General features: G+C 41.5%; 1 protein-coding gene and 1 non-coding gene across 3 annotated transcripts; both read left to right on the top strand.

Moving 5' to 3' along the window:
• The first annotated feature begins 20297 nt into the window (after positions 1-20297).
• Positions 20298-141753, top strand: IGSF11 (immunoglobulin superfamily member 11). Of its 2 annotated transcripts, none has more exons than XM_070403562.1 (7): positions 20298-20512; positions 125139-125302; positions 126741-126948; positions 129618-129773; positions 137868-137990; positions 138857-138923; positions 140743-141753. In XM_070403562.1, exons 1-7 carry the CDS (start codon positions 20461-20463, stop codon positions 141182-141184), a joined length of 1212 nt encoding a protein of 403 aa, XP_070259663.1. In that variant the 5' UTR covers positions 20298-20460; the 3' UTR covers positions 141185-141753. The 2 variants fall into 2 exon arrangements, with proteins under 2 accessions (XP_070259663.1, XP_070259662.1); XM_070403561.1 differs by having other exon boundaries at positions 20299-20512; positions 138773-138923.
• On the top strand, positions 108647-108753 carry LOC139004490 (U6 spliceosomal RNA). Its single transcript, XR_011470372.1, has one exon. It is a non-coding gene; the product is annotated as a U6 spliceosomal RNA (small nuclear RNA).
• Positions 141754-243793: the final 102040 nt, after the last annotated feature.

Here is a 243793-nt window from a genome sequence, read left to right as displayed (position 1 = left end):
AAGGCCAGTTTTCTCAGGGGCAACATTCACGCTAACAAATGTCACATTTCCCAGTCTTCCTTATAGATAGAAGTGGACAAGAGATATAATTTGGGACAATGTTGTACAAATGGAAGTTTAAGGTTAAACTTTCCTGGGATACTTCTTAAAAGTGAGTGATCCATGGCTGGGGTGCCTTTTCTGCTCTGTGGACTTGCCCCTTTTTCCTGCATGAAGCATGAACAGTATAATAGATGGGGGGTCCCTTTATCTTGCATATGTGAGGGAAAGCCCTGAACATCACAGCACCTCAACTCAAACCTCGATCTTGTCATAGTTTCTTTGATGAGTTCAGTGTTGCTTGAGATCGGCTGCTTATCAGAACACCGGAGGATATTATAAAAACGAAGCGCTGGGACTTACACTAAGAGGTAGCATATAGTAGTAGATAGTAGGTAATTCCTGCTACAAAACCCAGACAACTTTCAAATATAGTATTTCTAAAGGTATGAGAGAGCTGCGAAAGCAAGTTTACGTTACTAGTAACATTCCAGAGAGAGAAGCACTCCCGGGTAGGTGGATGAACACGAGCCACTTCTCTCCCTGGGGTCACTTGGCAGTTCTGGGCATGGGCTGGGGTCTGACGTGGCCGCTGCGGAAGGACTCTGCTGGAGAAATAGAAATGTATAACGTTCCTTGTGGTCCTGCGGGGCTGGAGGGATGAAAGGAAACTTTCCTGTCTGGTTTTCCCCACAGGACTTTAGGCAGGCTTGGTGCAGCGCAGGTGGCTAGGGAGCCAAGCTGAAGGCTTCTGAAAGGCGAAGTGAAATCCTCCGCAGCTGCATGATAAGAAACAAAGACCCGCCCTGACCGGTTTGGCTCAGTGGATAGAGCGTCGGCCTGCGGACTCAAGGGTCCCAGGTTCGATTCCCGTCAAGGGCATGTACCTTGGTTGCGGGCACATCCCCAGTGGGGGGTGTGCAGGAGGCGGCTGATTGATGTTTCTCTCTCATCAGTGTTTCTAACTTTCTATCCCTTTCCCTTCCTCTCTGTAAAAAAATCAATAAAATATATTTAAAAAAAAGAAAAAGAAAAAAGAAACAAAGACCCGCCAGGAAGGGGACGTGCCTCCGACACACAGCTGCTCTCCCCTTCAAGACATTTGCTGAAGTTCATTTATTTTTTATTTTTTTCCAAAAAAATATTTATTTTATTTTTTTTCAATCTTTAATTTCTTTATTGATTTAAGATATTACATATGTGACCTCATCCCCCCATAACCCCCCCCCCCCCCCCCCCCCCCCCCCCCCCACCCCCCCCCCCCCCCCCCCCCCCCCCCCCCCCCCCACTCAGGCTCTCATCCCCCTGTTGTCTGTGTCCATGGGTCGGGCCCATATGCATGCATGCAAGTCCTTTGGTTGATCTCCCCCCGCCCCCCTACCCCCACCCTCCCCTACCTTCCCTCTGAGGTTTGACAGTCTGATCGCTGCTTCTCTGTCTCTGGATCTGTCCCTGTTCATCAGTCTATGTTGTTCACTATATTCCACAAATGAGTGAGATCATGAGGTATTTATCTTCCTCTGACTGGCTTATTTCACTTAGCATAATGCTCTCCAGGTCCATCCATGCTGAACTTTAGAATGTAAGAGTAGGAGATGGAAGAACTGGGCTGAGAACGTTGGAAGAGTAGAGCTGGATTTCTCCACAGTTCCTCAAAGCTAGAGGTAGAAACTCACCTGGTTGTCAATAACAGTTCAAGAGAGCCTGAGGGAAAGAGGTGAACCCGAGGTAGACTCGAGTCTTCTCAACACTGACACTCAGCGCAACCCAGTTAGTGCTTAATTATTTTGAGGTTATCAGCCTCCCATACTATAGGCTAGTAGAGGACAAGAAAATCTCTCTCCAATGAAAGATAACATTATTTGGAGATTATGTATTTTTTTAAAAATAAAGAGTTTGGCATAATAAAAATCTATTAGACATACAATGAGGCAAGATAAATAGAACCTATAACTAAGGGAGAGAGAATATAATTGAGAAGGGCTACAGTTGCTCCAGATACTTAAGTCTGTAGACAAAGAATTTAAAATAACTGTGATTAATATGTATAAGAAAAATAAAGAAAAATGACCAAATAGATGAAATGATGGAAAAATCTCACCAGAGAATTGGAATCGATAAAAAAGTGAAATGGACAATGACAGCTATAAAAAAACAATACTTGAAATTAAGAACTCAATAGATGGATTCTATGAGGTTGGACACAGCTCGACACAGACTTAGTAAACTGGAAGACAATTCCGGAGAAAATGATAGAAAGAACAAAAAACAGAGTATAATAAATGTGTACAGTAATCCACCTTTCTGAAAAAAGAAAGCCTTGATTTGTAGGTGATATACTAGTAGCCGATTGCCAGGGTGTAAATACTGCCACCATGGCTGATTTCAAGCTACCAATGATTTAATAGTCATATCACAAAATACTTGAATATTTAACAATTGACTCTGGCAAGTTGATGCAAGCTGTCTCCAGCACACCCTTCATGGGAATCATATTCAGAAGGTCTAAAATATGTCAATTAGAGAAAAGAGAAGAGAATAAAAGCAAGATTTGATGAGGTTATAGGTGAGAATATTCCAAACTTTAAAAATAAATCAAGCCATGATATAAAGAATTTAGCCAACTACAAGTATGCTAAATATGAATAATTCTACATCTAGGCACACCATTGTAATACTGATGCCAACCAAGGTGTAATGGGTTGGATGGTGATACCCAAATGATATGTCCATGTCCAAATCCCCAGAACCTGTGAATGTTACCTTGTTTGGAAAAAGGGTGTTTACAGATCTAATTAAATCAGGATTTTGAAGTGAGGAGATCATCCTATATTATTTAATCTAGGAATTTAACTGATATCCTATTCTTGTTCCATCACTGTAAAAAAAAAAAAAAAAAAAGAGAGAGAGAGAGAAATACAAATTACCTGCATCAGTTATGAAAAAGGTGACATTACTATGAATTTTACAGACATCAAAAATACACTATTATGTATTGGCAAACTTAGAATAAAATGTTATTTTCTTAATTTGATAAATATATCTATTTAAAAAACCTATAGGAGGCATCACATTAAATGATAAATATTCCAAACATTCCCTCTGATATTTGGTATGAGGCATGGAGACCTGCTACTGTCACTTCCATTCAACATTTCCAGGGGCCTAAGGAAGTGCAATAAGGCAAGGAAAAGAAGTAAATAAAGATTGAAAAGGAAGAAAATAAACTTAGTTTTAGATGGCATGATTGTGTATGTAGACCATTAGAAAGAATCTACAAACTCTTCAATCAATAAGTAAATTTAGTACAATTCTTGGAAACAATTTATATGTACAAGAGTTAAGTGTTTTTTTTCTGTATGCCAGCAAAAACAAAATAAAAAAATGAAATTTGAAAAATGATACCTTCTACAATAGTATCAAAGATTTAAATTTATCTAATTTTAGGAATAAATTTAACTAGGGATAAATTTAATAAAAAATGGACAAAAGCTGCTAAATATTATTGTAAGAAATAAAAAAACTTTAAATACATTGCTTGATATGTCTTGTTATTGGATTGAAAGACCTAATATTATAAAGATACTAGAGGCCCGGTGCATGAAATTTGTGCACGGGGGAGTGGGGGTCCCCTCAGCCCAGCCTGCACCCTCTCACAATTCGGGACCCCTCGGACATCCCTTTCGCAATCAGGGAACACTGGCTCCTAACCACTTGCCTGCCTGCCTGATTGCCTCTAACCACTTGCCTGCCTGCCTCATCGCCCCTAACCCCTCTGCCTGCCTGCCTCATCGCCCCTACCCACTCTGCCTGCCTGCCTGATCACTCCTAACTGTGCCTCAGCCCCTGCTACTGCAGCTTCATCTGGAAGGATGTCCGGAATGATGTCCGGAAGGTTGTTCAGTTGTCTGGTTTAATTAGCATATTATGCTTTTATTATTATAGATCATTTTTCCTAAATTAATCTATGGTTTCAGCACAATCCTAATAAAATTCCCAGGAGATTTTATTGTGAAAATCAAGGTGCTGATTGTAAAATTCACATGAAAATGCAAAGGACTATGAGTAGCCAAGGCAATCTTAAGAAGGAGAACAAAGCTGAAGGATTTACACTACCAGGTATCAAGACGATCACATACCTACAGTAATTAAGACATTGCGGTATTGGAGTTAGGGTAGAAAAATTGATCAGTGAGCACAGAGTAGAAGAATGAACCCCCCTGCATACACAAATTACAAACAAAAGCTACATACATTGCAGTTCTGTAAGGAGAGGGCTGGCCTTTTCAATAATGGGGCTGGGTTAACTGGCTGACTCTACCTCACACCATACACAAAAATAAAATATACATGATTTCAGATATAAATGTGATAGATAAAACAATAACAGTTTTAGAGAAAATGTAGGAGGACATCTTTCTGACCTTGCTGTAGACCTTTATCTGTGGCTGTGTTATTTCAACTTTAGGAACCCTAAATTTACACTAGTTACTTTTTTTTTTTCATCTCAGAGTGCCTCCCTCTCTCAATCAAGAACATAATAACTCCAACCTCCTTTCTTCCCCATCTTTATGGAGTGTGGGAAACTCTGGGAGACTATCTCTGGCCTGCCCATCAAGACTATTCCCCGGCCGGTCTCGTCCTCCCATTCTCTAAATTGTAGCAATGCCTTCTTGAACTGCTATGTACTGCAAGGAAAATGAGAACACTCAGATTTGACAATAACAACAAAAGTAGGTAAAACTTTTCTCTCTCATAAAGCCTGGCTACAAGAAAGTAGCCTCTAGAAGCAAGCATCATTCTTGAAGCAGAAGAGTGACTTTTTTCCTTAGGTACCCATTCTCTCATTATCTGTGCTCAACAAAACTCGTGGCTTGATCTAAAAGGAAGGAACACATCAGAAAAACATGATTTACGAAGGGGAATTAAAAATGCATAATTTTATTTGTTTCAAAATATCTCCATCACACATTCTGTTGCCTGTGCCAGAATTTATTACTTCCTCATTGCCTAGTCAACCTTCAGTCCTTGCAGATGAATCATTTCTTCAGGGAACTCTTCCTAGGTCTTGTTATTTATGTTAAATTCCATTACAGGCCTGCTTAGCAACCAACCTCACTCCTTCATACCACTGTCACATTTGTTTTGAAGGATTATGTGATAAATTTTCTATGTATGAGGTTAATAAAATGACTGGATTAACAAAGTGGCTAATTGCCCAGTTTAATAAGAGCAGAGAACTTTTGATTTTTGTTACTTAATGTATCACTAGTGCCTTGGGCAAAACATGGGATATGGTATACTCTCAACAAATACTGTAACCCTGTTATAATATACCCCATCATTAATGAGAAGTAACATATAATGAATTTGGCAATTAATTTCTGTCCTATGTGCAGCCATTTTTGATATGGGAAGGTGGAGGATAAAGTACATACTTTCTAAGGGAGGGTCTGGTGGGATGAGTGAGGTTAGGAGGTTAAATGGCAGTCAGTTCTATCTTAGGAAGCAGAGGGCGTGTGCCTGTATATTATGACCAAGTATTTTTGCAGTAAACTGATGAAACACATACCAACTCACTGTTCTGGAATCACTGATGCCGCCCTAAACTATCAATAGAAGGACCCACAACCATTCCCATCAATAGCTAAGCTTTAGTTTGGAGTGCCACCAGGTGGCGCTAAATCACAGCTGGGGCAGGAATAGATGTGGATCCAGCAACAGAACCTCTGGAATTACCGTACAATTAGTCACTTTGTTAACCCAATCATTTTATTAACCTCACGAGAGGCCCAGTGTGTGAATTTATGCATGGGTGGGGTCCCTCTGGGTAGCCTGCAGGGATCAGGCTGAAACCTGAAGTTCAATGGCACCTGCAGCTCCTACCTGCTGCTCCTGCTCATCCTGGCCCCACTGCGTCTACCGCAGGCTTGCGCCCATCAGTCCAGATCAGAGAGGCTCGCACCTCTGCCGCAGTGCTCTCCAGCCATGAGCCCTGAGTCTGGCGCCCTCCCAAGGGGAGTGGCCTGTGGGATCGGGCCAAAACCAGCTCTCTGACATCCCTCGAGGGGTCCCAAATTGCAAGAGGGCTCAGGCCAGGTCGAGGGACCCGACCAGTGCACGTTTGGGGCCAGGGAGGGACCGTAGGAGGGCTCCAGGGCGTGTCCAGCCCGTCTTGCTCAGTCCTGATCGGCGGACCCCAGCAGCAAGCTAACCTACCGGTCAGAGCGTCTGCCCTCTGGTGGTCAGTGCACGTCATAGTGAGTGGTTGGGTGGCCTTAGCAAATCATCAGCATATTACGCTTTGATTGGCTGAACAGTTGACCGGTCACTGGACGACTGGACACTTAGCATATTAGGCTTTTATTATATAGAACTAGAGGCACGATGCATGAAAATTTGTGCAAGAAATTCCTTCCCCTGGCTGCCGGCACTGGCTTCCCTCTGGCACCGGGGACCCGGGCTTGCTTCCCTTGGGCCGCCCGCCAGCACCCAGGTCCCGGGCTGGCTTCCCTCTGGCCACAGCTTCGTCAGGAAGGATGTCTGGAATGACGGTCGGTCTAATTAGCATATTACCCTTTTATTATATAGGACTAGAGGCCCGGTGCACAAAAATTTGTGCACTCGGGAGGGTGGGGAGGGGGGTTCCTCAGCCCGGCCTGTGCCCTCTCGCAGTCTGGGACCCCTCGGGAGATAACGACCTGCTGGCTTAGGCCTGCTCCCGGGTGGCAGAGGGCAGGCCCAATCCCTAGGTGCAGCCCCTGGTCAGGCTCAGAGCAGGGCTGATTGGGGAGTTGGGGCGCCGCCCCCTGTCATGCACAGAGCTGGGCGGATTGGGAGGTTGCGATGCCACCCTCAGTCACGCTCAGGGTAGGGCCGATTGGGGGGTTGGGGCACTGCCCCCTGTCACACTCAAGGCAGGGTCGATGGGGAGGTTGCGGTGCCACCCCCTGTCATGCACAGAGCAGGGCCAATCAGGGGGTTGGGCACTGCCCCATGTCATGCACAGAGCAGGGCCCATCAGGGGGTTGGGGAGCTCCCCCCTGTCATGCACAGAGCAGGGCCCATCAGGGGGTTGGGGAGCTCCCCCCTGTCACTCACAGAGTAGGGCCCATCAGGGGGTTGAGGAGCTCCCCCCTGTCACTCACAGAGTAGGGCCGATAGGGGAGTTAGGGCACCGCCCCCCTGTCACACACACAGCAGGGCAGATCAGGGGGTTGGGGCGCTGCCCTCTATCACCCACACAGCAGGGCTGATCAGGGGGTTGGGGCGCCGCCACTGTCACACTCAGGGCAAGGCCAATGGGGAGGTTATGGCTCTACCCCATCACACACAGAGCAGGGCCCGTCAGGGGTGGGGGTTGGGGTGCTGCCCTCTATCACCCACAGAGCTGCCCTCTATCACCCTATCAGGGGGTTGGGGCGCCGCCACTGTCACACTCAGGGCAGGGCCGATGGGGAGGTTATGGCTCTACTCTGTCACACACAGAGCAGGGCCTGTGGAGGGGTGGGGGAGGGGTTGGGGCACCACACCCTGTCACACACAGAGCCACAGGGCGATCAGGGGGTTTGGGCACTGCCCCCTGTCACGCTGATCCGGTGCCAGGAGGCCTCGCTGCTCCGCTGATCCCGGTGCTGGGAGGCATATTACCCTTTTACTATATAGGATAGAGGCCTGGGGGCAGGCTGGTTTTCCCTGAAGGGTGTCCTGGATCAGGGTGGGGGTCCCCACTGTGGTGCCTGGCCAGCCTGGATGAGGGGATGATGGCTGTTTGAAGCTGGTCACACACCCTTCAGGGTGGGGATCCCCACTGGGGTGCCTGGCCAGTCTGGGTGAGGGACTGAGGGCTGCCTTAAGGCTGGCGATTGACTGAAGCTCCCAACCGCTCCTTTTTTTCTTTTTTTTTTTTTTTTTAATTCTGGGCCAGCTTTAGCTCTGGCTCTAGCTCTGAGGCTTCCGCTGCTGGTTTGTTTGCGTTCTATAAACGAAACAATGTATAACTCCAGCTCTGAGATCCCTGCGGTTTTGTTTAGCTTCTGTATTTGTTACAAAGTTTCAAACTGCCAGTTCAGAGGCCAGCAGCGCAGGCAGGGAACGTTGGAGTCCTCCTTCACGGAAGTAAGCAAGCCTCCTGTTCGCTTCCAGCTGCCTGGCTGCCGGCCGCCATCTTGCCTGACAATTAATTTGCATATACTCACTGATTAGCCAATGAAAAGGGTAGCGGTCGTACGCTAATTACCATGTTTCTCTTTTATTAGTGTAGATGATAATGCAATAATACATTTTAAATAATCTAATTGTCTAGTTGCCACAACACAGCATAGTGTTTGTTGAATTGATGAACGACAGCTTGAGACCTATGAATGAACACTTAGTAATGGTGGAAAGACAGGGCAGGGTTGGTTATGAGGCAAAGGTATTTTATTAAAGCAATAATGCTTTGAAGTCTCTCACTTCAAAGATCTACACAGTGGTCTTCTCAGTTTATTCTGTGGAGTTACCTTGGTTCTGAGCATTAAATGCATTCAAATATTTCCTTATGGCTACAAAATGCAATGCAATAAAAAGGTTTTTTGTGAATATCAAGTCCACAAAATAGATATTTTATCCCCATGATGGCAGGATTTCAAATAAAATCAACAATAAAACCAATAATCTATAAGTAATAAGTTAGTAATAATTTGATAATGGTAACAACAGCAGGTAATATTACTTGCCAGACATTATAATGGGCATTTTCACATATTTTACCTTATTGAATTCTTATAATAACCTATAAGGTAAGAATTATATTATCTACACTAATGAGAAAAATGGTAATTGGCGTACGACCGCTGCCCTTCCGATTGGCTAATCAGCATATCCTTATGCAAATTAACTGTCAGCCAAGATGGCGGCCGGCAGCCAGGCAGCTGGAAGCGAACATGAGGCTTGCTTGCTCCAGTGATGGCAGACTCCAACGTTCCCCGCCTGACTTGGCGGACTCTGAGCTGGCAGTTTGAAACATTCTAACAAATATAGCCGGCTGGGATCTCAGAGCTGAAGTTATACATTGTTTCGATTATAGAACGGCAAACAAACCAGCAGCGGAAGCCTCAGAGCTAGAGCCAGAGCTAAAGCTGGCCCAGAAGAAAAAAAAAAAAAGAAAAAAAGGAGCGGTTGGGGGCTTCAGTCAAAACCCCTAGCCTGAAAGCAGTCCTCAGCCCCTCACCTAGACTGGCCAGGCACCCCAGTGGGGACCCCCACCCTGAAGGGTGTGTGACCAGCTGCAAACAGCCATCAGCCCCTCATCCAGGCTGGCCAGGCACCCCAGTGGGGACCCCCACCCTGATCCAGGACACCCTTCAGGGCAAACCAGCTGGCCCCCAGGCCTCTATCCTATATAGTAAAAGGGTAATATGCCTCCCAGCACCAGGATCAGCGGAGCCACGAGGCCTCCTGGCACCGGATCAGCATGACAGGGGGCAGCGCCCAAACCCCCTGATCTCCCTGCAGCTCTGTGTGTGACAGGGTGTGGCGTCCCAACCCCCTGATCGGCCCTGCTCTGTGTGTGACAGGGGGTGGTGCCCCAACCCCCCCCCCCCCACGGGCCCTGCTCTGTGTGTGACGGGGTAGAGCCATAACCTCCCCATCGGCCCTGCCCTGAGTGTGACAGTGGTGGCACCCCAACCCCCTGATTGGCCCTTCTCTGTGGGTGACAGGGGGCGGTGCCCTAACTCCCCTATTGGCCCTACTCGCCCTACTCTGTGCGTGACAGGGGGGAGCTCCCCAACCCCCTGATGGGCCCTGCTCTGTGCATGAGAGGGGGAGCTCCCCAACCCCCTGATGGGCCCTGCTCTGTGCGTGATAGGGGGGGGGCAGTGCCCCAACCCCCTGATTGGCCCTGCTCTGTGAGTGACAGGGGGCAGCGCCCCAACCCCGATTGGCCCTGCTCTGTGCATCACAGGGGGTGGCGCCGCAACCTCCCCATTGAACCTGCCTTGAGTGTGACAGGGGGCGGTGCCCCAACCCCCCAATCAGCCCTACCCTGAGCGTGACTGAGGGTGGCATCGCAACCTCCCAATCCGCCCTGCTCTGTGCATGACAGGGGGCGGCGCCCCAACTCCCCAATCAGCCCTGCTCTGAGCCTGACCAGGGGCTGCACCTAGGGATTGGGCTTGCCCTCTGCCACTCAGGAGCAGGCCTAAGCCAGCAGGTCGTTATCTCCCGAGGGGTCCCAGACTGCGAGAGGGCACAGGCCGGGCTGAGGGACCCCCTCTTCCCCCCCCCAGTGCACAAATTTTTGTGCACCGGGCCTCTAGTATTTTTATAAAGGTGATAGTTCAGGCATAGAGAGGTTAAGTGACTTTGCAAAGGTTATAAAAATATAGCAGAGTTGAAATTGAGCAAACCTTTTATTATTTAAAATTTCAAATGCAAAAGCTCTATTTTGAATATGCCTTATTGGATTCTATTTATCTAGAAAGATACATTAGAGAGACCTGCCAATATCTCTAGGACAAGAAGAATAGTTTTGATGTTATAACTTGTAAAGAGTTGGCTATTAAAAAAAGCTATAGTAGAATCTTAGTAGGAACCATATTCACAGATACATAGAATCTTTTTAATTTTAATTAAAAATTTTATTTTTGGTGATTTCTTTTTTTAAAAATTCTTTATTGTTTAAAGTATTACATATAGTATTACATATGTCTACTTTTCCCCCCATTGACCTCTCCTCGGTCACCCCCACCTTCACCCCGGCACATACCCTCACCCCCCTAGTGTCTGTGTCCATTGGTTAGGCTTATATGCATGCATACAAGTCCTTTAGTTGATCTCTAACCACCCCCTCTCCCCTCCCCGCCTTCCCCTGCCTTCCCTCTGAAGTTTGATGGTCTGTTCGATGCTTCTCTGTCTCTGGATCTATTTTTGTTCATCAGTTTATGTTCACTATATTCCACAAATGAGTGAGATCATGTGATATTTATCTTTCTCGGATTGTCTTATTTTGCTTAACATAATGCTCTCCAGCTCCATCCATGCTCTTGTGAATGGTAAGAGTTCTTTCTTTTTCACAGCAGCATAGTATTGCATTGTGTAGATGTGCCACGGTTTTTTAATCCACTCATCTGCTGATGGACACTTAGGCTGTTTCCAAATCTCAACTATTGTAAATTGTGCTGCTATGAACATAGGGGTGCATATGTCCTTTCTGATTGGTGTTTCTGTTTTCTTGGAATATATTCCTAGAAGTGGTATTACTGGGTCAAATGGGAGTTCCATTTTTAATTTTTTGAGGAAACTCTATACTGTTCTCCATAGTGGCTGCACCAGTCTGCATTCCCACCAGCAATGCACAAGGATTCCTTTTTCTCCACATCCTTGCCAGCATTTTTTGTTGATTTGTTGATGATGGCCATTCTGACAGGTGTGAGATGGTATCTCTTGTCATTTTGATTTGCATCTCTCGGATGATTAGTGACTTTGAGTATGTTTTCATATGTCTTTTGGCCTTCTGTATGTCCACTTTTGAAAAGGGTCTATTTAAGTCCTTTGCTCATTTTTTGATTGGATTGTTTATCTTCCTTTTGTTAAGATGTATGAGTTCCCTATAAATTTTGGAGATTAAACCCTTATCGGATTTAACATTGGCACATATGTTCTCCCATGCAGTGGCTTTCTTGTTGTTTTGTTGATGGTTTCTTTTTCTGTGCAGAAGCTTTTTATTTTGATGTAGTTCCATTTGTTTATTTTCTCTTTAGTTTCCATTGCTCTAGGAGCTGTATTGGTAAAGATATTGCTGCGACGTATGTCTGATATTTTGCTGCCTATGGATTCTTCTAAGATTTTTATGGTTCCCCAAATTACATTTAAGTCCTTTATCCATTTTGAGTTTATTTTTGTGTATGGTGTAAGTTGGTGGTCTAGTTTCATTTTTTTTTTGCAACTATCTGTCCAATTTTCACAACACCATATATTGAAGAGACTGTCTTGAATCCATTGTATGCTCTGGCCTCCTTTGTCAAATATTAATTGAGCATGTTGGCTTGGGTCAATATCTGGATTCTCTGTTCTGTTCCATTGGTCTATAAGATTCATAGAATCTTAAGGGAAGGTCTCTTACCCTGGGTTCCCCTAAAAGTTTGTCCTGAGCCAAAGGCTTATGTAGAGTTAGTTTATTTATGAAGTAATTTCAGGGAGCAGGGTTAATTGATGGGAGAGTGAAAAATGGAGGGAGGAAAAGCCAATCAAGGATGTATTTTTTGTTGGATGCTGTCTGTTGGTTACTGTTTTTTTTGTTTTGTTTTTTAAAGATTTTTTAAATTGATTTTGAGAGCGGAAGTGAGAGGGAGAGAGTGAAACATCAATCTGCTACCTCCTGCACGCTCCCCTGCCAGGGATTGAGCCCACAACCTGGACAGGGAATCCAGTGGGCAACCTTTTGGTACATGGGTTGATGCACAACCAACCGAGCCACACCAGCCAGAGCTGTTGGTTACTGTTGATCATGGCATGACCTTCTGAGGAGCTTGATGAACTAAGAGCTGCCCACTTGGAGAGTGCATGGGAGTAGGATTACCTATTGGCTCCTGTCCCACACTAGTCAAGAGTGGCCCCATACGTACTGATATTCCGGTGCTTCCAGGTTGGGCATGGCAGTGCCATCAGATCTCTGCTGGTGTCCCAGGCAGCAGAAAAAGAGAAGCTCCTGAGCAGAGAGAGGTACTTGGTATAGGCCACAGTGTAATAAGCTACTGTCAGGTCATACCTGTGAGAAGCTAAGCTTGCAGCCAAAGCTGGGATAAGAGGTAGGGCTGAGAAGATTTGAAATACTGCACAAGAAGTTCTAATGCTGTGGTACTCTTCCTTTAGAAATATATGGTATTAATTTATGAATTTTGGCAATAATAAGAATTAGATATATATGGATTTTTCTAAAATGATGTTAAAGCTGTGAAACAGTTTATTGGAATTAAAACATCTTTGGGCCAACTAATTATTTCTCATTGTGTTACCATAGAAACAAAGGATGGCTCACTGTTTTTGAATTCCAAATTTTATGGGTCATTACTGATTTTATTATTAATAGCACATAAAATCCAGGTATTATTTAGTTTTTCAACCTCACTAAATATAAAATTTTAGATTAATTTTAAGGGAGGGGATGGTATTCATTTAATTGTGTAAGTATTGTTTAAGGAAGAATATTTACTAACAAATTCAGAAGATAGGCTAAAATCTGAAAAAATCATTATTTAGTATTTAAAAGTAGCAGAAGTTTTACCAGGTCCAAACTTTTGATCAGGTTGCTAATTCAAATAGAGGTATCAGTGTAGAGTGGAAAGAATACTGGCCTCAGAGTCAGCAAAGTTGGGTTTTACTACTTACAGGCTTATTGACCAAGTAGTTTAAAGTTTCTCTGAATCTCAAATTTCTTCATTGGAAAAATGGGATAAAACTATCCATCTTACAGTGTTGTTTTGAGGATTTAAATGAGAATATGCATGTTAAAGCACATAGCATGGTTCCTGGCACATACTAGGTACAATGAGCAGAGACAGTGAGGGGAAAATAGAAGAAGCCATTAGAGAGATAATGGAGGACTACATCAAGTTGGGCCTTGTGGTAAGTAGAAGAATACTCCCCGAGCCCCAAAAGAGGCCAACTTCCTAATCCTTAGAACATGTAACTATGTTACCTTACATGGCAAAGTGGAATTAAGGTTGCAGACAGAATTAAGGTCACCTTCAACTGACCTGGAGATGAGATTATCCTGGATGAGCCAAGTGGGCCCACTGTAATCACAAGGATTTTTAATGTGGAAGAAGAGGCAGGGGAGAGGGTCAGAGAGATGGCAGTGTGAGAAGGACTTGGCTCAATGTTGATGGCTTTGAAGATGAAGGGAAGGTGGCCATGAACCAGGGAAAGTAGGTGGACTCTAGGAGCTGGAGAGGTAAGGAAAAGGACTCTCCATAAAGGAACCATCTTGAGTTCAGCCCAATGAGACCCATTTTGGATTTCTAACCTCAGAATCATCCTATATAATAAAAGAGAAACATGCAAATTAACCATCCCTCTGCTACACCCACAAGCCACGCCCACCAGCCAATCAGGAGTGAGTATGCAAATTAACCCAACTAAGATGGCAGCGGCCAGGGAGATGGAGCGAGCAGGAGGCTTGGGTTGCCCCAGGCGATGGAGGAAGCCAAGCTTCCCACCTGTCCTGGCTGGCCCTGGGCTCCGCTCAAGACTACAAAGTTTCAATTATAGAAGATAAATAAATCCCAGAAAAAAGAAAAAAAGGAGAGGCTGAGAGCTTGGGTCGCTGGGGGGCGTGGCCAGCCCCAAAACGGCCATCAGCCCCTCATCCAGGCTGGCCAGGCACCCCAGCAGGACTCCCCCACCCTAAAGGGGCTATGGGCAGTCTGAAAATGGCCCTCAGCCCCTCACCCAGGCTGGCCACATCCCCATGGGGTGAGGGTCCCCGCTGGGGGACTTGGCCAGCTTGCCAACAGCCATCAGCCCCTCACCCAGGCTGACCAGGCACCCCAGCGGGCCCCCCACCCTGATCCAGGACACCCTTCAGGGCAAACCAGCTGGCCCTCACCCGTGCACTGGGCCTCTATCCTATATAATAAAAGGGTAATATGCAAATTGACCCTAACAGCAGAACGACCGGGATTGACTGGTCATTATGACACACACTGACCACCAGGGGGCAGACGCTCAATGCAGGAGCTGCCCCCTGGTGGTCAGTGTGCTCCCACAGCCAACCTCCTGCTGTTGGCTAACCTCCCGCAGTCCCTCCCCCCGACTGGCCAGCCCTGACCAGCCCCGATCGCCAGCCAGGCCAAGGACCCCATCCGTGCACGAATCCGTGCACTGGGCCTCTAGTCCTATATAATAAAAGGCTAATATGCACATTGACCAAATGGCAGAATGACCGGTTGCTATGATGCGCACTGACCACCAGGGGGCAAACACTCAATGCAGGAGCTGCCCCTTGGTGGTCAGTGCATTTCCAGGGGGAGCGCCACTCAGCCAGAAGCTGGGCTCAAGGCTAGTGAGTGCAGCAGTGGTGGCGGGAGCCTCTCCCTCCTCCACGGCAGTACTAAGGACACCCCCCAGGGCTCCTGGACTGTGAGAGGGCAAAGGCTGGGCTGAGGGACACCCCCAACCCCGAGTGCACAAATTTTGTGCACTGGGCCTCTAGTAAGATAATAAATTGTGTTGTTTTATGCTACTAAGTTTGTAGTAATTTGTTACTGCAGCAATAGAAATTGACACAAGCCCTGTAGTTTATAGTAAGGACTTTTACTGAGTGAGCCAGGAAGCCACTGGGAAGATTTGGTTAGAGGAGTGATTTGATCATCTTGACTTAATAGGATCACTCTGGGTGCTGAAGGATTCCTTTCTTCATCTAGATTTTGGCTTGACTTTTCCATATTTGTTGAGAGGTCATCAACTTAAGATTTCTAAGAATATGATTTTACATTTTTTGTAAGTCAAGGTCTCTTGTGGGAAACTGATATAGGGTTAAGCCTCAGACTGACCTGTTGGCAAAGTCACAAACAAGTCCCAGCTTAGAGGGCACAGTCCTCTTAACATAATTAGGCTTGACCTTATAACACTCCCTAGATCTTATCTGGGAAGCTAATGGGCTGAGGGAAGTGCAGGAAGTGTAACTATGGTCAAAACAAGTGAAACTCACAAGAACTGTGTAACTATGGTGACCACTGCCCTGTTTACCTCTGACTATAAAAGGTTGGTACGGCCTGAGCACCGGTGGAAGTCCTTCCTCCTGAGTTGGACTTGCCCACCTGGCCCCCAATATTTCCAAATTATCTCGTGTCTTTTCTCTTTCATTTGTGTGTGGCTCCTCTTCCAGGCCCTGAACCCTGAACCACGCGGGACGTGGAGGGAAACATTTACCAACAGTCTCTAATCTGTTTTGTTGCCAAAAAAATGAGAGTCTGACCTGCACTTCAAATTAAACTTCTATGAAAAACTCATCAGAATTTGAAAATACTGAGTGCCCCAATAAATAAAACAAATGAGAGTTTCAAACAGATTAGCTTAGGTTAGAGAATACTGGTAAAGAGACTGAAGATTTTTAGAAATTTATCATCCTTACAAGAAAGAATACAAAACATTTTCAGTGTTCATAAAATGTTTCCTATGTTATTGTGTTTTCAAGTCTTAGAAAACACACTGGGGCCCTGGCCAGATAGCCCAGTTGGTTAGAGCATCATTTCTATACACCAAGATTGTGGGTTCGATCCCCCATCAGGGCATATACAAGAATCAACCAAAGAATGCATAGACAGTGGACCAACAAATCAATGTTCCTTCTCTTCCTCTCTCTCTCCCCCCTTTTCTCTCTGAGTATCAATAAACAAAAAATTAAAAAAAAAAGAAACCCCACAGTGGTGCCATTTAAAATTTGCCATTTGAATGATTTTAATAGCACTTTGTTACAATGAACTCTGCTCAGAGAGTAACTTTGCCTGGAAAGAAATGTGTTCATAATGAAAAGATTTAAAGGAAAAACATAAACTTTCCCCAAAATGAATGTAGATGTTGTGAAACTTTGCTTCAGTAATATTCACAATGGTGATAGGGACCCAGCTTGGAGATGTTATTTACCTTTGTGTAAATCCTATCCAGCAAGAGTTACCAGAGCAGTGAGCAGAAACAGATATGAGACTAAGTGGTCAATATGTCTAAGTTGTAAATTGATTCCACAATGTGAGAAGTATGTTTTAAAATATTAAATGGTTTATTTGTCTTAATACACAATAAACACTTATTAGCTTGTTAATTACTCTAGCAATTCCACTATTATCTTCTCCACATATTATTATTTCAGAGCCTTTACTGGCTCTTCACAAAGTGCAACGGAGAAAAATTCTTCTCATATTGTACTTCTTACAGGAACAAGCTCTGCTCTAGACTATACATGGTTCTAAGCAACCGGATTAAAATAGTTATAGAATGAGTTCTGGTTCAAACAAGGATCAGAAAGGTATTTTCTAACTTTAAGGAAAAGGTTCTTGTAAAACATTCCATAGACAAATGTCCTCAAAAACTTAAATGCAATACACCTTTAATGATATACATTATGGAGATGGGTAGATGGCATTCATCATTTAAGATAGCTAATTAACAATATCCTAAAGGAAATATATTTAACTTTAGAAAGTCTAATAATTTCCTCCTTCATTTTTTCTTAATTATTTTTCTCTTAACTGAATAATGAAATTAATTTTTCATTTTTGAATGCAGAGTAACTGGTTGTGGAAAGAGATGATCTGGCATTTTGATGAGTGGAGGAGGGACGCTGGTCTAGGATTACAACTTGAATTTGGATAATTCACATTTAGATATCTAGAAGTTGACTATATTCTCATGGCATCAATGTTTTTGAGCCAAAATTATTATACTACAGCAGAGTCTTTTGCCCCAGGGTCCCCTGTCCTAGTCATTCCCCTCTCCATTCCTTCCATAGTTAAATAGACCAAACTATAGCTCTCCTAGAGGGGTGTGTGTGTGTGTGTGTGTGTGTGTGTGTGTGTGTATGTGTGTGTCTTTAAGACATTTATATACATTTATATAAATTTCTTTAGATGTTGGTCTGTAAAAAGATAATAGAGGTGATGTGGTAGAAAAAAACTAGGGCAAATGTGAGAAGACCTTGTTTCCAGTTCTGCCCATTGGTATTTGCAATCCTGGAGGTATCTCTTGACCTTTTTGAGACTCAATATCTTACTATGTGAAGCGGGTGGGAGCGACAATACCTGTTTTACCTACCTTCTGGGGTTGCTATGAAGATCAAATCAGATAATATAAGTGAAAGTACTCTGAAATTTATAAAGTATTAAACAAACGGAAGATGTTGTCTGTTGCTTTAGCACTTAGAATACTTCAGAGAGTAAACGAAATCCTACTGTGGTCATAAGGCAGATTAGGATAAAGTAATTTATAAAAGTCATCATTACTAATAAAATATTTAATCAAAATGTATGCCAGCGGTACTATCTCTGTGAATTAAAAAGCACATTTTTTTTTTTTGGGCTTTGCTTCCTGTGAGGGTGCCTTTGGAAACCTCTTTGTACAGCACTTGGAGTTTCCAGTCCCCCGATCTGCTTCTTTCAAGTCCACCCTGGACCATCTGCCTCCTGCTTCTGGGCAGCCAGATTGCCTCCTGAAATCTGATCGGCCCCATTCCTTCAGAAGCCACACTTCTTTTTCTATTAAAAGGGCTGTTCCAACGAACGGTGAGCACTCTGTCATTTTAATAACTCCCCAGCTCCTGTCGGGCCAGGCAGAAGTTCACTGTGGTGACGAAGAGGCACGCGAGCTCTTTCTCTGCTGATTCATGACAGTGCAGACACGGCCCATGTACAATGAAAAGTTATTTAAGGGCAAGAATTGTATATATTACCTTTTGTGTCTAACCTTCCACCACTGCCTTACGTCGTGTAGAGACTTAGTAGACATATTTGCTGAACGGACATGCTAAGAAGTATATCAGCTATTTAGCTTTATCAAGGTTTTTCAGCTTGGATTATTAGGTTATTAATTTAATTATATAATAAATATTTAAATCCGGGATGTAGTGAAGCTAAGTCCTGCTCTAGGTAGCACCTGCCAACTGACTAACTTCCTTGGTTTTCTCTTTATATCGCTTATTCTTATGCTCCCTTTGTGACTGGGTTAGAATGCAGAAATTGGCTTCGACAGAGGGAAAAAAACACACACATCTAGTCCTTGCCCTGGAGTTTAAATGAATGAGAATAAGCCCCGGGATAAAATCAAAATTGAAATTTTAACCTTCTGTTATTAATATAAAAGCCTCCATACGGTTACATCATTCTTTTCTTGCCACTAGACATCTGGTAAGAGATTCTAGCAAATTGGAAGTAGAGAGTCAAGTGGAGGCACCTCTAATTCTTAATCAAACTATACCTTTTCAGGGTATTCTTATTAAAGGCGACTGGCATTTCTGAATGTGTTCCCTTGAAAAAAACAACATGAAATTATAACAGCACTGTTATTTTCATTTCTACACGTATCTTCTAATCTTTGTCCAAATGTATAGATGTTTTACATATTTGCCTTTCTCCTGTGGGTGCTATATTCAGTCCTGAGTTGCCCTGGGAGGATTGTATATGCTAGATGGGGGCTCAGAATTTCTGAATGGATCCCTGAAGCCTAATTTATACCACTGCAGAAATTGACCAGAATGGTCTGACATTCTCTGGGCAGGTATGCCCTCAAATTTAGAAGGCTAGGGGTAGGGGCTGAAGCAGAAAGTGACTGGGGGGCTATAAGATATTGACCAGTGAACTCAATGGAAAAGGAATGAAGATTAGGTTTTATAAAGGAAGATGTAGGTAGGTATTCAAGTAACATTATTTCAGATGCTAGTAAGGTTTCTATTCCCACCCAACAAAAGTAAATGAGAAACAAAAATGAAAACCTAACCAAAGTAACAACCGCCCTAATAAAATCCCCTCCTCACTAGTTAACAAACACTTGAAGTTAGTTTGAGAGAGCTATAACACAAATGAAAATTGTATATATTAGAAGTTGACATAAATTTCACTAAAGGGTCAAGAGAAGATGGTAATCACTTAGATAGAATCAGGAGTGCGGATCATGGTATGGCCCCTACACTCTTTTCAAAAAAGAAATGGTGCCCAGGAAACTAACAACAAAAAGCTATAAAATAGAAAACACCTCATCGATACTTAATTTTGCCGATCAGGTTCTTTCAGATTCTTTAGGTTACAGAAGAGAGGGCTGGGAGAAAGTAAGCTGGCCAAATAGAAATCTTAGACCTGCAGCAGGAAGAATCCCTCCTAGAACGCTCTGGAGAGGAGGGCTGACACCACCTGTCTGGCTAGCGGTTCCGAGTCCCCGGCGCTCGCGGAGGGTGCGGGGGCGTGGGCCGCACCGCGCACAGGTGGCGGCCGCACCAGCTGCGCCGCGCTCGCTCCGCGGGTGGGCCGCCAGGCGTCGCGCTGGAGCCGCGGTTGCCCGGGAGACCGACAGGGGCCAGTGGGCGGCGCGGAGCCTAGCGGAGCCCGGCTGCTGCGGGAGTAGCTGGGCGAGAGTTGGGGGGAGTGGCTCCCCGGGCGGCGCGGGGGGCCGGCGGGTCCTGGGGCAGCGCGAGGTGGCCGTGGCGCTGCGGGGCGAGGCCGGCGAGCGCGGGACGCCCCTGGTTGCCGCTCAGCCTCCGCGGAGCGGGGCGGCGCGGGAGCTGCACTCGCCTCGTCTGCGAGCCCGACGGTCTCCGCCCCGCGGGGCGGTTTGCGACCCGGCGGCGAGTCGGGGCGGACCCGACTTCCCGGGAGCGCCGAGAGCCCGGCACGCGCCTCCGCGGCCGCGAAGAAGAGCCGAGCGGGCGGCGGGCGCGCTCCCGGCGGCCCCGGCATGACTTCTCGGGGCTCCCCGCTGGCGCCGTTGCTGCTCCTCTCTCTGCAAGGTGAGTAGCAGAGCCCTCCCGGCCAGCGGGGCCAAGCTGGGCCGGCGGTCCCTACAGAAGCCGCGTGGGGACCGCCTGTGCCAGGTCGTGGGAGGCAACTTTCTCGGCCCTCCACGGCCGTTCTGTTGGCCGAGGCTCACGCGCCCACCCGCCGCTGCCGCCCCGCCGCCCGCGCCGGGTCCCCGCCTCCCGCACAGCCCGGTTCTCTGATCAGAGGTGGCTACACCTGCTACTCGGTTACCGCGATCCCGGACCAGACTCTGACCCCGCTTTTTTAGATAATGAACTCCCACACTTACTGGTTCCAGTGGCAAAAACAGCAGTGTTTTAGAATCAGTTTCCGTTACCAGGCGGCTCCAGGAAAACGGGAGATGCCTTTGAAATAATTTAGAAAACTTTAAATCATACCTTTACCATAATCTTTAACGAGCATATATATAGGTGTCACTGAAATTGTGATCTTTATTTTTAAAAATGACTATACAGTGTGCTGCACTATACTTGAAAACAATTTATTTTTTATATTCTAGCATCTTCCCCAATGGATTTAAATTGACTTGCAAAAATACCTAGAATATAACAATAATAGCACAAAGGGAATAAACGTGTCTTCAGTTTTCTCGTAAGCGGTTTCTAAAAACCTAAATTGAATTTTACACTCTCCATTTACTCTTCCTTAGTTTTATTTTTATGCATAGCCCAATATTTAAACAATGATTCTCATCTTATATGGTGCCCTTTCTTTTGTGAGTGCACTGTCCTGTGGAATCACATTTTCTGTTCCATTTAATTAATTGTTGAGATTTACCGAGATTTATCTGAAGGGTTTTGTTTTAAAAGCAGGTTCAATGATTGATGAAAGATTGTGGTTAACCCTGGTCCCTCCCACTCCCTGGAGATTTCAGTATGTTTTCCGAAGTTTTAAGGTCTTATTTGAACTGATAATGTACCCATAGATCTTGAAGTAACATAATATTTACTAGCTGACTTAACTTGTACATACTCATTTGGAAGGGGAGAGATGAATACAAAACTTTGTATACCTTTCCCATAGAAGCCAGTGAAGGAAATAGTTACAGATAACTTTCATGGAGTTTGATAGGTATACTTTTAGTGATGATGTGTAGATAATAATTAAATGACATCAGTATGTGCTTACAAATAAATTTTGTCTGAGAGCCAACATTTTTCTCTGTCTTCAAGTGTGAAATAAGATTAAGTAAATAGTCTTAAATATTACTATAAGAACAGCTGAAATTTTTGGTAAAAAATCTGTTAACCTTTGTATATTACAGTAAATGCCACTCTTTTTTTTTGTAAATAGCACTTGTATAGAGTTTGTTTTTGAATTCTTAGGCAGTACTTTTAAAGAACTGATATAATTCTCAGAATCAGGCTTACAAGGTCATCTGTGTTGTTTCTTTTCCTTCAGCAGAACTATTCCTAAGCCACCCTAGAATGTTTTTAAAGGCTTGCAAGGACATTTTAGCCTTCATGATAATCTATTCTGTAAAGGCACTTTCACCCTCAAAAATGAAAACGTGTGTTCATGTGTCCAACAAATTGTTACTGAGCTACCCTGGTGGGGAGGGATGGTGGTGGAAGACAAAGATGCACAAGAATTTGTCCTTAAGGAGCTTACAGTTTTACAACAGGCTGTAAGCACGCACCGTTGATTTATGATACAAGGGATAGAAGTGTATGATGAGTGCCATTTTTAATGGTGATATCAGGGAAGACTTCATGGAAAAGTTGACTTTTGATCTGGACTTGGATCAAATGAATAGGATTTGAACTGACTGACTTGGCTGTGGTTGGGCTTTCCTAGCCAAGGGAACAACCCGGATGAAGGATATGAAATGGAAAATGCAGGGGCATATTCTGGAAGGGACAAGCCCTTCTAGCTGCTGGAACAGGAGGTTGTGCAAAGGAGAAAGGGCTAAAGAGGTAGAAAAAGGAGAGTAGAGAGCCTTGAATGCTGAGTTGGGGATTTAGTCAGCAGGCAGCTCAAAGGCCACTGATACTCAGTTTCCTTAAGATGGGGGAGGGGAAGAGGGTGAACAGCTTTTGAGTGCTAGCATAACAGTCTCCAGGAGAATACCATGTCCTGACTGCATTAAATTATTGAACCAGTCAATGGCAAAGTTGGTTTCAATGAAATAGAGTCCATCCCTAAGACTTCCAGTATGGAATGAGGGGGCAGAGTGTATATCTGAACAAAGTTACTTCCATTATGAAGAAGGAAAAGGGAAATAGATGCTAGATAGATATTCATTGTAGCAGTGACCACTACAATGGCACAATGCACCAAAGATAGAAATAGAATGTAGCTTAAATTTATGAAAGAAAATGGATGTCAGGATATTCCTGTTTAAATATCTGTGGAGTAACTTCCAAGGGAATTTGAATTGAAAAGTTGACTACTGTTATATAGTTTTTCCAGTGGGTTAGATATATCTAAAATGTTTCTTGTACTACTGGTGATTCCTTGAAATAGTGGATAACGTTTCAGAGTATGAGAAAAAGCATAAAATAAAGACCATATAAAATGAAATAAAAATGAATTGTGAGCCTAATTATTAGCATTATGAAAAATTTATTGTAAACTTCAATTTCTTAGCTCTAATCTTAGTTACGTAACTGTTTTGGAACCATTCACTTTTTAGTAAAAAAAAATCTGTAGTCTGACCGACATGAAAGGCGACACCCACTGGATGGAAATTTTCGATAAATTAAGCTTAATACACTATATATTCAACATGAACTATTTAGGAAACAATTTAAATATTAAATCACCAAGCGCTTCAAAATGTTATGCTTAGTACTGTTGTCAGACCCAAGGCAATGATGCCATGGGTAAGACCCCCCCCCCCCCCCCCCCCCCAGTAACAAACAGTATGTGGCACATTTTCAAATGTGTTTTCACACTTCGGTAGTGAACAGTCTCATTTGACTCTTCATATGTAAGCCATGTGATTTAGTGCCAAATAAGGTGACTTGCTGGTACATAAGATCCTTGAGTCACACTGAGTTATACAGAACAAGGGGCTGGAAGTCCCAGCTGAGTTGGGAGAACGTTGTGAAAACTGTGGTGTTCCCACTTAAATTCTGATCTATGACTAGTTTATTCAGAATAGGGATTGTGTACCTATTTGTATCTACACAAGTGATACCAATTAATTTCTATATGTCAGGCCGATTGAGGTAAGATTGCCGGATTTCTGGTAGTCCAGTCCCCTCCTTGGTTTGATGAGGACTACTTGGCACTCACACAGCTCACATTCATTTTGAGGGCAGCTCCCAGACCATCTGGAGGTCCTCAAACTTTTAAAACAGGGGGCCAGTTCACTGTCTCTCAGACATTCCACACATGCGCACTGCGGGCCCGGGACGAGTCGGCTGCTAAGCAGGACAGGCAGCGGCAGCAAAAACACCCGGCGGGCCCGATAAATGTTTTCGGCGGGCCGCATGTGCCCCGCGGGCTGTAGTTTGAGGACCCCTGAATTCTGGAGGCTCTGAAATCCTCCCTTGATCATACTCCGAGAGTAACTGGTTTCAGAGAGGTTGTCAGTTCTTGGGTGGTGTTCAATAGGGCATCTGATTTGAGCTGAATTTGGTCTTAAAAGTGGAAAGTTAATTAGTTTACTTGTGCGTTAATCGGATCTTACTAAACAGTGGAAGGATTTTTTCCTTTCTGTTCAAGTTTGAGCAATTGATTCCCTCTGTACCTGGTTTTCTACCACCTAAGAAAGAGACTATATAGAAGTAGTTTGCATTTTGTAATGGTTTTAAAATTGTAGAAATGCGAACTCAGTCAAAGAGAGAAAAATCTATTTCCTAATTTCACAAATGATAGACTCAGCCATTGATCTGATAGCTGTTCATCTTTCCCATTATCAGACACTACACAATACACGCTATATGGTGTGGCTCTGCCTCACTCATGTATAGTTGGAAAATCACATTTTAATAAATATCACTAAAATTTTTGTTTATAGAATAGGATTAACAATACAGATTTGCCAATGTGAACAAAACGTCTATTCAATAGAAAATCCTTGGAGGAAACCTACTTCTTTGTTCCTCTTCATTTAGCATTTTGATCTTGAGAGAAGTAACAAAGTGACAGGGTTAGATGTACACTTTTATTTAGAAAAGCATGTGGGTAAAGAATGTGAGATGCCAGAAGCACTGAGTTCAGGAAATTCTTGTACCCGTAGAGTTCTTTGGAAGAATCTTCAGAAAATTTGGTGAATGTCAGTGGCTATGAGTGGAAGCGGGTCAGGATTTAGGGTTGGGATATCAGTGGTTGGCAAACTGCGGCTCACGAGCCACGTGTGGCTCTTTGGCCCCTTGAGTGTGGCTCTTCCACAAAATACCGACTTCTGTGCATGGGCCACGAAGTTTCAATCGCTCTGTATGTGTGCGCCCGCACGTGGTATTTTGTGGAAGAGCCACACTCAAGGGGCCAAAGAGCCACATGTGGCTCACGAGCCGCAGTTTGCCCACCACTGGGATAGATGGTTAAAGTATAATAGCTTTGGATATTCAATGGTATTTTTTGACCAAGGGTCACAATTATGTAATAAAACAGTGTGGCACTGTGAACGTAACTCTAATATCATGAGGCCGCTTCTAGGCCAGTCTTAAAAGACTCCTTAATTCAACATTTTTAAAAATTGAAAAGAAATTTAAATTTTTATTGAAGCCCGTTGAAGATCACACCAGTGGAAATGTTAATAATGCCCTAATTTATCCACCTTTGCCCAGAGTCTCCCTGTTCACAGCAGTTGCTTATGTAAAATCACTTTTCTCTCACTCCTGTATTCTCAGTAACGATGATTCTTTTCTGTCCTCGTTCCTTCTCATCCTCTCCATTTTGGAGGATGTTATCTCCTTCTGCTAATAGCATCAGGTTCTTTTAAGGTAAATAAGTCTAGCCATCCCTGTTTTTTCCCCCCAATGATTTAACTCTTTCTATTTGGAGGACTGATATATAAAAGCACAAAAAACCCAGAGCCAGGCAGGCAGACCCAGAAATCACCGTAGAAGGTGGGCATTGGTGGAGCTATGTGAGAATGTAGACATAGTTCTATGTTAATATTTTATTCTTGTTCAATGAAGATAACTTTATGATGGATACAATTCTGTGTGTGTGTGTGTGTGTGTGTGTGTGTGTGTGTGTTTTCCCTAAAGGACACTACTATGCTTGGCACATAGTATGTGCTTAGTAGATATTGTGGATAAATAAGTGTGTTTACTGATATAAGTGATAATCCAGTGTGCTTGGAGTACCTAAAAAGAATTTTTTTCTCTCTTAAGGAAAACGAGACCTGTGTTAAAATTTTCTTTAGGGATTTGGTGTTACTGTGTCAGCTTCAACTTCTTTAAACTTTAGAATATATTTTATAGAACAGATAATAGAGATATATTTTAAAATTCTATAACTTTGGAAGTTTATTTAAAAATACAATACAGATCTTTCAAAATCGAGTCTTAGCTTATATTTAATTATAAATTTTGAAGTTGTCCATTTTTGAAATATTTTTTTCCTAAGGAATTCCCAAAGGTTTTGCTCCATTTATTAGTTTTTTAAGTCAAATATATTGGGGTGATATTGGCTAATACGATTATATAGGTTTCAAATGTACAATTCTGTAAGATAGCATCTGCATATTGTATTGCTGGTGTTCACCACCCAAAGTCAGGTCTCCTTCCATCACCATTCACCCCCTTATAACATTTTGCTTCATTTAATAAAGAATGATCTTGGACTTTTGGGAATTCACGTAGAACCTTCAAGTTTCCCATTTCCATGTATTCTTAGTTCTGAGGGCCTGTATGTTAGAACTAATAGCCCAAGCACAGATATAAATAAAATAACACCTCATATTGTCTAAGCTCAGCTTCCCCCTCCCCACACCATGTGTACAAAGTACTGGAGATCCTTTTTAGAAATAAGAGCATTAACTAAGTCAACTCCATGTAGGGGCATTATAACCTATTCCCAGCAGAGATTGCCAGTTGTCCTCCCCTCCTATTCCCTTCCCTTTTCCTGAAGTCTGCATCTTTCTAACCATAGTTTCTTCCAGCTATGATTCATTTCCTTATTGACCATTCTCTCATTCTGCAGTGATGTTTATCTCTCTCAAAATGTCAGAGGTTTTCAGCTAATCATAGCCAAGTTGTCTACCATGTCCTCAAGATGCCTTAAGTAACATCAAACATCGATCATAGTACTTAGTCTTTGTTTCTTTGGACCAGATCCATCACTACCAGTTTTACAACTTCTAGCAGCCCCCATGGGTCAAGATCACTTGGTAGAACACAAAATAGTGGCAAAAGAGAGGTTTGAGTGTAGTAAACATCACGTGTTGCAGAATGTATTTAAATCGGGCTAACATTCTAGGCTTTTATTGGTTAAGAAAGCTTGTAGTACAGTTCACATATGCATATTGCCCATGTGTAAATACAAATTGCTGTACTGGCACTTGTTGGCCAAGACTTAAAACAGTAGGCAGAGCACATGAAAATGTGTTAACAGTATACTGCAAAGACTCTTCAACTTTTGACCTCAAAGGCTAATGGGGCCTTAGAGATTGTTGAGGATGATAAAAAGCTTTTGTTTGTGTGGATTAGGTCTACAATATTTACCATATTAAAAATTAAAAGTGAGAAAGATTTAAATATTAATTAAAAAACAATAACAAACCCATTATATATTGACATAAATAATGTGTTTTCTGTGTCACAAGTATGATCTTTTTTCCTAAAACCAAAAAATATTAGCGAGAAGAATGATACTGTTTTACATTTTTGGAAATCTCTTTACTGTCTGGCTCATTAGAAGAGAGCTGGATTCCCCTATCTGCTTCTACATTCAGTTTACTATGATGTGTTGTCTTGGTTTGGTTGAAATATATAAAGACTACATGGCTTCACAAAAATATGTAGTTAGAAAAATAAGGAGTATTTTGATAGCATTAACAAGTAATTTTCAATATTCTTTGATATTTCACCCAAACTCAGTAAGTAGTAGTTTACTAAAGACTAGTGGCCCGGTGCATGAATTTGTGCACATTGAAAGGAAATTAATTAGAAGGAATATTTTAATATCACTATTCGCCTTTTCTCTATAATAGAAGTGTCAGCCAAATTCACGATCCACAATGACAGATGGGAACACATGCAAGCGATTGGCGCCAGTGAGAGCTTTTTATGTATTGCACATGCGTGAGTCAACTTAGCCTTTTATAGATATAAACTTGCTTACTTAGACCTGCTTTCTGATTTAGCTAAACTTTTTCCAGCCCAGTGAAGCACCCCAACTTCTCTTTCAGGTAATTGTCAATAACACAGCAGTAAATATCAACACGAAGCAGATTATTATTGTAGATCATGCAGGAAGAACGAAGGGTAAAATATTTAACTGCAGCAGTGTTTGACTATTTTCTGTGCAGTGAGAAAAACTGGTCATTTTCAAGGTCCACTATTTCTTACTTTTTTTCAGTCGGGTCAAGTTTCTAAGCTTTCTAAATCTCCATTTTCTGGCTAATGAAAAGAAAATAGGATTCTACCGAGTCTCCTATCTACCTACTCCAGGACTTCTGTGAGGATCAAATGAGATGAGGCACTGGAAAACGCTTCACAGACATTTGGTTACACTGTAAAATGTTTCCACCTGACTGTAAAGCAAGTCAGGTTCCTGGGCTAAAGAAACTGCAAGGAGGCTAGTCGCTAGGGAGAGGAAGCCAGGTGTTGCTATTTGACGTCCATTACTTGGATGGTCGGACACTTAGCATATGAGCCTTTTATATATATAGATTGGTTGCAGTGTGGAATCAGAAACCATATCAGTAAACATTTCTTACTTTGTTATATTAAAACCCATTGGTTCACCTTGAACTTTGAATGGATATTTTATTCATGCATGATTTTTTTTTGGTAACATTATGCATTGATAATTTGGAAAGTATTGGTTCTTTGATATAGATGTTAAATTAAATAATAAAAATACCACATTTGTTAATATCACCATTGGTCTTATCAGGACAGTCTTTAAGTTTTGGGAAACTTTTTAACTCACAGTGGCAGATACAGGTTTTCCAAAATTTTAATATTTCCTTCAGTTGGCACCAAACATCTATCAGTTATTTCCCTTGAGGTAATACTCCTATTTTCGATTTTGAGAAAATGTCTGCCAAATACCTAAGTCTGCATAACCATAGTCTGAGTTGTTCTTCAAGTAAAAATGCTGATACATGAAAAAAAGCAAGAAATTCACTCAACTTTGAGCTCCTGCAGTTGCAGCAGGGTTTGCCTTGGGACAAGCACTGCCTTGGTATGCAGTACAAATGATTCATGTTTCATAGTCCCCATTGTGCCACACAGAATAATATAAAAGGTCAAGATTTAATAAAGTCACTGTTATTGCTTCATCAAAGACCCTCTTTAGTGAGACTGGAATTTCTTTTTAGTTGTGAGTGCCTGACAGGGAGGACTACAGTGACTTGGAGTGCAGTTGTGCCAGGGCCTTGACTTGTGTGAAGGTGCCAGCAGTTGCTCTCACCACTGCTTCTGCACCATCAGGGCAGATGTCAACACCGGCAAAAAGGCAAATAGCACTTTACCATTATTTAAAAAAATAGCTTTTTCTTCATGGATTTTTTTGAAAGGGTCTTGGAGACTGTCCATGGACTATACTACTTGAACTCTGGTGTGCTGTTATGGAATGTTAGATTTTTTAAAAAATTGCACCAAAGATAAATAGCCACAGAATCATTCCATGCTATGTGGGATGGCATTAATTGGAGTATGCATATTTTATTTTAAAATACTTAATATGCTCATTTAAAAATTTTTAATTTTGTATTATAAGTTTTTAAATTACAAAAGTAACATATCCTAGGCATAAAAATTGAAACAGTGCAGCCCTGGCTGGGTGGCTCAGTTGATTGGAGCATTGTCCCATACACCGAAAGGTTGGGGGTCCCATCCCTGGTTGGGGTGTGTACGAGAGGCAACTGATTGATATTTCTCTCTCATTGATGTTTCTCTCTCTCTCTCTCTCTCTCTCTCTCTCTCTCTCTCCCTCTCCTTCTCTCTCCCCGCTCACCCACTCTCCCTCTTTCCCTCCCTCTCTCTCTCCCTCTTTCCCTCCCTCTCTCTCTAAAATCAATAAACATATCCTTGGGTGAGGATTATAAAAACAAAAAATCAAAAGAAACCCAATGCAGAAATGTTTAAGAAATGACTCATATCTCACCTGCACCTGTTGAATTCACTGGTTTTGCTGTGCACTGTTCCAGACCTGTTTCTAATTACAAAGACTGCATGTACTTTTATTTTTTAAAAAGTAATGCCTTGACTATTGTTCTACAACTTATTTTTAAAACATAATTTAATATGGGCATTTTTGCCACATCTGTTACATGGATCTACCTCATTCTTTTTAATGACCTAAGTTCAGTGTTTTCCAGAAAGTCTATACCATAACTTATTTAGCTGTTTCCCCTTTGTTGAACATTTATGTTGTTTCTTATTTTTTTTGACATAAGAGATGTTATAGTGAACATCTTTGTATGCATAACCTATAAATCTGTGTAGATATTTTTGCAGTCTGTCTTGGCCAAAATGGAGTTATTGGATGTACCTATGTAGCATTTTGCAGGGGACAAATAGCATTGTGTGAAGGCTTTGCATAGTCAGACATACTGGGTTTGAATTCCTGGATTGTCATTTTTTGTGCTCTAACTTTGGGAATGTTTAATGTCCTGAGCTTGAGTTTGATTATCCTGTAGAGTGGAGCTGGCCCCCTCAGTGCATTAAGTACGAAGCTAAAGGAAAAGACACATCTTTAAAGTACCTAGCATAGTGGCATCCAGAAAAGGCTTGGTTAGTGGCAGTTATCATTTCAGGGATTAATTAGCCCCGACCAGAGTGAGGAGGTACCAGTGGAGGTGCGACCTGGGAGACAATCGTACAGTTTCTCCAGGTCTGCTTTCATTTGCAAAATGAGGAGGTTCGATTCGGTAATCTGTAATCTCGTGGCTCTTTGAGTTGGCTTCCAAGTATTGAGAATAATGTCAATAAAATAAGCCAGAGATAATATATGGCTGGTTTTAACATAGTCTTAAAACTTTTCCTAAAGTAGTTACTTGACTTTCCCTCTGCCTCTCCCTCCAACAATATGGTGATGTCATTTCTATGAATTTAAATCATCTTTATCTGTTGTAGAAATATAAAAAGTGGTTTCAAATATAAAGAATATTATTTTTCAATTTGATTTATTTTTTTATTTAAAAATGATTTTTGTTCATGTTAGCTCAAGCTATGTACATACCTCATTATTCTCTTATATCCTTTATATAAAAGATACCTCATATGTGTCAGTAAATGGTGAATTGTAAGCAGGCTATAAATATGACAAAATATGCATTATATATACTTTTTATCATAATTACTGTATTCTGGTCTTTTAACTTGATTTCTCTACTTTTCTATCATAATGAATTTTCTTTGTATAAGTCACACTTAGGTGCCTAAATTTTATCTATACTGGGTTATATGATGAATATAGATGTTTTTAGTATTTCTGGTATGGACTAAAAGCGAAAAGATGTGAGCTTTTACAAAACAATCTTGCCAGGGAAGTAGTATACTTAAACTGAAAGCTTTAGAGGGGTGTGGTTAGGGCACATCTCAAATCTGACTCTAGATTGTATGCCACAGTGTTTCCCAGCTGTTCTTTTTGCATTTTCATTAAAGAAATCTTTTTTTATAGAAAGCCAGGTGGTCTCCAAAATGGGCAGTTGTTCACATTAGCAGAACTCTCAAAATAATCCCGAGATTCATAAATTCACTGCCTATTGTGTTATGGCAATTATAGTTTGTTTTCAGATCATTAAATTTTTCCTGAAACTACACCATACTAGTAGAAAGATTATTGAGTTTTGTACTCCAAAATAGTTATAGAAACTTAAACATGGTTTGTTTTCATGAAAATATTTTCTGAAATAGTGACTTTAGTTCTTCCTAATACGTAATTTCAGTGTCCGTAGAGCAAGACATGTTTAAGTCGCCCTTTGGTCAATCTTTCCAGTTTCTGTCCTAACATTTGCGCTTCTTTGGACAAATATAGTGTTCTTCCCTCCTCCCTCCCTGGTTGCTTTGAATTCAGGGGTTTGGGTTGTCTTTCTAATTTTAATATGAAAGTGTAATGTTGTGAGCCATGGAGAGCTGGCCCAGTAAGGTCTCTTAGAGCCCTTTAATTCCATAATGTCCTTGAGCTGATGAAGCCGCTCAGTAAATCCCTTCACAATTTCCACAACCAAGCCATCTGCCTGTATTAAAATAAATCAGATCTGCTTACTCCTTCCGTGTCTAGAAAATATTCTATAAAATAATGATGATGGAGACCGTGACACAAAAATAATTTGCAGTCTTGAGCACTTCCTCTTGAATTCTCAGCTCAGATTCTCTGGACCAGTGAAAGTTGGCATTCCAGCATTCTCTCTGACTTGACTATAAGGGTGGTGAAACCCCTTCCCTTTTTTTATTGTATTTATCCCATGTGTGTGGCAAGTGAACTAACTCAGCTTTCCCACATTTACATTTAACTTCACAAAACCTTTACTTGTCATTCTACTTAATAGATACTAGCTGATTAGGTAAGCACACACGCATTTATCTAATTTTAAACATGGCAGTTTGCATATAGGATATGTCTATATGCTGAACGTCTCAGACAGACTGCTTTTGCGTCTGGCACAGGCTTCTGGCACCGTCACACTTTGAGACTGTGTAGTTTGTGGCAGCATCACATGTACCGTGCATGGTCCCGTGGCCTGTTCTTAGGCAAAAATAGTTTTTTGTTTTTTTTTTTACATCTGAAAACCATGGAATCCTTAAGGTATTTCTTCTTAGTGTTCTTAACTCCTTATTACCCTTCCTTCTAGTATCACCTTATTAATGTATATGCTTATTGTTTTAACTTTATACTATTCCAACAGTTTTCTAGCTGCTCTTTACTTCACCTTTCTTCTCTTTGACTCGTCTTTTGCTCTCTACCAGGTTCCTTTTCTGACAAACACTGCTTTCATTACAGTATTCTCTTCCTTCAACAACAACGACCACAGCAAACTCCAAAAATCTTCAAGGATAAATTCCAGTGTCCTCCATGGCTATCTACTCTTCCCTGTCCAACTCATCATGTTTCTACCACCCTCTGTTAACACTCTGGGGCTAGCTACCTCTTCAGCATGTTGCTCACATCCCCCATCCCCTCTGGTCTGTAATATCTCACCTCCTCCTCTTGATATCTATACTACTCACTCATCCAGGCCAACTCAAGCCTGTTTCCTTTGAGACCGACTGCCTTAGTTTCTGGCCTGACTTCTCAGTGAGAGGTCTTTTTCTCTTAGTTTCCTAAGCAGTGAATTTGTGTGCTTCCATGATGGCATCTCCAAAAGCTGTGCCTTGTTCTCTTACACTTTTTTGGCAGGTGCTTAATTTATTGAGTGAATGGATGCATTTTAGGTCTTTGCTTTTCAGCAGCCCCTTTATCTTATGTTAGGTAATAGATGATCCACTTCTTTTATTTTACAGGCAAAACATTGAAATTCTATACATGCAGTTGAGATACACATGTGAAGTGGAAAGTTTCATTAAAGCACAGACATTTCTCATTCACAAAAAAATGATAAAATAGGTTCTTTTATGCTGTGGATTGAATTTGCATTTTATTTGTGCTCATTTTGAACAGGTCAATACAATTTCTTAGCCTCTTCCTTTGTGTAAATGAAATTTACATGATCTTCCCACTATCTTTTAACCTATTCCCATTGCCTTTCTCTATACTTTGTTCATTCCACTGAAGAGCATTTTTCTTTTTTAAAAAAATATGTTTTTATTGATTTCAGACAGAGGAAGATAGGGGGAGAAAGAGATAGAAACATCAACAATGAGAGAGAATCATTGATTAGCTGCCTCCTACACGCCCCCTACTGGGGATCGAGCCTGTAACTCAGGCATGTACCCTGACTGGGAATCAAACTGTTACCTCTTGGATCATGGGTCAACTGGCTCAACCACTGAGACACACCAGCCAGGCGTCAATATTTCTTTAATTATGATGTATTTGAAAGCCACTGTATTTATTTGAAAAGACAGTAGTGACAGGGATTAACTGTTTAAAAGTGTGAGATATACAAACAATATAGAAGTATTAACTACTATTTAATGAATGATCATAAGTGAATATACTTGTGTAACCATCATCCACACCAAAGACAGAGCATTGCCAACCCCCAGGCTCCCCAGCGACCCTCTTGATCACTCTACCACCCCTTGCCCTGCAAAGTTAACCATTATTTGACTTCTGACACCTGAGGTTAGCTGGCCTATTTTGAAGTTTATACAAATAGAATCATGCTTATTCATTATGCATTCTTTTGAGTCTGGCTTTTAAAGTTCAACATTGTGTATGCAGTTTATCCATGTTACCTGTAGCTGTCATTTCTTCACCTTCATTACATGCTGTTACTTCATTGCATGAATACATTGTGATAGCGATTTATCCATTCTACTACTGATAGGCATTTGGGTTGTTTCCATTTCTGGCCTATAACGAGTAATACTGCTGTGCACATTCTTACTCGTGTTTTCATGCATATCGAACTGCATTCTGTTAGGAATATACCTAAGAAACGAATTGCATATATTCAGCTTTAGTAGGTTCTGCCATTTTTCCAAAGTGGTGTGCTGATCTTTAGGTCTGACAGCTGTATATGAGAGTCTGTTTCCTCTACATTCTTGTGAATAGCAGGCAGGTATTGTCCATTTATTTTGCTTTAGCCATTCTGATGAGTGAATGATGGTATCTCATTGGGTGCGCATGTTTATAGCTGTTTTGCACTTCCCTGATTAATAATGAGGTTGCACACCCTTTTCCCTTATTACCAGCCATTTAGGTATCCTCTTTTGTAAAGTATCTGTTCAAGCCTTTTGCCAGTCTTTTTAGAAATAGCTTTATTGAGATATAATAACTTATTTAAAGTGTACAATTTAATGGTTTTTGGTATATTGCATTATTAGTTTTTAAGAACTATGGTAAAATATAACAAAATTAGCCATTTTGACTATTTTACATGTACAGTTTAGTGACATTAGCATATTCATTCACAGTGTTGTGCAATCATCAGTACTGTCTATTTCCAAAACTTTTTCATCACCCCAAACAAAAACTCCATGAATGTTAAGCAATAACTCCCCATTTTCCTCTCCCCCAGACCCTGGTAACACCTAATTTATTTTTATCTCTATGAATTTGGTTATTCTAGGTACCTCATATAGGTGGACTTATACAATATATGTCCTTTTGTGATTGGGTTATATCACTTAGTATAATGTTTTCAAGGTTCATTTATGGTATAACATGTTTCAGAACCTCATTCTTTTTGTTTGACAGAATAATTCACTGTATCCTTACACTGTTTTACTTATCCATTATCTATTGAGGAACCCTTAGGTTTTGCCAGTTTTTAAGATTGGAGAGTCTGTGTCTTTCCCCCTCCTCTGATTTGTAAAGTTATAGAATGTTTTAAAATTATGACTGTTAAGAACACTGGCACTTTATTAGTTATAAGTGTTGCAAAATCTTCTTTTACTAGTACTCTGTGTTGTGGCTTTGCACTCTTATTTTTTTGTGTTTAAAAGAACAGTTCTTAATTCAGTACTAACAATTTTTCCTTTCTGACTAGCACTGTTTGCATAATGGCTGAGAATTCTCTGCCTACCCCAGAGTCATGAGATATTCCGTTGTCTTCTACTCTTTAACTTTGATATTTTGAGCGATAGTCCACCTGGAACTGATTTTTTCTGTGTGTGTGTGTGTGTGTGTGTGTGTGTGTGTGTGTGTGATGACAGTTGGGAGTTGAGGACTAAAATGTACATTTTGAGATGGTTTACTTATTTATGTTTATGTCTAGTCTTTTTGGTTAGATAAGTCCTTTGAGGTGGTTTTACACTTCATTTTACCTCCAGGGTCTAGGATAGTGCCTTGTACATAGTAGGTGTTTAAGAAATGCATACAATCAATGGTTAGGCCATAAAGACTCATTTCCTAAAACACACGTAAGGACTGAAACAGAACATTATGAATTTTGACTTTAAATCGTTTTTATTTCCACTTTACAGCCTTATTTTATTTTCTCCTTTTTTAAGGGGGGGCATGTTATCTCCCTCTTCTCTATTGCCACTGCCATCTCTATCATCATCATCATCATCATCTCCTTTTCCTTCATTAATATCATCTTTATCATCTGGAACTGAGGTTAAGTTCTAAATCTTGTGATCTTAATTTTACCATTATATAATAATTTCCTTTAAAAATAGTAATTTGCATTTTATATTTTTTGAGTACTGTGCATCATAATACCTCCACCTTACATTTGTTTTGTACAATGAATTTTTTTGAAGATGGCAAGTTTTTAAAATTTATTTTGTTGATTTATTTTTATCGAGGTATACTTGACAGGCAGCATTATATTATTTAAGGAGTACAACTATATTTGTATATATTGAAAAATGATAAGCACAGTAGGTCTAATTAACATCCATCACCATTACATAGTTATAATTTTTTATGACAAGAACTTTTAAGATTTATTCTCTTAGCAACTGTCAAATATGCAGTACAGTATTATTAACTATAGTCACCATGTTTTACATTATATCACCTGACTTGTTTATTTTATAACTGGAAGTTTGTACCTTTTCAAAATTCCCTTCCCCCATTTTGCCTACCTCCACCCCCTGCCTCTGGCAACCTCCAATCTGTTCTCTGTATCTATGAGCCTGTTTTTTTTTTGTTTTTTGTTTTGTTTTGTTTTGTGTGTGTCTGTTTGTTTTCTAGATTCTACATATAAGTGAGATCATATGGTATTTGTATTTCTGTCTGACTTATTTCATTTGGCATAATGCCCTCAAGGTCCATCCAAGTTGTCTCAGATAGCAAGATTTCATTCATTTTTATGGCTCAATAATTCTGTATAATAAAGAGGTAATATGCAAATTGACCATCACACCTTTGCACAAAGATGGCCGCCCCCATGTGGTCACAAGATGGTTGTCAGGGGAGGGCAGTTAGGGACGACTGGGCCAGCAGAGGAGGACAGTTAGGGGTGACTGGGCTGGCAGTGGAGGGCAGTTAGGGGCAACCAGACCAGCAGGGGAGGGCAGTTGGGGGGACCAGGCCTGCAGTGGAGGACAGTTGGGAGTGACCAGGCTGGCAGGGGAACAGTTAGGCATCGATCGGACTGGCAGGGGAGCAGTTAGGGGGTGATCAGGTAGGCAGGTAGAAGCGGTTAGGGGTAATTAGGCAGGCAGACAGGCAGGCAAGCAGTTGGGAGCCAGCAGTCCTGGATTGTGAGAGGGATGTCCGGCTGCCAGTTTAGGTTTGATACCACAGGCAGTTGGACATCCCCCAAGGGGTCCCAGATTGGAGAGGGTGCAGGCTGGGTTGAGGGAAAACCCCTCCCCCCCAGTGCATGAATTTCATGCATCGGGCCTCTAGTATTTTATATATTTTTTGTATATTATGTATACATTTTCTTAATCCATTCATCCATTGATGGACACAGGTTGTTTTCATATCTTTTATTTTTTAATATATTTTATTGATTTTTTACAGAGAGGAAGGGAGAGGGGTAGAGAATTAGAAACATTGATGAGAGAGAAACATCCATTAATCAGCTGCCTCCTGTACACCCCCTACTGGGGATGTTCCCGCAACCAAGGTACATGCCCTTGACCAGAATCAAACCTGGGACCCTTCAGTCTGCAGGCTGATGCTCTGTCCACCGAGCCAAACCGGTTAGAGCGGTTTTCATATCTTGAGTATTGTAAATAATGCTTCAGCAAACATGGGGGTGCAGATATCTTTTCCAGTTAATGTTTATTTTCATTTCCTTTGCATAAATATCTAGAAGTGGAATTGCTGGATCATATGGTAGTTCTATTTTTAATTTTTTTGAGTAATCTCCATGTTGTTTTCCATAGTTGCTGCACCAATTTACATTCACACCAGTAGCGTACAAGGGTTTCCTCTTCTCGACATCCCCGACAACACTTTTTATCTCGTCTTTTTTTAATAGCCATTTTAAAGGTATGAGGTTATTATCTTATTATGTTTTTAATTTGCTTTTCCCTGATGATTAGTGAGGTTGAGCACCTTTTCATGTACCCGTTGGCCATCTGTATGTCTTCTTTGGAAAAATGTTGATTCAGATTCTCTGCCTATATTTTTGTCAGATTGGTTGTTTTTGCTATTGAGTTATACGAGCTCTTACATATTTTGGATATTAACACCTATCAGAATATGATTTGAAAATATTTTCTCCCATTCAGTAGTTTGCCTTTCCAATTTGTTGATTGTTTCCTTTGCTGTGCAGAAACTTTTTAGTTTGATATAATCCCACTTGTTTGTTTTTGCTTTTGTTGCCTATGCTTTTGGTGCCAAATCAAAAAAATCCTCACCAAGACCAATGTTACCAATGTAGTTATAAATATATTTTACAATTATAACCATGTTTTCTTTTAGTTTTGTGGTTTCAGGTATTACATTTAATTTAAGCCTTTAATCCATTTTGAGTTAATTTTTGTGTATGGTGTATGATAGTCCAATTTCATTCTTTTGCATATGGCTGTGCAGTTTTCCCAGTCCCATTTATTGAAGAGACTGTCCTTTTTCTGTTGTATAATCTTGACTCCTTTGTTGTAAATTAACCATGTAGCGGTTGATTTCTGGGCTCTCTATTCTGTTCCATTGATTTATGTGTCTGTACAAGGAATTGTAACCTGTTGTCTGAAAACAGTTTTTAGATGAGTCACAGAAATTTTATGCAAAATATAGTGTTATGTGCACTTGCTATTTTTCTTTCCCTAGGGAGACTATCTCAACATTTTGAAATGTCTTCTTTCATTTTCCAATAAACTGTTGAGAAACCGACTCTATGTACACCACTGTACTAGGTATTGTGGGTTATACAGAGTATTTAATATGGTACCTTGTCGTAAGGAACTTAATACATGTGTAATATAGTTACACTTTATAGTTATAAAGATATTTTACAATTACAGTTACTATTTGGACATTTGTATAAATTAGAAGATTATAATCATGTGAGGAGTAATTGTGGAAAAGTTGTCGTCAGAATCATGAGAGGAAATAGAAATGCAGCTAAAAAAGTGTTATGTGGAAGAAGATATAGCCAGGTAGTGGCTTTGTTCACTGTCTATCTGGTCTCTATCCCACCCGACGAGGGAAAACACCTGTGTTTCTTCTGTATTAAGCAGTTTTTCAGGAAAAAAAATAGATGATTTTTTATATTCCAGGCATTTGGGGATAGAATGATGAAAAAAGTGTAGGGTCCATTCTTCCAGACTTCATGCTTTAGTTTAAAAGACAAATGCAATTCAGCTCATTATGGTATATAATGTGTTACATTAATGGCATGAATGAAGTGTGGTCTCCTGCTCAGTTTTCATTGTTGTTTTGACCAAAGCATGCCCTTTCCCTAGGTGGTATGGTTGTTGGGGTCTGCAGGCTCTTAAAAGCTTGTCACTTTTAACATGTGCTAGAGTGATGGTGTGGAGGCAGTTGCAGAAAGCAGGTGCGGTCTGAGGCGGTGCTCCTGGTTCCTCAGGGCCTACGTTCAGTGTGTAAGGACCTAGTAGTGCTTGTGTTTCCTAGTGAGAGAGATTGATAGAGGTCTGAGGTTAGAACGGAGTCCACATGTGCAGGAATTTTGAGATCAGAGACAAATGATCAGGACCACTGTTCAAGGATAGGAACTGGCACATACCCACCACTATTTCCTATTCAACACCGCCACCACCACCACTGGAAAGAACATCCCCACAGACAACCAGTTGTACCCTACTACTTACCAGTCTGGGCATAGCCAGTAAAGGTACGTTTAGCAGAGGCAATGTAGACCCCAAAAACTTTGTTTGGATATGAGATCCACCTGTCTTCTCCTCTGCCTTGGGGTAGTTTGAGGACTCTCCCCTTCATGTAGTCAGATGCCCTTTTGAATAAAAGCAGGACAAGGGGGAGGGAGTGAAAGACTGATCATTTATCTGAATCATCCAAAAGAGACATCTATACGGTTCCTTCAAGAGGCTGTTCAATTATTGGATCAGCCTTAGATGACTAGATAGGACTGAATTCAGTTACCCTCTTCCCCCTGCCAGCCCTGGGTTTTGGGGTGGAGTGATGGGAGGAGAGAACTAGTAAGAAGATCATGTCAGCTTGAGAGAAAATAGACTCTGCTTCTTTGAATATGCTTATTTATTAAGAAAGGAATGTAAATTTACTTATTGTTTTCCTTTTGAAAACATTCTGTTGAGATGCATGGCCAGTCCCACAGAATCTAGAGTCCTCATCGGGCCAGATCCACCAGTCTTAAGCTCTGTCCTGGTTTTTAACTTAAGCCGCCGTACCTACATGGCAGCTAGTGTGTAAGCAATTGCAAGAACTGTACTCCAGTGCATTGTTGAATCGCAGTAAATGATCTTTTCTTTCAAGAAAAGCCTCTTTATTCATTTGATCACTTGGAGTGTTTTTAAAAAATACATGGATTTGGCAGGCTTTTTTGACAGAGGTGCCCACAGTGAACTGAATGTGGTTAAACAGCTTGGAACACTGGAGTTGAATAGGCTCTGGGCACATGTGCCAAAGGGTGGCAAGCCAAGTTCCCCTGCCTCCACTGCCAGCTCTGACAAGCTTCAGTTCTGCTGGTGCCACCACTCAGGATGTCTTTCAAAGTCACACATTCTTCTGCTTTTGGTGTCACAAGTTTCTAGTCTGGATGTCAAATTTCTGTTAAGATCAGAGCTTTCATTATTGGCCACCCACCACGTGTCATGCATTGCCTAGGCATTTTATGTGTGTTTAACTCATTAATCCTTAAGACAAGCCTGTGAGATAGATGAATATTAGCCCTATTTCCAAGTGAGGGAATTGATTGTGCTTGTGGAGTTCAATGAATTTCAGTACCTTGAGTTAAGTGCTGGAAGATTAAGAAAGATAATATATAGAGTGCCTAATATTGTGTCGGGCTCACACAATCAGTAAGTGGATTGCTTTTTCTCTTTGAAGCTTTATTTAGCTCTGTGGTGGTTTTGTCTCCATTCTAGGGCCTAACTAGAAAAGATTTTTGGGAAGCTTTGTATGAGCTGTGAGCTGGGCTTTAAAGACCTTTAGAATCCTAAGCATAAAAAGATTAGGGTGCCCCCTCCTGTGGAACTCAAAATGAGACAAACTATAAAGGGTAAGCAAGTACAACACAGTTGTGCTTTTTCTTCAAGAAGACTACTTTAATCTTTTGTTCTGATATATCAGATATCACTCTTAAAAATGTTTCTCTCTCAGCGCTCCTGCTGAGTGCCTTAAGTATTTGGTGTGCGTGTTGGTGAGCACCAGCCATAAAAGAGTTTAACATTTTATTTATTTTTAATATACATGTTCTTGTTGATTTCAGAGAGGAAGGGAGAGGGAGAGAGAGATAGAAATATCAATGATGAGAATCATTGATCGGCTACCTCCCGCACGCCCCCTACTGGGCATCCAGCCTGCAACCCGGGCATGTGCCCTTGACTGGAATCGAACCTGGGACCCCTTAGTCTGCAAGTCAGTGCTCTATCCACTGAGCCAAACCGGCTAGGGCTAAATTTTTATTTTTTATAGAATACGTAGGAGTGTTAGAGTATTTATATGTTATTAAATTCAAAAGGCAATGATTAAAAATTAATATATTTCTCAAAAATTGTGCCTGGCATTTGTGTTCCACACTGTTGGTGATGGAAAGGAGAACAAAACTCCCTTCCTGCCTTAGTTGAGTTTAAGTTTTCGAGGGAGGAAACATTATTTGAATGCTTACTAGGTACCAGTTCTTCAATATACATTGTATAATTGATCTTTACCACACCCTTGCATTATTTCCATTTTATAAACAAGGAGATTGATGTTCACAAAGGTAAAATAAGGTCATAGCTCAGATCCCGAGGTTTCTAAATCTACCTCCTTCCTGCTTCAGGAAAAAGAGAAAAGAAAATACTATTGTTTCAACTTGAAATCCTCCTTCCTCCTTTTTTTCCCCCTGGGCCTAGGAAAGAATGCTTATGTGTCCAAGGTTGGATGTCACCTTCCAGGTGGTCTCCCTGGCTTGGCTTTTTTCCTTCCCTGACTCCACTGAATGTTGTTCAGACATTAGCCCATCTCTGTTTACTGTAACCTACAGACTCACCTCTTTAACGTTCATCTCCCTTCCTTGCCCTTTGCATTGGTACATGGCCAATGCTTACTAGATACTTGTTTCATAAATAATAAGTGATAATTATATATAGCTCAGGCTACAAGTGCAGCTGGGGCTCAGAGACTTTATGGAGCAGGTGGGGACTAAGGGTCTTGCAGCAGCTGAGTAGGTTTTAGTCTAGTGCAGAGGAGGCGCCGGGTACACTAAATTGGGGACCGTGGGGGTGGGGATGCCATCAGAAGCTGTCACATGGAAAGGAACATCCGCTAGTTCCTGTTAGGAAGTTAAATTTGGACATCATGGCTATTATTTCAGCTCTTTGAAAACTGCCCCTAACGACATCTCTTCTGTAGTTTCCTCAAAATTATCTTTTAGTAGCTATGGTAACTCATTTGAAACTCTTATTATGCTTCTAATCTGTACACATTGAACTATTGGCTTCAGCATTCTAAACATTTTCCTGCATAGTCAATAAAAATTCTGTATTTACAGTGTTCTCTTCCTTCTGGTGAAAATCAGCTTTTCCTTTTAGATTTCTAAAGGTGATTTTTAAAAAATTGGGAATGGCAGTTTTTGATAAATTACTCTTAGTGGCCATCATCTTTGTCACAAATGTTCATGCCATTATTTGCTTGTACTGACATATTTCTAGGCAGTTTTTACTTGGAGAAATTTTAAACACATGACACACACCATCCTGGTTCCCCCAGTTTCCCTGGCTCTGAGGAGCCCTGCACCCTCACTCCTGAGAGCTCCCATACCTTCCGCCCTCCCTCCTGGACTCCTGCAGCCCAGTGGGACACCCTCAGTGACCCTCAGTGGGTCAGCCAGGTACACTTTTATGTTTGTGCCTGTTCTCTGCATGGGCTGTTGTTTACCTGTCGTTAACCTTCCTCACTCAGACTTTCTGGCTAGTCTCAGACTGTTTGCCCTTTATGTCCTCTCTCTCTGTCTGTTTTTCTCTGTCTCTCTGTCTTGGAGGAGGAGTTTTGCACCTGCAACCCAGATCACCTAGGTATACTAGATAGTCACATGTTTTCTTCTCTTTGGCCAGAGTATTGTTTAACCTTTGAATTTTTTTTCCATCTGGAAAGTGAGGCAGGCAGGCAACACCTGACTGAGTGGCTGGTTTATGAAGAGATGGCCTTAATAAACCTGCTGTGTAGTAAGAGACTTAACTCGTTCTTTCCCTCAGCCCTTGTCATTATAAAACTAATTTTTTAAATAATTGTTCATTTATTCACTAAATATTGATTGAGTTATTACTTTGTGATGGGCACTGGGATATAGCAGAGGCAAAAACAGTCTAAATACAGGCTAACAACATCTAAGGCAGTAACAAATAAGATCACACTAACATTTCTTTTTTGCAATTCCTGGTTCTTCTTAAAGTGTTTGTTCACCTATAAAACAGTGGTAGGCTAAGAATAATATAATTGATTTAGAAAGAAATTGTGTTAACAACTTAAGTCTCCTTTTTAAAGCTTGACAACCCTTTGGTTTTTGTTTGTGTTCTCGGGTACATAGTGGAAGTCACAGGGCCAGGTGGTTGCAACCTGCGTCACAGTCTGTGCTGGGTCTCTGTCTCTGAGACACTCGAGGTTGGGGTTCAGCAAGCTGGTTCTTACATAGAAATGGGAGCTGACTCTGGTTAGTAGTATCGTTTTATTTCTAACTGAGTGACTCCCTACTCCGAAGAGAAGTAATAACTTTAACAATTTTGTCTGAGACAGTCATTGCTCAGTATTGCTTATATCAGTCACAGCACCTAACACGAGAAAAGTACTCAGGAAAGGTTTATGGGCCCAGAAACAGTTTATTTCTCTGGATGAGCTTTTGTACTTCTCTTTTTGGGACTTTATCAACAATTACATTGGATGTTTGTGTGTGTGTGTGTGTGTGTGTGTGTGTTTTTAAATTTCTTTATTGATTAAGGTATTACATAGGTGTCCTTACCCTCCCACCATAACCGCCCCCCCAACCTCCCCAACTCATGCCCTCACCCCCCTGTTGTCTGTGTCCTACATTGGATGTTTATCACCAGTAATAAACATCATCCTAGAGAATGTTTGTTTCCTTTTTCATTTAACTTAGATTTGTACTTTAGAAATGTAAAATTATTCTGTTTGAATTGTGTTTATTTAAAAAGGAGTTCTATATTGTTTTAGTGTCTACTAAATATTTATTTAACTTTCAATATATATAACAGATACACTTTAGAGGTACATTGAAAGGTTTACAAATAATTATTTATGGATTTGCTTCTGAGTGTAGTGTTGACCATTTCAAACCAAAGGGGAAAACTCACATTTACAGTGGCTTTTTTTGTGAAAATGTCCACAGCTGCCATGCAGTCGAAGACTGAGACCCAGAAAACACCTTCAGTCTTCCTTCCCATCCTGCCTCTATTATTTATGTTATATAATAGGAAACCCAGGGAGGTAAAACAATCTTTTCAAAACTACATAGCATATAAGTGGCAAAGTCTGGACCAGAATCCAGGTTAATGCTCTTTCTAATAAGATAAGGGAAATAAATAGCTAAGGAGTATTTAAGTTACCTTTTCTGTCTTTTTCAAGCTTAATTTTAACCTCGATAGAATCAAAAGTCATCTCTTTCTAGGGTCTCTTTGTGTCCATCCCCATATCGCCCCAACAAAATATTACACAAGACCAATGTGCATGTACTGTGAGTGCACACAGTTGTGTGTAGGTCATGCATGTGCTTGTGTAGTTGTGGAAGGGTTGGTTAAGCACAATGGAGGTGTTGGGTGTGCCAGAAAAAATACACATCGGATACACTGCCCGTAGTCACTTTCATGAAGGCTTCTGTCATGTCCTTGTATTCCAGACTGGGTTAAGTGAAACAGACAAGAAAATACTCAGATTTCATTTCCGAATCTGTAGCAGCTGGAGTGAGCATCAAGCAGATGGGCTTTTCCACCCTGATTATCCTGACTCCCTAAATTTAGAAATACATGCTTTAAAAAAATGTAAATTACCCGAGGGGGTGGTGTAGCACATGCCAGGCAGCGCTAACGAGTGCAAATAGATGTCATCTGCTGACTTAGATGAAATCTCAGCTCCCACTTCTGGGCCTCTGTTATTTCATTCCCTTTACATTTGTTTTATGTCACTGTTTTCCTTTCTGAAAATGCAGTGTCAAGCCTCTTTTTACATGTAGATGAACATGACTTTGAAATGTTGAGATTTATATGGTATTGTAAACCAAAATAATGTTTACTCTGTGTCTTCATCCAAAATTCCTCCAAACTGAGGGAAAGGGATAGGAAAGAGACATTAGATGAGAAATCTCTTGTATCTTACCTCTGCAGTTAACTAGCTGGGTGAATTTGGGCAAGAAACGTCCTCTGCCATAAAACGGGTGGTCTGGACTTGGTCTCCGATGTGCCTTTCAGTTATAAAGTTTTTTTTGTTTCTATAAATTGCCTGTATCTATAAAATTGTTTTGTACTGTGTTGTGTCTCTAGAATCAAGCACAGTGTCTGGCACATAGTAGGTATTTAATAAACGTTGCCAAAATAACCAATAGAGTCTTTTATATTCAGTTCACAAAATTCACTGGACAGATTATTTAGGGTCACCCTGTCCCTGTTAGAAAATGCTGTCTCTCTGTTGTATCTTAAAGTTAAGTTGAGGAGATCAGCGGAGATCAAAGGGCATAAAAAAGCAATATCCAAATGAGTGAGGAGGTTTGAATGTACGCATCAGCTCCCATTGGAGTGTAATTTGTGTGGGGGATCACATTTTATGTACATGAATATGTTGCTAGAACCACCTTTATTCCAAAGTTCCAGGAGGGAAAGCAGAAAATGATCTGTAAGTCCATCACTAAAGGAAGAGGAATGATCAAGTTTGCAAGGTGAGGTCTGGATGCTTCATCTTAGGGAAGGGTGGGAGTTCAGGAAGCAAGGCGATAATGGGGAAGGGAGAGGAAGTGAGAGAGCTAGCTAGCATTTGTGGACAAAGAGAGTAGGCAAGCTGAGTTATAGAGGCATAACACAGTCTGGGAGCTGCAAGTAGTTCTGCATGACTGGAGGGTAGGGCTCAAAAGGACCAGAGGCTGGAGATGGGGCCAGAAGGCAGGCAAACACCAGGGATCTGGACTTTAAATGGTGAGCGGTGTGTGGGAAGCTTTCCAAAGGTGTTAAAGAGGAATAACTTGCTCAACTTTGCTCTTTTAGCAATCTGACTTTGCAGCACTGAGGAGGAAGTGAACCAAGAGGGAGACAAGGAGATCAGTTAAGCTGCTTTTGTGCTAAAGATCATGTGAGGTTCCTCATAAATGTTGAATGAAGTGTAAGTCTAAGAGGAGAGACACATTATCAATAGTTTTTTAAAAACTAGGCATAATTACTGCTTCAGCCCCTCCCTAACATCCCCCCCAAACCCCCTGCTCCAAAAGGAGTGAAGAAGACTTGTAAAGAGAATATCCTCTTCTCAGGATAGGGGGGATGTAAGAAGGAAATGTTAAACTTGTGGGAGTTTCATTAATATATGGATATCTATAATAATAAAAGGATAATATGCTAATTAGACCGGATGCCCTTCTGAACATCATTCCGGAGGCAGCCGGGGCTGGAGGGAAGCCCGGGTCCCTGGTGCTGAGGGAAGACAATGCTGGCAGCTGGGGGAAGGAAGGCCTACTCTTGCACGAATCTCGTGCATCGGGCCTCTAGTATATGAATAATCAAAAGGTTATTAGTGTTGTATTGAGATTGAAATCTAGCCATTTGTATCTGTTTTCTAGGTCTAGTGTTGGTGACCAGGTCAGACCTTTGAAATCTAGATGGTGTGGTAATAGAAGAAATTCAATTTTAGTTAAACAGTACCCATCTGAGCACAAACTAAACCAAACAACCTTTACTGGGGGGAGGGGGAGGGGATACATAATTCTGAATATGTTAAATAAAGCATGTAAAATCATAGTGTAGCACTCATTTGGGAATTTCATGAGAGGTTTGGGAAATGTCATTCATCATGAATACTCAGAGAATGGCAGACCTTTTCAGCTTCTTTCTTGAATTTGTCCTGAGACACTGACCAGTGATAGTTTGACAGTTTCTCCATATTTCTCAGAGGCCCCCAAGAATCTGCCGATCTTTTGGCCTCAAGACTCTTCAGAAATTCTGATTAAGTTGTATCTTGTACTCCCTGGAAGCATCCTCTCCCACCATCCTGGAGAGGGGGCAGCACATTACTCCCCTCTTCTCTCTTACCCTAGACTCCCAGTAGCAGTACGTTAAACTAAGTTAGCAGCCCCTTTCAACTAGAACTTCCCTCTCACCCTCCACAGGAAATTGTTTTTCAAAATTAATGTTCCATTTATTTAGGGTAATTTTGGTATGGAAATAAGACAGGATTTATTTTTTAGTTTAGCTGATATAATTATAGCTTTTTCTGACACCATGGTTTTTGTGGAAGGTGGTAAGATGGTGCATTGCCTATGACTAGTCTATCAGTTATAACCTCAGAAAAAGGGGCCTTTTGGTAGGTACTGATGATTTAAAAAAATCCACTTTGATTAGGTTCAGTTGAAGTATAAAAATCTGCATCCATTTAAAGTATACAATTAGATGATAGTGTATATATCCATGAACCCACCATGACAATCAAGATATGAAGCATTTCTTCGCCACCTAAAGATTACATGTCTCATTTTGCATCTGTCCCTTCGGGTGCCAATCTCTTCCTGAGAGGTGAGCAGCCAAGCTTGAGGCCTGGCCTGCAGGCTGATGGGAACAGGCCTCTGCACTATCAGGACCCATAATGGAAGGCTTGGGAGATCACGCCCGGAAGCTGCCACAGAGAACTGCCCCCTGCATCCTTACACGGGCTCCCGTTCCCTGATCTACCTGCTGTTCCTGTGTTAGTTCGCATTTTACACGATTTTTGTAAACGGAATCATACAAACATGTACTCTTTTCGCCTAGCTTCTTTCACTCAATGTAATGATTATGAAATTCATTCATGTTGCATTTATCAGTAGTCTGTGGCTTTTTCTTGTGGCGTGGAACCCCTTTGTATGGATATACTAGTACTTCAACTTGTTTTTTCACTCCCCTATTGAAAACTTGAGTTGTTTCCAGCTTTGGGACTACTATTTTCCTCAATAGGACTAGTGATGTTTAGCATCTCTACATGTGCTTGGCGGCTATTCATATAATTTCTTTAGTAAAGTTTTTGATCACAATATTGCTAATTTAAAAAAAACTTAGTTGTTTGTCATATAATTGAGTTATAAGAGTTATTTCTATACTAGGAGCCCAGTTCACAATTCGAAATCGTGTGGCACCGCCCACCCTTGAGTCACCGGTCTGGCCCTGCCTCCCTCTCCGGCCCTTGAAGCAGCCACGGCTGCTGCTGATCAGGCCCCCCCCCCCCCCCCCCCCCAGCGCAGGCACCCGAGGCCCCTGCCGCCCCACCCCCGTTGCTGCATGCGCAGCTTCCTCCTGTCCGGTCAACCCATTACGGAGTACCAGTTAATTAGCATATTTCTCTATTACTTATATATATATATATATATATATATATATATATATAGAGAGAGAGAGAGAGAGAGAGAGAGAGAGAGAGAGAGATTATATATAGAGAGATTATGGATATTTTTTTCATCAGATATCTGTATTGTGAATATTTTCTGCCATTCTGTGGGTTGCCTTTACACTTTATTAATGGTGTCTTTTTAAGAGCAAATATTTGATGTTTTCTTGGAAAATCCACTATATTTTTTTCTTTTCCTTTATGGTTTGTGCTTTTTTCTAAGACACTGTGTCTATCAAAAAGTTGCAGATATTATTTTCTGTGTTTTCATCTAGGAGATTTATAGGTTTAGCCTTTACTTTTACAGTCTGTGAAAAATTAATTTTGAATTAATTTTTTATATGTTTGAGGAAAGGATAAATGTTTATTTAAAAAATGCAAATATTCAGAGTGTTTTTTTTTTTTAAAGATGCTATTTTCCCCATTGAATTACTTCTTATCTTTATTATTTTCCCCTCTATGTAATTTGTTTTTGCTCTTCTATTTCTCGATTGTTTCAGTGGAAATGTAAGTCACTGATTTTAGACCTTTGTTAAAAAATGTTTTATTGATTTTAGAGAGAGATAGAGAGAGAGAGAGTGGGAAAGAGGAACATTAGTGAGAAACATCAGCATTGATTGGCTGCCTCCTGCACACCCCCTACTGGGGATTGAGCCTGCAACCTGGGCATGTGCCCTGACCTGGAATGGAACTAGCGACCTCTTGGTGCATGGGTCGATGCTCAATCACTGACCCAAACTGGCTGGGCTAGACCTTTTTTATTACAACACTAGAGGCCCGATGCATGAAGATTCGTGCAAGAATGGGCCTTCCTTCCCCTGGCTGCCAGTACCGCCTTGACACCAGCCGGAGCCGCCTTTCTGCCTTCCCACACTGCCCAGAGGCCTGGAGCGGCTGGGGTGGTGACGACGCGAGCATCCCGTCTCGCCTGCTTGGTGCCTGCACATGCAAATTAACCCATCATCTTTGTTGGGTTAATTTGCATACTCACTCTGATTGGCTGGTGGGTGTCGTGACGATACCATCAATTTGCATCTTTCTTGTTTATTAGTGTAGATAAGCATGTACAGTTATAAGTTTCCAGGTAAACACTGTTTTTCTTTCATCCCATGCATTTTGATATGTTGTATTTTTTAATTTGAATTCAGTTCAGAATGTTTTCTTTGTTTGCTTATTTATTGAATTGAGAGAGAGTGAAACATCGATTTGTTGTTCCACTTATTTAGGTCTTTATTGGTTGATTCATGTATGTGCTCTGACCAGGAATCAAACCCACAACCTTGGTGTATCGGGATGACATTAAAACCAACTGAACTACCTGGCCAGGGCTAAAATGTTTTCTAACTTCCATTGTGATTTTCTTCTTTGATTCACAGCTTCCTTAAAAGTGTCATATTTAATTTTTAATCACTTGGGAGTTTCCCTAAATTTATTATTGTTATTGATTTCCAACTTAATTCCTTTTTAGTCAGAGGGCATACCCTGTATGATGTCATTCCTTTTAAGTTGATTGGAACTTGTTTTACTGGAAAATACAAGCTCTCTATTGGTGAATGCATGACATGCACTTGAAAATAATTCATATTCTGTGGTTATTGGAGGTCAAGGTAATAATGTTGTTCTGATCCTCTTTTTTCATTATTATTTGTTGTCCAGTGTCTATCAATTGCTGAGAGAGGGATGTTAAAATCTTCTAGAATTGTTTTGTCTCCTTTTTGTTTGTCAATTTTTGATTCATGTGCTTTGAAGGGTCTGTTATTAGGATAATATATGTTTATGATTGAGTTAACTTTTTTATCATTATGAATTGTTCCTCTTTATGTTTGATTTTACTCTTGTCTTTACTTTCATTCATATGATTTTATTATAATTCTTTCAGACTTTGTATAGTTACCATTTTAATCATTTTATCTCTTCCCATCCATTTCTTTTCAATTTATCTGTGTCTTTATATTTAACACACATCTCTTGTAGATAGCATGTATATGGGTATAGGTTTCTAATATATTCTGTTAATTATTCGTGGACTTGTAAGCTATTATTCCTCCTTACATCATCATCATCATCATTATCATTATTATTATTGGTGATTGCTCTAGAGATAATAATATGCACCCTTAACTTCTCATGGTATAATTAGGTAACCATTTCACACAAAATATAGATATCTTGCAAACATGGGAGTTCATTTACCATAAGTCATACTTTCCTTTATATGATTGCTGTCATATGTCTTATACCTACATATATTATAAGTGCAAAAGACAATTTATGTGTCAAATGGTTATATTTATTTTAAAGAAGTTAAGAAATAGATATTTTGCATTTACCTAGATAATAACTATTTCTGATGCTTTTCATTCATTCATGAAAATTCATATTTTTCTCTGGGATTATTACCCTTCAGCCTGAAGGACTCCCTTTAGTAAATCATATTGTGCAGGTCTTCTCATATCAAATTTTCTTTTGTTTCTTTATCTGAACATGTCTTTGTTTCTCTTTTATTGTTCAAGGATATTTTTGATGAATATAGTACTTCTAGGTTGACAGTTTTTTTCTTTTATTAATATGAAGATATTGTTCAACTGTCCTCTGGCTTCTGTGGCTTTGGACAGGAAGTCTGCAGTCATTGGAATTATTTATCCTGTGTATGTAATGCTTCATTTTATCTGACTGCTTTTAAGATTTTCTCTTAGTTAAAAAAAAACACATTTTGCCCTAACCGGTTTGGCTCAGTGGATAGAGCATCAGGGTCCCAGGTTCGATTCCGGTCAAGGGCATGTACCTTGGTTGCGGGCACATCCCCACTAGGGGATGCGCAAGAGGCAGCTGATCAATGTTTCTCTCTCATCGATGTTTCTAACTCGCTATCCTTCTCCCTTCCTCTCTGTAAAAAATCAATAAAATATATATAAAAAAAACATTTTGATTATGACATTCCTAGGTGTAGTGTCCTCCGAATTTTTCCTGTTTGCGTTTGGCTGAACTTTTAAAATCTGTACATTTATGCCATTCACCAGATTTTGGGAGTTTGTGGTCATCTATCTTCAACTATTTTTCATCAGCCCTATTTATTCTCCTCTTTCTTGGAGTATAATTACTATATGCTAACATTTTGAAATTGGCACATATACCCCTTATATATTATTTATGTTTTTAAAATATTTTCCTTCTCTCTTCTTCAGTTTGGATGATTTCTGTTACTCTGGCCTCAAGTTCATGAATTTACCCTCCTTCCCCCATTCTGCCTTTAAGCTTAACCAGTGACTTTTTAAATTTCAGATTTTTCCAGTTCTAAAATTTTATTTTATGCTCTTTTTTTAAAACCGAGATTGCATATATTTTCATTCATTACAAGTGTACTTAAATATCTTTAAATTTACTTATTCATTTTAGAAAGAGAGAGAGGGAGGGAGGAAGAGAGAGCATCAACTTGTTCCACATATTTGTGCATTCATTGGTTCACTCCTGTATGTGCCCTAAGGATTGAACCCACAACCTTGGCGTATTGGGATGACGCTCCAACCAACTGAGCTACCCGGCCAGGGCCTCACAAGTGTATTTTTTTTCCTTTGTTGAACATAGTTGTTATAAGCAATTTAAAATCCTTGTCCGATAATATCAGTATTTGCCTTATATTGAAGTTAGCATCTGTCAATTGCCTTTTTCTTTGGGAATGGATCAGATTTTCTTAGCCTTTTTTTTTTTTTTTAATGTGGGGTAATTTTAGATTATATTCTTGACATTGTGAATGTTATGTTGTGGAGGGACTGTTTCTGTTATCTTGCTCTGAAGTATGTTGATATTTTTGTTCTTTCAAGCAGCCATTTTAATTGTCATGCCTGTGGTAGAAGTAGCTCTGATCTCATTTCAGGCTGTCTTGGGTCTGTCCTGTACATTTGTGGTTCAGGAGTCATCCAGACACTTGTTCATTATTTATATAAAATTTTGGTTTCTCTGCCTTTCTTTTTTACAGGGTTTCTTCCTCACTCTCTGGTGGCCTTTGTTTCTTTGGATCATGATTTTTTTTTCCTGCCATAAAGACAAGGAATTATTTTATTGGAGATTTAGTCTTCACATGCTGTGGCCATGGTGGGTGATGGCTCATGCCACAGTTTAGACTAATTTTGGTCTGTCCCATGCATACATGCCTTGAGAGTCTGCCAGAGACTTGGACGGAGTTTTTATACAGAATTTCATGTTCTTCTCATGCTGTCTCCTTTGCAGGGTTTTATCGTGCTGTCTGGTGGGCCTGGTATCCCTTAACTCCTTTCCCTGGTTCTTCTGGTCATTACGAAGACGGTGTTTTGTTTTGTTTTAAATGGGAGTTTAGCTGTCCAGCACCATGACTGTGGCTGCTCTCAATGAAAAGCTGCAAACTTGAAACTCACCCACCCTCGTCAATTCCTCCAAGTTTAGATTTTCCTTCCAAAGGTATAAACTTTGGTTCACTTGCCAGATCACCAGGTGATTGTTTTTATATGTTGTCCAGAGTTTATAATTCTTATATTGGGGAGGATTATTATGTTAGAAGCTTAATCTTTCATGCTAGACGTAGACCTTGCAATGATTTCTTTTCCCAAGTACCTACTTAACCTCTAAGTAGGGAGGCTGGATTAAATGACCTTTTAGTTCATTTTTAACTAGTATGATTCCTTGAGTTTAAAATTATGTTTAAGGTAACCAGTTGGTCTTTTGTTTGGCTACCAGGCTTTAGTGTTGAGGTATTAAGAGAAGCATCGTACTGTTTGCTAACACAGGAATGGTTCCCAACTTTCTTGCCTTTCCCTTTCCTGTGTTTATCTTCTTTGCTAGAGGCCTGGTGCATGACATTTGTGCACTAAGCGGGATGTGGGGGAGGGTCCCTCAGCCTGGCCTGCACCCTATAGCAGTCTGGGAGCCCTCAGGGGATGTCCCGTGGGGAGCAGGCCTAAGCTGCAGTCGGACATCCTTAGCGCTGCCGTGGAGGTGGGAGAGGCTTCCACCACTGTCGCTGTGCTTGCCAGCCATCAGCCCGGCCTGTGGCTGAGCGTCGCTCCCCCTGTGGGAGTGCACTGACCACCAGAGGGCAGCTCCTGCATTGAGCTTTGCCCCCTGGTGGTCAGTGCGCATCATAGAGATGGGTCATTCTGCTGTTCAGTCGATTTGCATATTAGCCTTTTATTATATAGGATTTATTTTAAACAAGGCTGCTGAGGAATCCCTGTTGAATCTCGAACCTCATGCTCACCACTATGCCAGCAGAAGCTCTGTTCTTGGGTATCCTTTATGCTCCATGCAGGGATGTCCCCTGCTTTGAAATAGGCGTGTGGAGGAAAGGAAGCCATGCTGACAGAGCACAGGGCCCCAGAGGGCAGCCTATAGGATGACTCTTCTCGTTTTAATTGCCTCTCCTTTCCCTTTTTGTGCCATTCCTCCATCTTTTCTTTCCCCTCGTTTGCGCATTACTTTTCCTCCTCCTCTCCTCGTTCTGCTTATTGATTTTACTAAATTAATACTCAAAATTATATCAAAATCGTATCTTATGTTTTATAACTAGTAAAATACTATTTTACTTTTTAAGTTGTCTCTGAACTTTGAAATCTAGGTATTACATACTTCAAGATAGATGTTAGGTCTCTTGTAGTCCCTTGTTTTCTTCAGTTTGTGGGGGTAGCTGAAAAATGGTGTGACTAAACAGTAAAAAATGATGCAAAGAAGTCTATGAAATCTAATTATTTGGGATGGAAAATTCTTGGAGAGGCTAAGATAAACTAATTTTTTTTATCTGTTTATTCCTATTGGTCCTATATTTAAAGTCCTCACATACTGTTGTATTAATTTTTACTAGTTATGTGGGTGTTTGAAAGGGAATGTGGAAGATGATGTTGGATGGGGAGAAGCTTCAGTAGAATTTTAAGTATTTTTCTTTGTGCCTGTTGGTTGGCTTGCAGAATTGATAGTTTAAGAGACAGAACCCAGTGGATTATAAGTAGATTAAGGAATGTACGCTCTTCATGCTCAGATGAGCATGTCTATTTGTAAAGGAGGTTAAGCCCTAATTTAGGAAAACTTCAGAGACTTATTTAGAATGACCAAAAGTGTATGAAAAGAGGTCTATAGGGGAATGTAGGCGCATAGTCAGCATTCAGCACTGTTGACTGATGCCTCCTCTAAGAAACTCCTTGCTTCTTATTTCCCTGTTCCTCTTTTTCCTCTGACTACCCCTTCAGTTTCTGTGCAGGGTCTTTCAGCACTCAGATTTAGGCTGTGCCCTGCAGACACGTGCGTGTCCAAGGGAGGAATAGAAAAAAGGAAGAGGAAAACTGTCCTGAAAAGATTTCACAGTGGAACTTTACTATTGGGTTTAGATGTTCAGGAATTCATAAAGTACAAGGCCATATTCCAAAGCAGGCTGAAATGTGCTTTGGATTATGTGTTGCTATATCCCCATTGGCCTTCGGTTCCAATTATTAATGTCTTTGATTTTATTTTATGGATACCTGAAATAATCTTGAGTAGGGTTCATCTTGCTTGCTTTAGTTTTTTTTAACCAATAAATTTGTATTCTTCTGGATGGAAGGTTATCACGATTCCAGGCCACGCTGATTCACTGTATAATGTTGTCAAATTAATATCTGACAGGTGTTAGCTTCTTTATATAATAAGCTAGATGGAGTCTATAAGCTTGGAAGGTCCCTTTCACTTTGAATCAGTGCCTAGGGGAACATTAAGGAACTTTGATAAGTAGGGAATATGAACCTGAAGCATACATTTCCTGAGGGATGAAGGAGGAGGTAATGGATGTGGGTTATATATTTGGGCAGCTTGACTAGACAAATGCCGAGGTCCAGCCCCAGCAGTCCAGGAGTTCCCAAAGGTGTGGACGGAGTCAGCAAAGAATGTTTTACACGGAGACAGTGTCCAGAACTCTCTAGCTCTCTTTAGTTTAGTCTCGGTGGATCTTCCTGTGCCTGGCTGAGGCCACGAGAAATATCCCGAGGCAAAGTGAGCCTTTATTTTTATAGTCAGAGGTAAATAAGGTAGTGGTTACCAAAGTTACACTGTTCTTGTGAGTTTCACTTGTTTTTGTTCTTGTTGCACTTCCCTCAGCCCATTAGCTTCCCAGGTAAGATCTAGGGAGTGTCATAAGGTCAAGCCTAATTATGCTAAGAGGACTTGTGCCCTCTAAGCTGGGACTTGTTTGTGACTTTGCCAACAGGTCAGTCGGAGGATTAACCCTATATCGGCTCCCCGCAGCCAAAGGAGAGAAATATGATAATAGTTAGAGGAGAACATTTTCCAAAATAACAAAAGATGTTTGCTTCTTTGAAGCCACAAAGGTAGGGTTGAAGAAAAAGAAGCTCTTGAAATGTGAATTGGTTGCACGATGGTGCAAACAAGATATTGGGGAAAGGTTGAGAAGAGATTTAAGACTTCCTGTAGGATGGGGGAGAGAGGTGAAAGGACGGGCTCAATGATTGACACTTTGGTGAGGTAGGGATAGAATCCCTTCAGGTTTTTCTAGTCAAGATGAGAAATGAGTCACAAGAGTAGGGTGGGAGAAGGAGTTTAAGAAGGATGAATCATTGGAAAACTGTTAGACTGCTAGGAACTAAGTGAGAAATGAGCAATGGGAGTACCCATTTGAGGTTGGATGGTGAATCAAAAAGCTAACTCCTTTTGTTCATTTTGTTTTATATTTTTAGATTTCTGATTTTTGTTCCTCAACAACTTTGGGTGTCAGCTGGTCACTGGGTACAGTTGGTCACTTGCTTTGTGCCTTTTTGTGACCCAAGACCCTATTTCTCTAGAACTTCCTTATGAATTTTTAGAAAGTATTCTTTCACTTTGGGGCTATAAAAGAAAATGTGATTCAAATAAAATTGATCTTCAGTGGATAGTCTCATTAAGTAATGATTTATATTTTGTATTTAATGTATGATTTAATGTAGCATTAGACACACAAACATTTTTGCTCAGTCACTTCTAATTGGAGTTTGTCAAGAAGCTCATGTTTGTACCGCTTTTCCTTGTAGCCCTGAGGACATTGTAGCTGATATTTCAACCACTGATGGAACATAGTTTGAGATGAAATTAACTCTAAGGTTGCTATGCTCCATGTGATTCAAGGGGGCATATGCAGAGCAGCTTTAAGATAACAGACATAATTGCGGTAGTTCCTTTACAGAATGGTTTTATCTATATAATTAGAAATAACCTGGTTATTTAGTACTACACTTTTGAAAGTATTCACTCTTTTAAAAATCTTATACATGGTTTTCTTTTAAAAAATGTAATTTATTGTAACCAGTTCTTTCTTGGAATAGGCGATACTTATACATAGTTCAAATTTCAAAAAATGTAATATTTACTGACAAGTTTTTTTGGCCCCATTCTCCTAATTTGTCTCGTTTGCAGGCAACCAGTGTGGTTAGTTTTTAAAATTGTCATTTTAGAGTTATTTTAAGCATCTACCATCAAATAAATACATTTATAACCCATCCCCATTGGCTATATAAGTAGTAGCGCACTGTACCTGTATGTCCCTTCATTCTTTTTTTATGTCTGCATACCATTTCTGTTGTACTGTTGTATCATAATTTGTCCCCTATTGGTGGATATTCAGATGATATACAATTTTTTACTATTATTAACTGCTAAAATGAATAACTTTATCCATACATTATTTTACATATGTAACAAGGTTGTTTAATTTACTATAAGCTAATCATGTAAAATAAAACACATTTTAAAATCACATGTTTTTGGTAATGAATATAAAGTGCAGATTGAAATTAAGGTTGTGGTCCAGGCATCAAAAAGAAATAAAACTTTTCTTTGTCATCCAATGATTGAAAGTCTAGGATCTTATCTTATTAAAAGAAATGATTTTGGGTTTTCTTTTTACACACAATAATAGATAAAATACCTCAAAGTGCTTTTTATAAATACTTTTCTGGCAAATAGCACATTGTGGGGGTACCCTTAATCCCCTGTAAATGAAAATCCAGTTTTTATGTCATATTTTTCCTCCCCCTCCCCATTGGATTTTGAAGTATTGGAGACATTTTGTTGTAAATGTAAGAAGTCTGATCAGATTTCTGTAATATGGAGCTGGTAAAATCATTTTGAGTTGAAGTTGCAGGATTTAATGTTTTTATTTTTTATTGACTCATATTTCAATAATTCTTAAGTTTCCTGTGTTTAACCAGTGGTCCTTTATAGATAAAAAAATGAATGATATACAACCAAATATAAGTCAGTTTAAAACCTTCAGACTGTCAAAGTCACCAGACCATTGTCTGTGATCACCTGAGTAAGAAACCAACTGACCAGGTCATAAGCCAGCTGTGCTCCCTGGATGAGTATACAGAGGTTCTCAAAATGTCCTTTTTTAAAGGTTAAAATATTTAAATTATTATTTTATATATCATTTAAAAAATTAAAATATAGCTAGATGCCATCACCATCTTACTGAACCTGAAGGGTTTGTGTCCAATAATTAAGAAATACTGATGGTGGAGAAAGTTATGGAGGAAAAAGGATATTGGAGATTATTATCAGTGTCTCCTACATCTGCATTTGGAAAAGTAACTGTTACTTATTAGAAACTCTCTGACAGCTCTTAGTGTTTGTCGCAAAAAGTACTTCATATTGAATAAAGTACCATAGGGAGCCATAGTAAATTATAACTTAATTATTAGTGTCTAAAGACCCTGATAGAAGCTACAGCCTAAGGCAGCTCTCTGGGGGCAGTAGGAGAGAGGAAGGAAGGTAACTTTTGCATCTGGTCCCTAAACTGTTAACTCAGTGGCATCCCCAGACTGAGAAATTGCCTGGTGTAGTTGTCAGAACACAGACTTCCAGGCCACAGCCCAGATGAACTGTCAGAGAATCAGGAACGATTTATGATTAACTAGTGGAGAAGTCATTTGGAAATTGGCGAGGACATCAGAGAGCAGAGGTATTGCAAAAATAGTTTGAAGAATTGGCCAAATCATAGGCTTTGCTACCAAATTGCTCCTTGGAAAGATCCTACCACAGACCCAGTGCTGGAGCAGTGGTTTTTGTTGTCCTTGAAATGCTAACCTAGACCTGACCCAGAGCCTCAAAATTTCAGATTAGAGAGACACTTTAATCTTTTCTAAGAAGCTGAGCTTGCTTCAAGCTTTATTAACTTGGTTCATGATTATCTAAAATAGTTGTAGTCCCGTTTACCGTAGATGACTCTACTTCTGTTAGTCCTGAAATAGTGAAGCCAAATGTCAGTTAGGATCCAGGCCCATATTGCCAGTTGCCAGTAGGGTAACTCTACTTGGATGTCCCATAGACTCCTCACACCCAGCAGGCCTGTAGCTGAACTCATCATCTTGCCCCAGACCTGATCCTTTCTCTTTTCTTCTTTCAGTGTATTAGACATTAGGCACTGAGTGTCCTGAGGTAAATAATACAGGATGTGTCCCCTGTCTTTAGACTTTAAGTGCAATGAGAATCTATTTGAAGAGTTTTATACTTTAAAACAGGGCTGGGGAATGTCTGGTTCTTGGTCTGGTCCTGCCAAGGCACTAGGGGTGAGTTAATTAAATGTTTGTCTAAATATAGCAGGCTAATTTTTAAGTTGATAATTTTATATGGCCCGTGAATGATCTTACAAATATCCAAGTGGTTTTTGGCAGAAAAAAGGTTCCCCACCCCTGCTTCAAAAAGATCATCTTTGGGTAGAGAATGGATTGGAGTGAGTCAAGAGCAGTGGCAAAGGGACTGATGAAGAGGCTGTTGGAGAAATCAAAGAGTGAGATACTAGTGGCATAAACTAGGGTAGTGGCAGTGGCGATAGAGAGGAGTGGTGGATAGGTGAAAGGAATTTTGGAGTTAGAATCAGTGGCACTCGGTAATGGACTGATGTGGAGGGCGGAGAGAGAGGTGATAGGTGATTCCAGGTTTCTGGCTCAAGCACCAGCCTCATTCTGGTGCCATATACCAGGTTTGGGAGGGAGGGGCAACAGTTCCTTTGGGGAATTATTAGGCTGAAATATCTTTAGGAAAGTCATCAGTTGATAGACAGTTGAGTTCCACATTTTGGCTATCATGAATACCTCTATGAATATATACACTGAGTGGCCAGATTATTATGACCGGCCAGATTATTATGACCACCCCATCAGTACTTCATTGGGCCACCTTTTGCCTTCAATACTGCGGCAATTCTTCTTGGCATTGACTCCACGAGATGTTGAAAGGTGATGCGAGGAATCTGACACCATGCCTGATGAATAGCACTGTCCAGTTCTGTGAGATTTGATGGTTGTGGAACCAGCTGCCTGATGGCTCTTTTAACTTCATCCCACAAATGCCCAGTTGGATTGAGATCTGGTGATTGTGGGGGCCACCTAAGCAAGGTAAAGTCTCCCTCATGTTCTTGAAAGCACTCCTGCACAATACAAGCACCGTGGTATGGCGCATTGTCTTGTTGGAAGAAGCCATCTCCGTTGGGATACGCCATCAACATGATAGGATGAACTTGATCAGCAATGATACTTAGGTATGTTGTGCTCTTCAGACATTTGTAATGATTTGGCCCTCTAGCAACTTCAGCGCGAAATTATAGCTAATTGGCCTACAAATATCAGGTGGTCATAATAATCTGGACACACAGTGTGGGCCTAAGTTTTAGTTTTCCTTGGATCCCAGGAGTGAACTTGCTGGGTCTTGTGGTGATTTTCTGTTTAACTGCAAACTATTTTCGAAAATGGTTGCACCATTTTACATTTTCCCCAGCAGTGTGTGAGGGTTCTGATTTCGACACTTATTGTCATTTTTTTATTGTAGCCATTCTAGTGGGTTTGAAATGGTATCTCATTATGCTTTTGCATTTTTCTAATAACTCATAGTGCTAAACATCTTTTCACATGCTTATTGACCATCTGTATGTTTTCTTTGGAGAAATGTCTTATTCACCGCCCCCCCCCTTTTTTTTAAATTTGGTTGTCTTCTTGTTATTAAATTTAATGATTTTCTTGTAGATGTTGGATACAAATCCCTTATTAGACATATGATTTACAAATATTTTCTCTCATTCTTTTGATTATTTTTTCCACTTTCTTGATGGTGTCATTTAAAGCCCAAACATTTTAATTTTGATCAAACTTAATTTGTCAATTTTTTTTCTTTCATCACTTTTGCTTTTGGTATAATATCTAAGAAATCATTGCTTAACTCTGGCCCAGTTTATTGAATCTCTTTTTCCCTTGAATATTTTTCTTCAATTGCAAGGTGGCCATGGAATCTTTGTAACTTATTGGAGAGCAGACTTGTTGTAGCCCAGGATCAGACTCAGAAATCCAGATCTGTAGGTCAGGTAGGTCAAGATTGTGTGTGTGCATTTGGAGATGGGGGTGAGGATGGTGACTATTTGTCCTGTGAATGTTGGAGAGGTATTTGCAAAACTCTGTTAATCTGGTTAAAACAGGCTTAACACTAGATTCAAATGATATAAAAATAGGCTTTGTACTTTTAAAGTAAATGTTCAAGAAACACCATCTAAACCATGTGCTGGAATCCTAGACTATAGTTTACATTTGCATTTAATAAGAGATTTACTACAGGGGGGATTTCTGGGTGAAGTCTACCAGTGTGGGTTGATAAGTGGGAGACCCACAGCATCTAGGTTTATATCTGCTATGTGACTTTTTCCAAATGCTAATAGTAGTCTTCATTATTTATTTCACATTTTGGAATATAGGTTGTTTGTGATCATTTCTGGTACATTTCCCTGCTCTTCCTCTTCGTGCCAGTTTAAGGAATTGCTAATTGTCCATTCTTGCTGGAAAGTACTGATTTCCATTTGAATATAACAGTCTTTCTGCTAAAACTTTCCTATGGTTGATTCGAGCAAATACAAGAAGCCTTCTGTCTGTGGACTGAATGTTCAGCCAGCCGTGACGTAGTAGCCATTATCAATGAAGCTTATTCATCACTTTCCATGAGAGTGCATTGTGCGGGGCTTGCAGAGGGTCTTGGGGACTTTGAATGGAGAGCTTCTCCTCTCTCGCCTCCATACACTGTTGGTATTAGCGATTCTGTTCTCTGTCTTTTCCAGACCTTGTGGATCTTTTTGATTTCCATTGTTTCCCAGTAGTGTCTTACAGACGGATAGGCACTGATTGAGACTTTGTTCATTTTCTAATAAAATTAGCAGTTAATGCTGTTAGGAGACAGTTTTATATTCTCTTCCCTTTTATGTGAATATTTATCTTATATCCAATGTTATTTTACAAAGACATAGGCCATATTATCCTATATAATAAAAGGCTAATATGCAAATCAACCGAACGGCTGAATGACCGGTCGCTATGACATGCACTGACCACCAGGGGGTAGACGCTCAATGCAGGAGCTGCCCCCTGGTGGTCAGTGCACTCCTGCAGAGGGAGCGCCGCTCAGCCAGAAGCCCGGCTTACAGCTGGTGAGCGCAGGGGTGGTGGTGGGAGCCTCTCCTGCCTCCACAGCAGCGCTAAGAATGTCCAACTGACGGCTTAGGTCTAAGCCATCAGTTGGACATCCGCCGAGGGCTCCTGGACTGCAAGAAGGTACAGGCTGGGCTGAGGGACACCCCCCCCCCCCCCAGTGCACGAATTTCATGCACCAGGCCTCTAGTGTTTTTATAAAGGAAAATCAAGTGGCAGTTGATGATCTTAGATTAAATGCTTATGCTTTAGGTAAATTGAACTTTTTAATATTTAACATAGTATACTTGTGAAATAATTAGATTGAATTAACAGGCTAAATGCTGAATTTCACTTGTGTAGATACTGCTGTAGAGATACAAAAGACATTATTTGTCCCTGCTCATGACTAGAATGAAGTAGAGTTGCTATAAAACTAAGCCTATTGTAGATTTTGGTAAAATCATATGCCTTGAAATGTACTAGCAGTTGGCACTTACAGTGAGCACCTAGTAAAACACAATCAGATCACCATAGCAGAGATATTGGGCCTGTCCCACAATAGTATTAAACTAAGTGGAGTTCGCTGTATGTGTTAGTTGTGGGTTCGAATACCCAAGATGGAGCTATATTTGAATTGTTTCTGACTATATCTAACGATAGGCTTTTAATTCAAAATAATTCATGAAAAATGGTATACACTTTGTCCTACATTCCCCATCCTTATTGCTTTCTCTTAAGAATCACTGAGTTTCAGGGATTCATGAAGCTTGTGATCTCTACTCTAAGGAGGAGAGTAGCTCTCTGGATCACTATGGAGTGTGCCTTGGGTTTGGGAGGGCTACCCTTTCTGTGGAGACTGGGTGATTCCAGAGGAGCTGGTTGACTCAGTAGTTTAACTCTGGTGCAATTTCTTAAGCTTCTTTTTCCCTTGAACATTTTTCTTTAATCTCAAGGTGGCCATGGAACCACTGTAATTTATTTGAGAGCCTGTGGACTGGCTATAGCTCCAGGATCAGACCCAGAAAGCCAGATCCATGGGTCAGATAGGCCAAAAATGCGTGTGTCCTTAGAGATGTGGGTTTGAGAGGGCTTAAAATTTTTCCTGTGGACATTTTAGAGAATATTCATTTCTTTTAGCTAAGAAGCTTTCTTTCCCTGTCCACCAACTCCACACATGCATGCATGCATGTGCGTGCATACAAACACACACACACACACACACGCACATGCACGCACACACCTGCTCTTTAGCGATTCCCTGAACCCATAGAATTCTCTCAATTGAAAATTAGTCTTGGTTTGATATTTGTTGAAGTAAGTACCTCAGGCCTCCTGTGGTACTGAATCAACTACTAGAGGGTCTCAAGAGACCCCTGAGTTGCCTGGGCTAGTAGTTAAAGGACTATTCTTATTCCCCTTTGTGTCTCCCATAGTGTTTAAATTACTGCTGTGTACAATAGAACGTGCAAAGGAAATGTGCTGGTTACAACTCTTTGTTCATCACACACACATGAATCTGCTTAGATTATTAAAGCCCATTTTAGAATTTCACATTTCACACCAGATATCTCTCCCATCTCTCAGCAGCACACTTACCGCACTTACATTTACTGGACTTTTACATTTTCATTCTAGAATTTCCCATTTTATTCTGATATGTCTTCTGTTTCGTAGTAACCCACTTATCATTCTTATACTTACTAATCTCCTACTTGTATAATCAGGCCACTTATTGAATTAAGTGAACAGCTATCTAATTAGATTATGATTCATATTGATAAGTAAGGAATATTATACATTCCTGCTTTTAAAACATTTTTCTCAGCCATTCACTTTTGCCATAGATTCAATTTCCCATAGATTATTCCATTGTGTTCATAAGTGGACTGTTTTTTCCTGCTGGTCTCTCCCCCTTCAATCTACCTACCACACTGCTGCTGAATAACTTTAATGAAAATAGAAACACATCCTTCTAATTATGAAGCTATCCAGTGGTTCCCTCTTATGTTTTGGGTAAAGCCAAAAGCCAAAATTGTAGTCATACAAGTCTCTGAATCTCTTTGTAGCTTAACTTTCTGCCCTTTTCCTATTTATTACTGTGCCTCAAATTTATGCTGTAAACATACCATCTTCTTTTATGATCCAGGCTCTTGCAGATGCTCGTCTTCTGCCTGGGGTACCTTTTGCTTCTCACTATCTCTGACTAATCCTTTGCAGCTCAAAGGTTATCTCATCTCTGGAGCCCCTCTTAGATCTCACAAGCCATTTCTTATCTGCACTAGCATAGTATAGTATAGAATACTTCTGTTATAGCACTTTATTGCATTGCTTCTCAAACTCTTTGTGGATTGATAATTTTGTAAAATGTGGTAGAAATGAAATACTGGAAAAATGAAGTATAATAGATACATGCAAAATATAATATAGAATCCTCAAATTGTTAGATTCAACAGACCTAAGATTACTACTAAATTACTCTAAAGGTTCCTAAATGTTTACTCTCAATTTCGGAACATAGTTGTCTTCTTATGGACTAATAGTGAGCAATTGGCAGGGTGGCATTGGTCCGTTGGTCCATGGGCCACATTTGGAGTGGCACTGCTTTATAACATGGATCAGCTTTACAGTTATTTGAATCAACTTGCCCCAGGGCAACCCCAACCTAGGGTGTGCATGAGTACAGTGCGAAGGCAGCTGGTCCTCACCCATTTCCTGGAGGAGGGAAATACTTGCTTTCCTCACTGGATAGGGGCTGTATATTATATATCTTATTCATCTTATGTTTTTCTTTGTCTAGCTTCTCAACTTTCGTCCCATCTTCTCCCAAAAAATCAGATCTTAAAATAGTGCATGATCCAGAAATGGTCAGCAAATGTTTTTTGAGTGAATTAAGTGTAGCATTGGTCTCATTACCTTATAATTGCAACTGGCTTGTGTTTCAGTTTATAAAGTAACTTGGGTAGAACTTTCTATTAGTTTATGTGTTTATTATTTGAACTTCATGAGACCATAGTGAAGTTCTGCTAGAGAAAGAGCTTGCAGACTCATTCAGAAGTAGACTTAATTAATTATGTGGTAATATGCCTTAATTTCAGTGGTCTCTAAGAAATCATCATGCAAGACATCTCCCCATTCTTAGCATAAGTGATGAAATAGTTCTCTGCTAGGGGAGGAGTATAGAACTAGTAACACCACTGAAGCAACCTTTTAGCAAACCGTTGCTTTGGGAATGTTTGCTGCCAATTGCAGAAGAAATACATTTAATTTTTCTGGCTACTGACATACACATGCAAATGCCATTCTGTCCTCCAGCTCTCCCACCCCGGAGGACATCCAGACCTCAACCTCTCTCTGTCCCCAGGCACAGTCATTAGTCAGTTTGTCTTCAGAGTCTGCATGTTTGAAAGTGTGTCCACTCACTCAGCTTCAGAAGCCGGAAACTTGCCCAGTCTTCTGCATTCTGGAACATTGTGCTGCGATGGTAGAAAGCTCTGGAAACCTGAGTACCAGCCCTGGCCTTGCTGCTGATGGAAAATCTGCATGAATCTGGGCAAGTCACACCCCATTTATGTCTCCATTAGAAAATCTAGACGTGGTGATCTCTAGGTGGTTTCCTAACTCTTCCCTTTGGTCCTCATGGGGGTCGATGCTTACCTGTTTGGTTTCGGTCTTTTAACTCTGGCAGGTGATATTCATATACTAAGATATACATACTGTTCCAGCAATTGCCATATTATGTTGACATTCCCTTTGCTTTTTTCCCTCCCCAGTATATTGAATCTCCCCCAAAGACATTTTATTTATCTTTGTATTAGCTGCTCGTGGCCCAGTGTCTCAGTTTATATACTTTTAGTGTCAGTTGACTTGTTAAGCTAAACTCTGTCCTTTGTTTTTGCTTCAGAGTTTTGTCTAGCAATCTGCCGACCAGGTGAGAAACCTTGCATTGGCTGCATATTTGATACCCCATTAATATATTACTGCTCCAGGTTGTAGAAGTCATAAAGCCCAGTTAGAGTCATGCTGATGGGTCATAAGCCTGTGTAAAACAGATGCGCATTGTGGTTATTCATTCATTGTTCTCCTATGAAGATCTCATTGATTATTAGCTTGATGAAGGATCTGACTTGGTATTCCTCTGTCTGGGTCTTCTTGGCCTTTGGCAGCAGAGAGAAAGATGTGAATTCTCTGCCCACAGGCCGTCCAGCCCCACAGGCAGCCTGCCAAGAGGCTCAAGTCACATGCCCAGTGAGTTGCTGCTACAGTTTTTTCTTCCTTGTCTTTTTCAAGGCTGCTGCTGTTGGGCTCTCTGCCTGCTGTTCCTGAATTGTAACTCTTTTAGTTCTCTGGGTGATGAACTCCAAACATTGTTTAGCAGCCGATGCAATCTTTATTGGGACTGGACTACCTCCGCTGAGTGCGCCAAGCATGTTTTATGACACCACGCTACCAGGCAGGACTTGCAGAAGAGGGCATTAGGACTTGTTCTAGTCCTGGCTCCTGAGCTTGCAGTCATAGGCTGAGCCCACAGTCCTCAGTACCGACAACTTGCCCCAGGGCAACCCCAACCTAGGGTGTGCATGAGTACAGTGTGAAGGCAGCTGGTCCTCGCCCATTTCCTGGAGGAGGGAAATCCTCATCCTCTGGGATGAGCACATGAAATATCCTCACATTTCACTTTTCTAGTTGGGTGTTTCATCGTTGTATTGTTTGCAGAGCTGTGCCCTGAGCCTGACTGTAACGGCTCTCATACACCAGGATGTACAGGCCCCATTAGGAAGGTTAGTGCTTTGAGTATTTGTCACGGTGGTGATGGGTTAAAACTGAGCCTCTGTCCACAGTGTCCTGGTCCACGTGTTTGTGAGATGGTTCACTAGGGTTAGGAGTTTAGTAGATGGATGTCTAGTGGAATGAAACTAATTAATGTTTGTTTATTGAACCTTTAGCCTTAACCTTTCTTAACACCATGTTCTAGACAACAACTGTGGTCTTAGAATGACGCCAGTACTTAGAACCACCTATTCTGATGAGAAATGTGGAAAACACTCTGAGACTGGAGAACTTAGGACATTTTCTTTTTAAAATTCTTTGCGTTGCCTTTTCTTGCCATTTAATTTCTGTGTTCTCTCTCTCTTATGAGAGGACTATTGAGTTCATATAAAACCTGTATTACAATTTGACTGATCCACTTTCCAGCCATGTAACATTGGGAGAATTTATTACCCTCTCTGAGCTGTGGTTTCCTTGGAAAACCAACAAGCAATGCAACATATGGGTCTAGGGCTTAAGTGGAAGGTCAGAGCTAGAAATAACAGCTTTTTACCTTAATGTTGATTGGAGTAATAACATAGGAAGCAAGTAAAATGGTCCTTTGTTCTTGCATTGCGACAGGGACAGAAATTAATAATATACCACAAATGAAGCTGTCATTAAAAACATTCAAAAGATTCCTCCCCTCCATCTCCCTCTCCTTTTACCTTAGTTCTTTCCTTGATAGAGATAGAATATTGTTATCTCCCCCTTTTCTCTCAATTCCCATCGTGCCTTTTGGTTTGAAATACTGCTTTGAAATTAAATAATATTGAATTTTGAAGGGTCTTGAATTTTAATATGATACTGTATATAACTATGCTGCATATTAATGTGGCTCAGCATATCTTACGAAGCCTCTGGGAGTTCTTCAAAGAAATTTATTATTATTATTTATTATTATTATTTTATTATTAGCTCTCTAACAGAAGTTTAGACAATATTATTAGAAAAATCAGGATGCATTCCCTAGGCTCTAAGAGGGATACACGCTGTTTTTTTGTCTTCTCACTTGGCACACCCTGCCTTCTCCCTCCTGGAGACTCTGAGGATTTAGATCACAATCAAGGTGTCCCTGAGTGGCAGCGTTCAGCAGCAGAGTTCTTGCAATTCAGAATTTGTTGGATATGCTTCCACACATTCACCTTTTTCCATTACCATTCCCTTCCCCTTTCTCAGCAAGGAGGACAGACTTTTATCTTATTTCAGAGGACCTTAGGAAATCATATTCTTGGGTGTTATTTTATTCCTTTGTGGTTTATAATGTTTTTCTTAATTATCCTGTCAGTATTGAGGTTTGTGGTAACCTGTCCCTTCCCTACCCTCTTCCATCTGCCCTGGCCTCCTTGAAATTATGGGGTTGTCTGGCTTTAACTTCTCTACCTTTCTCTCTCTCTCTCTCTCTCCCGTTTTTATATAGGTAAAAATATTCTAGGTCCAGCCAATCCCCTCATTCCCCATATACCTGTTAAATCTCTCCATTGCTCAAGCTACATGACCAACCATCCTTTCCTCCAATACTTCCTGTGCTGGGAAGTTCACTGTGTCATACAGCTCATTTCATTTTTAGCGGCTTTAACTGTCAAAAGGCCGTCTTTATAACAGGTGATACTGTGATAAATGAACCAATGTGCTTTCCGTTCCTGGTATTTCCTGTTGCCCTCTGATAGTTTTACTTCATCTGGAAATCAGGGGAGGAAAGTGACACCTCAGCAGAATGCAGAGAAGAGGCAAGTGTCTAGTTTTTGAATTCTGGAAATTACAAAGGCTGGGCTGGACTATAAAGCTAAATTTGAAAAGGTCACGAAAAAGTATTTTATGGACTAGTTGAGGACGGAGAGTCAGCCACGGAGCTGAGAGAGCCTATTGGCACTGCTAGGATGATTTGATGAATTCTAGAGGAGGGCAAAAATGCAAAGATTACATTTCTGTCTCTCAGCTAAATAGGGGCTTAGAACCAAAATTAAGTTTAGTTACAGAAAGAAATTTACAAAATGGAGTTAAATGTATCTGCTATCTCTATATTGAATAGCAGGGAAATACAGTGGAAAATTGCATAGGCTTGGATTCCAGATTGATTTGGGTTTAAGCCCTGGTTCTGCATGATATCTTGGTCAAGTTACTAAATCTCTCTGAGTCTGTTTTCTCACGTGTGTAACTGGAATAACAATACCCACTTGTGGGAGTGTTTTGATGCTTAGATGAGGTATATGTGCAGCAGCTAGAACAGGGGTGGGCAAACTTTTTGACTCGAGGGCCACAATGGGTTTTTAAACTGGACCGGAGGGCCGGAACAAAAGCATGGATGGAGTGTTTGTGTGAACTAATATAAATTCAAAGTAAACATTATTACATAAAAGGGTACGGTCTTTTTTTTTTTTTTAGTTTTATTCATTTAAAACGGGCCGGATCCAGCCCACGGGCCGTAGTTTGCCCACGGCTGAGCTAGAATGATGCCTGGCTTATAGTAGCCACTCAAATATACTCTCATTCACTTAAATTTTCCGTCGGTGCTACATCTTATTTGTCCTTTCAAGCCTCATAGAGTCTTTGTAAATCCTTCTTTCATGTGATAGCCTGACAAATGCTTGAAGACCAGTATTCTTACCAGTTCCTCACACTGTGTCTTGCATATTTGAGGATCATGATGACATAGTATATTTTGGAGCCTATTGCTTGGATTTGACTCCCAGTTAGGATACTTCTTAGCATAGGTAAGTTGCTTAACTTCTTTGGATCTCAATTTCCTTGTTTGTAAAATGAGGTGATAATAACAACAATATCTATCTCATGGAGTGGTCATGGGTACTAAAGCTTTTAACACATATAAACATTTCCAGGTGCCTGCTAGTTAATTAGGCTAGTTAAGTAGTCACCTCATTGCAACAAAGACAGTGCTGCTACCTGTTCACCTAGGCCTGTTTCATGTTCCTCTTTAGAGCCCGACCAAGGCTGCATTTTCCTGCCTTTCCTGTAGTTAGTTGGGACTATGTACTTATTCTAACTGGTGGGGCTGATAGATGTCACCTATGAGCCAAAGCCCTTTTCAATGAAGATACTACGAAGGAGAGAGAAAGGGATTTTATTCAGGAAACAGAAACTGGGTTTAGACTGGGACATAAATTTTTCTTTTTGGAAAGGGTTTCATGTAAATTCATGTCTGGGTGATAAAATTATTTGCTGTTCCTTTTCTTGCCCTATAACCTATAATAGAAATTATTTGTTCTTCTAGCTCATTAAATGTCAAACAGTTGTGTTCTGGAATAGTAACTGATAATTTTCTTAATGAATGAGTTTATCAGATCCTGAACTGGGGGGTAGGTTTTATCAAAGGGAGTGGGAGAGAGAACATAAGAGCTCCACTTAGGTTTTTGAGGAAGGCAGGGGACATTTCATGGAGGGCAAGGAGGAAGCATGGGCCATCCCTGTATACAGGGTCAAGTGACAAAATGCTGCCAACCATTGTCCTGACAGTTTCTGTGCTTCCCCTGCAATACCACACAAAATGGAAAATGGATTTGACTCTTGGAAAACAATTTTTCAAATATCTTTATACAATTGACACAAGAAAATAAGACTTCTCAAAATATTTTCTGTATTATTTTTCTGTTCAATATTTAAATATTCACGTGTTTCTTAGATTAAGTCATTATGAGGATGGGCAAAGAAGTGCTAGAATAAAGTATACGAAAAATACAAATCAAGTATTAAGGTAACTTAGAGGTCAAAGGAAATTAATGTCAATTATTTATCTATAGCCTCACCTAAGGATATGTTTATTGATTTAGAGAGAGAGGAAAGAAGGGGGGAGAGAGAGAGAGAGAGAGAGAGAGAGAGAGAGAGAGAGAGAAAGAGAAAGGAGGAAAGATCATCATGAGAGAGAAATATGGATCTATTGCATATGTGCCCTGACCAGGGATTGAACCCACAACCTTTGGGTATATGGGACGATGCTCCAACCAACTGAGTCACTGGTGCAGAGCCCATCTTCATTTATTAATGGAAGTTGATGTGTGAGAAAATAGTTGGCCCCTAGCATTACTGGATCAGTGGTGACACATCCCATATGTTCACGTCATGTTACCCGGATGCCTGCCTTTGAGAAAATATGAGCATGAAAACAAATGTGCCCTAAATTTTCTTTTTAACAGGTAGGGGCTATGTAGTGCTGCATCAGAGCAGGTGATAAAATTCAGTCACTTTTTTTTTTTCCTGCAGAGAATAGAAATTGCTGGTACTGACACTGGAGTGTTACGTTGTGGGGGGAGCGTGGGGAGTATGGAATCTTCTGTGATTGTTGTGTCTCTCCTGGTCCATTGCAGAGTACCATAGCACTGTGTCTTTCATTCGCACGAATAATCTAGATAGAACTGATTTTAGAAATGAAGAGAACAACACCACTTTGGGAAAGAGGTGTTGCCTAGATCCAGTTTTCAGAATGTCCTCCATCTTCAGACTGGGATAAAAAAGTTTGATTCTGTCTCTGGTTTCACTAGTAGAGGAGCTTTGTTCTTTCTTGCACTCTGTCCCTGTAGTGGCATAGGGGCATTCTTTGAGCCCCCGGTCATGGCAGTGGTGTTCAGTACCTCCTTTGACATATTGGGAAGTAGGTGAGGAGAGTCCCAGCATTTGGGTGATGATGGGGATTTGCGGGGGAGTTATGACTTAGGGACTTCCTGGATACAAACTACCGTTTGATAGTACAGACAACAGCATGAGGGCAGTTAGGGTTTGAGCCTGTTCTTATCATTAGCCGTCCAAAAGAAGTTGGGAAAGCAAACCTATTTTTTAAGGGGAAGATATTGACTTCACTTTTGGACATTGAATTTGAAGTGACATGTGGTGACATGGTGGTTGGAAGTTTGACACTCCATCTCTTGTGTAAAGCCGGGGCTGACAATGGTTGAGATAGAGACTTTTGTTGTTAGGCCCTAATTAAAGACCCCCTCCCAATTCTGTATTTGAGAGAGCATATCTTTGAGATTTTAGGTGAGGTTTGTGAAATTATAGGACTATATAGACTTCTGACAAGCAACTGAGCACATCTTTTGTTCAGCAGAGGTACAGATTTATCTCTGTTATATATAGTCACAGAAACCTACATGAAGTGAGTACATTTTTTTTTTTTAAAAGGAAAGGTACTATTAAAGAAAAAAGAAAAGTGGGATAGTCTTATTTAAAACATACACTTGACTTTGTGAACAAAACAACTTACCTTTTTTTCAAGGCAACGTTTCTTTAGTAAGAGGAGAGAGAGGCGAGTTCTTGTCTGTCAAATGTAATCTGTAGCCATCTGCTGCTGTATCTCCTTATGTTCTTCATGTAATTAGAGCAATTAGGATGAGGTTTGCACCATGTATTGGTCTTGGAAGGAGGGTTGAGCTATTTGCAGGCTTATTTCGAGATAGTGGAGATGAATGGCCTAATCTTTTAGGGAAACCGATGGAAACTCAGAAATGTTTTAGCCAGTCAGAGGAGAAGGGCAGTTTTTTTTTTCTCTTCTCTGTAATATTGTCTTTTTATCACCATGGTAACTAGGTATCTTGACAGATATTTTTTAATGATAGTAACTCACATGGTGATAGAGAAGAGAGGTTGAAGGAGAGAGGACACAGGTTCTGTGGTGCTGTGATTGTGGGAGGAACCTCTCTCCGGGTTTTTGACTCTGAGCTGGTTGGAGGCAATGGCAAAAGGAGAACTTAAGGCAGACAGCATTAATCAGTTGTGCCAAACTCTTTGGGAAGCCAGTCACATGAATGTGGTTTGTGTTCCGAAGAAGGGGATTGGGTGCTGTAACCACAACCTGCGGAACCTTTGTTGGGTCCCTTGGCCAGGATGGCAGTGCCACTCCACACACCCACCGAGGGTCAGTGTGCCTCCCACATCCTGGAAGGGGCTTGTCGTAAGAGCAGACACTTCTTCCTTCCTCCTCTCTGTCCCCTCTTAGCCCTCCTGTCTTCACTGTGATTACCCATACACTAGTGATTCTCATTACTGATAACTCAACCACTGCATTATTTTTCCAGCTGATCTTTTTTTGTACTTAGTAAGTGTATGATGCATATAAAAATAGAATATTGTATGGACTTTAAGTTCCAGATTAAGCTGTGGGAACACAGAGGAACTGATTTAACTGGGAAAGTAAAATTTAAACTCATTTAACTTAAACATGATTTTTAGCTGAATACTTCAAGTTTTGTAATTCTGAATTTTGCTTTTTCATGACAAGAAGCTATCATAGATCTCTCCACATTATTTTCCTTGTGCTTAGCTACAGTATCAAGTCTAGGATCCTTAGCATGGTCCTTAAAGACCTTCATTTTCTGGCTCAAGCTTCATTTTTTTCACCCTCTTCTCAAGGGACAGCCATAGCCCAGCAACTCCTTATTTCTAGAACTATCATTCGCTTTTACAGTTTTTTCCTTTGATTAATGACTTTGACTTTCTTTTTATCCATCAAGGATCAGCTCAAATATGACATCTATAATCTCAGATAAAGGCAGTCACTGCCTCATTTGTACTCCTTAATGTATGGTGCAACTTCATAACTTTTTATCACCTTTTACCATAAAGAATTGTGTACATCTCTTTTCTTGCTGAACTATAAATTCCTTGAGCATAAATCCTTTTATTATTTTTGTATCCATACCAACTGATCTTTCTTAAGTCATTAACTACTCCAGTTCAACCTACCTGTGGCCAACAAATACATTTAATGAAATATCAGTTCATATTTGTCTTTTTTGTTTGTTTGTTTGTTTAAATGCTTTTAGTAAACACTCTGCATTGCTCACAATGCCAGTCAAGGTCCTCTGAAGGAAGACCAATCCACATTATTACCCATAGCTCCTGTGAGTGACCCCTGCTCCCAGATAGTCCAATGTCTTCCCTGTCTTAACAAGGTGTCATGTTCATCTCTGTCTTCGCTTCTCCGCACGAGCCATCGCTCTGTCTGAAAACTTCCTTGTTTCTGTATCTGTGTCCTAAATCCTTCAAGAGCCAACTCAGTACTTCACTGTTTTCTACCACAATTGTCTTATATATTTTTTCTAACTTTATTTTTTAAGTGTATATTTTTATTTAGTTGTCCTTACAGTGTCAGAATAGTTTGTAATACAGTGGGTGGTGAAAAGTTGGTGTTGATTGAGCTATAGGCTCTTAGAAGTGGAAGACATGTCAGAGACCAAGACGGTCCATCTTGGTTTGCATCTCAGGTGGTTATGACCCCAGGTCTTTGGAACTCAGACAGCAAGTGAGCTTAAAGAAATGAGTTGGGTCTTTATTTAATTCTGTTATTTAACCTCCTGTTAGAGCCATGGTATTACTGAATTTCATCAGGCTCAGGCAGTCGACAGAGAAAACTGTTTTTTTCCACTTTTGAAGGGATTTATCCAGGATGCGTTGAAAGCATTTAGCCTCTGGGTGTGTGCCCAGTGCTGTGTGCAGGGAACAATTAATTCTAGGGGCTGTCCATGCACCACTCTGTTCACATCAGGGCTCATTTATGTGTGCCAGGCCACTGCTGAGCTTGGCACATGCTGGTGGGCAGGAGAGGGCAGCTTGTTTTTCTGCATATGACAAGTTCTGGTCCTGCCGGGTGGAGCATATGCCTGGGTGAGAGATCCTGTGTGCAAGACCAGCAGGGAGAACAAAACACTGGGCCTGAGAGACTGAGAGTGAGCGGTAAAAGCAGAAAGAAAGGGAGATATTAAAAATAGAAGGAATTGGTGTCTACATTCCTAGTGGAAACAGCGAGGGGGAGCAGAGTTGTGATGCCTTTCTCAGTGTCATGCATCTTCACCTAGGTCCTAGCACCACCTGAAGGCCACTGACTCCAACTCTTATTCACTTATGGCATGGTACATACCTTCTCCAACTCTGCTTTAAGAAGGTGTTCATTCTTTATGAAAGATGCCCATATTTTAGTTCTCCAAGGGCGACTGAACTCTTTAATTTGCTTTTAGTTTATGCCAGTGAGACCCGAATCGACATATCTGCCACTGTTCCATTTATCCTAGAATTATTCCTCCCAAACATTAAGCTGCAGCTTTTACAAATTCAGTGATGGTATCTACCCAAAGTGACCAGGCTACAGCTGTCCAGCCCTGTGCCCATACTTGATGTTGCAGCCACGTGTTTTTTGTTGATTCAGGATGGCAGATTTATAGTGTGTCAGGATTTGCACAGGTTATACAGATCCATTTATTCAACAATTATTTATTAGAGCAGTGTTCTTTGATATAAAAAATGAAGATCCTTGCCTTCATGGAGCCTCCATTTTAGCATGGAGAGATAGACAGTATTATTATTGAGCATAATAAGTATAATGTGTGGTATGTTACAAGGTAATAAGTACTTTGGGAAATAAACAAAGTAGAGACCCATAAGGGGGTGACTTGAAAATACATGAATGAGACTGTAGGTTAATATTTTCGATGTGAACACATTTAACCCTTATATTTTAACAAATATATAATTTGAAGAGCTTGTGCCTTTTCCTGGGTTTTTAGATTACAGGATCACAAGGAGCCAGGCATTCAGACCCTTGTTTCTAGACCCTACAGGAATAATTGGCCATTTAGTCCTGTCCATCTGGGACTGGAAAGAAGGACAGGAATAAAGCCAAACATCTTGAGTCTAGATGACAGTTTAGCGAGAAGAAGCTCCAAAGCCAAAAAGACATGGAATTTACCATTTCTGTTCTCATGGACTTGGGAGTTTCTCCTTAAAGATAGAAATGCATCTTGTTGTAATATTTGTCTTCAATGCACACCAATAATTATTTGAGTTTTAGGTAGTTTTGATAAATATCTTCTCATTGAATAGATTTAAATATGATTTTGGGTATATGTTATCTCAAATATACTATTCTTCCTTCATTTATGCACTAAAGTGTTCAGGTGTGAGGGAAGGCTTAAAAAGGTGGTGAGCAGGGGAAGGGTTAACATTTCTTTATCCATCTACTATGTTTTCATATCTTTAATTTTCCCTTTTTCTCCCAGTCATTTCTTTTTAGGATAATCACTCTCACTGGAAATGAGGAAATACATCTCTGAATTAAGATCAAACCACATGGCCTGAGTTTTTAAGGTTCTGTTGTTTTTTTTAAAATATATTTTATTGAATTTTTACAGAGAGGAAGGGATAGGGACAGAGAGTTAGAAACATCGATGAGAGAGAAACATCGATCAGCTGCCTCCTGCACATCTCCTACTGGGGATGTGCCCGCAACCCAGGTACATGCCCTTGACCGGAATCGAACCTGGGACCTTTCAGTCCGCAGGCCGACGCTCTATCCACTGAGCCAAACCGGTTTCGGCTGAGGTTCTGTTTTTTATGTGCACATATAAACCTAAAACTTTTTCCTTTAGGAATTTATTTTCTGTTACTGCATTCTCACTCCAGGAAGTTTGCTAATCTGAATGAAGCTGACCTAGTTAATTTATGATGTGGGAATCTCCCTGCTCCCATCCCCTCTCTCTATAGCATGCCATAGTGCCCATTGTATGTGACAGTCATTCCAGAGCTTTTTGCTCTCTCATACTCTAATTGACTCATTTCTTCAGGTTGTCATCCAGGGGGAGAGTTAGTGAGGTGGCAGTAGGTACTGCTGTAGGTTCCAAGGCCAGGATCCACTTCTAGGCTTTGGTGGGCTGTGAACCTGGGACAATACTCATTTTTCTGTCAGCCTTATTGTTGTCCATCCTGCTTCAGTTGCCTAGATACTGCTGAGACACCACTGTGTTCATCTTGGTCTTTTTTTTTGTAGAAAAATAGTTTTCTTCAAAGAATAAATAATCCATGTAACTGTTCCTACAGAAGAGACCATTTAATAGAGAAGTGTGAATGGGAAGACAGATTTTAGTGTTTGAAGATATAATTTTTTTAAAAAAAAGTTCAGTTGTGCTTTCTTTCATAAAACTACAGCTATTTGAAATCTGATAGCATTTGAAAGCCATCGTAGTGAATCTATTACTGAGAAACAGCTCATCGTACTGACTCCTAGCATAAGACTAGAACCCATTTTGCAGGTTTGTAAATCATCGCCTTGAACTAGGAAAGTCTATGTGCACATAATTCAGAACCAAGTTCAGAACCTTTTCCACTCTAAACTGGCTGTCTTGATAATGCCATGAGTCTCAAAAGCTGGAAATCCTGGGTTGATTACATTTCATTTCTTATTCAGTATTCTCTATTTCGGTCAGTTTTTCCTTTCAACATCTGCAGACGTTACCTACTTACTTCCCATTCCCAAACATCCTTTGTTAAGTGCCTCTTTACCTCCTGCTTAGTTTGATGTAATGTTTGGGACAATAACCAGTGCCCCTTCCTGTTGTATACTATTATACTTACTCTGCTTTTCATTTGGCCATCTTTTTTTTTCCTGGTTGAATATTTGTGAGTGTGTGTGTGTGTGTGTGTGAGAGAGAGAGAGAGAGAGAGAGAGAGAGAGAGAGAGAGAGAGAGAGAAAGGGAGAGAGAGAGAGAGAGAGAAAGGGAGAGAGAGAGAGAGAGAGAGAGAGAGAGAGAGAAAGAAGAAGGAGGAGGAGGAGGAGGAGGAGGAGGAGGAGGAGGAGGAGAAGGAGAAGAGAGGAAGTAAACTATAATTGAAAGTCAACTATAATTTTTTCAATTACAGTTTACTTTCAATGTTTTTTTGTGTGACTTATTTGTTTAAGGAAAAGATAAACACAGCATATCCCATACCACAAAAGTATCAAGTTATTGACTGTTGAGTTTTAGAAGTGATGTTTCAGACATAAAGGGAATTGATCTAGAAGATTACAAATCAGTTCTTCCTTTCCTCCAAAAAGTAGAGCTTGGAGAAGTGCATAGAGGTCCTCTGAGCCCAGCATGGTTGGAGATGGCTGTGAGGACTGTCTAGTTAGATGGAACTGCAATAGTTTATCAGTTTTCCATGGCAGCTAGGAGACACCTGTGTGCCACAAAGGGCATGGGCATAGGCAAGAGAGAGGCAGACTTGCAGAAGGCTTGTGGAAGGGAGGCGATAAAGGAAGGACCTAGGTAGACCACTAGTGGGAGAATGTCAGATGTTTGTAGAGATAAAGGCGGACAATGACCTCTGCTCATCCTCTCCCTGCACCTCCCAAATATACCATTTTGTAATCCTCTGGAATTTAGATTCATCCCTGAGAAAGAGGAAAACAGAAATAGGCTGATAGAACCCTGAATTGACCGAAATTTAGTTTTTACTATCCAGTGGAATGGGGGCCCTAAAATAAATTGAGTTCAGTTATACAGACATAAACTCCAATCTCTTCCACCTCTGAGTTTGTGCTTTGCAGTAGCACCTGTTGCACTGGTTCCTTTCAGTGCTACCTCTCTCATCTTGCTGCTTTTCATGGGGAAGTGTGGGGGGACTGTTTGCAGTACCCGTTGTGGTTTTCCAGGTTCTTCACAGTCCGAGTCTACTCCACTGTTTCCCACTGAACCTCATTTAGACAGGCCAGTCCCCTCCTTAGCCTCATGTCTGCCAAGCGACCTCTCCACTTCCCACCCAACACTTTCTTTGTCCTAAAAATGTATACACACATGTTGAATATTATAAAGGCAGTGTTTATTAAAATGCACTTAATTTTCAAAGTAAGCTATCAGCAGTATACATTTTTTGGGACACCCTGTATTTCTCCTCCTTACATTCTGACATGGACTGCCCTCTTTCTTATTTATTTATTTTATTATATACTACAGGCTCGGTGCATGAAATTCTGAAATTGTGCACGTGGGGTGGGGTGTCCCTCAACCCGGCCTGCACCCTCTCCAATCTGGGACCCCTTAGGGGATGTCCGACTGCCAGTGGGATTGGGCCTAAACCGGCAGTCTGACATCCCTCTCACAATCCAGGACTACTGGTTCCTAACCACTCGCCTGCCTGCCTGATTGCCCCTAACCGCTTCTGCCTGCCAGGATGATTGCCCCCTGAACGCTCCCCTGCTAGCCTGATTGACACCTAACTGCTCCCCTGCCAGCCCGATTGCCTCCAACTGCCCTCCCCTGCCAGCCTGATCACCCCCAACTGCCCTCCCCTGCAGGCCTGGTGCCCCCCAACTGCCCTTCTCTGCAGGCCTGGTCACCCCCAACTGCCCTTTCCTGCTGGCCTGGTCATACCCAACTGCCCTCTACTGCTGATCTGATTGCTCCCAACTGCCCTCCCCTGCTGGCCTGCTTGCCCCCAATTGCCCCCCCCCCCCCCGCCAGCCTGATCACCCTCAACTGCCCTCCCCTGCCAGCCATCTTGTGGTGACCATCTTGTGATGATGTGAGGGTGGCCATCTTGTGACGATGTCGCACGATGCCACCTAGGCTTTTATTATATAGAATTTTTCCAGTCTAAATCCTATTTATTTTCAAGGTTCAGCCCAGATTATGCTGCCTTTTAAAAATCTTTATTTTCAGTGGTCTTGGATTTTAAAAAAATTACAATACCACGTAGCACCTAGAGAATGCTATTTTTTTCCTTGACTTTTGCCCTGTGGCCATTAATTGTTTGTTTGTTTTTTTCTCCAACTAGATGCAAAGCTTCCTAATTAGGAATATGGGCCATGCACCCCATATTTGTCCTGCATTCCCTTCAATGCTAGCACATGGTAGGCACAGATTAGATAATGAAAAATTACTCATTCATTAGTAGGGTAGAAGCCATTGCTGTTTACACTGCTTATGAGATGGATTTTATCTTTATCTGTGTGTTCTTTGTGCGTTTCGGTTTCTCCACCACTCCAGCAGTTAAATCAGAAAAGCAAGCAGTGGGTGGATGCGCTGTGCATGTCTCTGACAAGTAAAACAAAGCTGATTTGCTCTATTTTTAGAAAGCTTGATGGTGTTCATTTTTCAAGTGTCACTTATAAATGGGTAGCTAAATGAGTGCTCTGAGTGTTTCTAATGCAATGCTATACTCTGGTAAAGAGGCCTTGGGATACAGGCATCACAGTTTTAACATCTTTAGTTGTTACTTGCTCACCGTTGTTGAAGGACAAAGAGAGCTATTTCTCTTTCTCGTTTAATATTTTAAAAATCATTAAAAATTTTCAACATTAGAGTTCCTTTTCGACACAACCTGTAGAATGATTCTGTCACAGAATTTAGTTCTGTGTGCCACTTGTCTGCTTGGAAGAAGCCCAGCTGGTTTCCTGCCCTGTCCTGTACTTTATTTTTCATTCAGTGCCAGGGGCCTCAGCATGGAAGGGTCTCCTTCGTTAGGTTTTGGAGAGCCTGGATCTTTCTTATGCCACATGACTTCTCTGGCTGTAGTAATTCCCCAGAGGCCCAAAGCAGGCAGGAGACCCGGGGGAGGAAGGAGCAGAAACCTGAGAAGCTTCAGGCACGCGGGCATGTTATCCTGTTCCCTTCCCCACCCTCCCCAACAATGCATCTGTTTTCTCCAGTCCCAGAGAAGACACAAAAATCTATTTTGCAGAAATAGTCCATATGTCCCTGTTTAGGGATGTCATATGAAGCATGTATCTTTCTTCAAATGTAAAAATACATAGTGTACCTAATATTTTTTGAATCCTCAAATGACCCCTTATAAATAAGTTGAGGTTTTGTTAAAAAGCTCTCAAAAATTTTATATATATATATATATATATATATATATATATATACACACACACTTTCATACTGGTAATGACCCTAACACTGGCGTGTACCACACTACGGTTATTGGAGAGTGTGTCTTTATTGTGAGAATTAGGAAGACTATGCATTAACTTTGGGAAGATTCCTTGCCATATTCTGTGGCATTGCTTGCCAGCGCATAATAAAAAATAAAATAAATAGAAATGCTGCTACAAAGAGAAAGTAGTAAACCTATGTTTATTCACTTTCTTGTTCATTCACTTATTTAACACATTTCAATAGATGCTGAGAAGAAAAAATAAAGCACAGGGTACTATAGAAAGAATGCAGAAGAGAGGTCGTGTCTGAGAAGGGGTCTTTCGGGAAGTGATGTCTGAGCTGACCCCTGAAAGTACATAGGGATTAGAGGGTGAGAGATTAGGGGAGAAGCTACTGCCCTGAAGTGGGAAGTGGCTGAGGTGGTTGGAGGACTTGAAGGCTGAAGGCTGGACCTGTGGCACAGCCACTCAGGAGGAGAGTGGCAGGAGGTAGAGGCAGCTCATTTAGAAATGCTCATGTTTAATAATTAAAAGATGAGTCTTGGTTCATGGTTGGCAAATAGCTGTGGAAAGGGAAGTTGTTTTGGAGGATCTCCTAACATAGCAAATTCTTACAAAGTTGTATGTAACTCAATAGAGAATATGAAGAAAGACTAGAGGAGCGATTCAATACAGGTCAATCATACTATGATCACTGGCTTTTATAAACGTTATTTTCAAATAATGAGTGGGGTATCTGAACATTTACTTGACAAATTGCGTATCTCTATCTATCTATCTATCTATCTATCTATCTATCTATCTATCTATACATACTTTTATTTTAATATTTGGCATTAATTCTTGAAACTCTGTTTACCAGCATCCCCATATGCTTATTAGCCTTTAACTGAGACTATAACAGGATTGCTGGGTTAGAGCCCTCCTTCAAAATCCCATTGTAACTTTGGAAAGTGTGTCTGTCTTTTTCCCTTCCCTTCCCTTCCTCAGCTTATCTGTTAGATAGAATTACAGAGGCGGTGAGAGCAGTTGTCTCTTCCAGGGGTGGTGCTGTGTTACCCTCCTGTGCAGGCAGAGCCCTGGGCGGTCCAGAGAAGGCTTGGGCATGGAAACCAGGGAGAGGAGTATGGGCTGGCTTGGTGACGCTGCAGGATGTTCGCCTTAGAAAGAATAAACGGGATATAAAGAACAGGAAGTGGCAAATAGTTTTTCACTTGACTCTTAAAATTAAATCTGAATCTGGCCTTTATTCATGTAATCTGGCTGCTTTTTATTTGGGTAAATATATTTAATCTTCAATATACTTAAGGCTGCTTCTACCTGAGCCTGGAAATTCCTACGTGCGCCTTTGGAGAGATGCGCTACGAAGGTGAAGGGTTTCTTTTTAATTCTGCTCCCTGGTAAGACATTGTCGATTTGATAAAGAAATGAAAAATAAATCAGAAAGGTTAGGTGTCCTTTGGTAGACTTTCCACGCCATTTCTGATTTTTAACCTGAGTAGAATATAATTAAGATAAAACGACCCATTCAAGCTTGTAAAAGCTGTGGGGTAGAGGAAAGCCATGTGAAGTCAGGGGCCCATGAGCACGTCTGCTCTGCTACAGATTAGCTATGTGTCTTTGGACAGAACACTAGCCTTTCTCAACTGTTTCCTCATCAGTTATTGTGAGAACTGAGTCTCTTCCAGTTGCTGCTTTTGTTGTTTGAAAAGCATTAGCAGTGCTGTTTCTGCATCTGCTTTGATTAAATGGCCAGACCCTGTCGCTCACAGGGTCCTGAGGCACACAGTGGGCTGCGAGGTGGAAACTCACTGTGTCGCCGTCCTGTGGGACTGCACCTGATCAAGGGGCGGAAGAGTCATCCTAGTTTGGCTGCTGCCCAGGTTGTTGACATGCGGGCGAGTCCACCAGAATCAGGATGTGGAAGGGAGCCTGCCGTCCCTGGAATGATGCTGGGAACCCAGCCATCAGGGGCAGCATGAAGGCATTGTTTGATGGACACCGTGATGAGTTCTGAACATGAGGGCTGGTGAGCATGTGGCAAGGTAAAACTTAACTTGTTACTGGTTTTGTGTTACTCATTATGTGTTTTGTATAAAAAAGACACTATTTTTGTGCACCAAAATGGGTTGTGATTATATTTTTATCATACTACTTTGATCTGCTACTACTGCAGTTCTGTCCCTGTAATTCTTCTTACTTTTTAAATTTTATTCTCCTTTCTGTGGCCACCTCTTTCTTATCCTTTCTTAATCTTTTCTGAACACTATGAGTGTTCCACCCCCAGAACTCATCCACTCAGATGCTGAGTATAAAACAAGGCGGCCTTTCCTTATGTTTCTTCCATCTCTCGAAAGCAGTGGTTCCCAACGTGGGGCACATGCCCCACAGGGGGGCAATTTGAGAATGAGTTATTAACAGTGAAGTTTTTGCATTTCTTATGGTTCCAGGGGCCTCATGTACAGTATATAAATATAAATTGTGATTTATTACGCATTTCAATTCTCTGTTAAATGTTTTGAAACTTTATTTGCTATTTTTTCATATCACTTCATATTATTATTTTTTTAACAATGTCTTACTGATTTCTTCCTCAGTACTTCAACTGTCCTTTAGTTCTTTTATTTTTCTCTTTCATGGATGCCATGTTCTTTGGAAGGTTGTTTAGACCAAGTTAATGGCCTTTTAGGCTTCCTCCACATGAATAGGAGTCCACTTTTTGAATAATAAGAATTATATGTCACAAGAGGGGCATCAGGATTGTAGAGATGCTTAGGTGGGGGATGGCCAAAAAATGGTTGGGAACCACTGCTCTAAAGCGACACACACTGCTGTGCAGTGACAATGTAGACTTGTATTTAATAGGTGCTTCTCTAATTCTAGGCATATTACACATTTTTTACAAGAATTTTCGTAGATATGGGAAAGTATGAAGAAGGAAATTAAAACTACTTCTGATGCTTTAGCATCTGAGGTAATATCTCCTAAATGTTTGGTATATTCTTTCTCTCTCTTAAAAATTATTTAGTACGAAAGCCTGGGGGAGGGGACGGGAATGGGGAGGATGGTGTGTGTGTGTGCGTGTGTGTGTGCGTGTGTGTGTGTGTGTGTGTGTGTGTGTGTGTGAGGGAACCATGCCAAAGTTGCCGGATAGCCAAGGCTAATTAGAGTGTGGAGGCCTTGTTGATAGTACGCCAGACAGCCAAGGCCACTCTGAGCATGGGAATCTTAACAAGGTGTCCAAGGACTATGCAGGTGCAAGGACACAAATGTACACTATGTCCTTCTATTACCTAAAGGATTGACGTCACTGTTGGCAACTGGCCTCTTTTGTCTAAGTGGTATAATACATGTTGTTAACCGGCCCGTATACTGGAGACAGGAGAGGCAGGCTCAGAGGTAGTCACTATGTGAGGCTGCAGAAGAGGAGAGGCTAGAGAGGCTAGAGAAGCTGCTAAGGCAGAGAGCTCAGGTGCCGCTCCTATGTGAGGCTGTGAGTACTGAGGCAGTGTGCAGCTGCTCAGATAATAGCTGTGGGTATAGAGACTACTACTGCTCTATGGGAAAGATGTATTGGTTTATCAGCCAGTGTTGCAGCTACCTGTATGGGATTTTGCTATGAAGGACTGTTTTGTCTGATGGCTATATGGCCACTGGCTTCTACAATAAAGGCTTTCTTATATACACCCACATGTTCTCATGGCTTCTCCGTCTACCACCCACGTTCAAGAAGGTCCAGCCCCTGGCAGAGGGGCTTGGCCCCGACAATTAGTGCAATGGGCAGGGTTTGAGAAGGAACCTGCCCTGACAGTTGGCTTAGTCCAGCAGAATTCAGAAGACTGTATGGATTCAGAGCACCAGTGCTCTGACAGGGGGGTCAATGGGGAAAAGGGGGGACATCTGTAATACTTTAAACAACAAAGATAAATTTAAAAAAATATTTAGTAAATGTTTGGATTTTCAGTGCAACCCACATAGACTTGTTGCATTTATAAAACAACATCACATTATGATCTCTGATAATTTAGAACGATTTTTCCTCAAGAAGTGTAATCACTTCTACAGGAAAGTACTTTTCTTTCCTTTTAGCTATATCTGATACAATGAGACTCTGATTAGTAACCTCAATTCATTTTTGAGCCAACCAAGAAGCAATGAAGTGGAAATTAGGAGAGATAAGAGCTCTTCTATTTAGTAACTTATGACACAGATGCTCAACAGTTGTTAATTTTCTTTTTTCTTTTACCTTTTCCTCTTTTTACTTTCTTATACTCGTTTTCAACTCACACGTGTAGCTGAGGAGCGGAGCCCCACTGGATCTCTTTGGGGTTCTTTTGTGACGCCTTGAACATGGCCCCTTGGCAGTTACACTGATTCTTCTAAGTTGAAGGCTCCGGATCCGGGAGTATTCATATTCTCTTAAATTGTATGTCAAAATATATTTATATTTTCGGGGAAGATGATTGGCCCACGAGTTTCATTAGATTTTCAAATGATTTTCAAATGATTCAGTGACCTGAAAAAGAAAAAAAGAGACAGGACCTGATTCCAAGATCTGGTTGTGGCCTAGACCTTGAATTGTCAATCTGGACAAGTCACATGACCTCTCTGAAAAGAGGGGAAGTTAGTTGTGTATAGTGTACATGGACATTTGTAAAAAATTAATAAAAAATTTATGGCAAATTGGGTTTATGGGTCAAGGGACAGTTTACTGTCAATCTGAACCATATAAATTATTCTGTAGCTAGCTATGAGCTGTGAGCTTGGGAGGACAAAATAGGCTTCAGCTGTAGTATGATAGATTTGGGTAAACTGTAAGGAGATGTTTCCTATGAGAATTGCAAACACAAGAATGAATTTGCGTAATCTTTTCTACAAGCCCTCATAAATTAGGTAACATTTTTATTTGTTTGAGATGGTTTAGAAGCGATCTTATTTGGAGTTAAAATAGGTTGTATTACCTATGAAAGAGCCATATACTGAGTCTTAAAAAACAACAACCAAATACTAGTTAAAAGTTTAAAATGTTTCCTCTTCTTTCCATTGTATTTCCTCCGGTTGTCCTGCTTTTCTTCATGCAAGTAACTTGTGTGTTTGCTGTAATGTGTGTACTTACCTAAGAAGAGGGTGTTTTCAAACCCTCTTCTCATTCTGTAATGTACTGGTGGGAAATTTTCTACCCTGACCCCATTCCTTCCCTCTTTAGTTCTGCCCATCCTCTGATATACACTCATTATCTGCGGGTATGTTAACTGTGAAATACTGTTGTTAATACACAATCTTAGATATAACCCATCTGACTTTTGGACTTCTTTTCCACTTACTTGTTATTTTATTTAAGATTCTGCAAAGCAAATACATCATGTAATGATGCCCTAAGACTATCTTTCCCAAGGTAATTTAATGCAAAGAATGCTACAGATGCGTCTAGAGGAAATAACTGGAGGAACTCGAGAAATGAGAAAATATTTTAATTAGACTCCATGTGGGGGATGGGAGGTGTTGGAATGATTTTTAGAAACCAGTGTGTGGAGGGCTGAATTAGATGGCCTCTCAAGGATCGTCCTGGCTCCAGTATTCTGAGACCTAAAAAGTGTTGCTCAGTCGAAGACCACTGCAAACAAAAGGCTTCTGTGCATAATGAGCTCACTGTGCTGCTGACCCAGGAGGCTTGGCAGAAAGGCCCATCATACGACTGCCATTAGTCAATTAAGGTCAATGCCAATTAGGGAATATTAATTAAAACTGTAGGCTCCCTAAGCAAAAATCAGCATTGATTCTCTGTGTATATAGATAAAAACATCGACTTAATTTCTATGTATAAACAAGTAGAAACAGTTGTTTTTCCCAAACCAAAAGAAAGAGAATAACACTGAATATCTTTTGAATGTATCTAATAATAGTAACCTGGTGCTTTTAGGTTGCATGACTTCTTTTTAGCACCTCATTACCACCATGCAGAACTTTTTCATTCTTATTTTGCATAGTTCACCTAGCCCACAACCCCATCTCCACGGGTGGGGTGGGTCTCCTAGCTACCCAGGAACTTGATTCTCTCCCACAGCTATGGCCTTTCCACAACCCGCATTAGAATAATGGTACCACATAATAGAAATGGATTGATGTAACTGAAAAACCAGTCTTACTTCTGCCCTGAGTATTTCTGAGTATTGTATGTTTATCTGGTAATTTCTGACTTCTGAGTGCATTTTTTTGGTAACCATTGCTTTAATATCCTATTTTCAGACAGAAACAAACTCTTGAACTATAGAATGTTAGAGGTAGACTGGACCATGGAGAGCATGTCCTCATATTTTAGCATGCATAAGAATTACCTGGGGAGCTTATTAAAGATGCCTAGTCTTGAGTTTTTACCTCCTGAGATTGTGATTCAAATGTCTGAGGTTGAGTCCTTGAATTAGCAATTTTAAACAGGTGTCTCATAATCCTGATGCATGTGGCCCAGGGAGTTCATTCTATAGGTCGCCGAAGCCCAGCAAGTCCCACTCTGGCTCATCTGGGGCTGGGAATGTGGGCTTCTAATTCTGCAGTCCTGTGTCTCAGCAAAGTGGCCTGGCCTGCCTCCCTTTGGGAATTGCTTTTGTGAAGACCACCAAAGACCTGGTTGCCAATCTAGTGTAGTTGGCTTGCAGGTTTTATAATAAATTGACTTAAACCTACAGATTGATTTTATAGCTTTTTATGTCTGTAACTAGATGCCCGGCACATGAAATTTGTGTGCAGATATGGTCCCTAGGCCTGACCAGCCGGCCCCGCCCCTCCCCACCGCCACCCATCCCCGGTTCCCCATTTGCCATCCGGTGATCGGAGCCTGCTGGTGGGGGGGAGGAACAGAGAGGTAGGCCAGTCCACCCGTTCACCGGCCCCACCCCCCCCACCACCCACCCTGGCTCCCCACTCGCCATCGGGAGATCAGAGCGTAATGGCCGGGGAAAGGGACTGAGAGGTTGGCCGTTCCTGCCTGCTCGCCAGCCCCACCCTGCCGCGGGTTGCACTCTGTGTGTGGGGCGACTGGTGGGGCAGGGAACTTGGCCTGGCACCACCCATGTCCCCTGCCACCAACCCCCAGTTTGCCATTCACCATTGGGTGATCAGAGCCTGCCGGCCAGGGAAAGAGACCGAGAGGTGGTCAGTGCTCCTCATAGTGACTGGTCAAGTGGGCATTCTGGTCGTTCCACTGTTAGGGTCAATTTGCATATTACCCTTTTATTATATAGGATAGAGGCCTGGTGTATGGGTGAGGGCTGGCCGGCCTGCTCTGATGGGGGTCCCAGATTGGGGTGGGAGTCCCCGTTAGGGGGCGGGGATCGCCAGGGTGAGGGGCCATGGGCAGTTTACAGGCTGGCCATGCCACCAATCAGGGTGGGGGTCCCCACTGGGGGTTGGGGCCAGCCAGGGCAAGGGGTGGGGCATGGTCATTCTGGTCATTCCGCCATTTTGGTCACTGGGCTTTTATTATATAGGATTACTCTTTTTTCCTTCCTTATGCTACCCTCTCTAGGTACTTGTCTGACCCTTCTAGTCATTTGTTCTTGTTCTCTTTTTCAAGTTCCTCATATTTCCAGCTACCTACTGGGTATTTACATCTGCTTGTTCCCCAGAACTTGTCAAACTGAGTGTCTAAAGTTGAACCCCAAATCTTTTTCTCCAAAATGTTTCCTCTACCTACATTTCCTTATGGTATACGTTTTACAGGCACATATTTGACATAATACTTTTTATAGAATTTTATATCCTGTTTTTTATCACCTAATGTTATAGCATGATCATTTTCCATTTTCCCTAAATTTTTTTCAAAAGCATTTAAAAGAATAGTTGTGTAATAGTTTGTTATTGAACTATTTATTGCTGGACATCCAGGTTGTTTTAAAATTTTTACTATTTTAAGTAACCCGGTAATACTTTATAAATCTTTGCATCTTTGGTTGTTTCCTTGGGACAGATTCCTTGAAATGGTATTACTAGGCCAGAAATTAGGAATGTTTTCAAAGTACTGGGTATTAGACAGTTTTAATTTCAGTGATCCTTTTTGAGCCTTGACTAAGGACTTAGCTACATTACCTAGATACAAGCTTTTCATCCCACACATTCATTATTTCTTAAAGAACAACAACACAGCAACACCACCACACACACACACACACACACACACACACTCACACACTCACACACACACACTCACACCTGTCCTGTCTGTCTAATCAAGACTTCCTCAGGACATACTCTCCTAAGAATTTAGGGCACCTATTGTCTTTTGGTCATCTTTGAGGTGAATCCTCACACTATACAGAGTAATTGTTCTCCTATAAATTCAACAAGGACAACCAGCTAAGAATGGCTTTGATAGTCACTTTTTTCACGTGGTCACATTATCCTGGGATGTTATTCCTCACCTATTGTACGATGAAGAGTAACTCTTGACATGTGTCTTTAAGGGATTCATTGCTGTTTTCTCTGTCTGGAGTGTGGTGCTACCTTTTTTACTGTTTAAATCTTCTTGTCCCTGTCTTTCCAGGTCTCACTCAAGACTCAGACTATCCACAATCTTTCCTTTTTGAGTCTAGCTGTGTCAGTTGCTTCCTTTTCTGACATCTAGTAGCACCTTAATCTGAACCAGGAATCTTACATAGGGGCTTGGATCTTCTCTAAGAAGAGCCTTGTAGCCTACAGTTCATGCCAGGGATCATAAAAATTGGCTCCCCCTTTAAAGAAAAATCTTCCATACATATTGGAGGGCAGGTAGTTTATTTGTACTTCATGCCTAATCTAGACAGAACCTCCAAAATCTAGACTTTAACATCCAGGGAATCTGGTGCATGCAACTTTATTTATTGGTAGAACAGCCTGCTCTTCCTCACACATATTTTTTTCAGGTGCCTTTGCAGTGCACAACATTCAGCAGATATAAATTATTGCTGGGAGGAAAGGGGGGAGTTAGTGCTTGGAACCTATGAAACAGGATGATGACTTATATTAATGTAGAGAATCCCAAAATGCTTAACTCAATGCTAAGGACAAAACGAGCCCTTACTAAATATCTGTTCTCTGTTCACCTACATGTCAGTTTCATTTTATTTTTATAATAATGCCTCTTGTGATAACTAGGTAGGATTGAAGAACTTATATTATAAAATGTACTTGTTAATCCTTCCAGTCACTGGCTGACCTTGGCTTGAAATCAGATTTTACTCACTGCAATTAAATTTAGCATTCTTCATTTTTTTATTCACTCCAGTGGCAGAAGCAATCCTAACTATCCAATGTTTACATTTATTGATGTTACTATAGTGAAAATGCATGTATCCCTTTGTAATATTTTCTTTATCTTGGTCCTCATAACATCATCCTTGTTTTTTTCCACTAAGTAGGGAAAGTTGGAGACTAATAAAATGCATGACCACAAGATTCCTGGCTGTAGTCCTCATGTAAGTCATCTCTGAGTACATTGTAATAAAGTAAGGAAAGGGAAGGATTAAACTACCAAATTTAGTCACAGAATATGCCTGCATTCCCCCTTGCTTTTCCCTCAAGCATGCATGGTGGTCACAGTGATGGTAATTAAGGTGCTTTCTGGATTCTGGTTTACTCCACATTTGTTACTCTGGTTTATTTCTCTTCTCCCTTCAGAAAAGAACAACAGTGTGTTCACTATTGGCTGGCAAGGTTAATTGTTCAACTTTGACCTTTTTAAAGTCCAATTTCCTGTGAAATAGTATAGAGAACTTCGTGGCAATATTCACGATTCTGAGAAATACAAGAAAAGAGGTGATTTGCAAGTGATTGGAGAATAAGCAGTATTCAGTTTGAGTTCCTTTTTCTTTAGATTTTAGGAGGGCTTGTGCAGGTGCTGTGTACCTAGCTCATTTTGCTAATGTCTTCCTAATCAAATGGGCAATATGTAACAGGCCCATTAGCCCAGGGGAAGTAGGAAAGATAAGGAGCTTTAGAGGGTGATGACCTTTCTGGCAGGTAAAGAAAGGAGTCCTGGTCACTTGACCCCTGCTCAGGTTGGTAACCACACCACCTGTGCCTTTCCTTTAGCCTATAGATGAGGCACCTTCTACTAAAGCCTCTTAACAGTTGGCTGCTGTTTTAAAGTAGAAATTACTTTCACTCCTCAAAACAAGGGTGAAGTGGGACCTAGTAATTACATTGACAAAATTGTGTTTGAAATATTTTGCTTGTGAAATAAGTGATTACAAGAAGTAGGGAGCCTGCAAGAAGTGGAGAGCATGGTGGTTAAGAGCATACAAGGACTCTGGACTCTTTTGCAATCAAACTTTGGCTCTGTCATTTACTAGCAACAAATTGGTGAAATACTTAATCCCTCTAGCTCACTTTTCTTATTTTTAATGTAGAGATAATAGCATATAATGACAGTATCTATGTTATATAAAGGTTTTAAAGATTGAGCTAATTAATACATGTGAAGAACTTAGAATCAAGAATTGTTAGCTATGGGGCCAACCAGGGAGTGCCCTGTGTAAAAGTATTTGATTCGCATTAAAAGACAAAGCTGCACTGATCACTTATCTGTCAGCCAAAACTGTCCATAGATTACCAGTATGCAATCCCTGGTATGAGAGATACATGAATGATAAATAGTTTAGCCCTATAAAAATACTAAGAGTCTAAAGCTGCGCTAACCATCATGTTAGCCATTAGCTACTTGTAGATAATTACATTTCAGTGAATTAAAATTCAGTTTCTCACTCACACTGGCTCCATTCAGGTCTCAGTAGCCACGTGTGGCTGCCAGCATACACAGTGGTGTGGAGTTGGGAGGCATTGTTTTCTGCCTGGTCTTACACTGCAGCTTTTCATCCACTCTCTAGCAGCAGTTTTTACATTTGTTTTTGAAGTATATTTTAAAAGCTCTTTGTTTGGTGACCCTAGGCCCCTGGTGCTAAGAGAAAATTTCATAGGGGAATGGGAAGGGTGGTTTTCCTCAGTGAACTTCAAAGGATACATTTTATTGCCTTCCCAGGCATGAAAGGAAAATTGAGTTGGGTTATATATGTATTTGCATGTGTATATTCCCGCACGTCCCTCCCCCACCCCATCCCCACACCACTAAGAAAAGCGTATCAGTGAGAAACTTAAACCTTTAGATATTTTAATAAAATATATAAAATTCATATTACCCTAGGGTTTTTTTTTCTGTGTCATAATAATGCTGTATCTCATTGTGGCAATCAGTATCTGCTATTGCTAGAATAATGCTTTATCATGTGTAATGGGAAATAACACACTTAATCATTTAGTGGTGGTTTGAAGAATTTTTACTAAGTTAAAACCCAACTGGAGGAAGATTGAGCTGGTGGTGGGCTATGACAGATAAAGCCCTTAGGCTTATTTACGTTGTTGGATGGGAATAGCAATAGTATCTCTGTTGCTATTCATGATGGAGCCTGTGTTACTCCTTAATCAGAAAGGATAGAGTACAGAGGGAGCCTGTGTGTGCATATGATTTCTTTAGGAAGAGCTGGTAGCATCAAGCATTACAATAGTCCCCCTTTATCTGTGGTTTTACTTCTGCAGTTTTAGTTAACCATGGTCAACCATGGCCCAAAAAGATTAAATGGAAAATTCCAGAAATAAACAGCTTATAAGTTTTAAATTGTGCACTGTTCTGAGTAGCATGATGAAATATTGTATCTTCTTGCTCCATCCCATTCACAATGTGAATCATTCCTTTGTCCAGCATATCCCACTGTATTTGCTCCCTACTTGTTAGCCACTCAGTAGCCTCCCCTTAGTTATTATTAGATCGACTGTCATGATATTGCACTGCTTGTGTTCAAGTAACCAATTATTTCACTTAATAATAGCCCCAAAGTGCAAGAGTAGTGATGCTGGCAATGTGAATATACTGAAGAGAAGCCATAAAGTGCTTCCATTAAGTGAAAAGGCATGTCTGTATAGGAAAAACCAGTATAGATAGGGTTTGCTACTATCTGTGGTTTCAGGCATCCACTGGGGGTCTTGGAATGCATCCCCCTTGGATAAGGGGGACCTACTGTTTATGTGTCGTGGGGAATTACCTGTTTTCCCTAAACAAGTCTATACTTTCATTTCTGACTCAATAAATATGGAGTTAATTATTTGTATTTTCTCTTTACTAAGTTTTGCATTGGTAACTGTCCACATACCTCCCCAACATAATCTGTAATTTTTCCCAAGTCTTGAGTTTGAGGACTACAACCAGTTGTCAGTGGTGAATAATTTCAGGTGCTCATATTAAAATGAATGCATTCCTTCCCCCAGAATGATGTAGGCAGAGGCATATACTTGATTGAGATGTGTGCATTTTTCTTTATGCCTGCTGTACTTCAAAAATTTTGCAGAAGATTTAAAGTTATAGCTGATTTTATCTTATTTATAAGTATTGGATTTATTTACTTTTGGTAAATAGTCTTTCGTGCTAGTCTTATTGATAATAGTCTTATCAATCAATTTAAATGTTTATTGTTCTTTAATTTTATGCCTGATTATAACAATAACAACGGTTATAAATTTCATTTGGTTTATTATGTAATTTTCTAAAATAAGCATTTAGAGCTATAAGTTTTCCTTTACACACTAGTATAACTGCATCACAGATATTTCAGGGTTATAGAGAAAAAGGCCCATAGCACTAAGTAGCAAAAGTGTTAACGCAAAGCTGACCCAGTAAAGCCATCATTGCCATGGGGAAGGGCCCTAACTCTATTGATACTTATTTGAGGCCCTCTGGAGGAAGAAACTTACATAAATATGAGCAGGGTAGATAAAATCTTTCTGAAGTAAATCTAGCAACCACACACATACACAAAAAGCCAACAAGCACACAAGTACTTGGATACTCAGGGAGGTAACAAAATATTGGATCAGAGGTCCACAGTTTGGCCCAATTGGAAATCCAAAGTTTAGTAAAAGAATTTATACAACAAAAAGATTAAAGGGAACTGTTTGACTTTTGCACTTCTACAACATAGGTTCTGAATTAAGTTTAACATTTGTTGAAATGCTCCTTCATGGTTTTAATTGATCTGGGACTCAAATTATAGTTAGACCTCAGTATCCCAATATATGTAAACAAGGTAATCCTATACACAGGAATTATACTAAATTTGAATAAGGTACCTTCTATACTTAGAGGGAAGTTACCAAATATAAAATAGAGAACAAATAGCATGCCTTAACTTAACCACTTGAATTATTACCTTACCTAAATTCCCCATAGTCATAGAATTTATAGCCCTGAAATAGCTCATAATCAGCATGGGTGTTCTGACTCAGTGAGTATTAAATTAAATTAAATTACATCTTTGGCACTTACAATTGGCTTGGGAAAATGGGACAACCTTGACCTCCTCTCCAGTCCATGATTAAAGTAGTTAATATTTCCCAATTCAAATTAAAATAGAACCTTCAAGAACTGAAACCCATATATAAGACCTTTTTAAAGAAAGGGTCATCATTCCTACTATTTCTTCATTTAACAGCACAATTTGACCTGTTGTTAAACTTGGAAAGAATAAATGGTGCCTCAGAGTGGATTACCATAACCTTCATGCCATAATCCTACCCATTAATTCCAGTGTTGCTGAAATTTCTGACTTCATCTAATCACCAACAGGTAACACTTTGCTGTCATGGATTTGGCTTATGTTTTGTTCAGAGCCTATTTCAACAGCCTCTTAGTTGCAATTTGCCTTCATCTTTGAAGGGATACAATACACCTTTACTCAGCTGTCCATGAAGTACAACTTAATATAGTCTTTGCAAGCAATGTCTTAGCCACAAGTATGACATCACATTCATGACATTTTCCTTCAGGGAGGGAGATTGATTTGATGTACTCATTCAGGACATACTAATACAAGGAACATGAGCCACTGCTCCACATAGTGCAGGGCCCTGCTTACCTTTGTTAAATACCTGAAAATTGATAAGTTGAGAGCCATTTCATTCCCTGACACTGTCAAGGAAGAGCTATGAATGGCCCTTTCAATATCCACAAATGTTAAAACAGGCTCAACATTTTTCAGGACATTTTGGGTGTGCCGTGCCAGCACAGCCAAGGGTGAACCTGAGGAGGGGCTGTGAAGGATTAAAGAAGACAGACAGGAGAATACAGCTGGGGTTCGGTAGATCTCCCGTGCCTGGATGAGGACACAAAAAGACCCAGCCCACACGCTGAAGCTTTATTTTATAGTCAGATCACTCAAAGCAAAGCAAGGGTAGTGGTCAACATGTTTACAATGTTCTTGTGAGTTTCATCTTGTTTTGGCAGCACTTACTGCACCTCCCACAGCCCATTAGCTACCCAGGAAGGAGCAAGGGAGGACTATAAGGTCAAGCTTAATTATGCTAAGAGGGCTCTGCCCTCCAAGCTGGGACTTGTTTGTGGCCCTGCCACAGGTCAGTCCAGGGCTTAACCCTATAGCCACTCCCTACATCTGGGTTTTGGAGACAACATATTTTTCATTAACAAACTTTAAGCCAATTTGTACTGTTACATGAAAACCAGCCTACAATGGAAGGCTCTAGAACAGGGGTCCTCAAACTACGGCCCGCGGGCCACATGCAAATACAAATATTGTATTTGTTCCCGTTTTGTTTTTTTTACTTCAAAATAAGGTATGTGCAGTGTGCATAGGAATTTGTTCATAGTTGTTTTTTTAAACTATAGTCCGGCCCTCCAACGGTCTGAGGGACAGTGAACTGGCCCCCTGTTTAAAAAGTTTGAGGACCCCTGCTCTAGAATCTGTGCAAATTGCAATAGAGGGCTCTCCCATTAGTGCCCCTCTTCCCATGTCAACACAGTTTTACTAAAGGCTTTAGCAACCTACTCTCATGCCTCCTAGAATCTCTGGACCACCCATGATGGCCACAAGTTGTCTGTAGACTTTTTTTATTCCCCTCACCTCTTCCACCCCCAGTGTCTTGTGTCCATTGGTTATGCTTATATGTATGCACACAAGTCCTTTCGTTGACCTCTTACTTCCTCCCCATCCCTCCCCAGCCTTCCTGCTGTAGTTTGACAGTCTGTTCAATGCTTCTTTGCCTCTGTATCTATTTTTGTTCATCAGTTTATAGTGTTCTTTATATTCCACAAGTGAGTGAGATCACGTGGTATTTTTCTCTCACTGACTGGCTTGTTTCACTTAGCATAATGCTCTCCAGTTCCATCCATGCTGTTGCAAATGGTAAGAATTCCTTCTTTTTTACAGCACCGTAGTATTCCATTGTGTAGATTTTTGATGCAATCAACTGCCCTCCTGTGCTTTATACAATTTGCTATTAGATACTGAGATCTGGAAATGGAGGCTCTCATAGGCTCTGAGCCCATCAACCTCTGCAGTATCTCTGTTTAGCTACTCAATAACTCTTCTCTATTGAGCTGTGTGGAATCATGTCCTTCATATGTGCAATTAAGTCTTCAGCCAAAGACAAGGAAATTCTCTATAGATATCTGGAGCTCTTTGTTTCTACAGTTCCTACTCTCTGGTAACCTACTCCACAAATTCACCCATATCAGTAGCCCAAACTTGAATTTCTCCTTCTTAGTTTAATGAGTATTCTATGCTCTGCTTTGATACTACCACTCTACACTAAGTCAGGAATGGGCCCTCAGGCAGCTCACCTATTTTCCAACTCCTGAAAACAATTGCTTCATGTATTTTGCTCAGTTTTATAGTAATTTATGCACAATGGGAGGGATAGTAGTAGAAGTTATAATACACTGGTACTGGAAGTTATAATACACATTTTACTAATACTCACTGGAAACTTTCTTATTCTCACCATTTCAGTAATAATATCTGTCTTGCTGAATGGTATGCTTTGCCTTCATAGTACATTATATTTAGCTCCACTTATATAATCTAGACCAGATATTATTTTTACCACAATAATACTTTTATTCCTAATTCTTAAGTAGCTTTTATTTGTAGATTTTTCCACAGAACCATGTAATGTTGCCAGCTTCAGTTGCCTATAGCTGTGGTACATATTTGTATATTTTATGCTTTACCACTTTTTATCTAATTCAACTCTCTCAATATTTCACTAACGTTTAAAAACTGTATTTGAATGTTTCACAATGCAGTCAGATTATCATAACTAGGATATCTTGGCAATAATTGTAGCCTAATATTTTTTAGGTATTTTCCCTCGGACAGAGTAAGTTTTCAAAGCTCTTGTATTTTGTTTGAGCTCATGCAGAAACATTAGCACCAATGTTTGACTTTCTAATTTAGAGGTTATTTGTTGAGTTTTCATGGGGATTGTGACGTATATTAGAAGTTTAGGGCACATGAAACATAGATCATTTAAATTATTTAAATAAATTGCAGGTTCTTCTCTATAATTTTAACCTCTCTTCATCTAAAAACTTTAAAATAAGAAATCTTCTCAAAATTATTAGAATGGATTGATTTCAGAATCATTTTCTCTCCATTATTCACCAGTTGGTAAATGTCCAAATGAGAAATGGGATAAATAACAGTGGAAAGACAAAGAAGTAGAAATTTTAGGCTTCTTATTCATAAATACTCGAGATTTATTCCTGGGTATTTGAGTTTCTGTCTTTTATGCAACAAATCTGATACAGTGGAAATAAAGCTTATCTGGGAATTGAGGATTGACACTAACCGTAATTTTAAACCAATGACTTCCCTGCTGTGGGGGTAAGGTTTTTTAAATTTATGAAATAAAAGATATTGAATCAGATGGTATTTAAGGTCACTTTCCATTCTTTTAACATTCTGAAAGGATCCAAATAAAAAAACAAACATTAAAATGGCATCTAATGTTTGGGACTTACCTTAAACCTTTATTTTTGAAAAGTGAAAGAATCTGTAAGCTCTACAGGAAATATTCAGGGTGGCACCTAGAAACCATCCAAAGTAAATACTTTCAAAGAGACTTTTAATGAAAGTAGAGCAAGAGGGCAACATTGGCCAATGCCATCTGGTCGCTGACTTGATTTCTGAACACAGTTTGGGTAACTGATACTCCCTTAGGAATAGAAAACTCACTGAAGGTAGAGATAGGGATCACAAGGTACAGAAGCTAAAAACAACTTGGAAATGAAAACTAGTGAATTTGAAACAATATATACAGTTAAATATTTTTTCTTTAAGCTTTAGTTTATAACATTTAGAAACTCTTTGTTGACTACTCTTTTATTTAAAAGCTAGCTCACTGAATGTGCCACCTGGCCACTGGATTGGCTGGAAGGTGTCACTTTTTTGTCAAAAACTCATTGCCTGAGTTGATTGGTTGTATTTTTTCTGACCATACTCCCATGTCAGTTACAGAGCCAGCACCGATACACTTCTGTCTAGCAGGGTTTGCCACTAACCACTGGTGGGCAAGCACCTAGAAAATGCTGTTTTTATTGACTCCTAATTTAAAAATAGGAAATGATTGTTTTAAGTAGAACAACTACTAAACTATAAATTGAGCTGCTTATCTGATCCAACTCTCAGTCTTCAAGCATTTCTGTTATTTGTGTTTTACACACACACACATGTACACACATATCTTGAGATGTAGTGATAGAGTGCTCCTAAGTCAGTGGTTCTCAACCTTGGCTGCACATTAGAATCACCTGGGAATCTTTTTTAAATGCTGATTTCTGGGCTTCATCCTCCGGAAATTCTGTTTCTTTGTTATGGGGTGGGGCCACAACATTAGTAACAAAGAAACAGAATTTCCTAGGTGATTCTAATGTTCAGCCAAGGTTGAGAACCACTGTCCTAAGTACTATAGCGGAATCCTTGTAATTGAGGAATTACAAGGTTACTGCATTTGTGGATTGTTTGACGTCTGGCCTCAGCGTTGTTTTCCTCTTTATTGATCATTTAGAAGATAAGGTGGTGGTTCCCACTGGAGTCTGGCTTGAAGGGAAGATGTGGGGGTGAAGGAAGCAGATTGTTGCTTTGAGGATATCTTCATTAGGAAACTGGCTTGAGATGGACAGATCTGTGACCCCTCATTTATCCTTTTTTTGTGCCATGAAAAACAAAGTTTAATCCTTGAACATTGTAGATAATGTGGCAGTCTTACTGTTCTCACAATCTTCAGCTCAATGGCTACTTTCTTCATGAAACTTTATTAATACTGTGTTTTGTTGTTGTTGTTGAAATCTGACATGAGTGATTTTGTCTCCATATTCTCAGATTGTACATGCGCTCATTTGTTGGATGCTTCTGTGGTTAATTGGTTGCAAGCCGTTTTGCACTTAGTAGCCTCTTTTCATCTGGCTGAACCTGAAAACCACCGACAGCTTTGAAGAGCCACGGAATTGTCTGGAAGGAATAAATTGGAGTGTTCTGAGACTCGTTAGTTCATAGGGTGCTGGAGAGGCGTTGCCTTCTTGGGTTCAGGACATACTAGTAAGATGGTGTGCACTGTACAAAGAAAAATAGTCACAGTCTAGACGTGCTGCTGCTTCTAGTCTCCAACTACAAGGTGGCGTTTTGCACGGGAGAAAAGGAGAGAACAACTTTTAAAATCGATTATTAATATTGTGTAAGTAGTTGTAATATCTTAGATCAGATAGGGTTTTGCAATTTTCAAAGCCCTTTCACTCACAAGTTGGTGGAAGCACATATTTTATTGCACATAACTTTTTTGCAGAGTGGAGCTGGACACTCTTAAACCATCAGCCTGGCTCTCACAGGGAGCAGCTACATGTTTGCAGAAGTGGCCGCCATGCAGAAAGTTCTGCCTGTCCTTTGATATCTCCAGTTCGCTATCATTTTTTCTCAGGCAAAGAAAACATCTCTCCACCAGCCTGTCTGGGCTCCCTCTGAAGATCAGTTTGATCAAAATTCAACAAAAGTCCCCTCTGAACCTGAGAAGCTCTGGAAGGGCTGGAGCGGAAGCCCGCCAACCCTCTGCACCTCAGAGCACAGCCGCAGGGCTCCAGAGAAGCGTTGCCTCTCGTCACCCGCTGGGCCGTGGGTGTCAGTCACAGCCTTGGCCTTGGATGCAGGTTGTTTTTCCTGAGACTTGAGGACTCAGCCTTTTGTTTACAGGCGTGTGGTTCCAGAAGTAGCCGTACTTATTAGAGAAAAGCCTCTGAAATTATAAGCAACTCTCTCAATCCAGAGGTGCCTCATCCTGAGAAATAAAAGTACATATCTTCTGCAAAACATTCATCACCATTGTGTTTAATTAACAGCTCTATTTCCACGAGATTGTGGGTTCCATAAGGATAGAATCTGTGTTTCTTGTGTTTGCCCCTCTTTTTTTTTGTTTTAAAATGAGATTTTACTTTTCACATAAACTGGGGTCCAGAGTTGGGCTGTTCCTGGGTTGGTCATTAAATACTCAGGGGCTTTACCACTTTCTATTCCACTATGTCCAGGTACCAACAAGGTGCGTGTGATTTGGTTGGTTGCCTGAATATTAAGTGTAAAATTTAAAACTGACCTGGGTCGTTATGGCCTGTGGGCTGAGGCAGAAGCATAACAAGGTGATGTCCCCAGGGCTCCCCAGCCCCCAGCCATCGCCTCCTCCTTCTCTCTCCCCCACCTCCCTGCCATGCCCACCAGACACCCACCAGTGTTCTGGCCTCGGTTTCCTTCCCATTCTTCCTATTAGGCTATTAATCATACTGTTGTCAAAATGCCTTTTTTTCATTTCTCTTCCACTTTACCTGTTGTGTCCATGTCCTTTATTGCCTGTCCTTGCCCTATATTTTAGTAAAGGGAGCCATAACATCTGTCTTCCCATGGCATTCAAATAGCCAGATATACATTTATGAGCCAGGCCAGTAACAAGGCTTCACCATTTAGTGAGAGAACAAAGTGAACATCTCAGAGTCCCCAGTGGGCAGGCCTTCTGGATTCTAGTGTAGACTTCTCACCGGTGTTTAGCACCTTCTGAGATGGTGTTCAGGCACCCAGAAGCTAGGAATGGAAGCAATGAGACGATGTGTAACAGTCTGTCTCTCACAAGAGCAGGTCTTACAGGGGAACATGCATTCATCTCATGTTGTCATTACCTTCTCAGCCCTAAGAGGTTTTTATCCTTCCTGTAAATGGGGCTGTTGCGGGGCAGGGGGCAGCGCCTTTTCCGGTGAAATCATGCTTCCCCATACTGGCCTGGTTGTAGGCTCTCTTCACACTGAAACCTTAGGTTTTGCATAAACTTGTTAATCCTGAAGTTAACAATCAAAGTTAAGCCCAAATAGAGGAACTCGGACTGCAAACTAGGACAAGTAGTTCCCAAAGGGTGACCATAGTCCTTTCCTGCTTTTACCTGGCATAAAAGTCCTTGTCAGTGGAACTGACCTTTTTAGTTTTTCTGCTTCTAAACTTCTCACCAGCAGTATAATGTGCAATGGACACTAAGTCACAATCTTATGACGTTACTGCTATACCAGTCTTAGTTACTTAGGAACGGTAGGGGAGGCAACAGCCTATTCTTCTGTACCAAACATTGGGAAACCTGGTAGGCCTCAAAAGATTTCTTTTTAGAGATTGAATCTGTCACACAGTGCTATACTGTAAATATGTTACAAATATAGGCATTGTAGAAAAAGCACAATTGTGCTATGCTTGCTTCATTCTGGTTTTTAGTGGTTAGTCTTCCACAGCAATGTGAGATTTCAGGGAAATGTGTGATTTTTTTCCTTTTAAAACCATTACTAAATTCAGAAGTTTTGCAGTTGTGTGTGTATATATCATGTGTATATATATTTTATCTCCCCATCTCTTTCTTGCCACTGCAGTTCTGTGGTTGCTATGGAGAAGGTTTCGATAAGGAATCATATCAGAAGATTAAAAGTTCTTCCTGCATCAGGGACAGAAATAACGATCCCCCTCATCTCTGCGTCCTGCCTTCCTGCGTCGCACTGCCTGCTGCCCAGGCGAGGGTGGCTCGATGCTCTATTTTAAAAATTACACAGAGAAGCCAATTCTTCTTTTTTACTTTTCAGCTTTACCATTTTACTGTAGGCACAGAATGGAAGGAAAGAAGAGGCACACTAGATTGAATCGTCAACTCAGGATGTTTCTGTTTTGTATGAGTGATTTCCCCCCCTATTTTATTTGTGTGTTTAATTTTTAGTCTTTATTTGCTGATATGAGGGAGGAAGAGCTTAGGGAAAGGACCTGATGTAGAACAGTTGGGATTTGGTTAATCTGCTTAGAAATAACATTAATCGGTGTGTCAGATGCTGTCAACAATACAGGGCCTTCTAGCCCATTACCTTCCCTAGTTTTTTCTTGCTTATTCTTCCTGTACTGTCTTCGTTTCATTGAGATTTATGTTTTTGTGTCCTGCCAGTTATTTGTTTTCTAACGTTTCCTTTATGTTTTTACTTTACATTAAATGAATTTCACTCCTGCGTTGTCATGGGAAAGTACCCAGTCTTTTGGCTTTTTACTCAGGGAGTGGAGGATAGAGATATGTAATATCACATATACCAAAGGAGGTTTTCTCTTAAGCATAGCTTATATGAGACTGGGTGAATCCATATCTATGACTTTCTTTTATCTATTTCTCTTTTTTTAAAAAAAAATATGATTATTGATTTCAAAGAGAGGAAGGGAGAAGGAGAAAGAGAGAGAGAAACATCAATGAGAGAGAATCATCAATGCACTGCCTCCTGCACACCTCCTTCTGGGGATCAAGCCCGTAACCCAGGCATTGGACCTGACCTGGAATTGGACCTTGACCTCCTATTCATGGGTCTATGCTCAACCACTGAGCCACACTGGTTGGGCCTTTATCTGTTTCTTACTGCTTATTACTACGTTGTGTTGTTTTTTTTCTTGGCATGAGATTCAATTACTATTTATTAAGAGCTTCCTTATGCCAGGTACTTTAACGTTTGCTTCTTCAAAGTGATCTCATGAGATGTAGATATTTTTATCCCTTTTCTAAAAATGCACCCTCCTTCCCACAGTGCTCAAAGAGTTTAAGGTACATGCCCAAGGTTACATGGCTGTTCTCACATTCTAAGTCCTGCACTCTTTTCACTGTTGCCAGGAGGCTGGGTGGAATAGACATAGGAAGGCCCTGCAGGCAGACTAGACATAGGTTTGAATCCCAGTTCTATCTGCGAACATTATTCACCATCTCTGGGCTTGGTTGTCCTCGTGTGTAAAATGTGATTAATAACCATATCCCCTCCCAGTCTTGTTTGTTACTAAATTTATATAAAGTGCTTAGAACAGTATTTCACCCTTAAGTTCTTGATGAATATTATTAAATACATATTGGATATTTACTGTATTATGGTTATTGGACATTTACTGTACTGGGATCTGGGCACAGAGTTTCTACCTAGAATCTGGTGAGAAAGACGTGCACGAAGAGAATCTAAAGTGTTACGACAGTTTCAAGGCAGTATGAGGTGCAATGGAAGCATTTAAAGGGGGAAAGAAATGTAACCTGTTCTGGGGGTCAGGGGAATTTTGAGATATGGAGAGGTAGGAATTAGAAGGATCATTTGTGTGTTGGGGGGAAGGCAGGGGCAGGGGAGGCTATTTCAAGCTAGGAAATGAGGCCATACGAATCCAGGAGAGCCCGGTGTACTCCTGGGCCTGGAACACCCACCGTGGACAAAGTTCTGTAAAACTGGCCGGAAAGACTGGTGAACTCCAGATTACACTGGGCGTGGAGGGCCCTGGAAAGTCCTCAGACACCTTCTGTCAGCACATAATCACGATGCCACATAACTTCTCCCATCATTCTTAGATTTCTAAGAGCTTCTAACAGGATAGATAAACGCCCTATTTCCACATTTCGGATCTCTTATTTTGTTCATGTTGCATACTATGAAGAATGCTTTAAACAAGCTAAATGTTAAACTAGTACTGCAACAAACATATCCAAAAGATCAAGAAATATTTAAGAATAATGTTGTTGGTGAACAAGAATAAAATATTTCAGTTGAGCCATTGTTTAGAATTTAATTGATTTCGGAATATTACATCCTTCCTGATGGTTTCAGATGGCTTTATTTGTTCATAAATAACCCTGCTTGTTGATTTAGCCACTGTTATCATATGAATGCTTCATTAGACAAATGGAGCTTGCTCATTACCGCCAAGTGGGGCTGTATTCCAGAACGCGGCGAAGCTGGGAGCACATGGCTGTATTTAACAGTAAAGGCCATTTATCTGGCCTTCTGCCATCTGGAGACTCGAGTTAGTCTTTCCTAATATGTCTTCAATCTGCTAACCAGACTGATACTGGCATTGAGCTACAGTGTGGCAATGTCAGAAAGGACTACCAACATTTAAAGTCCTCTGTGGTTCCTCTAGAAAACAAAGCAAAACTGAGCCAGGAAAGAAAAATACATTCCTCCCACCTTAGTCATTGTCCAGATTAAAAACCTAGATTTTTTCACAAGTTCTTTAGAAAGCTAAACAGTAAAGAATTTTGATTTTTTTCCCCCCTGAAAAGGGCCAGTCAAAAGTTTGGATTTGGCTAGAGGGTTACTCTTAGAACAAGAGGCTGTGCTTAGACTGAAAAACTAGCCCATGGATGGTCAGTTTTCTCTCCCCAGGCCCAGCCCTGTCTCTAAACTGATACCTGAAATGTGGAAGCACAGACATAGTGAAAAGAGTACTTCTTGGGACAGAGCCATTAAGATTTATTTTAAAATTACACCTACCTTTCTAGGACCCACAAAGGTTTGCAAGAAATGTCTATTCATCTATTATCTTTAAATCACGTGAAATACAAATCTGAGATTCTCTTCTTACCAGTGTGGCAGGAAATGTAATACCAACTATTATTCAGGCCTCTTCCTGTACCCTGAAAGATCTCTTACAGAGCCAAAATACTGGGGGACTCCTTGGATCACTAACATTCCTTACGTTTACTGCAGGGTCCTTTGGAGTCTTGCTCTGCAGTTTCTGTGCCTCCTGGAGCCCCAGGAACCTTGCCCCCACAGAGCCCCGTGTCCAAGGGCAGCCATCCTCTGAGTAGCTGTTGTTAACCTTGGCCTCTAAGGAAAGTAGAGCATGGGTCCCCTCTTCTCCAGGAACTTGGCCAACATCCATGCTCTTCCCAGTAGCCTTTTTCTTCTTTCTCATGTTCAAAGGCAGCCCCTCCCACCTCCTCTTCCTCAGTACAGTCTCCTCAGTGAGCACTGGCTTTCACAGGGACAGGAAGCCTGTTCGTCTTCAGCAGTTTCAGCTTTCAGAGTCTTGCGAAGGCCTATGAGGTAAGGAAATACAGAGAGGGCTTCACAAAGACAGGCTTAAACGAGGTGGAGGAGAGGAAAGAGAAAGAGAAACAACTCTTACTGTTTCCCTGCTTGCTGTTGTCACCATGTGTCCTATACATGTCTGGCCATCATATATTGAATACTATTTTTACATTTGGAGAAATTTCCACATTATGAGTCCACCTCCCCAGTGTCAGAAGTGAGAACACAAATTTCCAGCCTCTTCTGCAACTTGGATTTTGGCTCTCCAGTCAGGAGCACGCAGGTCAGACCATGATGTGGATGAGAACAGTGGGAGACATGGGCTCTGTGCTGAGCTTGAGAGAGACCTGGCATCATTAGTAGTTTCAGTAAGGCTTTGGCATATGAGCTTTGGTGACAGGGACTAATTTTCCCATCAATCCACTTCTATAGCCTTTTTAAAAAACAACAACCCAGTGGTGGTTCCACTTCTAGGAATATGTCCTAAGAAACCCGAAACACCAATCAGAAGACTATATGCACCCCTATGTTCATAGCAGCACAATTTGCAATAGCTAAGATCTGGAAACAGGCCAAGTGCCCATCAGTAGATGAGTGAATAAAAAAGCTATGCTATGCTATATTTACACCATGGAGTATTATGCAGCTGTAAAAAAGAAGGATCTCTTACTCTTTGAGGCAGCATGGAGGAACTTGGAGAGTATTATGCTAAGTAAAATAAGCCAGTCAGAAAAAGACAAGTATTACATGATCTCACTCAAATGTGGAATCTAATGAACAAAATAAACTGATAAACAAAATAAATCCAGAGAAATATTGACACTGGGACCTTTGACTCATGCTTACTTAGGTTGTTGATTATAAAGCTTTCTTCTTTTTTACTACTGAAGAAGTGAGTGGCTGCCACCAGGCTGGTGGGCCGCTGGGATGGGTTGGTCAGCTGAGTGGTGCTCCCGCTCTGGGAGTGCACTGACCATCAGGGGGCAGCTCCTGCATTGAGCATCTGCCCCCTGGTGGTCCTTGCGCATCATAGTGACTCGTCGACCTGGTCGTTCCAGTTATTCAGTCGTAATGGTCAATTAGGCTTTTATATATATAGGTTGTTTTTGTGTGTTTTCTTTTACCATTAAATGTGTCAGAGTTCACCAAAAAGCTATTGGGACCTGGCATTATCTTGGTGGGAGAATTTTGAAATGCAAATTATATTCAGTTCTTTAATGGACATAGGGCTATTCAGGTTATCTATATGTTTTAGAGGAAGCTTTGGTACTTTGTCTTTCAGGGGATTTGTCCATATATCTGTTACCAAATATATTAGCATAAAGCTACTTATAATATCCATTTATTATTCTTTCAGTAGCTTTAGAATCTGTAGTTATGTCCTCTTTTTCATACTCGTGTCTTCTCTTATATATTATCCATTAGTTTGGTTAGACATTTATCAATTTTATTAATGTTTTCATAGAAGCAGCTTTTGATTTCATTGGTCTACTCTATAATTTTTATGTCTTCATTTTCATTAAATTCTACTCATTTTTTTGACTTGCTTTTGATTTAATTTGCTTTTCTTTTTCTAGTTTCTTAAGGTGGATACTTATTTAGGTTGTTGATTATAAAGCTTTCTTCTTTTTATAATGTGAGTGTTTAGATGTCAATTTTTCCCTAAGTAGTGCTTGGTTGCTATCCATAAATTTTGGTACATTGTGTTTTCATTTTCATGCAATTCAACAATTTTTCTGATTTTTCCTTGTAATTTCACCTTTGACTCATGAATTATTTTTTTCAATTCCAGTATCATTTATTTTCTCCTAGTATCTGGATACAATTAAAGGTAGCAAACAGTGCTCAATACTATTTAAGCTTCATTTTAGGTTTTTTAAACTAAGTATTTGTAAGTATGAGAATTCATATTCGAATACAGTGGGGCCTTGACTTAAAAGTTTAATTCGTTCTGAGACCGAGCTCGTTAAGGAGCTCGTTAACTCAAATTACTCTATCAACTCAATGCAAAAAATCGGCGGAGAGACAGCCGGTATCTCAAAAAACTCATTAGTTGGGACACTCGTAAGTCAAGGCCCCACTGTAACTGGGCAACAACCCATGATTTATTTATAAGTGGATTTTTATAAATATTTGATTATTTCCTAGATTTCTTTTTGTTATTTGGCTCTAATTTAATTCACATTCTTTGTATGATTTTAATTCTTTTTAATTTGTTAACGTTTATTTTGTATCTCAGAATATGGTCTATTTTGGTGAATATTCCATGTACACTAGAAAATAATGTGTATTTCATGATGCTGGGTGGGTAGAGTGTTCTAAAAATCTGAGTTATGTTAAGTTCACTGGTTAGTTCATAAGTCATTATTTAGGTTTTCTATATTTTTACTGATTTTTAAAAACTGATTTTTATCTGTTTGTTTTATGGATTTGTTTTATGTCATTGTTAATGACAAAAGAGTGTTCCACTCTCTAATTATGAAACTGTTATTATAAACTGCAACTTTTTTTCCCCTTTTTCTTATTTCAGTTTATCAGTTTTTGCTTCATCTACTCTGAAGCTTGGTTGTTAGGTGCACACACAGGACTATTATGCTCTTGATGAATTGACCCCTTTATCATTATTTAATGCCCCTCATTGTTCCTATTTTAGTGACCTAGCTCTTCTTTCTTCACGTGTTGCTGCTTTTTCAAATGACCACAAGAGGGAAGGTCTTACTGTATTTGCTGGGCATCATGGTATTTGGTGTGTCTTTTGACAAGGATCTTAAGATGGTCATCTCATAAGCAACTGTCCAGATTATAGGTGACTGTTTTGGTCCAGTTGTGATTCCTGGTACAATCACTTGTAGCCAGTGATTCTGTGTCACAAACCATGGTGACCCATGTTTAGGGAACTGCTTTATTCTGCTTTCCCTGCAGGGAGTTGTGGCTGTGGTGGTGATCATAAGGTCATGTCCATCATAACATTGCAAAACCCCATTCTGCTTTTGTGGCTTGCTTCTTTAAACAGCTAATTAAAATCCCATTACTCACTGAGTTTTTCAAAAGGATTTGCAAACACAAATGCCCACAGGAGTCAGGCAGGTGTAAATTGGGCTGTATTGTAGAGTAATAAGAAATGGTGGGGATTATGGGGAGGTGGAGAGCTCATGCTTTGTCTATGGGGCAGCACGAATAATTTGCCATATGAAATGCCGGCCCAATGATACCAACTCTAAAGATAAGCTGGCCATCTAGAGTTTTATGTTGTTTAATTATAAGCAATTCAAACTATTAAAAACTCTGAGAGGGTCATATAATACAGGCCAAGCAAAATATAGCCTTGCCAGACTATGGTCACCCCTGTAGGGGACTTTCACATTGGACTGGAACACCTATTCTTGAACCCAGAAATGAACTCAGGAGAGAGCGATAATAATAGGAGACTTGCTGAAGAGGATTCTAATCACATTCACTTAAAATGTTAGGAGCTATTGCTGAGCCAGTATCACCCACATACTAGGGATGAAGGGGCCCAGAAGGCAGATGTATATGCTTTTTGACCATTTGCAAAGTGACAAAGGGAAGTGTTAATGTAGAATATGTACATTGGTTCAGGATAAGGCTTCATGCTTTCCTCTGTACCTTATCGCATCTCTGGACCTGCTCTTTGGAACTACACCTGTACTCTATACTCTAGTATCCTGGCATGCTGTTTGCCCTTGCTATGCTTCCTGAGGAATGTTTAGGTTGAAGAGGAAAAGTCAGTGAGAAGGAAGTAATAGCATCTAAAGGGGGACTGTAATACCATGGAAATATAATATTCTAATAACATGGGACATGTATGAGTGTCCATTGCTTCAGCCAGAAGATAAGGATATATAATTTTATGGTAGCCTATTTTTGTATACCAACAATAAAGTCCATTGTTTAATATGGCATTAAATGAAGTTGAGACGAGATGTAGCCATGATCCTGTACATTGATTAATGTAGTTGACCAGTGCATAATAAAGCCATCTACATTGATCAAATTAACCAGATATTTACTCTTCACTTAGTTTAGTACTGTGTTGAATGACCAAAGCATACTTTAATGTCCTTTAACATAAACATTATTTTTAATTAAGATGGCAGTGTTTTTTAAATCTCCTTTTAGCACTTTGTGTATTTTATTTTAAATTCTTTATTGTTTAAAGTATTACATATAGTGCTCACTTCGGCAGCACATATACTAAAATTGGAACGATACAGAGAAGATTAGCATGGCCCCTGCGCAAGGATGACACACAAATTCGTGAAGCGTTCCATATTTAAAAAATAATAATAAAGTATTACATATAGTATTATATGTCTCCCCCCCCAGCACATGCCCTCAGCCCCCTAGTGTCTGTGTCCATTGGTTATGCTTACATACATGCATACAAGTCCTTTGATTGATCTCTTACCCCCCACTCCCTCCCCTGCTTTGCCTTTGAAGTTTGACAGTCTGTTTGATGCTTCTCTGTCTCTGGATCTATTTTTTTTCATCAGTTTATGTTGTTTATTATATTCCACAAATGAGTGAGATCATGTGATATTTATCTTTCTCTGACTGGCTTATTTGGCTTAGCATAATGCTCTCCAGGTCCATCCATGCTGTTGCTAATAGTAAGAGTTCTTTCTTTTTTACAGCAGCGTAGTATTCCATTATGTAGATGTACCACACAATTGCAGTTTTTAAAATACAATGATATAATACAAATTATAAAGATAGATTATTTTACCTAATTAAAATTTGGTTGAAGTATGAAGATAAAGTGATCTGTTTTAAAAATCACTGCCGTATTAGAGACTTGTGATAAATTCTACAGTTTCCTTAAGAAAACAGAGAGTAGAGCATAGAATTTTTATAATTTAAAATATATTTCAGTCTGATGGGACCACAAAACTGAATTTGAATAGGTTAAATGAATTTTAACATATTTTTTATATGCAAGGAACAGTACTAACGAAGTCATAGGGGAATCATAAAAGCCAATAAACATTTTGTGGCTGCTGAAGTTAACATTTTGGGTGAAAAGACAACATAGATCTTCCCAAATGCCATCAGATCCTTTTGATGCTTTGCTGAATACATTCCCAGAGGGACATGTTCTGTCAGTTGTGCTGATCCTGAAACATGAGCACACACGTTCCACAGACATCAGCAAACACTCTACTTTGAAATCTCAGTTGGATTGCTTGGGCCAGTTCTCATTCTGAACTTTCGGTGTTCTGGCTCTGATCCGGAGGGGAAGTTTCTGTCCTTCTAGCATTATCACTGTAAAATATCCTTTGTTCTCTTGGCTATGTATGTGGTGTGTGGATGGTCCCTCTTAAGATTTTTAAGGATTCTTTGCTGCCAGCTTATTTTCCTCTAACATTTATCTCTTGGTCTGAGATATTGTGAATTTCTTTCTGCTTTAAATCTTGGGAAATAAGGCCCTAAAAAAAGAGTACAGACAATTGCTATATATGATTTCAACTCCTCAGAGGACACAAGGCTATGTGCTTATGTCTTTCATATTTAATTGCTAAGAATCATTCAGAATTCACGAGTTGACTTAATTTTCCTGGGTGAAGTTACTAAGAAAAACATTGCCAATTCAGCTCTTAAATTATGCATTTTACATGTAAATATTGCAAATTGCAAGGTTTTTTCAATGACTCTAATCCGATTTTTAGTATTAAAGTTTAAATTCTTGCATAGAATTTCAAACATGAAATACACTCTAAAAAGAAATAGGGCTTTTGGTGTTTTGTGTTTTATTTTTTTTTTGTAAGCTAGAAAAAAAAACCACTATTCATTTAAAATGTGAAAAACACCCATGTAATTCCTGCTTAGTCTTTCTAAGAAAGTTTTAATTATACTCAATTGAATCAATATGTTAAATAGGGATGCTGAGACTCAATCACAAAGCAACTTCACTTTGTCTTCCATATCCCTTTAAATTTATTCAAGAACCAATTATTTCTGTAGATATTAATTTAAGCAGGTTACACAACTTTTTCTGATCACTCTGGGTTTTGAAATCAGGCAAAATAAGAAAATATCAATTTATAAACAGAAATATATGTGTATTTCTCAGAATGACAGTGATCCACTCTCTAGGAATCCAGAGGTCTACTTCCAGCTTCCTTTTATGGGAAGGCTCATTAGACAGCCATTTGGACAGAATTTAAGATGACCCTGCACTGGCTCTTTATTCAGGGAATGTAGGCCCTTTAGGTGGGAATGGTATGGGATTTACAGCACACCATAGGCACACCAGAATTCTAATAAAAAAATGCTCTCCATAAAGTCTCTTACAGATGTTTATTCCTGACCCTTGTATTCTCTGTGTAGTCCTAAAGTTTTATAGCCATCAAAATTGTTTCATAGAGATTTCAGAAAGCTAAAGAGCAGAACAGCATTTTTTAAAAAGTTAACTATTTCTATCTATATGAGACTGAGAAGAGCAGATACATCTACATAATAAAAGAGAAACATGGTAATTAGCATACGACCGATACCCTTCCCATTGGCTAATCAGCATATCCTTATGCAAATTAACTGTCAGCCAAGATGGCGGCCAGCAGCCATGTACTGAAGCGAACAGGGAGGCTTGCTTGCTCCAGTGATGGCGAACTCAACGTTCCCCGCCTGACTTGCCGGCCTCTCAGCTGCAACTCTAAGCAACTATGTTGCAAATATAGAAGCTAAACAAAACCCCAGAAACCGGCTTTCAGTCAGCCAGGCTTCAGCCAGCCGGACTGCAACATTGTATCAAATACAGAAGGTAAAGGCCAGAAACCTGCTTTCAGCAGCAAGGCCTCAGAGCTAAAGCTGGCCCAGAATAGAAAAAAAGAAAAGAAAAAAAGGAGCAGTTGGGAGCTTCAGTCACCCGCCAGCCTGAAAACAGCCCTCAGCCCCTTAGCCAGACTGGCCAGGCACCTCAGTGGGGACCCCCACCCTGATCCAGGACACCCTTCAGGGAAAACCAGCCGGCCCCCACCCATGCACCAGGCCTCTGTTCTGTATAGTAAAAGGGTAATATGCCTCCCGGCACCGGGATCAGCGTGACAGGGGACGGTACCCCATCCCCCAATTGGCCCTTCCCTGAGCGTGACTGAGGGTGGCATTGCAACCCCCCGATCCGCCCTGCTCTGTGCATGACAGGGGGCAGTGCCCCAACTCCCCAATCGGCCCTGCTCTGAGCCCGACCAGGGGCTGCACCTAGGGATTGGGCCTGCCCTCTGCCACCTGGGAGCAGGCCTAAGCCAGCAGGTCGTTATTTCCCGAGGGGAGGGGTCCCAGACTGCGAGAGGGCACAGGCCAGGCTGGGGGACCCCCCTCCCCCCCCCCGAGTGCACAAATTTTTGTGCACTAGGCCTCTAGTCTTACCTAATAATAGACAAACATGTAAATTGACCATCCCTCCGCTACACTCACCAACCAATCAGGAGAGTATGCAAATTAACCCAACAAAGATGGCGGTTAATTTACATACGTAGGCCCAAAGCGGTGGAGCGAAGACTGAAGGCTCCAGCCGGAGTGAAGGCCTGGGTCCCGGGTGCCGGAGGAAAATTGGTGCTGGCAGCTAGGGGAAGGGAAGGCCTATTGCACAAATCTCTTCGTACAACGGGCCTCTAGTTCACAAATAAATTGAGTTTTTATTGCTCAGTGCCAGTTCTGTTGGTACAGAAATATAACTTCACCCAAATCATAATATCTATATACTAGAGGCCTGGTGCATGAAATTCATGCACTTGGCGGGGGGGGGGGTCCCTCAGCCTGGCCTGTGCCCTCTCACAGTCCAGGAGCCCTCAGGGTCTGTCTGACTGACGGCTTAGGCTCCCGCCACCTCCGCTGTGCTCGCCAGCTATGAGCCTGGCTTCTGGCTGAGTGGCGCTCCCCCTGTGGGAGTGCACTGACCACCAGGGGGCAGCTCCTGCATTGAGCGTCTGCCCCCTGGTGGTCAGTGTGCATCATAGCGACCAGTCATTCCACTGTTTGGTCTATTAGAATATTAGCCTTTTATTGTATAGGATATAAAAGCCTAAGTGACCGCTATGACATGCAGTGACCACCAGGGGGCAGATGTTCAATGCAGGAGCAATGGTCAGAGCGCTCCCACAGTGGGACTGCCACTCATAGCTGACCGACCTATCCTGGCGACCCAGCAGCAGCCACTCACTTCCTCAGTAGTCCTGCAGGTCCAATCTCTGGAAAACGGACCAGGTACCCATGGACCAGTGCTGCCCACATGATCCTGGCAGTGCAGTCAGCCTCTTGGAAGCCAAGGCTGCTTCCCCTTCCTAGATGCTGTGCAAGGAAGAAACAATATAAAAGCAGCCATCAGGTGGCTTCCGACAACCAGCACGAATGTCAGCGGGATGGATCCAGTTCCCGGATCTGCAAGGGTGTCCCACCACCCACCTGGAAGGCTGATAGTGTCCTGATCCCCCCTCCCCCCCCTCCCCAGGGACCCCACCCATGCATGAATTCATGCACTGGGCCTCTAGTAGGTAATAATATTATTAGTTTTCTGAGATATGGTTTATGGAAGACATTGGTGTGGTAGAAAACCTATTTTATTGGAAATCAGAAAATGCAGGTCCCAATCTCTTTGGACCCTAGTATTTTCATGTGGAAATTGAATTAGATCAATTCAGCAATGTGTATTTATTAAGTTTTTATTGAGTATTTATGGAAATGGAGCTCTTAATGCACTTTACACTAGGTGAAGATCTTAAATAATCACACTAATAAAAGTATGATTACGAGTTTGGATAGTGTTCAGAACGAAAGGAACAGTGCTTTATGAGACCCAGCCTAGGCTGAGACTCTTCTGTGAGAAGGAAATGCTTGAGCTAATATGAAGGACAAGTAGGAGGTCACTAAGTAAAGGGATTGGGGTGAGGAACAGAGCAAATCAGACAAAAGGAAACAGCGGATAGAGCAGAGGCTCTGATCGAAGAAGTCAAGAGAAATTTAGTCTGTAAAATGGATCAGATTTGATCAAGGATTGGGTTTGGGAGGTGATGAGAGAGTGAAGGAATCAAGAAAGATTTCTGAATAGAAATTGAGAACATGATGATTGGTCCATTAATGTAGGGAACACTCGAAAGGAGCCAGATATATAGTGGGGGCAGGCACAGAGGGGAAGATCAAGTTTCATCTTGAACAAGTTGACTTGAGGTGCCTTTGAGGTAGCTACATAGAGATGTCTAAAAGGCAGTTTAATATAAGAAGAGAGGTTTGTGGTTAGAGAAGTTTGGAAGCCATTGTCCTGTATATAAGAATTGGAGCCATGATAATAGATGAGTCTGTAGAGAGAGTTCAGAATTAGAAGGCAGCCATTTAATAGCCATGCAGAGAAGGGTGAAACAGCAAAAGAGACAGAAGTTTTCTGTGATCTAGAAAGAAAGCCAGAGTAAATGGTGCCATTGAAGCTAAGGGAAACATGTGTTTCAAGAAGGAGGGGGCACAGTCATTACTGTTCGATGCTCCTGAGAATCCAAGAATGATCACAAGAGTCGTGAAGGCATCGGGAGGTCTCTGGGAAACCTAGGGAGAACTCTATTTAAGAAGAGGTAGTGGCAGGGGTGCATTAGAGACGGAGTAGAGGAGTCTCTATGGAGAGAGTGAGTATGGACAACTCTTATGAAAAGATTAATGATGATATACCAGAGAGAGGGCAGTCGCTGGAGAGGACTGTGGAGTGGAGGGAGGGAGAGATTTTTTTAAAAAAAAAGTGGAAATACTTGAGGGTGTTCAAATGCTACCAGGAAGTCTCCAGTGCAGTGGGAGAGATTAAAGCTGCACGAGAGGGAGCAGTCTCTGATAAGGTTGCTAAGGAGGCCTAGAGTATGGATTATAACATGTATGCTCAGATGAGAGGTTGGTCTTAGATGAGCTCCTTTAATCTAACAGGATAGAGGAAGAAGAGGATGAGGCAGATCAAAGCTGATTTGTAGTTTGGAAGCAAGAAGCTGAGAGGGGGTTTCCATCTGATGGCTTTACATAAAAGTCCATACTAGTTTTACATTTTGTGATTGCTTGATATAGTATTGATATTAATAACATGTATGGACTGATTTTTGTGTGCTGATTATGTGTGGTATAATATATGATCTGTATAGATACATTCCTAGGATTTGAATCCAGGACTTACCATTTCCTATGTGTCCTTGAGCTGGTTTTGATTCTCTCTGGCTCTCAGTTTCTTCTGTAAAATGGGGATAAGATACATTATAGGATTAAATGTAGAAATGTATGTATATGTTTATGTATAGTGCTTAAAGTGGACTTGATATTTGGCCAGTGTGTCCTAAATGTTAGCTAGCAATAGCCCAGCGGTAGTATTCATCATCAGGCATCAGCATCTGGTACTGCCCTTATCATTTCCTTTGGATGATGTGCTGGTGGTATTTAGTCCTGTTGAACAGATGAAGCAACAATCAGAGATTAAGTGATTTATTTGGAGCCACACAGCTAAATAGATGAAAGAGCCAGATTTCAAACTAGATCTGTCCAGCTACAGACTACACTTTTACAAGTTCTGAAAGCAGCTTATCTAGAATATTTCTTCTGTAGTTCTCTTGATACTTGTAAGTTCAGGGTTAACCTTACATAAAGATGTGAAGTTGATGCAGCTGAAGTCAGTCTTTCATAGCTTCTCCCTGCCATTCCCCCACCCCAGAGGCTTGCTCTCTACCAGCAGACCTGCTCTGCTTTCCCCAGCTCCCACCCCTGTCCTACAAAGCTACTCTTCCTTTTCTGAAATCCTTCCATATTATGGTAGTTTTCTTCCCCATCTACATCTTTCTCATTTATTATTAGTTTATGAGAGGCCCAGTGCACGAAATTCGTGCACAGGGGGGTGTTGTCCCTCACCCCAGCCTGCACCCTCTCGCAATCTGGAATCCCTCTCACAATCCGGGACCACTGGCTCCTGACTGCTCACCTGCCTGCTTGCCTGACCGCCCCTAACCACTCTGCCTGCCTGCCTGATCACCCCTAACCACTCTGCCTGCCTTCCTGATTGCCCCTAACCTCTCTGCCTGCCTGCCTGATCACCTCTAACCACTCTCCTGCCTGCCTGATGGCCCCTAACCATTCACCTGCCTGCCTGATCGCCCCTAACCGCTCACCTGCCTGCCTGATCGCCCGTAACCACCTCTGCCTCAGCCCCCACTGCTATGGTTTCGTCCAGAATGATGTCCGGAAGGTTGCTTGGCTGTCCAGTCTAATTAGCATGTTACACTTTTATTATTATAGATATTGGCCATTTTTTACTTTTAAAATTTGTATCAAAGATTGTATGAGTTCAGTTGGAAATGAGTGACTTGAGGGTGGAGGGTATATATTCTCCTGGGGAGGTTAAGTGGGGAACATTCCCTTCCTTGGAGTATGATCAGAAGCATGAAATGATGGAGGTTTTGTCACCAGTTTGGCTTTTACACTTATTCTTAAAAACATCTCCATGACATCCTATATAATAAAAGGGTAATATGCAAATAGACCGAATGCAGAGAAACCGAACAACCAATCAAAGTGTAATATGCTAATGATATGCTAAGGCTGCCCAACCAGTCTCTATGATGTGCACTGACCACCAGGGGGCAGATGCTCCGACTAGTAGGTTAGCTTGCTGCTGGGGTCCGGCCGACTGGGATGGAGCGAGATGGGTTGGACATGCCCTGGAGCCCTCCCGTGGTCCCTCCCCAGCTGGCCAACCTCCCACATCTCTCCCTGGTCCTGATTGTGCACTGGTGGATCCCTTGGCCTGGTTTGCACTCTCTCAAAATCCGGGACCCCTTGGGTGATGTTGGAGAGCTGGTTTCAGCCAGATCCCGCAGGCCAGGCATGCACCGGGCCTCTAGTCTACACTTATAAAAGACAAACATGCAGATTGTCCGTACCTTCGCTATGCCTTAAGCCACGCCCACCAGCCAATCAGAGCGACTATATGCAAATTGACAGTACAATCGCTATGCCTTGAGCCACGCCCACCAGCCAATCAGAGCGACTATATGCAAATTAACCCAACCAAGATGGTGGCTGGCAGCCACGGAGCTGGAGCAAGCAGGAGGCTTGGTTGCCCCAATGATGGAGGAAGCCAAGCCTCCCGCCTGCCGCGGCTGGCTCTGAGCTCCACTCAAAGCAACAAAGTTTCAATTATAGAAGATAAATAAACCCCAGATACCTGCTTTCAGCAGGCCATGGCCATGGAGCTGGAGCGAGCAGGAGGCTTGGATTGCCCCTGGCGATGGAGGAAGCCAAGCTTCCTTCCCACCCGCCCTGGCTGGCTCTGAGCTCCTCTCAAGGCTACAAAGTTTCAATTATAGAAGGTAAGTAAATCCCAGAAAAAAAAAAAGGGGGAGGTTGGGAGCTTCCGTCACCAGGGGGGCTTGGCCAGCCTGAAAACAGCCCTCAGCCCCTCACCCAGACTGGCCAGGCACCCCAGTGGGGACCCCCCCACCCTAAAGGGGGTGTGGCCAGCCTGAAAACAGACATTAGCCCCTCACCCAGGCTGACCAGGCACCCCAGCGGGACCCCCACCCTGAATGGGGTGTGACCAGCCTGCAAACACCCATCAGCCCCTCACCCAGGCTGACCAGGCACCTCAGGGGGACCCCCCACCCTGATCCGGGACACCCTTCAGGGCAAACAAGCCGGCCCCCACCCATGCACCAGGCCTCTTTCCTATATAATAAAAGGGTAATATGCAAATTGACCCTAACAGCAGAACCACTGGGAATGACTGGTCACTATGACACACACTGACCACCAGGGGGCAGATGCTCAATGAGGAGCTGTCCCCTGGTGGTCACTGCGCTCCCACATGGGGAGCTCTGCTCAGCCACAAGCCAGGCTGATGGCTGCCGGCACAGCGGTGGTGGTGGGAGCCTCTCCCGCCTCCTCAGCAGCACTAAGGATGTCCGACTACAGCTTAGGTCTGCTCCCTGCTGGTAAGTGGACATCCCCTGAGGGCTGCCAGGCTGCCAGAGGGATGTCTGACTGCCAGCTTGGGCCCGATCCCCCAGGAAGCAGGCCTAAGCCAGCAGGTGGACATCCTCCGAGGGGTCCCAGACTGCAAGAGGGCATAGGCTGGGCTGAGGGACCCCTCTGAGTGCAAAAATTTTTGTGCACCGGGCCTCTAGTTTATAATAATCATTCTAACACATACTCCCTTAACCCACTTCTCCCTGATGATGCACTTGTTCCTCTGGTCAGCTGGTTCTATGATCCCAGTTCTGCCTCTTAACACCCAAGGTTCTTCCAACTTCCCTTTTTAAAACTTAGAGACTTTCCCTAGTGTTATTTAACCTAGAGACTTTCCCTAATGTTATAAAGTGCTTTGTATTCCACCTCAGATGGGGCTTGTTTTATGAAACATTTTATCCTGCAAATTTATCTCCTGAGAACACCATCAGACTGTATGTGAAGAACATGAAGTTCTATAGAAGGAAGGTGTTATGTACATTTATTTTTGTAAACTCAATGTCATCATAACAGTATTCTACTGTTAATTCTTTTTGGGAGAATTGAGATTATACCACTTCAAAATAAAACAGTTTGAGATACTGCCATGGACCCAATGTATTTTTCGTGATTAGAATAGCTTCTTTGTTGGCTCTCCCTGATGGATTTTAATCTCCTGTTAGTCCCATATTGTTCTGTAGTCCCAGGGCGCAGGCATTCTTTTCAGAAGAGATAACAGTTGATTTTGGCTTCCCAGGAGTTGGCTCTGGTAAACCACTGCTTGCTTTCTTTGAAATGTTAATAGAAATATTGAAGTATAATTTATATTTCACAAAATTTACCCATTTAAAGTATAAAATTCAGCAGTCCAGTTTTAAAAGTTTTCCATAACCCTAAAAAGTCCTTGAACCTATTTGCATCAGTCCCTCCTCCCTCCTCTCCAACCAATGTAACCACTGATTTGCTTGCTGTCTATAGATTTGTGTTTGCTGGGCATTTCATATAAATGGAATAATAAAGGATACTGCTGTCTTTTGCAACTGATTTCTTTCATTCAGCAAAATGCTTTTGAAAGACTCATCATCCATGCTGTAACATGTATCAGTAGCTTGTTGCTTTTTATTTCTTGTGGTTAATTGTATGGATATTCCACATTTTATTTATCCATTCACCAGTTGGTGAATGTTTTTTCATTTGGGGGTATGATATGAATAATGCTTTTATGAACATTCACAGACAAGTCTTTGTGTACACATATATTTTCGATTTATTTAGGTAGATTCTTAGGGATGGAATTGCCATGTTATATAGTAAGTTTATGTTAAACTACTTAAGAAACTGAAACTATTTTACATTCCCAGCAGCAGTGAGAGAAGCTTTCAGTTTCTCTACGTCCTTGTCAATACTTGGTTTTGTCTTGGTTATAGCCACTACAGTGGGTGTGTAATGGTATCTTATTGTGGTTTTAATATGCAGTGTCCTATTGAGTGAAGGTTGAGCATATTTTATCCATTTTAATAGGTTGTTAGTCTTTTCATTATGGAGTTGTAATAGTTCTTTATATATTCTTTAAACAAGTCCTTTATTAGATACTAGAGGCCCGGTGCACAAAAATTTGTGCACTGGGGGGGGGGGGGAAGGGGGGTCCCCCAGCCCGGCCTGTGCCCTCTTGCAGTCTGGGACCCCTCGGGAGATAACGACCTGCTGGCTTAGGCCTGCTCCCAGGTGGCAGAGGGCAGGCCCAATCCCTAGGTGCAGCCCCTGGTCAGGCTCAGAGCAGGGCTGATTGGGGAGTTGGGGCGCCGCCCCCTGTCATGCACAGAGCAGGGCGGATCAGGAGGTTGCGATGCCACCCTCAGTCACACTCAGGGTACAGCCGATTGGGGGGTTGGGGCACCGCCCCCTGTCACACTCAAGGCAGGGTCGATGGGGATGTTGTGGCGCCACCCCCTGTCACGCACAGAGCAGGGCCGATCAGGGGGTTGGGGCGCTGCCCCCTGTCACTCACAGAGCAGGGCCGATCAGGGGGTTGGGGCGCTGCCCCCTGTCACTCACAGAGCAGGGTCGATCAGGGGGTTGGGGAGCTCCCCCCTGTCACGCACAGAGCAGGGCCCATCAGGGGTTTGAGGAGCTCCCCGCTTTCACTCACAGAGTAGGACCGATAGGGGAGTTGGAGCACCACCCCCTGTCACACACACAGCAGGGCGGATCAGGGGGTTGCTGCTCCCTGTCACACTCAGGGCAGGGCCAATGGGGAGGTTATGGCTCTACCCTGTCACACACAGAGCAAGGCCCGTGGAGGGGTGTTGGGGTGCCACCCTCTATCACCCAAAGAGCAGGGCGGATCAGGGGGTTGGGGCGCCGCCACTGTCACACTCAGGGCAGGGCCGATGGAGAGGTTATGGCTCTACCCTGTCACACACAGAGCAGGGCCCGTGGGGGGAGCGGGTTGGGGCTCCGCACCCTGTCACACACAGAGCAGGGCTGATCAGGGTGTTGGTGCGCTGCACCCTGTCAAACACAGAGCTACAGGGCGATCAGGGGGTTGGGGCGCCTTTCCCTGTCACAAATAGAGCAGGGCAGATAGGGAGGTTGTGGCCCTGCCCCCATCACACACAGAGCCGCAGGGCGATCAGGGGGTTTGGGCGCTGCCCCCTGTCACGCTGATCCCGGTGCCGGGAGGCCTCGCTGCTCCGCTGATCCCGGTGCTGGGAGGCATATTACCCTTTTACTATATAGAATAGAGGCCTGGTGCACGGGTGGGGGCCGGCTGGTTTGCCCTGAAGGGTATCTTGGATCAGGGTGGGGGTCCCCACTGGGGTGCCTGGCCAGTCTGGCTGAGGGGCTGAGGGCCGTTTTCTGACTGCTGGTGACTGAGTCTCCCAACCGCTCCTTTTTTTCGTTTTTTTTTTTTTTATTCTGGGCCAGCTTTAGCTCTGAGGCCTCACTGCTGAAAACATTGATACAATGTTGCGGTCAGGCTGGCTGAAGCCCGGCTAACTGAAAGCCGCTTTCTATGGTGTTTTTTAGCTTCTATATTTGATACATAGTTGCTTAGAGTTGCAGCTGAGAGGCTGGCAAGTGCGGGGAACGTTGGAGTCCGCAGTCACTGGAGCAAGCAAGCCTCCCTGTTCGCTTCAGTGCATGGCTGCTGGCCACCATCTTGGCTGACAGTTAATTTGCATAAGGATATGCTGATTAGCCAATGGGAAGGGTAGCAGTCGTATGCTAATTACCATGTTTCTCTTTTATTAGTGTAGACTAGTGGCCCGGTGCACGAAATTCGTGCACAGGGGAGGGTGTGTTCCTCAGACTGGCTTGCACCCTCTCCAATTTGGGACCCCTCAAAAAATGTCCTGCCAGTTTACAGGGATCGGGCCTAAATCAGCAGTCGGACATCCCTCTCGTAATCCAGGACTGTTGGCTCCTAACCGCTCACCTGCCTGCCTGCCTGCCTGCATGATTGCCTCTAACCACTCTGCCTGCCAGCCTGCTCGCCCCCAACTGCCCCCCCGCTGCCAGCCTGCTTGCCCCCAACTGCCCCCCGCCCCCCGCTGGCCTGCTCACCCCTACTTTCCTTCCCCACTGGCCTGCTCATCCCCAACCGTCACCCTGCTGGCCTACTCACTCCAAACTGCCCCCCTGCTATCCTGATCACCTCCAACTGACCCCCACTAATGGCCTGCTTGCCCCCAACTGCCACCCCTGCTGGTCTGCTTACCCCCAATGGCCCCACCCTCCACCAGCCTGATCACCCACAACAGCCCTCCCCTCTTGACCTCTATCCGCCTCTACCTCGGCCCTGCCACCATGGCTTTGTCCAGAAGAACATCTGGAAGGTCTCCCAGTCTAATTAGCACATTACTCTTTTATTAGTATAGATACATTTGTCTGTAAATATGATTATGATTGCAGGTATGAGTAGGACCAGCTAAAATTTTATAGAATGGGCCTTTTATTACAGATGGTTTGCCATGTATGCATTTTTTCTAAAGAAGTAAAAATTACTTAAAAACTGTTTCAGGAAGATTTTGAGAAATTTACAGTATCTACTTTTCTTCCAAGAAATTTGTTACTTTTATGCCAGAGTGAGAATTATTTGTATTCTTTGTATGTCAGCATTGGGCCTCTGTGACTGTGGGGCACTTAGCTTGACTTGAGAGTAATTATCTTGCTCACTGGCTGGGAGGGAGGGTGTGTGGCAGAGGAGATAAATACTCGGTTCTGGATTATTCATAGATTGCTGACTTTCTGGATTGCTTGTGCAAGTCCCTCCTTTTATTGATGTCCACCTTTTGTTGGCGGACATCTACCACGGGAGAGAAATGAGATGAAACTCTCTCTTTCTTGTCATTGTAAAAAGCATTTGAATTTCTAAGGTGTGATAAGGCCACCCAGCCATCCACAGTCAAGGTACACATTTTCATGGAAGATGTTCCCACTCTTGAATAAATTAAAACAATTTTTTTCTTTTAATTTAAACTTTCTTCTATAACTGTTTTCTTGTTACTTAAAAGATAGTTTTTTTTGAAACTGCTTCCAAACCTTTTCAAGCTATATATGTCCTTGGAATGAATTTATAAATAAGAATTAAGCCCAGCGGGTGTGACTCAGTGTTTTAGCATTGACCTATGAACCTGAAGTCACAGTTTGATTCCAGGTCAGGCCACATGCCCAGGTTGTGGGCTTGATCCCCAGTACAGGGGCGTGTAGGAGGCAGCCAATCAATGATTCTCTCTCAGCATTGATGTTTCTATCTCTCTCCCTCTCCCTTCTTCTCTGAATCAGTAAGAATATATTTTAAAGAGAGAGAGAGAAGAGTATATATGTTTGTAAATAAGAAAACATGTATTTGATGCTCTTAGAAAGTCTTATTTTCTCTCATTAAAACTTGTGCAGTATAGGGAACTCCATAGGTTCTCTTAATTTGAAGAAAGTTAGAGGGAAAGGTACTAATTCAGAGTTCCTTGGGAAAATGTGCCACTTACATATTTTTATGTTTATTTTTTTTAAATCAAAAACTGAAATATTTTCTATTCAGAAAATATATTTGGATCTAAATATCTTCTATAATTTTAACCGTAAAATATCAATTTAAATATTTTAAAAATGGTTTGGATGTTTGCTTTTTAAATAAGTTAGGTTACTGGAGTTCTACATGTTACTGGATCACCTGGGGTAATTTTCTGATTGGAAAATTAAGAATTATAGTCAGAGGGGAGGACATGAGAATTTTTAAAGAACATATTCAATTTACTTTAGAAGCTGAACCTCTCTTATCATGTGACTTGTTTTGTATGTTTGTTAAACTATATTATCACATAAGCATTGCTGCTATTAGCACAAACAGTGACAATTGATTCGGGTCATCTGAATGTCCACTGTCTGTTTTAATTTGTATGTTCGTTTTGACTCTGTCATATGCTCAATCTTCAGTGGAAGTCATGAGAACATATTATTTTTGCCTGCTCCCTACTTTACGTTGGAAATACTCTTTTTTACCCAGACAGACCTTAAGTTTGATGTAAGGGATTGTTTCCGTTGCCAACTTTTTTCTTCCTTGCCAAGTAAGAGAGTTGTGAACTCTTCAGTGATGCCTTCCCCAGGATATTTGCAGATGTGGTTGGGAAAAGTCATTTCAGCCCCGACCTTTGCATGTCAGGTGCTGGGGTGCCTGGGCTCCCGCTCGCCCTGATTGCCGGGGCTCCTGCTGCTGCGGGGATCATGCAGCCGGCCTGCACTCAGGGTCCCGCTCGCCCTGATTGCTGCGGGGATCACGCGGTCTGCACCCAGGCTCCTGCTCACTGCGGGGATCACTCAGCCTGCGACCGGGCTCCCGCTCGCCCCGATTGCCAGGGCTCCTGCTTGCTATGGGGATCACGCAGCTGGCCTGCACCCAGGGTCCCGATCACCCGATTGCCTCAGGGATCACACAGCCAGCCTGCGCCTGGGCTTCCGCTGGCCCAATTGCCGTGGGGATCACAGGGCCTGTGCCCGCTCACCCCAGTCGCTGCGGGAATCATGAGGCCACAGGCCAGCCCGGCTTTCTGATGGCTGCCTTTGCCCGCCCCCATCTCTTGCCTGCTGCCTGGGTTTCTGATCACCATTTTTCCATTCTTCCCCTTGCGCCTCCCATTATTGCAGGATATGCAAATTAGCCGCCATCTTTGTTGGCGGTTAACCGCCATCTTGGCTGGCAGTTAATTTGCATATCGCCCTGATTAGCCAATGGGAAGGGTAGCGGTGGTGCTAATTACCATGTTTCTCTTTTATTAGATAGGATATGATTTACAAATATTTTTTTCTAAGTCTGTATCTTGGTGTTTTATTTTTGAAAATTAAATATTTTGAATTACACAAGCTTTACAAATTTTAATGAATTCCAGTTATTAATTGTTTTCTTTTATGATTTATGGTTTTTGTGCTATGTTAAGACCTCTTTGACTAATCCAAGGTCACAAAGTTTATTTCTAGAAGGTTTATAGTATTAGCTTACATTTAGGTTTGGGGCACATTTTTTATTTTTAATACTGACCTGAAGATATGTTTATTGATTTTAGAGAGGAAAGAAGGGAAGGAGGGAGGGAGAAAGGGAGGAGGGAGAGGAAAGAGGGAGGGAGGGAGGGAGGGAGGGATAGAGAGAGAGAAGACAAAAACATCCATTGGTTGCCTCTGGCATGTGCCCTGACCTAGTTATATGCCCTGACTGGGGATCAGACCTGTAATCTTTTGGCATATGGTATGATACTCCAACCAATTGAGCCACCTGGCTAGGCCTAGGTCTGTGGTAAATTTTGAGTTGACTTTTGTGTGTGCTATGAGACAAGGTTCTGAGTTACTATTTTTTTTCATATTAATATTCAATTGTTCCAACACCATTTATTGAAAAAACCGATTCTTTCCCCCATTTAATTGTCTTGTACCGTTGTTGAAAAGCATTTGATCATAAATATACGAACTTATTTAAAGTATAAAATTCAATTATTAGTGGTCTGTCCTTGTGCTAGTAGCACAGTCTTGATCATTATAGCGCTATAGCAAACTTTGTATGCACATAGTATGAATTCTCCAAATTATTTTTCAATATTCTTTTAGACTATTCTAGCACTTTCCATTTTCTTGTGTTTTAGTTTGTCAATATCAACAAAAAGCCTGCTGGGATATTGACTGGGATTGCTCTGAATCTATAGATCATTTTGGGGAAAATTGGCACTTTAACAATATTGAATCATCCAGTCCTCATGACCATTCCATAGCTGAACATTTACTTAGTCTTATTTGATTTATTTTATCAGCATTTTAGAGTTTTCAGGCTATAGTTCCTGCAAATATTTTTTTTAGATTTATGTATAAGAGTTTAATATTGCAGTTGTGGCAATATGATGCTTTTTTAAAAATCAGCCTTATTTTTCATCCCCATCACTGTGTCAAGTTTTGCTCAAACCCTGTCAGTTGAATTCTCCTATGTTATATTCGGCTAAATACCAAATAATGTCTTACAAAATGGAATATGTAGCCTCTACTATTTTTCATTTGTAGTGACTAAGAGGTAAAGAAAGGGATGAACAGTTTCTATTACTTTTTCTCAGTGACTGGTCAGTAGTTGTTTAGTAAGACTGTCATAGTCTGTATACACTATTAATCACGTGAAACCACAGCTTTTTCTGTCCAGAAAGGATGGGCACATAACCTCCTGTCGGTTCTTCCGTAGGTGTCACGGTTTCCCTGGAGGTCTCAGAGAGCCCTGGGAGTGTCCAGGTGGCCCGGGGTCAGACAGCAGTCCTGCCCTGTACTTTCACTACCAGTGCCGCCCTCATCAACCTCAATGTCATTTGGATGGTCATTCCTCTCGCCAATGCCAACCAACCTGAGCAGGTACTTCTGTTCCATCTTGTGCTGCCTCTAGGATATTAATCTTTCCCGAGGAGGCGGGTAGGAAGGCATCCTGAGTACATGTTTGATTTCTAGAGAAAGGTGGCACGCTCAGTGTACGCCGCCTGTGCTGCTTTAAGTCCTACTCCTGCATTAAGTCAACTATCAGAAGAGACTTTTTAGAAAAATTAACAGATGTCAAGGAGATCTTTCTGAGAATTTTAGGTAGGAACCTGGAATTTCATTTAAAAAAAAACACTGACAGGGAATGCCAAGGCTGATTATATACCAAAGCAAAATACATTTTGAAAGGTAAGGACTGAAACTAGGTGGATGAGAAAGTACTTTGTAAAGATTGTGATAATATTAAAGTAGTACTTGAATTATTTGGCTAATTTTACAAGTATTTTAAACAAAGCCAGCTGGCATACTGGAGTCTCAAACAAATTAGGGTACATGAAAATAGAAGTTATTTCTAATAAGGTGTATCTATTATAGGCAAAAGACCCATAATATGTGATAGCCACTGCAGAAAAGAATGCTCAGAAGATTAATGCATTGTGATTATGACTATACCTTCATTCCCAGAGTTAATTATTTCTGTTATGAAGCTTTTCTGCTTCAATAAACTTATCACCACCTAAAAATATTTGATAAGCTGAATTTTCTGAAGGGATTTGGGCTGGCAGGAAAGGGTGAGGACATAACCTCCTATTCATTCCTCTGTAGGGGAACAAATAGATTTAATTGGAACTTCTTGAATTTCTTTAAACTATGGAACTTGTGTAATTGGACTGAGCCTTTGAGATCATTTTGTTCAACTTCATCATTTTAGGAGTCAATGATTAAGTCAAACAGGCAAAGAAAGACTTGGCCACGGTTATGCAAACATTTACTGGTAGAGTTGAACAGAACCAAGTCCCCCACTCTCAGACCTAAGGGCTTTTTGCAGTACTACTCAGATTCCCCTCCCATGAATAGTTAACTTTGATAATAGAAATTGATATAAGAACAGCAATCGTGGGCTTATAACTCTCCTTCCCTTTTATGACATTCATGTATATTCAGTCATTATTCGTGATCTATTTTGTGACCTAGTAAGCATGAGAATAGCAGTGCTCATTAAAAAAATTTTTTTAATTTGGATTTAATTTTTTGAACTAGTAAAAATATTTATGGGCTGATAATAGCATAGCATAAAGATGTTTTCTTCATTCTGATGAGTTAGGTAAGGAGATAACGTTACTCTAATTTGGTATGTAAGAATTTAGAATCCCTACATACTTACAGACAGGTGTTATCGTCAGAACTTGGTGGCAACTCTAAGTTAGAAAGAAAGTTTTCTAATGTTTGGTGCCGTCTACTGTTTACTAGGTAGTTATCGTTACGTGTCCGGAAGGAGATGCAGTGGCCAGTTCATTGACGTTGCTTTCTTTTGCAGGTCATTCTGTATCAGGGTGGACAGATGTTTGATGGTGCCCCTCAGTTCCATGGCAGGGTAGGATTTGCAGGCACCATGCCAGCCACCAATGTCTCTATCTTCATTAACAACACTCAGCTATCAGACACTGGCACCTACCAGTGTTTGGTTAACAACCTTCCGGATAGAGGGGGCAGAAACATTGGGGTCACCGGTCTCACAGTCTTAGGTGAGTGATAGCAAATGTCCCAAGCACTTGGACTTTACTTACGAATCTCCTCTCAAGCACGTTTACTTTGGCCTGTCCTACACGCACAGTCTGCTTGTGTCCTTCTCATGTCAGCTCTCCGCCAGCCCACGTACACTCTGCTTCTCCGTGCTTCTTAGTCTCCCCGCCCCCCCGCCACACTCCATTTTAGTAGCTCTCTAAAGTTCACTTCCTAGATACAGATGATATACAATACCATCACAAGTGGCTTCTCACTTTCCTTAGGATTCTGCAGGATAGGATGTATCGTTGAGAGCAAGTTAAATCAAGAATTATTTATGAGTATGAAGCGGAAGTTTCAGCCCATGTAAAAATAGTTAACTACTTCATCATGTCTGTGTAACTCTGAGCAGGCTCACCAATTGTTGGTTTACACTTCTTATCCTGGCATGATTTTAATAATAACTCCTCTTACTCTCAAAAGTATCTTTATTTAAATGGTACGTTATATGATCAATTTGGTCTTAATACCAAGACCAAATAGATTAGGGCCTTTTCCAAGGTTATATAGACAAGAAGCACAATAAAGTTTAGATTAAAATATAGGTCTCTTGACTCAGATCATTATTATTTCCATTATACTGGCAAGTTAGACTATCTAATACTTAATTATATCCACTCTCAACCATGTTATATTTCTCAGTTCCACTGCCTCTGAAGTAAAACACTGCCTCTGAAATGGATGCTTATGGCAGAAGTGGCTAAGTGCAGTTCATGTGGGGAGACCAAGGAAGTACTTAGAAAAGGCTGATGCTTTTGATGGTCCTTCATCCTACTGGAGTCTCAGAACTTACTCCCATGCTCCTTGGCAAGCTCTCTCCCCATCCCTTCCATTATTGAATCACCAGTGTCTGGGGTTCTTGACATTTTTCTTCCTTGGGTGAGGATATGCTATAGCCTTGGTGCCTTGTCCTACCAGTTTTCAAACAGATTAAGAAAACTAAGAGCCAGGTTGGAGAATTCTATCCTAGAATTATCATTCATTCTAATATTTTAAAATTGGAGGCTTTTAGATACTCTTGAGTACTGAATACTATTGGAATTTAATATTATTTTGATGCTTATGCCTGTAAGTTAGATAACTAGCTTCCCACATTCTCCAAGTTTATTTTTTTCATTTTTTTAAAGGAAGGAACAAAGCCTTTAATTTATTTTATAGTTAATGCTGCCTTCAAAGAATTATGTTGGTTTCCCCTCATAGCGTCACAGTGGCAATGTTGAAGGCACTAAACTGAGGCATTTGGTTTATCCTATCATAGCAGGTAGAGTACCCTGATATTTTTTTACTCTTCTTACCTATAGGTTACTCTCATTGTTCTCTTTTCCTCCACCCACCTTCTTTCCTGGTTCTTCTGTGTACTGCATTTATTTTTCATTCATTCATTCATTCATTTTTGCAAGATGGAACACATTTACTGAAAAGCATTACAAGTACATCATTACTTGGACTTAATCTCTATTGCCTATATTTCCTAATAAGGGACTCCAAGCCATGGGCTTACTTTCTTTATATTTTTTTGCTTGCTTGTTTTTTGTGTGTGTGTTTGTTTTTTGTTGTTTTTTTTTTTCCTATGAATCACCACCTTCTTCCTTTAGTGTTTTTTCCCCCTAGTAATTTTTTATTTCATGATCTTTGTGTCCTCATCCGCCTTAATGATTAGGAAATGTGCACTGTATTACTGTCAAGTAGCAGGTAGACTTGAACCTTACCATAACTTCCCCTACCACAAAGCAGCTTAGGTGTAAAGAAGGGCTGCCTGGTTTTTGTTTGTAAAGTGATAAAAGGACCTTGTTGAGGTGATCTTAGCCAGAGTGGAGCTGGCAGCGTAAGTGGTCGCTCTCCCTTGAGATATCTTCTCTACAAGTGGCCTCTTCCAGTAATGAAAAAAAATTAACTGTGGTAAAATACATGTAACATAACATTTACAGTGCAGTTCAGTCTCCATAACTACTTTCACTTTGCAAAACTAAAACTCTGTACCCATTAAACAACATGCCACTCTACCCCCAGCTGATGGAGACCACTGTTCTACTTTCTGTTTCTATGAATTTGATTACTCTAGATTTCTCATATAAGTGGAATCATAATTTGTCTTTGTATGACTAGCTTATTTCACTCAGCATAATGTCTTCAAGGTTCATCAATGTTGTAACGTGTCAGAATTTTCTTATTTTTCAGGTCTAAATGATATTTCATTGTATGTATAACTACATTTCACTTACCCACTCATCTATCTATAGACACTTGGGTTGTTTCCACCTTTTAGTATTGTAAATAATGCTGCTGTGAACGTATGTATTCAGCAGTGTTTTTAAAGGCAATATGTTGAACAAGGATCTCAAGAATTCTTTTTAGGAAGCAGGGTGAAAGCAAGTCCATAAGATACCTTGAAAATGTGGCCAGAGAGTGTAGCCCCTTTCACAGACTTGTTCCCTGCTAACTGAAGTTGTAGGCACCTATGCCCAAGCCCTGTGACTAGTACATGACTGTCACAGGCTTCACTCAGCTAGTCTCCTGGTATGTGTCCCAAAAGCAGTGAGGTTCTAGTGTACTGAATGTTGGATTTCACCTCTGTCATCTTTTGGCTTGTAGTGATTGCATATTTTGTTGCTTATTCTTCCTATTATAGTTCCCCCTTCTGCCCCTCACTGCCAAATCCAAGGATCCCAGGATGTGGGCAGCGATGTCATCCTGCTCTGCAGCTCTGAGGAAGGCATTCCTCGACCAACTTACCTTTGGGAGAAGTTAGACAATACCTTCAAACTACCTCCAACAGCCACTCAGGGTATGTAGAGCGTTGCTTTACTCATTTAATTAGTTATTGTGGAAAATTTCAGTTCTAAGACTCAAGAAGTAATAGCTTTCATAGATTTTTAAAAAAACACACACAGTATTTGTAACTGCCAAAAAAGCTATCTGGATCATTTTGTGTTTTCAACTATAAAGAGAACAAAACATTTTATTGTATCTTCTCATTGCTGGTTTTATGGAATGTAGATTATTCAGTGGTAACTATATATGGAAATTCTGTTCCATCATAGTGAAGATTTTAAAATAGCTCAATGGTAGCTTCCTTGTATTGTTAACTGTAAGATAATCCTTGAAGTTCATTGCTAAGAATCCACTTCCTACTTGAGACGCAACTGCCTACTTTAGTATGAGGAACACCTGCATGGTCATGGAAGGGCTAATCATCCTGTTTGCAGCCTCATGTCTAATTAGAGGAGGAATATGGGAAAGAGAACAGGAAAAGGCCCCGGTGATCTTCCAGGAGTTGATCACACCAGACAGGTAAACATAGGGAAGGCATGAACATCACTGATGGTTTTCTACATGTCAATCCAGCTATTTATATTTGATATTAAAAGAAACACCCCTGAAAAATTGAGGAAAATGTATGGAATAAAATGAGGAAAATTATAGAATTATACATAAAATCTATTTAAAAAATTAGGAATTAGCAATCTGGAGTGTTGCATCATCTATATTACAGAACATGTTTCCTGCAGCATTTTCAGGGCAGATGTAAAAATCTTAAAGAGTTGGCAGTTAATGGAGAGATCTAAAACAACCTTAGTTATGCCTGAGTAGTATGAACCATGGAAAAGGAAAGTCCTAAGTTGTATGTGAAGTTAGACGTATTAAAGAACCAGGACCACCAACTTCTTAAAGAGCTTGTAAGTTTTCTTTGAGAATCACAACAGAAATATCATGGGCCTCCCATCACCTTTAAGTTAACTTAGTCCAAATTTCATTATTTTAAAACATTTCTTTAACATAATATTTTTGTTACTCTAATAATGATTACTGCAATATTGTTGTTCTCTACTGATTTTTTTATTGGTTAAATTTTTAGCCACACTGTGGGTTAAATAGCTTTATTTCTGTACTAACTTGTTGATCTCACCATTGTAAGTGGTATGTTTGAAATAGAACTTGTCTTCAAATCCTGAAATCATATTTAAATTGTAGGTTTTTTCAGTGACAGTTTACCTCTTTTGGCCTGTGTTGCCTTTTGTAAAATAAGGGGGTTAAACAGTATCTTGAAGATGATCTTGTTCATCTTAAGATTTTATGATTTATTTTATAACATTTCTTTGAAATACTGGGTTGAGTTTGAAATTACAAATGAACATGTAAAAGTGGTTGTATATAAGTTGTGAAATATCTGTAGAAAGAACTTTCCATACCTTTGTATCAGTCAAATTTTTTTAAAAATTGATTTCAGAGAGGAAGGGACAGGGAGAGAAAGATAGAAACATCAATGATGAGACAGAATCATTGATAGGCTGCCTCCTGCACACCCCCTACTGGAGATTGAGCCTGAAATCCAGGCATGTTCCCTTGACTGGAATCGAACCTGGGACCTTTTGGTCTGCAGGCTGATGCTCTGTCCACTGAGCCAGACCAGCTACGGCACATTTTTTTTTGATATTTTCTTTGCAATTTGAATATTCTTTGATTCTTTGGGTATAAAAGAGAATTGAGATGCAAAGATGAAAATGTTTGTCTTTTTTAAAAAAAATATATTTTATTGATTTTTTACAGAGAGGAAGGGAGAGGAATAGAGAGTTAGAAACATCGATGAGAGAGAAACATCGATCAGCTGCCTCCTGCACACCCCCCACTGGGGATCTGCCTGCAACCAAGGTACATGCCCTTGACCGGAATCGAACCTGGGACCCTTCAGTCCGCAGTCCGGCGCTCTATCCACTGAGCCAAACTGGTTTGGGCGAAAATGTTTGTCTTTTATAATTCAAACTCTGGGTCAGTTATCAGAATTACTTTAGATAATTTCATGTTTCATAATCACATTACATGAGTCTGAGTTTTATTGTAAGTCTACCTCTTTATAGCTACATAAAGTAGATCTCAAAATAACATTTAATCTCAACATCAGTTTTTTCAGATTTACTTTACTAATGTGTTTGCAGTTGCTTTATATAAACTCAGGATGCATCTCTGAGAAAAGAATGTTTGACATCAGAGAGAGCACCCCAGATGTCTGACTAGTGACAGGCGCATGATATGTGGGGATTAGCATTGACCTTGTGTATAGGGGCCAGCTTGAAGGCATTTCTTCCAGCCAAATCTGAGCAATTTGAACATTAAAATAAATACATAATCCATTGAATAAAATGAGATATACCTGGATCTCTGCTGATATACATAAATAAATGGGGGAGAAGGGAAAGCATTTTCTAATAGTAGAATACCTAATAATGTATATAGAAGGAATGGTGGGGTTAGGAAAACCATCACTGATATCAAAATAGTGTACAAAAGTTTGATAAGGAGCAGGATATTTACATAGTTCCAAAATATGTCTCCACAAATTACTTATTAGTTGCACAGAAAAAAAATAATACAGTTGACCCTTGTACAACAAGGGTTTGAATTACAGGGATCCACTTACATGCAGGTTATTTTCAACAAATACAGTAAATGTATTTTCTCTTCCTTATGATTTTCTTAATAGCATTTTCTTTTCTCTAGCTTTCTTTATTGTAACAATACCATGCATAATACATATAACATACAAAATATGTGTTGACTGTTTAGGTTATCCATAAGGCTTCTGGTCAACAGTAGGCTATTGGTAGTAAAGTCTTTGGGGAGTCAAAAATTATATGCACATTTTCTATTGCTTGGGCGGGGAGGGGGCGGGGGGCAGTGTCAGTTCCCCGAAGCCCTGTGTTGTTCAAGGGTCAACGGTAACTTTATAGTAGAGAGACCTGGTGGATACCACTTTAACCAGGTGATCAAAGTGAACATTATTAATATTGTTAGAAGCTCTTATCCTGTGCCTCCTACTATATACACTGAGAAGGACATAACATCCTTGCTGTGGTATTCCTGTCAAAAACACAACTTGAACCCAATCAGGAGGAAACATCAAGCAAACCAAAGGGAAGACAAACTGTTGCAGGCAGGAAGAGACTAAGGAGATAAAACAATTAAATGCAGTGCGGAATTCTGAATTAGAATCTGGACAGAGGAAGAAATAGCCAAAAAGGACATTATTGGGACAATTGATGAAATCTGAGTATAAACTGTGGGTTAGATAATACTGTTGTACCAATGTTAAATTTCTTGACTTGGATGCTTGTCCTGTGATTGTGTGAAGAATGTTCTTAGGAAATACTAAGTACTTAGTTGTAAAAAGGCCCAATGTCTTCAACTCACTCTTTAAACACACACACACACACACACACACACACACACAATATTTTTATTGATTTCAGAGAGGAAGGGATAGGGAGAGAGAGAGAGAGATGAGGAAGGAGAGTCATGGATCAGCTGCCTTCTGTACTCCCCCCACTGGGGACGGACCTAGCCTGCAGCCTAACTCGGCATGCGCCTTGACTAGAAATTGAACCTTGACCTCCTGATTCATAGGTCAGTGCTTAACCACTGAGCCACCATGGCCGGGCTTCAACTCACTGTTAAATGGCTCATAAAAATATTTATATGCTTAGTGAGAAAATTATAAACCTAATAGGGCAAAATATGAACAGTTGTTGAATCTGAGTAGATGATATACAACATACGGAGTTCCTTGTGACAGTCTTGCAACTTTCTGTAAGTTTAAAATTATGTCAAAATAACAGTTACCCAAAAGTTGTCCTCATATAGTTCATATGTGGATAATCAAGAGATGAGTAGATTTAGAACCAGTATCCTAGGAGGTACACTTCATTTTCATATGGAAAAATAATTGTGGATTCAGTGTTATCCTTTTGGTATATACTTTCGAATTCTAAGGTAAGTGAAAACTGTATTTAAGGTTGATATTATTTCAAGCAAAATGTAGCCCTTTGGTCTGTGCTTCTAAGGCTTGTACAACTGGCCCAGGTTCCACTAAGTGGGTAGAGGTCGGGACTGCTGCTAATAAGCATCCTATGATGCATGGGACAGCATCCACAATGAGGAATTATCCAGACCAAAATGTCAGTAAGTGAATTACATGAATAGATTTTCAAACATTGCACCATCCTTACATTTCTGAAATAAAGTCTGTTTGTGATTATTTTTAAACAAACTACTCCATTCAGAATCCTAATATTTTAATGGAATTTTTGCATCTGTGATCATAAGTGAGAAGAATGGCCTATGAGTTTTCTGCCTTCTATTGTCCTTGGTTCAATTTTAGTATCACATTATACAGTGGCCTCAAAATGAGTTGGGCGGCTTTTCTTCATTTTCTATTTTTTGCAACAGTATGAATAAGATAGAGATTATCTGATTATTTTATAGAATTTGCCTAAGCTTTGCCTTGCTGTTATGTTTTGTTGGTGGATTTTTGACTATTGATTCAGTTTCTCTAATGGTATAAATTTATTTTTATTTTTCTGTACCTGTTTTTCTAGTCAATTTTTTTTGTCAAGTTTATATACATATCAGCATCAAATTGTTTTTGTATACAAAGCAGAAGAATGTATCTTAGAGGGTAGGTTCTGGAGTTAGAGGATGTGGTTGGAATCTTGACTTCAAAAACTACTGGCTATGTTTTCCCCGTTGTGGATTTCTTTGGTTAATTCTTGCTGGCATGTTTCAGGTGTCCTTGCTTTATGTTTCAGGTGTATCTCCTGTATCTCCTGTATATAGCATGTGTCTAGATTTAGTTTGGTTTTCAGTTTGCAATCTGAGAGCCTTTGTCCATTGTTTGATTACATCCATTTATATTAATTGTGATTATGGATAAATTTAGATAGGTTGCTAATATTTTGTTTTATATTTTATCCTCCCCTATACCTTCTACTGATTATTTCAGTGGTTTTTTTTAATAAATTATGCCTTTTTCCTTCATGGCTCCTAGGGAATCCTGTGTTGTCCTCATCCTTTTACGTATAATTGAATAGCACAGTGGAGAGAGATGATGAGCTCTCCTTTTTGCTGAGAACTCTGCAGAACTTTGTGTGGAGATCACAGATGGAGCACGAGGGTATCTTAAGCATCACCATAGTCCAGCACTCGCATGTTACAGGGAGAAGCCTGAGGTCTGGGGAGGACACTGGGCTTGCCTAGGGTCTGTGGATAGAAAGAACTACTGTTCCTCTTCCGTGTTAGGGAGCCTCAGGAGTCTTGATTCTCCTTCCTGAACTTCCCTTGTTGACCCCTTCCCCAGTGAGAGTGTTTCCATAATTCTCCTAGGAGAGTAACAAAGTCTTCACCCACTGAAGTTGCTGAATGAACAGGCACTTACTTTTCTCTTTATCGTTCTGACTGAAGACAAGAGCAAGTCCCATAGGATGTACTCCCTGTTCTTAAAAAATTAAGGTTATCACAACTGTATTTGTTTTTCTGTACATTCTTCCATTCTTTAAAGATGTGTGTGTATGTACACAAATAGATACAACCGTTATTCTGTACAACTACTTAAGGATAGCGTATTATGGAAGGTAGAGAGACATAAATGCAATTAGACATATTATCGCCTGGCTGGTGTGGCTCAGTGGTTGAATGTTGACCTATGAACCAGAAGGTCATGGTTTGATTCCCCATCAGGGCGCATGCCCAGGTTTCAGGCTCGATCCCCAGTAGGGGGGTGTACAGGAGGCAGCAGATCGATGATTCTCATGATTGATGTTTCTGTCTCTCTCTCCCCCCTTCCTCTCTGAAATCAATAAAATATATTTAAAAAATTAAAGAGACATATTGTCTAATGGAGGAGACACATATAAAGATACTAGAGGCCTGGTGCATGAGTTTGTGCATGGGTGGGGTCCCTTGGCATGGCCTGCAGGGATTGGGCCGAAACTGGCAATCCAACGCTGCTTGCGGCTCCTGCCTGCCGCTCCTTCTCATCCCTGCCCCCTGCCCCCTGTACCTGCCACGGGCTTGTGCCCAGTCAGTCCTCATTGGGAGAGGCTCATGTGATTCTATGTAATCCATAATAATCTATAATAATAAAAGGGTAATATGCTAATTGGACCGGATGTCATTCCGGATGTCCTTCCTGACAAAGCCAGGGCCGGAGGGAAGCCAGCCTGGGTCCCAGGTGCCTGTGGGTGGCCCGAGCGAAGCCAGCCCAGGTCCTGGGTGTCTGCCGGTGGCTGGAGGAGGGAAGCCAGTGCCGGCAGCCAGGGGAAGGAAGGCCTACTCTTGTATGAATTTTCGTGCATCAGGCCTCTAGTGTTAAGAAAGGGGATCCAAATATCACATTATTCAGATATCTCCCACTAATGTTGATTGCTATTTTCCAGTGTTTGAATATTTGCTGTAGACTTCAGTTCTGTGTAAATGCTTCAAAAGCAGAATTGCAAAGAGAAAGAGATGGGAATGTTGCTGTAGAATACACTGTCATGAAAACAGAAATGGATTTAAAATCTGAATTGGCAAAAGCATTAACTACTTCAATGGCAAAACCAGGCCAAAGAGAAAACATTTTCAATGTTAAATAAAAGAAATGAGCCAGTACAAAGCGGATGTACCCTAACATCTGCCTTGAAGGTGCTTGGGACCTTCTCTTAATGGGCATAGGTTCTCTTCCTGTCCATTCTCCATTTATATCTTAATTCAGCATTATCACAAAAATTAAATAAAATTTCCTACCTCTGGAAAATTTGGCATGAAACAAAGATCGAGTCTATTGAATAGTGCACTTAATGCTGTATTGTTTTAAAATTTTATTTTAGAATGACAGAGTTTAAATATTAAGTATTTGTGATATTACCTTTGAGTATTTAAATAGACTTTAATTTGGCATTTAGTTTTACTGTTTTTTTATTATCAAATGTTTATATCAGTTTGAGATCATGTTTTACATATTATTGAAAAGTATTATTTTGCCATAGTATATTCATAAGCCATCCATTTATTATTGTTTTGTACAGAATACCTCTGAACTTTTATGGAATAAATGACTTTATTATGATTATTAATTATTTAAGAATACATAAGTCATATAAAAATACAGAGTGATTTATGATTTGTGAATGCCTATCTCTCAACCTCAAATCCTGAGCTATTAGTCTGTATTGAAAATTTGGAGACAGTCAACATTTTCCTTATGATTTTTTTTTTTATGATTCAGAAAAATTTAAACTTCTCAAGCAATGCCGGGAAGGATTTTTTTTTGGCAAGCATGATCAGGCACCATACTAAGCTTGTTCCATCCATTATCTCCTTTAGTCCTCATAGAGACATGATGAGGAGGCACGTTTGTAGCTCCATGTCACACATGAGGAAGCAAAGACATAGATGAAGATGAGGTAACACATTCGGGACCACATGTGACAGGGCAGATAGCAGCCCAGGCGCTCTGAGTGCAGAACACATGCAGACGTGGTCTGGAACTGAGCAGAGAGGATGGAAGTGGAAATGTACACCTTTACTTCTGTCTACCTCTGAAGGGCACTTTAGTCCGGCTGCATAGCTTACATGGGATACAGTGTTGCCGCCAGCTAAAACCGAGTGGGGTGCAATGTCATGTGTGCTTTCAAATTATGGTTCCACGCTGTTGAACTTTCCCTATTCTTTAAAAGAAAGCAGACAAAAAGAACATTTATTTTCTAACTCCATTTCAACAAATTGCTTCCATGCCAGAGCAGGCCAAGTAAAGTGAAGGACTGAGGAACCAGCCCACCCCCTTTCTGATAGGCCATGTGCTTGTCCCTGAATCAGTCTGGTGCTTGCTAATGAGCTGCTCCCGGCTCCGCTCTGCGTTGCCTGCACAGACAGCCCTGTGCATCTATAGATCTTTAACGCGATGTCCTGATGTGGGTTTTTAAAACTCACGAAAAAAAAAATCTCTGCCAAAAAAGAAAGCTATTGATACTTCTTCCGTGTTTATTTTTATAGTCTTATCTTCTGCTGATTTCTTTGGTTTTCTTATTTTTGTCCTCTAAATCCTACTTGATTGCTATTTTTCTGGCAGACCAGGTCCAAGGAACAGTCACCATCCGGAACATCAGCGCGCTGTCTTCAGGTTTGTACCAGTGCGTGGCTTCTAATGCCATAGGAACCAGCACCTGTCTTTTGGATCTCCAGGTTATCTCCCGTAAGTATGTAACATTCCGATGTCCACTTTGGGTCTGAGACTGGGAATGAAGAGTGATGCTGAATTGTTTTTAAGATTGTTTAAAGATTAAATAGAAATTCATTTGTTTTAATCATTATTGAAAATATTTTATAAGTGTATTAGTATACTTTTCAGCTTCAGCAATATGACATCTTCTGTATGACAAAATGTCTTTCTCCCCAGAATCAGTAGAATCAAATCAGTTCTGATGGTATAATGCTATAGACATTATACAGTTTGTGATGATCTATGGCCATGGTCAAGACAAGACGACCTTGTATTTTCTCCAAATTCCTTATAGCAGCTTAATTGTTGAATGCCCTGATCATAAATAAGGAGTATAGAATTTTTCTCTTCATTTGAGAATTCTGCGTTACTAGAATTCTAGTTGCAAAAGGGAGTGATCTGCTTGGGATGAGCTGATAAGTTAGCGGACTGATTGCTAGGTTCCTGTGGGGCAGATCGGGCAGGTAAGACAGGCACCGTCTTTTTCCTGCTCTGCTGTAGGTGTGGCTCTCCTGAAGCTGAGCCAGGTAACTGTTCATTCCCAAAATAACTGCGAGCCTGCTGTGCCTCAGTCCTAGGCACTGGGATACAGAAAGTTAAGGGAGATTTAACTTTATATGGAGGCAGTACTTTAGGCAGTTTTGTACATTTTAAGAAGAGTCTCTAGTAAACTTAGTTTATAAAGTTGCATGGGTACATACTATTTCTCTCGCTTTTATTTTGTTGTTTAAATACACCTTACATATATTTTGCAGCGCAGCCCAGGAGCGTTGGACTAATAGCTGGAGCCGTTGGCACTGGTGCAGTTATTGTCATTTTTTGCATTGCACTAATTTTAGGGGCATTCTTTTACTGGAGACGCAAAAATAAAGAGGAGGAGGAAGAAGACATTCCTAATGAAATAAGGTTTGTGTGTCAGATCATTTGTCCCGCTTGGCCAATGTCTATATTTCCATTCATTTGGGAAACTAAGATTTCTTTGCTTATCTTATGACTGTGATGGCCAACATAGTTAAAATGGCTAAAGGATATTTTCTTGTAGGTGCTATCACTTTTCCTCATGGTACTAGTCAGCTTTATTTGCTGGATCATGAAAGGGGAGGACTAGGAGGACACAAGAGAAGACTGTCCCCTTTCCCTCCCAGATCTCCAGGGTTACTGGGGTTAGGTGGCTGCCACAGTAGAAAAGTTAGATTAGAACATGTGTTTAACATTGACACATACTATAGATGAGAACATAAAGCATGAAGGAATATGGTCAGAGCATACCTATACCCAGATAGGCCATAGCAGTATGGCTTGGTGTGAAAGTTCAGTCAAGAATATAAACATCTTAAGAAAACAATGTCAAAATGACCTTTAAAGAAAAGTGACTCTTTTTTTGTTGTTGTTAATCCTTACCAGAGGGTATTTTTCCCATTAATTTTTTAGAGAGAGTGGAGGAGAGAGGGAGAGAGAGAGAAAGAGAGGGAGAGAAACATGGATGTGAGAGAGACACATCACTTGGTTGCTTCCTGCACGTGTCCCAACCAGAACCAGGGAATAAACCCCAACCCAGGCACATGCCCTTGACCAGGAATCGAACCAGTGACCCGATGGTCCACAGGCCAATGCTCTAACCACCTAGTGACACTGGCCAGGACAAGAAAAATGATTTTTGGCATATGGTGGAAATAGGAAGGTTCAGGCTCAGAATGAGATTGCATCGTATCATATCCTTATTGAAAAAGCTTTGATGACTTATGCCTACAGTCTACTTAGCATGACACATGCAGTCCTTCAGGATCTGACCCTCACCTGCTTCCCATAACTGGTCTTAATCTCCCATAACTTCCCTGATCACCTGTGTTCCAATTTACTCTACATCCTCTCATGCCTCAGGGCCTTTGCTCAGGCCTTCGCCCTCTTCCTGGGCGATACTCCTTCCTTTTTCTCCATCTCTTCAGTAAATTCCTTTATCTGATTCAAGACCAGTCCAGGTATCATCTCCTCACATAAGTTACTTTTGCCTTTTACCCAACCGTGCAGACTTGCAGATATTCTTATATTAATTGTCACCCCCATTTGATCAGAGGTTTATTGACTATCTGAGCTGTGTCTATTTTACATGAAACATCTAGTGGAATGATAGTCAATAACTGTTAAGTGAATTAACCTCTTAAATTAAATTAATGACTTCTCTTAGCATCTTCTAATTCTGAAGGGTTTATGTATGCAGGGACAGATTTCATCCCAGCATAAGATTACTGAGGAAAACTTCTTTTCGGCCGACCTCTCAAACCCCCAAGTGCAATAAGATCAGGCCTATTCTAACCATTTCTTGAAGTTCTTCACATCCATAGCTTAGTTTCCTAGCTATTTTACAGCAGCTAGCTCAGCAGAATTCTTCACGGACTATTTTCCTATTTAGAGCAAATGCATACACACACACAGAGAGATTTTATTATTATCTTATTATTATTATTATTTTTAGTTATATTGGAAAACACAAGTCTTAGAGAGATTTGAAATGTCCTTTCGTAGTCTTGGAGACTGAGAAGCTGAGGAAAAATTTCTAGGGCATTGTCTCAGAGGGAATGAATGTTAAAGCCAACTCCACCAGAGCTGCTGTGGCCTTTCCTGAGGATTTGTATTTCACAGACATGTTATCCTTAATGCAGAAGAAAGTCCTGGTAGGTAAACGTGAAGGAAATCCCAATGACAACTTTATTCTGTTCCTTTTCAGAGAGGATGATCTTCCACCTAAATGTTCTTCTGCCAAAGCATTTCACACCGAGATATCCTCCTCTGAGAACAACACATTGACCTCCTCTAATACCTACAACAGCCGATACTGGAGCAACAATCCAAAAGCTCACAGAAACACAGAGTCATTCAACCACTTCAGTGACTTGCGCCAATCTTTCTCCCTGCACTCGGGCAATGCCAACATACCATCCATCTATGCTAACGGGACCCACCTGGTCCCAGCTCCACATAGGACTCTGGTAGTGACAGCCAACAGGGGCTCATCACCGCAGGTCATGCCCAGGAGCAATGGCTCGGTCAGCAGGAAGCCTCGGCTGCAGCACACACATGCCCACACCATCAGCCAAGCAACGCTGGAGCGAATTGGCGCCGTCCCGGTCATGGTGCCAGCCCAGAGTCGGGCCGGGTCCCTCGTATAGGACATGAGCAGATAGTGTTTAGAAAAAGGCCAGTGAGATGCCCCATACACGGGGTGGGGGTGGTGGCTGAGTGCGGGGAAAGAAACACTTTCCTTATCATGATACTAGTGAAAAGCACAGAGAAGAAAGTTATTGCTGTTACCTGGCCACTGAGATTTGTGAAATGAGCCAGAATGTCTGTCCTGAAGACTTGTTTCTCCGCCTCCGATGTCCCAGGATCCTAGTCAGTAAGCTGGATCTCAAAGATGTGCCAAGCCAAGGGAAAGATGTGAGCAGAATAGCACGTGACATCTAAACTGCAGTCCAGATGAGTTTGTTCTCTAGCTCATGCCTAAATCTTTCAAGAGACTCAAGTGCCAGATGGAGTTTAAATAATGACGTTATTTTAAAAGATAGGCGTCTTTAGAAAAGTAATGAACATCCTCTCCCCATCCCCTCTATACGTAGAGGGCAAAGGGCATGAATGGTTAGTATCTGTCCCTACATCACAGAATCAAAACTTTTTACACAAGCAGAATTCAGTAAGAAGTGTGTGTGTGTGTTTTTGGGGGGGGGGGGGGGAGACAAAAGAAACTTCTTTGAGAAGCCCATTCATAGTTACTTATTTGTGAACCATGAATTTCATATTTGGAATATTGCTCTATGGACAGATTCTTGCCTGTCTAGGTTTTTCTAGGGTCTGCTCCAGGTCCATGACAATTACTGTTCATTATTTCCCGGGAAAGTATTTTTTTAAAAGAAATGTATTGGTTTTTTAAAAAAATACATGGAGGCATTGGACTAGGAAATAAAAGACTGTTGCTAGTTAACACCACAGTCAGTGACTGTTCCTTGGGCCCCCGGAGGGCCATCAGGAAAGAGCGAGGCTGGGGGTGGGGGGCGGCACAGGAGAGGGAGGCAGGCAGGTCCAGGGACTGGGGCATCCCTGGCAGCCTCTCGGAGCAGGGCGTCCGGGGTGCCCTGCTATCACACCGGGTCACTCCTAATGAGGGCAGCACCTGATGCCTTTTGTGCTGAGGGAGATAACTTTCTCCTTGTTTGACAAGCAGAGGTGAGTAGGTTGTTACAGGGCAGGAGTTGTTTTGTTTTTCTTCAAAATAATTATTTTTGTGAAAGATGGTTCTGAGACCGAAAGGATGTGTCTTCAGGTATGCTCCTGGGAGGGTCTGCCCTGTATTTGTCAGAGCTCAGGGTTGCAGTGGTGTCCAAATGCATTTTATACCCGTGTAAAGAGACTCCTTTTGTGATTAATTACCCGGTGTGGCCTTAGAGTTCACCCGGTAATTTACAAACTCCCCACTCTATTTTGTGCTCTGTAGATAGGGTCATACTTGGATTGGTGACTATCTTGCCTTAATCACACTATAAGCAGCACACAAATGTTTTCTTCCCAGACTTTTCCCTAAATTAGTTATCCTGACCCCCATGATTCCATAGGAGCATCTTTTCTTTTCCCGGTATTGTCTCTCACTCCCTCATCCCACTATGCTTTTTGCTCTGTTTTCCTACAAGCATAGTTACCACAGGGAGTGGCCTCCTCATTTTCAGACTTATTTGACTAAATGGAAGCCAACAGCTGCTGCCTACACTATTTTTTCAAGAGGGCTAAGATCAGAACATAACCATTCCGATACTGATGAAAACTGAATTTACTTTAGCATTGCTTATTTTTTTCATTGGATGGTTCTTGACTTTGTAAAAAAAATTTTAAATAAATGAATGTCTATACTTTTTAATAAACACAAGTGTGAAAATACTATGACACAGAGATGATAATATCAGATGTTGTTTAGAAAGCATTTATCTTGCATTTCTTTATTTCTAATTATCTAAAATTTAATAAAAGTTTATTCATGTAAAAACAAGTTGTCTTTAATTATCATAATACTAATGAATGGATGATTTTGTATTCCCCTTAATTTTATAAGCATTTTCCATTCTGTTAGATAGTATTCATAATCATTTTAATGAGTATATAATATTCCAGAAATTACTTTCATTGTTAGAAATTTAATTTGGGTCCAGTTCTCACATGTGTGATTATAGATGTAATGACCTTTCTCATTCATTGAGCTATTTTTATATTTCATATTTCCTGCTTTTTTCAGCCCTGAATCTCTATCACCTAGAACAGTGCCTAACATGGGTGTTGAGTAGACAAATGACTGATAATTTCTGAACTGAAGTTGCCAAGCTTAGTTCATAAAGTTATGATCATGATTGTAACTCTTGATATATACAGGGGTTGACAAAAGTAGGTTTACAGTTGTTTATATGAAAAAAGACAGGATTATACTAATACAAGAATAAACTCTGTTTTGTGTTCTTAGAACTGTAAACCTACTTTTTGCCCATCCTTGTATATTGGATCATTGCTTTGTTTTAATTTTTTTTTGAGATAACTATATATTTACATGCAGTTCTAAGAAATAATAGATTTCCATATACCCTTCACCTCATTTCTCCCAAAGGTAATATTTTGCATAACTATTATACAGTATCACACATTGACAGTCCATCAACCTTACTCAGATTTCAAGTTATATATGCACTCATTTGTGTGTACGTGCACATATTTAGTGCGATTTTATCATGAGTAGGTTGATGTGACCACCACAGTCATGATACAGGATTCATTATGCTCTCCTTATATAGTAACAGCTCCCTCTGCTTCAAGTCCCTAATCCCTAATGTGCTCTTTTTCTCTATAATTTTGTTATTTGAAGAATGTTATATAAATAGAACCGTGCATTATATAACCTTTGAAGATTGGCTTTTTAAAAAATTCAGCATAATTTTTTTGAAATCCATTCAAGTTGCATGTATCAATAGTTCATTCCTCTTTATTGCTGAGTAGTATTCTGTGGTACAGATGTACCACAGTTTGTTTAACCATTTACCCATTGGTGGGTATAAAGGATATTTGAGTTGTTTGCAGTTGTGGGCTTTTAAAAATAAAGCTGCTGTGTACATTTTATTTTTACTGTGAGCATTTTTGTACAGGTTTTTGTGTGAACATGAGTTTTTATTTCTCTGAGATAAATACAGTTGCTCCAGCACCATTAGTTGAAAAGCCTACTTCAGTGAATTGCTTTTACACCTTTGAAAAAAAAATGACTTGGTTACAATTGTATGTCTCTAGCTGCTCCACTGATCTTTGTGTCTATCCCTCCAAAGATAATATGCTGACCACTGTACCTATTTAACAAGCTTTATCATCTGGTAGAGTGGTTCCTCTCACTTCATTCTTCTCTTTAAAAATGTTTTAGCTATGGTAGTCCCTGTGCCTTCTCATATACATTTTAGAAGAAGATGGTCTATGCCTACAAAACTCCTTGATGTGTTGATAAGGATTGTATTAAACCTATAGATCAATTTGGGAAGAACTGGCATCTTGACTACTTTGGAGTCTTCCAGTCCATGAACTTGGTATCTCTCCTTTCATTTATGTCTTTGATATATTTCATCAACATTTAGTAATTTTGTACATGTTTTGTTGGACTTATCCCTAAGTATTAATTTTAGAAGCAATTATAAATGTTACTGTGTTTTAAATTTTGTTTTCTATATATTAGATTTTAGTAAATACAAATGTAAAAGAAAAAAGGAAATGTAATTGCATTGTATGTTCTAGAACCTGCTGTACACTCTTTTTCAGAGTGTCTTCATTTTTTTAGATTCCTTGAGATTTTTGACATACATAATCATATCATCTGCAAATAGGGACAGTTTTACTGCTTTCTCTCCAATCTGTGTGCCTTGTTTGCATTATTATAATGGTTAGAACTTATAAGAGTAGTGAGTATGATATCCTCTTGTTCCTAATCTTAGGAGGAAATCATTTTTTTACCATTAAATATTTTAAATATATTTTTCTCAGTCATAAGGTGATGAATAATTTTTGTTTCAACCATCAAATATGACTAATAAGATTGATGAGAAGTCCATATTTCTGCACTTTCCTGTTACGCTTTCTTCCTGCCTGATTCTTTCTTTTATCATTTCCTATATTTGAAGAACTTCTTTTAGCCAGTTTGTTAGGATAGGTCTGCTAGCAACAAATTCTATTAGTTTTCTTTTGTCTGACAATGTCTTTATTTCCCCTTCACTCCTCACTGGATACAGTATTCATGGTTGACAGTTCTTTTCTTTCAGCACATGAAAAATTTGGGAAGTGTTCAGCCATTGTTTCTTAAAATACTCTTTCAGCCCTAATCTCTTTCTCATATCCTTCTGGGACTTTGATGATGGATCTGTTGCTATTGTCCCACAGGTTCCTGAGGCTCTGCTCATTTTTTCAGTCTATTTTATCTCTGTTGTTCAGGGCAAATCCTATTGATCTGTCCTCAGGTTTATTGCTTTCTCTCCTCTGTTATTTCCACTGTACTATTGAGCCCATCTAGCAAGTGTCTTTTTTAAAATATCAGTTGCTGTATTTTTTAGTTTGATAACTTACATTGCTTTTTCAAATTTTAATTATTAACTTAAATTATAATTTATATTGAAATACAATTTATATATCATAAAGTTTGTTTATATAAAGTATGCAATTTGATAGTTTTTAGTTTGTTTATAGAGTTGTACAAACATCACCATAAACTAATTTTAGAAAATTTTCATCATTCCCAAAGAAAACCTATACTCACTAATAGTCCCTCCTTATACCACTCTAATTTCAGCTTCCAATCTCTATAGATTTGCCTGTTCTAGACATTTCATAAATGTGTGCATGTGTGTTGTGACAGGCTTATTTCACTTAGCATAGTTTTTCCTAGATTCAGCCATGTTGTAGCATGTATGATTGCATCTTTCCTATTTCTTTAGTGAGATTATCTAGCTTTACAGTTAGATTCAAGAGAATTCATAATTGCTCACTGAAGCATTTTTATTGTAACTTATACAAATCTTGTCAGATAATTCCAATATATGATTCATCTTGATGTTGCCATCTATTGATGGTCCTTTCTCATTCAAGTTGTGATTTTCCTGGTCTATGGGGGTAATGAGTGATTTTTATTTTCTCCTGGACATTTTAGGTGTTACATAAGAGACTCTGGAAACTCCTTTTAATATATACATACTAGAGGTCCGGTGCATGAAATTTGTGCACTGGAGGGGGGTCCCCTCAGCCCGGCCTGTGCTCTCTCGCAGTCTGGGAGCCCTCGGGGGATGTCCACCTGCTGGCTTAGGCCCACTCCCGGGGATCAGGCCAAAGCCTGCAGTCAGACATCCCTCTCGCAGCCCGGGACTCCATGCTTCTTACCACCTGCCTGCTCGCTGTTCCTTACCGCTTGGCTTGCTGCTCCTTAGCACTGCTGTGGAGGTGGGAGAGTCTCCCACCACCGCCCCTGTACTCGCCAGCTGTGCGCCCAGCTTCTGGCTGAGTGGCGCTCCTCCTGTAGGAATGCACTGACCACTAAGGGGCAGCTCCTGTGTTGCGCGTCTGCCCCCTGGTGGTCAGTGCACATCATAGCAACTGGTCGTTCTGGTCGTTCTGCCGTAATGGTCACTTAGGCTTTTATTATATAGATTTACAGCAGGCATTGCCCTTGTTGAAGTGTAACACGGGAGCTGGGTGTGTGTGTTTATTTCTTGATGTGCCCCACTGAGCACCTCAGCCCTGGAGACCTGTTTGCACTGTCTCTGCAGATGGGAAGGACCATACCTCCCCCAGCCTGTGCTTGTACCTTAGTGAAAGTGGGGCGCCAGCTGGTGTGAAGCTGTTGCCTTCAAGTGAGGGTATAAGCTCAGCTCCTGGTGGGCTGCTGACACCCAGGAGGAAAGAAAGAGAGTGCGGACTCACACCACTTGTTGCTACAGGGTGGGAGTGAAACTCACCTCCATGCTGCCCTGGGGACCCCGGCAGAAGGGAGGGAGGCAGGTGCAGTGCCACCTCATCCTGCCTTGTTGATGGTGATTGGGTGGAGGCTCCCTTCCCCACTAGCCTGCTTAACAGAGGGGGAAATGAACCCTGCCTTACAGCGTCTCTTTCCACCTTGACGCTGGGTGTGGGTGCAGGCTCATCTCCTCCCCAGGGCGGAACCAAGGCCCCTGGGTTCTTTCCACTGTCCAGTGTCTTCCAGTATTTTTTTTAATTGTAAGAGGGAAGACTATTTTACCACGGGGTTTGCAATGGGGCTATTCCATCTTGGCTGGAACCAGAAATCCTGGGATGTTACTTTTGGAAATATCAGCAGTTAAGCAAATTTACTATACTTTACTACCTGGAAGCTTTGAGGATTCTCATTGTGTATTAAGTAAAATTCTTACTCTGGCTTACCTCATTCAGTTCCTTCTACAAATGGTCCACTATCTTTCCCTTCTCACGTTCTGCTACTCCTCAAATTTTGCACCTTCACTGTCTCCAAATATTCTGTCTTTCTTCAATCTTTTTTTTCAGTCTCTTGAGAAGTGACTGGTCTTTAAGAACTGTAGCATTTAAGGGAATTGTCACCGTCTGTATTATATTCCTGTATTTGTGCACATGATTGATCTGCCCTCCTTGGCTGTAAACTGATTACTCCACAATCATTTTTGATCCCTTGCTGTATGCTTAACATTATTCTAGGTGTTGGAGATAAAAACAGAAAATAAGCCACAATAGCTACCCGCAAGGAGTTCATATTGCAGGAAGAGTACAGACCCAAAAAGAAATAATTGCAATTAGTGTCATAAGGATACAAATAGATGTTTTTACAAGTTCAGGCAGGTGGGATGGTCTCTTCTATATCTTCATTGTGGCCACAACATTTAGCACATTGCTTCACTCAGAGAAAGTGCTTGAAGGATGTGCTAAATTGATGAAACCGAAAATGTATGATCGGTCTCTTAACCTCAGGTGTTAAAAGTAGCAGTCAAATATCAGAAAGCAAGGGTGATGAGAGTCATTCACCTATGGGGCATATGCTTTCACCAATTTTCTGGGTGGCATTTGATGTTATATTAGAGATTCAGGCGTGGCTCAGTGGTTAAGCATCTACCAATGAATCAGGAGGTCATGGTTTGATTCCTGGTCAGGGCATATGCCTGGGTTGCGAGCTCGATCCCCAGTGTGGGGCATGCAGGAGGCAGCTAATCTATGATTCTCTCTCATCATTGATATTTCTCTCTCTCTCTCTCTCTCTCTCTCTCTCTCTCTCTCCCTCCCTCCCTTCCTCCCTCCTCTGAAATCAATAAAACAATAAAAATGTATTTTTAAAAACCCACACCTTCCTGTTCTCTTTCCCCCCCAAAAAGGTGTCCTGGCCCTAAAATAATTCACTCTTAACTTCTTACTCCCACTTTCTTTCTGCCTATGTAAGTACCACTCATCTTTGAAGTTGGAACATTCTTTCAGGGCTTCTTAAATTTATATCCCCAGGCTTTGGTCCTCAGGATGGGCCAAATAAAACTCTTTCTTAAATTTACAGAGATTCAATTTTCTTTTCATTGACCGAAGATAAATGCAATCTAGAGAAAAAGTGACTGAAATTCTATGTGTATGTAGTTTTTTATAGCTTTACCTAGTATTTCCTTTTCAAATAGGTATTATTTCTCCATTTTAGGGCACAAAATTCCAGCTTAATCATAAGACATTAACGATAGAGACACAATTATTAGACAAAGCAGTAAGTGCCTACTGTGTATTTAACATTGTAGGTTCTGTCGATAATCTGATTAAGTTTAGCAGGTTGGATATCTGGATTAGATAATTTAGCCTAAAATAATTTACATTAAAGCCACAATTTTATACTATCCATTATTTCTTCCCCAAGTTCATCAGATTTACATAAGTTTTGCATGTTGGGCTTGGACAAAATTACTTGTCCATGTCCATGGACAAGTTGCAGTTGTTCATTATATTAGACAAGTTATAAAATTCTCCTAAGGCTCCAATTTATCCATAAAGTGGAGATAATAGTAGCTTCCTTTGAGATTGTGAGGACTAACTAAAATGATGCCCATAAAGTGAGTAGCCACGTGCTCTGGTCATAGTAAATACTCAATATTAGCCATCAGCAGTAGTAGTAGTTCAGAAGCTTTAAATTTCTAGGTGACACCTAAGTCATTTACACTTACTCTGTATTCCAACTCTTCTTGTCAGTACCATTTGAGTGCTGCTGCATATAAAATAGCACTTTGAGACTGTTAAGAGAAAGAAGACTCTAATTATTGTCTGTCTGCTCAAATAGTCCCTCTTTCCTATTCTCCCCCCCCCCCCATTTCATTCCAAAATTGCACATCTATGTTCTGATTATCTTAAGTCACTGAGGAGAATTAACAGTGTGGGAAAACACAGTTGTAGAGTACCTACTGTATACCAGCCAGCATGCTAATCACTCTGTATGTATCCCATGTAATCCTCAGAACACACTTCCAAGTTTAAGGCTATGCTAATTTTGTAGATCAGAAAATCGAGGCTTACGTAGGCTAAGTAATCTGCTCAAGGTCACAAAGCTAGTAAGTTGTAGAGCCAAGGGTATTGCTCACGTATTGCCATAGACTTCCCTTCTATTAAGACAGCTAAAAATATTAAAAATTTCAGCACTGCCTCAAATTTGCCATGGCATAGATAGAACTCTAAACTCCCTCCACTCATTCTTTGCCTATATTAAAAAAATGATTGAAAAAATTTCCCAACCTTTGACTTTTTAGACCATTAAAATAATTTTCTTTACACAGTCAAGCATTCCGAGTCTTCCTTTTAATGTCTACATATTTAGGGAGTCTCAGAGCTTCCTAATTTTTTCTCAGGGCATTTGTAATGTGCACAAAATGCTTGTTTCCTCACCACCTTTAGCTCTGTAGTCAGAGCTATGGTGAGAGGAGGGTGAATTTGAGGAAATTCTCTTGGACAAGTAGATTGGAGGTGGTCTAGGAAACCCCTGGGGGCACAAGGTGGATTTGGAGGGAACAGTGAACTAGAAGGATGCACTGTATTACCCTGGGAGCTGAGTTTCACACCCCAGCTCAGTCACATCCTAACGGACTCTCTGAAAGCTGTTTAGCCTCTCTGAGTCTCATTTTCTTCACCTATAAAATGAGGGTCATAATCCTAACATCATAGTTCTGAGGATTCAATTAGATAACAGATGTAAAATTACATAGTTCTTGACAAATTGTAGCTTTGATTTACTTTAGAACTAATTTATTTACATTTTATAAGGAAGAGGGGAAAGTTCCCCTGGAGAGACTACAGAAGAAATGCTGATTTGTATATCTCCTGAACCATGTATGTTGGTAACGATTTTTTTAAAAATTGATTTTTAGAGAGCAAGGAAGGGAGAGGAATAAAGAAATAGAAATATCAAGGAGAAACATCCTTGATTGGCTGCCTCCTGCATGCCCCCTACCGGGGATTGAGCCTGCAAACCGGGTATGCGCCCTGACCAGGAACCAAACCAGGGACCTCTTGGTTCATGGGTCAGTACTCAACCACTGAGCCACACTGGCCAGGTGGTAATGATTTTTTTTTTTAAAAGTTAAACCCTGTACAAGTTAACTACATGTCTGTGAGGCTCAGTTGGCCTATGGTCCAGTACTGACACTCTCTTGTTCTAGAACAGATCCATTTCTAGCAGCTCCGTGGGTTGATCTACCCTGGCACCCTCCCCTGTGGAACAGTATCTCCTGACCAGAAACCACATGGCAGGAGCAGAACAGCTGCAATTGATAAAGCTACAGGAACTGTCAAGAATTAAGACCCCCTCCTCCCCGCCCCCCGCCACCAGATTTATGGCTTAAAACTGGCAGAGATAGGCTGGATCCAACATGGCAACTAATGTCACCTAATAATAAGCCCTATCCTCATTATACACTCATTGTAATACATTAGCATGCACAGCACACCCAGAAACACCAGGATCAGAGATGGAAAGCCCATATATGGACATAAAATAGCAAGAGAGTTCCTCTGAGAAATCTCCACCCCTTTTGTTGGAAGATCCTGCTTCACTAAAACACTCACTTTCACTCTAAACTCTTTGCTGGCTTGATTTTGAATTCTTTCCTGTGCGAAGCCAAGAACCCACAGTGGGTCTCAGACCCTCATGGACCCTCGGGTCCCCAGACCTCCGGAACGCCTGCATCAGTGTGACTATTATCCTCCTTAACCGATGATGAAATGAGTCACAGGCAAGTAATAGTCCAAGACCCACAGCAGTAGCAGAGCTGGGACCAGGATTCTGATGTAGTCAACCTGGCTCTTGGTGGCCACAGTGTGTTTTCTGATATATGTACCTCCAGAAGAAGAATAAAAGAAGCATTTCTGATCATTTTTAAATTAAGAGGAAGATTTGGATGATTGAGTCCAGGACACCCCTCTCCCCAGTTCTCCTTATAACAATCTGGGCTTAACCTTTGGAGAGGAGGGGGAGGCAGGCATCTGACTTCCTCTGCTGGGTTCTTTTGAAGGAAAGGAGCTGAAAGCCCCCATTGTGCACACCCCCAGACCCCCACCCTCCTGCCCCTCCAGGAGTTGTGAGCAAGTCTCCAGTCTAGAGGCCTGTAGAGGAAAACTCTTCATTAGCAATGCATTGATTTGTGACTGCACTTTTATAAAAAGAACAGCTTTAATAGAGGCTTCTGCAGCTTTTTTCTTTTAAGTGTAGAGTTTTTGGTTACTTGCAAAGCACTGAAGAGGAATTAACTTTTAGGTGGTACAAGGAATCGTCGGATGTGTTGCTGCTAGCACTTTTTTTCGTTGAGTATAAGGGTGAAAAGAATGTTAAATTTCAGGGAGGATTATCAGGAAACAGTTTCTTCTCAGTTGATGAAACACAGACTAAAGTGGGGGGGGGGGGGGGACATCTTTCACCTAGCCCCGACTTCAATATTCCATATGATGAAAAAAATCACATAGTATCTGAAAAAGCGTGAAAACTTGTCATTTTAGTCTTGCACTAAAAACCTTATAAATCTGTTCAAGAGAGGAGAACAGGGCCGGGTAGAAATTTTTGGTCAGATGAAAGGAAGGCTTGGCTTTAGTCACTCCAGTCTAGGCGCTTACCATGTGCCAGACACAGTCCATACATTATCGTATTTATTCTCACTTCACATCCCTGAGGTAAGCATTCTCTTCCCTGAGGTGCTGGGACCAGGCCGTCATCCTTCATTCCCCTCCACTTCCATGTCCTCCTTCACCCACACACTAACCAGCAGTGGTTCAGAGAGAGGAGCTATTAGAGGTGGCAGTCGTTTGGAAAGTGGGCAAAGGAAAGGAAGGTGGAGGATTTTTCCTATCATTCCGTTAGCAGAGAAAATATCTGTTTTCATTTTGCCTATTGATTTAGGAGGACGGCAGGAGGTAATGGGCAAGCTAGACCTCCCAGCTCCTCAATCCACCCTTTGCCACCACCACTACCACCTGCACATTAAGTCCAGACTGTGCACTTGACGTGTCAATATTCTTCCCTTCCTCTCCCTCCCAGCTGCTTTTGCTTTCGCCTTTGTTTTCTCCCTTAGTCACCTGGACTGCAGGATGGGCTCCTCAGCTGGACTTCCTGCTTTCAGTCCCATCCACGTCCAGTGTACTCGCCACACGGATGCTGATGGAAATGTGGTTTTACACCTGTTTGTTGCGCCCCTTAAATATCGCTCATGGCTTACAGGAAGAGGTTGAGTAAAAAATAAAGGTAGGTCTCAGTAAGGCCCAACTAATCAGTATTACACTAGCCAGGCAGCTGTAGTTTCGAAAGCTGTGTAGGCAACAAAAATGTGAATCCTTGTTAAGAATCAGAGGCCCAGAGTGTCCAGGCTCTTTGGTCTGGCACAAGGCCCTCCACGATGCAGCCCATGCTCAGCTCTCCAGCTTCACTTCTCACCCCATCTTCCCTTACCTTATGCTCCCGTCATACCAATATCCCCGATGTCCCTCAGTTCACCCTGCCCTGTTCCTGCACCCCACTGGTCCATCCTTCTATCTGGGATTGCTCTTTTTTTTTCTTCCTTGATGTCTTGGGGTGAACTCATGTTTAATCTCAGCCCAGGAATCACTTCCCAGTGGAAATGATGGCCCTATCTCGCTGGGGTCCCCACTGTACATCTATGTTCATCTGCATCACCAGTGGGTTGATTTGTTTAAATGGCTGCTTCCCATGATGGATTTGGAGCACCTTTGCATTTTGGGTCCTGAGTACACAATGTTTATGGTTACTAAATGTTTATTGAATAAAATGAATATACTTTACAATTAGTCCAAGGTCACACAGGACACCAGGACTATCGAAGTCCCATGTTCTGTTCTGCTTCCCCACAAGAAACTATGACATAGAAATACTAGGTAAATTGTGGGCTTACTAAAGCACCCTTTCTCTTGATGATGACCCCAGAGAACCATCCCAATGCATACATGCTTAAAAGATATTATATTCAGGCTATAGAAATAATTGGTACCTTGCTTTTCATCATTTAATATTACATTAATATGTTGTGATTAAATGTTATTTTAAGAAATATTTATGTAGCTGAATTATATTCATTATATTTTTATCAGATTTTTTATCCAGTGTTTTTCAAACTGTGACTAACAGTTGACTGTGCCTTTAGTCAATGGCAATCAACACTCAAAAAAATGAAAGTGGTTGCATTGTATGTAGTGAAGTATGTATTGTCTCATGAAGATATGTATTATCTTATGCAGGTTTGTTTCAATATATATATCTGTATATACACATGCAAATGTGTGTTTGGCATGTGAAAATACATACAAATATATATATATATATATATATATATATATATATATATATATCTCATAAAAGTTTAGAAACTATTGTTTTAAGCATTCTCCAACAGGGGGACATTTAGGGTATTTTTTTTTTTTTACTATTTTACTTTTTACTATTATAAATAACACTGTAATGGATTTTTCTGTGGGTAATTTCTTGAGTTTGTTTTCCTAGAATATATAGATATGGCAAATAACTGGGTCAAAGAATAGGAACTTGTTTAACCTCCTGATATCGTCTAACAAATCATTATCTAAAAAGATTATAGCAAGTTACACCCCCGGCGACAACATATTATAAACTCGATGATTTTTTCAGAATTGGACCCTGAATAATGAATATCCTCAGGCACCAGATGGGGGAAGAAAGCACATTCCAGACGGAGAAAGCAGAACAGTGAAAGGAGCTGGGATGGGTGCTGGAAGTGCCTATGATTTGGAGGATTAGAGGGCAGTGCTGTGTGTGGGTGGTGGTTGAAAGCAGCAGGCATATACTAACAGAGCTTGGATCTAGGGTTCAAGGCTTTATGTGTCTTGCTAAGTTTTTTATCCTTATTTTCTGGAAATGGGAGCACCAAAAGTTTTGAAAGCAGAAAGTGAAGTGATGGGGGTCTATAATATAGAAAAACTTAGTTTTAGAAACCAGTTAGGAGACTCTTTACATAGTTCATGTGAGAAAATGAACTAGAGTCATAAAGGTGAGGATAGAAAGAAGGTACTACCTGAGAGATGCCTCTTCCATAGAATAACATGGCTTGAGGGTTTGTCATTACATGACCATAGTTAGTAATAGAAATGGGACCCCGTTAGTTTGAGGAGCATGGATGGTAACAAAGCGCAAGCCAGTCTTGAGTCCCATTGGAGAAATCATCAGACAACCTACCTGAAAGGGTCCATGGGACGTTAGAGGGCTCTGCAGCCCCGGCCCTCACTCAGTGGTCTAAACCTCCACATGGCCTGGGTTTGGCTGTGTTTCTGGAACGATTCCATAATGGGATGAGATGGGACACAATCCAAGCACAGGGCCGTTGAGAAGCATACTTGTCTTTTCACCATGCCATATCCTTCTCAAAAACTCAGGAAGCCGTTTCTGATGGACAAAACTTAGAAATCAATACCTTTGGTGGAGGGATGTTTGGATTCTAGATTCTGACTTGAAGAAGGATTATGAAAAACTTTGATATTTAAATACAGTATTTATGAATGCTGAGGAAATGACAAGGGCTCAGGGAAAAGGCAGGATTGCCTACTGCTAAATCTCATTTTCTCATTATGTAGTTCTGTTTATTAAATAGGCTGAGATATAAAATAGAAGATATTTACTTCCACTCATTAAGTGACTGAGGCAAACCTAGAAAGCTAAGTTATGCAATCGCACAGTGTGGATATTTCCCCTTCTTCAAAATTCAGATAAAAGAGGTCCTAGTCACCAGGCTTGTGTTGTAAATTGGATATGAGAATATATGTGACATGTTTGGGAGAGTTTCTATAAGCCTATGTACCATGGAGGGTTTGATCAGGGAAGCAGAACACTATGAATGATATGGAATAGGAGTTTTACTACAGGGATCAGACCTTACACCAGTGGTTCTCAACCTTCTGGCCCTTTAAATACAGTTCCTCATGTTGTGACCCAACCATAAAATTATTTTCGTTGCTACTTCATAACTGTAATGTTGCTACTGTTATGAATCATAATGTAAATATCTGATATGCAGGATGGTCTTAGACCGCCAAAGGGGTCGCAACCCACAGGTTGAGAACCGCTGCCTTACACTATCATGGAGAAAGCGGGGTAAGTGAAAGTCCATAAGAGGGAAAACTAGAGGATCAGAGAAAAATCACTCATCAGGAACCACAGCTCAGCTGCGAATTGACCAGGGCATGTGCCAGCGGCCTGAAGTGCTAGGTCAGAGGGGTAGGCAGTTGGGGAAGAAACTCTAAACGGAGGAAAGCAAGGAACCTGGAACTCATGATCATCTCCCTCTTCTGTTTTTATCAAGATTTCATTCATTTTTTTCCCCACCAAATATTTATTAAGCACCTACTGTGCCCGGGGCTCTTCTAGGCACCGGAGATGCAGCAGCAAACAAAAGGAAGTTTCTTCCCTCCAAGAAGCGTACATTCTAAAAATTGTATCACAAGTCAGTATAAGGAAAGCCATCGTAGCAGTATCAAACCATAGGTATGGGTGGCACTGTCAATTAACCAGAAAGTTCCATTCTTTATCATGCTAGAGTCTAGATAAACTGGAGAGTCTGGCTTCGTGGCTATCAAGACCATTGAAGCTGCTTACCCTCTTTCTGTCAAAATTTACCCACAATGGAACATGCATAGGTTATGCTAATAGGTATTTATGACTCTGGTTCCTCTACAGTAGCAGAGTGTGTTCTGGACTTGGATACAGGCGATACAGTCCTTGGCTGGCTAGCTGTGTAACCTTGGCCAGTTGACTTAACCTTTGCAGCCTTGTTCCACTTCTGTAAAATGAATACTGTAATATCTGCCCTCCTCGTTACACTGTTTCTAATGAAATTATAGATATAAAAGTTACTTTGAAAAGTACAAGGGGTAAAACAAATATAAGGTTACTAGTATCTCCCAGGGTTTTGCATAGGCCTGAAAGGGCTTGTCCAGACCTAAGGACAGTCAAGTTCATTATGACTTTTGTTTTGCAAAGGAGCAAAGAAGGCAGGGAGAGGATAATGTGCTGTCAGGGGTAGCATGGCATTGAGAAGATCCCAGCTCTGAGTGATAATCTTGAGGATTTGGGAATATCAAAGCAGGACAGAACAGGAACAGCACTGAGAAATCGGCTTAACATTCTGCCACTCCCAGCACTTAGCATGTAGGTGTCACAAAGGCACTTCCTGGTGACAGTCAAGGAGGGTAGGGCGAGGAGAAATACTCTGGTAAAAAGTTATCTGCATGAAATATTGCAATATTTCTTTGTTTTTATTGTTTTGCCCAGGTTAAAATGTAGACAGTGTCCTGTATTACATGCTACACTTTACACCGATTCTCTTGATCCTGTTAGGGCTCAGGCATGATTGTTCAGTAGCTCTAGGGTGACACTTGCTGCAAATTGTAGGAACTGCATCCTTAAAAATTCAACATTCGGATTTCCGCAGGCAAATGCCGTGTGACAGGTTAGTAACTGCACCCACAGACCTCTCACGGAAACCAGTTTTACTGCGCCACGGAATACCACGTTCCTGTTTAATTGATGTGTAGCTGGACATTGAAAGCGATGTTTATTAACCTCGTTGAGTGCCACGCTGAGCACTGTGCTGCCCCCGTGTGGCGTAAGGGGCGTATCGGAGTGCTTTGGCCTTGGAATTAATCAGGATTGCTATTGAGTTGTAGTCCTGCCACGTTAACACCTCTGTAAGCTGTGGGTCATAAAACCTATCTTGCCCACTGGGTTGTCCAGTGGGTTAACTAACATGTATATGACAACTCTTTTTTAAAAATGTGTTTTTATTGATTTCAGAGAGGAAGGGAGAGGGAGAGAGAGATAGAAACAATGATGAGAATCATTGATTAGCTGCCTCCTGCACACCCCCTACTGGGGATCCAGCCTGCAACCCAGGCATGTGCCCTGACCAGGAATTGAACACGTGACCTCTTGGTTCCTGGGTCCATGCTCAACCACTGAACCACGCCTGCTGGGCTGACAACTCTTTTAAATTGTGTATGAAGTGGTTGTACTAAGGATCCTCAGGGACCTTACCCTCTTGCAGAGTGTAATATAAGCAATAAACGGTAACAACACAAGACCCATACACAATGTGGGTAGCAGAAATAATAATAGCAGCTAACACGCTGGTAGTTTCATACCGTGACGGTGTAGCTAAGCTGGGAATACGTCTCGCAGCGTGGGCCCAGGAGAAAGTCAGGTTCTGGGTTAGGGTGGGCCCAGGAGAAAGTCAGGTTCTGGGTTAGGGTGGGCCCAGGAGAAAGTCACGGAGATTTGGAAGGCGGAAACGACCCAGCAGCCCTGGTGCCAGGAAAGATGGGGTGGTGCGTGGGGCCACGCTGACTGGTGCTGTTGTCGGTCTGCTTTGCGTTTATGGGAGTCAAGCAGCTCCTGGGCCCGCTGCCGCTGCTGCTCGCACGGAACCCCCTCCAGGTTCAGAAAGGCAGGTATGCGGTCGGTGGAGGCACTGCATCCTTTTTGGGTCAGCAGCAGTGCGTGGGGTAAATGCGGAGAGGGATGGTCATGGGTTCCAGGCTCCTTGCTTCCCTCTGCTTTGGTTCAGAGCTTCTTCCCCAGCTGCCTTCCCGTCTGACCTGGCACCTCAGGCCCCGGCACAGGGCGAGGCTGCAGCCTTCCCCACAGCAGGCAATCGGCGCTGAGCCGGGTCCCCGGTGAGTGACTTTTCTCGGGTCCTCCAGCTTTCCCCTTGCAGACCTTCACTTACCCCGCTTTCTCCACAGTGCTGTAAGGTCTGATTCCTGTAATGAAACCCTTACTCCCTATCGGTCCTAGTGTTCCCCTGCCCTGATCAAACCCTCCAGGGTACAGACTCTCCTAAACATGCCACATGTATTTGCCTATCTAATGTACAGCACAAGCCTGATGAATAGGTCCTATTTTATCTGCATTTTGAAGAAGAGGAAGTCGAGGCATGAAAAGGTTAAATAACTTGCTCAGCATCACAGAGCCACTAAGGGGCAGAGCTGGGATTTGAATCCCAGCCTCACTTTGGCTCCAGAGCAGCGGTTCTCAACCTGCGGGTCGAGACCCCTTTGGCGGTCGAACGACCCTTTCACAGGGGTCGCCTAAGACCATCCTGCATATCAGATATTTACATTACGATTCATAACAGTAGCAACATTACAGTTATGAAGTAGCAACGAAAATAATTTTATGGTTGGGTCACAACATGAGGAACTGTATTTAAAGGGCCAGAAGGTTGAGAACCACTGCTCCAGAGTCTATGCTCTTACTCCCCAGACTATAAAGTCTCTTCTGGTTCTTATTTTCGTTGCTGCGGTTGGAGTTCAGTGTCAGGACTGAGCCACGAGGACCGAAGCTGCCTCTCAGGGCAACGAGAGTTGCATGAAAGAGCTGAGCCTGAGGGTACTGGTCCTGCGCATCAGAGCAAAGGTGAGGGCCACACTGGGCCCCAGTCAACAAGGTCAGGAAACAGTCAAAATTAACCTCCAAGTCCAAGGGCCGAATGGAGGAACAGGGTTGGTCAGGTTCTGAGAGGTGTCCGACGCAGGTTAGCATGGGAGAGATCCGCTGCAGGCATTGAGAAGCCGGCTAAAAGGACCTGAGATCAGGAGGAGGAATTCAGTGGGGATTCATTACAGGGATTAGACCTTACACACAATGACTGTGGTGGAAGTAGAAAAAGAGAAACTGGTAGTCAAAATACGACTGGATGAGCAGCTATTAATACCAACCTTCCTAATTGCCCTTGCCCCAGCACTGAGCCTGGGGTCTGGGGCCGGTTAAGCCCACCAGTGGTTGTGAAGTGGATATGTGTGATTTGTGCCCTACTTTTCTTTGGGGACCCACGTTCCTTGATTCTCTGTGGTTCAGGTGGGCTGACCAGTCCTCTCAGGCTCAGAGAGGAGCATGTGACCAGGCTTGGGCGGTCAGAGCCTTGTTTGTCAGGTGTACTGAAGACAATGTAGGTTGGAGTTAGCGCTATGTCCCTGGCCTCTGATTGATTGGTTCATGGATAATTATGCATCAGCAGGACCAGTTGATGGTATCAGAATGTTGTCTTTTCCTCTGTGACTGTGAGCTATAACCACAATACTAGTTGGAACTACTTGTGGGCTATCTTGTCAGGCCAAATGAAGGCATCTCTTTTTGGAGAGGATGAGTCCAATATGCAAAGAAAAGCAAAACCGAGAGAGAGCCCAATGACACTATTTGAGGATCCAGCAGACCTCAAGGTCTAGCGCTAGGCCTCTGCTGTCTAATATGGTAGCCACTGGCACATATGGCTAGCGAGCACTTGAAATATGGCTAATCCAAACTGAAACGTCCCAGAAATGTAAAATACAAAGCAGATTTTGAAGACGTAGTGTGCAAAAAAAAAAAAAAAAAAAAAAGTAAAATAGAATAATTATAGATATATTGGATTGATAAAATGTACTATAATTAATTTCACCTAGAACTTTTAACTTTTTAAATGAGTCTATTAATTTTAAATTATATCTGTCTCACATTATATTTCTATTGGTTGGCACTTCTTTGATTTCTTTAGTTACAGTAGCCAATAAGTCCCCCTTTTTACTGATTCTAATTTGAATTGAGTTTTTGTCACTTGCAACTGAAAGAGTTAGGACAGGCACATATTAGGTGGCAGCTTGGGAGGTTAGGAAGACACAGGCGTGCCAACCAGAGCCCTGCAAAAGTCCGCAGGAGAGAGACCACCGACCATTAAGCTCTCTGTACATGTGGCTTCTGTGACCTCCCAAATCACATGTCTTGTCTTCATTTCTCTTCTGAGTTCTAGAGACAAATTTACAAATGTTAGCTAGATATTTGTGTTTGGCCATTCCTCACCACAAAGTCAACATGTTTATCACCAAACTCCCAGGTCCTTCTGGCCAACCACATTCAAAGATTTGAAGTAATTCTTAATTTCACCACCCTCCCCTACCTCTTGATTTTCAACAAAACAGACTTTTGAGCTAGATAGGATAAACTGTTAAGGTCCTCTCTAGTTGGGTATAAACAGAAATTCATAGATATGAAAACCAATTTGAATGTCTGTTGAATCTTTTTTCCATGCTCTTTGCCTGTCATAACTCTTCCCAAGTGACAGAAGCGGGCATTTGCTGCATTCTGGTCCTACCTTTCTCTAGGAGAAAGCTCCTGGCCACCTCTTCTGCCTCCTGGAATTACAACTGCTTGGGTTCAATGATCAGCTTGCTTGCACTGCCCCCTTGTGGCACCAACAAATGTTGGTTAAAAAAGAAGTCAGGATTAGTTACAGGAGTTATTTTAATTTGGGTTTCTCTTGCTTATTTGTTTTCAGACAAGAAGAGGCATATAGCATTTGACTCATTTACTTATCAAATTAACACCAGAGAACAAACCTTATTCATTATGTTAAAAATAACTAAAAAGTATACTTTAATATTATTAAGAGTGAAAGAAAGGGATTAAGGGACTAAGAGACAAAGAAAGACATCAAGAATGAGGCAGAGAGAGAATAACATTTTAAAAATAAAGAGATAAGGAAAGATATAGCGAGAAACACAGAGACATATAAGGAGAGATTTTTAAGTGAGAAAAGCAATCACTAAATAGTGTAAGTTCTACGAGTGCTACACTATTTTCCCCAAAAGGATTCTTTGCAGTTCAAGACAGGACTGGGGACCTTTTTGGGTGGTGACTAAATTGAGCCTTCTGAGTAAAATAGTGAGGAGGCATTAGAACTAACAGTCAAGGCTCCGGACAAGGCTTGGGGGGTAGGGCGGGCTGGATGGTGACAAGTGTAACACTTGATGTTCCTCCCCTGTGCCTCAGACTTAGCCTTAGCAGAGCTTCTCTCAACTTCCTGTAGGAAGGATATAAAAAGCTGAGGATAAAGGGACACAAACAAACCAGTGCACTAGAAACAAGTGACAAGGCAAGTCCATCCTGTTGGGGACTGTACTAGTCAGCTCCAGCTGCTGTAACAAAATACTGTAGACTGGGTGAGTTAAATGGCGGGACTTTATTTTCTCACTGTTTTAGAGGCTATATGTCCAAGATCAAGGTGCCGGCAGGTTTGACTTCTGATGAGGCCTCTCTTCCTGACTTGCAAGCAGCTGCCTTTTCACTGTGTCTTCGAGAGAGAGAAAGAGAGAGAGAGAGAGAGAGAGAGAGAGAGAGAGAGAGAACACCAGTACTAGCACTTTTATGACCTCATTTAACCTTGATTATCTCCTAAAGCTCTATCTTCAAATACAGTTATGCCAGAGCTCTTACCTTTTCTGATAGAGTTTGTGTGCCAACCCATGCTCTAAAGTAAAAAGGGATTTGAACCTAGCAAAGTTCTGGGACAGTTTAGCTCTGCAAGCAGGTCCTGATGCATTGAGTCTCCCACTACCATGATCCCACAAGCAACAGAAGGTCAGTCAGGTCTCTGGGGTTACTGAGGTCATGAAGTAAAAGCAGAGCTACGGGACTACACAATCTTGGGACAAGTGTCTTCAGAGGCACCAGCCACAAATCAGAGTCCCACACTGGCTCCCACCTTCCTAACAAATTGTGGCACGTGGAGTGATCCGAGGGAACATCAACCTTGGAACTCTGAACATGGGGATAGTTGTCTCACCAGACACTATAATTAATTGAACTAAATATTGCAAAGAAATAACATTCTCACCAAAGTACTGGGCTTTCAGTTCTATCTCAGGAAGAGTAAATAACAACAACAAACACAGACATGGTACTTGAGAATTATAGCAACTCTGAGAAGTAGGTGGCCCAGGGTAGGGAAGCAGCCGCTTTTTCTCTGAGCTTGCTGATTGAGGCAAAAATATTTTTATTGATTTTTAGAGAGATGGGAAGGGGGAGGAAGGGAGAGAGAGAGAGAGATACATGGATATGAGCACAAGAGAGACATTAATCGGTTGATTCTTGCATGCCCTGTACTGGGGATTGAGCCCACAAACCAAGCATGTGCCCTGACCTGGAATTGAACCCACAACCTTTCAGTGAATGGGACAACGCCCAACCAAGTCACACTTTTTCTGTAAAGGATCCAGTTTCTGTTGCAACCTCTCAACTCTGCTATTGTGGCATTCAAGCAGCCATAAACCATATATAAGCAAATGAGCATGGCTGTGTTCCAATAAAACTCTCTAAATAAAAGCAGGGGCTGGCTAGTAGCTGCTGGCTGCTGGCTGGGTTTGGCCTGCAGACCATAGCTCCCTGATGCCTGATATGAGTATGTTTTACAATCTCCTCCCTTAAGCTCCTGCCATCACCAGAACCACCTATATTCCATAGTAATCAGGACAGAGGGGAGGAGCTTGAAAATTCAAGGTATTTGTTTGATGCTTCTCCCTGGGGTCTTGGCCCTTGATAAGTTCAGGTATGTACCTCTGATCAATCAGCATTTGAAAACCCTCCTGATCTGAGTTAGTGAACAGAGTTCTAAGTGTCCTCCCCACTGTCCAATATCAATATACAAGTTAAACACCAAGATTATGTCACCTCTACCTGGCAAATATGGGGTTGATAGAATAATCCAACTCCAACTGCACCCTGATTATAAGAGGACTCTATACAATGTTTCCAGATAAAAACAGAATTCAGGGTATCACTAACTAAAGTTAAAGAAATGCAGGTGGGATAAGTGCACATGTAATTTTATTAGAAGTTGCCATCTTGCCTCTCAGGCAGCTAAGAATAAAAACAAATATTTTCTGTAGCCTCATCAAAGGGTATATAATTAGACTCATGGGCCTTGCTGGGAGATAAGTGAGATATAGTATATCCATGTTGTTTTATGTTTCTCCTATTCAGACTGAGGTAAAGCATCTTTTCATATATTCATTTTTCTAGTTATCTCCACCCCTATCCCACCACCCTTGCTTCAGTTTGGATAATTTTCATGGTCTTGTCTTTATATGCACTTATTTTTTTCTGTGTCCATTTTGCTATTACAACCATCTAGAGCATCTTTCATTTCAGTTCAGGTATCAGTTTTAAGTGACATAATTTCTATTTGGTTCTTTTATGTGGGGTTCCCTTATCTCTTCATTTATTATATCTATATTTTTTTCTCTTAGATCCTTAAACATTTTTTTACTAGCTATTTAAAGTAGTTGTTTGCTAATTACAAAACCTCTGTCATCTCTGGATATGTTTCTATTGATTTTTTAAAAATATATTTTATTGACTTTTTACAGAGAGGAAGGGAGAGGGATAGAGAGTTAGAAACATCGATGAGAGAGAAACATCGATCAGCTGCCTCCTGCACACCCACTACTGGGGATGTGCCCACAACCAATGTACATGCCCTTGACCAGAATCGAACGTGGAACCTTTCAGTCCACAGGCTGATGCTCTATCCACTGAGCCAAACAGGTCAGGGCTCTATTGATTTTTTTAAAAAAAATTATGGATAACATTTTCTTACTTCTTATGTCTGGTAATTTTTGATTGTGTGCTAGACAATTGTAGATAATACATTTTTTTTTTTACAAACCTGGCTTTGGTTGTCTTCATTTAAAGAGTGTTGGATTTTTTCTATTGGGCAGTTAATTTAGTGGAGGATCAGTGAGATGTTTACAAGGAATATTTTTAAGTTACGTTAGGATAGACCTACTATAGGCTTAACTCTGGCTAGAATAAGGCTACTCATTTTTGGTGTTTCTGAGGTCTCGGTTGAATTCTTGGAGTGTGCAGTAAGGCTTCTTTACATTGGCTGGTTGGGATACTCACATCTCTGTGTGCACTCTGTGACCTCTGCAGTCTCCACTCCAATCTGCATAGATCTCATCCCCAGTAGCTATTGTCTGTGTTGCCTCATCTACTCTCATCCTGTGCATGTGAAACTCAATCTTTGTTCAAAGTGTCAAGACCCTCTGTAGATGTCTTGTTCTCTGGCTCTGTGAAGCTCCCTTCTTGTTAGTACAAGGCTCCACAAATTCTATCCCCTTGAGGTCCTAGTCTCCAAGCTCTGTCTCTCAGGCAATGAAGTCAGTATGCTCTGCATGACCATACCTCCCTGAACTATGACCCAGAAACTGCTTTCCCACAGGGAGTTCATAGGGTTTACCTCATCTGCTTCTCCTCTTTTATAGGCTGCTTCTTGGCCAACATCTAAAAACATTTGCATCACAGGTTTGTTGAATTTTACAAGTGATTGTTGTGAGAATTGTAGTTTAGCATCAGTCACTTTTTTGGTCAGAAGCAGAAGTGTGGTCTGCATTGTTTTTTCTTGTCCTTGTTACTTAGCATGATGTTTAGGAGGAAACTTTATAGATTAGACAAACAAAATCTTTCTGCTTCCATTATCCTACAGGATCCTGAAATTCTCATCCATGGAGTTGACTATAAATACAGAGTGAGGCAAAAGTAGGTTTATAGTTATTTGTATGGAAAATAATAAAATAATCTATACTAATAATAGCAGAATATGCAAATTGTCCAGGATGCCATCATAGTAACAGTAATGACCAAACAGCAGGCTGCGTGGGGCGACCAGGCCAGCAGGGGGTTAGTGTGGGACGACCAAATGACTGAACAGCAGGCTGTGTGGGTTGACCAGGCCAGCAGAGGGGGGCAGTTGGGGGTGACCAGGCCAGCAGTGGGGGCAGTTAGGGGAGATCAGGCTGGCAGGCAGAGGCAGTTAGGGGTGATCAGGCTGGCAGGGGGGCAGTTAGGGGCGATCAGGCAGGCAGGCAGGCAGGTGAGCAGTTAGGAGCCAGCGGTCTCGGATTGTGAGTGGGATGTCTGACTGCCGGTTTAGGCCTGATCCTGGGGATTGGAGAGGGTGAAGGCTGGGCTGAGGGGACATCCCCCCCCCCGCCCCCCCCCCCACCCCCGCATGCACAAATTTCATGCACGGGGCCTCTAGTTGATAAATAATAGTACAAGAATGAACTCTGTGGTTTGCGAACTTACATCTGTAAACCTACTTTTTCCCACCCTGTATGTTCTTAGCTCTGTAACAACTCTCTAAATCATTGTCGCTATCACATTTGCCTTTGGAGTTTTGGAAGTTTATCACATTTGCCCCTGGGCTTGTCACTATGTTGACCCTCAAGTCTTGTGGGGCTCTGTCATGGCCTGGGCTCCTCTGAGTACTCAGGCCCTAACCTTACATCTCATGCCACAGCTGTGCCTTTGCCTAGTCCTTTTGCTTTGGTATATAAAATCCCGAGGAAGGATTCGGTTCTTCATGGAATAGAATGAGAGAAATAAGCCTCACCATTCACTGTGGAGTATAAACACTCCAGTTCATGTGGGCATAGCCTGAGAATTCAAGCCAGCAACCCTTGGGGTGGTCACTGCTGACAGCACACCCTTTGCTGCAAACCTCATAGGGATTAATAGTTCTTTGCCTCTAAAGCTTTGACCCTTTGCAGCAATGAGGCTGTCATTTCCCTGGAATTATAGATTCATACAGTGCAGCTGCTTAATTCCCATAGAGAACCAACATGGTTCTCCCTGTCATGCTGAGATGCTCTTTACAAAAGATCTTTACAAAAACAGCATCTCCACTCCCAGCCTTTCCTTCTCCTCTGCCAGGCAGCCTGATGACAATGTGCAACTGTTCTAGCAAAGGGCATAAGGATGCTGATTCCTTTTATTATTTTATCTTGGGCTGAAACTGTGGGCTCACATGACATCCCGTCACAATTCCATTTTGTCTTTTCTGGCTTACAAATGGCTTAGCTTCTCCTATTTTATTTATAGAAACCCCTCTTATCAAAGGAGAGACTGAGGGAGATTTTATGTCATATGGGTCTTAGAAAGAATCTTTAGATGTTACATGCTTTTCTCCCTCCCTACAGATATGCAGTCTCTCTTTGGAAAGGGCACAGAGAGACCCAGCCCCACCTTTCTAACAAATAATGATTATCATCTACTAGATCTGTTATGTCCCAGGAGAAGGAAAAGTCCTCATATGATGGTGCCTGGAAATGCAGACCTCATTTAGGATATTTTCTAGAGAATATTTGATATGTCATTTAATATAAATGTGTTGTGACTAGACTCAGAGACCTATTACAAAAAGTTCTCGGGCGATTAATTTTATCTACCATGGATGCTGTTGCTTTATTTCCTCTTCAGCACTCTTTAACAATTAAGATTTCTTATGAAAGGATTAGTTAATTAGAAATTTAATTTGGAAATACCACACAATAAACATTAATTTCATATAGAAGCCAAAATATCTTGTGTTGCCAGGTGTAATGTTCTTTACCTGCTCCGTGTGGCTGAAGACTCGGGGTATCAAGCTGATATTCCTCACTGAGGCCCTTGTGGAACCCACTCTTCCCCCAACTCCATTGCCAAAAGCATCCTCTTTAGCTGTTGTTTGGACTCCTGGGTAATAGAGATACCTACTGTGTATGGCCTTCTGTAAGGGGCTTAAAGGGGAAGGAAGTACCATTTCTCTTCTCTGTGTCACACTCTCTGACTCTTCTTGTTCTCCCCTGGCTGGTTCCCTCCAGTGTCTGACTTCAGTGGTTCCTTTACTGGCCAGCGTGCTGGTGCTGGTCTTTCACTGAGAGGCTTTTCCCAGTCAATTATTCAGCCTCTGCCTCTCGCTGTGGTGTGTTCCTATCTTGCAGCCATATTGCATTATGAAACATCTTCATGATGAACAATTCAGTGTAGCATTCAAAATTAAAAACATTCATCCCGAGGCAACTAGGAGCTCTAGTTTATTGGAATGTGCTTTAACGATAATATGATATTCCTCAGAAGCAGGTTACCAAATTACTGTTGGACTCGCTGGGTGGTAGTTATCTTTCTAGGGACCAGGGCCGAGTGACCCTCTCTGAATTTGCCCTGGGTTCTCACCGAAGCTCTGAGCTTTTCTCACAAGAGCTGATTTTCTATGAGGAACTTTCACCCAACTTCTCTCTCTTACCACACCTCTTTGAGAAAGAAGAGCCAGTTTGCTTCCTCCTCCTCCATTTGTTCTAGGTGAATGACATTGTGCTATTGTCTTAATTAAGGTTACACTTTACATAATGCACCAAGCTCAGTGTCATGTTAGTGAACAGAACTTTAAAATTCTCAACGTTTCTTGAGGAACTCTCTACGGTAATCTCAGATTCTTCCTCATGTTTCATAAGTAAGTGGCATTGCCTTTATTTACTTATTTATTTTTTGTTAATCCTCATCTGAGTATATTTTTTCTATTGATTTTTGGAAGGGATGGAGGGAGGGAAGGAGAGAGGGATGGAGGGAGAGAATGAGAAAGAGAGAGAGAGAGAGAGAGAAGGAGAGAGAGATGTGAGAGAGACACATCGATTGTTTGCCTCCCACCCTCACCCTGACCAGGGCTGGGAATGGAACCTGCAACCCAGGTACACGACCGGGAATCAAACCTGTGACCCTTGGATGTGCAGGCTGATGCTCTAACCACCGAGAAACACCACCAGGGCAAGTGGCATTGCCTTTAAAGAGCTGCTCAAGTCTACCTCTAAAAAGGCAGAACTACAAAAATCGTGGATGCATTGCTTCCTGTATTTCCAAGACTTCCCAGCTCACATCTCAGTACCTCAGTTTCTCAAGTGCAAAAGGAAGGTTATAATAGTATCCAGCATGTAAGGTTATTCTGAAAAACAATGAGTTCATAACTGTGAAGCCCTTAGAAACATTATTCAATAAATGTTAGCTACTATCACTGTCATTTGAAAGGACTTGTTATAAATACATATTTTAAAATGTATGCCCTAACCGGTTTGGCTCAGTGAATAGAGCATTGGCCTGCAGACTCCAGGGTCCCGGGTTCGATTCCAGTCAAGGGCATGTACCTTGGTTGTGGGCATATACCCAGTAGGGAGTGTGCAGGAGACAGCTGGTCGATGTTTCTCTCTCATCGGTGCCTCTAACTCTCTATCCCTCTCCCTTCCTTTCTGTAAAAATATCAATAAAATATATTAAAAAATAAAATAAAATGTGTATCAAATCAGCATTGTATTTAACACTATTCTATCCCTCCAGTGCCCCAGTACCACTCATTAGATTTGTGGTTCAGGTCTTTCCAGGCAGAACCTGAGTGAACTCAAGGCTGTGACTAGGCTTTACCACCTTCCAGTGGACTGTTTAGATATTGCATTCTTGCTTTGATTTGCTGAGTTTCACCCATTCTTTCAATGGTCTCTGCTACCAACTGAGGTAGCCTCCAGTTTTACCTTTGCTCCTCCTCCTCTTCCTCTCTCCATAGCCACTGGTGAATATTTACACAGGCTAAGACTGGAGAATGAGGTAGACCAGGAGCCTCTTGGAATTTGCAGCTAAGTCAGTTTCCTCAGTGCCTGTCCCTTGTACCTGGGTCTCCCCCTCTCCCAGCTCCCCTCTACCTATTTTAAGTAATAATCTCTTCAGATGGAATCCTACTCTCACTATTAAAAATTGCAGTTCATCCTCAACATGATGTAGGAAACCAATGGTGATGACAAGGTTATGTTGTAAGGGCATTTCCCATTAATTTATCAAATGCTGTAGACTAAATGTTTGTGTTCATTCAAAATTCAGATGTTGAAATCTAACCCACATTGTGATAGTGTTTGGAAGTGGGACCTTTGGGAGGTGTTTTAAGGGCGGATCCCGCATGAATGGCAGCAGTATCCTTATAAAAGAGACTCCAGAGAGCTCCTTTGCTGCTTTTGCCATGTGAGGTTGCAGCAAGGAGATGGTCATCATTGAACTAGGAAGTGGACTGACACCAGACACCATGCCTGCCAGCACCTTGATCTTGGACTTCCATGACTCAAAAACTGTGAGAAAGAAATGTTTGTTGTTCATAAGCCACCCAGTACATGACATTTTTGTCATAGCAGCCAGAACAGAATAAAATACACAATGACTGCAAGTCTGGCTTTGCACTAGGGTGACCCTATTACCAGTTCATCCAGGTTCGTCTCAGTTTATACCATCAGTCCTAGAAATTATTACTCTTTTTAATTGAGATATAGTTGACATATAACATTATATTACTTTCAGATGTACATGATTTGACCTATGTGCATATAGCACAATGATCACAATAACTCTAGTTAACATTTATCATCACACAAAGTTAGAAATTTTTTCTTGTGTTAACTTTTAAGATCTCCTCTCTTAGCAATTTTCAAATGTACAATACACTATTTTTAACCATAGGCACAATGCTGTACATTGCATCCTCAGGACTTTTTTGTTTTCTAACATTAAGTTTGTACCTTTTGACCACCTTCACTCATTTTGTCCACCCTCCACTCCCCATCCCCCACGTCTGTTAAGAACCAATGCACCAATCTGTTCTGTGTATCTATGAGCTCAATTTTATTTTACTTTATTTTTTAGATTCCACATATTAGGGGATCATACAGCATTTGTCTTTCTCTGTCTGACTTACTTCACATAGCACAAACCCTCAGGGTCCGTCCATGTTGTCGCAAATGGCAGGAGTTCCTTCTTTTCTTATGGCTGAATAATATTTCATTTGTATACATATCAAATCTTCTTCATCCCTTCATTTATCAATGGGCATTTAGGTTGTTTCATTTTCTTTGAATACATACCCAGAAGGAGATTTCTGGAACATATGGTAGCTATATTTTAAATTTTCTCAGGAACATCCATACTGTTTTCCATAGTGGCTACACAAATTTACATTCCTACCAACAGTGCACAAGGGTTCCCTTTCCTTCACATGCTGGCCAACGCTTGTTAGTCATTCTAACAGGTGTGAGATGATAGCTAATGGTGGTTTTGATTTGCATTTCCCTAATGATTCATGATGTTGCACATCTTTTCATGGACCTGTTGGCCATCTGTATATTTTCTTTGGAAAAATGTCTATTAGATCCTCTGCCCAAATTTTAATTGGATTTTTGCTATTGAGTTATATGAGTTTTTAATATATTTTGGATATTAACCCCTTATCAGACGTATGATTTGCAAATATTTTCTTCCATTTGATAGGTTGCCTTTTCATTTTGTTGATGGTTTCCTTTGGTGGGCAGAAACGTTTTAATTTGATGTATTTCTACTTTTGTTTATTTTTTGCTTTCATTGTCTTTGTTTGTATGTCGAATCCAAAAAATCATCACCAAGACTGATGTCAAGGAGGTTACTACCTATGTTTTCTTCTAGGAGTTTTATGGTTTCAGGCTTGTACTCTAGGAATTATTAACAGTGTCCCTCCTTCACTCTTAGAAGTGCCTCAGTTTGGACAATAAATTGTAATGTCATTATCCTATTGTCTCATAATCACCTTCCAAATTGTTTTATGAGAGAAGCTCACAATCTAACATCAATTTCCCATAGACCTCCACCTCTGCATTGTAGCTGGTGGCTTCTTCTAGGCTCCTCTATTTTAACAACTCTGCTACAAAGCTTCCAGGAGAGTTATGTTGAGAATTATGTTAGAAAAACCTAACATAAACATATTTGTGACGAAAGGTGTGATGAAAAGGACATCAGTTGCCACTACTGAAGGATAGAAAAATCTCTTCTCAGGTGAAACCTCCCCAAGCCTTCTGTGCTTACTAGTATATGTGACACCCTCTGCTTATATCTATTTTAGAATTTACCATATCATACTCAAATTAACTTTGCCCTGTGACTATATTCCTTCAAGGTAGGGGTGATTTTGCAATTATGTGTGCTTTCCCAGGGCCTGGCATAATGCCAGGCACTAGTAGGTGCTGAAAAAATGTTCGTTGTTCTGAACATTTGTCATGCTCAGTTAAGCTCAAGGCTGTTTTTATAAACTCTACTATTGATTGAAGTTTATTAGTACCTACTAGAGGCTGCTGTCCACCTGCATTATAAAACAGATTAATCTGATGTGTTATCAGTCATTCAGGCCCCCTACCCAGCCAGTGCTTCCAGTCTTCCATGCCCAGAACATTCTCTGGCTTCCACTTGACATGGAGGCATGTGAACCTCTCTCACTTCTCCCTACTTCAGTGATGGCGAACCTTTTGAGCTCGGAGTGTCAGCATTTTGAAAAACCCTAACTTAACTCTGGTGCCGTGTCACATATAGAAATTTTTTGATATTTGCAACCATAGTAAAATAAAGACTTATATTTTTGATATTTATTTTATATATTTAAATGCCATTTAACAAAGAAAAATCAACCAAAAAAAATGAGTTCGCGTGTCACCTCTGACACGCGTGTCATAGGTTCGCTATCACTGCCCTACTTTTATTTTTTAAAAATATATTTTTATTGATTTTAGAGAGGAAGGAAGAGGGAGAGAGAGATAGAAACATCAATGATGAGAGAGAATCATTGATTGGCTGCCTTTGGAATGCCCCCACTGGAGATCAAGCCTGCAACCCAGGCATATGCCCCGACCCGGGAATCAAACCGTGACATTCTGGTTCACAGGTTGATGCTCAACCACTGAGCCATGTCAATTGGGCCTCCCTACTGTTAATAAATCTTATGACACCCCATGTTCTTGGTCATCTGATCCTAAAGCATGAAAAGTAAGGTTTAAAAATATGCAACACCTACCTTAGCCAAGAATTTCTTAGTAAGGTCATACTAGGGAGTATAGGCAACCCTAGAGAGACACTGTTAAAAGGCCCATGTCCAAATCTGTTACCACCTTCCTTCCTTGGGCTTTATTGCCACAAGTAAAGCCAGCGACCCAGGGAAAGAGGGTGGTAATAAGCCGCCCTGGCCAAAGCCTTCAGTCTGGAGCCTGAGATAGGAGCTGATCGTGACAAAAGAGAAACCAATTAGAACTTAGAATGATTTTCATTCTCTGTGTGTAATTCTGGTAAAACATTTGAAAGTAGAGCTTCACATATGGTATTTACACTCTGTGGATTTAAATGACCTAAACTGCTGCTATCTTGCTTTACTGTGAATAATTGCAATTTGGGCATTACAGGATTAAAAAAAAGAATGTTCCAATATCCAAACTGACTATGGCGGTTCCTGCCTTTCAAGTGGGGTAGGCATGACATATTTCATATCAGAAGAAAATATTCATCTGTCCTGCTTCCCTCCACTCACTGAGACCAGAGGTGAGAAAGAAAGAAAAGCATCACACTTCAAAGTCTCTGCAACTTTTTTTGGGGGAACCAAAGGCTGAGATAACCCATTGTCTTATCACTGGACATAAGTGAGTTTTTAATATATGCAAAAGTGAGCAAAGAGCTAAAATGGAACAGAGAACTGAATTATTCTGCCTCATAAAACGAGGGGAATTGAGACGTAAGATTTGAGAAAATGAGATAGTTGAGCAACAAATCACGGTGGTCTGAAGACTTTAAAGTACAGGGATAGTTTATAATCCCATATGAGGTATAGGCATTGCTTCTGTGAAAACCCCTCTATTGCCTCAAATTTGTAATGATCTCCTAATGCTTTTGGGGAAATAAAAGAGCAACAGAGTCCCTCATCTACACTGTTCACATTGAGTATAACAGAGCTCCTTGAACTTTAATGTATATGCAAATCACTGGCATCTTGCTAAACTTGCAGCTTTGATTCAGTTGGTCTGGGGTAGGGTGCAATATTCTGCATTACCAACAAGTGTCCAGACCCTGGTCTCAAGACCACATTTTGAGTATCAAGGGGAGAAGCAAGAGAACCATAGGTAAGACATGCAAGTGAGCTGCCACATTCAGCAGATTGAGAAACTTAGAATCAGAAAAACCTTGAGAACGTAAACTGTAGAGATCCTCAGAAATCTTAGGGGAAAGAAGTAGACTTCCCACTTAACACAGCAAAAAGGGATGGAATCAGTTTTATTAAAATCTCAAATTACAAGGGGAGAGAGAGCAGGCGACACTTGAGTTACAGGTACTGAATTACCTACCTCTTGAGTTTTAGGATGGAAACTTTCCTGATTTGCTTTTGTGGTTTGTTTTTTTGTTTTTTTTTTTGTTTTTTTTTGTTTGTTTTTTGTTTTTTAAATTCTCCACTGTTCCTTCTTTCCCTTTCTTACTTGAATCTGCATTTTGCTCACATCCAATGCATGGTCTCAACTGGAATCCTAGGAAGAAAAGTCAAGCTTGCCCTGAAAGTGTCACCCCTAATTAATATCCTAGAAGGCCACCCTGTCATTAGTATTCAGACCTGGTTTCAGCTCAGATCATTAATGGGCTCTTTTCTCTGAGGATGGTAATTACCGGTGACGCTGATGTTTCCTGCTAGTCTGGGGAAGTGAAGAGCTCTATCACGGTGCAGGCTGGGTTCATCAGAGAGTTAAATGGCATGGCTGAGAGCTGTTCCACCAAGAAAACGTCATCTGACACAGTAAACAAAGTTTCAATCGTCACCAAAACCTGAGGTCACTGCATAACCTCATGAGAAGGTCATGTAACCACCGTCTGATGAGAGTGCCAACACGGCTGTGTCCGAAATCAGTGAACACTCTTCATTGTTCTCAGCTCCTCTGTTGTGTTCCCTGTAGGTAGGTTAAGTGCAACAAAATCAAGAGCTCCTCCTCAGAAATCAATTCCAATCTAGGACGCTCTGCATTCTGACTTAGTTCAGGAAGCTCTGAAATTGTAGATTGCACCATGTTTTCAAAAGCCTCGTTTTTTTTTTTTTTTTTCTCTCAGCCTTTCACTCTGTTGACCATTCTCCAATCTAGACTTTAATAGCTTCATGTATATCAGAGAATTTCCGCATACATTCTTATTTGGTGCATTTACCGTTCTAATTCTCTTACTCTCTTCCACACTTTCTCAACAGAAAATTAGTTGTCACTTCCCCTGGCTTATATTCACAGGGCCATGTGTTTCACAATATTCTTAAGCATTCCCCCCACCCCCGCCCCCTCTCTTGGATATTTTTCAGAGCTTTGGCTATGTCTGACACATTAGAGTGTGGACAGCAGCTTTTCTTGTGTGGCGGGTGAGGGATAAAGATCTGTCATGGAGGGCAGTGCCAGGAATGAGAACCAGGCCAATGAACAGGTAAGAAACCATGCAGGCAGACTAGAACCTGGAGCTACAATTTCCTAAAGAGCAAAGTAATGCAAGTGTCCTTCCTACCTTCCAGGGAGAAGGTCAGGACTTGTGATACAGAAGCCGAAGAGATAGAGAAAAGCAAACAAGAAAACTGCAGTTTATAAGAACAGCTGTAAAATCAAGCTGTGTACTGAAGCCATCTGTAATCCCAGAAGTTTATGGATGCTTCTTGCTAAGGTCAAATCTGTTCCCTGCAGTGGCTGCCTCTGGTACAAGTGAGTGAAATAACTTGCTAGAGCAGAGGATGGAGAGGAATCAGGAGCACAAAGAGAAAGGCAGTTCCTGATGTCATCACTATTGTTCTTGTAATTTTGCATATCTCCTGTATCCAAAATTATAAGATGACTCAGGAATACTGCTGAGTGAAAGGGACACCACCAATCATATTGCAATCCAGATCTGAGAAACATTTATATTGGGCTGGTATGAAATTTATTTCTAGCTCTGAGCTGGAAGTATGAGCAGGCTGGGGTCTGTACAAATGGAAGCCCTAGATGTGTGAATCAGATAGTGGGAAATTAATATGAGTTAAAAGGAGCAAAAAAATTGAGAAAATGGAACACAGCAACGAAAGGCAGGCTGCATGTTGGGAGAAGGGCTGTCAAAGGAAGGACAGTGTCAGAAAGCCAGAGGTGGGGCATCCCCAGACTAGATTAATCCAGTCACTCACTAATTAATGTCTTTGAGTGGCCAGCATCTTTCATTCTTTCTGGTCTCTCTGCCCACTGAGGTGCTTTTTTCCTTAGGATCAACCCTCCAATGGTGAGAAGGCTGCTGCTGTTCTGTAGTTGCCTACAGACACAAGATCAAACTGGATTATGAGGACTCTTTCTTTCAGGTTCTCCTTCATAGAAAGATCCCAGTAGACACCTCGTACCTCTTGGGCAAGAGCTAGGTTCCTGTTAACTCCTGAATTGATCACAGACAAGCAGAATGAGGTTTCCATGCTTAGCATATATTATGCTGAGCAGAATATATTCCTTGGGGTGTGGGGACTGGGGTTGGAGCTAGACTCTTTAAATACTAGATAGAAGAGGGTGGGCTACCATCAATGTCTATTATAACAGGTGTTTAGGGAGTTTGAGAAGCTATCAGAATCAGGCCTTGTGAAGGCCAAAGTCTAGTGTCTGATGTGCAGACCACATTTATCTCACCGCTGTTAGAATGAGTATTGCTATCTGAATCACTGAACTGGGTTGTGCTGAAGACCATGTGTGCAGAGAGGAAATGAAGGGGACAGGCGGGGAGAGGCTGCACCCCTAAGTCATGATCTTTGGAAATGGAACCCACCTGTTCCCTTTGACGTTGTAGGTGTGTGTCACCGGAGCCTTCTTTTAGACAGAGGTTCTCAACCTGTGGGTCGAGACCCCTTTGGAGGTCGAATGACCCTTTCACAGGGGTTGCCTAAGACCATCAGAAAACACATGTATAATTATATATTGTTTTTGTGATTAATCACTATGCTTTAATTATGTTCAATTTGTAACAATGAAAATACATCCTGCATATCAGATATTTACATTACAATTCATAACAGTAGCAAAATTACAGTTATGAAGTAGCAATGAAAATAATTTTATGGTTGGGGGTCACCACAACATGAGGAGCTGTATTAAAGGGTCGAGGCATTAGGAAGGTTGAGAACCACAGTTTTAGAAGATTGCCATTAACCTGGCTGCATAGCTCTACTGATGATCCACAGAAGTCACTTCTCTTGGTCCAGTGACTCTTTTGTATGGTCCTGGTTTAAGGACTAACACTGTGGATGCTTGTTCTTCAAATCCCTCTCTCCTCACTAGCTAGATGTCTCCCCACAGTTCTCAGTCCGTCCAGGCCCTATTTCCTTTGCTGTAAGCTCAGGCTCAGGTGCTTTCCAAGGTCAGCTTTGAACAGTGAGGGAATGCATTTCCCTCTGGGACTTACAGACAGCGTCCTGGGGGAGTTGGGAACAGGATACCTCTTTCATGGCACCGCTTGTTTTACTAGATAACTGCTCTACCCAATGTGTTTCCTCCTTCTGCTCCTTCTTCCAGATGTATTTCAATTCACAGAGGCCAAAGTGAATGGTGCTTTCTTCCTAACCAACTTTTAATCATGTTTTCCACTTCCTGTTGAAGTGGTTGCAACATTCATGCCATTGTAGTTTTAGGTTTGGAGGGTGCCTTATTCCTATATGATCCTTTCCTCCCTAGTAACAGTTATAAATTCCTTGGCCAAATTCAGTTGGAAAATGAGATTCTCCTTATCTCATTTCCAATTTCTTTATGTGAGAAAGTCACAAAAGGTGCTTTTTATGTTCTGTCTCCTGAGGTTTAAATGCCAGTCTAACCTCTTGTACCCTTGACACATTGTCTCAAGATGATTTGACAATGGAGACATTTTACATACCATAGGATATTTCATAACTTTAAATATTTTATAACGAATTAAATGTTAATTATATGCTGGTCAGGGAAGAAAATTGCCGAAGTATTTAATTAACATTTAATTTATTAGTCATCAAATATTTAAGTAGCTCCTATCTGAGGGACTTTACCTCCTCATTAGTTGTTAGTAACAAGTTATTCTTGTTAGTTGCTGCAGCTCCTACTACTCCAAGTATGTGTGGTCTTCCTAGATTTCTTTAAAAAGATCTTTGCATATATGCGCAGGTAGATCCCGATATAATAGGTCATATTTCAAGAGCCTTTTTCTCTCTAAGTCTTTCTGTGAGGCCAGCTGATTGCTGCTTAGACATATTTTCTCACAGAAACCCTACATTTGTATGGTACTTTATACTTTGAAAAATGCTTTAATTTGCGTGGTCTCAATTTGCCTTATCACTGGTGGAAAACTTTTATGAAATTTGTAGTATGAGTAGAATAACTGCTATCTTGTGGGAGTTGGAATCTCAGAGGGTTTGGGTAACCTCCCAATATCACAGTCTGGCAAAGGTGGAATTGGATCCCAGGTTTTCTTCCTACAAGTTTAGCCTTGTATCATGTTCAATGTCAGATGTCAGGTGGTATTTCAGCCTCAGAAAAGTCCTGACAGTTGCTTTCACTAGCCACATTCATCTTTTGTTCCTAATGTATTATGAATAAAAAAAGGTAGGCTGTAAAGGATTTTCTTGATATATTTTTATTTAAGAAAAGTACAAAAATCAATATTTTTATAAATGTTTTATGGACAGAAGACAAAATATATATTGCCTATTTGGAGCCATATGGCTCTCCATATATTTAATACCTTTGTTGCTTATATTATTCAATTTATTGATTGTGTTATTCAGTTCCTTTAGGTATTTGCTTTTTTTTCTTCTAGTAGGTCTACTCATTTTTAAAAAAAGTATATTGACTCTTCCTAGTATACTTGTTAAGCTCACTTAGTAAGTTTTGTTTGCATTTTTAATGCATTTTGCTTAGCATATTTATCTACTGTGTTATTGGGTAACTTTATAAACAGGGAATTCGTAGTGCAAAAATGTCTTAGATTTGTTTGATGTTTTCATAACTTTGTCTAATTTTAATAAGCTTCATTTAACTTTTATTTATATTTTCCCACTATGTCTTTGTATATTTTTTTATTTTCAGTCTTTCACTATCACTTTAAGTATTTCTTGTAAGCTTAGAGTTTTTTGTTTTTAGAACAAATCTGATTTTTGTCTTTTGTCTTTTAATGGGAGAATTCAATAACGCACAGTGAAAAGACTGGTATACTTCAAGTTATTCTATCTCTCTTGCTTTGTTTTGTATTCATTTACACAGTTGAGTCCTCTTTTTATTTATATGGCTTATTGAGACATAATTGAAGTATATCAAATGCACATATTTAAAAGGTACTATTTGATCACTTTGATATATGTATACATTTGTGAAATCATATCTTCACTCAAGATAACAAGCATTCTTGTCACCCTCTCTTCACTTCTGGCTTTAGGCAAATGCTTCTGCTTTTTAGTAATATAAATTAGTTTGAATCTTCTAGAATTTTATATGAATGGAATCATAGATTATATACCCTTTTTTGCCTGACTTCTTTCAAATGGAATAATGATTTTGAGATTCATTCATTTTGTGTGTGTAGCAATAGTTTATATTTAAAAATATATCCCATTATATGGATGTACCACAATTTGTTTATCCAAAGACCTGTTGATGGATATTTGGGTTGTTTCCAGTTTTTGGACTTTATGAAGGAAACTGCTATGAATGTTCACATAGCAGTCTTTGAATGGACATTTGCTTTCATCTCTTTTGGGTAAAATATGTAGGAGTAAAATGGCTGGGTTATATGGTAGTTGTATATTGAACTTTATAAGATACTCCCAAACTATTTTCCAAAGTGTTTATAGCATTTTACATTCTACCCAGAAGTATATGAGAGTTCCAGTTGTTCCACATTCTCACCAACACAGAGGATTATAATGACACTAGGGGCCCGGTGCATGAAGATTCGTGCACTGGGGGTGGGTCCCTCAGCCCGACCTGCACCCTCTCCAATCAGGGAGCCCTCAGGGGAGCCCTCTCCAATCCGAGAGTTTCTGTCTGTCTTTGCAATCATATGAGCGAATTGTCTGAGACCCCCAACCCAGTTTGGTTTGTTGCTCACAGAATAATAGAGGCATTTTTTTTCTCTTTGCTTCATTGGTGGAGATTTCCTGGAAGTTTTAGGATATCTTCCCTTTAATTTTTCCTAGACACTCTGATTTTACTTATGTCTCTCACCTTTGCTTTTCCTCCATCCCCCACTGCAACAGTAACTTGCTCCAGACTCACTTTGCTCTAGTGTCTAGGAGATCTGTCTGCCACCAGAACTACTATTCCCAGAATTCATGGTGCTCCCTGCACTCTTTGTTTTCCCTTCCTGCTCTCTCTCTGTCCCATGGCCTCCCACTCTGCCAAGTCCTCCAAGCCGCCAGCTCTCCCTCTCTGCTCTCCGTCTGGTGGCTTGAGGAGCCAAGTTCCTCAAGTCGCCCCACTCTCTGCTGGCTCTCCCGCTTTGCTCTCTGCCCGGCGGCTTGGGGGGACATGGCTTTCTTGGTTGCTGGGAGCGACCGAGGGAGCCATGTCCCCCCAAGCCTCCGGCTCTCCTGCTCTGCTCTCCGCCCGGCGGCTTGGGGGAGCGACCGAGGGAGCTACGTCCCCCCAAGCTGCTGGCTCTCCTGCTCTGCTCTCCGCTGGTGCCTGTGCATGCAAATTAACCTGCCAGCTTTGTTGGGTTAATTTGAATACTCACTCCTGATTGGCTGGTGAGCGTGGCAGAGGGACGGTCTATTTACATGTTTCTCTTTTATTATATAGGATTATAGAGTCTATATGACATAACATTCTCAATTTCTAGTTACTTGATATACAGAGAACCAGGAAAATGTGACCAATTGTCAAAGGAAAAGATAATAAATAGATGCCAACCCTGAAATGGCCCATATGTTGCAATGATCATATAGTCTTTAAGCATCAATTGTAACTATGCTCCTTGTGGCCAAGGTAAACACACTTAAAATGAATGAAAAAATAGGAACGTTTACTTCTTTATAGAAGTAAACACTATAATAAAGAACCCAAAGGAAATTTTAGAACTACAAAACATAATATCTAAAATAGAAAAGTTCACTATATGAACTCAATGGCATAGTAGAGAGGACAGAGAAATAAGTCAGTTAATTTGAAGATAATCCCATCTGAGAAACAAAGACATAAAAGGCTGAAAATGTTAACAGAGCCTCACAGACTTGTGGAACGATATCCAAATGTCTAACATACACATCATGATGGTCCTAGAGTGAAAGTAAAGATATTAAGGGAGAAAACATATTTTAAAAAATAATGGCCCAAACTTCCAAATCTGGGGAAAATAAACTCACATGTTTAGAGACTTAGGAAGCTTAGTGAAACTTAAACTAGACAAACTCAAAGAAAGTTGTGCCTGGATACATCATAATATAACTGATGAAACTAAAGATAAAAGACTTGAAGGCAGCTGTAGAAAAGTGACACATTACATATAGGGAAGCAATGATTAGAATGACTGTGGTCTTGTCATAAAGAAATGTGGAGGCCAGAAGAGAGTGAAACAATTTTAAGTACTAAAAAACCTTCAAAAGAACTGTCAACCCTAAATTCCATGTCCATTGAAAATATCCATCAAGAATGAAGACTAAATAAATGTTTTTCTCGGATGAAGAAAATCTAAGAGAATCCATCATTAGCAGAGCTGTTCCATAAGAAGTGTCCAGGAAAAATTTCAGGATGGGAGGGTCTTCAGGAATAAAGGAAGAGCAACAGGTATGGCAAGTCTCTGCATGAATAGAAAATAGTTTTTTTCTCTTAAGATTAAAAAAAATACATATCACTGAAAAAGAGCAAACACTTGTGGGATTGTCAATATATGAAGATGCAACACACACAGTATGACAATTATATCATAAAGGTTGGTGGGAGGACCTATATGGTTGGGAGGCCTCCACCTTTTGCATGAAGTGAAACAACATTAACTATTCTGAGATGGTAAGGTTAGCTATTTACATTATAATCTCTAGAGCAACCACTAAAGGGCAAAACAAAGCAAAAGATATGTAGCCCCAAAGTCAACAGATAAATTTAAATGGAATACTAAAAGTCCTATATAATAAAGAGCTAATATGCAAATGGTCATCACACCCTCATGCTGTCACACCGTAATGGCTCAGACATTCAACACTGGGGAGAGAGGAATGGGGACCAGCCAGGCACAAATGAGCTTGCGAGAGAGGAATGGGGACCAGCCAGGCTGTGTGTGGCCCAGGAGAGGGACAAGCTGCACGCCCCAAGGTCCGGGGTGCCAGCGGCTGGGGCTGTGGCCCGGGAGAGGGATAAGCTGCCTGCCCCATGGTCCTGGGTGCCAGTGGCTGCAGCCCGGGTGAAGCCAGCCCGGGTCCCGGGCACCTGTGGCTGGGGCCTGGGTGGAGCCGCTCACCCACAGTCCCCTGCAGCTGTGGCTGGCCCGGAAAAAGCCAGCCTGGGTCCTGGGTGCCTACAGCCGGCCAGAGGGAGGGAAGCCCAGGTCCCAGGTGCCTGTGACTGGCTGGAGGAGGGAATCCTGGATCCTGGATACAGGGTGAGGCAGAGGCGGTTATGGGTGATCAGGCCAGCAGGGGAGCAGTAAGGGGCAATCAGGCAGGCAGGCAGGCAGGCAGGCAGGCAGGCAGAGGTAGTTAGGGATGATCAGGCAGGCGGAGGTGGTTAGGGGCGATCAGGCAGACAGGCAGAGGAGTTAGGGGCAATCAGGCAGGCAAGCAGGTGAGCCGTTAGGAGCCAGCGGTCCCAGATTGTGAGAGGCAGTCGGATATCCCCCAAGGGGTCCCGGATTGGAGAGGGTGCAGGCTGGGCTGAGGGATCCCCGTCTCATGCACAAATTTCATGCACCAAGCCTCTAGTATTTAAATAATCTAAATGAGTACTCTTTGCTTTTTCATTGTTTTTGCTGATTCGTTGAAGTTCATATTCATTTCATTTGTTTCCTCTTATTAATTTGGAAGTTCTGTACTTTCCTGTTCCCTTTTCTATTATTCAAACTCATACATATTTCTGTACTATTTATTTAAGAAAATATTTTGCCTATCTCCCCCCTCAAGACCCTGTGTCTTTCCTCTATTTTCCTCACCATTGCTCCAATAAAATAAGACTTTTAAAGATTACTTTAACTTCCCCCAGATTGTAAGCTCCTGCTGCAACCCAGATAAGACTTCTGGAAGACACCTTTCTTTTCTCTATCCTCAACCTCAGAGTTTTGGTAAAAAAGTTTATTACTTAAACTATTAGTTTTCTAGTACTTTAAAATTTTCACTGAAGTATATCCCTTCTGTTTTGATAAACCTTATTTAGTGCATATATCACTCATTTCCACAGTTTTCAGTATCCATTTATAGTTCGCTCTCTCTCTCACTGCAAAGCTTGGGGCCCATTGTTTCTTCTTTTCATTATGTTGCAAATTGAGTTCCTCGATCTGATTCATTAGGTTTTTTTTTTCTAAAGTTCTGTCTTGAACATTTTCTTCTGATGAGAGATGGGTGACATTAATATATAGAAATAGTTTTTCTCCTAACAGTTAAACATCAGAGTTGGACTTGGAATTCTTGGGTTTAAATCCTCTCCTCTTTGTAGGAAAGATGTCCTCCAACATCTTATCTTCTAGCTTCCCATGTGATGAATACAAATTTCTATACCAGTTCTTAGTGGATAACTTATTCTTTCTATTAGAAACCCACAAATATTTTGTTATCCTTAGAGTTTAGGAGTTTTAATGTGATGTGCTCAAGAGTATATCTTTTTCACTCGTATTTACCTAGAACTTAATGTATATGTTTAATCAGAAAACTTGCACTTTCTTTCATCTCAGGAAAGTTCTCTTTTATTATTTATTTATTTTAATTATTTTTCTCTTGTCACTGTATTCCACTGGTGATTTTTAGAACTCCTATCACTGGCGTCTTAGTTTTCCTGAACCTATTCTTTAAGTCTTTTATCTTTTCCCTCATAATTACTTTTCTGTACTTTGAGATTGTTCTAATTAGAATTCCAGGGCACTAAATTGTGTCTTAGTGTTCACCACTTCTCTGTCAATTAATTTACTGCAATGCTTAATTTGAAAGGCAAGGTATTCAGTTCTAGATGATCTTGTGTGTATGCTTGTGATCTGTGCTTGAATTTCATGAAGTGCTATCGATAGTAATACTGTTGGTCAGTTGTCATCTGTCTCCTCTGAAGCACCACTTTGCTGGGTGCCCATTTTGTCTCGTCTTACCTTCTCTGGAACCATTAGCTGTGTTATTTTCCTTTGTATGTTACTGATACTCAGATCTGTTATTGGGATGTCCCACGTGGCAGCTTCCTGATGGGAGTGAGAAGTAATGTGGATGGTGAAATGGAAACAGTCATCTAAAATTTCTGGACAAAGTTACCTTCTCCCCAGACTTCACACAGTTTCCTTACCTCAGGGGCTGGCAGACTTCAGCCTCATAGCTCAGCACATCCCAGCTTTCTGGGAACCCGTGAGACCTCTCACAGGGGCCAATGTTGACCTCACCCTTAGAGGGGTAAAAATCTCGGGACCAAGCTCCTTCAAGGTATCTAGTCATTACCCCAGCTCTTTGACCGTGGTCTTCAGGCCTCCCCATTACACATGAATTCCCCTCATTACACATGGATTGCAGCCTGAGACCTCTCTGGCATTCAGCAGACCATCAGCCCCAGCAACTAATTGGGTAGGAGCAGCAGACCATGTGGCTTTAGGAGTATAGCAGGGACTTGTACCAGGTTGCCATCATCCCAGACTCCCCCTTCTTGTGGAAATTTAAAAAAGCCCACGCTGAGTCTGCACAAAATTAGTAATGGAAAGGGGAATAGGATTTTAAGCTAAATAAATGCAAATAAAATGTACATACACATTTCAGATGTGAATTTGCCCATGAGAACAAAGAGAAAACATTTATCTTAGAGGATGATGGCAAGTTTGGGGCATATTATATTGCTGATGTTGTATTAAGTGGACTGTTACCTAGTGCTCATTGATTAATACGATCTTGTGTTGTAGGCTGGAAAATGTGGCCAATAAAATAAGGAGTGACACAACCTTATACAAAATATCAGGCTGTTTTAACCCACAGGAGATAGATCTGGTGTGGACAGTGTTAGAAATTTCTTTAAGACTTTCATATCCTTGGGAAATTCCTGCCTTCCACAGGGACTATTGGGGCTGAGGGTTGGAGGTCCTTTGAGCAGAGAAGGGGATAGTGGATGTCTCTGAAAGCTCTAATGATTTCCCAGTGGGGGAAATCCCTAGTCAATGGGGAGGAGAGGAGACTTATGCTAGTCAAGAAGCTATTGTCTCTCACTTCCAAAGCCACCCTTCTGTATCCTGCTTTGTGATAGGCTGCCAATCACATTTATTTATGCTTTGTTAGCTGGTTCCTCATTCGGATTTGCCAGTAGGGGGCAGTAAGAGGGAGACTGCAAGGCTAGAGGAGGAAGACGAGCTTTACTCCTTTTGCTTTTTGCTCCTTTGAGTGTCACCCAGGAAAGCTTCTTCATTCTGGAAGCAGCAGTTCTATCCTGTAGCAGCAGCTGAATTTGGTTTGCAGTTTTCCCAGCATCTGGAGAATCAGTCTCATTGCAAACCCTCCCCCACCACCCTAGACACCGGCACCACTCTGCTGGCACTCCCCTCTCAGAAGTCTGTATCCCTCCTGTAAGTTTTTTTTCCTTTTCCCCTAAGTTTTAATAATTACATGCTTTTCCCTTTGCTCCTCCAGCCTTAGGGGTGATAGCTATTTCTTGTACTTGCTGCCTCTGTGATACCCTAATGTTCTTTTAGTCTCCTTATTAATAACTTCATATAATTATTTGCATTAAATTCTCTCTATTCACATCTCTTCTGTGCTATTTGCTTTCTGGCTGCCTTAACTGATGCGAGACCCTACCTGAGCTTTTGTACCTGGGACAGTAGTGCAGATTTTCAGAAAAGGCCAATGTGGGAACCCTTGACACGCATAGTCTGCAGCAAATAGGAAGAGGCATGAACAGTCTCACTTTCTCAGTTGTCAGGACCCTCTCTGAACACAGATCACATGGATTCTGCCTTATATGTGGGTCTAATTGAGAGCCACCCTTTCCCCAAAATGCTCTTTGGGTCACCAGAAGTTATAGGCATCTAGAGAAGGGGGAGACTAAGGTAGGAGTGTTCAGACACCCAGAAAATGAGGCAGTGATGTAGAGGCATGATCCTTAGCCCCAGTGCGAGTCTGCAAAGCCAGCTAAGGACTGGTCCTGGAAGGAGAAGTGTTAAAGTTGCAGAACTCGGAGAGACTCATGGTAATGGCTGCTCTAACAGCTGCTATAGGTCAAATTATCGTGGTTCTTGGGAAGCCAGAGAAGGCTGCATCTACAATTAAGAATATGGGCAAAATTTTGAAGGATGGTTGGCATATGGCTAATAATAATAGTATTTTCAATTTATTGAGCCCTGTATCTTAAACATGTTAAATGCATAAATCTTTTTTTAATATATTTCTTTATTAATTAAGATACTACATATGTGTCCTTATACCCACGTTACCCCCTACCCACCCCCGGCTCATGCCCTCCCCCCCCCCCCGCCCCCCGTTGTCCGTGTCCATTGGTTAGACCTATATGCTTACATGCATAAATCGTAATCCTTACACCAACTCATTTTGGAAATGAGGAAATAGTTTTAAAGAGGTTCAGTCACTTACTGAGTCATATAGTCATATGTTAGTTCATACTGGGACTGGGCTTTGGATCCAGGTCTGTTTTGAAACTAGAACTCCTGAACACTCTTCTTGACCTTCTCATGATGCTAAAATTTGGATAATGAGAGGTCAGTATTCCCAGTGTGAGGAAGAGCATACAACCTGCTTTGGCGATGTCGGCCTAGTTCCTGCCTAGTTCCCTCTCAGTCTGAAATTAGTTTTAATAAAATAACATTAACTTGAAATAATAATTGATATATGTTTTCTCTCTAGGCAGTTTGACTTTTTTCTCCTTTGATTCAATGTGTCTTTAATCTTTAGTAACCCACGGTATCTCTAGAGGACAAATTGCTTTTCTTTTTTCTAACTGTGCTCTCTCTGTTCCTTCTGCCTGGACACATATAATTTCATAGAATTGATTGATCTTGAAGTGAAGCAGGGTGACTTCCCCTGTGATGGTAGAGAGAGTCCTGATTCAACCACAATTATTGAGCCCACACATGAATAGAGTTAATCACATACCAGGGCAGCTGGAGGAAGGAGCCGAAGGAGGAAGGATCACCATCTTCTCTCCTCTCATTAGTAGCAAACTCCTGGAAGGCCAGAGCTCTGTTTATGATTCCACACTGCATAACAGACATTGTTAATTGGTGCTAAATAACAGACCTAGGGCTTCTCGCTTTAATGTACTTTATAGCCTGTCCAATAAGAACAACATACTTACCACCTGCACATACTTCTGCAGCCTATCCTCACGCCTGATGTTGTTTGTGATGATATGAGTGGAGCTGTGTGATGGGTTTAGCATCTTACAAGTGGGTTATAGCTACGAAAACAAAAATAAAAACACTACTTCTTTAATAGGCTAAAATATAGTGAACCAAGACTCACATTTTTGTTTTAATTGTGTAATGTTGGAATGCTTAAAATCAAAGTTAGTGGCAATCATAAAACTGAAAAAGGGGCTTTTAAGGCCCATATCATGGAGATGGCATGTGGCCATGCACTGGTCCTGGTGTCAGAGGACATGAAAGTTGGTTTCATCAATTCATCACTTATTAACTGTGTGCTCTTGTGTAACATCAGATCTCAGAACTTCAGCCTTATCTCTAAAATGGAGATAGGACACTTGCCTAAATCACCTTACACAGCATCTATATCAGTTAGGGTGAAATCAGCTGCAAGTAACAGAAATTCAAGTCAAATCAGCTTAAGTACTAGAGGGAATTTATTAGCTTATGTAAGTGGTGTCTAGAACTCAGTGGGCTTCAGGATTGGTGTGATTCAGCAGAGCACAGTGTCATTAAGGATTATGTTTCTTTTCATCTCCTTTTTTCCCTTTCCCAGTGCCAGCCTCATCCTGAGAATAACTTTCCATCATTGTCACAACTTAAGGCCCATATGCTTCCTTGTCCATGCTTGGAGTGTATATATATATATACACATACATACACATATATGAACCCTCTTAAAATCTTTGGGAGAGAGATGATGATTCTTTCTTACAGACCCCTAGAAAACTCCAGTGTACAATCTCATTGTCCCAAACTGTGTCGTACTCCTACCCTTGTATCAGTAACTGAAGCTGGTGGGATAATACTTCTTTTCCATAGGCTCCATGTCTAGAACTAGGTGTGGCATGACCTGCCAAAGCATGTGGGCTGCGTGGACCTCAGAATGGAAATCTTGTTGCTACCAAGAGGAAGGGGAAGGGAGGTGGGGTGGCAACCAAAATGTCCATATTAATCCCATTGAGGATAAAATCAGGTAATTTATGGCTGTGGTTTTTCAAATTCTGTCTCCCATTGAGCTTCAAGGGCCACCTCCAAGGATGCGAGGGAATGAGGGGATATGGGACACTCAACCTCAACCTGCTTCTAACACACACCTCCTCCTTCAACTTAAGCAGCTCTGTCTGACCAATGAAATGTGGGAAAATATTAGAAGATTATGCGCCGAAACTGGTTTGGCTCAGTGGATAGAGCATCAGCCTGTGGACTGAAAGGTCCTGGGTTCAATTCCGGTCAAGGGCATGTACCTGGGTTGCGGGCACATCCCCAGTGGGAGATGTGCAGGAGGCACCTGATCAATGTTTCTCTCTCATCGATGTTTCTAACTCTCTATCTCTCTCCCTTCCTCTCTATAAAAAATCAATAAAATATATTTTTTAAAAAAGAGAAGATTATGGAGCACTGTGCATGGTATTATTATCCTATCTAATAAAAGAGAAACATGGTAATTAGCCGTACCTCTGCTACCTTTCCCATTGGCTAATCAGAGTGATATGCAAATTAACTGCCAGCCAAGATGGCGGCCGGCAGCCAGGCAGCTTGAAGCGAATATGAGGCTTGCTTGCTTCAGTGATGGAGGACTCCAACGTTCCCCGCCTGCCGCTGTTGGCCTCTGAGCTTGCAGTTTGAAACATTGTTACAAATATAGAAGCTAAACAAAACCTCAGAAACCTGTTTTCAGCTAGCCGGGATCTCAGAGCTGGAGTTGAAACAGTGTTTTGATTATAGAACCCAAACAAACCAGATACCTGCTTTCAGCAGCCGAGGCCTCAGAGCTGGAGCCAAGCCTCAGAGCTAAAGCTGGCCCAGAATAAAAAAGAAAAAAGAAAAAAAGGAGTGGTTGGGAGCTTCAATCACCTGCCAGCCTGAAAACAGCCCTCAGCCCCTCACCCAGACTGGCCAGGCACCCCAGTGGGGACCCTCACCCTGAAGGGGGTGTGACCAGCTGAAAACAGCCATCATCCCCTCATCCAGGCTGGCCAGGCACCCCAGTGGGGACCCCCACCCTGATCCAAGACACCCTTCAGGGCAAACCAGCCGGCCCCCACCCATGCACCAGGCCTCTATTCTATATAGTAAAAGGGTAATATGCCTCCCAGCACCGGGATCAGTGGAGCCGTGAGGCCTTCCGGCACTGGGATCAGCGTGACAGGGGGCAGCGCCCAAACCCCCTGATCGCCCTGTGGCTCTGTGTGTGACAGGGGGCGGGGCCAGAACCTCCCTATCCGCCCTGCTCTGTGTGTGACAGGGTGTGGCGCCCCAACCCCCTGATCGGCCCTGCTCTGTGTGTGACAGGGGGTGGTGCCCAAACTCCCCTATCAGCCCTACTCTGTGAGTGACGGGGGGAGTTCCTCAACCCCCTGATCTGCCCTGCTCTGTGTGTGACAGGGTACGGAGCCCCAACCCCCCTTATGGGCCCTGCTCTGTGAGTGACAGGGGGCAGTGCCCCAACCCCCCTAATGGGCCCTGCTGTGTGTGTGACAGGGGGCAGTGCCCCAACCCCCTGATGGGCCCTGCTCTGTGTGTGACAGGGGGGAGCTCCCCAACCCCCTGATCGACCCTGCTCTGTGCGTGACAGGGTACGGAGCCCCAACCCCCCTGATGAGCCCTGCTCTGTGAGTGACAGGGGGAAGCGCCCCAACCCCCCTAATGGGCCCTGCTGTGTGTGTGATGGGGGCAGCGCCCCAACCCCCTGATGGGCCCTGCTCTGTGTGTGACAGGGGGGAGCTCCCAACCCCCTGATGGGCCCTGCTCTGTGCATGACAGGGGGTGGTGCCGCAATCTCCCCATCGACCCTGCCTTGAGTGTGACAGGGGGTGGTGCCCCAACCCCCCAATTGGCCCGACCCTGAGTGTGACTAGGGGTGGCATCACAACCTCCCGATCTGCCCTGCTCTGTGCATGACAGGGGGAGGCGCCCCAACTCCCCAATCAGCCCTGCTCTGAGCCTGACCAGGGGCTGCACCTAGGGATTGGGCCTGCCCTCTACCACCCGGGAGCAGGCCTAAGCCAGCAGGTTGTTATCTCCCAAGGGGTCCCAGACTGCGAGAGGGCACAGGCCAGGCTGAGGAATCCCCCCCTTCCCCCCCGAGTGCACAAATTTTTGTGCACCGGGCCTCTAGTCCTATATAATAAAAGCTTAACATGCTAAGTGTCTGGTCATACAGTCATCCATTCAGCCAATTAAAGTGTAATATGCTAATGATATGCTAAGGCTGCTCAACTGCTCACTATGGTGTGCACTGACCACCAGGGGGAAGACAGTGGACTGGTTGATCAGTCTCTATGACCAGTCACTATGACTATCAGGGGCAGATGCTCTGACTGGTAGGTTAGCTTACTGCTGGCATCTGGCTTATCAGGACTGAGCGAGAAGGGCTGGACACGCCCTGGAGCCCTTCTGCAGTTCCTTCCCAGCTGGCCAACCTCCTTCATCCCTCCCCAGTCTCAATCGTGCACCTGTGGGGTCCCTTTGACTGCACCCTCTCGAAATCCGGGCTGAGGGATCCCCCCAAGTGCACAAATTTTGTGCACCAGGCTTCTAGTTACTAATAATACTAACAAATAAAATTATCATCATCTTAATTGATTTAGCTTCATATTCCATGAACTTCATTATTCACTTTCTACTTGGCCAGGAGAATAAACAGATCATTTTGTATCTTGCCAAGATACACAAAAAGTGTGAGTAATGCTGATTCCAATAAGCTTATGTCATTCTCTGCTGATAATATATTTGAAAGCACCTTTTCTGCACCTGCAAATGTGGATTGGTTTCTGTTTACTGTTGCAAGAGACACCTTTTATTAAGATGTAAGCAGAGTGGAAATAAAATTATAGACGGAGTCTTCAGTTTTGACCCTCTTGACTTTGTTGCTAATAAACTGTCAAGATAACACATTACCTTATACAGAACACCTTAAAATATTCAAGACTTGAGTGGTCAGATTCCTTAACCAAAGGAAAGATAAATCTATGTATAAACAGGTAGATTACCAATTTATATCGTCTGTTTCTTGTTTGTCAGTCTTTGAAGTTCAAGGCCACAGTAGCTTGAATTTTTCTTGCCTGAAAGGCTAACTTGGTGTTTTTGGATAAGGACTCTTAGCTTTTCAGTCTTCTGACCTTGGAATGTCATTCAAACTATAGAGTCTCCCTCTAATGTGGCCTCAATTATTGAAAATGCCTTTAATCTTACAAATTAACCAAATCCCTTCTACTGCCCTTGCCCAGGGCTCAGGGTAGACCTTTATCAATTAATGAAATTTGACTTGAAAAATTTTGAGGTTTTTATCATTTATGTTTAATTTTAAACTCTTTTTTCCCCTTATTACAGGAATTAAAGCTACAATGAAGAGCAGACTTCCACAGAAATCTGGCAGCATTATTTTAAAACAATGGTTTTTATTCAAATCCTAAGCAATAGAATAAAATGGTTCTATCACACTTGGGCTGGCCTTGGATATAGAATTTCTTCTTCTGGTATTTGACCTTAATTTAGAAGCTCTGTCTCCTCTCTCCCTCCTTCTCTCTCTTTTCCTCCCTTCTTTCCCATCCCCCCATTTTCCGTCCTTTCCTCTCCCACCTTCTTCCTTCCTCCTGGGCTATAAGACAGAATTTGTCCTCCTCAGCCAGCATTGCTTGATTAAGGGCCTGCTCCATAGGTTACTGGCTATCATGTAATTTTATTCCTGAGACAAACTTTTCCATCCTGAATTTTATGACTTAGATGGGCTTGGGGGCTAGGGCCTAACACTCCCTCCCATTCCCTGCATCACAGCCTCAAATCCACGTAATGCCTCCACCCCCCCTATTTTGACTTTACTCAGAGCTGCAATTTATCTTTGGGGTTCACATCAAGCCCCTCTGGAACTCCTCTCCCCTCTGGCACGCAATAGTGGGACCTTTAGCATTGGTCTTTACTGAAGCATTGGGGCTGCCTGCTGTGGCCAAGTGCAAGCAGGTGATGTTAAAGGTCACTACACCCTTCCCTACCCTCACCCTGTTTCTTCCTGGAAACTCTCATTCCTTATATACGCCACTGGCTTTCTTAAAAAATCACGCAGGGCTGGCCGGATTTGGCCATCAAATTCCAACTTGGAAAAAAATCTATTTTCCATGATTTAATCACCACCCAGGAGCTTTTGCCTCTGGATTGCCAAGGGCGGCTGCAACCAAGCAGGCTAGCCGCGATTCCATAGGGTGCCTATGGCCTGATGTGACTGCAGCCAGGACGTCCACAGCTGGCCTTGAACTGCACACTCTTGCTCTGTAGGACGCCTTGCCAGAGGGCCTGGAAGGAAGCTCCTGACTTGGAAATCCGCACAGAGAATACCACGGTCACCCTAGGTGCTGGCATACATCCCTCCGGCTACTGTCACTCAGCTGGACTAGGTGTGTCCCTTGACAGGATTTCTAGTTCTTTCTCTGTCTCAGGCAGAGCGTGCAAATTGAAATCAAAGGATTATGCTTGTTAAACTGACCCCAGGAGGGGCCCTTGACGGTTGCAGCATTCGTAGCCCACCTTCCCACTGAGCTTGGCTGGCTCACCGTTAACCTGACCTCTTCTACTCTCCGGCATCCGTGTTCCCAGAGCGGGCAATGTTTTCTGTACTGACTGTGTTCAGATGCTGGCCCCACTGCCTTCTATCAGGGTGCCTGGGTCAAGTAGTTAGTTTTCCTGGCCTTTAATTTCTTAGGTTGTAAAGTCGAGTCTAAACTGGTATCTGTCTCATAGGGCTCCTGGAATGGGTGGTCAGCCTAATGTCTCTGAAACATTCAGTCCAATGCCTGGCACATTGTCAGTGCTCACTAAACCCCAGTAGTAGTTATTACAATCAGACCTTGGAGTATCTGTCAGTGTGTTCACATGCATCTGACTAAACCCCCCCAGCAATTCCGGGAGGCAGGAATTATTGATCTCTTTTACATATGCCGAAACCAGGGCTCTGGGGGATGAAGCGTCTGTCCAGAGTCATGCAGCTAAAGCATGAGAACCTGGCTCACTTGGACTTTGGTCTGTGTAAATTCCAGAGCATCCACTCTTCTCCTCGCTGTTCCCTAGATGAGGTGACTCAGCCAAGCTCCCAGTGTCACCTCCAGACCCTTCTCCCTTAGGAAGGCCCTACACCTGTACACCTCTCCTAACTTGGCATCTCCCATTTCTGCGAGACCTCCTTCCCCAGTTTTCTGGGTTCAGTCTCAAGCCTGCCCAAGCCCCCATGGCCCTGTTGAGCATTGAGCCCAATACCCTCCCCTTCTTCTTGGTGGGCAGCCATGCCCAGTCATCCCCGGGCTGTGTGCTCCTATGCACCACTTCCTCTTGGCCATGCCCGGGAGTTCTTCCTGCCAGAGCACAGGGTGCCCTCCTGTGCAGGCTGTGGCCTCACAGTAGGAAAGGGCAGCTGGGCAGGGCAGAGTTCTGGAGAGCCAGGTTCAGGCTTGGGAGCTCTGGCGCCTGAGCCTACAGGAATACCCAACCTCAGCAGTGCTTCCTGTATCTTCCCTCGGGGACAGCGAAATGCCTTTAAAATGAGCCCCACCAGCTGCTTGAAAAGTCATTTAAAGGTTTCCAAATGTGGATAAACATGGCAAAGGCACCAAGACTTGTGTGAGTATATGAAAAATTCAGATGTAACCTTTGAATTGGGATTAACTTAACCCTCTCTCTCCTATAGCTCATGCTTTGTGTGTGGCCTGGGGGTGCTAATAGGTGTTACGGAGTTCTGTGGGATGGTGAAACTCCAGATCAACTATGCCTGAGAAATGCTGGGTTAGACAGGTTTCTCTGATGGAAGGCTTTTCGTAGCTTTAATGTAATGTGCACCAAAACTCTCTAGAGAGAATGTTGTTTGCAGCATTTCCAAACATGTTGGACCATGGAGTTGTTTTTTGCGCCCCCCCCCCCCCCCCACTCCACCCCTCCATAGAACACCCACTGAACCAAGTATCTCAATGGACTAGGAGGGAGGAGACTGGGGCTTTATCCCCATGGCCACGAGCAAGGTGATGACCTGAATAAGTCACTTCCCCTGCATGGCCTCCAGCATCCTCAGCCACAGAATAAGGAAGTGGTGCCACTAAATGATTTTCTCCAAATATGCCATTCCATCCTTGGGTTACATGTGTTTGATGGGAGATGGAGAGGTGGAAGGGTCATGAAGAGAAAGGAAAACGGTCCAGGTGTGACCATTCCTAGGCAAAGGAAGCCTGCTTATTATCTATTACTAGAGGCCTAGTGCACAAGTTTGTGCACTGGTGGGGTTCCTCAACCTGGCCGGCGATCGAGGCCTATTGGGGGAGGAGGGGTAGATAGCAGGGGGGAGGAACTGTGGGAGGTTGGCTGTGGGAGCACACTGACCACCAGGGGGCAGCTCCTGCATTGAGTGTCTGCCCCTGGTCATCAGTGTGCATCATAGCGACTGGTCTACCGGTCGTTCTGGTCGTTCGGTCGTAATGGTCACTTAGGCTTTTATATATAGAGATTGTCCTATTTCCTTTACTTGGGACCCAGTATACTTGTGAACCCCAATTTCACCCTGTGTTATTCCTTTCCTAATGACTCATTTTTACCTCACACCATTCCATCTACAACCAGTCACAAGTCCTGTTGGCTTAGCCAGGGGTGGGCAAACTTTTTGACTCGAGGGCCACAATGGGTTCTTAATCTGGACCGGAGGGCTGGAACAAAAGCATGGATGGAGTGTTTGTGTGAACTAATATAAATTCAAAGTAAACATCATTACATAAAAGGGATCAGTCTTTTTTTTTTTTTTTTAGTTTTATTCATTTCAAACAGGCCGTAGTTTGCCCATGGCTGGCTTAGCCTCTAAAATCCATCCTTCAATTAATTTCTTTTCCCACCACTTTCAGCCTAGTTCCTGCCATCATCTCTCCTGGACCCCAGGTGGTGTTCCAGCTTCTGTCCTTCTCCCTAAAATCCAGGTTCTACTCCAAAGCCAGCTTAGAACTCCTTCATTGGAAACAAAATTCATGGGAGAGTTTTCTTTTTAAAAAATATTTATGTAAATTTTTTTTTTTGATTTGGGAGAGAGAGATATTGATTTGTTGTTCCACTTATTTATGCATTCATTGGTTGATTCTTGTATGTGCCCTGACCAGGGATCAAATCTGCAACCTTGGTGTATTAGGATGACATTCTATCAACTGAGCTACCTGGCCAGGGCTCTCATATGAGACTTCTCTTTCAAATAGAGCTTTTGCTAGTATTCTCATGGCTTTAGGTTGGGATTCTGGTTGGGACATGGAAATTGTTTTGGCCATATGTGACTTAATTTATCAATAGATAAATACTTAAAAATGATACCAGATGTCTATTATATGCACTATTCTTGTGCAGGGCACACAATGGCAGACAAGACACACCTGGTCTCTACTCCCCTGTGGTCACAGACCAGGGCAGTGGTTCTCAGCCTTCAGCACCAGACAGTTTACGGGGAGAGCTGCTAACACAGGTCTAGGCTCCGCCCTCGGTGTTTCTCAGGAGATGTTGTGCAGCTTTCCCTGGGGACACACTTTGAGGACCCAAGGTATAATGGAAGAGAAAGAAAAGTACATGAGTAAACAAGTGAATCAATTGCCAGTTATAATGCATGCTGTAAAGGAACAAAAGGGGGCCAGAGAGGGACCTATGTAAGGTGAGGTGGGCAGAGAGATCTCTCTCTGAGAAGCTGATAGTTAGGCCTAGACCTAAAGGAGGAGTGGGGTCTGTCTGGCAAAGAAAAGTCAACAAGAAATGAGCATGAGGTAAGAAAGAGCTTGGTATGTTTAAGAAACACAGAGAAGGCCAGTGTGGCTGGAGCACAGAGAGGAAAAGATGAGGTTCAAGAGGGATGGAGGGACGTAGGGCAATTCAGGCTTCATTGTTCTGAATGCAGTGGGAAGCTTCTGAAGGAGATTTACTAGTAGGCCAGCTGTGGAAGAGGGAAGAGTGCTAGGGAGGTAGATAGTAGTTGGGACACCAGCTGGGATACTTGCTCTGGCCCAGGTGAGAGAAGCTAAGGGCTGGGACTATGATGTCGCAGTGGAAAAGGAGAGAAGGAGATGAATGAGGATGGATCTTACAGGCTGAGCTGGTAGGACTTGGCAACTGGACTGGGGAGAAGGGTGTGAGGGTAAGTGCAGAGTTAAAGATGACTCTCCAAATGGTTCCATTGACTGGGAGACTGTAATGGGATTCATTTTTAATCTGCTCAGGAAGATGTAGCCCTTAGGTGACTGTGCCTGCCATAAAACATGTAGTCTGTGCCCCAAAGAGAGAGATCCTGGCACTGTTTTCTGTTGGTAGACTTACTGCTAAACTCCTGGGTGAGAGCCACTCCCTACCTCCTCACACTACTCTTGAGTCTGCCAATCAGTCAACTTGTTGTCTTATAGTCATTTATATAGAGAACGCTATGTTATAAATTATCAATAATTTGTCTGACTTGTGCCAGAGTAGGCATAAAAATCAACAGGGGAGTTTGATAAACATGCAAATTAGCAGGCATCATCCCTGGAGATGCGAGTGTGGGTAGGTGCTTTTGAGCTATAACTAGGTACTGAACGATGCTGATGCAGGTGAGAAAAACACTGCTTTCCATTCCGTGGTCCCTGGAGCAAAGCATCAGCATCACTTCAGAGCTAGAAATGCACATCATCAGGCCCACCCAGACCTTCTAAATCGTCATCTGTATTTTCATAAGGTCCCCTGGGGTTCAGTTGCCATGGCTGATTATAGAAGCCCTGTTCTTAGTAATTGCCACTGTCTCTCACAATGAACTTTAGAGAATCCAGGGCCTGCCTCTGCTCCTTGAGGACTCTGGCTGTTCTCCCTTTAAAACACCCCCACATTTTTATTGATTTTAGAGAGGAAGAGAGAGAGAGAAATAGAAAGAAATATCAATGATGAGAGAGAATCATGGATCGGCTGCCTTCTGCATGCCCCCCACTGGGAACTGAGCCTGCAACCCAGACCTGTGCCCTGACCAAAAATCTAACTGTAACCTCCAGGTTCATAGGTTGACGCTCAACCACTGAGCCACACTGGCTGGGCCTGGATCTTCCCCTTTTTATAACTGTTCACTTTTATTCGAATAAGCCAGCCAGACTCCGCCTCTACTCTCTGCTGTGCTCTGGGCAGCACGAGGCACTTTCTGGCCTACGGGGAGTGGCTGTGGGCAGGGGACCTGGCCGTGGCCTGGGGATGAACTTGCTGGACTTCTCTTTCTCTGGGTGGTGAGTACACTTCTGCATGTCTCCATTTCTCCCTGGCCCTGAGGAGACCCCTCCGCCTGCTGCAGTTTTATTGCTTTTAAAATCCATTTTATATTCCATTATGTGATTCCACTGTCCTCCCTCTCATTCAGCTGTAGTACATGCTCCATTCTAATCTGGGTTCCGAACATTTCATCAGATGGTCTCCGATTAAAATCCAATAAAATTTAAAGCAGGGGAAAGTCCAGAATAAAGGAGATGCCATATAACGAATGAGGTTGGAATGAAATTCCATTGTAACCTTCCGAACACGTTTTGGAGACCGCCTCTGAGGCCTGTATTAAAAAGGAAAGAAAACAACAATAAAAACTCCCTCCCTGGCCTCCTGCCACACAACCTGCTTTGTGTCTTTAACCTTAGGAACCAGATGCTGTCTCTGAGGACCTCAAGATTTTGGTACATTTATTAGGATCTTATAGGCTCGGGGTGAGCACCAAATATTTTTCTTTCTCTATGTGTATCTATCTAAGCAGTTGTTTGCACATCTATCAATCTCTCTGCCTGTCTATCTGCCTACCTGTCCATCCATCCATCCATCCATCCATCCATCCATCCATCCATCCATCTTCATCATCATCATCAATCTTCTGTTTTCGATCACAGCTGCAGTTCCAGGCCCTCGGAGCCAGCCTTCCCGGGCCATATACTGTCTGCACTCCAACCACCTTTTCCCTGGCCTGATCTGCTCAGGGCGGCCCCCCCACGTGACTCTTAGCCTCCTTGGATGGTGCTTTCTCTGAGCAGCACCATTTGCCTCCTCCCATAGGCAGCGCTTCCTTTCAGGGCAAAAACTGACATTAGGGAGTGAGAAGAACTCTACTCCCTCTATCCCCGACCGAGTGCCTATTATGGAAAATGGATTGTCAACCCGTTTCCAGTATATGTTTTCTTGTCACGTTTCTCAAAATATGTAATTAGATGCACCCAACTTATATTTACTCTCTGCCCCTCCATAACTATGCTCCCTCCCGTTCTGCGAAAGGAAATGTTTCCTCCACATCATTCCCCTCACTCTAAAATAGCAAACAGAGCTGCAGCCAGATCCGCAGGCAGGCACATGCTGACACCTTCACTCACCACCTCCATTATGATGCTTAGTGCAAATAATTTTTTGCTTTATGCAGCATTTTCCCCCCCAGGAACTTAAGGAATTGTCGTAATTGCCTGGGACAAAGCATGGGCAATGTGATGGGAGAGACAGAGTCCAATTAATTTTGTCATTGATTTGGGGATGGTCCCTCTGCCCTGGTAAAGTAGGCTCACTCCTACCTAGGTTTTGCTCTAACAAGAGGTAAGATATAGGGTGCAGGAGGGAAGGAAGAGTGGGTGGGGGGAGGGGCTGTGTGCTCATGAATATGATCTTACTGTTGATGTGCAATTATTTTCCATTAGACTACCAGAGTGGGAGTGAGAGAAGGGAGCTGAGCTAAAACTCAAGTCGGTTGTTTTTGTTGTTAAACTGGGGGAGGGAAAGAACTTCAGGGAGGTTCTGTATTATCTTTTATTCAGTTTTAAATATTTCAATTATGCTTCTCCATTGGTATGGAAAATTGAGAGTTGGCTATAAAAATGCTTGTAAAAATAACCATACTTGAAGCACCTTAATTACTTTAATGAAATGGAGACAAATATTTGTAAGTGAAGAGCATACTCATAGATAATGCAAGTAGAGTATATGTATTATTCAGCAAATGACTTAATTAGTTTTTAATTAGTAGAAATTGCAATAATGTTTCAGCATATCTTTTATTGGAATGTTTTTAATAATAAAATAGCATGTGGATATCCCTTGTAGAAAGCCATTTACTGTAAAGCAGGATAACAGATTTGTTGTTTCAACTAGAAGAATTTCAGTTCTATTATAAGCTAATTATGGCTCAATTGTCTTAGCAATTCTCAACATAGTGCTTCTGGTGTGTCGTCTGCTGTGTGTACACATCTAAATATGAGAAGCAACTTGAGGAGGACTTCCTTTCTACATTGTTTCACCTTTTGAAAATCTATGGGTTTCTAACCTGTCTCTCATACACCCAGCCATTCATTCATCTATCCATCCACTTATCCACCCGTCCTTCCTTCCATTCTTCCATTTATCACTCATTCATCCATGTATTTAATATTTATGACATGCCAGGAATGATACTAGATAGTAGAGATTTAAAGGTTTCTAAGACCTAGGGCAAGGGTCCTCAAACTTTTTAAACAGGGGGCCAGTTCACTGTCCCTCAGACTGTTGGAGGGCCGGACTATAGTTTTAAAAAAAAAACTATGAACAAATTCCTATGCACACTGCACATATCTTATTTTGAAATAAAAAACCAAAACGGGAACAAATACAATATTTAAAATGAAGAACAAGTAAAGTTAAATCAACAAAATTACCAGTATTTCAATGGGAACTATGGGCCTGCTTTTGGCTAATGAGGTGGTCAATGTCTGGTTCCATATTTGTCACTGCTAGTCGTAACAAGTGATGCAAGTGTGCATCAGTTAGTCTAGATCTGGTTGGAGATTTCAGATGTTTCATTCTGAGACTGAGAGGAGGAGTCGAGAGACAGAGAGAAGGAGGGGAGTCGGAGAGTTCGGCGCACATTCCACACATGTGAACTGCGGGCCCAGGACAGTCAGCTGCTAAGCAACAAGCAGCGGCGGCAAAAACACCCGGGGGGGCTGGATCAATGTTTTCAGTGGGCCGCACGTGGCCCGGGGGCCGTAGTTTGAGGACCCCTGACCTAGGGCCTTTGAAAAGTTCTAAGTTCAACAGAGGATACAGACAAATAAATGAATAACTAGAATTAAATTGGTAAATGGCCTCCTATGACCAAGTATCCAGTGGTTTTAAAATAAAGGTGCAGGATAAACCAATTCTCACAGAAAGTGTCAGGAGAAGTGACTTTCAAGTTCTTGTAAGGATTTCCAAGAACTAGGGACTTTAGGGAGAAAAGCAGGGAGTGTGGAAATGCCTGCTGTGCTTAAGAAACAATCAGGGCTAGACCGAGGAGCTGGAACAGAGTCTTTCCAGGGCCTTGAGTGCCAAGCTATGGTATATTCTTATTTATTTTTTCTTATTTCTTTTAATGAAATTTAATAGGGCAACAACATATAAATTTCAGGTGAACAACTTTATGATAAGACATCTGTATACTCTATTGTGTGCTTACCATCCAAGTCTAGTCTCCTTCCATCACCTTAAGTACTTGACCACATTAAATATTTTCTCTGCCTGGATGATGTGGCTCAGTGGTTGAGCATCGACCTATGAACCTGGAGGTCATGGTTAGATTCCTGGTCAGGGCACATGCCTGGGTTTCGGGCTCGATCCCCTGTAGGGGGGCATGCAGGAATCAGCTGATCAATGATTCTCTCTCATCATTGATGTTTCTATCTCTCCCTCTCCATTCCTCTCTGAAATCAATTAAATATATTTTAAAAAATAAACATTTTCTCTAATTGTTAAAGTATTACATGTTCATTCTAGAAAATTTGGAAGAAACAAAGGAGTATTATAAGGAATAAAATAGAAATCACTTGTAATCTTACACATTGTTCATGCTTTGGCACTTTCTGTTTTTCTGCATACAAATGTATTTAAAAAAATAATGATGGAATTATGCTATATAAAGAGCTTTATATATTGTTTCTTTCACTTTGTGCATTGTAAGCATTTCCCCATGTTGTTCAAAAAATTCTCTGTAAATGTAATTTTTAACGGTGTGTAACAGTTCACAATATGCATGTTTGTCTGCCCTGTAATTTATTTAAGCAGTCCTCTATTGTTGGGCATTTTTATCAATCTCATTTATTACTATAATAAATAATGCTATAATAAACATATATGCACATAAATTTGCCTGTATTTCTGATTATTTCCTTAGGGTGGTTATCTAGAATAAAATTACTAGGTCAAAAGCTATAAAAATTTTGAGACTTTTGATGCATATTGTCTTAGCATTTTCACAATGGAAGAGAATTAGCAATATGAAAGGTATAAGTCCTACTGAAAAGTAGGGAGTTTTTATAATGTTTTTAATCTTTGCCAGCTCAATAGAGAAAATAGTATCTTGTTGCTGAGGCAATTTACATTTCCTTATTTATAGTTATTTTTATTTACATATATTTTAAGCAGCTGATGGGCTCCATAGTATTAGCAACCATTAATACTTTCTCTTGGAACTGCATAATTCTTTGCCTATTTTTCTATACTTTAATATTTTTATTATTGATTTGTTATTTTATTGTGAAGTAAAATATAGGCCAATCTCTCAGAAATGTCCTCGAGATTTCTTCCATTCCTTAATGATATCATTTGACCTGTTCTCAGGGATCCCCAGGCAACCCTGCTGCCACATGCCAATGGTTTCTCTGAAAATGCAGTCTTCATCTGTGAACAGTGAAGTCTACGATATTATCATGTTATTTACAATGGAAAAGAGAATAAACACTTAAGTTATTCATTGCTTGCTACTTTGTAATATATTTTTAAAGCATGAGAGGCTCACTTCTTGGGTTTCTGTTGAAAAAAAGAAAGTTGTAATTGGACGTCATTATTGTCAATCATGCTTGGTTATAATATACGAGGCTGTAACCTCTTAAGGGAGAGAAAGAGGAACCAGGTCTTAACTAGGGTTAATCTAAGCCAGTGAATGTGGTGTCTGTGTGTCCAGCTTGGCTCAGGCCTTTGAAACATTTCAAGGAGAATTGACATCTGGTGATTTCTTAATGTTAACTGGAGTAGAAAATAAAGGGACTTTGTTGAAAAAAATGTCTGTTTGATGTCTGGGCCATTCACCAACTGCTTGTAAAAAGAAACCTATTAATTAACTTGGCAGTAACCAAGGAAAAAAGGGTACTTCTCTTTGGCCAAAAATTCTTCTAAATCTTCCAATTCTTGTAATCTATTTCAAATAACCCCATCAAATTAAAAGGCAAACAGCAGAAAAAGGAAAAATACCTGAAATAATATAATATCCTGAAGAGAGTTCCTCATTCCTATTTTTAAGGTATTTAAAAAAGACATCCTTGTCTGTTCATTTTCCCAAGTGGAATTTAGAATAACTGTCAAGCTCTGTGCCTCTTTATTCCAAAAATATCCAACAAAAATAATTAGAAATGCAGACATAGATGAATGTATACACATTTTTGTAGTATGTTTATTAACAGATTTGATGAATTGGCATTTGAGATAAATAAGATTAATGCTGAACACACATATAATCAAATGTATCATAACATTATACAAAAATAAGAAATCCAGTAAACCCCCTTCCAGAAGGGACAGGTGAATACTCTACCCCCAACACAGGTCCCACTAAGCATAGTCCAAAAAAGTTGGCTGCTGCGTGCCTTCCCGCTGTGATCAGGCCACAGGCTTAGTAAGAAGACTGCACGTAGGACTATTCTTTGCTAAGTGGAGTTTCTTGGCTCAATCCAAACAGAGGGATTATGTTCAGTGCACAAGAAAGAAGAAGCAGATTTTGGATGACTTGGAGATGGTTGTGAGGTGGTTTGGTTAAGAAGATGCAATCATTTCGACAGTGGTTTGATGAAGCCAGCTTGGTAGAAATATCTTTTCATGTCAGTATGTTGGCCCTGAAGGGCTTCAGTGATAGACCAGCACATGGGGCTGCCCAGTGTTGCAGCTAATTATGGCTGCTTATTTCAGGGAGTGTTTGTTGCTATGGTTCTGTTCATTTTTTGGACTTGTGGAAAGCATCTATGCTGAGAAATCAGCTCTTTAGAAGTCATTTAAAAGTGAATGGAACATTTACTTGACTGAGTCTTGATTCTCATACTTGGGCCTTTTCAGTTTTTTTCAGTTGCTATGCAGGCTTACTAACTTCTTAGCTATCTTTAGAAGCTTCACAAATAACTTCACAGTGAATGTAACACAAATTAACCTCAATTTTCTCATCTGTAAAATGGGATAAATTTAGTCTGCCTAAATCACTGCTGTTTTGACAATAAAATAAACATTATGTATGCAGAGGTGCTATATAAATGTGAGATATTGTCATATCTCAACATTAGGTCTTAGCATTCATCAATAGATTCTCATGATATGCATGAAGATATCTTTGAGACTATAAGGACTAGCCTTGTTTTGAATTTTGCCTTATCAGGGATAAAACAAGATTTCCACTAAGCAGGATATTTGGTCAAAATAGCTATAATCACTTAAGTGAGTGGAATTCTGGAGCCCTGTTATTTGTATCCAACATTGTTTTACCTCCATAGCTAAGGCATGTTTTATTTGTACAGGTAGAACCTTGCAAGTTCCTCCTCTTCACCACAAGGTGGTGCTAGTGTACCCAGTAAAACCGCTTACCCAGCACTTGAATCAAAAATCCTCTTCTTTCAGCCCTAATTTATGATCAGGATTTACAACCTGTTGTCATGACTTTACCTTTCCTAAGCCATCAATTCTTGTTTATTTTTTAAGAATTCTCCTCCTATGAAATGACTATTTTTTATTTTGGAGAGTTGTTTGCTTTTGTGATAAATCCATGTTTACATTTTAAATTATTGACTCTAGATGTCCTTAGGGGCCAGTGCTGGTCTTTCTTCAGTAGGATACTATGAGGCCCAGTCTTGGGCTTATTTGCAGAATGTCACCGTCAGGTTCTGGCTTTAAATGTTTTACGATGGATGGTCAAATGGGAGGAGGGTGTGAAGGCATTTTGTGTGTTGCTGAGATATTGCTCCGTGAGGGAGCTTTGCTTTCCATCCACATTGGAGACCTCTGTGACCCATGGGCAAGTTACTTGACCTTTCTGAGTCTCAGTTTGTCTTCTTTAAAATGGTGGTAGTGTAACAGCAATAACTTTGGGTTGTTATGAGGAATACAAATAGATGACAAAGTCGTTTTTTATTTTTCTGTAAAATGGGATAGTAATAATAGTTACCTCTTAGTGTTGTAGCCCAAGTAAATTAGAGGGAACGTAAAATTCGTAAGCACAGTGCTTGGGACTTAGAGGGTGGGGTGCTCAGTGAACATTAGTGGTTGTCATTATCATTGAGGATGCCATAGAGTCTGTGCACGGAGCTGGGGATTGGGCTGGAGGACTCCGCTCTTCCATTCCTTGACTCTTCACGATGGCTCATGACTGTTGCTCTGCCCAAGCATGAGGATGGCCATAACTACCTTTCAAGTGGTAGATTGTTGCTCCTTTCCTTTTTCTACTCCTTTTTGTTTTCCATTTTACTTAAAGGGAGAATAAATCATTTCCATTTAAATCTCCCGTCCCCCCACCTTTAGGGTATGAATTTGTGTTTCTATAAAAAGACCAGAATAAGAAGAGCGGAGACCTAGTTTTCCTCATTGCAGTGCTGTGAAGGGGCCCCATGAGATTAAAGAGAGCTGGCCTGGAAGCCAGGGGACTCTAGATCTAGAGACTTGGAAATATAATTTCTTAAAATTTAATGACTGACATTCTCTGATTTGATGACTCTTTAAAAATGGGAATGATAGTATTTTTTCCTTCCTATCAGACAAGGTTGTAATGAAGGTAAAAGTGAACATGAACGATAGGAATGAAAATGTGTTCCAGATGTCAATATTAAAAATAGAGGTTATTAGGTATACGATGATGCTTATGTGTATATTGGGTGGGAAAGGTCATGCTTTCAGAATGCTGATTGGACAAAATATGATTGACCTAGCAGTTTTCAACTATAAAATCAGGAAGCGAGGGTATTATATATTTCTCTCCTATTCTCTCTACTCACTCACATGCGTACCGCCCCCATCACACACACCCTAGTTCCAGTTTAAAATATAGGACAATTATTTGTCCCAATGGAGTTGAAAATGGAACAAACAGTAAAATATGGGTCACTCCCAACTGTGTTTGGGATATCTAGTGATTTTGCCTTTGGGGGAACATGAATACTATTTTCTAGGGCAGGGTCCAACTTCTGGCCTCTCTTTAAAAACTCTAGTGGAGCCAAACCTGACTGCACATGAGTAGGGATAGGCATAGGCAGGGGAGAAGGTAAAGAGCATGTCACTGAACATGCAAGGAGGTGGGAAAGAGAGAAAGAGAAGAGGAAGGCAGAGAAGCGATAAAGAAGGAGTCCTCCATTGTTGAGAGTGAAGGCAATTAGCAGCTATGTGTTTATATGTGGGGTAGAGAAAAAACTGGAAGTCTTGGGGAGTTAGGAAAACCAGGGCTGGAATTCCAGCTGTACTGCTAGCTGACCCTGTGACTCTAAGTCATTGATTTAACAACTCTATCAGTTTCCTTAATTCTGAGGTGGGGTTAACAATATATATCTCTGCATGGTTGTAGTTAGTTGAACAGGACAAAATGTCCAGTATTAATGTGTGCGTGTGTGTTCCTTTTTTAATGAAAAACTTTAATGTTGACATTATTACAGGTGTTTCTCCCCCCTTCCCCCAACTTTGCCCACCCCCCCACCCACCTCTGCATCCCCCTCCCTTGGCCTTCACTAAACTGTTGTCTGAGTCCATGAGGTAAGCATACATGTTCTTTAGCTAATCCCTTCACCTTCTTTATTCAACCACCCACCCCCCTCCCCTAAGGAGAGGCCTGCCTGCCCCTTCAAAGCCTTCTCTGTCGAGGCCTAGCTGATTGTTCAGTGTTGTCATATGCAAACACTCCATTGAGAGCATTCATCATTGTCAAAACTGTGCAACAGAATGGCTCCAAGGACAATATTCTCCAGTCCCCCTTTCAAGCTAACTTTGAAACATAATCAATACTACCTGAGGGAAGGTTTTCAAGCAGACACAAATAGAATCACATACCCATTAGTCCCCATTTCACCATCCAGATCCCCGGGAAGGTTGAAATCAAAGCATACCATGTTTGCAATATCCCTGAAGTTTTCAGCTTGGTAAGTAATTCTAAAAAATACATTGTTTTATAAATATTTTAAAATATTTTGTTATAAAGTATGTTCTAAATTTTTAAAGAATTGACAGGGAACGTGTTGGTCTGTGGCTGGCCTAGGAACTCTTCTTTTTCCTCCTTTAAAAAGTCCCATCCTCAGTCTCGTAAGGCACTGTCTATTTTTTCTGACTTTGTCATGCTAACGTAGCATAACCCTGAGATATATATAGATGCATTTCCTCTAGCACCTGAGATACAATTAGTCTGGGTTCTGCTACATTTTTTCCCTTTTAAAAATAAAATAACTATCTGTTTTAGTTCAGGTTCCTATAACAGAATACTGTAGACTGAGTGGCTTAAAAAACAGAAATTTATTTATCTCAGTTCTGAAGCTTGGCAAGTCCATAATCAAGGCACCCACAATTTCCGTGTGTGGTGAGAGCCCACTTCCTGTTTCACAGATAACCATCTTCTCACTGACCTCACCTGGCTGAAGGGAGCTCTGTGGAGTCGCTTTCATACTGCCACTGATTTGGTACGTGAAAGTCCTCATCCTTATGACCTAATCACCTCCCCAAAGTCTCACCTCCAAATACTATCTCATTGGAGATGAGGTTTCAACATATGAATTTGAGGACACAAACATGCAGTTTATAACATGATTCTTTATTAGAACTGGAATAACAATAGCTAAATTTGGGTGTCATCTTAAAAATTTGAAAGTACTTCTACATGCATTATCTTAAGTGGTCATTATAACCACTTGAGAGGTTGGTAGAACAAATGTCATTATTATACCCATTTGAAGGATGAGGAAACCGAGGCTCAAAAGGTTAAGGAACTTGCTCAAGATCCCAATGTCATCTGTTTGCAGAGGTTGGTTATACAAAGCATGGGATTTCTAACTTGATTCTTTAATGTCTTGTTATATATGTTTTCTATTGTATATATATGCTATTTTTGGAAGAAAGGAAGCTACAAATAAGAATACACACATATCTACATATGTAATATGGACATAGAACATTTTCATTATCACAGGATATTCTATTGGACTATATATACAGGGTGTACCCAAAATATATACACACTTTGAATGGCTATAAAGTCAGTGTTTATTAACATACAGTTCATTTTAAAAATTGAAAAAGAATCAATGGAAATTAATAATTTTTTTTGTCAATGCCTGTTTTCAAATTGATGACCATTCTGGTCCAGACACTGCTGATAACATGAAGCAAAGGAATCTCCAACATCTAGAATCATTTTCTTCAGTATTTGTGTGCCCTCAATTTATCTACTGTTACCAATTTTGTATCGCAAACTTTATCTTTTATGTACCCCCATAAAAAGTCTAGTGGCACTTTAGGTTTAATTTTCTTTGTTCAAAGCTTAGTCTGGCTTCACTCATAATTTCAAATCAGTTAAACTTGAAAAAGAGTGAAAATTAAGTGAGTAATCAGCTGTTAGATTGTATATACATTTTTGGGGACACCCTGTGTGTGTGTGTGTACTGTCCAGTAGAATATTTTGCGACAATAGAAATGTTTTATATTTGTACTATCTGAGTCTGGTAGCCATTAGCCACATGTGTCTGCAGAAAACTTAAAATGTGGCAAGTTTGTCAACAACATAAAATTTAAATTAAGAAAGTGGCAAGTTTGAGTGAGAAACTGAATCTTTAATTTTATTAATTTCTTGAAATAGCCACATGCGAGAGAGGCCCCTGCCCAGGAGGAGGTGAGGCAGGACCCTCAGCCAGAAGCTTTCCCAGGGCTGGGCAGTGGGGCAGTTGCTCTCTATAGACTCTAATGGGGTGAAACCTGAGTGCCCCGAGCCTTCGCCCAAGGGGACGTCTCAGGCCACAGGGGTTCGCCTGGAAGCCTGATGGGGGCAGGCAGAGGGGGCGAGGGCTCCAGAGCATGGGAATTAAACTCTATTTCTGCACATCTGAGTCTTAGTGTGTAAATATTAATTTGCTGCCTGACCAGGCTTTTGCTCTACTGAATTATTCTCATGGGTCATGCCTTCCTGCATGTGAGGCTTTGGTTATCTGGGCCGCTTTCTAATTCTGTGCATTTCAAAGTGTGGTTCTCCACATAGGTACCTGGTTGCGTTGGTGTTGGTCCTGAGTAGAAAGAACAGGGCGTCCTCTGACCACCTCCCTCGGGGTCCCACCGCAGGGGCCTTGTGAGCAGTGGCTACATTGTTTAGAGCGTGGACTGTGGCGCCAGCCTGCCCAGGTTTAGATCTCCGCTGTGCCACTTACTAGCTGCAGGCATGACCTTGGACAAGCACTTAAGTACTCTGTGCCTCAGTCTCCTCATCTGTAAAGTGGAGGTGATAACAATAGTGCCTACTTCCTAAGACTATGCTTAACAGTGTCGGGCACAGAGTGTGCCATATTGGGGTTTGTTGTTGATACTCCTGTAGGCTCAGCTCCACTCTGGTCTCAAGTGTCAGTTGAGACCCAGGAGAGTCTAGCAAGGGAGATACATTTAAGGAACGCCAGGCTTCCTTTCAGCGCTGTGCAATGAGAGCTTTCCTGCTGACTCTGCATAAACAGTGGGTGCTTACCTAGTTCCTAGAGGTCCTACCTGTGAGCCCTAGACCCCGTAAATCAGTCTCAACTGCAGCTAGACTTCCCCAGGGCTGAACCCTGTCAGCCTGCAGGTGGCCTTTCACTTACGCTGTTTAGACCACCTGGCTATACTTGTGCTGTCAAATCTTAAAGCTTGAAGGACCACTTGCCCTACCCTGGTGGGTTTGTCCAGTTCCCAGGTTCCAACTCTCGGTTGCTTGGCCCCTTCTGCTTCTTATCATATCTCTTTTTTATTTCCTATCAGGCACTGTTTTGGGGGTCAGATAAGACTTTTTGATTTTTTTCTTTTGTCATTTCCTACTTCTATGTTTCTTTGAGCAGTGGATCAAAACTAACCTTTTTGGTGAAAATTTGAAATCTTTTTTACAGTCTAAGCCAAGTGATCATTCATTCAACAAACTATTTACTGAGTCTCTGCTATGTACATGGCACTGTGCTAAGTGCTGGAGATACAGGGTTTTGCATAGTTTGAGGCTTATAGGAGGGTCTCCAAGGATGGTTGCCTAATTGCACCCTGGGGGATTAAGCACAGAGTCACACTTTCCTGGATGGCTACTGTACCTTTACAGAGATGCATCTCAATGCTCATAGGTGAGGAGGAAAAGGGAAGTTAAAATTCAAAGAGCTGAAGAAGACAATGACATCATCGCAGGTGGCCCATCCCTTAGTTCATGGTCATTCTGTTCCGTGGCTTTGTCCACCTGCTCATTGCAGAGTGGTGCAGGGTCCTGAGGCAACAAATCCCTAATCTTGTCTATAGCAGTCCACCGATGTTCTGCAAAATGGAAATGGCAAGATGTATCAGAACCTCCACATTTGGAAGAGGTGATTGTACCTGTATATTTGAATTCACAGGTCAAATCTTGCTTGAGATCAAGACTCTACGTGTCCCAGATCTGATCAGTTATTCAGGAGGAATTTACAGAGCAGAGCACAGACGCACACCCACAAACATGCCATTTTGGTTTATTTGCTTTTTCAAGTACGAGCAGTGTAACCTGAGCACCATTTACCCGGGACTGTCTTAGAGGAGAGAGACGTGAGTTTCATGTCACATTTATTGGCTCAGGAAGTCGGGTTCCTCCTGGAGGAACCCAGGAGGGCTCCCCTGGCAGCGACAGAGGCCTTCAGGTTGGAAGGTGGTGGCGAGTGCAAGAAAATGTAAACTCGACGTGATATTATGCAAGTGAGGCATGACCGATGCTTGGAACAGAGCAGAGAAACAGCGCGAAGGCGCAAGAATAAGAAAAACCCTGCTTGTTACTATGCATATTTTACATGGCATCTTTGAAGATGAAGCTGCTGCTTATGCTACTTTACTCCAATTCAGTGAGTTTTACAAGACCACAGGGGGACGCGTTCCAGTGTGAGCAAGCCGAAAATGTCTCAGGGCTGACAGAATAATGAGTATTTTTTCTTTGTTTAATATTTTTGATCCAGATCGGGTAACTGCGATTTCTGTCACTTCTACCCACCTAAACTTCTTTCACTTACTGGAGGACTTACTTTCGTGTGTGTGTATAATAAGAAACCCCAATCAAAGGCAATCATTTCTAGTTATTGTGAAGAATTTTCCAAAATTATGTAATGAATGTTTGATTCTCTGGTTAGCTAGTTAATTTTAAAACCAATGGTTTTGACAGATGGGTTGTTTTATCTTTTGTTCTAGCTGTTGCATTTCTATTCTTGACTTGATAATTAAATTGTGACTTGAGTTTGGCTTTCTCTTCCTGGATAATCAGGAAGGGACGGAAGGGGAATTTTACTGGACAAAGGTGTAGTATCCAGGTAAGCCCACCTGGGGTTGGATTTATAATAGGCAGGTGAGTGAACTTTTAGAAGAAAGATTTGGTACTGGCCCTGAGATTGACTGTTTCTCAGAGAGAGCTATATTAACATCTATGTTTTTGAAAATATTATTACTTAGGGCTCTGATGGACTGATTTCCTCACCTGTGCTGGGAGCCTGGGTTTGGAGAGGTAAGGTCCCTCCACTGCTGTGGAGACCCAGCTGTTTGTCTCCACAGCCTGTTCTCACTTCACAGCATACTTTCTTCCTCTCTAAGCCTCAGGATTCTATGTCACAAACTCCCTAAAGCCCTAGGTGATTTTTGCCCCTGAGGTAGTAGTGACTATGATGCTAGAAGTAACAGTATGAGCTCAGCCTCCTTTATGATTTATATACAAGTTCACATGTCTGACTTCATTTTTCACATGAACCCCTTTTTCAGATAAGGACACAGAAGCTAGAAGCAATTTTCTAGAACATCTATTGCACCTTCTACTTCCCTAAGTGCAAGAATACATGGGTCAATCTTTGTATTTTGTACCTGTCCATGGGCCAGGAGAGAAACGAGAGGGTCTCTGCCCTGGGCCAGGCTCTGAGGATATCACTGGAACCCCCGTGCCATCCTGCGTGGCCCTGTCTGTGCCTGTTGCTGTGGATTGCCTGCATTGATTCCCTCTGAGCCATGACCTGTACTGCAGGTCTGCTCACCGTCTCCAGTGTGTGCATCAGTTTTCCACACTCGTCCAGGGCCCAGTCTTTTTTCCCATCCCGTTAGGTTTCATTCTGTTTCCTTTATGGATTGCTAGTTGCTGCAGCAGCTCCCAGCCCTGCTGTGCTCTGTGGCATTCAGAGGCGTGGTGAGGTGCGTTGGGAGCAGAACTGAATTCAGCTGGGACACTGGAGCTCTGGTCTGATTGGCTGTGCGGTTCTGCGAGGCCAACTTGCCTCTTTGTGCACCACTGTTACAACGGGTGTGGACTAGATGGTCACTGATATGTTTCTAGTACACACGTTCCAAATGTAGCATTCATGGAACATGAGAGGCTTATCTCCTCAACTTTCTGGGAAATGGATAAGCTCACTTTGCTGCTCAGAACAGTTAGTACTAATAAGGATAGTTAGGGGTTTTATGTTATTTTTTTCTGACAAAAAAATGTGAAAGTACATTTCTCTAGAGTATGGACACACCCAAGGGATGCTGCACTTATCCGTGTTGCCATCTGCACTGCAGGAAACAGCAGAAGTGAGAAGCCCCCAGAATGCAGTGCGGTGTGCTGGTGCCTAAAGCAGAAGTTAGTGAAATACACCCCAAAGCGCCAATTCTATGAGCTCAAACTTGATTAGGAAGAAGGAAAAGCTGGGAGACAGGGCCAACTCTCTGGAGAATTTTATTGCCATTTTTTTGTAAAAGCTCCGAGGAACAGAGTCCTATTTTTCACCTAGAGGATGGCAGAAAGACTGAACAATAAAGCCTTTGGGGGTAATAAATGTGTAAATATGGCTCAAGAATTCTATATAAAATGCTGACAATTTCTCCTTGAGGTTGCAGTCTTGATTTGGATTTTTGTCATTTTTTTCTTCTTTTTCTACTCTCATTCTTCCAGGAGAGGGTGAGAATGCTCCATTTTATTAGGCTTTTGCCTTATAAGTTTTTTCACGTTTTTTCCTTGAATCCTAATTTCAACAACTTATCTCCATTTTGCTTCCTGCTAGGTTCTCTTATTTCTCAACCCCTAGGTCCCAACTTGCTCCCCTCACTTTCGTCCTGGAGATGGAAGTCCTCACGGGTAGTGACAGTCCCAGCATCTGTTCTCACTGAAAACAAAGGTAAGGGATTAACTTCATTATTTCAAAGGTATTCTGCATGTCTGCCACAGTGGGATCTTGCGTGTCAATGATATCAAATGGGGAATAGCTTGTTTCTCTTTATTGAGTGTTGGTGTTCAGTGGAATCCAAAGAATAAACAGGGTTTGAAGGAGAGGAGATATCAATAATAATGCCTTTGCATAAAGACATGGTTGAGATCTCAAGGGGAAATTCCTGCACTTACTTGTCTATATTATGCCTTCTTCCAAAATAATTTCAGGCAGTTTTCAGGAAAGCTCACATGTAGTGTTAGTGTCCTTCCAATTTCCTTAGTGAGGTGCTTCCAATGGCAGAGGAGGGTGCATGGCACTCTTCTCAGGAGGCCGGGGGAAGAGCCAAGAATGATCAATTCATAACATATTATGTTTATCCTAATATTAAGACGTTGATATGACCCAACTCTGATTATACCTGGGACTCCAGACTTATGAGCCACCTTTGTCCTGTGGCTTCCTGGATCCCATGATGCATTGCGGCATAGCCTGGGAGACATGTCCTTTAGTGTGAAGAGGAGCATTGGCAACAGAGTTTGCAAACAGATGTAAAAGAACAGGAGTCAGGGACTTTCAAAGGTGTGTGTGTGTGTGTGTGTGTGTGTGTGTGTGTAAAATTCCCAAGGACAAAATTAGCCTCTGAGTTTCCTAGCAGTAAGGACAAAACAGGAAATTTGAAATATACATTTAAATCAGTGAAGCCTAAGACTTCTGAGGAAATTGTTACACTCTCTTTTATTGAAATACTAGAGGCCTGGTGCACAAAAATTTGTGCACTCAGGGGTGAGGGTGGATGTCCCTCAGCCTGGCCTATGCCCTCTTGCAGTCTGGGACCCCTTGGGGGATGACCACCTGCTGGTTTAGGCCCACTCCCTGGGGAACTGGGCCTAAGCTGGCAGTCAGACATCACTCTGGCAGCCCGGGAGGCCTCAGGGGACGTCCACTTGCCAGCGGGGAGAAGGCCTAAGCTGCAGTCAGACATCCTTAGTGCTGCTGAGGAGGCGGGAGAGGCTCCTACCACCACCACTGTACTGGTAGCCGTCAGCCTGGCTTGTGGCTGAGCATAGCTCCCCCTGTGGGAGCGCACTGACCACCAGGGGGTAGCTCCTGAATTGAGCGTCTGCCCCCTGGTGGTCAGTGTGTGTCATAGTGACCAGTCATTCCCAGTCTTTTTGCTATTAGGGTCAATTTGCATATTACCCTTTTATTATATAGGATAGAGGCCTGGTGCATGGGTGGGGGCCGGCTGGTTTGCCCTGAAGGGTGTCCCGTATCAGGGTGGGGGGCCTGCTAGGGTGCCTGGCCAGCCTGGGTGAGGGGCTGATGGCTGTTTGCAGGCTGTCCACACCCCCTTTAGGATGGGGATCCCCACTGGGGTGCCTGGCCAGTCTGGGTGAGGGGCTGAGGGCCGTTTTCAGGCTGGCCAAGCCCCCCGGCGACGGAAGCTCCCAGCCTCTTCTTTTTTCTTTTCTTTTTTTTCTTTTTATTCTGGGATGTATTTACCGTCTATAATTGAAACTTTGTTGCCTTCAGTGGAGCTCAGAGCCAGCTCCTGCTTGCTCCTGCTCCATGGCCACAGCCGGCTGAACACGGGTATCTGGGGTTTATTTATCTTCTATAATTGAAATTTTGTTGCCTTCAGTGGAGCTCAGAGCCGGCCGGGAAGTTTGGCTTCCTCCATCACTGGAGCAACCAAGCCTCCTGCTCGCTTCAACTCCGTGGCTGCCAGCTGCCATCTTGGTTGGGTTAATTTGCATATAGTTGCTCTGATTGGCTGGTGGGTGTGGCTTAAGGTGTAGCGAAGGTACAGTCAATTTGCATGTTTGTCTTTTATTAGATTAGATGACCAAGGGAAAACACTGTTGAGTCTGTCAGTATAGACTACCTATTATTCTTTGTAATTGATGGCTCTGAATACCTGTTGATGCTTGTATGCTTTTTGCCCTAGGTGTGAGAAGTTGTCTATTTCCATTCATTTTCTATGTTCTAGTATTTTTCAAACTTCCTTGAACATTAGAATCACCTGAGGAATTAAAAAAAAAATTCAACGGTCTTAGCAGCACTTGGTGCTAGTTAAATCAGAATCTCTGGAGGTGGGAGAGAAGGTAGGAACCAGGCATCAACATTTTGCTTTTTCAAGTTTCCTAGGAGATGCCAATGCACAGCCATGTTTGCAATTCAGTGTTATAGAACCATGGTTCTCAAACTTGAGCGTGTTACCACCATCCCCTGGAGAGCTTGTTAGACACAGATTCTGGGCTCTGCCCTCAGATTTTCTCAGTAACTGTGCTTCAAGTGGGGCTTGCAAAATTGCATTTCTACCAACTTCCCAGGTGATTCAGATGCCAATGGTCCAGGGATCACATTTGGAGAACCATTGTTGTAGAGTTTTCTGGTATGTTAATATTACTAGAGTGGATGGGATAAAAAATCTCCAAGCTCTAAAAGACAAATTTGGGTTAGCTTGGTAAAACCAGGTGATGTAACAGGCCTTGGGAAATACTTGTGCAACCAGGCTCTTCTGCTACCCTGCTCGTATTTGAATTTGATTGACAACATGTTTGCTTTCTGTCAGATTTTACCCAGGTCTTGGAGGCCCAGCAGTCTGTTTTCCATGAGTTAATACCATTTCAGACCTGCAAGTGAAGAAACTCGCCTGTCTGCTGTTGTTGCTTATCATAGGAGTCCTGTGAGACACCATGGTGCACTGTGAGTGTAATCTCATTACACTCAGTGTTTGGTGGTTGTGGTGTGCGCTGCGATGCTGCGGAGGTCTTCAGAGGAGTGATAAATGTCTTTCCTCTAGGAGGGCTGCAGCTTATTCTCTACTGGGCTTAACAGTGCCTAGCAAGCTCTTGCTTCAGCTTACTGCGTAGTTTCTTTTTCTTCTATTATAAATATTATCTGCACAACTCTCTTAGCTTTACTTGTCCCATTAAAAGGTCATTAGGCTTCCCATTAGCTGCTACTGTTGATGGTTTCCCGCAGAGGCCTCAGCATGGGCCTCCTTGCCATGAATTTGAGCTGGGGAAGAGCTAGAGAAAGGAGGGAAATGTGGAGACTCCACTAATATCTGCCACCCAACTTCACAACACAAAAGCTAGGCTGGAACCAACGTCTCCCTTCTTCAGCAGAGTGGGCAGCAGGTAAAACAAAGTTTGTGTATTTGTTCCTATTACCTCCAACAGCAACTTCCACTTAATTTCTTTGCTTCTTTTTATGTCTTTTAAATATCTATAATAATAAAAGCACAATATGCTAATTAGACTGGACATCCTTTTGGACGTCCTTCTGGACGACCTTCCAGACAACCTTCTGGATGAAGCCAGGGCTGTGAGAGAAGCCCGGGTCCCGGGTGTGAGAGGGAAGCCCAGGTGCCAGGTACCAGAGGTAAGCCAGTGCTGGTAGGTGGGGAAGGAAGGCCTACTCTTGCACAAATTGCATGCATCGGTCTCTAGTAGAAATATAAAAAAACAAGTCAGTAAATAATGAACAAATAAACAAACAAATATAAAAGCTAAGGAGTCCTTCAGCTCAGTTTGTCACCTTTTATGTCCCCACCTCCTGCCAGTTGCCAATACTTGATAGTATTTAGTTTGATGTCTGGTTTGCCCCCAGTTCTATATCTCGCATTAATTTCTTTATATGTATATTTTTATTGTTGCCTAGAGGCCCAGTGCACGAAATTCATGCATGAGTAGGGTCCTGAGGGCTGGTTGGTGATCTGGGCTGATTGGGGCCTTCCTTTCCCTGGTTGCCAGCTGCCAGCCTGGGCCTTCCTTCATTCTGTGCCACCCCCTGGTGGTCAGCACACGTCATAGCAAGTGGTCAAACTTGGTCAGTTGAACTCCCGAGGGGACAATTTGCATATTAGCTTTTTATTATATAGGATAGTATTATAGATGTCTCATTTACACTTCCTTCTTTACTCCCCTCCTCCCAGCCCTTACCCACCACCTACTCCTAGGTCTTCACCACCCTATTGCTCATGTCCATGGGCTATGCATATAAGTATATAAATTCTTTGGTTTATCTCGTCTCATACCCTCAACCCCACATCAAGGTATGCCAGTTTGTTCCATACCTCCATGCTTTGGTTTTTATTTTATTGGTCAATTCATTTTGTTCATTAGATTCCACAAATAAGTGAAATCATGTAATATTTATCTTTCTCAAGCTTATTTCACTTACATAGTACTCTCCAGGTCTGTCCATGCTGTCCCAAAAGGTAAGAGATGCCTCTTTTTTACAGCTGCATAGTATTCCAATGTGTAAATGTACCACAGCTTTTTTTATCCACTCATCTATTGATGGCCACTTGGGCTGTTTCCAAATCTTAGTTATTTGTAAATAATGCTGCTGTGAACATAGGGGTTCATATCTTTTTTCTGATTGGTGTTTCAGCATTTTGGGGATATATTCCCAGAAGTGAGATTGCTGGTTCAAATGGAGTACCATTTTTTAATTTTTTGAGGAAACTCCATACTCTTTTCCATAGTGGCTGCATCAATTTGCATTCCCACCCGCAGTGAACTAGTGTTTCCTTTTCCCTGCATCCTCGCCAGCACCACTTGTTTGTTGATTTGTCGATGATAGCCATTCTGACTGGTGTGAGGTGATATCTCATTGTGGTTTTCATTTGCATTTCTCTGATGATTAGTGACTTTGAGTATTTTTTCATATGTCTCTTGGCCATTTGTATGTCCTCTTTGGAGAAATGTCTATTCAGGTCTTTTGCCCATTTTTTAATTGGATTGTTTGTCTTCCCTTTATTGAGATGTATGAGTGCTTTATATATTTTGGATATTAACCCCTTATCAGATGTATCATTGGCAAATGTGTTCTCCAATACAGTGGGTTACTTTTTCATTTTGATGGTGGTTTCTTTTGCTGTGCAGAAGTTTTTTATTTTGATGTAGTCCTATTTGTTTATTTTCTCCTTAGTTTCCTTTGCCCTAGGTCACCTTGGTCAGCCAACTGCGGCTCGGGAGCCACATGTGGCTCTTTGGCCCCTTGAGTGTGGCTCTTCCTAAGCCTTAGGAGTACCCTAATTAAGTTAATAACAATGTACCTACCTATATAGTTTAAGTTAAAAAAATTTGGCTCTCAAAAGAAATTTCAATCATTGTACTGTTGATATTTGGCTCTGTTGACTAGTGAGTTTGCCCACCACTGCTAGGACCTAGGAGATGTACTGGCAAAAATTGTGCTATGTGAGATGTCTGAGATTTTACTGCCTCTCATTAATTTAACTGCTTCATCTGTGAATTCCCAACTGGACCACTGTTGAGGTTGAGTCCCAGAGACAATGGTACATTTTTTTTCTTATACAAATAACAACCTTTGTACTAAATTTCCCATCATGAAGAATATATAAGCAGAGTAAATATTAAAGTTAATTTATATATTTTTATTTATTTCAGAGAGGAATGGAGAGGGATAGAGATAGAAACATCAATGATGAGAGAGAATCATTGACTGGCTGTCTCCTGCACGCTCCCTACTGGGGATCAAGCCTGCAACCCGGGCATGTGCCCCTGACCAGAATCAAACCCAGGACCCTTCAATCCGCAGGCAGATGCTCTATCCACTGAGCCAAACTGGCTAGGGCTAAAGTAAATTTAAACATAAAACCTAGGTATAGTTAGAAATCTTGCTTATTAACTGCTTATGGTGATTGATTTCAATCTTTTAAAAAATCTATAACTTTAAAGAATGCTATCATCACTTAAGAATTTCTGACATCAGAAGCCCCTTTAGTTCATGTACTTCCTCGGGCTGCCGATATCCTCAGCTCTTTACCAGGACAGTTATCAAGGCTAACCTGTCTCCTCAGGTGACCAAGGAAGTCATCTCCCAGAAGTTTTAACTTCCTTCCCCTCACATGCCAACCTTTCCTTCTTCACACTTTGGAGAAAAAGAAAAAAGATCCTAATTATACACACGCGTTCATTTACCTGCTCCACTGCACCCTGACTGTGCTCTTCTGATTAGGAGGAAGTGTGCTTTCTCTGGCTGCGACTTAGATTTAGCTCTTTGCCCTTTCCAGCTGAAGAGAGTCCTAATTTACATTGAATACACGTGTTTAGTCATTACCACGAAATGTTTCGTCTTGCTGAGAATCTCCTGGAGCTGTTCTGTCCAGCCTTTGGTGCAGTTTGGCTTCTTTTAAGGGGCTTCATTGAAGGTTGAACCTATGTGAGAGCCCACCACACACTCTGATTGTTCAGTTAGGAATGGGAGTGATTTTTTTCCCTGTGAGGGTAAGTGGGTCTCCGCCTCTGGGCCAGGTCTACTCAGTGAATGGAGATCTTGGGTTGGCAGGGATGCAGTCACTGGTGGGAGGAGAGCATGGCCATAGTTCCCATGTGCTGTGCATTGACAAGCTGTTAAACTCTTCAGGAAAATTTTGAATAAACTAAAAAGAAGCTTTTAAAATCACCTCCACTTACTAGGCTTCTTGGAATAGTAGAGCTCTCCCTTTCCTCTGAAAACACAGACACTGCCCGGAGTCATGGCAAATGGAGAGCTCTCATACACCAACCACGCCTGCTCCCACGGATGACTTCTCCACCTCTCAAGAGTCAGCTGCAGTTGTTGCAAACTTGTTTATGCCAATTGTATTTGTTTTCATAATTATATGATTTTATTAAATATTAAACTAGTAGGCCATTAATGCAAGAAGAAAACATATCCAAGAAAGCTAAGTTTCTTTGGAAAGAATTGATAAAACAAGTTGCTAAGAAAAATTGTCATCAAATTAGGGATGGGTATACCGCTGTGAAAGATTAGAAAAATATCACAAATCTAGGAGAGCTTCTTCTAAAGAAATTAGAGTCTCTTCTAATGAAATTAGATTCTGCATTATTCTGGATTCGGTTTATACAAGAAAGACAATAGGGAACTCCAGTCGACAGATTCATGGACAAAGGAGCAGCCTTGGCTCCAACACAGTGGTTTTCAACCTTCCTAATACCGCGACCCTTTAATACAGTTCCTCATGTTGTGGTGACCCCCAATTTCATTGTTACAAATTGAACATAATTAAAGCATAGTGATTAATCACAAAACAATAGTAATTATATATGTGTTTTCTGATGGTCTTAGGCGACCCCTGTGATAGGGTCATTCGACCCCCAAAGGGGTCGTGACCCACAGGTTGAGAACCGCTGCTCCACATGAATACCATACATTGGAGAATAAATGTACATGTGTAGGTTTAAGTCTTAATAAAATGTTTAAGAAACTTTAACTGACTTTACTGAGTAATCAAACAAATGTCAATCCCTATTGTTATGCAGCCCCAGTGTGAACTGGGTGTTTCTGCTCTGTGAGAATTGCAGGACATTGTCCCAAAGTTCCATACTTGGCTCTGTGGGTTTTGGGAATTCCTGGAGGGCATGTTCATGGTCACCTCTGACTCTAAACTTCTGGTCCTCTGTATTTTGGCTTTGCATTATCACTTGTCCTTTGTGTGTTCTCTTTGTTCTGTGTATCTTAGCTGTGAAACTTATTTCCTTCATTTCTACACACACACACACACACACACACACACACAAAACAAACAAAACAACAACAGCACCTTACTTACTTCAAGCATTTACATGTATAGTAGACTTGATTGAAGTGGTGGAAAGAAGGGCAAGGCAAGTTTTTACATTTTAGGAATAAAAATAATTTCAAATTGGAAACCTTGACAAGATATCTTGTCCTAAGGTTACCTTGCAACTGGGGATTTGGGAGTTAACTCCACACGGTGTCCCAGCCAAACATTATTTGCCTAGCTTCTTGCAACTCTACTCACTTCTCTTCTTTCTTCTTACAAATCTACTCTCTTCTCTTCTTTCTTCTGGCTCTTCTTTCCATTCCTACTTATGTCAAATGCATAACAGTTTGACCAACAATTGACTGCCTGCTAACCCTTGCTTTGGGGTAGGATCTGACCTCCCTTCCTCCCTGCCTCTTTTCAGATAGCTTATATGTAGTAGCAAACACATCTCAATAAGGTGATCACATCTAAGAACTAGAACACGTTTGAAGGTAAAAGTGGGCAATATTAATTATTTCTCTAAGACAAAAGGAAAACATTGGGATTATGCTGGGCAAACCAGGATCTGCTATTTATCAAAGTATTTTCCTAACCACAGATAGTTTTTCCCCTTAGAAGAATTCTGATGTTAACAGATAAAACATTTTTCATTCTATCACATATAATCTCCAAAGTTGATTACTCAAATAGCCAATTCTTTTCCTAATTGGGGGGGGGGGGGGGCTGTTATTCACTGAAGCAAAGTATGCTCTTCATTGGCCCTCACCATCTACTGTTCTGTGTACCTCACCCTCTCCAAGCTCAGTTTTTCTATCTATGAAATGCCTGCTAAGGGACTCAAATGAAAAGCATAGACAGTAAACATTTTGGAGGGAATTAAGCTATAGAAATATAAGGTTTCTGGTAATCACTGTTGTTATGCATATTTTTAATGATATGAAGAGTCAGAAGTCACAGGGGTGAGGCAAATGATAGGGTGCTGCATCAGCCTGATGGCTTGTCTGGGTTAGAGCCTCTGGGTGCCCTTTATTCTTGCTCCATGACAATATACCTGGTCCTTTGAAACAACTGTACCAGTAATTGTGGATCCTGACCTTCAGCTTCATTATTTCGGTCTTGGACCTCTACTCAGCAATTTCATCCAATCACCCTGAATTGTATATCCTTGAGTCAGGTTATTGTGATTCTGATAAATGAGAACTGAATTGAAGCCATCAGCCTTATGTTCTTTACTCGCCTGTTTCCAGATGTGGAAGTTAATGGGCTTGGATTGGCTGCTAACTGGGAGTTTCATCCAAGACCATTTTCCCTAAGGGCATTGACTGCAATTTATTGATTGGGTAGAGGGCTGAGTCTTTTGGGGACTGGGTTTGTTCTATGGCCTAGGAACATGGAACTGAATCCAAGCCTGTCACCTGAGCTTTTCAAATTGAACAGGAACACTGTGACTTTCAATTCAGAAGCTGGGTAGGCTGACAAAATGAGCAGTTAAAAAAATGTCTCACCTTATTACAAAATGATGAGCAATTTTTTCCTTCCTCTGAGAACAGGAATATGGGCCCATTTTATATATACTGAGTTCTACTTAATTCGGGGGATATGTCTGTTTAGTTCTTCATTGTCTCCTGCAATCAGTGATGGCTACTTGGATTGTCTATACCTGCTCGTTCCACTTACTCTGCTCCTGTCTTGAGTTCATTCTGTGCAAGCTTTTTACCTCCTCTATTCCAACCAAGCTACTCAAATAATGACCACTAGTGCCCACCCCATTGCTAAACACAAAGGTCAGGTCTCAGCCAGCTTCTAATCGCTCTGGCACAGCATTTAACATGTCCGGTTATACTCTTACTTGAAACAATTTCTTCCCTGGGCTTCCAGGACAGCATACTCTCTGGTTTCCTCACACGTCACTGGTCAGTGGCCACTCCATCTCAGTCCCTTTGATCGGTGCTTGTTGTTCTTCTTGACCTCCAAATATTGGGCTCTCCAGGGTTCAGTCCTCGGATGCCGTCCTTATTCTGCCTACACTCATGCTCACCCAGACTCATGGATTTAAATACTTTCTGTCTGCTGAAGATTCCCAAATTGATATCTCTGGCCTGCAACTTTCAGATAGACTTGAAATGCACACAATCATGTGCTTGACTCGGCACTTTAATTTGTAATAGGCATGTTGAAAACTTAATATGTCTCATATTGAACTTCTGTTCCCCACACATGCCCCCGCTCGTCTTTCCTTACCAGTAAAGGGCAACTCTTCCCTTTCAGTTGCTTGGGCCCATGCTCTTGACACCATCCTTAACTTATTTTTTAACCTCATATCCTACTTTCAGTGCATCAGAATAGCTTATTGGTTTCCTCTTCAAAATACCTAAAAATCCAGAATCTGACCACATCTAATCCCCCTCGCCTGCTCTTTACCCTGGTTCTGAAGACAGTCCTCTCTCACCTGCTTTATTGCAGTGTCCTTCCTGAATGGTCTCCCTGCTTCTGCTCTGGCCCTCGACTGCTAAGTTTCAACATCGCAGGCTGAGTGATCCTTTAAAAACCAAAGTCAGATATGGTACTCCTCTACTCCAAACCTGGAAGGGAGGTCCCCAGTTCACTCGGTTCTTAAAGGCCTACATGGCTCGTCACCTGTTTCTGAGCTAATGTCCTAATAGTCTCCTTCTCTCTCACTACCTGTTGTCAGTGCCCACAATGGCTTCTGATACTCCAGTCACATTCTTGCCCATGAGATTTTCACTGCAGTTCCCTCTGCCTGGCACTTTCTCTCTCCAGATTGGTTCATAGTTCCTTCACTCCTTAGGGTCTTTGCTCACATGTCACCTTCTAAGGGAGGCCTTCCCTGATCATCCTATTTAAAATGGAAAATCCCATTCACCCCAGAGCTTCCTACCCCTATTCCTGCTATCTTATAGAATTTATTATAAATTAACAGAATAAGAAAAGACAATAGTCTTAAAAATAAATTTTGAGGGCTGTGAGTTTATTAAAAAGTGCCAGGTAGGATTTTTATTTTTGAAGGTAATGTTTTTAATTTCTTAAACTGTTTACCAAGAATATAGGAAATCACCCCTAACCATTCTTTTTAAACATGTCTGTGTTATTTGGATCATAGATACCACATACTTGCCTCTGTTTGAACTGACCTTTTTCCACTGCATTCTAGAATCCTTGAGTACTGACTGTGGACATGGCATTGTGCCTTCCCACCTCCAACTTTCTATGTTGGAAATTAATTATCTTTGTCTCACTGTGTTTTTAAGACCTTATGTTTTAATGATATGCATTATTCTAGCATTATGTTCTCTCCTAAGAAAGTGAATGTAAATGAGTTGAATTCCCAATCATTGGGAGCTACAGGTAGTGGCAGCCAAATACTGCACAGGCTCAGGTGCCAAAATAAGGAACATAGAAAGCAAGTGAGGGCCACCTGAACTAAGAAGCTGTCGCATGGAATTTGCCTCCAGTTATTGGATTAAAGGGAAGTTCAGTGCCCATCCCTTCTGTTTTTATAGATGTGCAGCTGACTGGTTTATTTTATCTAGACCAACACCCCAAGCCACTTTCAACCTATTAAAAAGTGATAACATATTCTTTAAATATATCTTACCCTGCTTTCAATGTGGCATATTTAAAATACAGTTAGAATATAAGTGAATAATTCATTTACTAAAGAGCAGACTTTTACAAAAATAGTTCAGGATAAAAAGCAGCATATGAAATTATCTGATTGTCACCTACTTGCATTCTAACAACCATATGTACGCTCCCATTACCACTTGATATTTTTAGTCTTCGAGCTGAGAGGTCTCAAACCGCATTTTGAGGTTTGAGAATTCTGAGGCCTTTGATTAAATCCATACCTACTGGTGATCCAACTGCTGGGGATTCTATATCAGGAAACTTCAGGAGAAGAGCTTTGCATGTTTGGACAGCCAATACTGTTTATAAAGTGAAAATTCAATTATTTAGATTTTTGCAAACTAGAAACTAAGATAATGATTATGTGCTTCTCTCTCTCTCTCTCTCTCTCTCTCTCTCTCTCTCTTCCCTCCATTCTCTCTCTCTCTCTCTGTCTGCTTGTCTTTCTCAATTTTCTATCTTTCTGTTTGGAATATTGCCTTATATGCCTCATTAGTTTAACCAGTGTTAGAGAACGTGTAATGGATTGGGCAGTCAGTCAAAATTTGAGTGTTTTGAATGGAAGTGCTCATTTCCTCAGATGTTGAATCAGGCTAAGTTTGAAGTAGCAGTTGCACATCAGAATCATCTGGAGAGTGTTTTAAAATGCTTTAGACCAGCAATTTTCAACCTTTTTCATCTCATGGCACACATAAACTAATTACTAAAATTCTGTGGCACACCCAAAAATATATTTTTTGCCTATCTGACAAAAAAAAGTATAATTTTGATTCATTCACACCAGACAGCTATTATTGTGTTGGCTGTTTTCTTTCTTTCTTTTTTAAATTTGAAAATTTAATGGAAAAGAGGTCAGTGCTGGAATGAAATAGTCAGGTATTGCATGTTTTAAAAATTCTGGCAGCACACCAGTTGAAAATCGCTACCCTAGACCAGATGAAACAAAATTTCTGGTGATTGTGCCTAGGTAGCTGTATTAAAACAAAAAACAAACAAACAAAACCCTTAGTGATTTTAATATGCAGCCAATATTGAGAGCCATGATCAACATAAACCCACTTGATACTTAAATCTCCTCTGAATCATTGTCAGTGCCCAAAATTTGGCTGGTCTCCATTAGATACCTCCCAGGAAGAACTGGTCACTCTCTAAAGAAGAGCTCTATAGGAAATTCTTTCTTCTACCCATTGTTCTCAATTCTGTTATTTGGGAGCACAAAGAACAAATCTCACCTTTCCACATGGTTGAAATTTGATGGCAATTATCAGTAATTCACTTTTTAACCAAATATTTACTGAGTACTTATTATAGGCACAGACCTGCCCTGAGTCCCCAACATAAATAAAATATGGTCATTGCACCCATGACGCTTACAGTCTGGTGGGGAAGATGGATACACCACTGACATTGGTGCAGCTCAACTGCACTGTTGCCTTCCTATCTCTCCACACTACACCCCACCCCATCTTACTCTTCTCTAAGCAGAATATCCCCAATTCCTTCAACTTGTCTTCATATGACATTGTTTTGAGGGCTTCTGTCTACTGAGATTTAAATTTACTTCAGGTTGTCTACATCCCTTACAAATGGCTCCTAGGGTGGATTGCAGATGTCAGATGTGTGGTCTGAATATAGAGAGGAGAGAGAGGGACTGCCATCTACTTTCTTTTACTTCTAGATGATACACTATTGGTTTATCATGAAATTTCTGACAGTTAAAGCCATTAGGACTTCATATATCCAGGGCCACTTGTAATGAGCTCATTTCTCCTTTGAGTGGACAGGAGTGTAGGGATGGCAAGGCTGAGGATATCAGAACAAGGGGGGTGGGGGAGTTTAACTTCCTTTTCTCTTTCTACCTTCTCCCTGGGCTTAGTCATGGATCCCTAAAATCATATGTGAACATTTTGATAATTGACCACTTATGTGACTGGTCCTAAAGGTCCATGGATGAGCTTGTTTAGAGGTGGGCACATTTGACAAGTGAACTGGACCTAAAAGGGAGAGATGGGGTGGGTGGGCAGTAACAGTGACGTAGAACTCTTTTCTGTAACAAGATTTTCATATAACCGCTAATCAATACTGAGAGGAAGTAGTTTTTTATGTGGTCAATTCCATTTTTTTCAGCCCTCTTTTTTTTTTCCTGAGCATTAAGCTAGATGGTAGGGTACATATGTTGATCTCTGGTATTACCTTATGGTTTTATGAAAACTCAAATAAGTGACCTCTGATTTTTATCTTACTCATTGTTTATACATTTTAGGGTGTCAGGGTTATTACAGACAAATATAAACCTTCAACAACTGACATTTTCAGTGTTTGCCCCCAACCACTCTCCCTTTATGTTTGTCAATTAGCATCTCAAGAAGAAATGTCGCTATATATTTGGATTTTTGCATTTACACTTGATGAAATATTTCACAGATATTTATAACACTACCAGTTCCGCTCTGCTGAAATCAAAATGTGTACAGTGCCGATAAATCAAAGGCCATAAATAACTTCACCATCAGGGTCAGTAAACATCCATTGAGGATGTGTGACATAATTGGTTCAGATTAGAATCAGTTTGAGTTCTAATCTGGGGAAGATTTGGGCAAAACTCTTTCATTGTTGGTGACTTTTTTAGTATCTCTTAATAAGAACAAAATGTCTCCATTCATAAGGGTATAGGAAAGCAAGGTGAATAACCATGTCTGAGTACACAGTGTGTGCAGGTCAGCAAGTATTCAGGATAGATGCTCATGAACAACCTGAGAGTAGAGTTCAAGTGTCTGAGGAGGAAACTGAGTTTCATTTGCCACCCCAAGAGCCTCTAATCTGCCTAGTGCTGGGCACAATGACCTAACCAAGATGCTGGGGTTACATTTGCAGAAGTACAGGTGGGAGGTGTTTGGAAATAGGCTTTTATCTACCTTCCTGATACTCTTACCCATCCTTCCTGATAAGGTTTTGAGTGCTCAGCTCTTTGAGGAGTAAACTTGTGCCAATACCAGTGGCCTGTTTGACACTCACCATCCCTATATTCTCCACAGTAGTTGACTTCTTTGATAGTTCATTTCTGGAAAACCCCTCCTTAGTGCTTTATGTTTTACTACACCATGATGGTTGGTTATGTCCTCTGGTCCATCCTTCTCTCACTTGGCCCTCCCACCCCCAAGGGCATTAGTAACTTCTTTAGTGTCTCGTAATAAGAACAAAATGTCACCATCCATAAGGCTCAATATTTGGTTCTCTGATATTGTTTATATGTACTTTTGCATTTGAATTTCTCAGGATTTAACTATCTCTTATTTAATTGCTAGAGGCCCTGTGCACAAAAATTCGTGCACTTGGGGGTAGACGGGGTGGGGGGGGGGGGGTGCCTCTCAGCCCAGCCTGCACCCTCTCACAATCCGGGATGCCTCGGGTAGGGTCCCTAGGCTTGGCCTGAGATCAGGGCCTATCGGGTATTTCCTTCCCTTGGCTACAGGTATCTGGCCCCACCCCCACCGCTGCCACTGCTTGTCATCTGTGCAGTGCTGCCCCTTCTCCCCTGCCACTGGTCGCCTCCCTCTACGACAGGCATGGGGTGCAAAGGCTTGGCTTGGTTCCCCAGACCCTGTGGGCAGGGGGAGAAAACCAGAGGCTCGTCCGATCGCAGCATGGCTCCAGTTCCCTGGAGCCTGCGGGTGAGGGGAGGGACCAAGAGGCCAGTCTGATCACAGCATGGCTCTGATTCCCCGGAGCCTGCAGGAGGGAGGAGGGACCCAGAGGCCAGTCTGATGGCAGCATGGCTCCGTTCCCACAACTCCCTCCTGCAGCTGTGCCATGGGCGACCAGGACCTGGACTAACTCCCGCCACACCGGCTGGGACCCGGATTCACTCTTGCTGCACTGGCTGGGATCCTGACTCACTCCCCCGACTCCAGCCAGGACCCAGGACTGACTCCCGCCGCGCCAGCCGGAACAGACTCACTCCGGCTGCGCTGGCTGGGACCCTAGCCTGCTGTTCTGTTGTCCATCCGGTCATTTAAGTCGGGACGGCCCCTGGCTTTTTATATGTTAGGATAGGATCCAAGTCTTTATTTTCAGCCCTAGAGTACAACATACATTATCAATTGTCTGTTAAAGTCAAATGTCATTGTAATTTTTATTATCTTTACTTAAGTCCACCTGCTTTTGTTGCTATCAACCAGCATCAATACTTGAAATGAAACACTTCATTTTATTTTCCTTTCCTGATTTCCATGCTTCTTCATGGTACTCTTATTCTCTTACTCAGTCAAATATATTGCCCCCTCCCACTGCCAGCAAACACAAGTAGCTACTATATTTTAGACACTGTTGTTCTAGGTGCTTGATAGATTATGAACTAAAACATATGGTCCTTCCTTAGTGGAGTTTGGATCCCAAAGGGAGAGTCAGACATTAATTACACACTCACAAAAATATACCTTACTGCATGCAGGAAAAGAACAGCAGAGGAAGAGTGCAGGGAGTATGAAGACCTGACTTAGACTGGGAGGAGAGGGAAATCTTTTCTGCAGAACTGATGTTTGACCTGAGATTTGAATGATGATTCAGGGCTGGAGAGGGGCATCCAGGCATAAAAAATAGCATTCCTTAAAGTCTTGGGTCTGGGAGGAAACTGTGTGATTCAAAGCAATGAAGAAAACGATGTAGGTATGAAAGTGACCTGGAAGGGAGAGTAGCAAGAGAGGAGGCGGAGGCAGATCATGAAGGGCCTTGATTATGGAAAGTCATATTATGGACTTTGACCTCTACCCTAAGAATTATTGCAGCATACTGAGTAAGGGAATAACACAATCAGGTTTTTATTTTTAGATGATCAGAGTCTGCAGGGAAGAGAATGGATTGACAGGGAATGGGCAAAATGGACATACGGACACTGGTCTGGAGGCTATTCCAATAGTCCAGAGAAGGAAAAGGGTGATGGTTATGCAGACGGAGAGAAAAAGCTGGCTCCGGGACACAAATCCAAACCTCAGAATCACTATGTCTGAACATATTTCATATTTAACTGTATGTGTTTAACCAACACATTCCATGAAATGTTCCTGTATAATATCTTCTGCATGTGATTTCCCTTTCCATTGCTGCTCTTGCCACTAATTCCAGAGCTGTGAACTCATGTCTGAATGATATCCCTCTCCCGTTAGCGTTTGCTCATGGAGAACAGCTGCTCCCCTGCCCCTCAGTTTCCCACCTGAACCCGGGTCTCAGAGGTCCCAGTGGCTTGTCCCTCCTCCAGGATCTGCAACAACAGTGCTGAGACTGGCTTCTACTTGGACAAAACAGTATGAACGTGCATGTCTTAAAGGCCATGGTTCCAAACTGAATAAGCTCTCTCACCTGTTGCATTTTGAAAATGTCCAGATTCCTTGGCTCATTACCAGAGGTTTGGATTCAGCAGTTTTTTGGTTTTTTTTTGTTCGGGGGGTTGCGGGAGGGGGGGGGGGGGCGGCGAGCAAGAGTCTGCATTTCACAAAGTCCAGGTTTCTAAGGATCAGGTAGGTTTTGTTGGCTCTAAGGCACTGCTCAGTGCATCTCACTTTGTCCTGAAAAGGTCAACTGTGTTTCTCCAGATCGGGTCTTTTTTTCTCTGTGCTGTCTTCCCAACCTCCTTCCTCCCTTAACTAAGACAGCTTTCCTCATTTAGCTCTCCCCTTGACTTTAGCCTTCTGTTTTGTGGGTTTTCCTCCCACTGTGGAATCTCTGGTGTCTTCTCGGCAGGCGTAGCCACCTGTGAAGGGACATGCCATGCCATAGAGGACTGCTCCCTGGAAGGCTGAGTGACAGGGAGGATTTCCTGAGATTCATTAGAAAGCAAACTCTATATTTGCAAAGATGAGGTGTTACATAGAGCAAGGGAGGAAAGTCAGCAGCAAGAAAATAGTCTTTTTGAGAATGCAGCTCTGTTTCATGTATCTATCAATTAGATTTGCTTCCTTTTGGTCTTTAGATAAAAAATTTTCAAATAAACATGACTGTGTGGTGCATCTGTTTTAATGCTTCTAATCTTCTGACTACTAGAGCAAAAAATTAATATCTTCCTTCCTCGGTAACAGTGAAAACTTAGATACCAGTGGAAGGAGGGAAATGAAGAACGGAGGCAGTTTATCTCTGGGTGGGGGACTTGCATGGTGCGCGTGAGCATGCAGTCACATATATATGTGGTTAGCATCAATTTCTTATTTTTATGAAATGGTAGCAATAGATCATGTTAGATATGTGAAAAATATAAAAATTGGATCCCTGACCTACTATATTTAACTTTCTAGAAGCACATTATCAGCTATCCATGAGCCAAAAATAAATAACATTAAGGGAAGTTTACTTGGTGTCCAAATATGGATTTATTACTTTTTAATCTTCTCTAATGTTTATTCTTAGAATCACAGGTCTTTTCAGATGTCCTTTAATTTCATCTACAGTCAGTATACTGACAAGTGATTGCTGAACTAGGGAAGGTAGTAAGAGAACATGTATTCGCATTTCCTAAAATTAAATCACTGAAACCCAAATGAAGGAGGATACATATGAATTATAAGTTTAAATTGTAACGTGTGTGTATGTGTGTGTTGAAATGGGGGAGGCGGTGAAACTGGAAGGAGGCAGGAGAATGATTTGCTTCCACTCATAGCACAGACAAAGATAATTCACAGAAGATTAAAAAATGTAAAAAGCTTTTCCCACTCGCCTCGTTTCCTCATGGTGTCTTTGAATGTGTTTGGCAGCAGTGGGCCATGTCAGGCCACCTGTGCAGTCAGCAAATGACTCATGGTATTCAAAAGACTCCTTTATTAATCTCCTCAAGCAGCCCCTTGGATGCTTGCTTTAGAATGCCCAATGTATTTTTACCCTGCCTGAGGCGTTATTATATTTTCTCTTGTTAATGATGATTTTCTGTATCCCCGCAATCAACAATAAGCTCCTTTCTTCCTTTGGTGTCATTCAGAATGCCTTGCCCAATGGTAGACATTTTCTGTAAGTTGTAAAGTTCCAGGGCACCAGTTCTTGTTGTGCAGAGAGGAAGGGGTGAATGTGGGATACATTTTGGGTGGTGCCCTCTGAAGTTGTGCCCAATAAAAGCATAATGAATAAGCAACTGAATGATTGAACAAACACCTTTCTTTTTATTTTGCAGAGACAGTTTAATGAAATTTATGTTGAGTCCAGATGAAATAGAAATAGATAGACTCAGGATTAAGAGGGATTTGGGTTCAATCCTGGATTCCCTCATTTACTTCCTATGGGACTTGGGCAAATTACTTAATTTCTTTGAACCTCAATTTGCCTATCTATAAAATAGGTAGAGTAATACCTACCTTGTAGAGTTATAAAGAGAATTATATATAGTATTTATACAGAAAACACCTAATATAGTCTCTGGCATAGAGCAGATACTGACTATTAATAATGATAATTGCAGTTTTATGTTTTTTCAATCCAACTTCAGTTGTATTAGCATCAGTGAGTGGAGACAGTAGAGCATGGACATAGGACTGAACTAACACCTGTACCTTCTGAAGGCAGGGCTCATGTCTCTTATCCATAAGTGCAGTTTCCAGTCTGTGTCTATCATAGGGATCAATGGTGTGTTAATTATCATATCAGTTGCTAGTATGAGCTTGCAATGTATTTCTTTGTTGAGACATAAAACAATTAGTTGAGAATTACTGCTTTTACATTGTGCAATATGCAGGATGTGCATTTGATCATACATTGACTTTACCCTGTGGCTATACAACCAATTAGAAAGAATACTCAGTGGGGTTCTGGTACCAAAGTGTGAGAGCTTCACACAGCATGGCTGAGAGAACAGGCCCAGATTCCTTTTTCAGGGCCTGTGGATCCTCTACCACATTCTACTTTCTTTTCTACTGTAATGAATTACTTATCAAGCCTGCAGCCTGCCCTGCAGAACTTCTTAGACTTATTCCTTTTTTAGTATTATTGCCTCCTTCTTGCTGCTCCCCGCCCCCATTATCTGTGCCTTTGCTCTTTCTATGCATTTATTAACTGAATTAGCACATTTCCAATGTTTGTTCACATTTAATGAGGTATTGGTATTTTGATGGCAGAAATGAAGAAGTGAGACCCACGGGTGAGAATTTTATTGAACTTCAGTGTATTTTATTTTTCAAGATGTGTGATTCGCAAAGTCATAATCTATTGTGTAACACAAAGTGATATGTATACCTACAGTATCTGATATTTTATTGGCTGAAAATATAACACAATTAAGGGAAGCTCCTTAGACAAAGTGACTATCTCCTAAATAATTCAACCTTATTTGACAGAAAATGAACAAAATTTTATCAGCTACAAAATACTTCAAATATATTAAAAAATTAATAGAAATACAAAATTAAACTGAAAATGCCTCTGATTAATTGAATTAAATAGTCTTAGTCAAGGTTCTTTTGGTACAAATAACAGATAGTTCCCCAAACTGGCTGGAGCAAGAAGGGAGAGTTTATTATAAGAATACATGGGTGTCTCTGATTCCCAAGAGCAGAAAAGGGGGCTGCAACCTGGAGCTGGGAACCCTCAGAACCTGGGCCAGGAACCCTCAGAACCTGGGCCGAGACACGTTTCAGCCTCAGGCTTTCTCTCTGGTTGCATTTGTTATATGTGCTTCCTTCTGTCCAGTTGAAGTTGGCTGTTCCAGAAGGGCAAACTCACCTCCTGAGTCAAGTGAAGAGCTCAAACTACCCATCATCTCCGCATCCCAAGTCCAGATTCCTAGGAGAAAGACTGTGATTGGTCAAGGATGTAGGAGTCCTGTAGTGAATACATGGCTGCCTGAACAGCCTAATTGGGGTGAGATGGGATGGGGCGGGGGAGAGAAGTTCTCAAGGAAGTGGTTTGTAGGTTGAGCACTGTCTACTACACACTTAGTCTTGCTTGATCCTTTTACAGAAAGCAGTTTAATGTGGGCATAAAACAGTTGTAGCTGAACTATTTTATGACATTTGGTTATTATTAAAAGGCTGAATCCATATATGCATTCTAGAATGACCTATTAAAGACACTTTCTTTAGAAATTAAACCCTAGTATCTGAAATAGGTAGGAAATTTTAGAAAGATTGCATTTATGTGATTTTTTAAAAATATATTTTATTGATTTTTTTTTTTACAGAGAAGGGAGAGGGACAGAGAGTTAGAAACGTCCATGAGAGAGAAACATCGATCAACTGCCTCCTGCACACTCCCTACTGGGTATGTGCCTGCAACTAAGGTATATGCCCTTGACTGGAATCGAACCTGGGACCCTTCAGTCCGCAGGCTGACGCTCTATCCACTGAGCCAAACCAGCTAGGGCAGCATTTATATGATTTTATATTTATTTTGCTTTCATTGGCTATGGAGTCAATTGTATTTATAATCATCACCATAAGCTCATTACAGTGGTACCCTTTATTTAATTACTCAAGTATTTATTATTGCATTGATATTTTCTCATCTTTATTCCTTCCTTTGTTATATTTTCTCCTCTACCTCATTCTATCTTATGTTTTCTTTTCTCCCCTCTTTTTTATCACTAACTTCTGAGGGCTGGAAAGATGTGTGTGGGTGTTGTTGCAAGTGGGAGAGAGGAAAAATTGAGCAATGACAAGTTGAAAGTAGCAAAATTATTTTAGTAACTCACTGTCTTGGGAGGATACATATTGATGTATAATTTATACACAAATGCAAATAGTCATGTAAATTGGGTGCGTATTTTAGTTCTTAGAAAATGACTGCCCACACTGTTCTCTGCAGTCCTTCTTATGCTCTGGCTTCAGACAGCTGCCCTGCAGCCCTTAGGAGTCAGAATTAAGAGAGTCTTGTGTAACTTGGATGAAATGTGTGGCCTTTATATTTCCATAAAATGACCAAGGCATGTGATAGGAGAATAGAGCGAAGAATAAATGAAAGAGTAAGATCTGTAAGAAGACAGTGGGGCTATTGGAGGAGGGGAAGACAAGCAAGGAAGGAGAACTGGGGACAAGCAGTTGCTGAACTTGGCAGTGTGTAGGCAGCTTTCTAGAGGGCATTAACTTGGTCGGAAGAATTGGCACATGTGGTGTATGTAATGTGGGAAAAGACAGGGCCTTGCAGTTATGTGGCTGAAGAGGAGGAGTGCCTTCCTCTATGGGGTGGGCCCCTCTGTGTGGGACTGACTTACGTCATGTTGTGCAGCATTCCTTAGGGGTGAGAAACATGAGCATCGGATAGCCAGGTTGAAAATCTAAGGTTTGCCAAGAGCCCTTTCTTAGCTTCTGACCCCTAGGTCAGGACTTCAGATGAAGCTGCAGGAGTTGTGTGGGTCAGAGACAAACTTTGGGGAATTATTGCTTGAAGACCCCAGAGCAGGGAGAGTCAATGGGATACTAATCAGAGGAGACAAGGACTAGTATGTGGGCCATGCCGCCAAATGAAGGTGATATAGGAGCATGTGTGGCTGTTGACAGAAGGTAGCCTTGGGGTGGAGAAGGCCAGAGGCAGGCACCTATGTCATTACTGCGTTAGGTAATATTGGGGGACAAGCTTCAACTGCAAGGAGAGGGCCTCCTGGTTCCATTTCATCCCCAAGTGGAGGAGGAAGAGCACTTAGATGGGCTGATATCAGCCTCTGTGGGAGGCAATTGCTTGGTTAGGAAGTGGTAGAGATGAAATTAGAATTTCAGCCTGTCTGGCTGCAAAGCCCATATGCTGTATGTCCTGCCTTGCCACCTGTATCATCTCTCCTGCCCTCCCTAAGGGCAATGCTGACGACCTTCAGTGTTCAGCCAATATGCTGCACAGCACTTGCAACCACACAGCTTCTGTTCCTAGAGCAGCCTCAGTGTAGGGAAGTTATTGCAGCAAATGTTAGGACTTACAAATTGTCATAGGAGACAAGACTCCTGAATCTGGTCTTCAGATTTTCTGGAACAAAAATTGTATGTGACGCATGGCCTAACAAAAGAATTTTGTGCTGCTTCATGCTGTCAGATCAGATGGGAGACAGAGATAAGAGATGAAATATTTAAATTTCAGGGACTCTGCAGGTTAGGGAACAACACAAGAGAGTGTTTGTGATAAAAACTTTCCTGGAAAATCCTGGATATAAGCTTATGCTGCCTATGGAAACCAATACAATAGGTATACAATACCTAACAGGTTCTGAGGGGCAATCAAGGATATATTAGAATTCATAGCACATATTTGCCCTAACACACACCATGGTAGGGAACTACCTCAAACAGTTGTGATACAACAGTAACTTAGGAGTCTATGCAGGATAGAGCTGGCATTTGGGAGAAATAGACAGAGAGACCCTTGAGGGACCAATTACAACAAAGAGGCATAAAGGAGACAAGAAGTAACTCAATGGTAAAACAGAGAAAGACATAAAGAGAAAAAAACAAGATGGTGAACTACACATAAAAGAAATTAAGTTCTCTCTCCTCCTGATAATCTGAGAGAAGGCTTTTGTGAATGGCATGTGCTTGCCTGAAATTAGTTCTTGAATGTACAGAGTTCTTCTTCACCTCTGTACCTTAAACTCGGAGCTTCCACACCAGAAGCTGATCCCATCCATCCTCCCTGAAGCCCCGGTGCACATATCTTCTCCTCACTTATGAAGCCTTTATTGATTTGCTCCTTTCAACTCCCTCCACTCCCTCCACAGTGGAGTAGATTACTCAACAATTTAATAACACATATTCGTTGTGTGTCTAATGTAACGGGGCTCCATGCTAGGCACCGGCAATAAGACAGCAATCAAACACACTCAGTTCCTGCTCTTGTGCAGCTCTCCCCACTTGGTGCCACTGCCAAGCCTTCTTAAACATGTGTGCTACTATTATTTGAAATACTTAATTGTCTTGAAATTATGTGTTTCCGTCCCCTATCAGATTGTGAGTCCTTGAGGGCAAGCACTATGTCTTAATCAAGTTTTTATCCTCAGTACTTACTGGAGTGCCTGGAATATAATAGTAACTAGCAGGCATATGTATAATGAATGGACACTCTTTGTATTTTTACCTTTTATAAATTTGCAGACTTTGAACATGTTCTCATTCATCTTTCATCTTCCAACAATTCCATTTCCATAAAGAAGAGCCTCCCAGGAGAATTTAGTCCCCTTTACAGACATTTTTTGAGAAATAATATCCAACTCAAGGAGATCAACCAAAACTGGGGCAGAATGATTGTGGTGACATTAAAATGAGTTTGCTTTATTTTATATGGCTATTTTCTGAAACTTTAGATTTACAAAAATATGCATTATTGGAAATTGCTTAATTTTTCATCATAGATTCCTTTATCTAGCAAGTTCTAGTCCACTTGAAATATGGTTTAGTTTACAGAACATTGATTTACAAATAGCTTTATCAGCAATTTATCTATTGTTTGAAATATGCAACAGCAATATATGGGAGCAGAATGAATGATAAGTTAATTAAGAACAGGGAACATAAAACTTTTTAATCAATAGATGTAACAAATAAAATGTCCTTCAAATGAATAGTATGGTAGGTAAGTGGTAGGGAGAGGGACAGATGAAAATGGATCTGCCTGTGAGGTGAGGGGGTGGGAGGAAGAGGTACAAAGGGAGAAAGGAGAGATGAAGAAAAGGGGATGAGAGACAGAGGGAGTCAGGTAAAGCAGAGGCATGAGATGGAGAGAGAAGAAAAATTGAGAGAGTAGGAGTAGAGAAGCCTCACAAGGGTCAGCAAGAGAGATGAGGAGCAGAGAGACTTGGGGGAATTGACAGAGAAGTAGATAAAACTGATAGATAGACAAAAAAGCAAAGGGAAAAAGAGAGAAGCAAAAGGAGAGAGAGCGCGGGGCTAAGTGAGTGTCTGCTTGTTTGGCAAAGGCCTATGCTTGCAGGGTCATCTTGGAACTTGGTCCTTCAGTCATTCATTCATTTGGTGGACTTTTATGGAACACAATCCAAATGTTGGGCATCGTTCTAGGTGTGGGGATACAGTGGTTAACAGAAGGATGAGATCTCTGTCTTCTCTGAGTTAAAGTTTAGGTATGGCAATGAGATTGCCTTCTAACTCCTCTGATGTCACAGCTATAGCAGGAGGACTTGGGTTTGCACTTGGAGTAGGGGCCCTAGGCACAGACATCTATCATACTGTAGGCTTTTCCTAGAGTTTTCCTTTAAGGCCCTTTGAAACTCTCAGCATCCATGACTCTAATCTCTTGAGCTGGACCCTTTAGTTGTAGCTCCACAGTGGACCCAGAAGAAAAAATGGGCACCCAGCAGTCACCAAATGCAACGTCTCTTTAATTCTTGCTGTTTATGCTTCCAAGATTTACATGTGTGCATGCTTGTGTTGGCAGGTGTGCGTACAGATTGTGCGATTGAGGCTGTGCTTTTATTGGCCATGCTTCCTGTGCCTTCTCTCCCCATGAGAAGACTGCTGAGAATACCCAACTTTTGTTGAATCCCTCATCATGGGAAGTTGTGATGATCTTGGTAGGGATGCCAGTTAAGTAGACCAGTGCTGGGGTTGGGTAATAAAGACCAGGGGTTGGCCAGGCATGGGAGTTACCCAGCATAGACATAAGTAGATGGGCCCAGGGAGAGACGTATTGCAGAGGGGGCACTAAAGCTAATTAGAAAGAACAGATCTATCAAGTCTAAAGAAAGAGGTGAGGGCTAGAAAGAAAAAATGAGGCCAGGAAGTCTGGAGCTGAGAAAATGCAGGGTTAAGGCTGAAGATGGAACAAAATGAGGATGAGGGAAGTCTTTTGAGGGGATTGGGAGGCCTGGAGTTTCTTCTTAATGGTTGCTGGCAGGGTGGGTAAATGGACAGCCTGTTAGGATGAAAGACAGCATCAGACATAAACAATTCCAATTCGGTTTGTGGCGATCTCAGTGTAAAGAAGCGACATAATAAACAAGTGAGACTTTCAAGGTGTAATCTGAAGGCAACTATGCTTCTTGTGCTGCCCATCAATTCCCACACTTTGGGGCCGGTGGCTACCTTCCTTTCTTGATAACCAGGGCAGCAGGGCAGTTTTCATACCACAAGCACAATTCTGAGTAATGATAAAAACTAATCCTTATGTAAACTTATCCTTTTCCTCCTCTCCAGCTAGTTCTGGCCTTACGCTGACCCCTTGCAAAGAGACAGAGGGTATGGTCAGCTTTTTTTCCTTCTTTTCCCCACCGAGTAATTTGACCAATCTTTCCTCATCTTGTTAACCTTAGTTTCAACCCCCATGGAGTTGTAGTGTGTGTATATTATTTTCATATTGATGTGAAGCAAATTATTACTTTAGTAATTCATGAGCTCACAGTGCAGGCACAGCTGTGTCCTTCACTCAGAGTCTCATAAGTGGACCCAGAAGAACGAAAGGATGCACAGTAGTCACCAAATGAAAAGTCTAGCTGTCTGTTGGGTCATGATCTCATCTGAGGCTTGGGATCCTCCTCCAAGCTTACATGGCTGCAGGCAGAATTCAGTTTCTTGCTCCTGTAGAACTCCTTGTGACTTGCTTCTTCAAGGCCGGCAGGAGAGAGCATCACTGATCTCTAGAGGCTCTTTTCAAGGGCTCCTTGACCAAGTCAGGCCAACCCAGGACAGTCTCCCTTTTGATTACTTCAAGTCAGCTGATTAGGGACTTTACTCACATTTATAAAATGCCTTCACTTTTTGTTGTATTCTATTGGTTAGAAGCAAATCACAGGTTTTTCCCACACTCAAGGAGGCGGGGGTGGGGGGGGGGGCGGGGGGGGGGGGCGTGTCACACAAAGGCTTGGCTACCAAGGGCAGTAGTCTCAGAGGCCAGCTTAGAAATCTGCCTACCACCGGTGGGGAGAACATTTCTCACTTGATAAACATTGCTATGAGCTGGCCTCAGTGCTTTCTGGGCTTGACAAGTGTTTGCAGCTGACTCTCTCATTAGCTATTCTGATAGGCTTTGGAAAAGCTTCAATTCTCTTTCCTGCCCTGACCACCATAGGTGTTCTTTTACCTGAGGTTTGCTAGACACATCTGAATGTACTTGTATTACAGCTGTAATTTATAATACTGCTCAGACCCCTGGCCTACAGCTGGCCACCTGCCCAGCCTCTCTTGGCAGAGTCCCTTGCCCCTGTTAGGGGGCTCTCTTGTTCAGACTCTATGAGAATTCCATGTTGGCTCATGGGTAGCCAGCACCTGGCTCACCAGAAACACTGCCACATGTATTTTCCTCACAAATAGTGGGAGTGCTGGTTGCCTCCATAGGACAGTCTCTCTTTTCTCATATTATGAGAGGCCAGCCATAACCTCTCTTATTTTTTGGATTTCACAGGAATGAGCTATTCACTATTTACTGCTCACCAAACTGCAGAGAGCACGTTCAGTTCTCTGGGGGGTTCTGTTTCAGCTCCTTGCCCTTGGCTTGACCGGAGGGGATGGAATCTCCTCACTGAGGTCGACATTCTTGATCAAACCACTCTTGAAAAATACTTGCCTAACTTCCAACTCTCTGTTTTTTAAGTTCCAGTGGTGTTTATACATACATATATATATATATATAATTTAGAAGTGAGCCCAGTGAAAGGCAGGTACAGAGTAGGACCCCAGAACCACCAAGAGGCAGAAGTACACTGAGGTGCGTAGGGGTGAGGAGTATAGGATGGCAGGTCTGTCTGAAGCAAGGAAGGCCATTGAGAGACCAGACAAAGCAAAGCCATCACACTGAGAACAAGCAGTGGACAGGCAGATGTGCAGGAGGATGCAGACATTTCCAGGTGGGCCCAGGGAAGGACTATGAGTTTAGGAAAGCAGTCAAGAAACAGGGAGCCAAGGGCAAAGGAGTGCCAGACAGGCAGCAGATGGCACCAAGGAGACCTTGGCTCCCAGCCAGTATTCTAACTAGATGGTATTACACACATGAAGTGATTGGTGGAAGTTGAAAATTAGTAAGAAACATCAATAATTGCGTCTTTTTATTTGCATTTCTTTTAAAATTTTTGTGGGGCAAAAGTAGGTTTACAGTTGCAAGTACATGAAACAGTTTATTCTTGTATTGTTACTTATTAACTAGAGGCCTGGTGCATGATTTTGTGCATGGGTGGGATCCCTTGGCCTGACCAGAGATCGGGCAATTCGGCTGTCTTGCTCAGTCCCAACTGGGGCTGCGGGATGTGGGTTGGCTGCAGAAGGTTGGCTGTGGGAGCATACTGATGACCAAGGGGCAGCTCCTACATTGAGCATCTGCCCCCTGGTGGTCAGTGCGTGTCATGCTGTTGTCTGGTTGTCCTGTTGTCCAATCATAATGGTCGCATAGGCTTTTATATATACAGACTAGAGGCCCGTTGCATGAAGAGATTCATGCAATAGGCCTTCCCTTCCCCTGGCTGCCGGCACTGGTTTTCCTCTGGCACCTGGGAACCAGGCCTTTGCTCTGGACGGAGCCTTCAGTCTTCACAGCTCCGGAGGGAGCCTTCAGGCTTCGCTCCACCGCTTCACACCTATGTATGCAAATTAACCACCATCTTTGTTGGGTTAATTTGCATACTCTCCTGATTGGCTGGTGAGCATAGCAGAGGGATGATTAATTTACATGTTTGTCTATTATTAGGTAAGATTATTATATTGTTCCCACATAAACAACTATTTTTGCCCCACCCTGTAAATTACCTTTTAAATTAAACATAAGGCTGAAAGTTCTGTGTTGATCACAACAGTAAATACACAGATAAGCTTTCAAAGAGTTTGTGGGGGTAAGATAAATACATAAATAACCATAGTAAGGATCAGATATACTTGTCAAAAATTCTACATCTGTTTCACTATATTATTTCATATTTATTCTAAGGTTAAGCATATTATTAAAGTAATCATAATGAAAATGTTTTAAACTACACAGAAGGGTTACCCACCTACTCCACAGGTAGCTGCTCTTTTTCTTAACTAATAGACTCTTTTAGAGCAGTTTTAGGTTTACAGAAGAACCTATTCCCAGTAAGTACTAGTTTCTGACCTTTAGTTGTTCTAATGCTCATTATTATAAACTTTAAATTATTACCAACATTTTCTTTTCTTGATTTATTAATGCTGGATTGTATTTGTTGATTCCCTGACATGAAAAATGAAGCATTTATTTCACTACATTTTCTCCCAGTCTTTCATCTCCTTTTCCTCTCCTCAATTTCTGTTCCATTTGTATTTTTTGATTTGCATTTCTATTTCCTGCAATGACATTTTCCCCTTGCTTTGACAATAGGTTTATTATAAAAATTAACCTCCCATACAGCATTTGCAGTGCTATGATTATGCATAGAGTATCCATTGTCACACCAAACTTAGTGCCTGGCCACAGAGAAGGCATTATCATCCTATATCACTAAACCACCCATGCTCAAAAGAGAATATCCAAGTCAAGGTCCTCATTTAGTTTCTTGGATCATTGTTTAATTTCTTGTCAACTCTCTTCAGTTCTTCCAGGTCATATTCAGCAACTTATTATATCTCATATTGTCTTTTTGTATCTCTTTTAAATTTTGTTGGAATAGCTTCCAGTGGTTTTTATTTTTCACATGGGGCATGTGAATTTTCTGAATCTTAAATGTCAAAGAATGCCTTTATTTTGCCCACACATGATTGATGCTTCAAATATGTATGGGATTTTGAGCTTGAAAATATTTTTCTTATAACTTTGAAGATATTAGTTGATTGTGTTTTAGTACTCAAGCTTGTTGATGAAAAGGACTGTGATACTTTAAATCACTGAATGAGTTCTTGTTTTTAAAGTGTCTTGAAAAGGGCCTGGCATAAAATGAGAGCTATGTAAGTGGTTGATAAATAAAACACTGGAACTGCGTTCTGATTTTTCTTTTATAAGTGGTTATAAGTGGTTATTTTCTCTCTGAAAACATTTAAGATTTTTTTCTTCATCCTTGGAATTCTGAAATTTCATCAAGCTATATTGCTAATTCTATTTGGCACTTGGTAGGAACTTGTTTGAATATTCTTGTGTCTTAAGCTTTGGGAAATTTCATTTCTCTCTCTATATATATTAATCCTCACCAGAGGATATTTTTCCCATTGATTTTTAGAGTGGAAGGGAGGGAGGGAGGGGTGGTGAGAGAGAGAGAGAAAAAACCATCAAAGTGGGAAAGACACATCAATTGGTAGTCTCCCCTATGTGCCCCGACCAGGGGCTGACGCTCCAACCTGCAACCCAGGTACTTGCCCTTGACTGGGATTCAAACCCATGACCCTTCAGTGCAAGGGCCAACACTCTAACAACTGAGCATATTTACCAGGGTGTCATTTCATTATATTTTATTTACTCACATCCATTGTCTCTGTTTTCTACTTTCAGCGCTTTCATTAAGTAGCTGTTGAATTTCTTGACTCTATCCTCCATGTCACTTAAGTTTTCTCTCCCCTTTTTTATTTCTTGGACCCTTTGCTTCATCTTTTGGATCCATACCAGTCTTGTTTTATAAGAAATTGAACCTTTTCGGATATCTCAGAGCAGATTAATTAGATTAAAAAAAAATTCCTATGTGCTCACTATAGTAACACCTGCTTCCTTTTTAAACTTTTATTTATTATTTTTTAATTCAAGTATTACATATAGTATTACATATGTCTCCTTTTTCCCCCATTGGCCACCCCCACCCCCCAGCACATGACCCAACTTCCCTAGTGTCTGTGTCCATTGGTTATGCTGATATGCATGCATATAAGTCCTTTGGTTGATCTCTTACTCCTCACCCCCGCCCTCCCCTGCCTTCCCTCTGAAGATTGACGGAATGTTTGATGCTTCTATGTCTCTGGATCTATTTTTGTTCATCAGTTTATGTTGTTCATTATATTCCACAAGTGAGTGAGATCATGTGATATTTTTCTTTCTCCGAGTGGCTTATTTTGCTTAGCATAATGCTCTCCAGGTCCACCCATGCTGTTGCGAATGGTAAGAGTTCTTTCTTTTTTATAGAAGCATAGTATTCCATTGTGTAGATGTACCACAGTTTTTTAATCCACTCATCTGCTGATGGGCACTTAGGTTGTTTCCAAATCTTGGCTATTGTAAATTGTGCTGCTATGAACATAGGGGTGCATATGTCCTTTCTGATTGGTGTTTCTGATTTCTTGGGATATATTCCTGGAAGTGGGGTTACTGGGGCAAATGGGAGTTCCATTTTAAATTTTTTGAGGAAACTCCATACTGTTTTCCACAATGGCTGCACCAGTCTGCATTCCCACCAACAGTTCACAAGGATTCCGTTTTCTCCACATCCTTGCTAACTCTTGTAGTTTGTTGATGATAGCCATTCTGACAGGTGTGAGGTGGTACCTCATTGTCATTTTGATTTGCATCTCTCTGATGATTAGTGACTTTGAGCATGTTTTCATATGTCTCATGACCTTCTGTATGTCCACTTTTGAAAAGTGTCTATTTAAGTCCTTTGCCCACTTTTGATTGGATTATTTATTTTCCTTTTGTTAAGATGTCTGAGTTCCCTATAAATTTTCGAGATTAGGCCTTAATTGGATGTAACATTGCCAAATATGTTCTCCCATGCTTTGGCTTTCTTGTTGTTTTGTTGGTGGTTTAACACCTGCTTTTTTTGAGTCTGTTATTTGGTTCAGTTATTGTGATAGAGATTCTTTCTCTCTTGGTTTCACTCACATGTCTAGTGAGTCCTGGTTATTGGTGAAGACACATGGATGAAGGGCTAGATTAATTAGTATATACAATTTTTTTTCCTGATACAATTTTCTCTATGGTTGTGCTGGTGTCTGTCAACAGGAACTTATCTCATGAGAGGGAAGCATGTGAGTGGATGGGCCAGGTGATGGAGGTGAAGCAGACACTCAGTCCGCAGCTGTCACCGCAGCTGAAGGTGCTCCAGACGAGGGCATTCGGAAAGAGAGTTCTCTCCTCCTTGTCCTCCACCTTCTCCTCCTCCTTTTCTCCTTTTGTTATTCTTCCTTCTTATCCTCCTCCTATTCCTTTCTTTTAGGGTCTGATGAAGAGAACAGACATGCATGAGCTTTATTCTCTTTCTCTCTCTGCCTCGAACACCCACACAGTGACCTTTATGCAGATGATTGCCTGTTTTTGTTAGGGAGCGGTTGTAAAGCTTCATCCCATCAGGCCAACGTTCTGCATTTGTGTTCTGTATACTTTGAAGAGGAATCAGCACTTTGCTGGCTCAGTTGATCTAAAAAGAGTTCTTCAGTTAACTCATCCAGCTGCCTCAGAGCCTATTCCTGAGCTTTGTCATTTGTTGACCCCAAGTTGCTTGGCTCGTCTCCAACTTCTCCAGGGAGCGTGTCTTATTTCTAGTGCTTTGGGTTGTAATATCCCACCTTCTGTCTTCCAGGATTTCCTTAAACTTTGTGATGCTCGGATCACTCTCTTTCTTAGGTGCTATCACTGTTACAATTTTATTTTCAAAATAATATCATTTTAATGGGAACTTGGGTTTAAAGAGAGGTAATTGGGTATTCTCATGAAAGCTTCTTGAACTGGAAGTTTTCTTTTTAAAGTACTTGTATTAGTAGGAAATTTTGGATGGAGGCTTGTGCTAATTGCTGCTCCTCATTTGACTACACTGATGGAAAACAGAGCTCCTCTGACTCCTAAGCTTTAAGAAGGGCAGCACCTGGTGACATATTGGAATTGTGGTCAAGTCCTTATGAAGAACTGGGAGGCTTTGCTG

This window comes from Myotis yumanensis, unplaced genomic scaffold (genome assembly GCF_028538775.1).
Source record: "Myotis yumanensis isolate MYYU_CA2020_CCGP unplaced genomic scaffold, mMyoYum1.0.hap1 SCAF_2, whole genome shotgun sequence".
Classification (NCBI taxonomy): Eukaryota; Metazoa; Chordata; class Mammalia; order Chiroptera; family Vespertilionidae; genus Myotis; species Myotis yumanensis.
This window is presented reverse-complemented; position numbering and strand designations above follow the sequence as displayed.

Bases quoted from the DNA above. Each gene is read 5' to 3' on its own strand.
- IGSF11 (XM_070403561.1), top strand. From the start codon at position 20,461: ATGACTTCTCGGGGCTCCCCGCTGGCGCCGTTGCTGCTCCTCTCTCTG. The intron at 20,513-125,138 runs GTGAGTAGCAGA...GTTCTTCCGTAG, and splicing joins GCTGCTCCTCTCTCTGCAAG to GTGTCACGGTTTCCCTGGAG. The intron at 126,949-129,617 runs GTGAGTGATAGC...TTCCTATTATAG, and splicing joins CACCGGTCTCACAGTCTTAG to TTCCCCCTTCTGCCCCTCAC.